This window comes from Castor canadensis, chromosome 16, assembly GCF_047511655.1.
Source record: "Castor canadensis chromosome 16, mCasCan1.hap1v2, whole genome shotgun sequence".
In the NCBI taxonomy this organism is placed as follows: Eukaryota; Metazoa; Chordata; class Mammalia; order Rodentia; family Castoridae; genus Castor; species Castor canadensis.
In genome coordinates this window covers 38,347,850-38,602,131 of record NC_133401.1, presented here as the reverse complement: position 1 = coordinate 38,602,131, position 254,282 = coordinate 38,347,850, and the positions used below count along the sequence as shown (strand labels likewise).

Here is a 254,282-nt window from a genome sequence, read left to right as displayed (position 1 = left end):
AAATGCTGACACCCAAAACTAGATAAATAGGAAACACCAGCCCACAACTGCGGTCGTACCTTCACACACACACTCACACAAAGGAAGAAATTTAAACTCAAAGGGTAAGAGGCAGCCCTAAGACAACATAGAAAACAATGTCCCAGTGGCACTTCCTAAGGAAGAACCACTCTCTGATCTCAGAGCCATACCACATGGGCGTATGAAGTCAGTGTCTGTTTCTGCTATGGCATTAGGCAACTAAGCCTGTATGCTGTCACACTGCATTCTTTTTCTCCATGCATTAATAAAGAGTTTATGTAAATGGCTGGTGCTTAAGCAGCATTGTTGTCATATGAGGGGCTTCTGATGTCCAGCATCAACAAGAACCCCTGCCTCTGGATGTTAAGCTCACAGGGAGGGAAACAAGAGGAAGACACCCCCACCCTGGGCTTCTCCATCCAAGAAACTGGCCAAGTCTGTGCCAGAGCTACCCAGACAAACAGGAGAAGGAATTCCGTGAGACTGGCCTGGCTGCTCTATTCTCATGCCCTCCTAGAGTCTCACGTTCACTCTGTCTCACTTTCAAGTGTCCCCTGGGGCTTGGCCACCCCTCCTTTTCAGACTGAGCCTGCAGCAGATGTCTCTGGCTTAACAGCTCAGTGGTCTGGCACACTCTGGGGAGCTCACACCTCCTCCCCACCTCTTCGTCACCATTGCAGAGCTTCTTACAACTTACACAGCATTGCTCTGCCAGGTGCCATGGTAGGCACTGTATTGGCATTGTCTCATGGTGACCAAGTCCCACAGGCAGCAGGTATAGGTGAAGAGGCCAAGGTATTGAGTTCAGTAGAGGCCTGAACTCAAACCTGGATAGAGACTTGAGCCCATGTGTCTTTTCCCACTCCAGGCCTAGAGTCTCCACCTTCGACTTCTTTTTAATTTAAGCCAATCAGTATTATCCCTACTTTATACAAGGCCTAGTGAAAGAATAATTACACATTTTTATTTACAGCACCAGGCCTCCAAGGAAAATTAGTGTCTTCACCTTTCTTCTACAGAGACTGAAATTCTGCTTCACACGAGGGGAAGCGGGAGACTCAGGGGCCTCCTCTTTTATCTTCTATTCGGGTAACTTTTACACAGTTCTTGTGCACTGCTAAGAGAGCACTTGGGGCGCTGGCTTTTGTGAACATGCAGCGAGAGATTCCTCCATCAATTCTGCCCCATCACCAGCCCTCTGGAGAAGCAGACTCCCTGCACTCATCACCACTGTTATCCTCAGGGTGACAAGTGCAGCTTCTTGGGGATCCATTATGCGCCCCTGCTCTGAGTAGTGCTTAACAGATAACTAATTCTAAACTACATTTTCTAGAAAATGAGACTGAGGTTCAAAGACACCTTATATGCCTAGCATGCTCCAGAGGTGGCACACAGCCCTCCTGGGGTTCATGCTGCCACCCCAGGTGTGAACGCTTGGGCTAAATGCACCCAAAGACATTCAGAATTGCAGCTGCCACTCCCAAACCCTCAGGAGTGCTCCAGCCCAATAGTTCAGATAGAAGGGCTTTCACAAGTACGCTGGCACTTAAGCAAAGTTTCCAAAGGGAGCCGAAGATCGCACCCCAAAATCTGGAAATAGAAATCTGAATTTGTTCTAAAGTCAACAGAAAGGAAAGCCACCCTGCTGAGGAGGGGACAAACGTTGGCCAGAGAACAAGTTTTCTGTGAATTATTTTTTTGTGGGCAGAGAAGAAAGCTGCCTTGAACTTGGAGTCACATATTGCTACTTGAATAAGTAGTTCCGTTTTTATCGCTTCCCAAAAAGAACAACCAAAAAATTCCCTCCCAAAGAGAACAGAGAACAAGTCACAAACAATGCCAACTTTCATGCATGAAATAAACTCACCACAACGAACCCTATCATGAGACGGGACCCAAACTCATGGTACCTTTGGGTCTGCAGCCACCTGGCCGACATTTAAATCAGGTGTGCCTAGGTGAGCTACACCTGGGAAGAAACAGGACAGCTCCTCAAAGGAATTCTGACAGGCAGGCCATTTTCACAGGCGCTGGGGACATCAACCCACTCCGTTTTCCATTCCACATTTTCAGGATGTTTCATGGTTCTTAAATTAAAGGGGTGTACATAAAAAGTGGTGGGCTACAGAGCATGGGCGCCTGCTTGCCCTCCAGTTAGGAATAAGGTCACAAGGCTGAACTCCAAACAGGGCTTTGTGCAGCAAGAACCATCAGCCCCAAAGGTTCTCTACCTGTTGTTAATCTAGGTTAAAAAAAAAAAAAAAACTATCCCCAAAGCTTAGTAAATATACAACTAGTTTATATTGCTCGTAATTTTGTGATTGGGCAACAGAGGACTGAGGGATCCTCTGCCAAGATGGAGCCTCAAGGCTCTCCTCCTCCTCCCTTCTCTTCCTCCTCCTCCCCTGTCCTCTCCTCTCCTCTCCATTCCCCTCCCCTCCCCTTCTCTCTTTCTCCCTCCCTCCCTCTCTCTGTCTCTCTGTCCCTCCCCCTCTCCCCCTTCCCTCTCTCCTCCCACTCTTTCTCTCCCACTCTTTCTCCCCCCCTTCCCTCTCTTTCACTCCCTGTGGCACCTCATCCTCCAAGGCCTCTCACAAGCCTGGCTACCCTACTACTCGGGGCAGTTTCTCTTCTTCGATTGTAACTGGCTTCTCCCAAGACAAGCTGGGCGATCTTGTAGCATATTCTTCAAATCCAAGTAGGGTTTTGATTTTGCCTGTGGTACCATAACAACTAGAGGACCTAAAAGCTATGAGGGCAAAGACAGGTCACTTTTGACACAGTTAGTTGTATCCCCAGCAGTCCTGCCTTTGCATGGTGTAAGCAAATGAATGATAAATGAATGAATGAATGTGTGAATGAAATCTCTTGTCTCAGAGGATGCCCAAATGTCAAATCAGAAAGGTTTCAATTCCTGGTGTGGTGTTTTCTGGCGATCTAGCTATGCCACCTTCAAATTTAAAAAACATATGGGTGGCGGGGGATAGAGAAAGAGAGCAACAGAGGGGGCTAATCTGATTAAAGTAAAATGTATGCATGTGTGAAATACCGTGCAAAACCCCTTTGACACTTAAAAAATCAAAGACAGCCAGGCACTGGTGCTCATGCCTGTCTGTAATCTTAGCTACTCAGGAGGCAGAGATCAGGAGGATCACAGTTCCAGGTCAGCCCAGGCAAAAAAAGAAAAAAGTTTACAAGAGCCCGTCTCACCAGAAAAAAAGCTGGACATAGTAACACACTCCTGTCATCCTAGCAATTGCAAGAGTGATAAAGTAGGAGCATCACATTCCAGGCTGGTCTGGACAAAAAGTGAGATTCTATCTCCAATGTAACCACAGCAGAAAGAATTGGAAGTGTAGCTCAAGTGGTAGAACACCTGCATTGCAAGTGGGAAGCTCTGAGTTCAAATCCCACCACCACCACCAAAAGAAAAACACACTGGGAAGCTGTAATTTTGGAGTCAGGAGACACAGACAAAGATCCATCACTGGCCACCTGCTCCTCTTGTACAAGGTAAATTAAATCTCTGGGGATAAGTTAGAAATATAAATAGAAACTGAAAAAATAAATGGGGTCCGGCGCTGAGACCTTGGCACACCAGTTAAACTTTCTAAGCCTGCATGCCTCAGGGGGCTTGTGATGATAAATGACTTAAGCTACATGAAAAGTCACAATAGACAGGAAATGCTTTGAAGACTGAGAAATTCCATGCAAATATGAAGGTTATTATGTCTCTCCTGGCCATCTTGGATGGCCTCTGCCCAAAGTCAAGAGCATGCCCAGAATGAGCCTGCTGGCCCCTCTCAATTCTGTCCTGCTGATCAACCAGGCAGGACCAGCCCTGCATGGTGGGAATTTGCCTGAAAAGAGTTGTTTGTATGTTTGTTTTTGCAGTACTGGGGTTTGAACTCAGGGCCTTCACCTTGAGCCACTCCACCAGCCCTTATTTGTGATGGGTATTTTTGAGATAGGGTCTCGCAAACCATTTGCCAGGGCTGGCTTCAAACTTCGATCCTCCTGATCTCTGCCTCCTGAGTAGCTAGGATTCAGGCACAAGCCACAGGTATCCGGCCTGAATAGGGCTTAAGGGGCTGAAGACTTACTAGGTGGGAATCCTGAGCGAGACCATCCCACTCTAGGGTAGGCAAACAGACCTGAGCCACTCCAGGATGCCCCACTGTCAGTCACTTTGCAAAGGAGACCTGCCAGGGAACAGAGGACCCTGCCTGCCAGGCCCTCTCTGAAGACCCCAGGGCAGGGTCCTCACAGAAAAGCCAATGCACAAATCCCTTCCCTGGGAAAGGAAAGCAGAGAGGACAAAGACAGAGACAGGAGGAAAGAGATTCAGGGCCAGGGCCCATTCCACACTGTGCCAAGGTTCCTGAGAGTTGGACATTTGGAAAAGATGTGGACTGCAGGAGCCAAGGATTTGGGACAGGGCTCCTTCCGGCTCCCGGGGGTGTCAAGAAGAGGAGGAGAAGGAGGAGAATGAGTCAGCGGAAATGAAGAGAAATGTATTTTTAAAAAGCAAAATGATGAAAGGTCCAGGATGGGCTCCAAATGCCTTCTCAGAGCAAGTGGGGTGAATTTTCAAAAAGCCAGAGAACTCGCTGGGTTTCTAAACCAAGAACAACACCAGAAAATGAAGACGATCTCCTGGGCTGGCCAGGCCCAGTCCTGGGCCAGTTGTCCCTGGGGCTGGTGGCCACCTCTGCCCAAGAAAGGCTGACTGTCACCTGGTGCAAGGGCAAAGGGGGGCAGCGGGATCCCACAGCCCTGCTGTGATCCACACAATTGCCAGGGAGAAGACAGAAAGAGTTTCCCTCCCTAGAAGGTGACAGGGCTCCATCCCCTTCCAACAGCCAAGGTCAGATGACCTTGATTGCAAAAGTGTCATTTTGAAAAATTCAGGGCGGAGAGCGCGTGACAATGAAGAGAGAGAACACGGAGAAGCTGGCTAAGCAGCTCCCATCTCCAGGGCCCTGCTGGAGCTCCAGCTCCTCCCAAGTATGGAATTCCATGGAAACTCACATTTCTAGGGAGGCCAGCATGGCTGGGAACACAGCGACAAACGAGGACCTGGTTCAAGGGAGGGATCAATTGATCAAACTCTTGTGCACAATTGTCCTGAAGAGGGACCAGAGTGGCAGGCCCCCTCACCTCTCATAACAAAGCTTCCTAACTGTATTCTACATGTTCTGACAGAAAATAGGAAACCAGCAAAAAATTCCAAGCCCTTCAGACCTGAAGCCATCCCAGTGCCTTCCAGGAAGGACACCACTCCCTAGACCCCTGAGAGTGACTGCCAGCACCTGGCGGGAGGCTCTACTCCTGATGGCTGTAGCTGTGCAGAGGAATGAGCTGGCTCCCCCAGGGACCCCTTCCTGCCAACCTTCAATGCCCCAAAACTCTGTTACCAATGGCTGCTTTTTTACATACAACTCAGGCAGACATGGAAGTCACCTCCCTACTTCGATTGTCAAGCCAGGGGACCCCCAAAGCTGTGTTGGTTAGGACCCTCTAGAAAGCAGACAGAAAACTGAAAGGGCTTGCAACCTGTTGGGGGAAAGGCTGGGAAGGACCCCATGGAGAGCAGCTGTAGGTGAGTGGAGCTTCAGGCGATCAGGGCCATCTGACTGTGAGGGAGAGCTGGAAGGAAGGAGGAAGGGCTGTAGTACACCTCTGTGATAGCAAAGCCATGAGGATGGAGGGTCCCAGGGCTGGGTGTCCTGCCAGAGGAGGCTTGTGTGGGGCAGGCATGGCCACTCTGTCACCCCTGCATGCTCAGAACCTGGTGGGAGCATCCTAGAAAAGTGTGGCTCAGCATAGACCCTTTTTCTATTGCTACAGCAAAATACCTGAGGCTGAGTACTTTACAAGGGTTTTTGGAAGTTGAAAGTCCAAACCACATGGTGCCAACAGCTCACCACACAGCACACACACCACACACACACACACACACACCTTCTGTATTACAACATGGCAGATGGCACCATGATGGGAGCATGCAAAATAGGAGAAATCCCATGGTGAGACAGGAAGCTGGAGGGACGGAAGGGGCCGTAACAACCTTCCATTAGGCCCCACCTCTTAAAGATTCCACCACCTCTTCATATTGCCACACTGGGGGTCTAGATCCCCACACATGATCCTTGGGGAACAAACCACATGCAAACCATATTGGGCCCTGAGGTGGTGAAGCCTGAAGCTGTGAGCAAACTTCCCTCTTCACAGCATGGATAGCTGAGCACCACACACCCATAGCCACTTAACAGCATTGGTTTTTTTTTTGTTGTTTTTTTGGTTTTTTGGATAAAACTTAACTAGAGCACTGTACTTAGTTTTTTTGTGGAGTGGGAGAATGGTACTATGGTTTGAACTCAGGACCTCATACTTGCTAGGCAGGTTCTCTTCCGCTTGAGCCATTCTGCCAGTCCTGCACTTAGTTCTTGAGACAGTTCTACCCACAACCTGCCCTTGATAAGACACTTCACAGAGCTGGTGTGAGGAATAAACATGAAATGTAACAGCAAGTTGCAAATTTTGGGGCCCAAGCTAGAGGTTCAGCAGCCCACAGGCTAAATTGGGCCCAAAAGTGTGTTTTGTTTGGCTAACATGCTGACTTTTCTTGGGGGGAGGGAAGTACTGGAATTTGAACTCAGGGTCTTACACTTGCTAGGCTGGTGCTCTGTTGCTTGAGCCACTCCACCAGCCCCTAACATGTTAACGTTTGGAAATGCCAAATTATTTACCAGCATGTACATGCCACAAAAATCCAGATTTCCAGCTCCTCTTCAAGAATTAAGACATCTGCCAGCAGGGCTGAGCCGGCTTCCAGGTCATCACCGCCCCCCCACTCCCTGCTGTTCACACACCACCTACCTCACTCTTGTACTCATAGTCTGGCCCCTGGAGATCTCCTACCTGCACTCACAGACACATCCACACCATTCGTGATCATTCCATAAAAGTGATCAACAATCAATGCAGCCCCAGGTTTTTCAGGAGTAACTTTGGAAGTCAGGACACAAAAGATCAATGCCTCAGCCCTGTAGACCCAGGTGGGCTGTCAATCAAGAGGGGTACCATCACAGTTTTCATACACGGAAGGCCTCAAAACATCTCCTTTTCATATGTACTTTCCCAGGAAGTTCCTGGTGCTGAGCTCCACCACTACGAAGGAGTAAACTAAGCAGAAGGACAAAACCAGATCTGAGAGGCAGATATCTTGCCCAGAAGAGAGGGTAGGATCCCAGGCAGCCCCATTGAGAGCCAGAGACAGAGGGAACTGCAGATGATCAATTCATAGTTTGGGATAAGTCAGCTATGATTAAATCAGTTCTAGAAAACCAAAGAAACAAAAACTGGGCAAAAGACGAACTATTTTTCAAGAAGCATATGAAGAAGACCCCAATGTCATTAGTCACCAGGAAAATGCAAGGGCTGGTGGAGTGACTCAAGTGGTAGAGCACCTGCCTAGCAAGTGTGAGGCCCTGAGTTCAAACCCCAGTCCCACCAAAAAAGGAAAATGCAAAGTAAGACCACAGTGATCACCACTACCCACCCAGCAGAATGGAGAAAACTAGGACAGACCATCCCAGCTGTCAACAAGGGATAAAGCCACTGGGACTCCCTCACGCTGCTGGCAGGGCACAGATCACACAACCTTTCTAGAAAACTCTGGAGTTTTCTTCCACAGCTAAACCCACCTGCACACTGTGGCCCAGCAGTCCCCACCTACAGAGTACACACCTGCACAAAAATACAGATATGAGAATACCAGTCTTTTTGTATGTGTAGTAGCCAAAATCTGAGACCATCCCAAATAACCATCAAACGGAATGGATGACCCTAATTAGGATGGCACTCCATTCGAGGACTTTGACTCAGTGACGAAAAGGAATGAGCAAGAGGTAGTTACAACAATGTGGGTGAATCCCAGAAAGCTTATGGGTGTAAAAAGCCAGGCAGGAAAGAATATGACACAGCATGAGGCTGTTTACATAAGGCACAAAACAGGAAACTGTCACCTGCAGGGACAGAAGTCAGAATAGCAGTTATCTTGGGGGATGAGGACAGGCAGGTATAACTAAACAGGGACCCAAGGGAACCTTCTGGAATGACATAATGCCCTGTACTTGGTCTCAATGGCGAGGTCACAGGTGTACCAGGTGTGAACATCATTAAGCTCTTCACTTAAAATTTGCACATTTTAGAGTATGAAATTTTTCCTCCATAAAGGTCTGAAAGAAAAAGAAAACTGGATGAACCCACAGGCTGCATTATTGAGTCCTGCAAAGTAGAGAATGACATCACAAGGAAACTGATGGGAACAGTGGCAAGGTGTCCACCATGGATAATGTAATAATAATAATATCAATGATTTTAGCCAGAATGGGCAGGAGGCCACAGTTTTGTGCCGAGGGAGCCAAAGCATAGTATCTCATAGGAGGAATTCAATAGACAATGTCTGAAATAAAACAAACCACTAAACAGGCAGTTACTGCAGAGCAGGGCTGTTGAGACAGCTGAAGGTACGCACCAAAGCAATACTAAGTGACAGTGAGCGACTGGCTGCCTCTGGGAGCAGGAGCCAGGTTGGGCAGGTACAGGACCTGCTCCTTATAATTTGGACTTGCTAGAATTAGGTTTGGTAAAAAGAAACAAAATCCCTTCATTAAAACAGAAATGTATTTCTATCTCAGGGAAAATTCTGGCAACTCCAGGCTGCTCCACAAAGGTCTCAAAGATAGGCTCCTTTCTCTCTCTGCCACACCACCCAGAGAGTGTTTTGTGGATCAAGAATGCTGCTCTAGCTCCAGCCGTCAAATCCACATTCCAGTCAGCAAGATGGAAGAAGAGACAAAGATGAAAAAAGAGTGTATACCAGTTTTCTTTTTAGGCCTCTTCCCTCAAAGCTACTACAAAACACTTCTGCTTAAATCTCATAGGGCAGAGCCAAGGTCATTCCTAGAGGCAAAGAAGGTTGGAAAACAGTTTATTCTGAATGTCAGCCATGGAAGAGGCAAGACTGTCACTATGACTTGTACTGAGTGCTGCTAACTATACACAGGTCTTACTTTGCTAAAAAATTAAAATGTTAGCAGAAAAAAAAATAGCTTGAGCCAAGAGACAAAGCGAAGGGCAATTCTGCAAGTAGCACAGTCCTAAGCACACACCTGGGCAGGTAGGGGACACCAGCTGGCAGCAGTGCCCAGGGTGCAGGCAGGGCCCTGGGGAAGGCAGAGGGTGGATAAGGAATGAAGGTGTCACCCCAGAGCCTCCAGGACACAGCCTTACAAATAGACCCAAATCTAGAAACCTCTCTTAGCCTTGACAGCGAGAACAGTGTTTGAAAAAAAAATTAACTTCAACAGTCTCCCAGTAAGGTGGAAATTGTCCTTCCTGGTTTACAGTGAAGCAAACACAGGTTAAGTGACTTGTCCCAGGTTGTCAATGGAGGAGACTACACATGGCTTCAGGAATCCAAAAGCCAAGTCCAGGGCTCTCTCGTCCATCTGAGGGGTCTGGACAGCTACTGGCAGCTTTTGGAGGCTCTGTAGAGTCAAATCAGTCTTGTCGATAAGTCACAAGAAGCCATGAGTCATTTGAGGACAAGATAAACAACAGGGAGGCCGGTGGGCTGAGGCTGTCTCCTAGGAAGCCCGCCTGGCCTCGCCTCCGGCAGCTGAAGAGTACACAGTTAGCAAAGCTCCTTCGGCAAACACCAGCACAGCAGTTTCCAGACAAAGAGGGAACTGCAGAGTTATTTCAGCCTTCAAAGGGCTTTTGTCAAGGCAAGGCCACAAGCCTGAGCTTATAGAATTCCACGATTTCCTTCCAATTGCTCCAAAACCCGCAGGAAAAGACTTTCCGTGATTCCCTGGCAATATTTGTGCCTGGCACCCCATTGGAAAGTCTCAAAATGCCTTCGGACATTTCTGATACACCTGCATCCCCTCCAAGGGACCTCAGGGAAGTCCCTTCTTTTCCCAGCCTCTGGGGTGACATGGATGGGCACTGTAGTTCTCGGAGCAAGAAGAGGTGAATTGGCAGAGGGCAGAAGGAGTTTACTGTCTGTCCCCAGATCCTGTCCTAGCCAAGACTGTATACCATGGGCTCATGGGCACCAGCCAGAGCTTGGATCCCTGCCGGCCCACCAGGAAAGGGGAAGCAGGCTAGGGGGCCAGGCAAAGAGAAATAGCAGTGAGAGATTGCACATTGGCTAACGCAGGAGTCCAACCCAGTGCTCACGGAGGGGCAGGGCTCAGCAGGGCTCACAGAGGGACAGGGCTCAGCTCCCACAAAGACTCGATCAAGGCAAGACCCTGGTCCCAATGCAATGACCTCTTGGGTGAAAAATCCAGGAAGAACTCAGCCAAGGCAGGTCATGAGGAAACAAGACAGGAGACAGGTGCAGGGCTCCAGGTCCTGTGAGGCGACATAATGCTGGCTTGGTCAGAGAGAGATGTTAGAGACACTTGTCAGATTCCCTGACTGGCCACAGAGCCAGTGCCAGAGCCTGTAGGTGACATGGATTTATAAGTGAAGAGACAACTAGACAAGGCACCTGGAGGCAATCCCTTCCAAAGGAAGATCAAGATCAAAGATGAAGACCTAGCATGTGTTTGGCCACCTCCTCTGTCCTCCTCTGACTCATCAGAGCCAAGCAAGTGACCAGGTGACCTTCAATCCATCCCTGGCCCTCAATGACAGTACCAAGTTCTACACATCCCAGACACCTTCCCAGGCCCCCAGCTTGAATGAGTTGTTCCAATGAGTGCGTTTTATCTCTGACCCAATTTGCATCTGCTATTATTATTTTTAAGTGACTCTCACTCTACCTTTGTGGTTTCCAGCACAATGCCATGGAACCACAAGAACTCAGAAAGTTCTTTTTTTTCCCCACAAGACTTGTAATATTTAGTTAAGGAGACTTACAAAGAACAAAATGATAAAATGACAATACACAGCTGGGCACCAGTGGCTCATACCTGTAATCCTAGCTACTTAGGAGGCAGAGATTAGTAGTGTCAAGGTTCGAGGCCAGTCTGGGCAAATAGTTCATGAGATCCCATTTCTAAAATAACCAGAGCAAAATGGACTGAAGGTGTAGCTCAAGTGCTATAGAGCACCTGCTTTGCAAGTATGAAGCCCTGAGTTCAAACCCCAGTCCCACCAAAAAAATGATGATATACAAATAAGCACAAATTTGTGATACTTATGTATATAAAAGTTATAAGTCTTGAGGGGTCATTGAAAAGAATAGTGAATCAGAGAGAGGGGGTCATTGATCTGGGAAGGCTGCTTGAGGAGGTAAGTTTTGAACCACCTACTAGGAGACAACAGAACTTGGGTTTATGTATTAGAGTCATTTTGGTGTGAGCAATAACACAATTCAAAATACTGTAAGCCAAGGAAAAGAAAAAGGAAAGGAAGAAGGAAGAAAAGGGGCATGTGAGCGAGAAGGAGGAGTAAAGGAAGGAGAGAAAATAGGGAAAATATATTGGTCAAGTAACAGGAGGTAGGTGTGGCTGGATCCAGGGGCTCAAATGACCTCGGCCAGAATCCACCTTCCCACTCTGCTTCCCTCTGAGACAGCTTCATTCCCAGGCAGTCACCCTGCAAGATGGCTTCCCACACTGATAACTTACAGCTCTGCAACCACGGCAGGAAGAGAGAAGTTCTCTTTTCCAGTAGTTGAGGGGAGACTTGAAAACACACACACACACACACACACACACACACACTTAAGTTGTAAAAAGATTTTAGGAGGTTTATTTGCTACTGAGTCTTAACCTGGCCTATACTGACTAATCCACGCCTCATCGGTTTAGCCTGCAGCCCATGGGATATGGTACTCTGGCTTGGATAGGCTGAGCCACAGGCTAGCCCTGGAACCAGGGAACTGAGGTTACTCCTACCAAATCATATGGTCTGGGAACCCTCACAAAGGAAAATCAAGACAAAGTTACCAAAGAAGAAAGGGAAATGGGGACCACAAATGTCAGAGGGCAGAAGGGTGGAGGGACGGTGGGCATCCTCATGCCAACAGTTTCTGGATCTGGGGCTTGTTCTGTTGAATGACCCCCTCCCTCCCATGCACACAGACGAAGGTATCAGGCTCCTTGTTCCCAAAGGACTCCTCAGGAGATCCAGGGGCTCCCAGAGCACGGAGAGGTTCTGGCCTCCACCACTTTCTGTAGCCAAAACTCCCAGCTCTGATGATCGGCCATCCCTGCAGTAAGGCTTGCAGGTGTCCAGGGGTGATCTGGAGGACAAACGTCCACACCTGAAGCCTCTGAAGGTCACAGAATCCTCCAGATCCAGCAACAGCATGTCACGCCCATTTCCAGGGAGCTGAACGAGGTGGTCAGCAATCCTTACATAGTTTGACCTCCTGGCTAAAGAATTTGGTCCGTCTCTCTGCCTCTCCCACAGCCCCCCTCATCCAGCCGGGGTCCCATCACACTTCCTGCAGAGACCTGAATGTCAGGAGTTCATTCCATGGAGTCATGCCTGGGGGTGGGGGTCCCGAGAAGCATAACATCCTTCCCAGAGCCTCGACAGCTGTGTTTCTCCCTTACTCGGAAGGGAAAAACCACATAAAGCAATGGGAGGAGTGACATGGTGCAGAAAACCTTAGTGTAGAGTGCAGAGGTCAAAGGTCAGAGTTCACTTAGGACTGAGCAGCTTTCTTTCGGCTTCTGCCCGAGTTTTCCTATTGGCAAACTAAAGCATGAAATGCACACATTAGGCAAGTTAGCACATTAGGCAAGTGTCAGAGTGGGCTCTGACACCCCAGTGCCACCCAATCCTCCACCCTTCCTAGAGCACATCCTAGACCCCCAAGCTCACCTTAGGAAAGAAGTCTGGCTGGGCCTCCACCTCCAGGTCTAACCTGGCCACTGGACACAGCAGAGAGCTGGAGGGCTGGGCCATTGCTGGCAGGCCTCACAGCAGCTGAGTGTCTGTGAGGTGCCCAGAGCCAGGTGTGGTAGTGTCCCACACATGAACACCTGGCATCCTGTATTATACTGGGCGTCCCAGGGTAGGGGGAACTCTCAAGACTTAGAGCCTGCTCCTCCAAACTCTACGTGTATTCCTAAGGCAACAAGAATCAGAGAAACAGAGAATCTACCAAGTTTTCGAGGGGTGTGAAGAGGTCGGAAAAGGCCAGAGAGAGGTGGTGCTGGCTGTTACCTAGACCCAAAAGTGATTTGTAAAGGGCTTGGAGGCAGCTCAGTGGTAGAGCACTCACCTAACACGCACAAGGGCCTGGGTCCCATCCCCAGCGTTTCAAACAATTATTTATTTATATAAAAAACCCAGAGAATTAAAAGAAAAAACTTGTCAAAACATCTCTTATGCACTAGGCTGGAGAAAATACAAGTAAATATAAGAGACAGTCTACAAGGGGCAAGACTCACTATAAGACCTTTGTGTACAGGAGCTTCAAAAAGACAAATCCCAAAAAATCATTCCAATGGGAATTAGAGCGAGTGCTGGCAACTGTGTTAGACAATGTTGGTTGCCAGTGGCTTCTGCCCAACTTCAGTTGGCTTAAGCCAATAAGGGGAATTTATGGCTCTCTTCCCTTAAAAGGCCAGCAGTGCCAGCTTCAGGTATAGGTGGATCCAGGCACAGGCAGCATAATGAGAACTCAGTTACCTCTTTTCCATGGTTTAATTCTGCTTCCTTCCATGACAACTTCATTCTTTCATGCCACATGGCATCCCTGAGGCTGCAGGCTGATGGCCTCCTTCCTGATGGCAATCATTGGGGAAAAAACGATTTTCCTCTCAAGGGTGCTCATTGACTCCATTTATGTCATGGTCACTGTGTCCGGGAAGAAGTTGTACACTGACCAGACAAGACTGGGCCATATGGCGAGGCTGACACAAGGGTCTGGAACTCCAGAAAGACAGGGTTGGAAATAAAAATAGGAGAGATTGGGCTAGAGATAGAGCCAGGGTGATGCAGGTCTTCAGTGACCAGCTGGGGGGCTTTGGGCAAATCATAACCCCTCCATGACCCTCAGTTTCTCATTAGTAAATGAACAGATGCAATGGAGATGAGGCAAGAGATCATGGACCACGTCCCTAACACAGAGTCCAGCATGCAGGAACTACTGCAACCTTTCTCCTACTTAACCATTTGTCTCACCTTAGCTTCTTTACCCAGCCTCCACTTCAGGACTGCCAGATTCCCCTTTCACATCACAGCGCCCACCCCCTTTTTTTTTTTGGTGGGATTGGTGTTTGAACTAAGGGCTTTGCTCTTGAAAAACAAGCACTTGATTATTTGACCCATACTTCCAGTCCTCACCCTCCTCTCTTATCTATGGTTTTGCTTCTTACATTTTTAGTTCTTTGCAATCAACCATGGTCAGAAAATATCAAATGAAAAACTCCAGAAATAAATAATTCCTGAGATTTGAGAGGAATGATGAATGCTCACGCCATCCCTCCCAGGGTAGGAATCATCTCTTTGTCCAATGTATCCGTCAGGTATATACCATCCACCCATCAGTTATCAGTAGCTATATGGTTGTCAGCTTAGTAACCCTTATTTTACTTAGTAATGGCCCCAAAGTGCAAGAATAGTGACACTGGCAATTCAGACGTGACAAGGAAAAGCTATAAAGTGCTTAAGTGAAGAAAGGTGAAACTTCATCAAAGGTGTGTTGGTACAGGAAAAAGCACAGTGTATTTGCGCTTGGTGCAGTTTGGGTTTTGGACATCCATTGGGGTGGATTCAAGAGAGACCACTGTGCTCAGAATCGGGGAAGTGTCAAGGCTGAAGTTAAGCCCCAACAGGGCCAAGGGTCTGGGTCCAGGGCCTCCTTACAGAATCCCATCCCACCACTTATTCCCCCATCCTGCAGCAGCAGGCGGGAAGCAGGGATTGGGCATGCCATGTGCGAGCCCAGAGGCTGGGGTTTGGTTCCAAGGGGCTGGGGCTGGAACTGAAGGCTCTATTCCAATCCACCTCAGTCATGCAGAATGTCAAATGCAAAGCCTTCAAGAGTGCACTTGGCAATGGAACCGGGACTGCCAGGAGGCCAGGAACAAGAAAGGGAAGCAAAGGGAAGGGAAGGCAGGAAGGTGGTGGTGGAGGCCAGCAGCTCCCCAAGGACTGGGGAAACAGCCTGGGCAAAGGTCCAAGGCCTGGCCAGGCCTTCCAAGAGTTCTGAGAGACTGCTGAAATTCCTTGAATTCAGAAAAACATCAGAACATCTCCTCCCACTGTTCCTGGAAAGGGCCACACGATGACACCAGCAGTTGTGGCCCAGACATGGGGTGGGAATCCAAGGTGGAGGCAGAAGGGGAGGCCACAGAGTTCAGGAGACTTCTTGGGCTCCTCAAACTGCTCCCCTGGGCCTCTGCCATTTGCCGAGACCTGTGTGCTGCGGGGAGCAGGTAAGAACGGGTGGCCCTGCGTATCTGTCACTATGGGGCTGGGAGGCCCCTGGGCAAGTCTCATTTCCTTGTTTGGAAAGCTGGAACAGCTTCCTCTTGCAGTTTCCAAAAGGAGCAAAAATGATGGCTGTGGAAATGTCTCACACATTCTAAACAGCAATTTAAATACTGGGTTTTGACAATATTGTTATTAGCACACTGAGAGCCCTCCTGCAGTCACCTAAGTAACTGCTGCCCTTCAGCCAGCACCCTCCACAACAGGACCAGTACCTGGGCCCCTCCACAAAACGGCCTTCCCCTGGCCTTTTGGTGGGGAACATGGTGGCCCTGGGAACAGCCCTTGGCCAGGGACAAACACATCTGAGCTTCCTCACTCCCTGGAAGTCACCTGTAAGATTGCTGCTCCCCAGGGACCCCCAGCCTCAGCTGCTTCTCCCATTCTGATGGCTGAATTCCTCTATAACACCTACCCTCTCCCATCCCATCCCATGTGCACACCTCCATTGAGAAGGGGCTTGTCACTTACTTAAGGGCCCTGGTCCCTCTTTAGTCACCTCTGAGTCTTAGAAGAAGCTTTCCTACCTTGTGTCAAAGCTGTCTTCATGCCTCTCTCCTATTTCTTCCTTGTAGGAATACTCAGAGAAAGCATTAAATGTATTGCTTTAATTCTTGCTAAAATGTGAATGACTTATTCCAGATCACTTCTTGCCATAATGGAGGTTGGAGGGTTCTAGGCGTCTGAAATGTGGGGGCAGTGTAGAAGGAAGAAACAAAGTCAGGATAGGCAGGCTGGTGATGGGAAACCATTTAACAGATTCTTATTGCCCAGCACCTACTACCCAATCTGGTAGCTACATGAGAGTTTGGGGGAACCGCCCTCACTCCATGTGATCCATGGGGCAGTCCCTTCCCGAATCTCAGGTTGGGCTATCTCTATGGGGAGATGCTCAGGAATGGGCCTGCCACCCAAGCCAGAGCACCCAGGTGGGGGTGATATCTGGGGTAAAGGAAGGTGGTCTTCACATGGATTCCTTTGAAACAGTTGGGGAGAGATCTGGAAATCTGGAGGAAAGAGCCAGGGTGGAGTCAGCAGAGAAGGACCAGTCTGTAGCACCATGGACGTAAGACCACTACTGGTCCTACAAGGAGATCCAAAGTGCCAGCCCTTCAGAGTCATCCCAAGGGCACCAGGAGTCAATAGCTGTGGACCATGGAGATGGGGCATGACCTTGGGAGAGGCACTCTTTGAGTTCAAGGAGGCTTCCCAGTGAGGTGAGCACAGGAGGCATTGCATCAGCAGCTGGGGGCAATGAAGTGGGGAGGGGCTGTGTGCACAGCACTCGTCACGGAAGCCAGCTGACATGCCAGCGGAATCAGAAGAGAGAGCAAAGCAGAACCAGAGCCTGGTGACCGTGAGCCTCAGGACCCCAGTTGGCTCCAAAGAGACTCACATTCAGAGCTGATGCAGCCCCTTGGGGTGAAGTTGCTTTGCAAGGGTTTCTGGGACTGGTGCAAATGGTTCCGTTTCCATGCACCACACTCATTACAGGAAAACCTCTGGCTAGGATTCCTCCTGGGAGAAGAACTAGGGTGTCGTGGTCTGTCTCCTGCTACTGTAAGAGAATGCCTGAGACTGGGTGATTTATAAACCACAAAGATTTATTTCTTACATGTTAGAGGCTAGGAAGTCCAACACAGCAGGCATCCAGCTTGTTGCATCACAACAAGCAGAGGACATCACATGGTGAGGATGCACACACAAGACAGAGAGAGAGGAATGATTTTGTAACATATCACCTCATGCTGTTGCCACCTGAATTTTGGAGAGAACATTCAAACTGTAGCATAGGGACAGGGCAGAGTCCAGAAAAAGCCATCCCCACCCTCACGAATACCATTCTCTGGTCACATCTTCAGCACACACTCACCAGTGCTGACCGCAGGAAGGTGGAGCAGACAGCACAGGAATGAGCAGAGACCACTGTTGTCCTGGACCAGTTCCCAGCCTGGACCAAGTCATCCCAGGTCAGACACCAGCAGGATGAAGCAGGAAGCTTGGGTGGGGGTCATGAACCTAGAGAAACTTCAAGGGATCCCCCTGCTCTGCCTGCTGACCTGGGGAACCCCCGCATCAAGACCACCTGGCTTGAGGGCTCAGGAGCAACTCTTTTTTAAAATGTATATTCATTGTTCATAAACAATGTTATTTTATTAGCATCAATATGTTTATTCTCATTAAATCAGTATTTAATGAATTAAATTTAACAAATTAAATTAAATTGGGAAGATCATGGCTTGAGGCCAGTCCTGGCAAGAAAAAAAGTAGGTGAGACCCCATCTCAACAGAAAAAAGCTGGGTGTGGTGGTGCATACCTGTCATCCCAGCAATAGCAAGAAGCCTAAAATAGGAGGATTGAGGTCCAGGCCACCTTTGGTGAAAAGCAAGACCCTGTCTCCAAAATAACCAGAGCAAAAAAATGGCTGGAGGCTTGGCTCAGGCAGTAGAATGCCTGCCTTAGGATACACAAGGCACTGAGTTCTAATCCCACTACTGCCAAAAAATTTAACTTCTCAGTTTTGATTTACAGCATGGCAAATATCTGTATAAAAATGTGTGCAACACACATGCACACACACAAACGAAAGCTCATGGGCTTTACAGCAGTGTTGAGTGTAAGCTGGGCTTGGAGCTACAAAGAGCTGGGACTCTTACTGCTATGAGTTTTATGAGTTTCCATTAACTGTATTTCTTTGTTATTATACTTACCAGCACGTGTTAATTGTAGACCTTCTCATACATGCAAATATCAAGCATGGTTTGTCCATCCACCCTTCTCCTGCCTCCTTCCCCTCCTCTTCCCCCATGCCCCTCCTCCCAGCCTCAACAGCCCCTCTTCGACTTTCAGGTCAGCTTTTCCTTTTCTTAATTTTTTTTTTTTTTTTTTTTTTAGTTTCCACCTGTGGGAAAAAACATTCAAAGGCCAGGCACAGTGGTTCATGCTTATAATCCTAGCTACTCAGGAGACGGAGATCAGGAGGATCAAGGTTTGAAGTCAGCCCATGCAAAAAGTTCTCCAGACCTCATCTCAACCAATAAAAGCTGGGAGTGGTGGGGGACACCTGTCATTCCAGCTACGCAGGAAACATAAATATGAGAACTGTGGTCCAGGTGGCCCCAGCATAAACAGAGACTCTATTTAAAAATATATAAGGGTAAGGAAGGGGAGGGGAAAGAAAGGAGGGGACGACGGGGAGGGGGGGGAGAGGGGAGGGGTACTCAAGTCCCTTACATAGAAAGTTACAGTGTTGTGTCAGCCTATACACATCCTTGCGAATTCTGTAAGACTCCTCTAGGTGCCTGTGATACCTAACCCAATGTAAACACTCAGTAAATACTTGCTACACTGTACTGTTTAGGGAACATTGACAAGGAAAAAAGTCTAGCTGTTCAGTATAGGTACAATGTTTGGAGCACCAACTTCACAGGCTCCAAGTCTCATTTTCTATGTCACTTTGTAACTTTGGACAAGCCATTTCCCTGTTATAGGCCTCAGTATTGCCATCTGTAAAATGGAGATAATAGTTTTTACATCACAGGTTGAGAGGATTTCATGAGCTCAGCACTCACACACTCCATAGCCAGACCTCATGTCACTGATGTTGTCACTGTGGTGGCGATGATGATGGTAATGGTGGTGATGCTAGAGATGGTGGAGATGGTGGTGATGGTGATGGTGGTGATGGTGATGGTGGTAATGTGATGGTGGTGATGGTGATGGTGGTGGTGGAGATGGTGGTGATGGTGATGGTGGTGGTGGTGGTGGAGATGGTAGTGATGGTGGTGGAGATGGTGGTGATGGTGATGGTGGTGGTGGAGATGGTGGTGATGGTGATGGTGGTGGTGGAGATGGTGGTGGTGGAGATGGTGGTGATGGTGGTGGAGATGGTGGTGATGGTGATGGTGCTGGTGGAGATGGTGGAGATGGTGGTGGTGATGGTGGAGATGGTGGTGATGGTGCTGGTGGTGGTGGAGATGGTGGTGATGGTGGTGGTGGTGGTGAAGATGGTGGTGATGGTGGTGGAGATGGTGGTGATGGTGGTGGAGATGGTGGTGATGGAGATGGTGGTGATGGTGGTGGTGGTGATGGTGATGGTGGTGGTGGAGATGGTGGTGATGGTGGTGGTGGAGATGGTGGTGATGGTGGTGGTGGTGGAGATGGTGGTGGAGATGGTGGTGATGGTGATGGTGGTGGTGGTGATGGTGGAGATGGTGGTGATGGTGGTGGAGATGGTGGTGATGGTGATGGTGGTGGTGGTGGAGATGGTGGTGATGGTGGTAGAGATGGTGGTGGTGGTGGTGGAGATGGTGGTGATGGTGGTGGTGGTGATGGTGATGGTGGTGGTGGAGATGGTGGTGATGGTGGTTGTGGTGGTGGAGATGGTGGTGATGGTGGTGGAGATGGTGGTGATGGTGATGGTGGTGGTGGTGGTGGAGATGGTAGTGATGGTGGTGGAGATGGTGGCGATGGTGATGGTGGTGGTGGAGATGATGGTGATAGTGATGGTGGTGGTGGAGATGGTGGTGGTGGAGATGGTGGTGATGATGGTGGCGATGGTGGTGATGGTGATGGTGGTGGTGGAGATGGTGGAGATGGTGGTGGTGATGGTGGAGATGGTGGTGATGGTGATGGTGGTGGTGGAGATGGTGGTGATGGTGGTGGTGGTGAAGATGGTGGTGATGGTGGTGGAGATGGTGGTGATGGTGGTGGAGATGGTGGTGATGGTGATGGTGGTGGTGGAGATGGTGGTGATGGTGATGGTGGTGGTGGTGGTGGAGATGGTAGTGATGGTGGTGGAGATGGTGGCGATGGTGATGGTGGTGGTGGAGATGGTGGTGATGGTGATGGTGGTGGTGGTGATGGTGGAGATGGTGGTGATGGTGGTGGAGATGGTGGTGATGGTGATGGTGGTGGTGGTGGTGGTGGAGATGGTGGTGATGGTGGTGGTGGTGATGGTGATGGTGGTGGTGGAGATGGTGGTGATGGTGGTTGTGGTGGTGGAGATGGTGGTGATGGTGGTGGAGATGGTGGTGATGGTGATGGTGATGGTGGTGGTGGTGATGGTGGAGATGGTGGTGATGGTGGTGGAGATGGTGGTGATGGTGGTGGTGATGGTGGTGGAGATGGTGATGGTGGTGGAGATGGTGGTGATGGTGATGGTGGTGGTGGTGGTGGTGGAGATGGTGGTGATGGTGGTGGAGATGGTGGTGATGGTGGTGGAGATGGCGGTGATGGTGGTGGTGATGGTGGTGGTGGTGATGGGATGGTGGTGGTGGAGATGGTGGTGATGGTGGTGGAGATGGTGGAGATGGTGGTGATGGTGATGGTGGTGGTGGTGATGGTGGTGATGGTGGTGGTGGTGATGGTGATGGTGGTGGAGATGGTGGTGATGGTGGTGGTGGTGGTGGAGATGGTGGTGTGTGGGGAGCAGATAATGAGAGGCCTATGAGAACATGACATAACACAGTGGTGCCCAACAATCTACAGGCTGAGTTTGGCACAGCCCCAGCCACAGAAGAGAGCGAGAAGGCAAGATGCAGCACAGCTGTTTTTCCTAAATTGTTTAAGTAGAGAGCAATTTTCTCTGTTACAGTGTCACGCCCCTCCCCAAGAACTGTTGCTCCACCTCCTTGTTTACCACTGGATATAAAAGAAAGGAGGATGTGAGGGGTTTTGATGGGAGATTGATTGGTTGGCTGCTGGCTGTGTGTCTCCACCAGAGCAGCTTTCTGCACAGAGAACTTTATACATAGGCTTTAGAAAAGCTATGCTGAAGAAAAGTTAAAGAGGACATGGGACAGTGCAAGTCTAAGGACTGAGACTTGAAGAGTTATGCATATGTAGTTTTTAGGCGCGGCTGTTGTTGTTTGTTCACAAGTCTGAGCACCGAGACTTTAACAAAGCTAAAGAGAGAACATGGGACAGTGCAAGTCCAAGGGCAAAGACTTTAAGAGAGATTATGCTAAAGAAAAGCTAAGAGAAAACATGGGACAGAGCAAGTCTAAGGAAAGAGACTTTAAAGAACAGAAAAGAAGACTTTAGGAGCAAGGTTTTAAAGAAAGACTTTAGAAGTAAGGACTTAAAGAACAGAGAAGAAAAGAAACAAAGTGAAAGAAGAAAATACCAGAGAAAAAGAGCAACGAGGCTGCTGTGCATCTCCATCATGCACCCAACACACCTGACCCCAACTTTCTGCATGTCTGTTTGTCTATTGTTTGTCCTTTCTGCATCTCCCATCACCCCCAGTTAGGCCAGTTAGGTCAGGAGAACAAGGGAGAGAGAAAAAGCTCGCTCCAGTGATGGTGGTGTGATGGCAATGGTAATGATGGTGATGGCAATGGTGACAGTGGTGGTGATGGTGATGGTGGTGGTGGTGGAGATGGTGGTGGTGACAATGGTGGTAATGGTGATGGTGGTGGTGTGATGGCAATGGTAATGATGGTGATGGCGATGGTAACAGTGATGGTGATGGTGACAGTAATGGTGATGGTTATGATGGTGATGGTGATAGTGGTGGTGGAGATGGTGATGGTGGTGGTGGAGATGGTGATGGCGATGGTAATGATGGAGATGGTGATGGTGATGAGGAGGAGGCTTGGAAGATGAAAAGAGGTTTCGGCAAAATATTTTAGAATCCATGGATTTAAGTGGGTGCTCACAACCTAAATTCTGTTCTGTTATTCCTTGATCTTTCTGTTTCTTGTCTCTTGGTTGCTTCTTTGCAAGATTTCCTGAACTGCTGCTCCCTGGGGATTAGCAGTACAGCATGGATGGTAAAAATTTAGCAAAGAAATGAGAAAGCTTCCAGACAGCGCTGGAAACCAGGCTGACCTGCAGATGTTGGCATTTGATTTAAACAAAAATCTGATTTCCATGGGTTGAGACTGGCCTGTCTTAGAACTCCGCCTGCCACTTACTAGAAGTGTGACACTGACTCAGAGCCCCATTTCACTGTTAAGTGGGGAGAGCAACACGTAGCTCGGGGGCAGGCAAAGGATTAAATGAGATGACATGGCACAAACAGATGCTGGATAAGTATCAGTTCCCCTGCTCAGAGCCATGACAGACCAGACAGCAGAGTGTTACCTTTGCCGATCACATGGATGGAGTTCAGTGTCTTGTTCTAAGCAAAGTCCAGAGACCACTTTCATTAGCAGCACTGAGGACCCTCTATCTGGACTGAGGTCCTTATCTAGAGACTGAGGACTTGATAATAAGCCCCTGAATTAGCATATGGCCCAGCTGGGACCCAGGGAGCTGCCATGAAAAATCACACTGAGCTCTACCTTGTCCCAAGTTCTGTGGTTCACACAGACCATGCACTCTCCCAGTTCAGTGCCCTTGGCCTGGCTTCTTGACTCCTCAACTCACCACACTCAAGGCAGCACTCCATGGAGGCTGTGTGGTGGAGGACTGGGTCAGGGCATGCTGGGGGAGAAGCTCTCTCTGAACACTTCAGACTGTCACTCCCCCATGCTCACCTCCACTCCCCGTCCTTACAGATGAGGTCTCAGACAGCCAGGAGACCCTGAACTGCAAGAGACCCAGGGCTGTCCTGGTCCCAGTGCTTGTACTGACATCCTTCAGCTCTGGGTACCCTCTGTCCACACCAACACCTTTCCTGCATGGCAGGCATTAGCACTAGCAGTGAGTCCTCCCAACCCTGCACCTCCACAGCCAGCCATGGCAGGAGAGTCTGGAACAGAGACAGGTTCAATTTGGTGGCTGACCCAGGATCAGGTAGACTTGACTGCCAAGTGGTCACACCTGCCAAAGCAAGTGCTAGCAGTCTGCCTGGGCTCTCAGGCCTCCCATGGGAGCCCCTCCTCCTAGCCTGTCCCACCTCTCCCTCTTCTCCCAGCACCCTTGAGCCAATCTAAGTGTACCGCACCAGTGCCACTCCAGGCCCAGAATGCTTGGGTGGGGGGTTCTGATTTCCCAACTGGCTCAAGCTGTGACTGTTCCAAGAAGCCTCGGTGGCCTCTTCATCTGGTGGCTTGTGGTAGCCACTGTCTACCTCACAATTTGAAATCCTTGATGGTGTCCCATAGTGCCTTCAAAGCTACCAAACGTATTGAACACTTTCTATGTTCAAGGCCCAGGTGACATGGGTGGAGTGGGGCTGGGGGGACAGGGAGCCCAATTTTGCTTTTCTCACCTGTCCTGCAGCCCCCGGGGACAGACCATTCTTTGGACCTGAGGCTCAGGCACAGGGACTTGTTATCACACCACTGATCCAAGCCGGGCCTGTGTGACCTAGAACACACACAACGCCCTCCACCTGGTCTTGCTTCTCACACACCCTTTCCATGACAACACGTGCTTCCCGTCCAGGTGCGTCTCCTTCCTCCGCCTCGCCCTGAGGGGCGCACACACACTGGGTGGCTGCGCGTTTGCAGGCGTCTGCGTCCTTTTCTCTGCCTCGGTTTCCCCGTTTACACCCTGTGCCGGCGGGCTCGTTTCCTATTCCACAGCGCCACCTGGCGGCCATGCAGAGCACAGCGCGATTTAGATGGGGGCGGAGGGAAGAACCTGGGGCCTCACAGGTCCGAGCACCCCTATAATCACACGAGGCCGAAATCACAGCCCCGTGGGACTCGGGCACACTATGATCCACCACAGCCGGCCATGCCCGGTAGGAAGCTGGCAGAGAAGCCTGCCTTCGTCCCCAAGCACCCCGCCTCTTCCTCCACTCCACGTTGAGGACACTAGAAGTCAAATGCATAATGTCAGTCTGACCTACTGGATGCTCTTTTACCCTCCTGCTATAAACTTTCGTGCATTAAAAAAATTACACCAACAAATATTATAGTAATTAATGAACACATTAATTAAGGTGAGATTTTTAATAGACTTTTCTAGGTCTTCCAACTTTTCCACACTGGTAGAGTACTTTGATCACGGGGGAAAGCGACATGTTTATGGTTTTTGGAAAATCGAAACCATTTCCCATAATGCCCCAGGGAGCTGTGGTTTAGGAGGAAGCCTTGAACTTGAGGTGGAAAGTCAAAGTCATCCACATATAATCTGAGTATCAAGTCACCTCCCCGACCCCATCCTGTCCTTCCTACACTGCTACCGTTGGGTAATCATGGTGAGTAATTCAGCTCCCACCTCACAGGGCACAGGAGGGTTAAATGAGATGAGGTTTGTGAAACATACAGCCAGCGGGCAGCAAATCTGACTTCCGTGAATAGCGTTTTACAGATTTATGAATGAGCAGCTCAAGGCAAATGACAGAACTCAACTTAATCCAGTGTCAGGGGGAGATAAAATATATATTCACACACCTGATAAGCATACTCCAGTTGACAATAGACTGCACACATGATGGTGGCCCCAGAGGTTTATGTTGGAGCTAAAAAATTCCTCTCACCTACTGATGTCATAACAACACAATGCATTCCTCAGGTGTGAATGTCAATGCTGGTGTAAACACAGCCACTGTGCCACCAGTCATATAAAGTACAGCAGGTGTGATCACAGACAGCGCAGAACACTTGGCAACAGTACTAAAAGGCTAAGGTACTGCTCTATGTGTTCCCCGTCCTATTGCCATTTAGCCTGCTCTTTCTTCTTATCTTTTTAAGTTTACTGTGAAGCAGCGTGCCATGTTACTCCATCTCCCATTTACGGCACCCCCTCATGGCGTCAGGGCACCGCGTGAACAGTTGACCCACCCATTCCAGGTTCTCGCAGGCACACGCTGTGGTGTTTGCACAATGCTGAAATCGCCTGATGGCGTAGTCCTCAGAACACATCCCACTGGTAAGTGACACATGACTGTATCACTTTAGTAAAACAGTGTCAGGGGTGGGGGTGCCGCTCAGAGGCACAGCGCTTTCCTAGCACATGTGAGGTGGTAGAATGGATCCCCAGCATTGCAAAGCAAAAACAAAAAAGATCAGGTTTCAGGCTGTGCTGTATCAAAGTGCTCATCCTCCAGCTCTCAGTTCTTTCTCCTCAAATCTCAGGCAGGCTTTACTAGCCAGAGTCCCTCGGCCCTGATCCAGACACTGAGGCCACACAGCCTGGCTCTCAGCCTGGAAGTCACTGCATTTCCCTGGGAGAGGCTGGACCTGCCCATCCAAGCCACGTGCATATTCACATGTCCCCTAAAGGAAACTGGAGATGTCCCTAAAACATACAGTAATCAAAAGACATAGTGCAAGGGCTGTCATGAACATAGGGTCACACCTCCCCTACCTCCCCTAAGGTGGAAATTCCATCGTTATTTGCTTTTTTTTTTTTTTTGGTGGTACTGGGGTTTGAACTCAAGGCCTCATGCTTGCTAGGCAGGTTGTTTTGCTTCTTTGAGACTGGGTCTTGCTATGTTGGCCAAGCTGGCCTTGAACTCATGACCCTCCTTCCTCAGCTTCCTGATAGTTGAGATGACAGGTGTGAGCCACCACACCCAGCTCAAGACAAAAATTCTGATCACAGTGTAAATACCTGTGGTAAAAGCCCTCGCAGAAGTAAAAGTCAAGAACATCGATTCTCCATGCAGCCATGTCACTGTATGACCTTGAGTAAGCAGAATGGCCTCAGTTTCTTCATCTGTCCAACCGGGGTGTTGGACTAGAATCCAGGGTCACGTGTTTTGATCCTGTTGTGAAGTGGGAGGACCCTGGGAGACTGTGGGATGTGTTGTGAAGTGGACCTTCCCATTCTTCAAAGTATTCTGTGAAATCTTGTGATGCTTCAGCATTAAATTTTTAACTTAATTGTGCCACCGTGCCATGACTCTTCAAACTGTGCACACCATTGAGAAAGCCACGGGAGTGTAAAGTGTTATCTCAATGAGACTGCTAGGAACAAATTAACCTTCTTAGGATTTTCCAGCCTTAGAAAAAGGATTGAAGCATGAAACAGAAATGTTACATGATATGTAAGAAGCCAGGCCTACAGGATCCACTTATATAAATCACCCAGAACATGCCAAAAGCAAAATGGTGGGGAACAGCATTGTGGGGTTTAGGGAAACAGGAAGAAAGTGGCTAATGGATTCCGGGTTTCTTCTAGGGTATAAAATCTCAGAAGTAAATGGTGGTGAACACACTGAAATCTCACTGAACTGTGCTCCTTAAAGTTCTTAATTTTTATACACAGTCTTCATTACCTTCAGAATAGATCTTTTGCCCTGTCTCAAGAATATAAATTTTTGCAACTTATAACTTTAACACTTATTGGCCCAAACTTTGGGGAATTACCTTGTGTGTAAAGAAATGAGGCTCAGTAAAATGAAAAATAATCTTTTTAAAACAATGGTTGACTTTATGTAATGTCGATTTTTAAGGTTTTTAAAATATTCTGCTAGCCAAATATATCTGTGGGCTGAAATGGGCCCAGTTTTCAATCCCAACCACAGTCCCTGAAGTCCCTGTGACATTCTCACACCTCATGTCTCTAGGGACACCTGCCACCAGAGGAGCAGTGACAAGCTGACCACAGTGTCCATCAAAGAGGGCAGAGGCATTCCGTCTCCTCTAAGCAGATAATTTGGGGTCAGAAAATAAAAGTCTACTTGAGCTGGAACCTTGCCAAACCTGGCCTTTTTTCTCTTTCTTTCTTTCTTTCTTTCCTTTTTTTAACTGTCCTTTGCCACAATGAAGGGCAAAGAGCTGGCCCTGGGTGACAGGGAACGGACTTTGTTGACACAGCCCAAGTTTGATTTTTGTGAAGTTAATAATTAGGCTGTCATCCCTTGCTCACAGCAATTAGGGGCCTGCAGAGGGATGAATGGGCTCCATTATCAACAGAAATTATAAATAGCGAAGCCAGGCAGGCCAGGGTCCTGCACAGCATCATGACCTGCCCACTCTGGGCAGAGCCCCGGCCAGCCCGAGTGTGTCCCTTGGCCTCCAGTTGACAGCTCCGATCCCAGCTGCCATCCAGAGGGCTCTAAATTCTGCTGTCATCTGAGCCTGACTTTTTACGCTGTCCAGAGCAGGGTCCATGGCCCAGCTGCACCACAGGAGACTAGAGTGAGATAACAGCCTTTGTCTGAGTTCCCTCCCCTCCCCAGGCTGAATAGAGGGGACTGGGCTCCACCTGACAGCCCTGGGTGTTGGGGACATGAGAGACAGGCTGGTCGGCAGTTCTCCAGGTCAGAGCAGGAGTGGCAGCCCCCAAGCGTTGCAGGAGGCAGCAGGGCTTTCAGGGAGCCTTCCCCCTGGCTTGACTTCTTCCCATGCTTCCGTCTTCACAGGCCTATCTTCTGTCAGGTCACACAGAAACAGTGTGCTAACTCACAAAGGGAAAGCCTTGGCACTGTGAGGGGAGCACCGTAGTCAGAAGATGCAAAGACAGTCACGGCCACCTGGCACCGGTGGCACATACCTATAATCCAGGCTACTCAGGAGGCAGAGATCAGGAGGATCTTGGTTCAAAGCCAACCTGGGCAAAAAGTTCTTGAGACCCTATCTCAAAAACAAAAAAATCACAAAAAAGGGCTGGCAGAGTGGCTCAAGTGGTAGAGCACCTACCTGCCTAGCAAGCATGAGGCCCCGAGTTCAAACCCCAGTACTACGAAAAAGACCAAAAAGACAGTCAATGTCACGCTTAACTGCAATACACATGCCCAGAAGTTCATCTCTGGCTGATTTAGTCATTAGGCTGTGTGTGTGTGTGTGTGTGTGTGTGTGTGTGTGTGTGTGTGTGTGTACTGGGAATCAAATCAAGTACCTTGTGTCCTGCAGCTGAGCTGAACCTTCCATCTGTTGTTAGGCTATTTCTTCTTCATTGAGCAAACATCTTAGAACATGTTTACGCAATCCTAGATCTACAGTGTGTTCCATACCCCGCTGCATTATAGATATGTGTGTATGTGTGTGTATGTATTGTGTAGCCAGCTGCTCCTAGGCTACAAACTGTACAGGATACCGTCAGTTGTATCAGAATGTGTGGATAAATAGCTGTAAACATAGAAGTACAGTAAAATATAAAGAAAAGACTAAATTTGTTCTTAGCACACATTAACAGTACAAGGGGTTTCATTGTGGTAACTCCATACGAGCATAGACCATATTTGAACATGTTCACCCCGTGTTTTATATTTCCAGAGCCCCTCTCCCCCTGTCTAGGGTGCTCACTATGAATGGAGCTCGAAGGCCTTGGAGGTGGTTCAGTAAATAGGGGTGACTCCCTGTGAAGATGCAGGATACCCTCCATAAGCACTGTGCATTTATGCCATGCTGTATAAAATATTTTCTTCAATAATAAATTAACCTTAGTTTACAGTAACATTTTCATTTTATCAACTGCAATTTTTAAAGAATTTTTTCACTTTTTTTTTTCTTTTTGCGCTCTGGGGCTTGAGCTCAGGGCCTACACCTTGAGCCACAAAACCCGCCCATTTTTTGTGAAGGGTTTTTTTCAAGATGAGGTCTTGTGAACTCTTTGCCCCGGCTGGCTTTGAATCTCAATCCTCCTGATCTCTTCCTCCTGAGTAGCTAGGATTACAGGCGTGAGCCACTGATACTCGATCACTATTTTTGCAACAACACTCAGCTTAAAACAAATTGCACTGCCATCCAAAATGTTTTCTTCCTTTATATCCTTATTCTGTAAGCTTTTTCCTACTTTAAAAAAAAACAACTTTTTTTTGCCTGCTAATCTTTTTTGTCAAAAACTAAGACACATAGCCTAGGCCTCACAGGGTCAGGATCCTTGATGTCACAGTCTTCCTCCTCCACATCCTGTCCTCCTGGCTGGTGGCCAGAGGCAACAGCATTCATGGGGCCACTCCCTCCTGTGAGGACAGTGCCTCAGTCCCTGCTGAGGAGCTACAAGGCTCTCCTGAAGAGGAGGTCACTCTGAAGAAAGATGCCCCAGGCCGCTGGCTGGGAGTCACCTTTCTGATCATAGATTGGCCAATAAGCAGGTAACACACAGGACGTGACCTCTTTTCTGATGAAAACCTTTCAGACTTGGGTCCATGCTGCCAAACTTTTTAAGAGACTTGTTGAGATCTGTAAAGCTGCTGCAAACCCCTCACTGTGAACTCTCTTGGGTTCTTCTCTCACCTCTGACAGAAACATGACTACCAACAACCAGAAAGCAATAATAATAATAAACCTTCAGATGGCCTTCCAAGCCTCAGGCATTCTTTACTATTAGCTCAAACAAACCTCTCTGAATAGTCTAAGATAAATGTATTATTGTTCCCAATTCACAGATTCATCAATTCAGGCAACAAATGGTTAACTAACTTGTCCAAGGTCATACAAGGCCCTTAATCTTAGCTACTTGGGAGGCTAAATCGGGAGGACTGAGATTTGAGGCCAGCCCAGGGAAATAGTTCACAAGACCCCCTATCTCCAAAATAACGAGAGCACAAAGGACTGGAGGTGTGGCTCAAGCAGTAGGGTGCCTGTTTTGCAGGTCTGAAGCCCTGAGTTCAAACCCCAGTCTCATGTCTCCATGGTCTATGATGTGAACTGTGACTCTGTGGCTTACACTGCAGCTGACAACAGTGAAGCTGACCACAGGTCGGGGACAAGAACGAGTGACAGAACTGACAGCCCTGCCTACTAGGGGGTTGCCTCTCAGGGTGATGGCCCTAATTGTTTCAAGAAAAGCTGGGAATCTAAATCCAATCTGTGACAGTCCTGTGGGGGGAGGGGTTGGTTCTAGTGGGGGAGGATATAAGGAAAGGGTGTAGGAGGTGAATATGGTGAAAATATTATGTGCTCATGTATGAAAATGGAAAAATGGGACCTGCTGAAACTATTCTAAGAACAGGGTGGAGGCAAAGAAGAACGATGGAGGGGTGAATTTAATTATGATATATTGTAAGAACTTTTGTAAATGTCTCAATGTATCCCCAGTACAGCAATAATAATAATAAAAATGGGGAGGGGGAAGGAGGGTAGGTGGCCAAAACAATGTATACACGTGAGTAAAGGTAAAGACAATAAAATAAAAAAAGACAATAATAGTAATAAAAACAAATAGATAAATGTAATCTTCATCTTTGTCCATTTTCTGATGATATAAGTAAACACCACGCACCTGGTAACTTGGAAAGAATAACAGGCATATTTGCTCATGGTTTTGGAAGCTAGACAGTCCAAGAGCGTGACGCTGGCATCTGCCCAGCCTCTGGTGACGGTCCTGCACTCTGTGGCATGACAGAGGGCATCATATGGTGAGACAGAGCAAGAGTGCAGAGAGTGGCTTTCATGCCACAGTCCTTCTACAACAACCCATCAGTCTTTCTTTTTATTTAATTTTTTTCCTTCAGTACTGGAGTTTAAACTCAGGGCCTACACCTTGAGCCACTTCACCAGCCCTTTTTCATGAAGGGTTTTTTTCCAGATAGGGTCCCACAAACTATTTGCCCCATCTGGCTTTGACCTGCGATCCTCCTCCTGAGTAGCTAGGATTACAGGCGAGAGCACAGCACCCAGTCCACCAATCTTTTAATCCATGAGGGCTCTGCAAAAGGCTACCTCCCTAAAGTCCCCCAACACTACTGCCTCAGGGACAAAGTTCCCAACTCATGAACTTTTGGAGGATGCATTCAGACCACAGCAACATACAATCCGATTTTTAAATATTGACAAACTAATTAAAAGCTGAGCAAACAAAGCCCCTCTGTGGGCTGGCCCTTTGCAACTATGGAGGGTGCTCCCAATTCACTACCCCCTCTGCTCTCCTGGGCGCCTATCTCAGCCCTGTCATTTCCCCAAGCACAGTCTCACACAGAGAGAACAGAGAGGAGGTGACCCACAGTTCAAAGCTGGGTTCAACCTTGAGCTCTGTGACTTTGGGTGAGTTGCTTAACCATTCTGAACCCCAGTTTTCTCATTAGCTAAACAGAGATGATAATTTCTTGTCACAGGGTTGTTGGGGCCTGGATGAAAAGGACATGTGAATTAAAGCCTGGTAGACTGGTGGGGACCTCACAGATGTGAGGTCACTTGTGCAAGTGGCATGGCCTATTGTCTGCCAGGACAAGTAGAAGCAAAGTGGGCCCAGCCCCACACAACCCCATCACCCGTTTTCCCCTTTTCCCCTTTCCACTCACACATGCAGTGGTGTCAGAACACACACACATACCCGGTCCCTGCCCACCTCTGCTGTTCCTCCTGGGATGGGACCACCAAGGAGGGGCCAGCCTCCTGTTCTTGTACACAGCGTACAGTCTCAAAATCAGAGCGACATTGAAAGATACAGCTCCCACACCCCAGCCCCACAAATAACAGTGCATTTTCAACTAGGTCACTCTTTCTATGCGCAGTCACCTCCCCTCCCTCTCCTTGGGAGGTGGAGTCCCAGCCCAGATGTGGACGCTTCAGTCCAAGCTAATTACCACCCACCAGTCCTCTGACCATGAATCATGAGGACAGAGAAGAACTGTATTTTATGCGATTTGTGCAAGATATTTTAATTTTTAAAAAGTATTTACTAAAAAATGTAAATAAACCTAAGGTCAGAGTAATGAAAACTGTGACTCATGAAGCATGCCCATCCCAGGAGGGTGCTGTTTAGGGTACTGACCCACCTCCAGTCCTGAGGACGAAGAACTGAGTCCACTGGGGCTCGAGTTACCTTGTAAAGAAAGGGAAACCCTGGGAGGGGTTCCTCAGTTCCCTCTGACCACTCCAAATGATGAGGGGCCCATATGTCCTCCCTGATGGGGGCGGGAGAGTTCCCAGATGATCAGCTGACACAGTCAAGACCCCAAAACAGGGAAGTAGCTTTTATCTGAAGCTAAACCTGGAAAGAATATGAGAGAAGATGGGAGATTTAGGGGGAAACCAAACAATCAGGGTGCCTGGTTGAAATCCTGCCCCTACATCTGCTTGCTGTGTGGCCCTGAACAAGTCATGTATCCTCTCTGACCGCAGACTCTTCCTCTGAAAATGGGGACTGAATAATTCTACCTCAAAGAATCCAGCACAGTGCTTAGTAAACAGTGGCAAGTGCTTAAGAATACTGGTAGAGTCTGCAAGCGATCTCGTCATTTCTGTCTGGTTCACAGGGAAGTCTGGACTAACTGCGTAACTATATTTAGCAATCGGTGGCTAAAGTGGTTCTTGCTGACTTATAACCTCAACATGGAGGAGAAGGTTCTCCTGACAGAGGCCCATTTTGGTGTGTGGGGAGGGGAGGAAGGTAACATGGCTGATGAGGCTAGAAATGCAAGTAAAACCCAAGAAATGGCACTTTTGTGAAAGCAATTTTGCTTAAGGGATTCCCTTCTCCTGACACACCTTCCCATCTTCTGTTTCACACTTCCAATTCTTGAAAGTCTGGCTAAAGACAGCCTCCCCAAGAAGCCCACCCGGCTGTACTATCTTGACCTACAGCTCTACAGTTTATATACACACGCCTGTAAGTGCTCATGCATAAGCAATGATCTCACAGTGTTTTGTGCTGGTCAAAACTCTACAACTGCATTATGTGCCTATGTCTGAACTCCCTAACATGGCATAAGCTTCCAGAAGATGACATGACTTCTAAATCCAGATCTAATAAATAACATTACCAAGCACCTGCTATGTGTCAGGTATTTCACCTACCGTATTTCATCTGCCCAACAGCTCTGCAAAATTTAGATGTGTTCTTTCAGTTTACATATGTGGAAACTGAAGGTCACAGGGCTTAGCACTCAAGATGCACAAGTTCAACAAATAATTCTGAATGATTAAAAGGAAGAAAAGAGAGAAGGGAGGGAGGGAGGAAGGAAGGACAAATGGGTAGTCAGATGAGTAACTGGGTGGAGACAGGAACAGATGGATGGGCAGATGGTTGAGTGGATGAATGGATGGATGAATGGATGGATATGATGGGTGGATGAAGGAATGGATGGGTGGGGGCTGGGTAAATAGACGAAAAGACAGCAAGTAAGGGTAAGCCAAGGTTACCTGACTCCAACCGGCCTTTTTATTTAAGCATAATGATACTCTGCTTTTTATACCCAGGGCACCTGCAGGCACCCAAACACTGTCAAAAGGTCCCCAAAACTTAAGAGTAGCAGCCAATCATCCTTGCTCCAACCAATTCCAGCTGCCTCCTGGAGGCAGGCAGTGAGCCATGAGAGATGAAGACTAAAGAGTCCCCCCTTGGTGAAATCCTACCCTTGGGTAGGCAGGTGATCTGGTTTGGTGAGGGGGAGGATGGTGTGGATTGTGGTTTACCAGCAAGGCCACAAGAGGGCAGCCTTTGGGCATCCTGTGGCATCACCAGCCCTGGTGAGCAGAGCTAGGGTGGCAGCAGCCCAGCAAGTTCCAGCAGGTGGTTCCTGTGGCTCATTCCTGCAGGACCATTGCTGGGAATGCTGAAGAAAATGCTGGAAAAAGCAAAAGACAGAGCAGTTCTTAGGAGGAAACTCAAGACCATCAGGGCGGAGCCAGTGTAACCTGCACACTCACACATCACATGAGAAAAAGCAAAATGAGGGGATGCGTGCAGTGTGACCCCCTTGGTGTACTTTTAAATATGCAGGAAGAACCATATAGATTAGTTGGCTGCTGGTCTGTGAAAGAAAATTCTAAAAGGAATTCCAGGAGAGTTACTTACATTTTACCTTTCTGTACTGTTTTGTCATTAGAGTATTAAAAAACAAACAAACAAAAAACAGTGGTTATCTGGAAATTGGGTGTTTTATTTACACTTTCTTGCATTTTTAACCTAGTGAATGCTGTTTTTAAAGAAGGTTGGGGATAGGACCACAGGAAGATGCACTTCACCTGGCTCCCCGCCTGTGAAGAACCAGGATGGGTCACCGGGAATGAGGGCTTGTCTGTGTTGCCACAGTTGAAGTCCTAGAGCCTCCTGGCCCCACTGGGGCCCGAGGAGCAGAGTTCTGAGGACAATGGCAGGGCTGTGGGGCTGTGGAGGATTTGCCGGTCGGCGTGGGCCCTGAACAGTCTCACTGGAGGTGCCTGGTGTAGTAAAATAGGCAAGGCTTAGACCCAACAGGCTCCATGCAAACCTGTCTCCTGCATCTGACACCTGGGTGACCTTGAGCAAATTACTGGACCCCTCTTGATCTCAGTTTTCCCATTTGTAAAACAGCAGTTGGAAGAACCTTGCTATAAGATTTAGCTTGACAGCTGGGCACCAGTGGCCCACACCTGTAATCCTAGCTACTTAGGAGGCAGAGGTCAGGAGGATCACGGTTCGAAACCAGACAGAGCAAATAGTTCATGGAACCCTATCTAGAAAAAAACCTATCACAAAAAAGGACTGTGGAGTGACCCAAGGAGTAAGCCCTGAGTTCAAACCCCAGTATCACAAAAAAAAAATAGCATTGATGTGTGTGAAGCACCTAGGGAAAGTTTGGCATACAGTAGGCAGTTAATTAATGGTGACTGTAAACATGCCTTCCCTCCGTTTGCTACCCGCCCCGCTTCTAGGATGGAAATTAACTGTAAAGCTGAATGTAACAAAACTGAACAGACACGTTCCCCAGCTGGTGATTATTACCTAACTTTTCCAGGGCCATCTCTGAACCAAATGTGTCTGGAGACCTCGATCCTACATCTAAACCCGAAGCACCCCCATCCCATGCATAGACCCCATCTCCCAACCCTGCAGTTCCCTCCTGCTCTCACTTGAAGGCGACATTGAGCTTCAGATTCCTAGGTGCCTGGGACCAAGTCCCCACCCCCAGCCCCTTCAGGCTGGATGCCAAATTGCAGAGTAACTGAGCCAGACTATCCCTGACACCCACAGAACAATTCTAGAGACAGAAAAAGGACATCTCACCTCCCACAGCACAGAGCAAGGATAGGGAACTCACTAACCCTTAGAGTGATACTGGCTGAAAATACAAACAGGTTTCAGGAGATAAGGGGACAAAAAATAAGATAGAAGAGGGAGGAGCTAGGGACATCTTTTCAGGCTTACCTCTGAATAATAAAAAAAAAGTTACAAGCACATAAATGACAGAGGTCGCTAAGTAAACTATGTACATCCACTTAAGTGACCATTTGAAGTAATGCTGGTGAATATTATACAGCAACTTGGGAAAATTACATAAACAGAAGGAAGAATGCAAAAATGTATTCTCTATTTGGATGGCAGGCACCTCAAATCCAGTATTAGATCCGTGAGTAATAAAACCAGGGAGTCTTTCCCTGCATTGTTTATGTTTCTTTACTTTTGACTATCAGAACTATGCAGGGTAGAGTAACCCAGGCAGAAAATTTCCAGGTTCTGAGACGCTTGTGGCCTGACAAAATCTCTGTGTGTCCTCACCAGTGACATCCTATGAGCTAAGATCCCCATGGTCTTCAGAGAGCTCCTAAGAAAATGGTGCTTGATTAAAACACGTGGAAGAAGAAGAATGCAGGCCCTCAAGAGCCTGTCTCTCTTTCCTATGAAAAAGCGATTCCCAATGAGGAGAGCACAATGGCACAGTCCCTTACCTGAGCAGACCTGTTTACCTGACACTGGTGTCATCATATTACAATTTTACGCCAGGCACTAAGCAGTCCCCTTTATCTGCCACCAGGTGCTACCCAGGGTACCTCGTCCCTGCCATCCCATTGCACGCAGCTAACAATGTCATAAAGTAGCAGGTGACACTCCCTGCCTTTCACAGATGGAACACAGAGGCTGTGGGGTGGGGGGCATTGGGGGAAAAGCGTTGACCTGAAGCGGCATGGCCAGAACATGTCACTCCCCAAGCCAGTGCTCTTTCTATCACTGAGCCAGCCAGCAGCACCTGGAGATGCAGGCAGATGGCCCCAGCAGCCTGATGGTAGGCATGACCTTGAACACCAAGGAAGGGGCAAAAACCTCCTCAGTTTGCATCCTCATGGTGACATGTATGAAGTCTGTGTGTCCCCAGCTTCTGGAATGTGGCACATGGTAGGTAGCTAAACAATGGTAGGTCCACCATTAATGGCCCTGGCTCCAGCCCTTGCTTTTCATCTGTTCCTTCTTCCTGGATCTCCTGTTTCTTGACATCCGCCAGTGAGTGACACTGCCTTCAGGCACACAAAGACCAAGTATTTAACTTCATGTAAAAGCACCAGGATCAAGTAGCTCAGTTCACACCACCATTCCCAAGAACTGGTGTGAGCAGAGCTCGTGAGACAGGGTTTCCTAATGCAATGACCAAGGGAATTCTTATGAAGCATCATTTAGGGTTTGGTTTGATGACACCTACTTGCTACACAGGCACTGACAAGGGGGGCACTGTCACCATGCCTATCTTGCAGGTGAGAACATTGAGGCTTGGGCAGGAAGAATTCTCCTGATGTCACTTAGCTGGGAAACTGACAAACTGCAGGGTCCAAGTTCTGTGGGGACCAAGCCCTGAACCATAACAAAGAATACAGACTACATCCCGGCCACCTCTCTGTGCCTCAGGCTGTTCATCTGTAAAATGGACCAGGAATAACCCTCTAGGGGCAGCTATGAAGATTAAGTACGCTAATATAAGCAAAGGTGACACCTGGTCTATGCTAGAAGGTATCAGTGGTTAGTTTGTTATTTGAGATGATAGTCAGGACTTGGTCTGACAGTCCTAGAACAATCTCCACCCTCTGCTTAAACTGCAAAATTGCACCCTTGCTCCCCAAGGAGCAAGACATTCATAATTAGAAAAGGCTTCCCAATACATGTGACTAAATCTGGTTTGCACGACATACATCCTTCCTGGGTCTATTTTTACCCTGAAAGGGTGACAAAATGAAACTAGTCCCTCTTTCCCTCTGCCTTGCTTCTACACCAAGGAGGAGCCCAAGTCCTCCAGGCCCTGCACCTTCCTTTTCCTGCCTCTCTAGGTCCCTCACCCAGAGAGGTCATAGCCACCCAGCTGGGCCTGGCCACTTCCCTGACTGGGACTAATGTGAATGCAAAATTAGTCTCCTTTCACCATACATCCACAGAAGGAGGGATAAGAAGAAAAGCAGTAGGATAGTAATATTGGAGGCAGACCTGGTTGCACAGGACTCCAATCCCAGAACTCGGGAGGCCCAGGCAGGAAGCTCATGAGATCCAGTCCAATGTGGGCTACATAGCAAGACCCTGTTTCAAAATAAATAAATAAACAAAAGTTAAAGTGTAATATTGAAAAATAAAAGAGGAGCTCTGTTCAGAGCACTTTCCAGTGTGACAAATCTCATTTGAGACACTTTCCTAGCTTTTGTCTTCTATCTCATTCTTGCTGACAGCTGAAACTTTCCTGGGGTGAGGCCCTGTCCTCGGGACTTCTGGGCCTAACTGTTCTCTTCTAGAACATTCCAACACTGAGAATAACCCAGCAAGCAGGGCTGGCTTCAAAACAAATTCCCGGCCCACGGCCACTTATCATGAGGGCCTGTCTGCAAGGCAGAGCCCTGTGCCCGGCCTCCTACGCAGGGTTCATGGGCCAGGACCAGGGCCAAGCTGTGGGCCGGCTTCCCACAGAAGCAATTTTGCTCCCACGGGGTCAGGGAGCCAGCTCTGCATCAGAGAAGTTGCTGATGCTGTTGAGGGCAGCAGGACAGGATTAGGGTCACTCTCTCACCTTTGACCTGAATGGGTTCTTCCAAATGTGTGAAATGTGAAGAATCCAAGCTTTACTCCCAGCTGAGCTGAATGCTCCCACTGCACCCTCAAGTCCAGGCAGCCCTCCAGGCGGAGTTATGCATCTACTTGCAAAACTAATGCTTCTCTCCTTTTTCCTTGTCATTAGTCCCCCTACATGACACAGTGTCACAACTCTTTGCATAGCATGTATGCTGTGTTAGGAATTGTAAGTCATCTGAAGATGATCTGAAGCACTCTACATCATTTTATGTAAGGCTTTGAGCATCCCTGGATTTTGGTACCTGTGGACATCCTGGAACCAGTCCCCTGTGGTTACTGAGGGACAGCCATACTCACCACAGTGTTGAGATTGTCTCTTTGCTTGTCTTGGTCTCTCACTAATATCTAAGTTCCTTAAGTGCCACTGACCCCAGTGCAGTGTCCAGACATAGTAGGTGAAAAAGAAATATTTGCTGAATGAATTAATCCTAGCTACTCAGGAGGTGGTGATCAGGAGGATTGAGATTCAAAGCCAGCCAGGCAAATGGTTTACGAGACCCCATCTCGAAAACCTATCACAAAAAAAGGTTGGTGGAGTGGCTCAAGGTGTAGGACCTGAGTTCAAACGCCAGTACCCCAAAAAAAGAAATAACCTCATTCCACCATCTTGAAACCAGAAGTCCTCCAGTGCACCTTTCAGTGGGTCATGCAGCTCTTTTTAAAGCCCAGTACACAGCTCTGATGAAAAGTGCTAAAAAGAGCCATACGTTTAATCCTCAATCCTTCTGATCACTGTCTCCTGAGTAGCTAGGATTACAGGTGTGAGCCACTGGTGCCCAGCAGGTTTCCTCTTGAAAATTACACAAGAACAAGAAGAAACAGGTATACCAACTGTGTCTTCCAGGAGACCTGGAGACATGTGACCATCAGTCCCAATACATAAAGGTTAAGGAGCTGTAAATGAGCGCTAGGGACATAGCTTGGTGATACAGCACTTGCTTAGCCTGCTGAGTTCCATCCCCAGCACCAGAAACAGGAAGGAGGAGGAGAAGGAGTATAAGAAGGAAGAGGGGAAAGAGAAGGAGAAGGAGAGGGAGGAGGAAGAGAACTGTAAATGACCCAGCAGGGAAGAAGCAAGTCAAACTCAGATTGGATGGAGGGACCCACAATTTGCTCCACAGAACCCCAGAAAGACTCAAGAATAGGAAGCATCAAGTCCCTAATGAGATAAAGGAATAAAAACAACAAAAATCTTGGCAAAGTGTTCACAAACTCTAAGTGGACAAACAGAGGCATACAATGGAATATTGTTGTGCAATTAAAAAGAATGAGGTACAGATATGTGCTACCACATAGATAAACCCTGCAAACATGCCAACTGAAAGAACCCAAACACAAAAGGCCACAATTGTATGATATTATTTATGTGAACACCAAACTAGGCAAGTCCGTAGACAAAAAGTAAGATTGGCTAGGTGGGGTGGAGCACACCTGTAATCCCAACACTCAGGAGACAGTAGAATAAGGAGTTCAAGACCCAGCTGGGCTACATAGTAAGTAGCTATATAGTGATTCTGTCTCAAAAACACAAGGGTTGGGGATGTAGCTTAGTGGTAAAGCTCTTACCTAGAATGCACAAGGCCCTGGGTTCAAGCCCATGACTCCAAAAAAGAAAGAAAGAGAAAAGAAACAAGGTCAGCGGCTGCTATAGACTGCAGGGGCGGGGGCTGGGGGAATGAGGTATGACTGATTGGTACAGGATTTCTCTCTGCCGGGGGTGGGAGTGAGGCATGACTGATTGGTACAGGATTTCTCTCTGAGGTGAAGAGAATGTTTTGGAATTATGGGTGGTGGCTGTATGAAACTGAATATTCTAACAATAACTGGAGTGCACACTTTAATGGGGCAAATTTAATGGTGTGTGAATTATCTCAATTTTAAAAAGAGTAGATAAAGCTTCCAATCAACCGCTTCTGGTCTAGATATGAAACAACACAAAAAAAAGGCCAGTGAATTTGGTTGACTTTTTTCTTCCTTTTTTTTTTTTTATTGTTGTGCTGATTGGGGATACATTGTGGCATTTACAAAAGTTCTTACAATGTATCAAATATATGTACCCCCCCTCCATCATTCTCCTTCATCCCCTCCTCCCCTCAAGGCCAATGAATTTCTCAGGAAGGAGATGAATGGAAATCCCAGTGCAATCAACAGCTTTGCAGAAAGCTCAGGGAGCAAGAGAAAGGAGAGCTTTATTAAAAATACTGAACTGATGAGTTAGCCGATGGATTTGACCATCCAGGAAATGACATGGACACATTCACAGAGCTGTTGAAGAGTAGAACGCCAACGGTCAGATGATCAGAGAAAACTAAGCAAACAAAAATATTGTACAAGAAAGAAAATGTAGCTGGGTGCTGGTGGCTCATGCCGGTAATCCTAGCTACTCAGCAGGCAGAGATCAGGAGGATCTCCATTCAAAAGCAGCAAATAGTTCTAGAGAACCTATCTCATATATACCCAACACAAAACAGAGCTGGTGGAGAGTGCCTAGCAAACGTGAGGCCCTGAGTTCAAACCCCAGTGTCATGAAAGAAAAAAAGAGAAAGAATCCCACTTGACAGGGAATGATGTTTACAATGTCCTAATAATGTAAATGATAAATAAAGATTTTATTAAAATGTTCAGCTAAATTCTATTAGAGGGAAAGGGCAACAGGAGGCAGAGGTGGGCTGAAATATTCATCTGCATAATTGAAAGACCATCCAGAAGGGTCACAATTGATGAGTCAAGAGATAACTTAAGGGCTGGGGGTGTGGCTCAGTAATAAAGTGCTTGCCTGACATGCAGAAGGTCCTGGGTTTGATCCCCAATACCAAAAAAAATCATTGATCTAACCTAATTATTTAGTGGGAATGCCTTTCAAAATGAGAAAATTTAACACCCATATATTACTTGGAAATAAGCAACTAAATGACAGAATAAATAGCTACGGGTGAAAGGTTTGACCTGGTTCTGCCACTTCCAGCCTGGGGACCCAGAGGTGAATTCTTTCCTTTCTCTGGCCTCAGTGTCTTCTGCATTGATTGTCCCCAGCCTGCTGAGTAGGTGGGGCTACAGGTGCCCAACGAACAAGAAATTGCTCAAAATAAAAACATTTGTCTTTTTTTTCAACAAAACCTTTTTTTAATAACAAAAATCCCTTTCAAGTAACAATACTCAGCCAGTATTAGTTCCATTCATACATACAAATATAGATGTTTATACTTCCCACTAGGTTACACAAAATATAGTTTTCAACATTTTGTATCTAACGCTCTCTATTTCTGGGGAGATGTTTTGCTGTGTGACCAAAGTCATGAAATACAATATTATTTACAACAGTAAAAGAGTAGAGTGCACCAAAGCAGGGAGCTTAACTGGTGAGATTAACTTTATGAAGAGCATTTGATGATGTAGAGGAATGTTTACGCTTTTATATTCAGTGAAAGAATCAGAAACTCAGTGCAGTGCATTCCCAGCTCTGTTAAAAAAAAAATGCATCTAGAAAGGCGAATGGAGGCGTCACAAGTATTGTCGGTGCTTTCATTAGTGAAATTATTTTTTTCCTTCTTCTTTTCTATTTCCCAAAATGGCAACAGTGAGTTTGTGACCCTTCTGCAAAACAGAAGCGGGAGTAGGGTGGAGGAGGGACAGAAATGTACCCACCTCCTTCCAAAAGTTCCTCCCTGTGCGTGGAAGTGGGACCCCAGGCGTACAGAGGGCTAAAGTGCGTTTTCCTTGCTCTGCTTTGCCAACAGAAGTGCTGGTCCCAGCAGCTACTGCTGCTCTGTGCTCGCTTCCTCCTGCAGGGCGGTAGGGGTGGGGGAAGGGTTCACCCATCCCAGAGATAGAAAGAAGCACTCGAGACAGCAAGCCACAGAGACACAGGTGACCACTGCTTGGTGGCCTCTCTGCTCAGCTTGTCCCAGGGTGATTTTTGGACCTAGTACAGACAGGAAGTAATCTTTCTGGGTCTAAAACAGCTGCATCAGAGGCAGAAGCTTTGTACTAGTGGACTTGGGGTGCTGTGATTTGAATATGGTCGTCCCCTCCTAAACTTATGGGGGAGTTTAATCCCCACTCTGAGGCATTAAGGTGGTAGTGTTTAGAGAGGCCTTTAGGAGGTGATTAGGATGAGATAAAATAACCCGGGAGATCCCTTGTGATTGAATCCTGGTGGCTTTATAAGAAAAGAGAAAGAGAGACCAGAGGACACCACATACACACACACGCACACACGCACACACACTCACACTCACACACACGCACACACTCACGCTCACACTCACGCACACACACTCACACTCACTCACATGCACACTCACTCACACGCACACTCACACTCACACTCACACTCACACTCACACAGGCGCTGGCCTGCTCTGCCTTGGGACTCTGCCAACAAGGAGGCCACCACCAGATGCAACCCTTTGACCTTGGATTTGAAGAACAGTGGGCCAAAACAAATCTCTTTCCATTAAAATTCACCCAGTCCATGATGTTTGTGTCACTAGCCACTGAAAACAGACTAAGACAAGGGATTTTAATTATCTCTCTCCTTCTTACACTAAGGATTAACGATTACCCCCAAACCTGTAATGCTATTCCACTTTCTGCCGATCAAGAAGTTTCTCTTGGGCTGGGATGTAGCTCGGTGGTACAGCGCTTGCCTAGCATGCGTGAGGCCCTGGGTTCGATCCCAGCACCAAAAAAGAAAAGACAAAAAAAAAAAAAAAAAACCTCTCCCCAAGAAGTTTCTCTTTCCATCCCAGCAGTTCTCATCCACCAATAAACCCCATCCAGATGTATCCCCTCTCCCACCCCACGCCAGCCAAACGAAGCTACCTGAATTCCCCACACTTTTCCAACTTTCTTTTAGTTAAGCCAGAATTTTTCAATACCCTACATTCAATACCTAGATTTTTTAATTAAGTACTTACTTCGAAATCTATTAAAATAAAAAATACCTTTCTTGTGGCGGGGGGATTAGGGATTCCCAGCTGGCAAAATCTGTACAAACATTCTGAAATCCGAAAATCTCAAAGTCTGAAGTGCTCTTATCCCGAGTGTTCCGGAGAAGAGATAGCAATCACCACCCCCTGTTCCCCATCTGACTGTGGCGGACGACTGAGGCTTAGGAAACTCTGCATTAGGGTACTAATTTTAAAAACACTTTGTTACACACATGGAAGGGACAATTTGTGGCCATCCTTGAGATTCCCACCCTGAGAGGTGAATGTGGGCAGAGCTCCAGAGAGGCCTAGGAAGCCAGCAGGCACGCGCACAGAAGCCAGGACTGATTTCCAAGGCAGAGATGGGAGAGAGCAGAATTCCCAGCTGTGTCAGAAACCAGTTCCTAGAGCTGACAGCACTCTGCCAAGTGATAAAGCACTGGCCTAGTAAGCATGAGGCCCTGAGTTCAAATCCCAGTACCCCCCCCCAAAAAAAACCCCAAAGTAGAAACCAATTCTTGATCCCATGGTCTCAGAGTTCCCAAGGTGGCTCAGCCCTGCCTGGCCCTGTCCACTTGTGCCCAGGATGGAGGTAGGAGAGGATGGGTCACTCAGCAACCTTCCCAAGCACAACAGAAGTCCCACTTGATGTTCCACTCACTGAAATAAGGGACTTTTAAAGACTCTTGCCAGGTCCTCTTGTCCAGTCCTAGTGTGACAGGGCATCTCTGGGAGAAAACCTCCCCACCTCCTGAAAGAGAACCTGACAAGTGAAGACTCCCTGTGCTTCCAAAGGAGAAAACCAAGGAGGGAAGAGGAAGTGGAAACAAATGGACCAAGCTGGAGCCAGCAGGGTCTTTGAATCCCCTATACTTAAATTCAGGACCATTGTGCTTTTCTGAGTTGCCTCAGATGTGGGCCCTTTTGCTCAATTCACAAGCAACCTGGGAGATACATGTGGGTATGTCAGGGTGGAGCAGGGGTGGGGACAGGCAAGAGGGTTCCTAGACTTGAAGACTTCAGGGGATTAGGGAGGTGACAGGCTTCTTCTGCAGGGACTGCTGCCAGCCCTCCACCCCCATCTCCCACAAGTTGGACGCAGCCTTTGCCTGTCACTACTGAGCCAGGTCTCAGCTCATCACTCTGGACATTTGGGAAGGCGTTGGTAGGGCTGGCAGGTCTGCTCCCCACCAACTGCCACCTTGCCGGGTGTTAGCAGAACAGCAGGTGCATCACGCTGCAGCTTCCATGATATAAATACAGGGAGCGAAAATAACTAATCCCAGATAACAGCAGTGTAATCCAGCGCCCGGCCTTGAATCTCAGAGAATTCAGAGGGAGCAGCTGCTGGGGCTGCCCCCATCTGCAGCCCACTGCCCCTGGGTGGCCTGGGCTGAGAATCTAAGCCAGCAGAAAGCTGGGAGAGCAAAGAGCAACTGGAAGAGAAAGACCTGATGAAAAACACCTCTAATCACAGCTCTGCCAGGGAAGAGATGATTTTTCTAGAAGCACCATGAAAATTCTGAGCTCCCCAGCAATGTGAGCCTGGTCTCCGGGTTCTTAGTGATGACATGTGAGGACAGTATGTGGTTCTAAGCTTGGGGGCTGGTTGGCTGTTGTTTTTAGCTTCTAGACATTACTGTCATGGTAGCTATATGATTGTCCTCCAGCTTGGGAGGGTTGGGTCCCTCCCACACAATCCCACGCTCAGGTGCTGGGCATCAGGGTGGTCCACCTACGGCTGCCACACCAGGCTTCTGAACTTGGTTTTGACACATTGGCCATGTGGAGTGAAGTTTCCAAAGACAACTTGCTGTCATAGTCCTTGCAGTCCTCTATGAGAAGCTAGTAGGTTTGACCATTCTTAGCCATTGTGTTTGAACAAGACACTTAACAAGGACTCATTAAGATACTGCAAACAGCACGGACACTCCTTCTGCCCTCCTTAGGGAGGGCCTTGATTCTCTGGCTGCCGGAGAGGGACAACTCAGTCCAGCCACCAGTCATGTCCTTCCTCACACACTCTGTCATTCGTCTTGGGTTCCCAGTGGTGTTCAGATGCCTCATGATGGGTTCTGGGGCCATTTCTCTTTCAGACAGAGAGCAGACAGCCTGCTGGGAACGGAGCTAGCTTGGGTGGAGTCGTGGAGTAAGGACACCAGTGAAGTAAGCCCACCAAGGTAGGCAGAAGCAGGGTGGGCTTGGGCCTCAGAAACACTTCTTCTGTAAGCAGTCAAGACATATGATTCCTTATGGAGTCATCATTGCCATCTTTGGGATATCTGGGAAAAGGGAAGAGAAGCAACCCAGAACAAACCTGAAGGGTTGAGAACGGGAGACATTTGCTACCTGTGTGTCATCTAGGAGAGGCCCTGAACGAGACTCCCCCTGCCTTGCCTCTGATTCTCTGCATTGAAGATCACAGCTCATTATGAGTAATGGTCTTTTTGTTTGGTGCCCATGTCATTTTCAAGCCAGAGTTTATTATGGTTGGCCACACACAAAAGTCATTGTGTTCTTTATCTCTAACAAAACTCTAACACTCAGCCACAAGACTTCAACGAAAAGCAAACTGCAAGCTGCACACAGCTCTGAGCCCCCAGCCCTATGTTGTAAGTCGAATGGGTGGGCAGCTCACTCATCTCGGAGCCCCATCAGCCCACTGGAGATAGAGACCTGGCCAAAGAGGGTCTCATGCGGTTGTAATGCCACCCTGGACCACCACGGGGAGCTCAGTCCCCAAGGCCTAATTGAAAAGAGTATTTGATGACATAATGAAATGCTTATAATTTTACATTAAGTGGAAAAGTCAGGACAGAATTGCATTCAATGTGAGCTCGACTATATAAGACAGATACAGGGAAAGAAAACAGAAAGCAAAACACCAAAGTACAGTGTGCTTTTTGCCAGTTACTAGGATTATAATTTGTTTCTTTTTTACATCAACTCATCATGTGAGTTTCTCCCAAATTGAGACCAGCAGTCACTTGCACCCAACCATGATTTATGGGCTACTATTGTTTAGGTAAAGGTTGAAGCAAGATTTCAAGGAAAAAAAAAAAAACTGGGTGTGGTGTAATTCTAGTTATTCGGGAGGTGGTTATCAGGAAGATTATGGAAGCCAGCCCAGGCAAAAAGTTCTCAAGACCCCATCTCAACCAATAAAAGCTGGGAGTGGTGGTGCCTGTCATTCCAGTTGCTCAGGGAAGCAAAAATAAGAGGATCTCGATCCAGGCTGGCCCAGGCATAAAGATAGACTCTGCTTCGAAAATAACCAACTCAAAAAAGGGTTCAAGTGGTAGAAGTCCTGCCTAGCAAGTGCAAAGCCCAGTGTTCAGCCCCCAGTACTGAAAAAAAAGAGTCAATTTCAATTAATATATTAAATAAAGAATAATATAGGAGAAGGGGAATAAGAGTGATAGAGAGGATGAATTTAATCAAAGTACACTATATGCATGTAGAGGAATATCACTATGAAAGCCCTATGTACAGTTAGCATAGGTGAGTGAAAAAATAAAATAAATGCCAATTTTTTTAATTTAAAAAGAGTAATGTTAGTGCCTGATTATAGCTAACAACAGAGAATTAAGAAACTATGCTACAGCATTTGTTTTCATATAGAACTTCAAACTGGGCATGGTGGCTCACACCTATAATCCCAGCACTGGGGAAGTTGAGGCAGGAGAATGTGAATCTGAAGTCAACCTAAACTACAAAGCACGCCTGTATCAAAAAAATCAAAACCAAAAAAAAAGTTTTTAAATGCATATAAATGTGTGGTGTGGTAGAGAATAATGAATTTCTGCTCTTAAGATTGCTGTTCCAGAAAAGGGTACCTGAACAGAAAATCAGAGAGAGGAGCAGAGCGTAGGATGGGCAGAGGAAGAGCAATAGAGCCTGGACAGAGGGTGACAGGGAGCTTCCTATGCCCCCACCCCCAGATGAGTCCCCTGGGGCTCCATCTGGACACTTTTTGATCCTATTTCCCTTCATCTTGGTTTGGATACTGCTCACCCACTATGGGTCCTCAGCCACAGGAGCCCAAAGTCTGAGATGAAGGATGATGGGTGGCGTACTGCCTAGCATAAGAGAGTAACTATGGTGCACCCTCACCATACCCAAATCTCTTCCTCAACATATTTAACCACAATAATGCCAAGAGAAGAAAATGCTACTAGTTGGATGCACACTAGGTGTCAAAAGTTATTTCTATTCAACACAGCCCTCACAGCAACTGTGAGATGGGTATCATACTCACGATGTCACGGATGAGAAAACTGAGCTCCTTAATGACTCAGTCCAGCAGCTAAAAGTGGTCAAGCCAAGACTCAAACAGGTGAGTGGAAGGCCAAAGCCCAAGGTCTCTGCCCCACGTCCCACTGCTCCCTGCCTCACAGAAAGGACTTATGTTGTACAGTAAGCAATGAGGGGTAAGAGGAGGGGAGGGCATGGGAATGTACATCTGTAATCTCAGCTACACAGGAGACAGAGGTAGGAGGATTGCAACCCAAGGCTGGCCCAAGGCAAAAAGTTCCAGACCCTCTCTGAGAAATAAAATAAAATAAAATAAAAAGGGTTGAGGGCATGGCTCAAGTGGTAGAGTGCCTGTCTACTAAGTTCAAGGCCCTGAGTTCAAACCTCCTACTGCAAAAAAATAAAAATAAAAATCTGGATTGACAAGATTCCATGTGGTGATTGGCAGTCTTTTTATATCAGATGTCTTGGCATTGCAGAAACACACAAGTTCAGAAAGAAAAGAAAGACGGAGAAAGAACAGAAGCAAAGAAATAAAAAAAGCATAACCCCAGGGAGGCATCATGGAAAGAGTTGCTTGGCTCTGTGCCCCTTGGGCACTGCCACTGCTCCAGAAATGGAGCCTTCCAGCCAGGGTGCGACCATGGGTTTCACTGCATAGGAGATGAACAGAACCAAGTCTCCCATCTCGGCCAGACAGGCAACTCTGCTGTAATCTAATCGTGCCCCTGGAAGCCCAGCCAGCAATCTCTTTCCCTGTCACAAACGCCATCAAGTTGCAGCACCAGCTCCTGTCACACACGCAGCCAGGCAGGATGCTGGGACCTGTCTTGGCCACACATTCGCAGATCGGCAGGGTCAGCCCTGGTTCTGGACAGTTCACAAAGGCCAGAATAAGTGTGAGGCCAAAGGGGCCCTGAGTGGGGCCCTGCTTGCAGAGGGACATCAGGGCATGGGATTTGCTCTGAGGCAAATTCAGGCTTCCTTGGGGCTATGAGTCTGCTCACAGACCATCACTACACAAAGAAAAAGAAATAATCCAGGACATTTCTTGAAATGTGATGACATGGACAGCAAAGAGGGAAAAGGTGCAGTGAAACTCACCTGACTGGCCAGATTTCAGACCTAACTACAGAGCTGTAAACCGGTGGCTCAGACCTGAAATCCTAGCTACTCTGGAGGCAGAGATCAGGAGGATGGTGGTTCAAAAATAGGTTGTGAGAACCTATCTTGAAAAAAATCCAGTACAAAAAACTGGGCTGGTGGAGTGGCTCAAGCCATAAGAGCGCCTTCCTAGCAAGCATAAAGCCCTGAGTTTAAACCCCAGTGCCACCAAAAAAAAGATCTGACTCACAGGCCAGGTGTGTGGCTCCATGGTAGAGCACTTACCCAGCATGCATGAGGACCTGGGTCCCACGCACAGCACCACAAAAATAACTAAGGCTGGCAGAGTGGCTCAAGTAATAGAGTGCCTACCTAGCAACTGTGAGGCCTGAGTTCAAACCCCAGCACCACCCAAATTAATTCATTGATAAAATAAAATAAAAATGATGAATAAAAGAAAAAAGCCTCAGAGGTAGACACTTGTTTCATATGCTCTAGGTCCTAGGCTCAATCACAAAAACCACAATGAAAAAAAAAATCTGTTAAGGGGGAGATGGTGGGGGCCTATTTGGAGTTGTCACAATGAATCCCCCTGTCCAACTAATATATCCTAATAATTTTGTTTTAAATCTGATAATCACAATGAACAGTGTACCAGTGTTTCAAAAGCAACAGAACAGACATCCTGATGCAAACTGGTTTGGGCATACCCCACACCCCAGTGGCTGGGAATCAACCTGGGCTCTCTTCCTAAAAAGCTCAGATGCCTCCAAACGTCCTGGGATAAGGATGGAGGGGAATGGTTTTCAGCGCTTTGCATTTGTACTATGAAGGTCATCCCGTCTGCTCCTCTAATGGTCTCAGAGGCAAGTAAGCAGGTGATTATTCTCATCTGACTAATGGGGAACAGAAGCACATGGACCAGAAGTCTTGCATGTAATTAGCAACAAGAGCTGAGACTGAAATCTGCAAGGGTGAACTGTCGTCACGAATTACGCACACTCAGCAGTTCAGAACAACCTCCATTCTGCTGGGGACACATGGAAAAACTATGAATAAGCAAATCTTTAACCAGACACGTGGAAGAAAGCCATGAAATCCCTTGCAATGTGTAAAAAGGAGCAATATTATCAGACTCTCTCTTACTTTGCCTGGTGTATTTTAAATTGGAGGACTAGTGTGCAATCAATGCCTAATACCAAAAAAAAAAAAAGTAAAATTGGGGAATTATTAATAGATTCAAAGACAGTGATAAAATGATCCTGCCTCTCTTCTCAACAAATGTGAAATCGTAGTACTGGATCATTGTGATGATGATTCTTAAGCAGTGACGGCTTTGCTGCAGGCAGGAAGATTTGTGATTAGAAGCGATTCTGAGTGAGAGTTTATCTATCAGAATCTCTTCTTGTGGAAAAAAGAAACAAAGCCAATGAGATCTGTTGCCAGCTTACTCAGTTGTTGTTTATATGTTGATAATATGCTTTCAATAAATATGATGATTCTTCAAAACAACTAAAAAAGGAAAATTAAGAATCTGCTTCGAGATGTTAGAAAGCTAGCAGAGTTGCTCAAGTGGTAGAGCATCTGCCTAGCAACCATGAGGCCTTGCGTTCAAACCTCAATGCCACCAAAAAAAAAAAAAAATTAGAAAGCTGATAAAATAGTGAAGAATCTCCAGCCAGAATCCAAAGGAAGAAGGTGCCCAGAGAAGTGAGCCATTTTTTAAGCTGTGTCGGATGCGGGGTGTTTGCTGTTATAAGAGATGGCTGGGAGGCTGAGTGGTACTTTTGAAGGCCTCACAGTACTGAAGGAGGAGGGACTGAATTGAAGGCCCACAAGCAATATGACTGGGACTTGCTTAGGATGCAACTCCAAATGGATGCACTCTACATGTGAGTGTGAACCAGAGCTGAAAGGCCCACACAGGGTGACAGCTCAGCTTCAAGCTCTGGAACACTGGTGCTCCATGAGCTTACCAGAAACAAACGTAAGTATTTTTAAAGAGAAAAACAGTATCATCTGAAACCTCAAAATCATTCTACAAGTTTGAAAAAACAATGCCCAAAATATAGTAAAAAGTAATAAGGCACAAAGGCTACAAAGCAGTATAAAATAGAGAGAAACAGAAAAGTGAAAAAACAACAGAAATAGACTCCCCAAGGCTCTAGCTATTGGAGTAATCAAAGACTCTAAGTATGCTTACCAAATTCAAGGAAATAAAAGAAAAAAAATAAGATAGAATTTTGGCAGGGAACTGAAAACTATTTTTAGAAATCAAATATAAATATTAGAACTGAAAAATATACAATAAGCAAAATTAAGAATTCAAAGGATAGTTTAAGGGTTTCTTTTTAAATGCTTTGCCATTTAGGTTAGAAGTTACCTGAATACTACAGGAAGGAGAAAGTATGAAAAATACAGAAGATAAACCAAGAGACATAAAGGCCATAGAGAGATCTGATGAGTGCGTAACTAGGGACCTGGAGCAAAGACAGACAATATACAACAGAAGCAATATTTGAAGAAACAATAGCTGAGAAGTTTTCAAAACTGAAAGATGTCATTACACCACAGATTCAAAAAGTTCTACAAATTCCAAGCAGGATATAGAAAAGAAAAGCCATTTCTAGATGACACATCATTTTAAAAGCCTACTGGAAAACAAAGGTGAAGAGAAAATTTTGAAAACAGTTAATAGGGGAAAAGATAAATTATCTTTAAAAAGAGCAGGAGCTAGACTGACAGCTGACTTTCTATCAGCAACAATGAAAGTCATAGACAATAAGACTACGTATTCTAGTTGGTGAAAGTATTTAATCATTGGACTTAAAGATTTGTCATCCAAACTTTCATTTCTTGGCAGCTGTTAGAACTGAACAAACCAGAGTTCAAATATTAGACTTCAGAGTCTGAGTTTCTCAGACGTTCTCTACCTGTCCCACCTGCCCCACCCCATACAGTTCTCTCTTCCTCATGTTCCCTACCGCTTCTCTAGCAGGTGAACACTTACTTCTAGTTCAAGGTCCAAGTCAACTATCACCTCTTCTGTGTTTGATATTAAGCCTCTGTTTCCTCACTATAAAACACAGTAAAATTTCATCAAAAACTTATACAAAGCCTCTAGTGTTTATCACTGCTAAATAAAATGAAATCCCTGTTCCCTCACTCTTCTCTGTCCTCCTTAAGATTCATACATCTTCTCAAATAACCATCATTATTAAGCTTTGTTCATCCTGGTTTTTTTCTTGTATAGCTCAGGTTCTAATGATTTGCTGAGCCATTATTGCATATACATAGCTCTGTTTTCTGGGAGAAGATTCTGTTTTATCCCATCTCACTTTAAATAGATCTTTCTTCTTGGGTTCTCTCATCTGTCCTGGTCTAGACCACTCATTTACAGCACCCATAAGTCAGAGATCACTGCTCCAGCCACACCCACCTCCTGACAGCCACCCATGGGAGGGTGATTACAGCAGTGGGACATCAGAAACCACCTTAAGGTTGGCACAGAACTCATTTGATGGGAAGTCAAAAGCATGAAATTGACCTTGGCAAATCTCAAGCTCCAAGATCAAGTTCATGCTTTTAACCTTGGCATTGCCATAGGCATGGTGGCAGCAGACATAAGACATGGGAATTGCCTCCAAGACACTCCCAGTGATTGAGGAACACACCATTTCAGCACGTACTGAAATAGAGTGTGATGGGGTAGGAGGAGTTGAAAAATATGTTAAGCAGACAGGACCATTGCTGGGTCCTCTTTTCTTCCTCTACATTCTTTCTGCTTAATCTCATCCATTGTCATGGCTTTGAGTACTATCTACACACTGAGGGCTTTCAAATTCAAATTGCCATCCCAGACCTACCCACTAATCTCCAGACTCAGATGGGAGGCTGGGGATGTAGCTCAGTGGCAGAGCTCTTAACTAGCATGCTTTAGGCCCTGGGGTTAATCCCCAGCACTGAAAAGAAAAACCCTTGGATGTCTGTAAGAATCTAAAATTTAACTCATTTATAAGACAGTCATTGAGTTCTTGCCTAGTACTCCTCTCCTCATTCACACACACACACACACACACACAGTGAGAGGGAGAGAGGGAGAAAGAGAGAGAGAGAGAGAGAGAGAGCATTTCTTCAACTCTCCCCACTCCAGGAAGTGATACTAGTTGCCTGAGCAGATGCTTGGCACTGAGGTGTTATCCTCAATCCTCTTTTTTCTTTTGTCCCCTCAAAACCAACCCATTGGCATGGCATAGGCTCCACTTCCAAGATTATCTTACCTGCTTGTGTGTGTTGCATTGCCTCCCACCAAAACACTGTCTCCTGAAATGCAGGGACTTTGTATTTATCTCAGTTTTTCTTTATTCTTACTGCTGATTATACCCAGACTATGGAACTATGTCTGCCAATTACTAGTCACTTAATAAACATTTAACTGGGTAAATGTCAGGGGAAGGTGGCACAGGAGAGGTGATAGTAGAGATGGGTCTTGAAATAGCAGTAGGTGTTCACTCACTTGATAGAGAAGGGAGGAGAGGGAACAGTATAGGCAAAGACAGGAATGGGTTCCAAAAAGCAGAGTGTCTGAAAAAGCTCAGGCTGCAAATTTAGACATGCTTGCCTCATATCTTACTCTAACATCTCAGTCTTTTTCTGTTTCTGTACCAGAATACCTGAGACTGGGAAGGTTATAAAGAACAAAGATTTATTCATCTCAAGGCACTGATGGCTGGGAGGTCTGCGGTTGAAGGGCCACATCTGGTGAGGTCCTTCTTACTGTTTGGGACTCTGTGCAAAGTCCTGAAGAAAGAAAGAAGAGGGACACACACAAGAAAGAGACTTTCAAACTAGCTTTCATAATAGACCTGTTCTCAAGATAACCCATTTTGCTGGATGCTGGTGGCTCACACCTACAAATCCTAGCTACTCAGGAGGCAAAGATCAAGAGGATCATGGTTTGAAGCCAGCCCAGGCAAAGAGTTTGTGAGACCCTATCTCAAAAAAACTCATCATAAAAAAGGGCTGGTGGAGTGGCTCAAGGTGAAAGCCGAATTCAAACCCCAGTATCACAAAAAAAGAAAAAAAGATAACCCATTATCCCAGTAATTGATTAAATGGGATAATCAATTCATGAAGACAGAGCCTCCAAGACCAAATCACCTCTTAATATCTCACAGTGGGGATTAAATTTCAGATGAGTTTTGATGGGAAAACCTAGCCCTTAGCAAGTACTCCCTTGATCGAGTACAGAGATTCTAGTGTGAGTACTTTCTTCATAGTGAGGTGTTGAAACTGTGAGAATGGGCCCAGTACTCTTAGAGTATGCAACAAATGGTAATTTGTGTCATTAATATTAACATACAGTATTAATACTTTGGTATGCTTAGAACATGGGCTGTTTGAGGGTGTCCAGGAGATGTGAGTGGATGGCCAGATTGGGGGTCAGATTACTTTAGGCCAGGAATCCACAAAAAACATTTAGCAGTACTGGTCAACCAATCATGGCTCTGTTAATTATTCTGTCACTCAGTGTTAGGCAATGAGTAAATTCTCACATGAAAGCCAGCTTCTGCTCTTAATGCAAGCTATGGGGCAGTTAGTCAATGAGAGTTAGTGTATCAGTTAACTATTGCTGCATAACAAAAATTACCCCAAATCTTGGCAGCTTAAAAAAAATCAATGAGTGCCAGCCTGAGAAAGCAGGTGTAGTGTCACCTCCCCCAGTGTGCTTGGAAAGGTGAAAGCTTGTAGCAGTGGCTGTAGGGCCCAGGAAAACTCTAAGTAAACAAAGCCTGAGGGGCTAGGTGAGTGTTAAGCTCACTCCTGAGATCTGCATAAATAACGCCTCCAGCAACAGCAGGCTGACAGCAGCGGACAGGCGAGCCACAGCCTCAGATAGCCATTCACAGATCTGTCTCCAGACTCTTTTTTTTTTTTTATTCCCTACCTTTGATAAGACAACAACCGAACTACACCTGCATGCTGAAAAACTTACTGAAACTGTATTGCATTTGAACTTGGGACACTTTGTGGTGTTTTTTGTTTGGTTTGGTTTGGTTTGGTTTGGTTTTTTTCCCCTTTGATAAGACAATGACAGAACTATTTCTGAGTCACCATCTCCAGGATTGCAGGCTGAGGGACTAACACCAAAATTATTAAGACTGAAACTTTATTACATTTGAACTTGGAGATTTATTTATTTATTTATTTATTTATTTATTTATTTATTTATTCTCAATCCTCTCTCTGTCTCTCTAATGCCTGTTCAGCTTACTGTTGATTAGTACACTATCTCTCCCTGTTTATATCTTTAAAACTTTTTTGTTTGTTTGTTTGGTTTGGTTTTTTTTGTTTGTTCACTTGTTTCTCCCCTTTCTTTAACTTCTTTACTTTCCCTCTCCTCTCACCCTTCCATTCTAAATATCACCATTGTTATTATTACAAGCTAGAAAATACTTAATTGCACACAGTACAGAGACAATAACAACACCAAGGGCAATGACAGGAAGACAGAAAAAACAGGGAAACCAGTTTCCCTACAGCAATAAATTAGTACAGGAACCAGAGGGAAATGAAGAAAACAGATACTCAGATCCAGACTCCAACAAAATGAAGACAAACTATGCCAAAGAACCCAATGAAGCCTACAAGAATAATTTAAAAGAAGAAATACTACAGGTAATCAATGAGAATTTTATAGAGATGATACTGGATAGGGTCAACCAAAATGTACAGGAGACACTCAAGAAATTCCAAGACAACAAAAATAGAGAATTTGAAAAAGCACAAGAAGAAATAAAAGAAACCATAGAAGCACTGTATAAACACCAAAGTGAAACAAAGAACACGATTAATAAAGAGATACATGAACTCAGGATGAAAATAGACAACATTAAAGAGGAAACAACTCAGGATATGGAAAACCTCAGAAAAAAGAATGAAACAGAATTGCAAAACAAACTGGAAGGCCAATCTAGCAGAATAGAACAAAAAGAAGACAGAATCTCAGAACTCGAAGATGAAATGGCAATTAAAGGAAAAACTGAAGAACTATTAGTTAAACAACTCAAGACCTGTGAAAAGAAAATGCAAGAACTCACCGACTCCATCAAAAGACCAAACTTCAGAATCATGGGCATTGAAGAAGGAAAAGTGGTGCAAGCAAAAGGAATGTGTAATATATTCAACAAAATAATAACAGAAAATTTCCAAATCTAGAGAAATCTATTTCCATACAAATGCAAGAGGCCTCCAGAACACCAAACAGACCACACAAAAATAGATCTACCCCATGGCATATTATCATTAAAATAACAAATACAGAGACCCAAGAAAGAATATTGAAGGCTGTAAGAGAGAAAAAAACAAATAACATACAAAGGTAAACCCATCAAAATCACAGCAGACTTCTCAACAGAAACATTAAAAACAAGAAGAGCTTGGGGTGAGATCTTTCGGGCACTGAATGAAAATAACTTCAACACCAGGATACTCTACCCAGCAAAACTATCATTCAAAATAGATGGAGCAATAAAAGTCTTCCATGATAAGCAGAAACTAAAACAATATGTGACCACAAAGCCACCACTACAAAAGATTCTTCAAGGGATTCTGCACACAGAAAGTGAAACCCAACATAACCATGAAAAGACAGGCAGCACCAAACCACAGGAAAAGAAAAAGCAAGACAGTAGAGAGTAACCTCAACTCAGGTACACACAATCAAACCTTCAAACAACTAAGACAACTAAATGACAGGAATCATCACATAACTTTCAGTACTAACACTTAATGTTAATGGACTTCATTCCCCCATCAAAAAGCACTGTTTGACGAACTGGATTAAAAAGGAAGATCCAATAATTTGTTGTTTACAGGAGACCCATCTCACTGACAGAAATAAGCATTGGCTTAGGATGAAAGGCTGGAAGAAGATTTACCAAGCTAATGACCACCGAAAACAAGCAGGACTAGCAATACTTATCTCTAACAAAGTAGTCTTCAAACCTACATGGATCAAATGAGATAAAGAAGGACATTCCATACGAATAAAAGGGGAAATAGACCAAAAGGAAATAACAATTATCAACCTATATGCAGCCAATGTCAACGCACCCAATTTCATCAAACATACCCTGAAGGACCTAAAGGCATATATTAACTCCAACACAGTGGTCGTGGGAGACTTTAACACCCCATTATCATCAATAGACAGGTCATCCATACAAAAAATCAATAAAGAAATCCTAGATCTAAAATATACAATAGATCAAATGGACCTAGTTGATGTCTACAGAACATTTCATCCAACTTCTACACAATATACATTCTTCTCAGCAGCCCATGGAACCTTTTCCAAAATAGATCATATCCTAGGGCACAAAGCAAGCCTCAGCAAATATAAGAAAATAGAAATTATACCATGCATTCTATCTGATCACAATGCAATAAAACTAGAACTCAATAACAACAGTAAAGACAAAAAACATGCAAACAGCTGGAAACTGAATAACTCATTACTTAATGAACAATGGGTCATTGATGAAATAAAAGAGGAAATTAAAAAGTTACTGGAAGTCAATGAAAATGAAAACACAACCTACCAGAACCTATGGGACACAGCAAAGCCAGTCCTGAGAGGAAAGTTTATAACCATGAGTGCATATATTAAAAAGACTGAAAGATCCCAAATCAATGACCTAATGATACATCTCAAACTCCTAGAAAAACAGGAACAAGCAAATCCCAAAACAAATAGGAGAGAAATAATAAAAATAAGAGCTGAAATCAATGACATAGAAACCAAAAAAACCATATAAAGAATTAATGAAACAAAAAGTTACTTCTTTGAAAAAATAAACAAGATCAATAGACCCCTGGCAAACCTGACTAAAATGAGGAGAGAAAAAACCCAAATTAGTAGAATTAGGAATGCAAAAGGGGAGATAACAACAAACACCATGGAAGTCCAGGAAATCATCAGAGACTACTTCGAGAACCTATATTCAAATAAATTAGAAAATCTTAAAGAAATGGCCAGATTTCTAGATACATATGATCATCCAAAACTGAACCAAGAGGAAATTAATCACCTGAATAGATCTATAACACAAAATGAAATTGAAGCAGAAATCAAGAGTCTCCCCAAAAAGAAAAGTCCAGGACCTGATGGATTCTCTGCTGAATTCTATCAGACCTTTAAAGAAGAACTGATACCAACCCTCCTTAAACTGTTCCATCAAATAGAAAGGGAAGGAAAACTGCCTAACACATCTTATGAAGCCAGTATTACACTTACCCCAAAACCAGGCAAAGACACCTCCAAAAAGGAGAACCATAGGCCAATCTCCTTAATGAACACTGATACAAAAATCCTCAATAAAATAATGGCAAACTGAATTCAACAGCACATCAAAAAGATTATTCACCACGACCAAGTAAGCTTCATCCCAGGAATGCAGGGGTGGTTCAACATATGAAAATCAAAAAACGTAATAAACCACATTAACAGAAGCAAAGACAAAAACCACTTGATCATCTCAATAGATGCAGAAAAAGCCTTTGATAAGATACAACACCATTTCATGATAAAAGCGCTAAGAAAACTAGGAATAGAAGGAAAGTACCTCAACATTATAAAAGCTATATATTACAAACCTACAGCCAGCTTTATACTTAATGGAGAAAAACTGAAACCATTCCCTCTAAAATCAGGAACCAGACAAGGATGTCCGCTATCTCCACTCCTATTCAACATAGTACTGGAATTCCTAGCCAGAGCAATTAGGCAAGAAGAAGGAATAAAAGGAATACAAATAGGTAAAGAAACTGTCAAAACAGCCCTGTTTGCAGATGATATGATCCTATACCTTAAAGACCCAAAAAACTCTACTCAGGAGCTGCTAGACACCATCAATAGCTATAGCAAGGTAGCAGGATATAAAATCAACATAGAAAAATCATTAACATTGCTACACACTAATAATGAACAAACTGAGAAAGAATGTATGAAAACAATTCCATTTATAATAGCCTCAAAAAAAATCAAATACCTGGGTGTAAACCTAACAAAGGATATGAAAGACCTCTACAAGGAAAACTGTAAACTTCTGAAGAAAGAGATTGAGGAAGACTATAGAAAGTGGAGAGATCTCCCATGCTCATGGATTGGTAGAATCAACATAGTAAAAATGTCTATACTCCCAAAAGTAATCTACATGTTTAATGCAATTCCCATCAAAATTCCAATGACATTCATTAAAGAGATCGAAAAATCTACCATGAAATTTATATGGAAACACAAGAGGCCACGAATAGCCAAGGCAATCTCAGTCAAAAGAACAATGCTGGAGGTATCACAATACCTGACTTCAAACTATATTATAAAGCAGTAACAATAAAAACAGCATGGTACTGGCACAAAAACAGACATGAAGACCAGTGCAACAGAATAGAGGACCCAGATATAAAGCCACACAACTATAACCAACTTGTCTTTGACAAAGGAGCTAAAAATATATGATGGAGAAAAGACAGCCTCTTCAACAAAAACTGCTGGGAAAACTGATTAGCAGTCTGCAAAAAACTGAAACTAGATCCATGTATATCACCCTATACCAATATTAACTCAAAATGGATCAAGGATCTTAATATCAGACCAAAAACTCTAAAGTTGATACAGGAAAGAGTAGGAAATACTCTGAAATTAATAGGTATAGGCAAGAACTTTCTCAATGGAACCCCAGCAGCACAGCAACTAAGAGATAGAATAGATAAATGGGACTTCATAAAACTAAAAAGCTTCTGCTCAACAAAAGAAATGGTCTCTAAACTGAAGAGACCACACACAGAGTGGGAGAAAATATTTGCCAGCTACACATCAGACAAAGGACTGATAACCAGAATATATAGGGAACTTAAAAAACTAAATTCTCCCAAAATTAGTGAACCAATAAAGAAATGGGCAAGTGAACTAAACAGAACTTTCTCAAAAGAAGAAATTCAAATAGCCAAAAAAAATATGAAAAAATGCTCACCATCTCTAGCAATAAAGAAAATGCAAATTAAATCCACACTAAGATTCCACCTCACCCCTGTTAGAATAGCCATCATTAGCAACACCACCAACAACAGGTGTTGGCGAGGATGCGGGGAAAAAGGAACCCTCTTACACTGTTGGTGGGAATGTAGACTAGTACAACCACTCTGGAAAAAAATTTGGAGGCTACTTAAAAAGCTAAACATTGATCTACCATTTGATCCAGCGATACCACTCTTGGGGATATACCCAAAAGATTGTGACACAGGTTACTCCAGAGGCACCTGCACACTCATGTTTATTGCAGCACTATTCACAATAGTCAAGTTATGGAAACAGCCAAGATTCTCCACTACTGACGAATAGATCAAGAAAATGTAGTATTTATACACAATGGAATTTTATGCAGCCATGAATAAGAACGAAATATTATCATTTGCTCATAAATGGATGGAATTGGAGAACATCATTCTGAGTGAGGTTAGCCTGGCCCAAAAGACCAAAAATCATATGTTCTCCCTCATATGCAGACATTAGATAAAGGGCAAACACAACAAGGGGATTGGACTTTGATCATATAATAAAGCAAGAGCACACAAGGAAGGTATGAGGATAGGTAAGACACCCAAAAAACTAGATAGCATTTGTTGCCCTCAATGCAGAGAAACTAAAGCAGATACCTTAAAGCAACTGAGGCCAATAGGAGAAGGGGACCAGGTACTAGAGAAAAGGTTAGATCAAAAAGAATTAACCTAGAAGGTAACACACATGCACAGGAAATCAATGCGAGTCAACTCCCTGTATAGCTATCCTTACCTAAACTAGCAAAAACTCTTGGTCTTTCCTATTATTGCTTATACTCTCTCTTCAACAAAATTAGAAGGGGGGAAGTGGGAGGAGGCGGGGCAGGGGTAAGGGAAGGTGTGGAGGAAGGGGGGAGAAATGACCCAAACATTGTATGCACATATGAATAAAATAAAAATATTTTAAAAAATCAATGAGCATGTATCATCTCTTACAGTTTCTGTGGGTCAGAAATATAGGAGCAGCTTAGCTGAGTCCTTCTGACTTAGGGTCTCTCATGAGGTTACAGTCAGGATGCCAACACGATGCAGCCATCTGAAGCCTTACCTGGAGCTGTAAGATTTACTTTTAAGATTATTGACATAATTGGAAAGTTCATCCTGGCCCTTGGAAGGTCTCAATTAACTGCCACCCCATTGGTTTGCTGAAGTGTCCTCACAACATGGCAGCCAGCCTTCCCCAGAGTGAGTGATCCAAGGGGAGCAAAGAGGAAGTCACAATGTCTTTTATGAACTAGCATCTGAAATCATGCACCTATAATACTCTATGGGTTACCAAGTCAGTCCTACTCATTGTGGGCCTTGGTTCTTCTCCAGTGGCCCCTTACCAGGAATCAAAGACAAATGGGCACCATCTTGGAAGGTGACTACTACAGTTGGCCAGAGTGGAACTAAACTTCTCCTTACACTCAAACAGATGGGACAACATAACAATGCTGAGAGACAAAGTACAAAGAAAGAAAGCAAAAGGATAGGACTGATTGGAAGGGGAGCAATGACCAAAGTGACTCCATTTTGATGAGGGAGATATTTTAGAAGCAAACATCTTAAGGGGCATGAAAAACAACAGTCTTCTCAGAGAAATATCAAAACAAGCCTTTCGGGAAGGGGCGGGAGGTAGGGGGAGAAATGGCCCAACAATGTATGCACATGTGAATAAATGAATAAAAAAATTAAAAATGAGAAAATCAAAACCAAAAACAAAACAACAAGCCTCTCACCAAAATAACAAAATGTAGCTGCAAGCCATGGGTGATGGGCCCCAGAGCCAGGATGAGCTGACCGGACCATCTAGAAATGTTCTGTTTCATAAGGAAGGGAACAGGCAGGTGGCCAGGCTCAGCAAGAAGTTGAAGATACAAAACCAATCAAATGTAGTTTCAAAGCAGAATACTTGGGCCTAAGCCAGACAGAGTCCTATATCTCTCCTAGACTCCAGCTATGTTACGGCTTAGCTTTTTTCACTAAGCCCTTCCCGTGCAGGGTGTTTTGCTATCCTTCCAATAAACTTTGTGGTTGCTTTACTCTTTTTTTGTGGGGAGAAGCACTGGGGTTTGAACTCAGGGCCTCATGCTTGCTAGGCAAGTGTTATTACCTCTTGACCAACACCACCAACACTTTTATTGATGGGTTTTTTCAAAATATGTTCTCACAGACCATTTTCCTGGGCCGGCTTTGAACTGTGATTCTCCTGATCACTGCCTCCTGAGTATCTGGGATTACAGGCATGAGCCACCAGTGGCCACTCTGCTTTACTCTTAACTCCTGGTCCGGTGTCTTCAATCATCAACTTTGCCAGGACACAAACTTGGGATCAATATTCTGGTATCATGATGACTGAATAAATAATAAAGTAATTACATAATAGTATGTTAGTATCAATAATAGCTATCACTTTTCAAATGTTTTCCTGGGGCAGGGCAATAGCCAGAAACTTCCTGCTCCATCTTTATATCAACAAATTATAGGCCAAGATCAAATATGGCTCACCACCCAATCTTGTGAATCAAGTCTTATTAGAACAGGGCCACACCCATTCAAATACATGTTTTCTATGGCTACATTGCCTGATAACAGCAGAGTTGAGGTGAGTAACATTGCCGATGTTAAGTGGTATGCAAAACCTAAAATATTACTATCTGTCCTTCACAGAAGAAAATTGTCAATGCATGCTCTATTGCATTAAAATCTTATAAAAACCCCACGTGGTAAGTAATAGCACTTTCTTTACTTCCTAGATGAGGCAACCGAGGATCAGATAAGTTCTGGTGTGTCCAAAATCCTATTTCATACAAGTAGTAGAACTGGACTCATATCCAAACAGCCTGACTTTAGGATCTGACATTCACCAGGCTAGGAGTAGAGAAGTCAGTTTTTGGACTGGTGGAGTGGCTCAAGTGGTACAGCACCTGCCTAGCAAGCATGCAGCCCTGAGTTCAAACCCCAGTGCCACAAAAAAAAAAAAAAAAAAAGACAGAGAGGTCAGCTCTTCCTAGCAATTATTTAAGGTCTTGCTCTTCATTTTGTGTTGCTGAGATGACAGATTTTTAAATCTGATGAATTAAATATTCATCCAACTATTTCATAGGAAGTTCAACTGATAAATATAAAAATGCAGTAGAAAAGCAGTAAACATCTCCATGAAAGCAATTACAGGTTAAATACCCATTATCTGAAGTGATTGATTCAGGTCTACAGCATTTCAGGGTTTGGAGTTTTCTGGACTTTTTTTTTTTTTTTTGGCAATACTGGGGTCTGAATTCAGGGCCTCTACCACTTGAGCCACACTCCCCTAGCCCTTGGATTTTTTTTTAAAAAGTATTTGCATAGACTTTACAGGCTGAGCAAACCTAATGTGAACATCTGAAATGGGAGCACTTCAGGTCTCAGACCTGTGCATTAAGGATGCTCAATCTATACTGTTCTTAACACACAATGGTAAGGAAAGAGGAGGAGCTCTGGGAGAAACGACCAGAAAAGAAGTCTTTCCATTATCCTCGCATTGTGGGTCACCCAAACCTTAGTAACTCAATTGTACAAACAACACCTGATTGTAATTCATGATTTTGTGGGCTGCTTGGGGGTCTGCTGGCTGGTTTGCCAGGACTCACTCAGCTGTAATCAGCGAGGACCCTGGTGCTCAGCTGGAGGGTGATGTCCAGGACATTTGGGAATGCCCAGTGGGTACCACTGGCATCTCCTGGAGAGAGGTCAAGGATGCTGAAAAGTATCCTAGAGTCCATAGGAGAGCCCCCCAGGAAAGAATTACCTGGCTTCTGTGTTTGAGACATCAAGGTAGAGGATCAACCAGGACACCATCACTCACACATCTGGCACCTAGTGCTGGTGGAAGGGCTGCAGTCCTTGGTCCTTCTCTCATGGTCTCATCCTCCAGTAGGTTAGAGCGATTTCCCACATTAGGGTCTCAGGGAAGAGGACCAAAAGGTCAAGGGCAGAAGTTGCAAGGCCTTTTGGGATCCGGGCTCTGGATCCCAAAAAGTGTGTCTCCATCACACTCTGTTGACCAAAGCAAGTCACAAGACCAGCCCAGGTTGCAGGCATTGGAGAATCAGAGCCACCTCTGCTGGGGAGGGACAGCAAAGTCCCATTGTGAAGGGGGTAGACACTGGGATAGCAGGTCACTGGCTATTGAACAATATACTACCGAATGTCTTGGCAGGCACTCCATAGCCCAGGGCCAGCTCTACTCCAGCAGGCCTCACAGCATGTCCCCAGGCCTTCAATGTGAGTATCACCTACTAGAAATGCGAATTCCTAGCTCCCACCCAATCACCTGAAGTAGAAGGTGATGGTGGGGCCCAGCAACCTGTGTTAGCAGCATTCAGGCAATTCTTATGCACACATGAACTGGAGAACCATTGACCTAAGGTGAGCAGCTAGCTCAGAAACCTGGACAAGTCCAGGACAGGGCTTGAGCATTGGTGGAAGCCAGAACACCCATCCCTGATTGTTCCCTAATCTCTCCCTGGTCCCTGGCCATTCCCCTGAAGACATTCACCTGGCCATCTTCAGTGATGGATTTGAGCAGGAATAGTCCGACACAAACATGTCAGTCATCAGCACGCAAGCAGGAAGTGAGCAGTAGCTATGGCTCCAGCAGAGTCTGAAGACTAGGGAGGTCAGGCAGGGCAGCCATGCCTCCTCAGGAGAGAAGGGAGGAACCAGACAACATTTGGAGTTTTCATTTTGTTGCTAAAAATATAAGCAGAAAAAAAAATGTTAAATAAAATAAATGGATGTGTGTGTGTGTGTGTGTGTGTGTGTGTGTGTGTGTTCCCTCAGTATCCAAGGGGAATTGGCTCCAGGACACTTGCTTTCCATACCAAATTCATGGACGCTCAAGCCTCTCGTGTCAAAGGCACAGTATTGGCATAGCACGTCCTCCCGTCTACTTTAAATCATCTCATACATCTGGTACAGTGTAAATGCACTGTAAAGAGCTGTGCTGTATTGTGTAGGGACTGAAGTTTAGGGAATAAGGTAAGGTCTACACAAGCTTAATACCATTTTTTCCAAATATGTTCAGTCTGCGGTGATTGAGGCCCAGGGGGCAGAAGCCACAGAAACAGAGGGCAGCTGTGCTAGCCCAGCCCATTTAGACTCTTTTTGTCAATTTTGGGGGTGTTTCTTTTTTGTTTTGTTTTGTTGTTTTGTTTTTGGGGGGCTGAGGTTTGAATTCAAGGCTTCATGTTTACAAAGCAGGTGCTCTACCACTTGAACTATACCTACAGCCCATTTTTCTCTGGTTAGTTTGGAGATGGGGTCTTGAGAACTATTTTCCTGGGCTGTTCTTAAATTGTGATCCCACTGATCTCAGCTTTCCACCAAACCTGGAATGACAGGCACTTGCCATTGTACCCAGCTATTGGTTGAAATGGGGTCTCAAAAACTTTTTCCCCTGGGTTGGCTTTGAACCCATAATCTCACCTCACCCCTCCACCAAGAAACTAAATATTATAGGTGTGAGCCACCAGTGCCCAGTTAGAATTGTTTTACTCTCATCCCAGAACATAAACTTACATCATGATCCAGAAGTAAGATCCAACTGAACCACCATGGGTGCCTGCCAGCAGAGAGTGCACAGAAAGGGACAGAAGCTGTGTCCTCCATACAGCTGGGCTCTGCAGCCTTCCACCCACATCAGAGGTGGGATATGCCCACTTCCCTAACTGCTGTATAGTCCCCTTTGAGGACTGTGCATCTGGTGGCATCCAACTGGATGTCATCTGTTAATAAAACCACCCTCTAGTGCTCATCCTTGGTACAGGAACATTAAACCCAAAGGCTTCCCCTGTGCACAGGCGAGGCAGTAGACTGGAGCGCTGCTGCAGAAACTGGCCTGGGGCTCAGGGGCACTCCCAGCTTCCCTCAGGGACCCTCTGACCAGATTCCATGCCTCTGAAGCTTTCCAAGGCTGTGTGACTCCCCTCTCCCTCCAGTGTCCATTCAGTCCAAATCAAGACAAACTTGACCAGATCCCTGAGAAACCACACAGGTCAACAAAAGGCATTGTTCAGCAAAAATAGTTAGCTGTCAGCCTGAAATAGTCACAGTTCCAGCATGGGTACTAAATGGGCCACTGCTAGAACTTTCTGAGGGTCACAGATTTGACAGGAGAGTTTAAAGAACTCTTCCGCCATTAAAGGAAGTCTTGCCGGTCACTGATCTATCTAAGCATAGTGAAGGTGTTTCCCAAAAGGCAGACATTCACCACCCCATGGGGATTTCAAAACAGGAGCCACCATGAGGACAACACTGCAAATTGCTGTTGAGAGGGCAGCCTGCCAGCCCTCTGCTGTACAGAGTCTATTTTATGTACTGAGACTCTGCATTAAAGTACCATGTGCAGCCCAGCACTGGTGGCTCACACCTGTAATCCTAGATACTTGGGAGGGTAGTTCGGAAGGATCATGCAGGCTAGCCCAGGCATAAAAAGTTTGTGAAACCCCATCTCAATGAAAAAAGCTGGGTGCAGTGACATGTGCCTGTCTGCCCAGTGATGGTGGGAAGCATAAAAGATAAGAGAATCACAGTCTAGGCTGGCCTGGGCAAAATCTAAGACCCAATCTCCAAAATAAGCAGAGCAAAAAAGGGCTGGAGACGTGGCTTATGCAGTAGGGCCCCTGCCTTGCTTTGAACTCAAATCCCTGAGTTCAAACCCCAGTACTATAAATTAATTAATTAACTAAGTAATTTAATTAAATACCATTTGCAACAAGGGTTTCATTGCCTTAAATCATTGTGGAAACAACCAAACTGGGAATTCTGCTAATTAGCATTAGCAAATGCTAAGGTTCTGTGCATTCAGAATGTGGGCACCCAGAGAATTCAGTACTACACTAAGACACAGTCACCATCCTTACAATCACTTGTGATTTTCTGAATGCAATCTTCACTCTAGTATAAATGATCCAGCATTTGCCCATCTACCCAGAAAGCTGTTCATCTTCTTTGGCCTGAACAGGACTAGAGGAGTTGTTTCATTGCTGATCTTTTACTCCTCGTAGCTAGGAGAAAATGGTGATGACATCTTTTTGGCTAATGGAACTGATGGAAGATTTATGGAGCAGCTGAGAACTGTCAGAGCCAGGCCAGTCAGATCCCCTAAGACAATGGCGATGGCCTTTCATCAGGGAGCATGTTGCTTTCTGGAATCTACTAGCACAGGAGTCATATCTACCCAGTCATCAGTGAGGTTATCCCAGCTCCCCACCAGCTGCTGCCACCCAATCTGGAGGCCTCGGCCTCTGCTCTTGAGGGACAGCATGTGACCGCCCAGGAGTCTTAGTCGTCACCCACCACCACCCCTCCCCACCCCAGTCTGGCACCTAGAGCCCTCCCAGAGTGGGAAACCTCATCCAGTGCCTTCTTGGTCACAGAGATTTCAGAAATTAGTCACAGGAAGGCAGGCGACAGAGATTGGGGCTTCCTGAAGGAACTGGTAACAAGATCTGGGGTCTTTCACCTTGAGGTCACAGCAGCTCAGACTATCCCTGAGTTAGCAATGAGTGGTCAAGAATGCAATCACCCTCTGTAAGGCTGAGGGTCTTGTCCACCATCTGCCCCACCAAGAGCTTCTGGAAGGTAGGGCCTCCAGTGAGGGGGCCTCCCCATTCCCTGAGCAACTCTTTTTTGAAATTTGGGTTCATTTCCCATCCCACCCCCTCTCCCAGCCTCTGAAGACTTTCCAATGCCCAAATGACAGACAGACGCAGAGGTGGACCCGGAGCCTGGAGTCCAGCATTTGTTTGAGACAAGGTGTATAGCGCCTTCCAACCCTCAATCTCATGCATCACCCACTAGTAAGATGGACACTGGGGCTCTTTCTGGGGCTCTGGTGGCCATGTGTCCTAATCTGTACCATCTTCTGTTACTGACAGCACCACCCTTAGCTTCCAAATGTTTCCATATGAACAATAAACAACAGTCACCCTACACTTTTCAGGAAGGATTTGGAAAATCCCAGTGACCTTGCAAGATGAACAATGTGAGATTTTTTTAAAATTAACAAACTGTTAATTGGACTATGACAAGGAAACATGAAAATAAGACAAATGTCCATTGAGAGGAAGCAGTTTAGGAAATGATGCCTAGTCAGTATGGAACAGTATGCACTCATTTAAAAGAAAAGAGTAAAGTCAGATGTGGAGTGATAGGCCTACAGTCTCCATACTCAACAGGCCAAAGTGGGAAGAATCACTAGAGCCATGAGATCAAGACCAGCCTCAACAAATACCTATCAAAGAAAGGGAGGGAGGGGGAAAAGAAGGAGGAGAAGAAAAAGGAATTCTATAGATATAAACACTGACTTGGGGTGAACCCCAAGACAGATTGGTAAGAGAAAAAAGCAAACCGTACATCCACACAAAACGAATGATCCCAGCCATCTTTTCTTTGTGTGCATAGAAGTATGAGAGACTATATATGCACATAGAGAGGGAAAGGTCTAGAATAGCACTGTTTAGCAGAAATAGAATGTAATTTTTCTAGTATCCACATGTTGGCAAAGGAGATTTTATGTTATGGAATCCCACACTTCTGAAATACTATGGACATTAAACTGGGGTCACTGCTCACCCCTCACTGAATGTGCAGGGGACCCTGGGTTCAATCCTCAGCACCAGAAGACAAAATAACATGTAAATCAATATTTAAAAATTATTGAGTTATTTTTCTATGTTATATCCACAAAATTTTCCTTACAGTTCATACAAATCATACAGCAAGGGCTCAGTAGCCACCTATGGCCTGTGACACCCTTGTTGCAAACAGCACAGGGTTAAAAGGACCCATGTCTCTGGGGAGGAGAGTGGAGTCCAGGAAATACAGTGATGTGTACAGAATTTGAAATGTTTATGATAAAAATACGCTCATTACTTATGGAATTTCATAAAACAACAAAATCTTAAATGTGTAAAAATGACGAACAATCAGCTGGGCGCCGGTGGCTCATACCTGTGATCTTAGCTACTCCGGAGGCAGAGATCAGGAGGTTGACTCCTGGGCAAAAAGTGACATCCTATCCCAAAAACACCCAACTCAAAAAAAGGCTGGCAGAATGGTTCAAATGGTAAAGTGCCTGCCTAGCAAGTGTGAGGCCTTGAGTTCAAACCCCAGTACCACCTAAAAAAAAAAAAACAGTGGTGTGTTTGCCTTTTCTTTCTCTCTCTCCTTTATTTCTCTCTTTTTATTTATCTTTTTACTTAGAGAGAGAGAGAGAGAGAGAATGTTTGGGGGGGGTGCTGGGATGGAACCCATGGCCTCTCCACAACTGAGCTGCATCCCAAACCCTGAATTGTCTTTTTTGTCTTTTTAAGTCTGAGCCTCACTGGTCCAAGCTGCTGTCCCTCTGACCTGGCCATGGGCAGACTCCAGCTAGCTTCCTGGGTTCCTTGCTTGGTTTCCCCATCTAGAAATGACAAGCCCTGGTTGCATTCACGAGGAGTCTGTCACCTCACGGAATCAAAAGGACAGTGCTCTGAAACAGACGAAGCTTCATCAATGTGCAGATCAGAAAACCATGCTGTGGACATAGACTGGAGGATTTATTTTAAAATGCAGGGTCCTGGCTCCCACTAAGTGAGAATTTCTTAAGTGGGGGTGACAAGCATCTATACTGAACAAGAAATCCAGGTGATTTTTTTTTTTCAAGTGGGACTGGGGTTTGAACTCTAGGATTCGTACTTGCAAAACAGGTGCACTACCACTTGAGCCACACCTCCAGTCCATTTTGGGAGTCTCTCAAATTATGTGCCCAAGCTGGCCTCCAACTGCGATCCTTCAGATCTCAGTAAGGATTATAGGCCTGAGCCACTGGCACCCGTACCAGGTGCTCCTTAAGCCCAACTGAGACACAAAAGGCTGTCACTCTCTTCTAAAGGCTGTCATTCTCTTGTGGTCAACTCCAATATGGAGGATGCTTGGCTAGAGCCTGACTCTAGCTCCAATCCCGCTGACAAAAACTGGTAGAAGACAGGAAGTACAAACACTCCAGGCTCCCTCTGCTTGGCCTAGAGGAAGACTGCTTCCTCTTCTAAATTTCTCTGAGGGCTGGTAAAGCCTTGCCTCCCATGCATAAGCTCCAGGTTGAACTTGAGATCATCCCTTGGTAAACACTTTCTGCTGCAGCTTTAGCTTGTTTCTAGCCTTCAAATCAGAGAAAGGCCAGGCTGGTGGCAGAGCCCTCCCTCAGCCCTAGTACTGTTGGAAATGTGAAAAGCACTTCTTTCTATTTTCAGAGATGACATTGGATGTCTCAGTAGAAGGTCCTGCCTTAAGGTGAGATCCTGTATCACATGTTTTTTTCTTTTCTTGGTCACAATTTTCTTCTTCTTTCTTCCTTCCTTCTTCCCTTCCTTCCTTCCTTTTTTTTTTTTTTTTTTTTTTTTTGCAGTACTGAGGCTTGAACTCAGGGCCCACACCTTGAGCCAATCCACCAGCCTTTTTTTGTGAAGGGTTTTTTTCAAGATAGGGTCTCGCTGAACTATTTGCCCAGCCTGGCTTTCAACCGCCATCCTTCTGATCTCTGCCTTCTGAGTAGCTAGGATTACAGGTTTTAACCATGGGTGCCCCGCCCCTCCTTTCTTTCTTAAAGTCCAGACCGGCCTCCTGCTTCAGCCTCCTGAGTGTTGGGATTACAGGCAGTATGTACTACCTGACTTCCTTCTTCTTCAAATGAAAGGTCCAATTCATCATTTTTTAAAAGAGTACGGAGGACTGGTGGGATAGCTCAGTGGTAGAAGCTTTCCCAGCATGTGCAAGGCCCTGGGTTCAATCCACAGCACCACCACAAAACAAATAAATAAAAAATAAAGGGGGGGCAATATATTCAAAGGCATGTTCTCAATAGTGAAAAGGTATTATTTATATATATATATAACATATTTCATATGCACTGATTCCTCCTAAATCTCAACAGCCCAGAGACATTGGCAGGTGTTAAGTACCTCCATTTTACAGAGGGGATGAGCTAATTTGGGTTGTAACACATGTATACATGGACATGTCACAAGGAAAACCCTGTACAGATATCTTAAACAAACAAGAATGTCCTTTTTAAGAACAGAGAACAGGAAGGTAAAACAGGTCCTGTCTAGGAGTTGGTACCAGTGGGAGGCGGAAGATATAAGGAAAGGCTGTAGGAGGTGAATATGTTGGAAATATTATGTCTTCACATAAGAAAAATATAATTTTCATTCTCACGTATGAAAAATGAGACCCGTTGAAACTATTTCAGGAATGGGGAAGGGAGACAAAGGGGAATCATGGAGGTGGTGAACGCAACTATGATATATTGCAAAAACCTTGGTAAATGTCACAGTGTACCCCCCAGTATAACAATAATATGATAATTAAAAATGTTAAAAATAAAATAAATACAAAAAACTATCCCCATTTTAGAAAGACAGAGACTGGGAGGATTAAAAGAGAGAGGGTTCGGGGGAGAAACCCACCTTTACCTGGAGCTAGGCAGTTTATACAGGTGATCACAGGTCACGTTCCAAACCATCAAGAAGGTGGTATTCTTGTTTCTATTAATATTATTTTTAAGTTGATAAATCATAATTGTGTACACGGGGGTTCAAAGTGATGTGCTAAGATGTGTACACAGGTGTAATGATTAAATCAACCTGATGAATATCTCCATCACCTCGCTTACCTACATGTACTCTATTGTGGTGAGACGTTAGATATTTACTTAGCTTTTCTCAACATATAATACAGCTGGAGGCATGGCTCAAATGGTAAAACACCTGCCTAGCAAGCACGAGGCCCTGAGTTCAAACCCCAGTACTGAAGAAAAACAGTGCTTTAAAATACATAATATATTATTATTAAAAATATTGATGCATTATGATACATTTTAATTATATAACCGAATATGTGATAGATTATTTATAATACATTATAGTAATAATATATATGGTGCATGTAGTAATAAAACTATATTCACGCTGCTGTGCAACAGGTCTCAAAAGTTACTTTTCTGTCAAAAACTTTGTACACTGCACTTGTTTTTATGACTGAAGGAAGGGGAGAAAAGTCCACAAACTTGTGTGAGGCAGGCCCCCCACCAGTCCTCCAGGCACCCTCGCCCTTGCTTCACAGGAACTGTCCCCCTGAAAGACACACAGACACACTTCACTGATTAAAAGAAAGGCATGCTCCCCCCAGTTAAACAGGCAGATGAATGTTTTCATTAAAGCCAAATGTCCTCTCAGAATCTGACGTCCGTTTCCTTTCCCTGACACCTGGCCGCTGTCAGTCTCCGTGTGGATGAGAAAGAAAGAGAGGAGGCGTTTTCATCCCACACTCCCACAGGGCAGAGCAGGCTGGGCACATTCCCTAGACTTGGAAACTTTGCCTCTGTGAAGTGTCCCCTCCCTCTCCACCTCCCTCTCCACTCCCTTTCCCCTCCTCCTCCTCCTTCTCCTCCTCCTTCTTCTTCTTTACTCTCTCTTTCTACACACACACACACACATATATATGTCTCTTTCTCAGTCTCTCCTCTGTCCTCCTTTCTTTCCATCTCTCAATTTCTCTCTCAATCTCTCTCTCTTTCACTCTCTCTCTCTCTTCCAGTTCTCTAGGAAAACAACCAGCAGCAGAGAAAGTGAGCAGGGCAGACGTCTCTGCCAGGGGAGCCTGGGCGGGCAGGGGAAGGTCCAGGTGAAGTGCAGGAGATAGATAGGAGGCTGGAAGGGGCAAGGCGCTGCAGCTTCTGAAGTTGTGGGAAATGTGTTGGTGCTGCTGTGCCTGCTGCTCTTCAGAGGACCAGAAGCCTCCTGGCTCTGATGAAAGATGGAAGATGATCACCAGGGAAATCAGAAAAGATGCTGGGCTCAGTCCTCCCTCCACTAACCTGACAGCTGCCAGCCAGTGGGGACATCAGCTCTAGAAAAAGCAAGAGAACAGCTTTGCTGCTTCTGAGATTTTATGCTTGCCAAATCCAAAGCTTTCCCTTCTGCAGGTCTGGACCCAGATGCAAGCACTGGAGAGGAGCAACAAACAAGAGAACTTGAACAAGACCCCCCCAAAAAGAGGAAGAAAATTCCTTCCAGTCTCACCTACTCCAGAGATTGAGGCGAGGGGATCACTTAAGTCAGAGTTCAGGGCCAACCTGGCAACTTAGGGAGACCTCTTCTCTTAAAAACTAAAACCCATTCTTTGCTGTGCACGTACACAAGCACTTGCCATAGTCTCTGCCTCATGAGTGTCTATGGCTCAATCAGCAGGCATCTGCTGAACACCTGTCCCCTGCCAAAAAACATGCAACACTAGTATTTTCTGTCCTCCAATGCCTGAGGACCAGCCAGGACTTGGAAGGCACTGGTTGATGAAGTGAAAAGCAGCCCACAGAGGCCGTTCTCATTACTACTATAATTGTTTCTGTGTCATTCTGGTTTCATAGCTGCAGTGACAAAACGGTTTCTAACTTCACCTCAGCTTCTGCAGACCTCAGTCCACTCCAGCCTGAAATCCTTGCCAACCACAGTCTAGAAGTTTTCAGAAAGAGAAGGGTGTGGCTCTTTGTAGTTTTGAACTCTGGAAGTAGAGGGCACAGAAGACAAAACAAGGACACAGTTCAGGCGGAAAGCCTGTGATCATCTGGAATTGACTTTCCTACAAACAGCTCTGCTTTTCTCACATTTCCAGCCTTTTGTCTATACCCTGGGACGACCCTGCTACCAATGTTGTTTCTAAAAGCCAAGTTTACTGAGCGCCTGCTACCAAACAAATAGTATGTGAAGCCATTTTGCTTGAACTGTGTTTGGTTTACTGACTGTCGTGTAATAAACCACCTCCTGACTTCATGGCATGAAGACAATTATTTTCCTCTGCTCCCTGATTCTGTGGTTGAGAGCACTGGACAGGACTCAGGACAGTTGGCTTGTGTCTGCCCTGTAACTCTGGGACTTCAGCAATGACAACTGGTGCTAAAATCCCCTGGAGCCTTCTTCACGCTCATCTGGCACCTGAGCTGGAGTAACCAGAAGCCTGGCTCAGCTGGAACTATTGGCCAGGGTCCCTGCATGTGACTTCTTCAGGTGGCTTGGAGCTTTCTCACTGCAAGACAGCCTCCGGCATCAGAGTCATCTTCTAACTTGGTAGCTCAGAGCTCCAAGAGCAAGTGTTCCAGCAAAACAGAAGGAAGCTAAGTAGCTTTTTGTGATCTCATCATGGAAGTCACATGGTGCTACTTCTATAGGACCCTATTGGTAGAAGCAGTAGCAAGTCACCAGATTTGAAGGACAGGGACACTCCTCAATGGGAATCTGAGTCACATTTTACTTTACCATGTTTAATTCTCACAAATAAGCTTTTCAGGAAGTACAAGTGATTCCATTTTACAGATGAGAACATCTGGGGAGGATAAACAATCCTCTGATGTAGGATGCAGCTCTAATTCAGAGCCTAAGCTCAACCAGAGCCAAGTCTGCCCAGCAGACTGACTGCCTGCAATTTCTAAGGTTTGCCTTTCTTCTGGATGCTCCCCATTACCCCAAACTAACTTCAGGACCCTTCTTCCCTCTCCTCTGCTTTATCTGCCTTGAATTTGCTTCTGCCCTGAGAGCAGCCATCCACACTCTCCCCTATAATCCATTTTTGCCATCCCTGGAGACTGGGATGGAAATTTCAAGGAAGGCAGCATGCTCTCCCACCCACCCACCACGCCCACACCCACATCCACATCCCAGGTTAGGCCGGTCTCCAATGTCAGCTATTTATGGTCTCCTTATGCTCTGGGTGGGAGTGGGAATGGCCTTTCTCCCAAGAAATCCCCCTGTTGGGATGGCTACAGCCCTGATGCCTGCAGTATATGCTCTGCCATTGGTCCAGGGCCAGTCCTAAGTAGGAATCAAAGCCCACTAGTGTATGAGCTAGCATCCTTTACATGTCATCATCAAGTGCCTAAAATAGGAAAAGTGGTAAAAATAGTTGCAACATAAACTAATAAAGGATTACTAGCAAATAGAGAAGAAATCAGAGAAATAAAAAAAATGAAGATCTCTAATAGATAAAAGACACAAACAGGCAGTCCCTTTAAAAATAGAAAAATACAGCTGGGCGCCAGTGGCTCATGCCTATAATCCTAGCTACTCAGGAGGCAGAGATCAGGAGGATCGCAATTTGAAGCCAGCCCACGCAAATTGTGAGACCCTATCTCAAAAAAAAAAAAAAACCCTTCACAAAAATAGGGCTGGTGGAGTGGCTCAAGGTGTAGGCCCTGAGTTCAAACCCCAGCCCTGCAAAAAAATAAATAAATAAAACTTAAAAGAATAAAATAAAAAACCACAGTCTTCAGTAATAAAGAAGAAAAAGGCAAAAGATTGAAATGGACATTTCACAAAAAAAGGGCATTCAAAAAGCCAATTTGAAAGGGTGTTCAATTCATTCATCCTTAGAGAAAGGTGAAATAAAACCACAATGAGAGGCCCCACCCCCACCAGAGTGGCTTGAATTAAAAAATTCCTAACACCAAGTGTTGGTGACATTGTGAAGAAACTGATTTTCTCACACTGCCAGAGTGAGTGAATATTTGTCAGCCAGTTTGGAACACTGTGGACTAGAAGCTACCAAAGCTGAATCCATGGATGTTCTGTGGCCAGCAATTCCACTCCTACATGTATCACCAAGAGAAACATGTCACAACGTTCACCAAAAGACAAGAACCAGAGTGTTCATGCCAGCGCTCACACCCTTGACAGTCAAAAGCTGGGAACTTAGCAAGCCTGAGGTCCTGGGTTCAATCACCAGCCCCAAATCAAAACAAAACAAAACAAACCTGAAAACTACCCAAACGTCTATCAACGGAATGAGTGAACAATACAGGTCAAGCACACCTCATGTAGCTGCTTTCTAACCACAAGTGTTTGGGATTTCAGCTTTTTTCCGATTCCCGAGTATTTGCAGATGTAATTTATATCATATATGCTGGGATATCTCAGGAACGGAACCCAAGTCTAAACACAAAATCCACTTGTTTCAACTACACGTAACCTGAAAGTAGTCTTGTACAATATTTTTAGTGCCCTTGCATTTTGATTACACCTGACATCAAGTGTGGGATTTTCCACTTGTGGCATCTTGTTGATGCTTGAAAAGTTACAGATTTGGGGTCATTTTGGATTTCAGATGGTTAGAGATGTTCAAGCTGTGTATTGGCATGCTGAGATGTTACAACACAGTGACAAGGAGCAGAGTATAGCTACAAAGCATGTACAAGAATCTCACCGACATGTGTGGTAAAATTGTCAGACACAGGATCATGAAGTTCAAAAACAGGCAACACTAGTCTATGTTAGAAGTCACACTAGTGCCAAGCATGGAGGCACACACGGTGTCTGTAGGCACACACGGTGTCTGTAATTCCAGCACTGAGGAGGCTAAGGCAGGGGGATCCTGAATTGGAGGCCAGCTTGAGCTACTGAGCTATATAGCAAGACACTGTCCGCACTCCCTACAAAAAGTCAGAACAGTGACTGTCCTGAGGGAAAACATTGCTTGAGGGGCTTCAAGAAAGTGCTGTTTCTGCAACTACATGCTAGTTACCCTGCTGAGCTCACTTTGGGAAAATTCATAGGGCTGTCTGCTTTTATTTTGTGTACTTGTGTGTTGTGCTGGAATTAAAAGTTCCTGAAAACTAGGAAGGTTACAAAGTCACCTGGTAACTTTCAGAGAGAGAGCTGGACTCAGAGTGAGCTGGGGACCCTGGAATCCCAGGGTCAGATATAGAAACAAGAAGAGCTCACTTTCCTATGGGAAGTATCACCTCCTCAGATCACTCCTTAGAGTTGTTCCCAGAATGGCCTGGCCCCACACTCCTTCTCTCTACTTCTGCTGAAGACACCTTACACCACCCCGCAAGAAAAGGGAGAGAGCAATGGGAGGTCTACATCATGACCCCCTGGGCTCTCCACCTCTCCCCTAGGAACCTCAGGCTCCTCCCAATAAGGATTCTGCCTGGAGGAGTTGGGGGAGAGTCCATATTCTGATCTGCACCAGACTGAATGACCAAGTCACCAGAATAGCTGAAGGGCAGGAGATGCAGGCATTCAACCACTGGTTTAGGAAGGGAAGGGAGGCTTGCCGGTTTCAACATAGCAGAGGGCTATGACCCACCATGCCAGCGAACAGCTGACCTGTCTCCCTCCTCTGCCACCAACCTGTGGCTATTGCTAAGAATCAAATTCTTTTTCTTTTCTTTTCTTTTTTTTTATGTTTAAATTAGGGCAGAGATAATGTAGAAAGGCCCATGGGAATAGGAATGCCTAATGAATAAGAGGATCTGAAATGCCTCTTCCTCACTAGAAGGGAGGGAGGTAATGTTCACCCCTACTTTATTTCCTTACAGAAATTTCTATTTTAGATAAATAAACCCCGATAAATGAAAAGCCAGATTTTCCCAGAGCCTGGATTTCCCCGGACTGTGTTTTGGTGGGTGGTCGTCTCTCAGCAGTTGGAGTAATCCAGAATGATCCTGGCCAATTCCAAGGGAGCAAGTCTGTACTGAAGCCAAGAAGTAATTCCCACCCACCCCCCACCCCCGCCCAGCTTCTCAGTCCTGGGGGCGATTGTGAGGCTAGAGACAAGTGTGGGGGGTTGAATCCCGATATTATACACGTGGAATGGTTATGGTGTGGGAGAGAAGAGGGGCCTGAGAGTTTTTAATCATTGTGATTTTGTTAGTGTTCCTTTTTTCCATCCTTCCTTCCTTCTTTCCTCCTTTCCCTTCTTCCTTCCTTCCTTTCTTTCTTTCCTTTTGTAAGAGCTAGATACAGCCAACCTTGAATCTAGAAAAAGAAACAGGAGGAGGCACAGGACCTAAGAAATGGTCCTGGTGAGCTCTGGGCCTGGCCTACAGAAGGTCTGGCCTGCAGATTTTCTTCTAGGATTTACCACAGGACCAGCCAAGGCTGGCCACAGGGCCTTTGCTAAGACTGAAGGATCAGCCTGGACTTGCACTACCGTTCCCGGGCCGTGCCCTCAGCCAGTCAGGTCCAGCTGGGGAACTGGAGCAGCAGCTGGGAAGGCATATGGATTCTGAGGTCCACCCATCCTCAGAGCTCTCTTCCCAACACAAGTAGCTTGGAAAGTAGCGGAACCTCATCTTAAGGTGTGCGGAAGGAAACCATGCGGCCAGCAAGCGCTTTCTAAAGTTGAAGCGGCCCTCATCCCAGGTTAAACCTCGGATTGTCCGCATAGCCTCAACGCTCCGCTCCACTCCAGCCTATACCCCAGCTTTTCTTTTTTAATGGTTAGACGATGACAAGACATCCTCCCCGCGACAGGGCTCCCTGAACCCTCATCGTCCTCCACCCCCGCCTCTGTCCCCATCTTCCAGGACCCCAAAGGGGCAACGGAGCCCGAGCCAAGGGCGCAGCGCGTGACCCCGAGCGGAAGGGCCCCCGTCTGGGTCCTAATTCGGGTGGCGTCTCCCTTGACAGGCGGCGTTTGGGGACAACAGCGGGGATGGGAGATAAGGTGACATACCAGAGCAGATTTGGTGAGCGCGCTGATACTCCTCGCCCGACAGGAAACGCGGAGCTATTTAAAAGACACTATCGATTACTTTATCTTTCCCGGAGGGAAGCCTCTTGCCGAGAGACAAAAGATGTTCCCACCTAAAGATACCCGGCCACACAACGGAGGGTCTGCATAGGCGACGCCCAAACAGGGCGCAGAGAGAAAGACCGATTCCCACCGCGCCGCGCACGATGTGTGTGTGTCCACGCAGTGTAGAGACCTGCGGGAGCCAGAGGCCAGCAAGGGCCACTTCACCTTGGACATTGTTTTCTCCGTGTGCACGTAAAACACGGAGAGCAAAAACAGCGACTGTGCCCTTAGAGTACGTGCTCTGTGCCCGTGTCCTGTTGGTTTATTTAAAGCACACTGACATGCACATTCAAAGCGGGTTGCTGTTGCTGAATTTATCGTTGCGTCCAAAATGTACGCGTTCGATGTGCTCCTTCTAAGGGCTTGCGCGGCTGCAAGGTCTGAAAGCACGTACCCTGAAAGCACGGAAATGTCACCACAACCCATCGCACTGCGCTCCTGTCCTAATGGAATCCCCGCATTTCCCCAATTCGGCCCAGAGCGCAGACCGCTCTCAGCGTCGCCTGATCCTTGATTCGCTCTGGGACCCTGGAGCTTGTGGGCCTCCGGGTCCCCCGCGCCGTGGCCGGGAGGCTCTCAGTGGACACGGATTGAACCGAATCGAAGGACTCAAGCGGGGTGTTTGCTGTGAACAATTTGTAGGCAATTCACATATTGCTCCGCTCGCTCGGCGGTGGAATCGTTTCCGCGGAACAGGTTGGAAGCTTCAACCTGGAAAGAAGGAAGATGCGGAAGAAGGAAGAGCGGCGACCCCGGGAAGGATGGATCACCCTTGACCCACCATTTCCAGCCTGAATCCAACACAGACCGGACCACAGCACCCAGAAGGGGGAGCTCCGGGGGCCGCGGCCGGCCCTTGTTCACGCTGGAGCCCGGAGGCCGCGGGGGGGCTGAAAGGATTCTTCACCCCTGGGGAAGCGGGGTAGGGGCCCGACCCCAGCCCGCGGCGCGGCAGAGCCCCGCCAGCCCCACCTCCGGGCAGGGCAGGCGACCGCGCGCGCAGCTTGGCTCTTACCACCTCGAGCGCCCACGCCGCGGCTCGCGGGGCTTCACACCCGCCGCAGGCTGAAAAACGTTTTCCTTTTCCTCGCATTCGGAATCTCTCACTCGACTGTCACCTTACTTTTCCCGCTGTGACCGATTCCAGAGTCTCCTCGCTCCGCGCGCTCTTGGCTCAAGCGGTTGGCAGTGTCGGGGCAGAGGGGACGGAATGGTGAAGCCATGGGTTGACCCCAGAGGGAAAATAACACGAAATTAATGCGAAACGACAGCGGAAGTTAGAAAGCGACTCCCTTGGACCTAGCAAGCCCTAACACCCAACGATCCAGGGTATATTCGGTTTTAGAAACACCTCCCCCAAAGCCTGAGAAAAATGACTTTCGCCAAGATACTAACAAAAAATTGACAATGGCAAAAATGCAAAGGAGTCGGCAGAACTTAGTTGCGTTCAGAAAAAAAATGCAATCTATAATATTACTTAATTTTGCAAAATAAAATTTGCAGAAAACATTTTGAGAACAGAATTTTTTTAATTTGTGACTGCCTGCGTGACGATTAATTTGGGGAGGGGCAGAAAAAAGCCTTGGGGTAATGTCAATGTTTTCTTATCTTGATTACTGTGGTCCTTCTACAAGCTTGTCCAATGTGCAAACCCATGGAACTGTACACCTCAATAAAGAGATTTTTTAACTAGCACTTGCTAAACCTAAGGGAGGCCCTGAGTTTGATCCCCAGCAACGGAGGCGGGGGAGAGGGGACTAAATAAACCTTTAGGTCAAGGTAATTGGGTGGATGAAGGAGAGGCCCGACACATTGAGACCCCCTCCCCTTACGTGTTTGTGCCGTGTTGTATCATTAAGATAGCCGTTGATGTGACTATAAATCTATTGCTAAGGAAACCACAAGCAGCAAGAACAGGGGACACGAAGCCCCGTTGCGGGAATAAGAAACAGGGCGTGCTGTCCAAGCCCATAAAACACTTTGGGAAGACAAAGAGCTTTGTTTTGTTTTTTTTGTTCATGTTTAACACCAATGAGAAATGAAGACCTAGAACATTTTTGGGAGTTACGTAGTGTATGTGGCTGTCATCTGCTTTAGGACGCGAACTTTAGATGCGCACCGGACAGGACAGCCGAGTGGAAGGTCTCAGGAACGCCGCCGTGTCCTGCCTCGGCAAGCGGCGCACAATCCCGCTTGGAGCAAAGAGCGGGTGGTTAGCTTCGCGAGTGGGGAAGGCCACACCCCTGGTGACCAAGACCTGGACATCTTTTCTGGGGGGTGGGAAGAGGATCGCTCCGCCAGGTGGGGTCCCTGGTTGCCTGAGAGACCCGAAGCCACGCCGCCTCCATGGACCTTCGAATTTCAGGTAGCTGCAGAATTCATCTCCCTGTGTGGTCTAGGACCAGTGGCTGCAAGGGTCCCCACTGTGTTTGGAGACCCCAGGTGTGAAATACTTACCTCTCCCTTCCCCGAAAGATAGGGAAAGTCTTGGGTGTTGTTGGGACTATTGCAGAAGGGTTGGACGGTAGGCCCAAGGCGCCACGCCAGGAACGCTTGGAACCTCCATGCCAAACTCCTGGGTGGGGTAGCGCCTGGGTGGAGTTACCAAGCCTCAAACCAGCCTCATTTTCCCACTCTGAACCCACGCCAGCCCCACAGCACCTTCAACCAGCAAGTTAGAGAATTGGTAAATGTGGCGATCTGCATCCCCAGTGACCCCAACACTTGGGCCTGCTCTCCAGGTAGGCCCCTGGGACCACAGCACAAGTCAGGGGAGAATCTTGATGACAACTTTGCTGAATGGCAGACAGGACCATGGAGGTGGAAGAAAGCCACTGTTCCCTCTCTCTGGGGCTCAGCTGTCAGTCACAAACTGCACACATCTTTGATTTAAAAATCCCAGGAGAGACAGGGCCTGGAAATTCGTATTTTTAACAGCCTCCAAAGTAAAGAGGAAACTTCCCAAAAAAGTCCTCTGAAAAGTGTCATGCTTTATGCTTTATTCCTGACCCCTGGTTTTCTTTCTCATAAACTTCCTTTAACATGTTCTTTATCCTTAAAAAAAAAAAGTCCAGGACTAGGGTTGTACTCTTGTCCAGCATATGCAAGGCCTTGGGTTCAATAGCCAGCACCTGAGAAGAAATGAAGGGAGGGAAGAAGGGGAGAGAGAGGGAGAGAGAGAGAGAGAGAGAGAGAGAGAGAGAGAGAGAGAGAGAGAGAATATCCCCATACTTAAAATACAATTTTTAAATTTCCGCAACTTGGCTTGATATTCCACATATTCCCAGATGCATCCTGAAGAATCCATACCGGTATAGCTAATCTTTCTCTGGCTGCTGGTCTTCTGTTTTACCACTGTAACATAATATCATAATCAGTCCCCTAAGCTGGCTATATTGGGTTGTTTTTAAATATTTTCATTGTCAAAAATGTTTAAACTGCAATGGAAATAATTTTATTTGCATATGTGTGTACCTACAGAATAGAGTCTTAAGTGAAGCTATTTGTTTAAAAGATGAATGCATTTAACATTCTTTACAAAACCAAATTGCTCCAAAAAGGTTTATCAATTAATTTACACTTCCAATCAACATAAAAAGTTAATTAGGTGGAGTAATTATCACACTTGGGGATTAAACCCAAGACCTTCTGAATGGTGGTTAAGCTTTCTACCATTTAGCTACTATGTCCCCAGTCCAAAATCGATGAGTTTCTTAATTTATTTTTTATTTTGTTCAGTGTGTGTGTGTGTGTGTGTGTGTGTGTAGCTGGGGATATCGAGCTTTTTGACCTTTGTCAATTTCATAAGTAAAAACATTTGCTTCTCTGCATTTTAATTTAAATTTCTTTATTTTTATTTATTTTTTAATTGAAAAAAGTTGTGGTTCTCAGGGCCTCACACTTGCTAGGCAGGCACTCTACACAGGAGCCACACTGCCAGCCCTGTTTTTATTTCTTTTTCCTTTCTTTCTCCTGTTTGTCTTTCCAGCAAGGTTTTGTTACTGTTGGCCAAGTTTCTGATTGTTTTGTTGAGTCATTTTTTTAACACAGGAATACTTAATATTCCACATTGTGAAATTTTATTTTAGTCATGTATTTCTAGCACTTTCTCTCTGTATTATTTTCTCTTTGATTTCATGCAACCTTGTATGGTTTCTAAGTCTTTTGTTTTCCTCAGCTGCCCTCCAAAATATGCAGACACTCCAAAATTCTTGTCAAAATCATGTATTACCCTTTTATAGGTTTTTAGGTTTAAATTTTTACCTACAAGAAATTGAATATATTTGGCATAGGAATAATCCATTATGTTTGTTTTTGCTAACATCATCATTTTTATTTTTATTTTGAAGTTGTATTGCCGTGTGGACCACGTCTTCCCCCAAAGTATAGTATTATAATTGGCAAGAATTAAGTCTCAACTTATCCAGTTTTATTTTATGGGTTCGATAACCACCAACATGTCTCCACACCTTCCTCGCTGTCCCTCTGAGTCTGAGTCACAACCTGGATGTCTCTGAATAGCATAGCTAGAAAGAGATGTAGTATACCTAAGGCCCCCCAGAGGGCAAACACTGGGGCCAGATGAGGGGAAAGATGTGCTCAAGGTCAGCCTGTTGGTGAGAAAAGCAGGACCAGACCAAACTAGCCCATAGAACAACACCCTTCTTGTCCATTTCTGTCTCCTTCAAAGTTCAAGTATTATGGGCTGAGCATCCCAGCACCAGGTACTGGAGCTGGGGGAGGTCAGGCCAAGCACCCAATCAGGACTAGACTCTGGAGTCACTTGGAAGCTGATAGAAGTTCTGGCCTACTCTTATACCCTCTTCCCGGACAGACAGACAGACAGACAGACACACACACACACACACACACACACACACACACACACACACACACACGTTCTGTTTGCAAGCCATGTAGATCTGCTGTTCCCTTCTATGTTCCTTCCTATGCTCAAGGTCCCTTCTATGACTGAGCAACTTTGCACAGACAGTCCTTAAAGCACACAAGGGGTTCCCAGCCTGTCCTAGCTGACCAGCAAGAGCTTTACCCCGGGGCAGAGGAAGCCAAAAGTCAGGAGGACAGTAGAGACCTTGAAGTTATGGCATTAATATTTCCAGAGGTCTGCCCACACTGCCTAGATGGCAGGACTGACTACATAATTTGCGGGCTCTGTGCAAAATGAAAACCTGGAGCCTCTTGTTAAAAAATTATTAAGAATTTTAAGTCACCAAGAATGAAACATTCAGCCAAGCTCAGGCCCTATCTGGCTTCCTAAGAAGCCAGCCTTGAGAGAAAGAAGAGCTTAATTATAGATGGTGGGGATTACCCCAGACCCCTAGAAGTGGGCTGGGAGAGTATTCAGAATAGCCAAAAGGTGGGAACAAATAACATGTCTATCAACTGATGAATGTATAAACAAACTGTGGTATGTCCATACAACAGCAAAGTATTATTCAACCACTAAAAGTAACACAGAGTCTGTAATCCTAGCTACTAGGAAGCAGAGATCAGGAGGACTGTGGATGGCAGAGAGCCAGAGAGGCAAAATAGTTCATGAGACCCTATTTTGAAAAAAAAAAAACCCTCATAAAAAAAGGCTGGTGGAGTGGCTCTAAGTGTACGCCCTGAGTTCAAATTCTGGTATTGTAAAAAAAAAAAAGAAAAAGAAAAAGTAATACAGACACATGCCATAGCATGAATGAACTTTGAAAGCACACTAACTGAAAGACATCAGACACAAAATGTCACATAGTATAAGAAATGTCTGAAATATCCAGGAGAGGCAAATCCATAGAGTCAGGAAGTAGATCAGTGGTTAAGTAGGGCTATAGAGATGGGAAGACTGATGACTAAAGGTCACAGGCTTCTTTTGGGGGTGGTGAGGATGTTCTAAAACTATTTGTGGTGATGGTTGCACAACTCTCTGAATCTATTAAAAATAATGAAATTGTAAAAATGGGTGAATTGAATGGTAAGTAAGTTACACTCAATAAAGCTATTAGAAGAAGAGGAAGGGAGGAGAAAACCTATTTAAATCTCTCTCTCTCTCTCTCTCTCTCTCTCTCGCTCTCTCTTCCCCCCCCCCAACCCCCCATGCAGGAAGTGCCCCTTGTGGCTGAAGGTTTTGGGAGACTCAGGCCTGGTCCTCTCGCCTGCGTGGGGAGGAGGTGTTGCTTCCTCTGCAATTGACATGGCTATATGAGATAGAGACTTACAAGAAAACAGTTCCAGCGGTGGAAATCAGTTCTCTGGATTGGAATCCTGACATCCTGACACTGTCACTCCAATTTGTGTGACCTTGTTCAAGTCAGTGCTCTTCTCTGAGCCTCATTCACTGCGGCCAAACCCAAGGGATAAGAGGATCCGCAACGACACGCGGCTGCTCATGAAACTGCGGGACGCGGAAGATTTGGTGCGGCCTGTGCCACCTGAACGTGGTGCGTCCCGGCTCCCTAAAAGCCGGTGTCCCGGGGGCCACGGGGACGACAGTCGCAGTCGCCCCCGCCCCCAGTCCGGGACGAGGACGGAAGCCAGCTCGGTGGACCGGCCAGCCGGGGCGAGGGCCGGGGCGAGGGCCGGGAGCCCGGCCGGCCGCAGCCGTCGCTGCTCATCCATCAGCCGGACGAAGAGCAGAGTCGCGCTCTCGGCCCTCTGTTTGCTTTCTCGCCAATTATTGCCGGGCCGCAGCCCCTTTGTTGATACAGTAGTCCGAAAAAGTGCTAATGTTCATTTATCAGGGGGCCCGCCGGGGACTCCCACGAGCTGCGATTCTTCCCAAAATATAAACACGGGGCGAACGTCCCAGACAGAAACCCCATCTGTTTCCCCGGCGCGGGCCGAGAGCGAGGCGTTGTTGAAGATAAAGCCGCGGATAACGCCGCCTGTCTCCAGTGGACGTCTCCCCGGCGCATTAATGACATTCCCGGTGATAGTTCCAGCTTATCTTTCAATTAATCATATATACCTTTTGCGGCCGGCCCTGCTGATTGCAGGAAAGGAGGGGGGCGGTTTGGGCCCAGCCGATCGCTTTTCAATTAATAATAATTTATTTGCGCAGAACGCGCTCGAGTCACCCTGGAATTTGACTAATCTTAAAGCACCAAGTCTTTAAAAGGTAAAGAAATAGACGTACGGGTTTGCGCTCCCTCCTTTTGTGTCCCTGCCTTTCTCTGGCTGAGGGCTGTTTGTTTGTCCTGCTAGTTTAGTCAAAGCGCGGCTTAGAGAGGCGGCCAGGTTGGGCCAGCCGTCCTCTGGAGGAAAGGTGTCCCTCCTGGGACCTGAGAATCAGTTTTCTTCCCACCCCACCCCCAACCATTGCTAGTTCTATTTTTCTTTAAATATTTTTTTTGTACTCTCTTGGAAACAATGAGGACTTCAAAACAAAGTTGGAAATTGCTCTTGAAAATTGCTCTGTGAACATCAGCCTGGGTCGTCCTCATCTCAATTTTGTGCAGTATTTACCGGTTTTGCCCCATTTCCTCTCTCTTCAGAAAGCCCAGGGCCTTTTCTGAAGCAAAAGAAATTATTACCGGATCCACAGAGAGTGTAAGGGGTGGAAAAGGCACTGATTTTGTCTGAAAAGGAAGGATTTTTTTTCCTTCCCTTTTCGTGACACCTGACCCACAGATTCCGAAAATACGTGATAAATCTTTACCGTCTTGATTTGCAAAGGAAATGCTAGTTTTTTATTTCTCCAGAACTATCCTTTTTTAAAAACTTAAAACAGGGATCCCGGATGCAGCCTCAGTGTCCCCCCATTAAACGGTAATATTTCAGGCGTCGGCTCACACTAATCTTTCAAACTGTCATCGCGAGTCGCAGGGCCAGCCCATTCACTTAAAGCGCTCCCAGGACCCTCGCTCTGTCTGAGCTCTTTTCAACGAGACTTTTAATTGAATCGGATGTGGCTGGTTTGCCAGACGTCACCGCCTCAGCGAGAGGCATCCTCTCCCATCCCCAAAAAACAATCTTCAAAGTCGAAGAGGGCCCCCAATCTAGAGCCATAACTAACGCCCCCAAAACCCTGGCAAGGAAGGACCTCAAAGCAGCTGCAGATTCCGTGAAGAAAGAATCTGGATTGTGGGGTGCAGAGATGGGAGAGGGCTAAGATCCTTCTAAAGGATTGAGAAAGGATTTCTAAAGCTTGAGAACCCCACTTTTGGGGAAAGGCATTCTCCGCAGATCAGGCTAACAATCCCAGCACCTCGTGTCATCCCTGACTCAAAAACTGGAGGCCAGATCTCACTGCGAAGACCAGGCCTGGTACTGACAGTTGGCGCCTGAAAGCCGGGATCAGGGCGCTAGTGCCTCCGAGGCTGCCCCGCGGTGCTGGCTCGCCTGCGCCCTCGCTCGAAGTTCGCAGGCTTTGGGAGTTTAAATTTGATGGGTGGCGGAAAAGGACCCAACTCAGGGCAATGCTTGACTTCAATTGCGCCCTTGCCCGCGGCGCCGCCAGACACCACACTGACCGGTTAGGAGCAGCCACAATTAACATTCTGGACAGTTCTGCTCTGTACTTTGCGCTTTTCCTTTGCACTTTCGGAGCGCATTCTATTGGCACCACGCCAACGAAAGTGGCGCCTTTACCTGACTTTTGACCCTGAGCCCCCTTTTACTCTAAGCGCCTCTTCCACCCATCCCCAACTGGCCCCTCCACAAGGAGCTGAGCCCTTCACGCCCCCCCCATTCTCAGCAGGTCCTAGTTTCCGGCCCACGCCTTCCCAGTCCAAACTGGGGTGGTGAGAAATCAAGGTTTTCCACTGACCAGCCTCATCATCCCCAACCACAGGTCTTTAACATGCAGTCCCTTGGCCTGGCCTGCCCTCTCTGAAATTACATGGCTCTGCAGAGTGCAGGGGCCCAAGCATTTCTCACCTCTCCCAAGGAGTTCTGGGACCCCAAGGATAAAACCAACTGCACAACATCTGGAAAGGTAACTTGCACTCCTGAGATTCTGGCAGATTTGTCTGACAGAGGTGCCCTATTTCACTGACCCTGGACTAAAAATGACCACCTCCACCTGTCCTGCCCTTCCCCATGTTCCATTCAGAGCCACCATGATACCTCAGCGGAATCCTGGCCTGGCTTGGCTCAGAAGAGCCCAGTCTACCTGAGAACTAAACCTGGTCTGGGCCCTTTGGGCCTGAAGCTGGCAGAAGCCTAAGGTTCTTGTTGGGAGGATGGGAGGGGGTGGTGGCAGAAGAAGGAAAACTCATCTGTGGTCTCCGCAGGAACCTGGACAACCTAGAAGATAACTCTCTTCTGGAAAGCTGAGGTACTGGCTGGGATGCTGGATTTGCTTCATTGGGACAAGAGTAAATTCCTAGCCGAGAGTGAAAACAGGTGTTCCTGTACAACTTGGTCTGCTGCAGGTGGCCACTCCCATCCCACAATCAACCAACTGGCCTTTTCTTTCAGTTTGACTCACCCAGGCATCCCGGGACCCGGAAAGGAGGGAATACTGTGGCATGACTGGTCCTGTAGGTCAAAAACAAATGAAATCCCCAAATTTCCAGAGTCTGCCCTTCTGCCCTTCCAGAACAACCCTCTCCTTCATGCTTCTGGTCCTATCCATACTCCTGCCAGCCAAGCTCATCTTCAGTAATAAAGCTTTAATGGTTCCTGGAAATAACTCCCCATCCCCCACCTTCCCCCTCTATCCTCACCCTCCCATTTCGCTGGGAGTGCAGAGGAAAATTTCTTCACCCCCCCCCACCCCAAGACCCACCCAACCTGGCCAGAGGCCCAGCTCAAAGCAGAATCAGGTCTTTTCTTGGGAATGCATCTTGCTGGACTTTTCAGGCAAGGTGGAGCAATCTCACACTGCAAAAGCTGACTTCCAAATGTGTCGCGGCCCCTTTAAAAAAGTCAAGCAGGGTATTTTTTTTTTTCCCAAGCCGAATGACTATATTAGGTGACCCGAAACTGCCCGTCTCTCCTGTCATCGAGGCCCCTGGCCCAATGGCAGGCTAAATCCCCCTCCTCTGGTCTAGTCCCGCCTCTCCTGCCCCTTGTGGTCGGCGCTACCTGCTGCCGGGCCATATTCCGAGCAGGAAAGCGGCTGTGCGGGCGCGGGCGGCGGACACCATGCAGGGAGGCTGCCTGAGCCCGTGGGCAGCGCCACTGTCTGCCGCCCACCTGGCGCTGTGAGATTGGCGCTGCCACCATGTTCCCCAGCCCTGCGCTCACACCCACGCCCTTCTCGGTCAAAGACATCCTGAACCTGGAGCAGCAGCAGCGCAGCCTGGCAGCCGGGGAGCTCTCAGCGCGCCTGGAGGCCACCCTGGCACCCGCGTCCTGCATGCTGGCTGCCTTCAAGCCCGAGGCCTACTCTGGGCCCGAGGCGGTGGCGCCCGGCCTCCCCGAGCTGCGAGCCGAGCTGGGCCCCGCGCCTTCACCCCCAAAGTGCGCTCTTGCCTTCCCGGCCGCCCCCGCCTTCTACCCGCGCGCCTACGGCGAGTCTGACCCGCCCAAGGACCTTCGCGCTGATAAGAAAGGTAAGGAGAAAACACCAGCCCCATTTCCCCTCCCGGGTCGCTTTCCTCTCCAAAATCTGGTGGCCAAGAAACCCAGGCCCGGGAGGAGGAGAGACGCGCGCGCAGGCCGAGGGCTGGGCGCAAGGAGCTGGGGAGGTTGAGGTTCGAAGTTGTCGCGAGGGTCCCTAACCCCTCGTCCAGTCGGATGTTTAGAGGAAATGCGGGTAGAGAGGATCAGAAACAAAGGACACACACAAAAAAAATATATCCGGCCTAACAATGCCTCGGGAGACTGAGTCCTTGCTTTTGGCTCTGTTACTGAAGTGAAGCGATCAAGTTTGAGGTCGGCAGAGCAGAGAGAATGAGGCGACCTTTGTGTCAGGAATTTAAAATCTCTCTTGGATTTAGGGGTCTTTTTGGTAATCTGCGAGAGCTCTAAACAGAAATGAAGTGCGGTTGTACGCACAATTGGAGGGGGTTCACTGGACTTTAGGTAGCCCAGAAGATGGGTTCTGGGCCTTTCCCCCTTTGTGCCTGGAGAATTAGGGCCTTGTTTTAAACATGGGTTACTGCAGACCGTCAGGAATCAGACCTAGTTTTCATTTTTCCAGCACGATTTTCGAACAGGGCCAGGGCTGAGAGGTTCTGTCCTGCGAAATGTTAGAAAATGCTGCCCAACTGAGGTGCCCGGGAGTGGAGGAACGGGCTGCGGAAGGTGGCGGTATCCGTTGGCCAGACATCCTAGAGTAGGAGGAGAGAGGCTGGCCTGCTCGCAGAAAGGGGAAGCCTGGGAGACCTGGGCCCAATGCCGGTCTGCACAAACCAGAGGCAGGGGCAGTGGGCGAATGGGCTCTGTGAGCTGGGAAAGGATTGTTAGGTTTTCTAGGAGCAGAGAGAAGGCCTGGGCATGGAATGAATTGCTACCATCTCCAACCCGATTAAGCGGGCAACGCAGGTTCCGAGGCCTCCTGCCTACACGTGGCTGCTGCGACGTTGAACAAACGCGGCAGTGGCCGTGCAGTTTTCCATCACCAAACCAACACCTCTTGGACTTGTTTCTTTGGTTCTTTAATTTTGAGACAAGGTGACTGCTCCGACGACCCCCTTTAAGTTAACTATTCAAACCAAGGTAGCCCTGATGCAATCTACCCCTAGAACATCAGCTGCCTTTCTCTTCTTTGCAGCTAGAAAGCTTGTCACAGTCTGGCTCACCAGGACTGGGACTGCACAAGAGCAGAGACTTCACTTGTTTTGTTCCCCAGCGCCTAGGGCCGCCCCTGACTCTTAGACTTTCAACAAATGCTTAACTGGCTGTGAGCAAAAATCGAGCGGTGTCGGTGGAGCCCAGGGCACTGGGTGGAGAGCCAAAGCCAAGCTGGCTGTTCCAGGCAGGCCAGGGTGGCAGCTACCAGGACTCATTCCCTGGAGGGCGCCCCGCGGGTCGGGCCGCTCTGATCGACCGAGCTACCTCTCTGTTCCCCTCCAGAGCTGTGCGCGCTGCAGAAGGCCGTGGAGCTGGAGAAGCCGGAGACGGACAGCGCGGAGCGGCCCCGGGCGCGACGGCGGAGGAAGCCACGCGTGCTCTTCTCACAGGCGCAGGTCTACGAGCTGGAGCGGCGCTTCAAGCAGCAGCGGTACCTGTCGGCTCCCGAGCGCGATCAGCTGGCCAGCGTGCTGAAGCTCACGTCCACGCAGGTCAAGATCTGGTTCCAGAATCGGCGCTACAAGTGCAAGCGGCAGCGACAGGACCAGACTTTGGAGCTGGTGGGGCTGCCCCCGCCGCCGCCGCCCCCTGCCCGCAGGATCGCGGTGCCAGTGCTGGTGCGTGACGGCAAGCCCTGCCTTGGGGACTCTGCGCCCTATGCACCAGCCTACGGCGTGGGCCTCAACGCCTATGGCTATAACGCCTACCCCGCCTACCCGGGTTATGGCGGCGCAGCCTGCAACCCAGGCTACAGCTGCGCAGCCGCTTACCCCGCCGGGCCTCCCTCGGCGCAGCCCGCCACGGCTGCGGGCAACAACAACTTCGTGAACTTCGGCGTCGGGGACTTGAACGCTGTGCAGAGTCCCGGGATTCCGCAGGGCAACTCCGGGGTGTCCACACTGCACGGTATCCGAGCCTGGTAGGGAAGGGATTCGCCTGGGGCGCCCCCGACCCATCCCACCTCAAGAGAAGGGCACCGACTGTGGGGGGGAGGAGGGGGACAAAGGAAGGGCTCCCGCCACGACTCTGTGTCCCTCGGGTCTCACGTTCGCTCCTGAGGAGACCTGGGAACTTTTCCGCCCCACAAGCCTTTGTCCCCAAGCGCGTTTACGCAGCCTGATCACAGTGAGTGATCCCGCAGCCTGGCATCTCGGTCGCCGTCCCGGGCGCCCACCGGCACCTCTGACGGATCCAGCACACGCGCCTAAGATCCAGCTGCCCTTCCCCGAGCCTGGGCCGGGCGCCCGGGCCCTTACTGCCCTGCCGCTGCCCACCCACCCGTATTTATGTTTTTACCTGTTGCTGTAAGAAATGAGACTCCCCTTCTCATTAAAGTGAGTGCGCTGACCGAGCCCGCAGGTGTGCTTCTTCCAGCTTGCTGCGCTGCGGGTTCTGAGCGCAGAGGCAGCAGTCCTCCCAGTCTCAGGCACAAGCTTGCACTGGGCAAACTGATGATGTTGATCATAACAAACACTAACCCATCTTGAGCCCCGCGTTGGGCGCTTTCTGGGATTGTCCAATAAAACCCAAGGGAGATCCTATTTTAAAGTTTATACCCTGAGGTCTGAAAAGGATTTGCCTTCCAGCAAATAGGCAATACTAGTAGAAGTCAGAGTCAGAGCACCAACTTCATCTCAGATGTCCTTGAACCCTAATGTATGCCAGGCATTTGTGTTGGCCATTAAGTGAAAAGCAAAGACCTGGGCCTTTTGCTACTGGAGCAGCAGTAATACTTAAAAGAATGCCTGTTTTACAGATGGAAAAGCCAACAACTAAAGCCTTGTCAAGCTTCCCTGACTGTTCCTAACACAATCTAGATGTCAAATGCCTAGGTCTCCACAGCGCCCCAGCTAGATTCTGTTCTCACACAGAGGCTGGACCCATTATCCATAGGACATACATCCTATCCTGATGGAATTGTTTCCTCTGGGCATTTTACTAATTTCACCATAGTTAAAATTTCAACTGCCAAATGTAATTGCTGTACCAAATTTACAGATGAGAAAACTGAGGTTTGGCCAAATCAAACTTAAAACCTACTAATTGTGTGGCTGCTCATTGCACTGCATTCCTCCTTGTTTTGTTTTGTTTTGCTTGTTTGTTTTAGTTTGTTCATTTTGTGAGCAAAATGAAGATAACAGGAAAGCCTGGCTCTGAGCCCTGGCTTCTCCAGTCCAGTTAGAAGGGGCTCAGACCTGACCCCCAGCCCCTCTGTCCCCAGGATTGGAGGAGGCCCTAATCCACACGTCTTAAAAAGGGACAAAAGCGGAAGGGAGTTGAGGCTTTGTATTCCACTGGATGTGGGTTTTCTAAGTATTTCGTTGGGAGACGTGCTGGGCTGGCAGTGTGGGACTTGAGATTTTGAACTGAGAGCCCCAGATTCAGCCAAAATATTGCTGGTGGGGTCTAGGGACTGAGTGCTGCTCAATGTGATCCTGAGGGGCGAAGGGTCACTGACTGGGCCTGGAGCTAGGAGAAGCCCCTCATAGCAAAAGCCTGCATCGTGGTCTCCTCTGGTAAGTGCCGCACCCCAGCTCTCCGCAAGAGGACAGAGGGCAAAAGCCACTAAGTAGGAGGAGCCCCGCAAGGTATATGAGTGGGGTGCCGCATAGGACAAAAGGCGTTCGAGAACCTGCTGTCGCCAATCGCCGGGATAAGGCTTGGCTATGGGAAGTAAGGGAAAAGGGAGTTCCCCGACTTGAATTCCCTGTTTTAAGACCCAAGTCAGGCTGGTTCGGCCACAGCTAGGAGAAGGCCTTCAGCCTAGCCCGGCGTTCGGTCTCCTAGGCCTCCATCACGCTGCTTGCCCACACCAGTCGTGCCGCCAGCGCTCTGAGGCTGGGTTTGATTACCCCAGTGGTTCCGTGTCACGGAGGGGCACACGGAGGCCCTGCCAGGCCACCAGATCGGCTAAGCAGGACGGCGCTCTGCTACCTAGCTGAGCGCCTAACGCACATAACCGGGGAAATGCTATCCGAAATCATCCACTTTGGCGCTCTCAATCTGATCAGCAATTTGCCCAGGAACCTCCTGGTCCTGCATACCCGCGGGTGTCCTTCCTCTCTTTCATCTTATATTTGCGTGCACGAACATTAGGAGCAAGATTTCTTTCAGTTAACACAGTGTGTGTGTGTGTGTGTGTGTGTGTGTGTGTGTGTGGTGTGTGTGTCTGGGGATTGAACCCCCAGCCTAACGCATGCCAGGCGAGCACTGTACCACTGAGCTACATCCTCTTGTTCCAAGCCTTTTTCCACGAAGCCTCTCTCTTTGTCATCTTCTCCTTCAGGGACCAGCTGAGTGACACTAGGGGTCTCCTTGAGTCTTTCTGAGCTGCTCGCTAAGGGATTAGCTAGTTGGCATCTACGGAGGGGTCGCCAAAATTGAGACCGCCCCCCCCCCCCCGGACCAAATGCTTTGCAGAAGTTCTGTAACCTAACCCATCTGCATCTGCAGAGTGAGAGACCGAAGAAGTTAGTCAATAGTCAAGGTCATAGGGTCCCAAAGCTGGGACCTGGGGATCGCCTGGGCACATACTGGAGGGCGAGGGGAGCCCAGCATGCTGGGGATGACCCTTCAGTACAGACACAGTGGGACCTGGCTCCAGTCACCGCGCCAGCGGAGAGACAAGTCTCAGGCCTCAAATTCAGGCTGGATACGCGGCCAAGTGCAGTTTGCGGAGCTCTGGGCGGCCGCGCGGACGCGGAGGCTTTCAGCCGAGCGCACCGGCTGGGGGAGTCGCGGCGCCGGGCCCGGGAAGGGCCAGAACGAACGCGCGCTGACGCGACAACGCCGTGTTTTCACAGCGATCACCACTTCCCCGGTTAAATCAGTATTATTAGTTTGGGTTTTCAACTATTACATAAATGATGCGTGCAGGTTGAGACATTTTAACCAGGACATTTTAACCAGGAAAAATGGGAAAGATACAAGAAGCACTAGGCGCCTCCGAGGGCGTAAAGCGCTTGGACATTGGGGTGGTTCCTGCTTGGTTTGCACATGCCTGGAGCGCCCGGGAGAACATCGGGAACTAGTTTTATATTTACTATTTTTATAAAAATATCAAACAAGCTCGTAGACAGTTTAAAAACTATCGGAAAAAAAACCCGGTGATTAAAAAAAAAAAGACTCCTGCATCTGGGTTGAAGCGGTTCACTCATCGGACCGGCTGTTCCGTGTGAATTGCCAGCAGAGGACCCGCTGGTGTTCCCAACATGGGAGACCAGCCACCTCTCCTTCTCCTGGCCGTGACACAGGTCCACCGTTTCTGTCTTAATCCATCCAGTGTTTCGTTTATTTATTTATTTATTTTTTGTCAAATCAGAATAGTTACTGACCTCTTACTTTGCTCAGATCTCTCCTGAAGTCCAGGATACTTTGTGTATCTAAATACTTGTATGTGAGCAGGGCATGGTGGGGCACATCTGTAATCTCAGCACTTGGGAGGCAGATACAGGAGGATCAGGAGCTGGAGACCAGTCTGGGCTACACGATGAGACCCGATCTTAAAAAAGCAAGGGCTGGGGTTGGTGGTAGAGTTCTTACTGGGTTCGAGGCCTACCACTTCAACAACAACAGCAAAACAGCAAAAAAGCAAATAGTTGTCTTTGAACAGAACGCTCAGAACTCATAGGGCATCCAGAGACCCCAGGACTTGAAAGGCAGCCAGGCACGCAGCCTGGGAGTCATCAGGAACACATCCAGGCCACGTGGCATTCTGCACTGCCACCTCCTGCCCCTCACATCCTTTGGGGAACATTCTGGGCTCAGGCCATGTGTGCCTGTGCTGGAGGTGACAGCCCTACAGCCCCACATCTCACTGACCTCCCCCCACTAGACTGGGTCCTGAAGAAAGAGCTGGTGATCTGGATTCCACTTATTTATGACTTGCAGGGCTTACGCATGGTGGCACTGTCTTTGCAAAAAGCTCTTTGCAGATGAACCTGTCTAATCCTTTTACACCTCTGCATTCTGCTGAAGAAACAGACAAATTCATCTTAGGCACATAGCTGAGGAAAAACTCACCCAGCTGGTCAGTACCAGAGCTTGGTTTCAAACCCATGCAGTCCTACTCCAAAACTGGAGGGCATGGTGCCAGAGCAGGCAGGGGGGAATTTGCTAATTGATGACTTTTTTTGGCAGCACTGAGGTTTGAACTTAGGCCCTCACACTTGCTAGGCAGGCTCTCTACCACTTGAGCCACTCCACCAGCTCTCGTGGAAGATTTCTATGTGCTGGGATCATACAAACCTATGAAATAGACACGATTATCATTCTCTTCTGGTGGGAGAAGACACTCAGCAGGGGGCACGGTCCCAGGTTGGCAGTCATTCCTCTTGCCCCACTCTGCTTCTGAGAGTTTACCAGTGCGAGCAGTGAAGAGACCTGACAGGCCCATAACCCAAGGCCACCATGGCCACCATGGGCTCTCTACCCAGCCGTGACCTGCAGCTGCATGGTACAGCTATGCCTGACCTTGGTTGCTAGCTACTTTGTGCCAGACCCTAGGCTAACTACTGAGCCTTCTGATCTTCCTGTGTCATTTTCTAAGGAGGAAACTTGAACCTCAGACCGGGGACATAACCTACCTGAAGCCACTCCAATAGTGGAGGCTGAGGAGTCTGTACTAGAATCTGGGTGGCTCCATGAACTCTGGCTCTCCTTGACTTCCCCTGCCTGCCCAGCTCCTTCAGTCTCCCCAGGTGAGTCACTTCATATAGCACACTGTTGAACAGAAATTTGCAGAGGCCCCATCCCCCTCCAAATTTGGGGGACCTGGGAGAAACTTGAGGTCAGGTTTGCAGGCCTGCTCTTCTATCCTTGGGCTCCATGTCTGCTGGAATCCAAAGCTGTGGTTGCAGCACAGCCAGCAGTTCTGTGCCTGGGGAGGAACAAAGAGGCAGGGAAAATGGAAGAGGTCGAGTTCATAGAGGGACTCTGGAAGCTACTCTGTCTTGCCCAGAAGACAAGCCATTCCTGTGGCCTGTGCCCAGCCCCTTCCTGTGCTGCTTCAGAAAGAAGCAGGGGACTTTTCTGAGACAGTACATCTGCTGAGCCCAGATCCTAACTGTCTCTGTGTGACGGTGCTGCCTCATCAGCTCTTCACTGTGGACTCCATCATAAAGATGAAGAAAGTAAGACTTAAGAGAAGTTTTGCCATTTACCCTGTTCCTACAGTCAGGAAGGAAAAAGGAGGGGGGGGGAACCATGTAAATATTAAAGATAACAAGAAAGAAAAAGAGAAAAACCTACACTCAGGAAGTAGCGAGTCAGGTTGTAACACCAAACCTCCAGCCCCTAGCCACCCCTCCCACATGGAACTCCAGGTTGGCTCAGGTGAGCTCCACCACTGTGCACTGGCAGCTCCAGGGTAAGCAGCTATGTGGAAAGGGGTCTCCCTGTCAGTCAGCTCACAGTGTTACTGAGCCTTGCTCTTCTGTCGCCTTTTATAAGTTCTCCAATAATTGAACAATGTCACCCACCTTGCAGGTGACCTTAGTTTAGATTTCTCCTTGCAAATTCAAAAGGATAGTTGTCCCTTTCCCCCAATGCTGAAGATCTCATTTGACTTCTGTTAACACCTCAAAAAACCTTTTGGGAAGATTTGACATTTAAAATACATAAATAAAGAACTGATGGTTTAAAATGTCCCTAGGCCTGGTAGAGTGTCTCAAGTGGTAGAGAGCCTGCCTAGCAAACATGAGGCCCTGAGTTCAAATCCCACTACTGCCAAAAAAGAAAAGAAAAAGAAAGAAAGAAAAAAAAAGTGTTATCTCTTGCTCATTCATCTGCTGGGCGCTGGTGGCTCATGCCTGTAATCCTAGCTACTCAGGAGGCAGAGATCAGGAGGATTTTGGTTGGAAGCCAGCCTGGGCAAATAGTACATGGACCCTATCTCGAAAAAACCCGCCACACAAACACACACATGCACGCACGCACGCACACACACAGACAAAAAAAGCAGGGCTGATGGAATGCTCAAGCAGCTCAAGCAGGGCTGATGGAATGGCTCAAGCAGCAAGAGTACCTGCCTAGCAAGCCGAGGCCCTGAGTTCAAACCCCAGTATTAAAAAAAAAAAAGTTCCTAAATATTTTATAGATTTGATGTAATCCCAAAGTGCTAACTGTGCATCTGTGTGTTCTGTAACTCAAGCAAGGATCAGTGAACTCAGGAGAAGTGCAAAAGTCTACGGACAGCACAGAGAAGATCTTAAATAAGGAAGATGAAGTGGGGATTCTTTCCTATCAGGCAGCAAGGTGTGTAAAGCTTGGTAACTGATGCAGTGTGATACAGGGCAGACAGATAGTGAAACAGAAACAAGTGCCTACAATCAGATCCATACTTTTTTATGGTACTGGGATTTGAACTCAGTGCCTTGACCTCACTTTACCACTTGAGACACATCCCCAGTCATTTTTTTAGTTAAATTTTCAGGTAGAGTCTCATGGTTCTGCCTGGATCCGGCATGGTGTCTCTCATAGCTGGGATGACAGGTGGTTTATTAACTGAGATGGAATCTCGTTAACCTTTTGCCCAGACTGGCCTCAAACCAGGATCCTCTCCATCTCTACTGAGATCTCAGTAGAGATCTCCATCTCTACTGAGTAGCTGGGCCACTGCATCTGGACTTCAGATTCAGATATTTCTGATCCATGACAGATGTTTTTTGAAAGTCAGAGGGGAAAGAGTGAACTTTCTGTAAACAGTTCTCTATAAGATAAAAACAAAATGAAATTAGACCACCATCTCGTGACATTTGCAAAAGTCAAATCAAGGTTAATTAAAAACCGATCTCTGAAAAGCAAAACTATACAACACTTAGAAAACTCCAGTACCACCAAAAAAAAAAAATTCCTTATCGTAGGGAAAGGTTACTTAAACTTAAACCCAAAAAAGATAAACCTTAAAGAAAAGATTGACTACATTAAAAAAAAACTTAAAGGGAGATAAAGGAGAGTGATGGAGGGGGCCAATTCAATCATGATATATTGTAAGAACTTTTGTAAGTGTCACAATGTATCCCCAGAACAACCTAACAACAAAAACTTAAAACTGATCCTCTGTAACATACCACACAGAGTGAAAAGGCAAGAAAAGCTATAATGTGGGGGGAGATATTGCAACACATATAGCTAACAAAGCAAGAGCATTCAGAATACACAGTGAAATGCTAGCCTCTCTGGCTCCTTGCTGCACGTCACACACTCTTGGCCACTTCCTAACTTGGGCCTTTGTGTTGCCTGTTTCCTTTACTTGGAATGCCCCTCCTCACATACCTGTCTGGTGAACACCTCATCTGTGTCAGGTCTTTGCTCCAGTATCTCCTTACTATAAGGCGCATGCATCCTAGACACCCTGTTTAAAATGGCGCCCCATGCACACAAAATAGTCTCTATTTTGCTCTGTGTGTGTGTGTGTGTGTGTGTGTGTGTGTGTATTCCTTTAGCTTTTACCACTTTAGTGTATTTGTGTGTGTTGGGGATTCAAACTCAGGACTTTGCACTCTACCCCAGCCACACCTTTCTCCCTTTCTGTACACTGGTTTTTCAGTGGTGCAGTCCCACACCTAGAAGAGGGCCTGGCACTTGTAGGAGCTGAATAGAAGGTGATGGATGAATGAGTGAAGAAAAATTACCCCCAAAAAGGAGAAACGGGCAAGAGAAATGAGCAGGAATTTCATGACGAAGAAGTACAAATGGCCCCCAAATGTATAGAAGTAGAATTCTATTCCTTACTCAGAAAAAACAAAAAGTCATGGCAAGGAACTGTAATTCACCCACCAGATTGGCAAACATTGGAGTCTTCAGTACCGATGGGAAGTCTCCCCTGGGAGGTGTAACTCAGTGCAAAGACTTTGGAAGTCAAAACTTGGCACAGCTTAATAAAGTTAAATGTGAGCTAACCCAGTCCAGCACTTCTATTTCTAGGCATACACGCCAGGGATGTCCTGACATATGTGCACAGGGAGAGATACGTAATTAAGTTCAAAACATCTTTGCCTGCAACAGTGTGAACTAGAAACAGCCCAATTGCCTAGTGACAATGGGATGAATACTTGCATTGTAAGAGATTCATGCATTGGAGTATTATACAGCAGTGAAAATGTATGTGCCAGAGCCACATTTATCAACACAAACTGCCATGAGTCAATCTCAAAGAGTAACCAGTGCTCAACTGAAGAATCTAGGCAGCCAGGCACTGGTGGTTCATACCTATAATCCCAGCTACTTGGAAAACAGAGATTTAGGTTCAAGGTCAGCCCAAGCAAACATTTCTCTAAACCCTATCTCTAAACTTCCCAAAACAAAAAAAAGGGTCTCGGGGTGTGGCTCAAGTGGTAGAGCACCACTTGAGTTCAAACTCCAGTTACACACACACACACACACACACACACACACAAGAATCCAGGCATTGTGATTCCATTTGCATAACAGTCAAAATAGGCAAAAACGGGCTGATTTATCAGTTATACATGTGCACTTACATTTTTAAAACTATAAAGAAAAGCAAGAGGGCTGGGTATCCAGCTCAGTGGTAAAGCACCTGCCCAGTATATGTGAGACAAATAAACCAAGGGGATGAGTGACTCAGATTCCAACAGAGGTTGTCTCCTGGGGAGAGACAGAGAGTGTGATGGGAAGGAGCTTTCACCAGGGCAATGGGTTGGGCTGTGGGCTGGACAATGGACACCCATGGGCTCAGCTATTATCCTTTAACTACACACATTTGTGCTCTTTTTCATTGGTGGTGCTGCTGGGGATGGAACCCAGGGCTCCCAACATTCTGAGCTCTCATTTCAGAATGCGATGAGGGGCTACAGCCCCTCATTTTCATTTTATTTTTTGATGTTTTAATGGAGATAGAACACAAACAGTAAAGTACATAAATATTGTGCTCACTCAGCTCAAATGGATTTTTTTTGTGTGTGTGGTACTGGGGTTTGAACTCAGGACCTACACCTTGAGCCACTCCACCAGCTCTTTTTTATGATTTTTTTTTCAAGATAGGGTCTCCTGAACTATTTGCCCAGGCTGACTTCGAACCATGATCCTCCTGATCTCTGCCACCTAAGTAGCCAGGATTCTAGGTGTGAGCCACTACGCCTGACGGGTTTTTACAAATCAGAAAACTCCTTTACTACATGCTACAAGGTGGCTGCAGCAGGTGCATTTCAGTTTTGACATGCACTCTCAAATCATCATGGAGTCTCAAGACTGAGCCTCAGAATCAGGAGACTCCACTCAAGATGCATTTTTAAAAATATGTAATATTTTTTATTTTTCAACTTACTCATTTATTTTTGGCAGTACTAGGATTTGAACTCAGAGTCTCATGCTTGCTAGGCAGGCGCTACCACTTGAGCCACGCCTCCAGCCCTCCCAAGGTGCATTTTTAAGTAAGAGGGAGCAAGATGAAAATTGTGTTCCTAGGAGGATCTCAGTTACATAAAATCAGTATCCTTGTCATGCAAGTCATAGGAGTATTTTACATTTTTTGGCCTGCTGTACACTGGGCCCTTTAAAGACATATATGCCAATTTGAGACTCCTAAAAATGCTTCAAGATGAACCCAGGTTTCATTTGAACTGAAATAAAGTGAGCCAGCCATGTCTCTCCCCTGCGTTGGCCCTCACGCCGTTGCACCTGCACAGGGCTGGCCACTGGTAATCTCCAATGTCACACAGCAGAATCTCCTTGAGACCTCAAACAATTCAAGCCTGGTTTGCAGTAGGACCGCATAGGAAGTTCAGTCCACAAGAGGTCAAGTTCACTCTAAAAGAGAAATGGTTATATTTGATATTGCACCCCTTCAAAGGCCTAAGATTCAAACTTATATACAATAGAAAATATAAACTCTGACTTTTCTATAGTCTGTCTTCCACATTTAGCACTGGAAACAAGATCAAAGTTTTAAAATATAAAACAAATCTGTGTGTGTGCACGTGCACCTTGCACTGAGAGGCCTGGAAATTGAGCTGGAGGTCATGGTCAGAGCTCCATCTGACCGAGCTATCCTTCCCAGATACGCCAGTGCTTTGCTCAGACTGGACTGCCACAGTGGAGCTCTGTGAGGACAGGACCTCTGTCTGGAAGTCCCAGTGCATGGAACAGTTGGTGACATGATGTGGGCCAAATATCAACCACTCAACTTCTTCACCTTGGCAGTCCCCCTGAAGTGGCTCCCTGGGATGCCTGCCCAATGCAGGGTCCCAGTCCCTCCCCTGCAGTCCTTGTCTGCTGGTCATCAGGACGATGTCCCGGATTGGGGCAACAGTTTAACATGTGCAACCTGAAGAATATTTTGTGGTGTGACTCCTGCTTCCAGAAATTTCAGACTTAACTATCCTAGAGTTGAGAGATGCTAGCCTTGGGAGTGTCTTAACAGAAACAACCTTTAGGCCCTGGGTTTCATCGAGAGGGAGAGGGAGACTGGGAGAGAGGGAGAGAGAGAGAGAGAGAGAGAGAGAGAGAGAGAGAGAGAGAGAGAGAGAGAGAGAGAAGACACAGTCTTTAAGAGGAAGGTGGCAATGGCTGAGTTTCAAGAGAATAGTTAAACTACGATAAAAGCAAAACTCTCAAGCCCCTCCCCCTCTTCAAGCATGCACTGTTTAAGTCACTTGGCCTAGGTTATGCAGGAAAAAAGTCTTTATATTAAAAAAAAAAAAACACTCCTATACTGACCACTTCAAAAAAGTGGGACTCTCATTTAAGAGGCAAAGACAGGAAGATTTCAAGTTCAAAGTCAGCCTGGACTACATAGCAAGATCCTGTCTTAAAAAAAAAAAAAAGCATCATTTAAATTCCCATTCAGGTTCACAGCCCCAAGTCTGGCCAAATGCAGTGAGACCATTCAGTCACGTGACTGCAGCCATCTGGTCAAGGTGTCTGGCCCAGCAGCCTCACAGCACCACAGGGCAGCTCTCCAAGGCCATCCAAATGTAAAATGAAACAAATCTGGAGGAAAATGCAGGCTTTTGATTTTGAGGGACTAGAACAGGTATTTCTTCAAAGAAAACATAGAAATTAGCTCCCACTGGAAAAGTGGCTTTGGAGCAGGGGAGCTAATGTCACATCTGATTCCTCAGAGTTCAGGACAGAATGAGCGATGGAGGCCCACCGGAGGCAGCAGCCCTCCTGCCTGCTCAGACCCTGGCTTCTCTGTGAGCCCTGCTCTCCTTCTGCCTCTGCTGCTGGACTGTGAGCTCCAGGGCACAGGCAGAGCCCTGCTCCCCTGTGCAGTCTCCTCATTGTAGGTGTGTGATGGATGCGATACTTGAACAAAGCAATGGCGTTTTACTGTGACTTCCAAGCTAACAAGATTCAGTTCCAGAAACAGCATTTTTAAAATATGTTTGTTTGTAACTGACTTGTCCCTTTGCAAATTCTCCTCCTCCACTCCTCCTAATGGTCATGAAATTTGTTCAACAGTGAGAAAGGTGGAGGGGCAGACAATGAAAAATAACAAATGCAGAAAAAGACCATTAAAGACAGTCACCTGTACCGAGAGTGCCAGATGCAGGGAAGGTGCTTTACACATTTACCATTTCAATAGTAGCTGCACATTGCTGTGGCATTTAATTCCTGAATGTTTGGATCAAATAACTACAGGATGATCTGGGGAAGGGCATTCAAGACAGCAGGGGCAGCTTGTGCAAAGGTACTGAGGTAGGAATAGACTTAGCATATTCAAGAAACAAGAGAGTGGATGGAACTTAATGAGCCATGTGTGTGGCTGGGGGGGTGAGGGTGGAGGAATATGTCATGAGTCAGAGAGGTCAGCCTTGTAGACTTGGGTGAGACTGATGAATTGGTCCTAGGTCTCCACTCCCCTGGAGAGTACTTACACCCATACAGAGACTCCCACGCCCCTTGACTTTGGGCTTGACCATGGGACTTGCTTCAGTGCAGGAGTTATAAGAAGGATGGTACAGGCTTGACACAGGTTTTTGAGGTGGGCTTGCTCTCCTGGACTTCCGCCATCACCATGGGGAGAACTGCTTTGCCCATCCACAGGCCCAAGAGGATGCATAGCCGTGGAGCAGGCCTGGGCCTAGCCCAGCCAATGGCCAAATGCCAAGTGGCCCAGGTATGTGGAGGAGATGCTCCTAAGCCCCCTGGATTTCCCTTCAAGGGGAACATGAAGCCCATTGTTCCAATGCTGCACCATCTAAGCTTTTGTTCACAAACGCTCCATACGTTCTCGTCGGTGGCACATGGCATAGTTCCTTTCCCCACTGTGAAGCAGGATCAGTGTGAACTGGTTATAACCTGACTGTGCACAATGAGACACAACACCCAGACAAATGACTCGATGTCGGTTTAGAAGCAGCAGGGATCACAGAGCCAAGGTTCCTGGTGGGCAGGTTTTCCAGGGCCCAGTGGGGCTGCCAGGGTCATGCAATCTCACTGCAGGTGCATCACTTGACCCCAGCTGAGGCCCGGAGAGCAGGCCATCCTGGGCTTCATACCTTGGGGCGACATGGCACGCTGGGCTAAAGCAATTAGGACATTCTGTCCACAGAGTGGAGCTGAACTGAAGCCTGGGATGCCTGTCACTTCTCCCAAAGCAAAGCAGAGCGCAACCTCCCAGTGTGTTCACTGAGAAAGGAGGGAGAAATAGGTGGTCCAAGGCCACCCAGAAGAGTTGCCTTGCACTCATCTTTGAAAGTGCACACAGCATGTGACCTGGTGTAGGAAGTGAAATTAGCACGTCACTTCCAGATGGAAGCTGTTGGGCCCACAGTTCTTCTCTGTCTGCCATTTTGTCCTCTGCCAGGGCATTCAGCAGGCATCTCAACCCATCCACCATCTCTCCACTTCCACTGCTCCTCCCGCCCCCAGGTACCGTTGTCTCTCACCTGCAGGATCACTGTCCATTGCCTCCCAGCAGCCTCTTCCTTTCCTCTCCTCCTCCCTGTGTGACAGAAGATAACAGACTCCACATCCTACTCCAGGAGCCTCCGAACACGTTACTTTATATGGGAAAAAATGTGCAGATATGATCGGGTTAAGGTGCTTGAGGGAGAAGCATGTCCTGGACCACCTGGGTGAACTCAGGTCCTTCTAAGAGGGAGGGGTGAATTTGACCAAAGTATGTTATACGCATGCATGGAAATATCACAATGAGACCCCTTCGTACAATTAATACACTCTAATAAAAAAGAGAGAGAGAGACGGGGATATGACAATGGTTGCCAAGGTTAGAGTGACAGCAAAGAGTCAAGGTCACAGGCAGTCTCTGGAAGAGGAAAAGGGCAAGGGCGGGTTCTCCTGGCTATCTGCAGAAGGAATGCAGCCCTGCTGACTTTAGGATTCTGACCCCCCAGGACTGCTAAGATAATGAATTTATGCATGTTAGACAGCTAAGTTTGTGGGAAGAGCACTAAGACACCTCACTGTGGCCTATCCTCCACAGGGCAGCAGAGTGATCCGTCAGAAGCCAGAACCCTGGCACTGTCATTTCCCTGAACAAGGCTCCCTGGAACCCCTTGCTGCATGCAGGGGACTCTGAATCCCTTTCCGAGGCAACGAAGACCTGCCCACCTACCCAGCCCCACTGCTCTCTCCTAGTCCATTGCCAGCTGCACCACAAATCTCTTCCTTCCACCACGCATTAGTCCCCTCACCCTTGGTCTCTACTGTCTCAGGACTCACAGAGTTTCTTCCTGACAGCTGCTTAAATTGGATACTTGAGTTTCCTTTTGTATTGCTGGTTCGTTGTTTACTGTCTTCATCTGCATCGTGAAGTGTCACCGTGTGACATCACAGTTCATTCTTACAGATCTTCATTTTACAGCTGAGGCCAAGTCTTAGTCTGCAGGACACAGAGAGCAAAGAACACAGCCAGAACAGACCGAGGCAGGCTGCCTCCAGAGTCCACACCTTCATCCACTGCCTGGCGAACACTGGTTGCTCAATAAATATACAGCAAACACATGGACATAATCTAGAGGAGCCCTATGGCATGTACCCCAAGAGTTCACGTTGGAAGCTTGGTCCCCAGTATGGCGATATTAAAAGTTGTTGAACCTTTAAAAGGCAGGGCCTAGTGGGAGGTTACTAGGTCACTGAGGACACAACCCTGGAAGGGTTAGCATACTGTCCCTAAGATCCCAGGTGCCCTCTAGATCCTAGCTGACCATGTAATCACACTCTCGTCGTTGTGATGCCATCCACACTGATATGGTGTAGCCAGGGGGAACTTTGTTTTTAAAAGTTTCCAGCCTCTGATATTTTGTTACAGTAATGGAAAATGGACTGGTACAAGGTGGAATCACAAGGCTGAGAATTGGGTGTACTCTTACGGGAAGAGAGATACTGGAAGAACACAGCTGCATGTGTTGAAATAAAATGCCAAGTGAAAATCCAAAGATAACAACATCAAATATTGGGACCATCTATGATCCAAATGCCCATCTGTTCCCTGTGCACCCTGTCTTCATTAAGTGTAAAGCTGGAGGAGTTTCATCTTGTTAAAGCTGATACCCAATCCCTCCTTAGTGGTGTTTACAGATGAAGCTAGAGCCACCTGGAGAGTGAAGGCTTTTAGACCTGCCGGGTTTCCTCTTGAGGAAATTAATGCACCGGTCCTGCTGGAATCATCTTCAAAGCCGGGGAATCTGGTCTAAGCACAGCATTTAGAAGCAGCTAACTGCACCCCCACCAGATGGCTGGGCCGCTTTCCTAGTGGAATAAGGAGCCTGCTTCATACAGCTGTCCTCGTTGCGGGCTGAGATCAGATTCTGGAATTCATCCTCTGCTCTTTCATCCACAGCCCCTGGGGCCTGCGGTCCAGAGTCAAGTGCAGGTTGAACCTCAGGGGCTGCAGCAGGTGAGGCCTCAAGAGCCATCAGCTCCCACACTGGGACACGTGCTTCTTTTCATGTCCTTAACATTTTAAAAATCAGAAACATTACAGAGTTTGTGAGCTGTGCTAGCTTGGAGCAGCACTCCTCAGCAGACAGAGAAACCAGGTATTTTCAGCAGCAGGGCTCCTTTTGGCAATGGCCGCCACTCTGTCTTACCATGTCCCAGACACCCCACCAGGTTGCTAGAGCAAATGAGCGTTAGTCATGCACACAGAGAACATGGATAAAGAAAGACAAAATAGTGCACTGCTTCAAAACTAAAAGCTTTTGTACAACACAGGACACTAGGAACAGAAGGAATAGCAGAGCACAGCATGGCAGAAAATATATGACACCATGTATCTGATAAGAGATTGCTATCCAGAATATACAAAGATCCCCCACTCAACTGCAACAAAACCAAACAACCCAATTTTAAAGTGGGCAAAAGGACTTGATTAAATATTCCTTTAGCAATATATATACATATATACAGATGGCCAATAAGCACCTGAAGAGATGCTCAGCAGCCAGGCATGGTGGTTCATGCCTGTAATCCCAGCTACACAGGAGGCAGAGACGGGAGGATCACTGTCCTAGGCAAAAAGCATGAGACTCAACCTGAAAAATAAACTAATGCTTAAAAGGACTGGAGGCGTGGCTCAAGAGGGAGAGCACCTGCCTAGCAAGCGCAAGGCCCTGAGTTCAAACTCCAGTAAGCACCAAAAAAAAAGGAAGGAAAAGTACTCAACATGACTAGTCAGGGAAACGCAAGTGAAAGCCACAATGAGACACCCACTTTACACTCAATGGCCACTGTTAAAAGAGGCCATCACTCCACTCAGCTATGCTCTGGACAGTCCTCTCTGTCCACATGGTCACCACTGCAGTCAGGCTCCATTAATTCCCACCAGCTCCGTCACTGGCTTCCTGTCTCTTGCCTTCCCACCCATTCTCCACATTCTCATTTGTTTGTTGTTTTTGTTTTTGAGGTAGGGTCTTCAGTATACTGTCCTGGCTGACTTCAAACTCATGATTCTCCTGCCTCGGTCTCCTGAGTGCTGGGATTATAGCTGTGTGCCACACAGCTCTCCCCACTCTCTTCTGAAAACACAAATCTCTTCCTGTGTTGTCCTCATTCAGAACTCTTTGATACCCTGTAGTCACTAGAGCTGAGGTTGTGATCTGGGTTCATTTGGCCTATAGAGGGTTAACCTTTTAACACACGAAGTCACAATGTATTGTGACTTACATGAACACTCACTAATTGTAAAGTTTGTATCAGGAGCTAAGAAAACGGACCCTTCTTCCTTGCCACAGAGCCAGTTATGCTCAAGGAGACAGGCTCTGTTTTGGCCCACTCTGGCCCCTCTTTTGTGCGTCATCTGGGCTCTTGATGACGTGGCATGAAGGGGACTCATACTGCATTTCACAGGAGCTGCAGAGTCACACTGTCCTGGACCCTGGGTCCTCCCACCTGAGCTCTGAGTGGCTGCTCTCTTTGGAGACACTGTGCACCCCCTCTATAAAACTGTGTTAAATTTTAAAATCCAGAGTTTGAAACTTGAAAAATCGTGATACCTGGTCAAGGAAGGTACTCCTGCCTCCAGGTAGCAAAAACTAAGGAGGTCACCTCATGGGCAGAGGCATCTGCACTCCAATTTGCCACAGTCCCCATCACTCCCTGTTGCTTTCTACCATAGGTGTAATCGCCAACGTTCTATGTGTTAAAGGCTTGGTGCTATTAGGAGGTAGAAGAAACCTCAAGAGCTGAGGGCTTGTGGAAAATCTTCTGGTCACTGGGGCTGAGCCCTTGAAGGGGACAGGGGGACCTCCCCGTCTCTTTCTCTTGTCATTTCACTTCTTAGCCATGAGGTAAGCAGTCTTGCTCTGGCATGATATGCTGTCTCCCCAAAAGCAACAGGGCCAAGAATTGCGTACTGAAATGTCTAAAACTGAGCCAAAATGAACCTTTCCTCTTTATAAGTTGATTAGCTCAGGTATTTGTTATAGTAACAGAAAGCTGACTAACACACTTCCCAACAATGTGATAATTAACAGGTGCTTCTCTTACAGCAGAGCTGGGAATAGAAAGATTTCATACACCCTTGTCTCACAAAATTGGGAAAATTAAAGACAGATGAATAAGGTCCACTGGAAAGACTTTATTTCTCAGAGAAAAGAAAAACCCAGCTGACCTTCTTCCCCCATGTAGCCTGCCCGGAGTTGGCAGCACCCAGTGGGGGTGGGACGTAAGAGCTAAACTCTTGTGCACGGCACTGTGAAGTGGCTCCCATTGACAAGGATAAAGCCAGGCTGCCACGAGAAAGATCACAAACTAGAATGACTTAACTCTCACGTGAAGATTGTTCTAATTGGGCTTGGCGGTGCTGGGGGTCCAGGTTCTCCCCCTGTTGCTCCGTCATTCATCTCTCAACATGAGCCACCCCATGGTCTGGGAGGCTCCACCACCACCCACATTCCAGCCGGAGGGAGAAAGGGAAGGAGAAGGGTACTTTTATTCCTTTAAGGGCACAATCCAGAACTGCCATCCATGTCCCATTGTCTGAAGACCATCACTTGTCCATGACTACAGCTGCAAGAAAGGCCAACAAATGTTTAAGCGGGTCACCATGTTCATTGCCTGTATTAGCATGTTTTCTGTTACTATGACAAATATCCAAGGCTTGGTATTCAATAAAGAAAAGAGATTTGTTTGCTAACAGTTTTGGAATGAGGTCCAAAAAGTAAAGCACCAGTTCTGGTGAGGTCCCCATGGTGAGTCACCTCATGGTGGATGGGCTTCATGGTGGGAGCTACGAGGAAGAGAGACCACATGACAGACAGGAAGGCAGGGAATGGGGAGGAGGCAGTAATGATTTCCTATAGGCCCTACCTCTAAAGGTCCTACCCTCTCTCGTCATGGCCAAATAGGGACACACTCCCATCACATGAATCCTTTGGAAACACACTCAAAGCATATTCAAATCAGAGCAGTGGCCATTTAGCGAGTCACTGTAGAAGGAGGAGAGAAGGGGCAGTCTCTGCCATCCATTGCTCTGCCCACCCCTTCAGCTTCGTCTTCCCTTCCATGTTTGGTAATTGACTCTCCAGTAGCAATTAACCTAGAGTCCCCAGTAGCCACAATCTGTCACACCACTGTGCCTTTGCATATGCTGTTTGGAATTCCCTCCCAAGGCTGAGTCCCTCAAACTAATCCCGCCTCACCCTTCGAGCTCAGTACCAAGGATGCCTCTTCTCCCATGCCTCTGCCACCTGCCCCAGTTCAGCCCAGTGATCCTTCTCTTAGACTCAGGTCATCCACGTGGGAGCTCACACTCTGGTGCCAGACCACAGAGGCTGTGTTTAGACTGTCACTTCTATAGCCATGTGACCTGGGGCAGATGTCTTAGCTTCTCTGGACCTCAGTGTTCTCAGGACCCTTAGGCATTCCATTGCAGAGTTGTTAAAGCAATTCATTGAGAAAAACAGACGCTCTTGCACACAGTAGGTGTTCAGTAAATATTACTGTTACCATTAACTGTTGAGTACCTATTCTGTGCCCATTCCTGCACCAAGGACTAGGAATCTAGTGTGACTCATGCCTGCAATTCTCACTACTCAGGAGGCAGAGAACAGGAGGATTGTGATTCAAGGCCAGCCTGGGCAAACAGTTTGCAAGACTCTATCTTAAAAAATCCAACACAAAAACAGGGCTGGTGGAGTGGCTCAAGTGGTAGAGCACCAGCCTAGCAAGCATGAGGCCCTGAGTTCAAGCCCCAGTACTGTCAAAAAAAAAAAAAAAAAGGCCGCAGTGGAACTCACAGTGTGGGGGGTGTGAATAGATTAAAAGCTCTATTATTATTAAAAGCTCAGGGTGGGGGCTGCTGCCTCTAGGAGGTGGGGAGAGACTCCTGGAGTGGAGCCAGGTGGCCCAGCTCAGCCTATCCCCAGCCAGTCCTCAGCTGAGCTCAGAGACACAGAGCTCATTTCCTGATTACTGTTGCCTGACACTGAGGTTACATGATATTTTTTTTTGTTATGCACCATTATTGTAGCCATAGCTAACTGGCACAGAAAGGATTAGACATAGGCCAGCGTGATGTAACAGCAAATGCTATAATGGCAGGAATAACAGAGGAGCCAGATCGTGAAGCAGGCAGTCCCCCTTAGAACTTCAGACCGTGTGCCTTCTCTGTCCTCTTCCTCCCTTCCTCCCTGCCCCTTCCCCTGGTGTCAGTGCGTGGGAACCATTTAGTGACTAAAGTGGCCCAGACAATGGAATTCCCCTTGGAGCTTAAGACCCACTCCAAGGATATCTTGCCCTTGGCCTTGTCTATAGAGTAACCTCATTCTCAAACCCAGCTGGCCCACAAGCACCATAAAGGTCCTGAGGGATGTGGTCACCTGTGCTTGCCTCTGCCACTCAGCCTAACCCAGCAATCCCTGTCCTCTTACCTCCAGCAGCAGGCAAGAAGGGCCAGTCACATCCTACAGCCACAAGCAAGTGGGCCTGCTGCTGACCAAACCTAGAGAAAGAATCCCTAGTGTGACAGATGAGGACCCAATGTCTCGGGGTGCCAAAGAGGCACAGGGAGGTTTCACTCCAGAAGAGATTGTGGGGTGCTGGTTAAGCATGGGTTGCAGCCCTGCCACGTGGATCCTTGACAACTTGCTATACTTCTCTGAACCTTAATTTTCCTGACTGTAAAATAACACTAATAAGGCTGAGCACAGTCTTTAATCCCAGCTTCCTGGGAGGTGGAGATCAGACAGAGATTGGAGGATCTTAGTCCATGTCCTGTTGATGACAGTTTCCATCCCCTTTGCTACACCCAACCAAAGACAATTTCAGCCTGAGCCACCAAAGCTGAGACGCTTCACGGATGCTCCCTGCAGGAGGAAGTGGAGGTGGCAGGGTATGTGGTCAGGGCCCAGGCTTTGGGTACAGCCCACCCTGAGCTCTGCTTACCTGCTGAGTGACCTTGGCCTGGGCACTTCATCCCACCCAGCCTCTGGCCCCTCTCCAAGCCAGTGGGAGCACAATGGCCCAGCTACATGGAGGTGTCACGATGGCCACTGTGCCACAGAAGCTGGGGTTTGAACACCTGCTGACGGGCTGGCAACTACCCACTGCGACTGTTTCCTGCAAGACAGTCTGCCAGGTGCACATGTCCACTCCTCTGTCACCGTCCTTGGGGACCCTGATTTCATTCAGAGCACCAGAAAGGAAAGGTGGAGAGGGTCAGATAGGCCTGGAGGGGAGGGTGGACAAATCTGACCCTGTCACATTTGACCATCACACAGCTGGAAAGGAGGGGGACGGGCAGCCGCTGTGCTTTCATGTTGTTCTATATTTACCAGCCCTGGTCTGTCTGGTCCCTGCCCAGCGCCTCCCTGGCTCCCAGGGCACCGTTATCGCTGGACGCGAACATCTTATCTCCCAGCAAGGCTCAGGCGGCATTTTGCTTTCAGATCAGAATGTCCACAAATCAAATTCCAAATGCTTTCTACATGACAGCCTGTGACAGCAGCCATCTCCCTGATCTCCTTGACTTGGGTCTCTGCCTCTGTACAGTGGCTCAGAGGCGGCATCCCAAAAACTTTTCCCTCCTCCAAGTCATTCTTCAGTCATCTGACCCAGGTTCCCTGAGGCCTTAGGTGTAGCAGGGATGAGAGCAGCTGTATCCGGGTACCAGTTTATTGGGCTGGGTGCTGGGGACACAGGCACTTACCAGGTGCTCAAGGATTCACCGTTCCTGCACTTACAGTGAAAGATATGGCGTCCACTAGCAAAGGCTGCTGTGCAGAGAGAGATGCAGAAAGGCAGTCAAGGGGGAGACCACCCGTAATGGAGTGGAGACCCCCATAACGGCCCCGGGGGGGCGTGACGGGATCCCCATAGTAACCTGTGAGTCCCCAGGCTTGGATCTCGCCTTCATTCCATTGGCTCAAAAGTCCTTTGATCGGCAGTGTGGCAGCATCCTAGGGACAGGAGAAGGGAATCCAAACTATGCCGGGTTCAACTGTGGCTCCTATAAGGGTGAATTATAGGTCCTTGCCCCAGTGCCACAGAATGTGACTTTATGGTAAGATGAGGTCATTAGGGTGCCCTAGCCCAGAATGTCCTATGAGTACAGTAAGTTTCGACCCAGAGGCAGACACGCACAGGGGGAGACAGTGAGGTCACAGAAGATGGCCATGCAATGACAGGGCTGGAGTGCTGCAGCCACAAACCAAGGCACACCAAAAATCGCTGGCCACCACCAGGAACTGGAAGAGGCCAGAGGGGCTCCTCTCCAGAGCCTGCAGAGAGCACAGCCTGGCTCACACACGGTCTCAACTTCCAGCCTCCAGAGCTGGGAGACTACAGTTTTCTGTTTTACGCCCCCGTTTCTGGTACTTAGGTACAACCCCAGGAAATGAAGATGTGTGCTCACAAGTCATTTACGTGTTTTGCCAGGAAATCGCAACAACACTTGAACCAGATCAGCAAATCTCTCCCTGAACACAAGCTCCATGGGAAAACAATTCAAGGGCATTCAGTCATGTGCTGAGGCCTCACTGAGTGCCTGCTGTATGCAGGCACTGTTCTGGGGGCACGTCTGGAGGCTGGGAGGTAGGCTGGCGCTGAGACACTGTGTGGTCCTGGGAACCAGAGTCGAGGGAAGTGAGGCCTCACTCCTCCCTGTGGATGAGCAGGGGTGCTGTCAAGGGAGGCCACTGGGGTGCCCTTTCCTGTGATCCCACTGACCTGGCCGCCAGCTTGTTTCTCTCTTTGGGTACAGCACAGTAGGCAGAGCTTCTGTTTCAAAATCCAGGGTCCTGCTTCAGCACTTGGGCTCCCCTGAGATCACCCAATGGTTTAAGTTTGGGGTGTCCCCAGAATTCTTCATCCACCTTTACCACAGTGTAGCTGGTTTAATCCAGGTGACATAAAGGGTTTGCCCCAGAGCCATGAGCGGGTGTCCCATCTATAGGGCACAGTGGGTTTGCCCCACTCCCTCCTGCATCTCTGTTCTCCCATTCCCCTGTGAAAGGATCTAAGGTCACCTGGCTCCCTCAGGGAACTGCTGATGCTCCAGTTATCTACTGCTCTATGACAGGGCACCCCAAACTTACTGACATAGAAAAGCCACCATTTTAGCCTCCTGGGATCAACTCTGCAAACAGGGTGCTGTGTGTACCTTTGTAGTTTTTTTTGTTTGCTTGTTTGTTTGTTTGTTTGTTTGTTTTCGGTGGCACTGAGGTTTAATCTACCCCCAGGTCTGCAGCCTCACTGGAAGACTGAAATGGCTGAGGCTGGTTGGCTTGAAGATTCATTCACATGTCTGGTACTCAGGCTAGGGTAACTCAAAGACAGGCTCAGTGGGTACCATCACCCAGAGCACCTTCCGTGGCCCTTTGCACCCTGGGCTTCCCCACAGTCCTCCAGGGTGGATGGATTTCTGTATGAAATGAGCTGAGAAGCTCATTTCTCAGATGGCAACTGTTTCAGCAAGCTAGGGAGAGGCCGTATGGCCTTCAGTGACCTGGCCTCAGAAGTCACACAGCACCACTCCCATGGTGCCTAGTGGCTAAGCAGACCCAAGCCCTCCGAGATTTGGGGAGAAGGACTCAAAGCCAGGGACAGAGTCTCGTCCTCCACAGAAGGAGTATGCAAGGATTTGCAGCTGTGTTTTAAGCCACCACAGTGGGTGACATCTGTCATAGGAAGCCAGCTTTCCCTCAGATCACGATGTGGGGAGTGCACTTTACCTAGCCAACAAGGCACGGGCCTCCTGTCAAGCATAGGACCAGGCCAGCGCTACTGCCATGAGCTCACATCCTTGTCTGCCGCTTCTTAGCCAAGTCTAACGGGGCAGCTGAATGGTGGCCCCTGATACACATCCATGTCAAATCCCTGGAGCCTATGATCTTATTTGGGAAAAGGGTCATTGCAGATGTAATTGAAGGATCCTGAGAGGAGATCATCCTGGATTAAACAGGAGGACCCCAAATCCAAGGGCAAATGTCCTCTTAAGGGGCACACAGAGGGAGACTTAGACACAAAAGAAAACCTCATGAAGAGGGGGACAGAGACTGGGCTGGTGCAGTCATAGCCCAGATGCTGAACCCAGGTGCAGTGGTTCCTGCCTGTAATCCCAGCTACTCAGGAGGCAGCGATCAGGAGGATCACAGTTAGAAGCCAGCCAGAGCAAATAATTCCCAAGACCCTATCTTGGAAAAAACCTATCACAAAAAAAAAAGGGCTGGTAGAGTGGCTCAAGGTGAAGGTCCTGAGTTCAAACCCAAGCTGCAAAAAGAGAGAGAGAGAGAGAGAGAGAGAGAGGGAGAGAGAGAGACTCTGGAGCCACCAGAAGCTGGAAGAGGCAAAGAAGAGTTCTCACCTAGAACCTCTGAGGGGACACAGCCCTGACAACAGCTTTCCTCCTCCGACTCCAGGGCTGTGACCAGTTGGGGGCTGTTTGTGATGGTAGCCACAGCAGACTAGACAAGCCACCTCCCCTTCTCACAGTGTGAAATGATGACATCTCACTTCACAGAGCCTCGTGGGGACAAACAAGGGTGTGAGGAGGCTCATTGGACCCAGCCTGGCACATGGCATGGGTTCAGGAAATGCTAGACATTTCTTTGCTTTGAAGGAAATCTCCCTCTGCAACGAATTTCTAAGTGGGGCACTGGCAAGAAAACACAGAGCCTGCTTCTGCTTTTTGGAAGGTCCTCAGGCTCCTGGAAGAGAGTGAATTCTATGGGATCAGACAAATCACGTTCACGGTGCACGGGGAAGGAGATGGTGCACGGGAAAGGAGATGGTGCATGGGGAAGGAGATGCTTTTGCCCTGAACAAGCACTTAGTGGGCCCCGCTGGGGTCGCTGGAAGTCAGCATCCAGTTGAGAAGGCTTCTTTTAAAAAAGTCTTGACTTAGGAATAGTCACAGACTCATGGGAAGCTGCAACGGTAGCACACGGTATTCTGTACGTCCTGTACCCAGCTTCCTCCAGTCTTGCAGTCATGCACAGTGACATTTCCTGATGGACCACATATACAACTGTGCTTCTCTAAGACCACACTGCCTAGTGATGTCATGGTCACCTTAGTCTGTACACTCCACATGTTCACACAGTGACCCATGTCAGAATGCATCCTTGCTAAGTGGACATGACTCTATCAAATCCAATAGCAAGAGGAAATTGACATGAGTGTGACTCAGTGACCACCGACCTTACTCCGCTGCACTGATTTGTGTGTGTAGGGGCGTCGTTCCAGGCACGTTCACCCTTTGGATGGATTTGTGTGGCCATCACCTCCACAACACAGCCCCATTCCATCACTACACGGACCTCCCTCATGGTGTCCCTTACAGTCCTCCCATACCCCTGTCACCTGGCAGTCACCATTCTGCTCTTCAGGAGCTATGTCACTTTGAGAATGTGGTAGAAATGGACTTGTGTGGCAAACAACCTCTCAAGACCAGCTTTTTGCACTCAGCGCCAGACCCTTGAGATGCACCCAAGCTAAGCCCAGGTCAAGAGCTTGGTTCTTTTTTACTGCTGAGTGGTATTCCCTGGGATGTCCCAGAGTTTAGCCATTCATTCATTGAAGAACGTTTGAATTGTTTCAGTGTTTTGGATCTTACAGCTACGATGACCATTCACGTGCAGTTGTTTGTGTGGACAAGAATTTTCATTTCTCTAGGACAAACACCCAAGCAAATGTTTAAGTTTAAGCTTCTTTGCTGATCAGTATATCTCTGGTAAGAAGCTACTCTCTGCAGACACTGTTTTTGTTTTTTTTTTGCAGTACCAGGGCTGGAACTCAGATCCTACACCTTGAGCCACATCACCAGCTTTTTTTTTGTGATGGGTTTTTTTCGAGATAAGATCTTGCGAACTACTTTGCATGGGGTGGCTTCGAACCACCACCCTCCTGATTAGCTAGGATTACAGGCATGAACCACCAGCTCCTGGCTAGATTTGTGTTGTAAGAAACCATGAACCTAGTTAATTTTCTATAGGGAAATCATATTGTAATATTGCTTTTGTACATGGGGTATACAGCTTTTGCATGTGAAGCCAGCAAGGTGGTGTATGACTGAATTCCCAGCACTTAGGAAGCTGAGGTAGGAGGATTATGGGTTCAAGGCCAGCCTGGCCTACAGAGCCCATTTGCTCAAAAACAAAATGTTCAGGCTGGAGGCATGGCTCAAGTGGTAGAGTACTTGCCTAGCAAGTACAAAGTCCCAAGTTCAAACCCCAGGACCAACAAAAATACAAAACAAGCACCAACAACTCACACCTAGCTACTTGGGAGGCTGAAATAGCAAGGACCATGGGCAAATAGTTTATGAGACTCCATCTCCAAAATAACCAGAGCAAAATGCTCAAGCAGTAGAGTGCCTGCTTTGCAAGTGCAAAACCCTGAGTTCAAACTCAAGTCCCACGAAAAAAACAAAAAAAGAAAAAGAAAAATGCAAAATGTTTTGTGCCTTAAAAAAAAAAAATCACAAAATAAATGTCAAGAATTGCCCATTTCTTTTCCTGGCAGCTATGATATAGGGACTTCTTAAGATTCTTGAATGCAGGGCTGGCGGAGTGGCTCAAGTGGTAAGAGTACCTGCTTAGCAAGCTTGAGGCCCTGAGTTCAAATCCCAGTGTTGCCAAAAAAAAAAAAAAAGATTCTGGTTTCTTCACATGGAGAATTTCAAAGCAGTGGTTCTGCTGTAGTGCACACTGGCACGTGGCCAGAAGGGCCGCCTGCAGGTGACACGGCTACCCTAAAGGGTACCATGTGAAGACAGACACTGCAGCCAACAGCACAGAGCTGGGCGTCCTGAGGCCTCTGCCCCCCTCTCTCCCACACCGGACCCTTGGGGCCGCACCTGCTCCTCCTGAGTGCCCCACACAAGCCCACGCCCAGACCAGCCAGGAGCTGTCATGCTCGGCATCCGGGAGGGCAGCTCCTCCTTGACTGCTCCAGCTCGGGCCATGTCACTGAGGCCACCAGGGTACCACAGGGCCACCATCAGCTTACCCCAGGGTGCTGGCAGCCCCGGCTCTGCTGGAAGGTGTGGGTGTCAGTATCCAGGCACTCCTCAGTGTGGAGAACAATGGGGGAATCTGTGACTGTCACAGATCTGGCTTTGGATTGTCACTTCTGGCTTCAGCAGCAGACCCTGCTAATCCCACTGAAGCCCCGAACACTCTGCCCGTGCCACTCCTCACCCCTGCAGAGACAACTACAATCCTGATTTGGATGTTTATTCTTTCTGCTTGTTTCTTTCTGTTTTTACTGCTAGTGTATGTATCCATAAAATACAGAGTTGTTTTGCATGCTCAAAATTTCATGCAAGGATCTTTGCACTCTGCTATAATGGGGGACATGGATCCTGGCTGATGCTCTCAAGAGCATCAACGATGCCAGCCAGGCATGGAGGCCCATGCCAGTAAACCCAACTATTTGGGAGGCAGAACTAAAAGTATTACAGTTCCAGCCCAGGCAAAAAGTTACCAAGACCCTGTCTCAAAGAACAGCCAGACATGATGGCATACACCTGCACTCCCAGCTACACGGGAGGCTCTAAGAAGTACAGCAAAAAGTGCTGAAGGCATGACTCAAGTGGTGGCAAGTACAAAGCCCTGAGTTCAAATTCCTGCACTATTAAAAGAGCATCAATAATGCCAAAAGCAGAGACAAGCACCAGGTCCTTATAAAGCTGTGAGGATGAAAAACTGTCACACTGATGAACTTGAACTTGATGCTCACAGAGCTGGGAAAATTGTTGCGAGCCTCACACGTAGGTTAAGTAAGTGTGAAGTGCTCAGACCAGACCTAGAAATAGCAGAATAACCTGCTCCCATCCCATCATGCTGGGGTCACTGCACTGACATCCCAGACCATGAAGAAGCAAGATGGAAACACACAGGAAGGAAAATCCTCACGTGCTTTTTCCAGAGACGTAAAACATACATGTAAACAAAATGCCTCAATAGACAAAAGAACTTCACTTGAGGAATATTACTCAGTCTTAAACAAGAAGGGAATTCTGACATATGGTATAGCACGGCTGAAACTTGAAAACAGTGTGCTAAATGAAAATAAGGCTATCACAAAACAACAATCACTGCATGGTTCCACTTGTGTGAGGTGCTTAGAATATTCAAAATCAGAGAGGAAAGTCACCAGGGGCTGGGGGAAGGGGGAAGGGGAGTTACTTTCGTCTGGATCTTGAGTGTCCTCTAAAGGCCCCCTTGTTAAAGGCTTAGTCCTCCAGAGGAGGGAGTGGAGCCCAATGAGGGGTCCTTATGTCACTAGGGCTGTCCCTTCCTCTTTCTCTCTCCCTTCCTGGCCAGGAAGTGATTGGCTTTGCTGCACCATGAGCTCCCTGCCATGATGGGCTGCCTCACAGCAGGCCTGAAAGCAATGGGGCAACAAACCGCAGACTGAGAGCTCCAAAACCATGAGCCAAAACAAACCTTCTCTCCTTAAATTGCTCTTCTCAGATATTTATCAGTAATGGAAAGCTGTCACAGTGTCAGTGTTACAAGATGAAAAGCACTGGGAGATGGATGATGGTGATAGCTGTATTTAAATATTATAGACATCATGAATGTACCTAATGTTACTGTAAACTTTAAAATGGTTAAGATGGCCAGGTGTGGTGCCACACACCTGTAATCCCAGCTACTTTGGAGGTCAAGGTAGGAAAATCGCAAGTTTGAGGCCAGCCTGAGCTACGTAGTGAGACTCTGTCTCAAAATCAAATAATCAAAAGGGCTGAGTGTGGCTCGTGGTAGAGCAGTTGCCTGGCACATGTGAAGCCCTGGGTTCAACCCTCAGTATCATAGGCACACAAAGATTAAGGAGGAGAATCTTATGTGTATTTCACCACAGTAAAAAGGTTTTTATGAGTTCAAACCCCACTACTGCAACAAAAAGAAAAGTGTAATTGTGTGCAAATAGACTCAGCTATAAGAGTGCTTTTGTGATTTGATTGGTTTTGCTTGACATTGTCAGGTTTCCTTGCTCAACTAGAGAAGACTGAGGCTGGGGCTTGCAGATGTCCTGAGGGTGCGTCCATGTGGCCCTAAGCACTTCAGGGGACCCTTTGCAGCTGCCTTAGTCACTAAGACTAGGAGCAGAAGCCGACTCAGTACAACAAGAAATAAACCAAGATTTAAAAGTGGGCACATTCAACAGGGAGACTTTGTTATAAGGAAATAAAATGGAGATTATCGTAAAACAGCACAGTGAGATTTGTCCGTATTGATGCACAGATCCAACTTTCCTTTGCAAAGTCTCACAGTGGTTCACTGATGGACTGTGCCCCAGGGCTGTGTTGTGCCTGGTGGCTCAGACTTATGTAGCAAGCCCGAGGCCCTGGGTTTGATCCTCAGCGCCACACGCACACACACCCCCTCACACACCTCCTCGCGCACACACTCTCTCACACACACCCCCAGGAACCAGAGACAGTAAAGTAGTAGTTCCCAAAGTGTGGCCACAGGAACCCCGGGGCCCACTTACTGTGACAGATTGAATGCAGAAGCGGCCAGGAAAAAACAGCTGCTTCTATTGAACCAGGTATTAAAGAGTTTTTGAAAAATTTAGAATGATGCCCTCTTTTCATTAACTTTTTTTGTTTTAAAAAACGTGATTATATTTCATTAAAAAAGTGCTATCTAGCTGGGTGAGGTGGCACACGCCTATAATTCCGGCAGTCACAAGGCTGAGCAGGAGGACCAAGAGTTCAAAGCCAGCCTGGACTAACCAGAAAGATCCTATCTCAAAAAAAAAAGAAAAAGAAAAAAAGGTATTTCTATATTGTTAAGTTGTAATTGGTTTATTACATTGTTAGTTGGTTTATAACAGAGTAAATGTTAATACCCAAGAACCAAACGTTTTCTGGGGTCCTCAATAATTTTTAAGAGAAGAAAGGAATAGTGAGAGCAGAAAGTCTGGGTGACCGTGCTCTTGGTGTGGGCCTGTGCGTGGGATCACAGGCATGGAGCGTGCAAAGTCAGCTTTCACGAGGCCAAGCTGATCTCCCAAGTGCACAGCCCACACAAAGACAGTGGGTGTTTGTGGCTGCTTAGGGTTTTCTTCTTTTTTTTTTTTTTGGCAGCACTAGGGTTTGAACTCAGGGCCTCACACTTGCTAGGCAGGCACTCTACCACTTGAGCCACTCCACCAGCCCTTTTTTGCATTGGGTTTTCTTGAGATAGGGTATCTTGAACTATTTACCTAGAGATGGCTTTGAACTGGATCCTTCTGATCTCTGCCTCTGAATAACTAGGATTACAGGCGGAGCCACCAGTGCCCGGCTTTCTTCTATTTTTCTTGTTTCCTTTTTGTTAACTAGTGGCTAACACTTAAGGAATCAAGAAAGTTCCAGGCGCCGGTGGCTTATGCCTTTGATCCTGGCTACTCAGGAGGCAGAGATCAGGAGGATCAAAATTTGAAGCCAGACCAGGCAAATAGTTCTAGAGACCCTATCTTGAAAAACCCTATCATGAAGAGTTGGGCTGGTGGAATGGCTCAGGGTGAAGGCCCTGAGTTCAAACCCCAGTACCGCAAAAAAAAAAAAGAATCAAGAAAGTTACCTCAAAAGTTTAAGTATTTGGCTTTTCTAGAAAATCAAGATGTCCTTGCTTGGTGTAGGACATCTGTGTTATGCCCCTCAGTGGCAATGAGGCCTGCTGAGCGGTGCTGATTTGGTGGGGACATAGCACCTGCTCTGGCACGAGTCAGAAGCCACTAGAATGATCCACACAGGACATGGGGGCTAAGCAGGCAGAGGCTGTGATGTAGAAGAGGAGGCCCTGGGGAACTGACTAACTAGTCAGCAGACAAGGGACACACAAAGAGCTTGAGTTTCTAGCTTGGGCACTGGGAGCCAGGAGCCAGAGTAGCAAGGTTGGTAGCAAGGTTGCCAACAAAATGAGGAATCCAGGTAGCAGAACTCACCTGCAACCGGGAAAGGCTTGGACAGGCAGCTTCTTTCCTCTCGGTCACTGGCCCTATTCAAGCGGGCGTCCCTCGCTCACCTTCTGTGGTCAGGCGGTATCTGGTGGTGGTCAGAGCCCCTCAGTGGGGCCAGCGCTCAGCTGAATGTCAAGAAGGGTCAGATCCTGATTTGGGACATTTATACCAATTTACAGTCCATTAAAAACTGGTGGGAAAACTAAGCCACAGGAGCCAGGGCTGAGCCTGAGGCCTTACAGGAAGAGCTCAGGACACAGTGCTGAGGCTTGGGGCTGTGCCCATGTGGCTCGGGCTGCCCTCTGGAAGCATTGCTGGGGAGGAGTTGGCCTGGCCTGCCAGGGCCTCCTCTCTTCATCTGTCCCTCCTCCAGTCAGGCACACAGAAGAAGTTAATTTTTGGCTGACCTAAACAGGAAGGCCAGAGGTATATCTGATTTCACAAATGGCTGGATCCAGGCGCTGCAATCCTGTCAATAGGATGCTGTCTCTCATGTTCTTCTGCCTCTCTGCTCTGCTCTCGGTCTCTCCCCCTGACACCCCCCGGTAGCTCCAGGATCTCTTCCTGCCAGTTCAATGACCCCAGAAAAGGAGACTGCCTCTTTCCCCAGAATTCCAGTGAAGCATCCTAGGCCTGAGGCTCAGTGGCCTGCTTGGGACATGTGACAAAACATCTCTAAGCCTGGCGTCAGAGATTGGAGCAGCTCCCTCCTACATACATGGACTGGTGGGCAGTCCTCAAAGGAAAACCCGGGGGCTATTCCAGATAAACAGGAGGATGTCAGGCTGGCAGGGAAGGGAATAAGGTCCTTCCAGGCCATCCTCCACCTCAACCAAATAACCTCATCTTTGCTTAGCTATACCCTTCCCATCTCTAAAGAAACAAGGGAGGTTCTTCTGGTTCACCATGGAGGCCCACCTCAAACTCTGCCTCACCACTGTCAGGTGTGGAGGCACACATCTAGCACTTGGGTAGCTGAGGCAAGAGGATTGAGGGCAGCCTGGAAGAGAGAGAGAGCGGGAGAGAGAGGAAGAGAGAGACAGAGAGAGAGAGGAACCCAACTCTGCTCACACCTGTTTCTTCCAGTTCCATCCCTGCTACAAAGCGATTTTGAATGTGTTCAAATGCATGAAGAGAAACATCAGCTTTGTGAGTGGGTCTTTCAGTCAGAAGGAACTAGAAGCTGGAGCTGGAGGGTGACCCACATTCTGGATCACTGGCGTGTTGTTTGCCAAGAGTCCCTCTGCTGTGTCCTCTGTAGGTTTTGGTTTAGAAAACGGTTCATGATTTGGGGTCAGCTGCTGCGCTGTCTGCCACATTCCTGTAGCCCCAGGATTATACGACCACGTTTGTTCTGAGAGCAGCAGACCACTGTCTACACTGGGGCATGAAAGTGTTTGAAGTCAGCTTTTGCTGCTGAGTAACATGAGCAGCAGCACTGAAAGATGGATGTAAATATTATCACAAAAGCCCACCTTCAGATGCAGATCTGTTTTCCAGAAGCAAGATGTTTGCAGTCTCTTTTCTGAGCTGAGGCCTTCTGGGTTGAGTCAGGGCTCCAGGTGGGAGGGAACTGAGTGCTCTGGCAAACGCTTTGCTCCCTGGAAGGACAATATCTGAGGTTCCAAACCTTAGGGTAGCTGACTAATTTGCTCTTTTCCTGTCTTCCATGTCACTGGCTGCAACAAACTTGGGAAGTCAAGAATCCACCACTCTGAAAAACCGCAAACATCCTAAATGCCCCACCATGGAGGGGAGGAGAATGAAACCAAATGTGCTGTCCCCACAGGTCCCTCCCCCTCTGCAGAAAATTCACTGAGCATCTGTTAGGTAGCGGTGACTATTACTTTCTTCTTTGGAATACCTCAGTGTGTCTCGAGTTTTCTAAAATGAGCGCGCATTACCCTATCATTGGAAAAAAATTGATATTCATTTGGTAAGGACAAAATGAAAAAAAAAGAACCAATATTCTGGCAGCAGTGAGGTAGTGCTGCACTTGGGGACACCAAACAGCTATTGTCATTCATTATTCTCTGCACAGTCCTGGGAATTGACTGGGCAGGGAAGGGTGTTTCAGGTCACTTGCTCAGTTGCAGCCTGACAGTGGCTGGCGCAGGAGGCATTTGAAAACTTCCTCCCTCCTGAGTCTAGCATCTGATGCTGGCTGTGGCCTGGGATTTCACCTAGGCTACACTACCAGCAAGTGGCCTCAGCGTGGTATGGCCTGGGCTTCCTCACAGCATTGGGGCTGGGTTCTAAGAGCCAGTGTCCCCACAGAGAGAGTAAGTTGCCTGATCACTGTAGTTTATTGTAGAAGCAAGTCACTAAAGTCAACCCACAGACAAGGCGAGGACTCAGACTCCACCTTTTGACAGGAGGAATGTCAAGAAATTTGCATGTATCTTTTTCAATGACCACCCAGTGTTTTCCTGGATCAAAGTTCCCAAGAACTCTCTGGTGTCTGACACTACCCAGTCATCAGACCCATGGCCTCCATTAGCTCCTGTTTTGTCTGTGCTCACAGAGCTAAGCTCTGCCTTGGACCCTTGCTCTCAGCAGAAGAACTGGTCTCCTCGAAAGGGAAACCAAGGCAGCAGGTGCCCATCCCCAAAATGCCCTTAGAAATGAACTTGAACTTTCTTCCCAGGGAAAATCATTCACTGAGCCTAAAGGCCCCACGTCTTTGCCCATGGCCTCATGCAGCCTGTTGTTCTCATCCTGCCTCTCCCTTTCCCCCATAGTCTTGAACCCCACTAGGTTTCTGCACCTTACATAACCTTACCTCTCAAGGCTGGGGCAGGGAGAATGCTCCCCAGGCTTTGACAATAAGCCAGTCATGGTCACATGAGGACACTGGGAAATGAAGGAAAAGGGAAGGCCAAAGGAAAGACCATTTTGGATTTCGAGTGATCACCTCTTGATGGTGCTGAGGTGGGGTGAGAGAGCGTTTGAATGTGACTTTGAGGTCTCCAGCTGCTGCATCCCACGCATCCTTCCTTGGTGTCTTTCTCACAAGGTTCCGGAGAGAGCTCCCTCTGTCCTCTGAAATCCCATGCTGTGAGTGGCTTGCATCCTGGAGAGGCATGGCTGAGAAGATAAGGCTGCCTCCAGGGAATAGCAGAGATGGTGGTGTCAGGAGCACAGTCCTGAGGCCGTAATTTGGTCACAAAGATGCCCAGGCTCCTAACAGCAACCCCTGTCACCTGGGAGGCACTCCAGAAGGTTACTTGTCAATCTAGTCCACTTAAAAAAAAAAAATCACTGCAGTAAAATATACAGTCAGCCTTCCATACGTGTGGGTCCTGCATCCACAGATTCAATCAACTGTGGATCAAGAATGTTCAGGAAAAAGCTGGGCACCAGTAGCTCACGCCTGTAATCTTAGCTACTTAGCAGGTTGAGATTGGGAGAATTGTGGTTCGAGGCCAGCCTGGGTGAGAAGTCCGAAAGATCCTATCTTCAAAATAACCAGGGCAAAATGGACTGCAGGTGTGGCTCTAGTGGTAGAGCTCCCGCTTTGCAAGCATGAAGTCCTGAGTTCAAGAAGTAGAAAAAGGAAAAAAAAAAAGCTGCACCTGTACTGAACATGGATGGCATTCGTTAACTCCTAGGTAATACAGTATAACAACTATTTTCAGAGCATTTTCAGTGTCTTAGCACTGTAAGTCATCTAGAAATGATTTAAAGTTTACAGGAGGATGTGCAGGCTCTGTGCAAATACTACAGAAGTTTATGTCAGGGACTTGAGCATCTGTGAATTTTGATATCCAGTAGGGGTCATGGATCCTGAGAGACAACTGTGTAACAACTTACCTTTCTTTCCCAGTAAAGAGAATTTAATCCACTGAGTAGGTTAAACAGATATTGGAGATCAAACAGCCAAAGATAAGTGAATGCAGAATGCAAAGACACCAGGAGCCAGTGGCTCATGCTTGTAATCCTAGCTACTCAGGAGGCAGAGATCAGGAGGATCACAGTTGGAAGCCAGCCCCCGGCAAATAATTCAGGAGACCCTATCTCAGAAAAACCCACCACAAAAAAGGGCTAGTGGAGTGGTTCAAGCAGTAAGAGTACAAGTGTGAGACCCTGAGTTCAAACTCCAATGCCACCAAAAATAAAAGTACTGCAAAGACAGTAACTGTAGGAAGCACCTCCACCCCTCAGCCAGCTGAGAGGGGGAAAGGGTGAAGGGACTTGGTCTGGGGAGGGCCACCGCCTGGCTGTGCCAGAGCCTCTGAGGAAGCTGTCAGAGGTGGGCTCTGGGAGTGTGGGAACAAACTGGAAATGAAAACCAACTGCAGCTGTAAAAATTGTCATCTGAGCCATTGCAAGTGCCATTAAGGACCTTCACATTCTTAAGCAGCCATCACCACCATCCCTCACAGAGTTTTTCATTGGTCCTAATTGAGATTTTGTACCCATTACACAGCTCCCTCCCCAGCAGCTCCTCTTTCCAGACCCAGTAATCACCATTCTACTTTCTATCTTCAAGAATTTGACAATTCCAGGTATCTTCTACAAGTGGAAAAATACCACATTTGTCCTTTTGTGTCCGGCTTGTTTCACCTAACATACTGTTGTCAAAGTTCACCCATGTTGTAATATGTATCAAAACTTCCTTCCTTTGATGGCTGTATAGTATTTCACTGTATGGATGTGCCACAGTTTGCTTTCATTCATCCTCCAATAGACACCTGGGTTGTTTCCATCTTTGGGCTTTTATGAATAATGCTGCTGCAACTACTGGTGCACAAATACCTATTCTAGTCTCTGTTTTCAGTTCCTTTGGATGTATACCCAAACGTGGAATTCTTGGGTCATATGGTAATTCTGGTTTTTTTTTCCTTTGAGGAACCACCCTAGTCCCCAACAAATCCTTCTATTGCTTTGTAGAATATCTCCTTCCTGTCACCTCCACCCCCACCCAAACAGCCTCTCTCCTGCTTATCCCAAACAAACTTTTTTTTTTTGGTGGGGCTGGGGTTTGAACTCAAGAGCTTCACACTTGCAAAGCAGGCTCTCTACCGCTTGAGCCAAACCTCTAGTCCATTTTGATCTGGTTACTTTTGGAAATGGGGGTCTGGTAAACTATTTGCCCAGGCTAGCCTTGGACTGCAATCCTCCCAATCTCAGTTTCCCAAGTAGCTAGGATTACAGGCATGAGCCACCAGTACCTGCTCCAAGCAAATTTCTTGACCAAATAATCCACATGATGGCAAGCTGCACCCTCCCTTCCCCACCCACAGAAATGACTCTGGGCAGGTCTGCAGGACACCACTGGGTCCTTATAATGGTGTGTGGGGGGGTCTCTCCTCAGACCTCAGCCTCCTGGCCTGTCCTGGCCCAACACTTCCTCCCCTCCGCTGGCCTTCTGGGCAGCTTTGCTCCAGCTCCCTCTCAGCATTTCTCTCTAGCTCCAAGGTTCTTTTCTGCCAGTGACGAGTGAGTTCCTTCCAGAAATCACTCTGCTCCAACCTTCGACCCAAGTGCTTGATTGAAGCGTGGTCTAGGGGAGTGTAACTCTGCCGCTTTGCTGGCCTTGTGACCCTGGCCTCCCAATCAGGATGTCCCAGCCTCTGGGCCAGAGGGGCCACATGGAGAAGGACTTCAGGATTTTGCAGAAACTCTTAGGGAAAGGGCTCTTTCTTCCTGGTCCCAAACCAGAGGCTGTCATGTGGGGGAGAGAGGAGGCCTGCCACCTGGGGAAAGTCTATAAAGTCAACATGGAGGAAAACAGGAGAGATGAAGCTGTAACATGGAGGCCTGTTTCGGGGAGCTATGCCTAACATCAGTTGCTCCTAGGTTGTTCCATCACAGAAGCCATGAGTCCCTCTTCTGCATGTGTCAGCCTCCTTCTCAAAACCCTCCTTCCTCAGTGGGCTTCCCCACTCCGTGCTCCCTTTAATTCATCACGGAATGCCTGGTCCCTGGGATGCTAGGGTTCCCTTGGCCTTACTCATTCCTGCTCTTGAGAGAATTCCAGAGACCTGGCAGCCCAAGCACCTGGATTTGAAGCCATCCTGGTTACTAGCTCTGACCTTGAGTAGGTTCCTTGACCTTCCTGGGTCTCGGTTGTAGTAACACTGCCTAGGAGAAGAATTCCTGGATTGAAAGAAGGCACAGCAGCTGGCATCTAGGAGGTGCTCAGTGAATTTACTGAACTTGCCATCCTGTCTGGAACTGAAACACCTCCCCAGATATTGCTACTGGAACTCCTTTAACTTTATTTTGCCTGCCTTGCTGTTGGTAAGTACTAACAAGCTGCTGCTTTGGTCTCTCTAGGGTCTCTGGAACCCCCCTAGGCACTTACTACCCTCTAGTGTACCTGTCTGGCTTCAGATCAGACAGGCTAATGGCTTGCAAAACAGGGGAGCTTACTCTTCTTGCCCCAGGGCTCAGCAGAGTGTCCCCTGTTTACAAGACATAGTGGAACTAGTGGGGGAGGGGAGTCATTTAGGAGCTTGCAGAGTCTAACATTTCACACACTGGTCCTCTAATGCTTTGTTCTCAACCCTGTTCAGGCGGAGGTGAAGAATGCCAGAGAAGTCTCTCATGCAAACCAGACACATCCTTCCTAGACACTATGAAATTTCTGTTGAAAACTTGTTTTTCATACAAAACTATCAGATTGACTGGTAGGGTGGCTCAAGGGGTAAGAATGCCTGCTGAGCTAGTGAGAGGCCCTGAGTTCAAACCCCAGTGCCACCAAACAAACAACAAAATACCTACTAGATTAAAACTGATGGCAACTGGGCATGGTGGTGCGTACCTGTAATCCCAGCACTCTGGAGGCTCAGGCAGGAGAATCATGAGTTTAAGGACAGCCTGGGCTATGTAGCAAGACCCTGTCTCAAAACCAACCAAACAACAAAACCCCTAGATTCCTTTTACCTGGGAATGGCCTTTACCAGCAAACAAGATTGCAGGGGAAAACAAGAGCTGAAGAATAATAAAAAAGACAGCTCCCACAAAGCTAATTCTACCAATGACTTATCCCCTCAGGTTATCTAGCTGTTTTAAAAAAAAATTTTAAGCCGGGCACTGGTGGCTCACGCCTGTAATCTTAACTACTCAGGAGGCAGAAATCAGGAGGATCCCGGTTCAAAGCCAGCCCAGGCGCATAGTTCACAAGACCCTATCTTGAAAAAGACCGTTACAAAAAAGGGCGGGTGAAGCGGCTCAAGGTGTAGACCCTGAGTTCATACCCCAGTACTGAAAAAAAAATTATTAGCATAAATTCATCATACAGGGGGATTCATTGTGATAATTCCCAATAGTACACTGGTTAGACCACCCCCACCATCTCCCCCGCAACTCCCTCCCTGCCCCACTTAAAGCCATTGCAAGAGGTTTCATCGATCCATTTCGGATAGGTACATGAAGTCCATCCACCATATTCCCTCACCTTCATCTCCTCCATTCATCCTCCCCTCTCACAAGTACTCCCTACCATACACACTGTGCCTATTTCACAGTCCTGTCTTTCATTAGTCAATGTTCAAAGGGGGTTCTCGATGGAGCCCAGCTATAAGGGTACTTAACTCTGTCAGTTCAATCCCCATTACTCTCCCTTACCCCTTCCCTCCCACCCCCCATTATTCAACAGCTTTCCTCTATCTGCCCAGATGAATGACTTAAGACACTATACCACCCTTGGGTCCTACTCTGGCCAACCCTGGCATCTTCTTCCTTGCCTATGCACTCATTGTCCAAAATCAAATGCAAAAGAGAACGTGGAATGAGGCATTTGGCTCTCGTTTGGGAACAGCTGTGTCCACCACCAGCCATGAATGTGTGAGAAGCATGGTGTGAGCTCATGGCGGGTTCATCCTGAGATCCTCCCAGCACCTTTGAGAGGTTGGTTCTATGCAGTGGTCCCCATGCTGCACAGGAGGAAATCACAACAGAGAGGAGCACGGGGCCAGGAAGAGCACACCTAGAACCCTCATCTCTCTTTGACACGGTCCTGTGGCCCATTACAGAAGCAACACAACCAGTAAATACCATGCTTAATGCCATGGGCCCTGGGGTTTCTGCTGTGCAGCCTGGGCCTGCTTGCTGTTGGGGATTGTGGCACACTGGGGTGATAGTACACACCCCTCCCCTGCAGCCCTACGTTCCTGACAGCCCTGTCCATATCTCTTAGATTAGCCACAGCTATTTTTATTCTGCCCTTGCTGAGGAAGAAACAGCTTGGACAAACCCTCAGCAGGGGCCCAGGAAAGACCACCATTAGCCCAGGAAGAAAAGAGAACTTTTTATTGCCTTTAAAAAAAATTTTTTTTAACTTTTTTTTTTTTAATTAGAAGCATCTCAAATTGAGTCACCCTGCAGAATTGCCTCCACAGGGCATTTTTGGTCACCTGCACTCACCGGCCCGATGCAAGACCTTTTCTGAACAGCGTTGGCATGTGTCTGCTGTAATAAAGGGCAGTCATGCCTCCTGGGGTGGTGGGAGCAAGGTTTCAAGGACATGGCTTCATGAAGGAAAAAGCGATGGCACTGGAGCAAAATACGGTTTTCTTCCACCTCCCACTTTCTTTGGCTGGGCTACAAGTTAAATTGACATAAAACAGATTAATAGGAGAGAAACCAGATTTGATTATGTACTTGCACACAGAGTCCAACAAACTACAGGACTAGCAGAGGTGGGGGCTGAAGCACATCTGAGCTACAAGGAGTAGGGGCCTCGGGGCCCCTGAGGGCGGTGGACACAGGTTATGGGAGGTGAAGGAGGAAAGGTGTGGTGACTACAGGTTGTCATATGCAGATGAAGTCTCTCAGGTAGTGAGCTGTCTGGAGTGCCCCTTTCCCCATACAGATAGTGACTAGCTTAGATTTCCCTAATAGCTGTAAAGATGGCACCTCAGAGCCACTCCTGTATCTGCGGCCTCAGCAGAACCAGCTCAAAATGCACCAGAGAACTGTATTTTGATGGGCAATATTCTGGTCTCCCACACATTTTGGGATGGTGGATCCCCAGCCCCAACAGGACCCAGAAAGGCGCAGAGTGTTAGGGACAACAGGGAAGGAGGGCCAGGTTGTGGGGAGGGAGCCATCAGCAACACACGGAGGTCAAGAAGCCTCAGGGACATGGAAATGGAGATGATCTAGGGGTCCAGAGCTCACTTGAGAAGTCTGCATGGCTGCCATCACTTTGGAATTATCCATGCTTTTCCTAGGGATGATGATTAAAGCTGTTAGAACATGGATGACCTTGTCGTTTGAGTACACACAAGAGGGCACAGGGAATGAGAAGTAAGCTGGCACTTAAGGCTGAACAGAAAAGGAACAAAAGAGAGTTGCCAGAGAAGAGGAAAACCAAGACAGTGTGGTGTCAAAGGGCTGCAGAAGCTTCTGGAAGAACCAAGGTCCACAGGGTTAACACTGCTGGGAGATGAGTTAGGGTGTGGTGAGTGTCCTGGAGACTGGCAGCCTGGGGTGACAGCCCATCCGCTCTGCTGTCACTACACTGGATTCCTTGCTGTTCCTCATGGGTGCCAGTGGTGCTCTAGGGCCCATTTCGGTGTGACCCTCTCCCCTCAGCTGTCCACATGGCTCATGTTCTCTGCCTCGACTTTGCTCACAATCTCACACCAACAAAGCCAGACTTGCCCCCACTGACAGTCCTTTAACCTGGTGCTTAGTCTCCTCTGTGACTCTAAGGGCTTAGTCCAGGACCCCCTATGATTACCAAAACACATGGATGCTTAAGCTCCTTGGTGAAATGTATTTGCATTAGAACTGTGCACACCCTCCTGTATGCCTGAAATCTAAGGAGGCACCACATGACTTGAAATTCCTAAAGCAATGTAAGTGCTAGGAAGATGGTTGGTGGGCTTGGGGGCATGGCTTCCATGGTACAGCACCTGCCCAGCAAGCACAAAGCCTGAGGCAAAACCCCAATACTGCCACACAAAAAGAGAGAGAGAGAATTGTTATATTGGAGTATTTAGGGGATAACAACCAGAAGTAAAGTCCATATATACATTTTTAATAAGCATTTTCAATGCAAGGCTGGTTAAATCTGCCCACAGTACAAAAGGCCAGCTGTGTTTTCTAGCACAAACGACTTACTTACTATGTGAACTGTTTATGCGCTCACTATCCCTCCACATACCATGACACAGGGAATCTTTGCTTTGTTCACTGTTTATCCCTAACACAAATGCCTGGCACATAGTAGGTGCTTAGTAGCTAGTTCTTGAATGACTGCTCCCTTGAAGGCCATTTTAATTCTGTGACTGTCAGCTATTGCAAATGTAAGACACAGACTTTCCTCACTTACTGTTTGACACTGAGAATTAAGGCCACTTAGGGACCTATTCCAAGACCAAAATATAAGCAAGCTTCACATATTTAGTTTTTTAAAAAATCTGTTAAGTTTTTTTTAAAAATGTCCCTAAAGGCATTTCAAATGGTCAGCGGAGATAATCTCATCTCCTGCGGAGTGAATGTGCACACTGCCCCCTCCTGGCTGAATGTGGAAGGCGGCTTACTGCCCAGCCAGCCTGGGGGAAGGCAGACTGCTGGCTGATGGGTTGCAAGATGAGTTATTGATGACATTTCACAATGGGCCAATTCTGAGAGGCAAGTAAAAGAGGAATAAAGTGTCACAGGGAGACTTTTTAGGGAGTGCAGAGCCCACAATTTCCACGCTGTGAGGATGTTGACAATTAGCAGGAAGTAGTAAAGAGAAACGTTAAGACGAGAAAATCCCAACTTGATAACATCCATCTGCAGCACTTGCAGCTGGAATCTGAGTGGGACTGTCCCATCTGGATTTATCCTCAGTTTTAATTTGACTATAAATAAGATGTGTGTGTACTCTGCAGTGTCTTTGGGGCCAGGAATCGTTTAAGGATGATGATGATGATGTGTGTGTACAGTAGTCCTGCCTGCCCCCATCTGTGGCTTTGCTTTCCAAGGTTTCAGTTATCCATAGCAAACCACAATCTGAAAACATTAAGGAGAAAATTCCAAAACTGAACAGTTCACAAGTTTTAAATTGTATGCCACATTGATGAAATCCCAGGCTGTTCTGCTCCGTCCTGTCCAGAATGTGTCCAGCCTATCTGCGGTATATGCTTCCTTCCTGCTAGTCCCCTGGCCTCCTTAGAAAAACCTAGCAGCTTGACAGCTGCTGAGGAAAAAGCCAGAGGCCTTAACTCTTGACACCTTCTGCTCAAACAGATCTTAACAATTGCCTCTGCCTGGCCAGCTTTTCTGAAAGGCCCTTTGCTGTTGCTGTAGGACAGAGTCCTAGGGGATAGCAGTATTTGGGAGGTCCACTGAAGGCAAAGTCATAAGAAGGCTGCACTGCTACTTTATACTGTCTGTGAGTCTCAAATTTATTCTATATGGATAGTCACTTCCACTTTTCAGCTGGGGACACTGAGGCTTAGGATGTAATGTACCTTGTTTGTGGCTGTACAGTCAAAATTCAAAACCAAGTGTTTGAGCCAAAGCTTAAAGTCCATGTTTTTCCACTTACCCTTCTGCCTCCATGACCCCTCCAGGTCCCCTGGGCTATAAATAGTGCAGGAGGCTAGGATTTCAACTGCGAGACCAAGCAGGCCTAGAGCACAGAGACACTAGCACCTCCAGGCAGACCTAGCCTGAGCCCTGTTGCCCTGGCTTCAACAGAACTTGGGCTCAGATGAGCCTCAGTTTTTTACTGGCTTCTCTCATTGGTTACACTTAGTCTGGACCCCAAAGAGAAAGTTACAGCCAGTCCTCACTGAATACCCCCAAGCCCTAAGGGGTGGCTGTGGGGAGGACAAAGACCTCTGCCCCAGCACTATCAGATGTTGGCGTGAGCCACCTCCAATGGCAGCCCCCGCCTAACATCCTAGTGCGGGAGTGGTGAGCCGGGCAAGGCCCACCAACGCATGTGCAGTGTTGGCACAGCCAAGGACCACCATGTGTGGCAGCTGCCCACTCATGAATGATGGAAGCTTACACCCTAGAAACCAGGGTGTTAGGAAAAGAGGCGTGCAAATTCCCAGAGCGATAGCTTGTGAAACGAAACAAGCTCAATTCATTCTGTCAAAGACAATCACGTTTACTCCAGGAAGGACCATGAGTTTCTGACCTTCCTCCAACCTCTTTTCTCTTCCCTTCACCAGACCTAGCATTTAAGGCTCAGGAGAGGGGAGGAGCATCAGACCCCGGAGGCTGGACTTGAAGTGCTCCGGTAGGCAGTTACCCACAGTGCTCAACAGTTGGGTGAGCTCAGGGTCACTATGTCCCATAGGCGTCTCTGTCTCCATCACTTTGCCCTTTCCAAGCCAGCTACTTGGTGAAAACTCGGAGCTGTTTCCGTCCATCTGACCTGCTGAGCAACAGAAGCAGAATGGAGGGGATGTGGCTGTGTTTGGCAGCTGAGGCAGGACCTTGAGAGCCTGGATGGATAACGAAACAGGAGAGTAAAGAGCTGAAGGTGGCAGCTCTCAGATCTTACAAAAATGGAAAGAGGCGCTTTTTCACAATATAGAGGACTGTGGCAAGAAAAAGAGCCAGGGCGAGAAAGATGAGGAGCTTGTCTGTCAGCTCTCGGCGGTTATACTTTGTGATGAGCTTCCGGCCCAGCTGGATGGTCCCCGACATGGACTTAAATTCTTCATTTGCATCAAGGATAGTTCGTGAAGAGTTGACTGAAACAGAAGAGGGAGGGAGCGTGATTCAGACGCTATACAGAACAAATGCTGAAATCTTGTTCTGCTGGCTGGTTGCCAATAAACCAACGCAGGTCAATGGAGACCACCTAGATGAGCATAGAAAGTAAGGATCTAACAAGAAAGGGCTCTTCCAGAGGCCCCATCCAGCGTGATATCATTTGTTTAGGAGACCTTGAATACAGACAAGGGCAGGGAGAAGTGCAGAAGTGGCTGTTTGCCTAAACACCACCCTCAGCTCTCTGAAGGAGTCAGACACTACTGAAAAGACCCACCAGCCAGAAGCCTGGGTGATAGTGGATGAGCATTGTGAGAGCTGTGTTGGGGCAGGAGCTGAATTCCACCTGTGAAATGGGACCTGCCAGGACAACTGCAGGACCACCAAAGGGCAAGGATGGGCTGGACCCTGACATAAGCCCTCCCATGTTCCAGTCCTTCAGGCCTGGGCCACTGGTTACAGTCTAAAAGATGTGACACATATGTCCCAGCCACTGTGTGACACCTAATAGGCCTATGACCATTAAGAACTCTGAGCCATGTCAAACATACTCTGAGTATAGGTGTCCGGGCCTGACACCTGGGTAAGAAAACTTATCTGGGAAGTTTTTCTATGAAGCACTGTAAGATGTCCTCAGAACAGACACCTGGGCTGGTGGAATGGCTCAAGTGGTAGAGTGCCTGCCTATCAGGCATGAGGCCCTGAATTCAAACCCCAGTATCACAAAAAAACAAAAAACACCAAATGAATATAAAAAGTGAAGAGGGGTGACTTCAACTATGATATATTATTAAGAACTTTGGTAAATGTCACAATGTACCCCCAGTACAGCAATAATAAAAAATAACAAAAAATTTTAAAGAAGAAAGTGAAACAGCAAGGTGTAAAACTGTACAATGTTTTCATTTATGTAAGAAAAGGAGATAAATAAAATTTCATTTGTTTGTATTATATAAACTTGGAAGATAATAAAGAAACTGGTGGCTTACGCCTATAATCCTAGCTACTCAGAAGGAAGAGACTGGGAGGACTGCATTCAATGCTAGCCCAGGCAAAAAGTTTGTGAGACTCCGTTTCGGCCAACGGCTGGGCATGGTGGTGTGTGCCTATCATCTCAGCTACAGAAGGGAACACAAATAAGAATATTATGGTCCCAAGATCACGGTCCCAGTCAGCCCAGGCAAGACCCTATCTCAAAAATAACCAATGCAAAAAGGGCTGGAGGTGTGGCTGAAGTGTTAGAGTGCCTGTAAGCAGCAAAAGGCCCTGCGTTCAATCCCCAGTATTGCCAAAAAACAGAAAAGAAACTGGTAGCACTGGTGGCCTTTGAGGAGTGGACCTGGAGGACTGGAGCTCAGAAGGGAGTGCTGGCTTTCTAATTTTCTTTTTATACTATTCAATATGGCACTTTTTGTGCTGGCTACATGGCAGCCACAACACACATATTTCCTTACACATAAAATATGGCTATTCCAAATTGAGACATCTATAAATGTAAAATATACCAAAGATCACAAAGATTTAGTGTGAGAAAAAAAGAAATGTAAAATACAAGCATCTCTGTATCCACAAGTTCTACATCCACAGCTCTAACCAACCTCAGGTTGAAAATATTTTGGGGGAAAAAATGTGTCATTACTGAACTGGACATACAGGTGTCGTCTCCTGTTTTTACTGTCTAAACAACACAGTACAACAAGCATACAGCATCTACGTTGCAGTAGCTGTGATGAGTAACCTAGAGGTGATTAAAAGTGTATGAGAAAAGAACTGGCAGAGTGGCTGAGGTGGCAGAGCTCCTGCCTACCAAGTGTGAGGCCCTGAGTTCAAACCCCAGTGCCACCACCAAAAAAAAAAAACTATTAAAAAATATAAGGTGAATGAGGAGATACTTGAGTATCCTCAGATTCTGGTACTTGTGGGGGTTTTGGAAGGAGTCCCTCACAGACACCGAGGAACAACTATCTCAATAATTTGTACTATTAATTGCAATGTTGAAATGGTAATGGGTTAAACAAAACGTATCATTTAAATTAATTTCATGTTTCTTCTTACTTTTCATAATGTACCTATTAGAAAAGTTAAATATGTGATTCCCGTTATGTTTCTATTGGGAGCACTGGGATTTTTTTTCCCCCTTAATCATGTCATACATATTACCTTTTCACAAAATTAAAAAGTAATAAATACATAAAACAAATTACCGGAGGAAACAGAGATGTTGAAAATGACAGATAAGAGGGAAGGGGAATGAACACACACAATTACGTCCCTCTCCAGTCCTCTATCTCCATGCTTCTACCTTTTCAAAAACCTAAGTAAGGCCTGGGGAGATGGCTTGAGTGATACAGTGCCAGCCTAGCAAGCACAGGGCCCTGAGTTCAAACCCCAGTACTGCCAAAAAAAAAGTGTTTCAAAATTACAGATAATTTTTAAGGAATGAAAATGTATTGTGGTTCTGGGTTTGTTTTTCTTTCTTCCTCAAAGAGACATCACCCATCCATCCAGTTTTAGAGATACGAATTGCAGTTCTTATGAATGATGTCTAGTAGGATTTGCTTCGAAACAATCTAGACAGGGTGAGGGAAACTGAAACAGGGCCACTGTGAGTTGAGAATCACCGAGGCAAGGTGAGGGACTCAAAGCCTCACCATACCATGTTCTTTCCTTCTATCTACATGTGAAGTTTCCCAGAAGTTATTTCACGGAGCAAACTTTGTTTTCCTAGATGAAGGGCCTTAGAGGGGACCAATTCTCTCTGCATTACAAGTGAGCAAGGCAGGGAGAGCTACTGGAGAGAACCTGGTGGTCTTGAGCAGTCTCCTCTGCAGCTGGACTGGCACTTTGAAAAGCAGTTCACGGTATGTAACACTTGGGAGCACAACTGAAAGCTAAGGACCCACTAGTCTCGCCACCAACCATGATTCCCAAACATGCCTGACCATATGGGTCTTTGGAGCCCTGGCTGAAAAGCAGATGCCCAAATCTCTTGTCCAGCACCGTTGACACTATCAGGAGAGGCCTGGGATCTCTGGCTTTCACATGAGCCCCAGGGAAGGCTTCCACTGGGAAGCCCTGCAGTAATAGAAAGGAGAGACAAGAGCAGCACACCCACTCTGGGTAGAAGCAAGCTGTGACATCAGCTCACAAGACGCCACAGGAGCCAGCAAGTTCTAAGTGGGCAGAGGTGGCGGAGCTGGGTGGAAGAGCCAGAGTGCAAATGTTGGCTAAGTGCTCTGGAGTTGCTGTCTCTAGGTGAAGCTTCCCGCTCCACACCTGGCCTTACCTAGAGACTGCATGGCCTCCTCGCTCTGCTGGACCTGCTGCGACATCACCCTGCTGATCCCCATGAGGCTCTCTGTGATGGCGCTGGATGTCTGAGCCAAGCTCTCTTTGGTGGTTTTTCTAAAAGTCCGGATGAGGGAGGAGGAATGTTAACAAAAGCCTCACTCTGAGAAAATCCCACTTTCAAATGAGACTCCATGTTTTAACCTATCAACATTAGTATTTTGGTATGGTTTGGTTTTTTGAGACAGGATCACAATATGAAGCTCAGGCTGGCCTAGAACTCACTATGTGGCCCAAACTGGCCTTGAATTCATGATCGGAATTCCTGCCTCTGCCTTCGAGTGCTGGGATTACAGATGTGCAACACCATGTCCAGCTAGTACCTATTTTAAATGGTCAGTACTGGCAAGGATGTGTGCAGAGGCCAGGTACTTGTGGAATGCCAGTGGAAACAGAAACTAGTGCTGCCATCTGTAAAGCAATTCCCAGAGAGCACTTGGAGTCTTAGAAATGTTCATCCTTCAGCTGGGCATAGTGGCTCAGGCCTATAATCCTAGCCACTTGGAAGGCAGAGATCGGGAGTATCATAGTTCAAGGCCAGGCCAGACAAAAAAATTCAAGAGACCTCATTTCAGCCAATGGCTTGGTACAGTGGTATGTTCCTGTCATCCCAGCTGCAGTGGGGAAGCACAAATAGTAGGATCACGGAGAATGGAGTGGGGAAGGGAGGAAGAAGGGAGGGAAGGAAAATGTGGATAAAGCCTTATGTTCCCTGGCGATTGCTTACAATACTGCAAAACTAGAAATGTAGACACACACAAATGGGATTGGTTAGTATAATGGAACACTATGTCTGCATAGTTAAAATGATGTCTGAAGAGTCTTTTAAAAGATGAGCAAGGCTTGTGCTATTATACTAACAGGATACTAAATTTTATATATGGTACAGTTTTTCCTTTGTAAAAAAAATTTGGAATGTTGGGGGAGACAACATCCCAAAATGTTCATGAGCAGTAAGATTACAGCTTACTTTCATTCTGTAATTCATACTTTTATTTGACCAACTTACTCCAAATAAGCATACACTTCTTTCATACTTTAAAAAATATTGTGGCTGTAACAGCATTCTCTACAATGCTATACTGAAAACAAGAGGGGCTCCTACAGAGGGTAACATCATGCCACGTGATGTCAACTTTGTCCTCACAGCCCAGAAAGACAGGACAGATACCTTTGCCGTAAGGGGTCTCCTCCTTGGAGAAGCTCTGCTTTCTCTAGATTGTCGATGGCAATTTTGCAGGTGAGATTGGCTTTCCTCCATGAGGTCTGATTGCTGGAAAGAGGAAGTGGCATGTGAGGTTCTCTGACTCCACCAGGCTGTAGTTCCAATTGCAGCAGTCTGTCCTAGGTGTAGCTCATGGAGTCCATCCCCACCTCCTACTACTTGCTCCTCTTGGTTGCCCTGGCAACTACTCTAGCTCAGGTCTTAAGATTTTCCCTCTGGATCCTGGAAGTTGTATGCAAGATGTTTTACCACTGTCCCTTTCTCTTTAGGCAGCTAGGGGACAGGAGATAGGACTCACTGTTTAGAACCCCTCAGTGGCTCCAGACTACAGGGTAACAATCCAAACTCCTTAGCTGCCATACAAAGCCGCGTTCTGACAAGTGGCCTCTATGGCTTTAAGTGCTCTGGTATATGTCCTGGCAGTGCTGTCCTTGAGAACCACAATTCACCACTCATCTTCTATCTCCTCCTCAGCTTTAAGCCTGGGCTAAGCTGACTGCGCCCAGTGTGACCACCTATTCTTTATATACTGGGTGCTCTCTCCCCCATGTTGGTGATCTGACTCCCTTGGTGGCACAGGAAAGCAAGCTCTGATACAATGTAATCACCAGTGAGTTTAGTGCTAGGACACTGCTTGCCACTCACACCCCATCCTGCTCACACTGCCTCCCCCATGCCCACAACTTGATCAGCCAGTGCCTCCCATGGCTGGTGTTACACAGCTGCTGTCAGTGAGGATGGTGCCAGACAATCACTCAACTTTAGAAGCGAAGCCACAAGCAAACACAGAGCTAGATGAAATGAGCAAGGCACAAAGAGCAAGCCTATGGGAATGCTCACAGGCAGGGGCTTCAGAAGAAATGCCTGAACACCAGTGGACTGGGAAAGTTGGTGGAGCCCTCGATATTTTTAGTGACAACCCTCTTTATGATTACTGTACAAAAGTTTATTAACCATGATCCTCCTGATCTCTGCCCCTGGAGTAGCTAGGATTACAGGTATGAGCCACCGGCACCTGGCTCTAGGGCCAACTATTAGATAGAACTGATCCTATATTACAAAGGCAATCATATTTTTTGTTTTTGTTTCAAAAATATGAAATACAGTGTAACATGAAATCTGCTTTGTAAACTATGTATAGCTCCCATTGCTTATCCCTCCCCTCTTCCTCCAGTAGAAAACTACTGATCTAGGGAGCACATTCAGCCTGTGTGTAAATGACAGTTATCTAATCACCAAACTAAATTTATTAGGCAAATATGCTCAAGCCTCAAAAGGAGCAAGTGACCTAGAGGAGGGGGCTGGCGGCGGCCAGACCTGCCTACCTGAGCATCTGCTTCTTGTGATTCTCCACTTCTTGGAGTAGAAGCTGCTTCTCTGATTCTTTGTCTTGCTCCTTAGCTGACTGCTCAAGCTCCTTGGAGGGGAAAATAGCTCAATGTTACAATATTTTTGGTTTGGAGTTTTTGGGTTTTTTGGCAATACTGGGGTTTGAACTCAGGGCCATCTGTTTGCCAGCACTCTACTGATTGAGCTACACCCCTAGCCCTAAGTCACAATGATTTTAAAAGGTAACATGAAACAGAAGAGCACTTCTTATTGAGTGCCAGGGCACACAATGGCACTTGAAGCACCCTTTTAAGGCAGGACACCTAGGAGTGCTGAAAACATATAACACATTCTTTGAACTATATAGCCAGGTTTGCAAGGAAGTGAGGAAAATCCCAAGGGCCCAAAAGTAAGAAAGGAACTAAGAATAGGAGCAGTCAGCTTGTGGTTAGCTCATGGCTGCTCTGGGGTAGGAGTTGATACTCTTATAACCTAGGGCCTGAAATGAAACAGAAAAAGCCTACAGAACATGAGCCCACTGACCACACTTACATATCACAAGAATACTACGCAATCTTGTATTTTCAAATGCTCTCTCTGTTTTGTACCTATCCACCACAGACGGGTTACAAACAGTTTGAAAATTTGAAAGTTCATGTAGGAGGCCAGACACGGTGGCTCATACCTGTAATCCCAGCTACTCAGATAGCAGAGATTGGGAGGATTGTGGTCTGAGGCTGGCCTGGGGCAAAAATGCAAAACCTACCTAAAGAAAAATAAAAGGCTAGAGGCATGGCTCAGTGGTAGGGCACCTGTATAGCAAGACCCCACCTGAGTTCAAAACTCTAGTACCACCATAAATAAACAGGAAGTTCATGTAGGGATAGAAAAAAGAAGACTCGGGCCATCTGAGGCTGAGAACTAGAGCCGAGAAAAACCACAAATTCAGGACCCAGAAAAGGTCTAGAAAAATGTCTATCTGCCAGCAGGGTGAAAACATGGATACTTGTCTGTTTTGGGCTGTGGGCTCTGGATAGAGGGGTTTAAAAAAAAAAGACAACTCTCCTGAGAATTTATAACCGGGGAGCTGCCCTCATGCTGACCAGGGACTCAAATTTATCTTCCCTAAGTGGTTTGAGAACTTCTATGAAGAGTATCTGGAATTTGTGGTAATTCCAGAAGGAGATGCAAAAACCTCAGGAGGGACTGCCCTGAAAAGGCTGCACAAAGTCTCACAGGTAAGGTCTGTAGAAGACAGTACTCAAAGTGCAAACAACCCAACAGCAGGGAGATAATCCACCATCAGGGAGAGGCAGCAGACATAACAGTCAGGACTATCAGACCCCAAAGAGCTTCAGATGATGGAATGGTCACATGTATTATAAGTAATGATGCCACAACACCTCAAGTCTCAAGTCCCATTGTTTTGTTTACAAATTAGAACAAGTTCCCATTGAAATCAAGCTATTGATCTATCACAGCAACATATTATCTCATCTATATATCTATTTATTTATATACTAATTTGCAAGTGCTGGTTTGGAACAAGTGTGTGTTCCTAACACCATTTCAGTAGCTCAGAAATGACTTTCAACTTATGCCTCCAAATATTGCTAAAAACAATATAAAAAGAAATAATTGACTGTAGATTGAAAAAAGTTTGCAAATGTCATCAGTTAGCTATTTTGCATGACTGTTTAAAATTGATATTCCCTACTAGGATGTAAACTCACTGAGAGCAGAGTTGTATCTAGTGTTTCACTACACTTATCCCTGAACCTTGCACATATTAGGTACTGAATCACTGAAGGGAAGATGGGTATGTACAGGAAGAAGGGAAAAAAAGAGAGAAATATACAATTTCTTCATCAGAGTCTGCTCGAAAGTTCTGTCACAGACCAGCAACAGTTCTGGAGAAAAGTAGAGTACTTCTCAAATTCCAGTTTAATACCTGTACATCCAAAGACATACATATAGATATGCACACAGTGAGTGTCCAACACTATGTATAAAGCAGAAAATTTTGGGCTGGTGGAGTGGCTCAAGTGTTAAGAGTGCCTCATAGCAAGCATGAGGCCCTGTGTTCAAACCTCAGTGCTGCCCAAAATAAACAAACAACAAAAAAACCCAGCAAATTCTGAGGATATGGGCCAATTCTATTCTAATATCACACAATCTTGTTGCAAATATACAAAAGAGACATTCACTTAAGAGCTAAAACATCAAACAAATAAAAATCTTGTATATACTTCTAGCTATAGAGTACATAAATGTTTAGGAAATGCAGACTAGAAGTGTGTGGGGTTATTGATTCATGGAGCACGTTCTTTCACCTTGCTAGGTGCCAGCAACACACTTGTGCTCAAGGAGCTAACGTAATAGGGGGTACACAGCATAATAAATATATAAATGTATTGTGAGGTAATTTATTTAAATCATTGAAGGAAATAAACACTGGGAAAAGCATGTAGATATACAAACAGAACAAGGAAACACTCGTGCTGAAGTCAGTGGCTGTAGTTGGAGAATTAAAGACATGCTGAGTTGAAGAAAGGCTCTTTTGGAAATAAATTAGTTTTAAAAATCAAAAAAAGGCTGGGGTTGTAACTCAAGTGGTAGAGCACCTGCCTAGCAAGTGTGAGACACTGAGTTCAAACACCAGTACTGAAAAAAAAAAAGAAGCAAAAAAAAAAAAAGACGCAAAAAAAACCGTAGAAGCCATCTTCTAAGATGCCTAAGAAATTATAACTATTTAAACAATCAATATATACTGAAAAAAATGAAACACAGGCAGGTAAAACAGGTCCTGTCTGGGGGAGGGAACCAGTGAAAGAGGGGAGGTTACGTAAATGGACAGGGGGAAGGAAGGCGAACATGCGGGTGTATTTTGCATACTTGTATGAAAATAGAACAATGAACCTTGTTGAAACTTCTAAGAAGGGAAGGAAGGGGATGAAGAAGAATGATGGAGGGGGTGAATCTAATTAAGATACATTGTAAGCACATATGTACATGTCACAATAAACCCCCTACACACAACAAATTCATGCTAATAAACTGTTTTTAATAGAAAAATTATAGCTATACAAAAAGATTAAGGAGGGTCTCTAGTTGCTGATATGAAAAGTCTTCCAATACATATTGTTAAGTTTAGCAAGGCAGTGATATAACACACTAACTTATAGATGAAAAATGGGGAAGAACTAAGAAAATATTGAGTAAAGAAACTCTGGAAAAATATGTAAGTAACACAGAAGTGGTTACTGTAGAGGAGAAGGGGCGTAACTGAGCCTTCCACGTATGCTGACATTTACATACACGCACACACATACACACACACATACAAATATAAAACACGGGAAAGTAACACTCTCACAAATTAAAAATTACGATGAATAAATCAGCCTAGTGATGGAGGCAGAAAGAAATCAGCCAGGTATAGTGACAGTGCTAAAATTCTAAGTTAACTTAGAGTTAACTAAAAACTGGGTATTTTTAAAATTGAAAATCCTTTAGGAAGGCCACACACAGGACACAGATCTGTTGCTTCTTTGAGTTAAAACCTGCTTTGGGACAGAATGTCTTTCTCTGCTAAGTAACAGCAAAGTGAAAGGCTAACATTTAGGGCAATGGCACATGAAACACACATATGTTTACCATGTGCAGTGATGCTAGGTGGCTCCAGACCCGCCCAGGGAAGGGCAGGTCCATAGCACTCATCTCACCCTCACTGAAGGCACAGCAATGGAAACACCCACTATTCACCTGCTCCCGCACACTCCAGTGTTTTCAGATAGCACCTCTGTCGTTGAAACCAGGCGCATTAATGTGCATATGATGTGACTGGTGACTCCACAAACAGAAAGGAAGTAGCTAGGCAAAGTGACAACACGCAAAACACCCAGGAGAAGCCTGAGGTCGGCAATGAGAGAATGGGCTGGAGAGCAACAGAGAAAATAGCCAAAATGAGCTGTGTCTTCAAATTGCACTCCAGTTCCTAACCTGGAGAGCAGATTAGCAGCACAGACACCTCACTATCTAATGCTGACCACTCCATCCACGAGTATCTGAAGAACTGGGTAGCACTTATGTGGAAGCTGTACCAGGACTGAGCCCCCTTCACTGTCACCCATTCTCACTCTCTCAGTTCTGCAGCCACTCACCTGGATTCTGTGCCGTAACTGCTGAAACTTCTCTTTCACTTTAGTGTTCAGTTCAGTAAGCGCACTTAAAGGTCCTGAACAATCACGGATATCCTAGGAGACATGGAAGAGAAAAGGGAATGAAACCAAACAACGTCATCTGTAATGAGGAAGTTGAACGAGACCACAGCTAAGGTTCGCCTATGATCCATCCTACTCATTGCTGCTGGGGGTGTAGCTCAAGTGGTAAAGTGTCTGCCTAGCAAGTGCAAGGCCCTGAGTTCAAACTCCAGTACTGCCAAAATAAATAAATACTTCATCCTACTTAGTGCTATTTACCTCTGCAACTCAAACAAAAACATTATCACTTACATTTTCTCATCCCTCTTTAATGCTGAGAAGAAAATAGAAGGGCAGACTGGGGTGTAACTCAGTAGCAGAGTGCTTGCCTAGCATGTACAAAGCCCTGGGTTTGCTTCCCAGCACCACAAAAATTAATACATACATACATACATATATATATATGCACACAAATACGATACACAGATATATGTACACACACATACATATGCAAAGAAAAAAACATAACTCTACCTTGACCTAATTATGAGTTCCTTAAGTTTAACAAAGCGTCATCCAGCCAGTGTGAACGGCTTAAAGCAGCTTATATATTCAACAGGAATGGACATCCAAAAGTGATACTATAACTTTATATCTTTCCAACTCGAAAATCAGGATGCTTAAATTTCTGGCAACATATGAAAGATTTAGTCTGATTTTACAAACCATCTGTTCTCAATCACAATGTTTATAGACATGCTTAAGGGTGGATTGAAAATTTGGTTCGGAAATAAATTCAGAATTACAGGGGCCAAGTTTTAAAGCAGGCTTCTGCATGCAGAGTATATGCATTGAAATCCTGGTGGAGGAACTTAGTAGCTGTGCATCCTTGAAAAAGTTACTTAAGTTCTCTATGCCTGTTTCCTCATCACATTACCTAGAAGATCATGTATGTGTAAAGCACTTAGCAGAGCTGCTGAACGCTGGTTCTCATGAGTGATCACAAGAACCCAAATACAACAGGGTACAAAAGAGGACCCAGGCAACTCAAATGATGTGAAAGGTAATTTTTGTTTTTAAACCTTGGGTGTAATGTTTTATTTTTTATTTCAAGACAGGGTCTCATCAGGTCCCAGGGGCTCACAGCTTTTATCCTAGCTACTCAGGAGGCAGAGATCAGAAGGATTGTGGTTTGAAGGCAGTCCAGGCAAACAGATCCTGTCTCAAAAAAAAAAAAAAAAAACCCATCACAAAAAAGGGCTGGTGGAGTGGCTCAAGGTGTAGGTCCTGAGTTCAAGCCCCAGTATCGCAAAAAAAAAGTGTCTCAGTATGTAGTTCAGGCTTGCCTTGAATTCATGATCCTCCTGCTTTAGGCTCCTGAGTATTGGGATTATAGTTGTGTGCCACCATGCCTGACAATGTGTGTGTGTGTGTACTGAGGGCTGAACTCAGGCTTGGACATGCTAAGCATGCACTCTACCATTGAGATACATTCCCTGTCCCCTGGGAAGTTCAGTTGTATGAACACAGTCTTATGTCTATTTTCCTAAATTAGTGGGGAAGTTTTGTTTATGTGTCTGAGGAGTGAAGCTCAAGAAATGTATATATTTGCATTAATTTTCTTCGCTTGTTCAGTGGCTTGCTCCTTATGTCATACCCCCTTGTACCATTTGATAAACCACAACTTTGGTGTCTTCTGCATCTGGTTTATCTGGGAGCCATACTTTCCCTTCACCTTTTGCCACAGCTTGTTGTGAACTCGAGTGTGCATCTAATGTTTAGTAACATTTGTTGGAAAGGGAAGTAGGAAAGGATTACAGCTCTTGATTTTTTTCTGCTAAGCTCATGGAACATTTCTACATTGCTAACTCTTGCCTATGTCAACTATTGACTGCACTGCTGCGTTCTACCCTGAAATGGCTTCAAGCCAAGCACCTCACTTTCCATCTGTGAACTGGGTAGAGAAGACCTGGGGTGCTTTACTAGAGACCTGCCCCGTCCAGACTGCAGTCTGCCCTCCGACTCTGGGCTTGGCACGTCACTCCTCCTTCACCCACACTCCATCGCCGCTCGGTGACCCCCGTACCCCGGGGACCGGCCCAGCGGAGCTGCCGGCAGAGGGCCGCGGCGACCAGCCGAAGGGCGAGGAGACGTCGGGAGGGTGACAGATCTGTCGTCCGGTGGCCAGGGAACCTCTCAGGAGCCGCCGGCCCCGGGGACTGAACGCCTGGACCAAGTCAGGAAAGCTCGGGAGGCCGACGAGGCTGCAGGAGTCGGAAGGAGTCCAGAGTCCGTACCTGGATGAGCGCCTTCACCTCCAGGTCGAATTTGACGATCTCTTGGTTACAGATTCGGACGTGGACGTCCTGGGAAGCCGCCATATTGGGGACGCCAACTACGGACCGCGGCGGGACCCAAGCTTCAGCGCGCATGCGCAACCCCCAGACCACGCCCCCTGTGGTCCCCGTCGGAAAGGTGCGAGCCAAGCTTCAGTACGCATGCGTAAACTCCAGCGCGCCCCTCCCCCCCGCGCGGCTCCTGTCAGAAAGCTGCGGGGCAGCAGCCGAACACAAGGAAGAGGAGAAGAAACGTCACAACGCGGTATGACGTAACTTTCCATCTTCCCACTACCAGCCCTTCTGACTATAGAACAAAGAGGGAGAAAAAAGACTAGGATCAACTGGGATGTTTCTGGAAGGTGCAATTTAATCTTTTATAACTTCCTTGAATTTTTATACTCATAGAATAAGTGTGAATTATGGAGTAAAAGGGAAGATAATAAACATTTTTAAAAATGTATGGAATTCGAAGCAGGTCACTAAAGCACCTTCTGTCGGTCCAATCCACGGTTTAAGGGATATTTCTAAATCTCAGACCTGATACCCTGCTTCCCGCCGGACCCCGGCCTTGCGTGATGGAGGATCGCGTTTGTTGCACGCCTCCCTGGAGAGGCGCCGATGGTTTCGTGGAGTTTTGATAGAAACAGTGCCAGAGCAAGCCTTCGACACACGGTGGTTCTTTCATTTCATTTTTTATTATTAAATAGTGCAAAAATTTTAACTGGTCCTCAAAGCCGTGGCCACCCCATTCAGCCTACTCCTGGATTCCTCGGGTCCTCTGTGGTTCTGCAGCCTTGGAGTGTGGTGTCCCCCTTCCTACAAAGCCTTTCCCCACCCCATCCACGACACCACCAAAAAAGGAAAAAAATATATTTACATGTTTATATGTTTATGTTTACATGTCCTTGGACACATACAACAAAACTTCTGGACAATTCTAGAAAAATAAACATAGGATTGGATTCAGTGAAATGAAATCACCAGGGAGTAACCAGTGGTACAGTGTGTGCTCAACATACGGAAGACCCTGGGTTCGATCCTTGCTACACACCCACACACACACACAGAACTTGCAGGACATATACTAAAATTGAAACAATACAGAGATTAGCATGACATGCAGATTCGTGAGAAGTTTTACTTAAAAAGAACTTTGCAGTGTGGTACAAGGCTATGTGCTCCTTCATTTGTGTTCCTACTGTACTGCACACACTCCCCTGTAAGTTGGATCACCACCTAAGAAGCTGGTATTACAGACGTGAGCATCTGCCCAAGCACCAGTCCTACTGTGCAGCCTCTTCAGAGGCTAACTGGTAATTACAATATTATCACCAGGGCGTTTTTTACTTCATGGCATTGATTGGAGGGTTCAATGAGTTAAAACATGAAAAGTATCAGGCACAGTGTGACAGTGTGGGAGTGGTAAAACTAAAGGCCTGTTGGTTGCTATCAGTGTGTTACTAACCATAGGCGCATTTGCCACATCACAGGCACTTTTGTAGGTAATCTCACCTGACTCTCACAGTAACTCTATGAGGTAAAACAAACAAACAAACAAAAAACACCACACAACAAAGGTGGAGTTGCTAGGTCAAAAGATACACTACACACATTTTAAAACTGACATACTATCAAATTGCTCCTCCTTGGGATTTATCAATTTACACTCCAACCAGGGAAACAGTGCTTGTTTTCCCAGTGCCTAGCCAACATGATGTGTTAATAAATATTTGAATTTTTACCCATCAAATTAGGTTAAAGTCTTTATTTTGCATTTCTTTGATCATGAATGAGTTTGATGAGCTCTTCCTATGTTTTAGAGCTATATTTGCTTGTTCATTGTTTTTAAGTCACTGGTCTTTTACCATATTAGTTTACAGGAGCTCTTTGTATGTGAATGGGATTGGTCCTTAGAGATTAGAGTTGCAAAGGTTTCTTTTGTTTGATTTGGATTTTTTTGTGTATAGTTTATGGTGTTTTGGGCCTTAAAGAAGATAATGTTTTGTTTTACATAGAATTACTCAAGTGTTCAAACTCATAGATTTGGGTTCCGAGTTAGAAACTCCTTCCTTACCCCTAGGGATTACAGAGGAAGGGCACACTTCCTTCTAATGTTTTTATGATTAATCTTTATCCATCTTGAAATATGTATTGGTTTAAGATGTGAGATACAGTGGAAACTTAACATTTTCTAGGTTAGCCAGTGGTTGCAACATGACTTACTGGGTCCATCTTTTTCTCCTGGGTTCTGGATGCCACACTTACCATATTAAATTGTTATGTATATTTGTATGTGTTTCTAGGCTTGCCATTCTATTTTACTGACCTGTTCATGCACCAACATAACATTGTTTGAACTTAGTTTTTAATAAATTCTAATATCTTCTAGGATTAAACATCTACTTTTTCTCCTTTCCCCTCAGCATCTTCCAGCTATTTTTTAGTTCACAAAAACTTCAGGTGATTTTTATTTTTTAAAAGTCTTCTTGCTTTGTTTATTAGGAAGACATTGCATGTTTAATGTAAGTTAGTAGTGGTAGCATTGACTGCTCCTGTTCAAGAACTTGGTGTACCTTTCCATTTGTCCCAAGTTTTCTTCTGTATCTTTCATATTATTATTATTTGTGGTGCTGTGGCTTGAGCTCAGGGCCTACACCATGAACCACCCCACCAGCTCTTTTTTATGATGGGCTTTTTCGAGATAGGGTCTTGAAAACTGTTTGCCCAGGCTGGCTTCAAACCACTATCTTTCTGGTCTCTGCCTCTTGATTAGCTAGGATTGCAGGGGTGAATCAACAGCGCCCGGCTACCTTCATAGTACTTTAAAGTTTGTACATTTTTTTCCATCTTATTCCTGTCAGTATTTTAAGACTAAAACTTTTAATGAAGTAAGTCACTCCAGTGTTTTGGACCCTTGTATAGAAGCTCCCTGTTCAGGACACTGAAGTTCCAAAGCCAGCACTGGACAGATCTGTTACATGCCCTTGGGCCCTTCTCCCTTCATACTTCTTGCTGGAAATCCCTATGCAACCAACAGTCTTTAGTTACATCTGTATGCAACAGCTAAAGAAAACATAGCTCACCATTTCTCCACTCTCCAACACAACAACTTCCTTCCAATAGACAAGTAAGTGTGCAGTCTGGTGACTCACACCCCCAATCACTGATTACTCCCAACTCTCCTTTGCTGCTTTACATCAGATAGTTGGGAACTTTCTTTAGAATTTTTTTTGTGGTTGTAGAGTTTGAACTCAGGGCCTACACCTTGAGCCACTCCACCAGCCCTTTTTTGTGATGGGTTTTTTCGCATTAGGGTCTCCCGAACAGTTTGCCTGAGCTGGCTGCGAGTTGCAGTCCTCCTAATCTCTGCCTCCTGAGTAGCTAGAATTACAGGCATGAGCCACTGGGCACCCAGCTGCTTTTTAAATTTTAAACCCATTATTTACCACCAAAATGGACATCCTTTTAAATATTATGACTCAGCCTGGACATCTGAGGTATTAATAGTCCCTGGAATGCAGCAAGCAGACTGGAGCGTGAACTGGGGTTCCATGTTATAAAAGCTGGGTGTGCAGCTAGCCTCATCTGAGTCTTTGTAAAATGGACATGACCAGCAGTCTCTCTGGGCCCTTGAGAATAGCAGCTGAGTTAGCTAAGGTCTGTAACAGGAAAACAAAGAGCACATTTTTAAGGAAGGCCACACTGTCACATTTCATACCTTCCATTCTGACCCTTTGCTGGGATATGAGCGCATTTCCCAATGAGTGTTTTTCTTTCTTTCAAATTCTTCATTGCACTAGAGCTAGTACAATTCGTAACTTTAGTGCTCGCCTGGCTCTAAAATCCTTGTGAGTAGGGACAACAGTGACTCATCTAACTGATGCTAGAACACAAGATTTTTTCTAAGGACTATACTAGTCTGGCTCACCCAGTTCCACAGCCAGGACAGTGTCCTGTGAAGTCTTCAGAAGTGAGTGCTGAAGAGAGCTAGAGGAGGAGGGCCTCACAGGAGGCCCAAATGCCCCTCAAATGAAGCAAAAAAAAAAAAAAAAGTCTAGGCTGTCAAGAATACAATTCTATCAAGTCTTCTCTAACATATCCCACTGGACATGGTACCTGGAGTCCTTTGCCTAGCTTTAACAGCTCATCTTATAGGCCCAACTACAGGCCGTCCCCATTGGCTGACAGAGTTCCCGGAGGTCTCTTCAGTCTCTCTGCAGCCTAGTACGTAGCACAAGTTCTGGAAGAGTGAGTGCTCAACAAATGTTTGCTGGCTGAAGGAACACATACGCTCATTGCTCTCTGTAGTTGGGAAACTCTTTGGAATAGGTAGTCTTGAGGAGTGAATACTTGGCCTTGGTAGGCAACAGAAAGTAGAGAAAGGAAGGACAAAAACATGAGGCAAACAATTCAAAACGTTTTCATTTTTTTATTTTAAATTACAAAGGATGTTGCATACACTGATGAATCTGTATCTGACTAAAAGTGCTGAGGGGCTGGAAAGTGACAGAAAACAAAGGCAACTTGTGCATCGCCTTTTTTTCTGAAATGAAAAACTGCACAACTATTACCCAACATTGAATAGAATAATTTTTAAACAGCTCATGCGTCAACAAGGTAAAATTCTTTCTAGACAAGAGACAAGACTGAATCCAATAAAAAGTGTCATAGCTCCAGCTGGGGGTGGATAAACAAAACTACATAATTTTTATGACAGCATTACAAACAGGATCCTAAGCAACTATGCAAAAGAGGTTGCCACATTGTAGAAACAAATGCTTTGATTTCTTGCCCTTCTGCTCTTCTCTTGCGACTTCTGTGCTGGCAGCCCTAGTTGTCACTGTTAACCACAAATGCTAAGCTATAGGACAAATACTGTGGAAAGAAGGTAGAAAAGCAGGCAGTGGAATACAGTGTCATAAAAAAATGTGGTGGAAAGGCAGATACAGTACACACATACCATTTGTTATTTGGTTCTGAAAAAAAAAAAGGGGCAAAAGGCAAGACACAGTAATCAGTCTTGCTCCTGCACCCAGAATGGATTCAACTACACCACTGTGTTTACACTGTTACGAAAGGGGCAAACCTAGTTCACCCAAACTTGGCACACTGAAATACCCAGCGCCTTGATACTCTGATAGTCACCAAGTCTTCAAATCCAAAACACTGTTTGGAAGTAGTTGTGAGGTCCTATTACCTTATTGCTACCTCCAAACCTCTCTTTTCTAAACAAAAAAGGTAATTTGGCATAGTTCAGTTTCTAGGTGTGATTTCTACAATTTCAGTCAGTTTACTAAGCACTGAGGACTATGCTTCAACACATAATCCCCCTCGCCTATGAAGTGCATAACTTTCAGTAGTACATTTCATCTTTCCCCAACATGCTCATTCCTTAAAACGAAACCACCATTCCTACAATTGACATTCATTGTTCATCCCAATGTGTTTAAAATATTAAAAAAACATGAAGTCATCTTCTCGTAATGCCCTTATTAAGATTACAAAGATTACAAAAGAATCCACAAGTATTACGGCACTGTGTGAGACTTATTTGTCATGATCCAAGGGAAGAACAAGACTGAAGTTCTGTGCAAAGTTGTGGAAGTGGCCTCAGTTCCATGGGAAATGGTATTCCACAATAGATTTCACAAGAAGGACAGTTGAAACCTTTTAACACTGAAAGCATAATTCAATGCATTCTCAAAATTCAAGTTTCAAGATTTGGAGAGATGCTAACATTCTGTCACATAATTCACTAGAAAATACTTGAACAGAATTTTAGGAAGACTATATAAAGAAAGGGAACATAAGTTTTTGTTAATTCCTGCTGAAGGCAACTTGAATTCATTTCTTAGGAAGTTAACTAAATCTTAGCAGCTAAAATATTTTTAAATGTATGGAATAAAGAAAAGCACATCCATTCTTGACATTTTGGTGAATAAACTAACAGCTTTATTAATGAAGGCAAACATCAGATAATTGTATGAATATTATATATAAAAAGAAATCCATATACTAACAGCATTGTATTTCAAAAGTACTATATTTCTGTTTCTTTTAAAGAGACTTGTCATCTGTTGTATAAAACAAACAAAATGGGTACTCTTCTCCTAAAAAGTTCTGGAAAATGAAATAGTCAATTTCAAGCAGATGAACTGAACACACCTTTCATTAAATGCAGACTATTGCTAAGAAGCAAATAAAGTCAAGCATCAGAAAGATGTACGATGAATTCATGAAAGTCAGAGAAAAGGATGTAGTGAAATTACTGTTAATCTTTCCCCCTCATATTCAAAGACCATTCAAAACTGGTCTTTCATACAAATATAAAATACCTACAAAGAGAGGGAATGTGAAATCATACCCATCTGAAATCCTTCATGATGCTTTTGTAGTAGCTCTGATTCTCTTACCAAAAAGGATCAAAGTTAAAGATTTAGGAAGTGAAAGGGAATGAAGACGTTCCATTTTAAATGTACAAGTAAGGCACAATATAAAGCCACATCATAATCTGTCATGAAGGATACAGGAAAGGACAAGAGCCATACATGGTACAGTAGAACAAGCAATCATGTTGACTGAAAAGTGTGGCACCCAATTCAAAACTCAGACAAGATCTTGACAAGAGTAACTGGACAGCATGCTTTCATATGGAGACAAACTCTATAAAGAATCCAGTGTATTTGAAACCAGGAAGAAAGTTTTTGTTGTTTCTTTTTTTAAATCATAGTAGTACTAGAGTCAAAGTTTATCACTGCTTTTGGAAAAGTGGGTTTATTTGAGTGAATTCACAATGCCTTCACTTAAAGAAAGAGTCTGGACTTCATTATGAGCAATCTGTATACCATGTATGAACACGGAAAACCATTAGAAAGATTTTCTCTAATGATCTTCACCGAAAAAATACATGCCACAATTTTCAAAAACAGAACATGTACATTGTTGGGGTTTTTACATTACCTTGTAAGATTTGTTTGTGTGATACACTAAACGTATATATTGTAATGACAATAGAGGAAGCAGATTATTACTGGCATTAAAGTACAACCATTTCTAGACGGTTTTAAATGCCACAGAGTCCCCTGGTTAAAATGTAAAGCTGCACAGCTTGCCTATGTCATCTTTATGATAAAGTTAAAACAGCAAGAGGATTTAACTTTCACTCTACATTTTACTGCCAGGTTGTATTTAGCTCAAGTATCACTGCAGCATTCTGACCAGCCCAGATTTAGCAGCAAATGGCAGGAATCATATAAAATGCATTTTTTTAACAAAGTGCTTTTCTAAGATATACATATATAAATAGGTACAAAATAAAGTGTCGACATTAAAAAGCTCAACTATTTAAAAGCTTTTAACTATTTAACTTAAGTAGTACATATAAAACACTGAAATGCAAGGAAATGGAATCTACTAAACAGATTCAAAGTCTTCTTTTGAAATGCAAGACCAAAAATCAAATTCTGGTTTGCAGACAAGAAAAAAGTATCAAAAACCAGAATTCCAGAATTCCTAACAGAGCAGCTAGAAAGGGACAATTTTATAAACTTCATCAGCTGAATATCTATCATGAAACAATTTTCACCTGACTGCAAAACTGCCATATTTTAGAACACTTGTAATTTTCCAGACACACTCTGTCAAGACTTCATGTACTTCCAAGTTGCAAACCAATGCTTTGCCTTCTCCCACCTAAAAAGGAAAAACTTGAAACAATGAAGTTGTATCTACTAACCACTAGATTGGAGCTTATCATCTGTTCAGCGTGAATGCACTAACCAGGTACATTTTCCACCAAACACAAGGGAAAACCTTGTGCGTCACAGTTAACATGTCAAGACAATCCTCCTCCGTTTCTTATGTCTCATGATATCAAAGAAGCAAGTGAGAAAAATTGTTGGGTTGTTACTGTGGGTTCTAGAATCAAACCTTCATATGCTATCGCTTACAAATGGAAAGAAATAGAAGAAAATGAAACATACTGAAAAAGTATAATTATAAGAAAAACCCTACCACCAGGTCATGGAGAAATAGGTATTTTCTCAGCAGGTAGGTCTGAAATTTTTGGTTTTTCATGTTTTTGTTTTTTTGTGCTAGATACATCTGTTTTTTTCTTTTTAGTTTTTAAGCCACCAGTTTTCAGAGTTCCAAACACAAGATTTGAGAGTACAACAGAGAGACAGGATGGAAAGATCTGCGGTGAAGGTTTATAATGCTGCCTTGACATAAGAGATTCTCATCAAGAGGTAAAGCTTGAACACAGTCAAAACACTGACTAATGAAGCTACTTTATGTGAGCCAAAAGAGCACCTAAAAACTAAATGTGTTAATGTTTCTCAATTCTAGAAACTATAGAAGAATAAGTCACATGTAAGTTTGAAGAAGCTAGTTTGAAAATACCTGTACAAAAATATAAAAATTTATAAATTTTGTTTTTGTTTTGAGCTTGTGTTGATCTTTGAAAATATTACATGCACAATAATACATCAATTGGAAAAGTGGCAACTAAAGAATTAGATTTTTTTAGCTTTCTCTCTCTTTACATATATATACATAATACAATAAAAATAATCTGTATTTTGGTTGTTTGGTGGAAGTATACTACAACAAGCTAAATAAACTTTTTAACTCTCAAAGTCAAAAACTATTGTATCAATAGCTTACTAAAATGCAATATATTAAAATTTCCTACAGTAAGTGCAGAAATAAAAGACTTACAGACACCTAAATGGCCATCAACTTATCTACTATGGAAGCGAACTAGAGGAACAGCAAAATAATATTCGTATGGATGGATGCTCCTTCTGTAGATAATTGGACCCAAACAGAAATAAAATTCACAGTTCAGTAAGATCCCTAACCCTGACCTTTAAATTTTTTTTCTTTTTTTCTCCTTTTTTTCATACATTCATACAGTATCATGTAAGCTGTGCAAAACTTTACTTAGACTGGCAGTTTGCCATATCAGTTGCATTTGTCTTTGGTACAAAAAAATAAAACAATCGCAATAATGTGCAAGTATTTGTCTTCTTCCGGTCAAGTACCGAAATAGAGTTTTCTAGAGCCATCTTTTTTTTTTGTTGTTTTTGTTTTGTTTTTTATACAATACACAGACTCTGTGGCATATATCTACATTTCAACATAGTCCTATATACATTCAAAAAATTTGAAAAAGTGTTGGAACAAAAAAACATTTAAACCCCATAATTTTTCCGTCTATGTATCTTGTTTTTCCTCATTAGGGTTTTCATCATACAAAATATTACCAGTTTTATAGTTTTCCAAAATACAAGGCACAAAGAATATGCTTTTTTTCTTACTTGCACAGACATTTTATATATATATATATATCTATATATATACTTATATATCATATTGAGCTCTGATAATGAACATCTAACTTGGCACACAGATGTGAGTGCTGGGTGTGCCATGGACAAGTGAGATTAATGGTTGTGGAAAATTAGAACAAAAGCAGTAATTCTAAAAACAATCTAAATGGACCATTTAAAAAATGCTTCCTCAATATTCAGAGCATAAATTAGCTATAAATTTGGCATTACACTTTGATATTCACCCCTCCAAAATATTTTCCTTTAACATATTTTTTGTAATCTATGCTTAAACAATTTACTTGACTTTCAATTCTAATGCCAGTAGCAGGTTTAACCATGGTTTATGCTCTGAAAATGCAATAATCAAGTATTTTGGATCATGCTTCACTTATGCTACAAGTTCTTAAAACAACATAACCTAATTATAAATGTTTACATAATGCTAACTGACATGCAAAACAGAATGAAAATATACAATGGATAACATGACAAAAATAGACATTTTTGAGCAGTGGTCCATGAGGCTGATTACACTTTTGATGTTGGGATCCTTAGTCCTACAAGGCCTCCAGTGGGATTGCCTTCTGCAGTCTTCTCTAATACTTGGTTAACAAATTCGGAAGTTTGCCCAGCAACTGGGAGACCTGCCAAGAATAAAAGACACACTTAGGACACACAGATGGGAAGGGCATAAAGGCAAGGGAAGGAATAGAAAACATCTCAGGTTCAGGTAGACCTGAAGCATGATATTGATACCAAATGTGTGCTCTGGTATTTGCAATGCAGCCCAGAAAAATCATTCTTCCTATAAGACATGAATCTACAAGATTCAAGATTAGAAGAGCCACACCAAGAGCGACCATGAAGAATTCCAAACATAGTGGTACATTCCAGTAATCCCAGTTGAGGCAGGAGGACCTCAAATTCAAGGCTGGCATGGACTACACAGCAAGACCCTGTCTCCAAAAAAAAAAAAAAGAAAAGAAAAAGAAAAAGAAACAAATGAAAAAGAATAACCATAAAGAATGGCTGATCAAAAATTTAAAGTAGGGTAGATGATAGGGTGGATGAGTCCAAACACAAAACCAGAGCCTGTTCTCTCAGTCAGTCTCCTTCAATTGCTCTGACCTCACCATGTTCCATGGCAGGATCTACCCACACAACTGAAATTGTAGATATGTTCAGTCATTTTTTTAAAATTACTGCATATACTTTGTGTTCTTTTTCCTTTGTTTTAAAGAAAAGTGAATGTCTAAGAAAAGGCAGAAGGGAAGTGAGAGAAGGTGAGAGCCTCAATAACGATGATGATTTTCTCACCATCTTCATCTTCTCTAACAAGGCCCACATACTTAAAATCAGTAAATCAAGTAACAACCCTATAATTTTGAAAGTATTAAGAAGATAAAACCAGGCATGGTGGCACAGGCTGGTGATCCCCGGTGGACCACAGCTTGATACTGATACCAAATGAGGACTCTGCCACTGCTTCTAGAGCCTAGAAAAATCAGACAGAATTGAATAGCAAGGCCCTGCCAAAAAAAAAAAAAAGGAAAAGAAAATGAAAGAGGGTGGGAGCAGAATATTTATTCAGTCACTGCTTATAGGAAGAATAAAAATGCCATTAAAAATACTGACACCACCTTAACCATGTGATTAAGCCTAACCCAACCAATAGTGAGACAACCGATGGTACGGGCCACTTGATTAATGGAGACAGGAGGATATATTTTGAATTCTTCCCAAAAAGTTTCACTGCATCTTATCTCGAGGAAGCACAGAAGGCCAAATGTTGGGACGTTGTGTAAAATCAGTTACCTGGATTTTTCATTAAAAAAAAAAAACAACATGGCTGGGGGCACAGCTCAAGTGGAGGAGTGCCTGCCTAGCAAGCGTGAAGATTTGAGTTCAAACCCTAGTACCAAAAATTAAAAAAAAAAAAAGCCTGAGAGAATAATGTAGATTAAAGGAGATAAAAGAAATATAAGTCAATACAATGAATGATTCTCAAATGCATCATACAGAAAAAAGTTGTAGAAGGCGTAAGTGACCACGACTGGAGAAACGCCAATATGGCTTCATATTTGATATCGTACCAATGTTCAAGTACTTGGATACAATAATAGCATTGTGGCAGAGTAGGAGAATGCACTTATTTCCAAAAGATACATACTAAAATAGGAATAGAATATCACGATATGTATCAGTTACCTTCAAATACCCTATTCTCAAAACAAACATGAAGCTAGGAGCACAAATAAAACAAATATAGCAAAATATTAACAACTGGTGAGTAGAGTTGAATGAACTACAGATATTCACTACACTATTTCTTCTACTTTTCTGCAGGATTAAAATCTTAAATGGAAATCTGAAAGAAAAAAATTAAGTATACATTTTATTTTGTATTTAAAATGCAACCCATGAGATAAGAACACAAAGTTTGCAAATTATCAGAAGATAACACACAAAAATGAACCCATAATAACAGATTTTAGGCTTTACTGTTTAAAAGGCAAAAGGTTATGTAAGCAAATCCTAATAGATCTTTTAATGACAAAACAAAAACCAAACACAGATTATATGAATAGAAATAAACCCAAAATGAGATAAACTCCCTTATTACTAGACCCACTCCCAGAATGACTAACAAAGGAAATTCAAATACTACATATAAAAATCTAAGAATAGAATTTATGGTCTGTGAATAAAAATGTTAAATTCTTTGTCTTTTTTTGTTGGGTGGTACTGGGGTTGCATTGATCTTAGGGTCTCATGCTTGCTAGGCGGGCGCTGTTACCACTTGAGCCACTCCAGCAGCCCTAGTTTTTTCAAGATCATATCTCTCAAACTATTTATCCAGGCTGGCTTTGAACCTTGATCCTCCTGATCTCTGCCTCCTGAATAGCTAGGATTACAGAATGAGCCACCTGTGCCCCGCACAAATGTTAAAATCTATTAAAATGTTTTTAAAAGAGATGTAACTAACATAGTGATGATTCAGAAGGACTGAAAATTAAAGGGTAGGCAGAGGGATACCAAACAAATATAAATAGTAAGAAAGATTCATTCATGACTGTAATAGTAGGCAAGACTAAATTCAGGGCAAAAATTATAAACAAGACAAAAAAAGTTTATTTTACATAGATATAGATTATAACCTATAATGACAATGTAGTAGTAATAAATTCTATTCAAACATCTCAGCATTCAAAAGCACAAACATAGAGGCTATGAAATGAAACTGAAACACATTAGTGAGAGCCTTTTTCAGTTCTATTCAGAGTAAATGTGCCCCAACCATCAAAAACAAAACAACAACAGAAAATCTAGTTAAAGAGGTCAGCCAATATGTGTGGGAATCTTATTTTTTTAAAAAACAGAAGATACGTCTTCTATTCAAATGCACATGGAACGTTTAAAAAACATATTAGGTAGCTAAGAAAATTTCAAAAAAAGACAACAGGATGGTAGTGCGACTAAAAAGTAGCAACTCCTAATTTCTGCAATTCTTGAGTCAAAGAGTAAATCAAACCTGAAATTTTAATGTATCCAGAAAACAATAAAAACATGACACATTAAGTTTATGAGGTACAAGTCACTAGCAGTGGCACGCCTGTAATCCTAGCTACTCAGGAAACAGAGATCAGGAGGATTGAGGTTCAAAGCCAGCCCGGGAAAACAGTTCAGGAGACCCTAATCTCAAAAAAACCCATCACAAACAAAAGGGGGTGGTGGAGTGACTCAAGGCGTAGGCCCTGAGTTCAAGCCCCAGTACCACAAAAAAAACCCAAAAAATTATAAGGTACAGTTAAAGCAGCACCCAGAGAAGTTTCAAAGGCAAACATCTTGTATCAGGTAAAATGGACTTTTAAGTGTAAAGGGAAGACAGGAGCTTAACATATGAGGTTTTTAAATTTAAAACTGAAAAGGCAAAAATAATTTTTTATATTAAATTCTCCCCTCTATCTAAAGGGAAGACTGAAATGCTTTGCTTTTAAAGAAAAAAGACACATGTGAGTAAATGTAAAAATGATTAAAAAAATACATACACATACAAAAAAAGAAAAAAGAGAGAGAGGCTAGGTACTAGTGGCTCATGCCTGTAATACTAGCTACTCAGGATGCAGAGATCAGGAGGATTGCAGTTTGAAGCCAACCTAAGCAAATAGTTCCTAAGACCCTATCTCTAAAAAACCCATCAGAGCTGGCAGAGTGGCTCAAGCTCTAAGAGCACCTGCCTTACAAGCTTAAGGCCCTGAGTTCAAACCCCACTATCGCCAAAAAACGAAAAAGGAAGAATCCAGGTGTGTTGGTGCATACCTATAATCCCAGCTATATAAAAGGCAGAAATTGGGAGGATGGAGGTTGCAGGCTGGCCTGAGCAAAAAGTTAACGAGACCCTATCTCAACCAACAAGCTGGCATGCATCTGTAATTCCAGCTACATAGGAGGCATAGGTAGGATGACTTCAGTTTCAGTTCAGCCCCAGGCAAAAACTTGAGACCCTATCTGAAAAATAACTAAAGCAAAAAGGGCTGGGAACATAGATAATATGGTAGAGTGCCTACCTAGCAAGTATGAGGCCCCAAGTTCAAACCCCAATACTACAAAAAAACCAGAAATGCTTTGAAAAAATATAGAAAACATTATTATAGCATCAATCCATTAGAAGAAATAGGTCAAGCAAACTCATCCTTACTGCTCCCTATTTGCTTCATGTTTGAGCACTGAAGCCTGTAGCCTACAGGGAAGTAGGAAGAGACTCTAGGAAAATGCTGAATGTTTAGGGTCTACTCTTCACCTGACACCGTTTTCAATATAAGTACAGTTTTGCTCAAGGTAAACATTTGCCCTTTGTGTGAATTTAAGCTTTGGGATTTTCATGGATGCAATTTATCAGTCAGGTGGTTTGCTCTTACAGCTGCTAAGGTCCTGGGCCTTTAACACCTCATGCCCACTGCCTTTCCTGCCTGCCTCTCTGATCCTTTCCACAGTGTGCAATGCAAAGCCAGATTATCAAGTTTGTTAGAACCCTGTGAAAAATATGAGTAAAGCAAATAAGACCATCCTCTAAGGCACAGGCTGCAGGCTTGCATCTCAGGGCCCGTGGAAAGCCAAAATAGCTCAGTGATTAAGTCTAAATTACAAATTGTGGAACCAGCAGTACAAGTACATGCTTCTGAATACTAAATCTCAAAATTACTCATAAAAGAGGTAACTACAGGATGAGGTATACCTCAGTGGTAAAGCATTTGCCTAGCATAGGGAAGGTACTGGATTTCATCCCCTCTGTGTGTGTGTATATGTGAGACAGAGAAAGAGAGAGAGAGAAATTACAATGAATTTGTAATCTCCCCTTGAATAACATATCTTACACTATGTTATTATTTGCTATGAATTTACCCAATATCTTTCTTACCAATAGTATCTTTAATGAGAATTTCAAGCTTCTGCCCCATGTTGGGTCCTCTTTCTTCTCTTGGATTCTGCACCCGATTTACAATCTCTTGCTTGATGGAGTTGATTACAAACAATAAATTATCTGTAAGACAGAATGAAATGCTTGGAACATGTCACTAACATAGAAGAATTTGCTTTTAATTATACAATAATAACAATATTCAATTAAAAAATGGAAGAGCTTGGGACACTGCTCGGTGGTAAAACACTTGCCTGGATTGGATCTGCAGACCCACAAGAAAAAAAAAATGGGAATGTCAAAAATATGGATTCCTGGATTCTATTCCAATTCAGAAGATCTGGGGAGAAGCCTAGGAAATCTGTATGTTAACAAGTACAAAGGCATTCCAATGAGCAATCCCATTTGAAAACACAGATCTAAACTATCCACACAAAGGTTAAATTATCATTCAAGTCAATGGAAATATGTCAACAAAACTAGGCAATCCAGCACATAATTACAGAAGGGACCTATCAGGTGGGTGCAGCCTTGTACCAGCGGCCCGACCTACACCTAAGTAAATTCCCAGGGAGGTCCCCCTGGGATTTGGATTTGCAGTAATAGGTGTGGGCACTCTAGCAGCAGTTTGATGATCATGTATGATACTGCAAAAAGAGCAAAAAAAAAATTATAAAAGAGAAGAAATGACCATAGTCCCAAGTGGATCAGCTCCTAAGCAGAGTGATGAGATTTGTCTTAGGGGGTTACAGATACAGACACTCACAAGAACGAGTGAGAGTGGGCATGTGGCTTACTGAGTAAGATGACTATAAAGGAGGCTACCTAAAAACTGGGTGGAACACATGGAAAGCAAATGGTAAAGCTAAATAAAAAAGGGGGTGCGCACAGTTAACACAAAGTTAGTCACATTCTTCAATGTTTAGGTTTACCATATTCAGTGTTGAGACCCCATAACTTCACTTTATTAGCTTCATACTGGGCTTTTTTCTTTAACCGACAAGCTCTGTGAAAGGAAAGAGCTATTAGTTCACTTTTCTTTTTAAGAGAATATTCAGAATATACTTCTTTTTGCTGCAGCAGACATTTTCTATAGTAACTTCAAATCACTATCTACTGATATTTGTATGGAACTGAGTTACAAAACATACCTCATCATCATTTATTCAAACAGATTTTTAAAAATCAAATACACATTCAGAAATAAGTCAATGACCAGTACACTCCTATTGGAGTGGCCAAAAAACCAAAACCAACCAAACTACAGCAGATAATACCAAGTGTTGCAGAGGATGGGAAGCAAATAACCCTCTTACCTGTGTTTTCGAAGACAGCTTGGCAGTTTCTTATAAAGTTAAACATATGATCTTGGCATTTATCCAAAAGGAATAAAAACTCATACTCACACACCTGTAAAGTCAGTGTTTATGGTGGCTTTACTGATACTTGCTAAAAATTGAAAGTAACACAAAGGTCTTTCAACTGGTAAACAGATAAATTATAGTATATCTCTAATATGGACTGCTACTTAATAATTTAAAAAAAAACTGCAATAACAGATTCATGGCAAATGTATCATGTAAAGTGAAAGGAGTACTCTAGTTATATCTCATTGTAGAATAGGTAAAACTATAAGGACAGGTTGTAAAAGACCAGTGACAGGAAAAGAAATGTGCTTTTGTGACTTTTTAAGGTAATGAAAAAGTTCACTATCTGGATTGTGATGGTGGTTACATGGTTGGATATGTTTGTCAAAACCTGTTATAGCATACATTAAATTTACTCTAAGTAAGTTACACTTCAATAAACCTGGCTAAGAAAGCAAACAAAAACATGTACTTAATAATGTTCTTAACTTCATTCACTTCTCCCCCTTAAAAGCTTTTTCCAAGCCAGACAGGGTAGCATGTGCCTATAATCCCAGCACTCAGGAGGTAGGAGGATCAAGAGAACTTGAGGCTAGTGTGGGCTACATAGTGAGACCCTGTCTCAAAAAAAAGAAAGAAAGAAAGAAACTTTTTCCAGAAAGCATAAATACCATTTTATTTTCAAAGGAAAAATAATACTCTCATTATAGGATTTATGACAGAAAAATATTATTTTTGAATAATGACTGAAAGTCACCTCTTCCATAAAAACTCAAGGTCTAACTCTACCTCCTAAATGATTCACATGAGTGAATGTTATTAACATTTACCTTGAGGCCAGCTTATTTTTCTCCTTCCTTGACCTTGGCCGGGCTGTTAAGGGAAGCTCACTGACTGGAGTCAGGTCACTAATCACCTTGTTCAACTTCCGTAGCTCATTGCCAATCTGGAGTAGTTTTTTAGGATTTGGAGTCAGGTCTTCTACATCAGTTCTCCGTGACTTCTTTACTGCATATTTTCCTAAACACAGTTTAAAAGAACTTTAGGTAACTCATTTTAGTAAACAAGGGATACATTTTCTACAGCCACCACCAACTTTCACTTTGGAAGTCTTGACTATTTCAGAAGTCTCAGCATGTTTAACAGCACACACCCTTCTGGTCTGTGGTTGCAAAAAATCAGAGTAGACTAGTGTAGCTCAGCAAACCCAAGGCCCTTGGTTTGAGCGCCAAAAAAAAAAAAAAAAATTGGGGTCAACAAGGTACAGTTCCAACCTTTTCCAAGTCCTGCTCTACCTCTAGGTTTCTAGCTCCAGTGTAACAGATTCTTAATTCTTTGCATGGCAGTACCAAGAACTCAAATCTCAGTATTGGAGCGCAAGCTCAATTGTGCACAAAAATCATAGAGAGCCAGGTGCCAGTGTCTCACTCTGTAATCCTTGCTACTTGGGAGACTGAGATCTGGAGGATTGAGCAAATAGTATGCGAGAACCCATCTCCAAAATAACCAGAACAAAATGGACTTGTAGAGTGCCTGCTTTGCAAGCCTGAAGCCCTGAGTTCAAATTCCAGTTCCAACAACAAAAAATACCATGGGTATAATACATAGTCAGAAGAATCATAAAACCAAGATAGGACTGAACAATTTGTCAGACATATCCATTTCTGTGTTGAACTAAAAAATTCAAGTAACTATCACCTTGCTTGAAAGGTCTCCAGCTGTTTTGATAAATAAGTTTATAGAAGACCCTACCCTATCACTCTAGGCAAAAGGGATGGCTCTGTCCTCTCAACTCCTACAGTATACCAAATGACTTTCACAGAACTCATCACAAGGTACCAGAAGTTATTTACTGTACTTACCTTTGCATTTCTGGTAAAAAAAATAATCAATCTAAATGTATAATTTTTATAATTATTCACTGAAATAATACAGTGCAGCCCTGGGTACCAATGGATAGGGAAAATGAAGCACAAATAAGCACTTAGATACAATTCCTGTCTTTAAAAATGCCTACCAACTTAAATCTGTAGCGTAAGTGAATACTAAACCATTTACTGAGCACCAACCTTACTAGTGTTTCCCCTATCTTCCTTTTTTGGTAAAGACTTTGAATTAATGTGAAAATAACATTTATGCAGAGGAATTTCTACTTAACCACATCTTTCTGGGTTCATAATTCAAAATGTGACCTGAGATTATAAGGTTCTTGTGATTCTGAATATGTAACTCCTTTCCACTCCTTCTACAACTGTGCTGCTTTTCTTTTCCTTTCCTTTTCTCTTACCACCTTTAAACTTCAATCTTCCCATTTACATTTATGTCTGGAGATTGGACAAGAATGGGCGAGAGATGCTGAAGCCCATCTACTTTCTCCCCCTTTCTAGTTATAGCAACTGTGACAGGTCAGAAGCCTCCTGGCCAATGCCTGGATAGGGTAAGAGGAATAACAGGGTCTAGAAATGAAGTAGTATTTATACCACCCTTCCTTCTGCTTAGGTGATAGATCTCAACACTGGTAGAGGTATCGGTGAGCAAAGAACAGGGTAACATATTCCCCTCTGCAATTGGTTAGGAAGGGCTGAATACTCAAGTACACTAAGGAACAATTATGGTTAAGCATGTCTATTTTAGGTAATACTAGTCAGGTATGGTGGCACATAGCTGTAATCTCAGCATTCAAAGGGCAGGAGGAGGACAACTGTGAATTTGAGGCCAGCCTGGGCTATATAGTGAGTCTGAGCTTCAGAGCAAGACCGTATCTCAAAAAGCCAAAATAAATAAACTGACACTAAATATTTGACTTCAATGCCTTCTTACCATGGTGTAAGCCATTTTTTTGATACATATTACTTGGCAAGGTATCTCGGTTCCATTCAGATGGCCTCAGAATCCTCTCTTGCTGGGATGGTGTAAGTTGTTCACTATATTCCCAGAAGTACCTTCTTTTACCTCTCTTCCGAGAGGATATTGAAGTCATCTCCTTCAGGTCTTCTACAGAGTCATTTTCATAGCCTTAAAAAAGAAGGCCCCCAGTGTGTTAAGCTCCGTAAGTTTCAATAAGCCAATCAGGACAAACTAAAAAGATCCTTTATTTATAATTTGAGACATTTCATTTCATCTGAACACATTATTGGCATGTCAAAGATAATAAACAAAGTCTATAAAGTAGCAATATGTAAATCTTTTAATTCATAAAACATACAGAGATTGGGCTGGTGAAGTGGCTCAAGTTGTAGCACCTGCCTAGCATGCCTGAGGCTGAGTTCAAACCCCAGTACCACCAAAAAAGAAAAAAATTCAGAGATTAATAGCATGTTTATATTACTTGGGATTTTCTTTTGTTTTTAAAAGTTGGTATATGACACTTTTTTTGGTATCTTCACATGGGATTGAGAACTATTAAACATTAGTTATAGATTGTCACATAGGGATCCTACATTCTACACTGTCATTTTTATTAGCATGTATTAGTTGTAGAAAGGAGTTTCACTGTGATACTTCCACACATGCATATAATACACCTTGATCAAATTCACCCCTTCTAATCCTCTCCTTCATTACACTTATTTTTAAAAGTCTTCCTTTTGATGTTGATGTATCTGAAACATCCCCAAGAGAAAGTTATGAACACTTCTACCATAGTGCCCTAGTTTTGCAAGGCAGTGGTGGTTTTCTTCCTACCTCCCCCCTGACCCTTTTAAGAAAAGACAGTTCTCAAAAGACTATCAATAAAACTTAATGCCTATTTTAACAAATATTTTTCTGGAAATAATTTGAATTTACTTCACTTTTTAAGGGGATATTTTTCTTACTAATGATAAAGTTCAGAAAATATTAATTCTGAGCTTCTAGAACTGTTGATAAGACCAATATAGGATGACCCTATAAATCTAAAATGCCCTTGGAGAATGACCATCATAGATGGACTCCACAAGGTAGCTGGGGAAAACGGTGGCATTAGCCAGGCAAAATGATCATTATTTTCCTCCTAAAAACTTAACTTCTCTAGAACCACCAGTAAAAAAGTGATGACATTTGTTTGTTTTGGAAAAAGGTTTGAATTTTACCAAGTTTCCTTCCGAGCTTTAAGAATCAATCAGGAGGATTAGTCCATTTATATGAAATTGTGGAAAAGGCAAAAATAGACACAGTGGCTGCCAGGGGTTGGGAGTGGAGGAAGGGGATGACTATAAATGAGTAAGGGTGGGGAGGCTAATTAAACTATTCTGTATCTTGATTGTGAAGGTAGTTACATGAATGATACCCAAATAGTGCAAAAAAAACCAAAAACAAAAACAAAACTTGGGCTGGAGGCATGGCTGAAGTGGTAGAATACCTGCCTAGCAAATATGAGATACCGAGTTCAACTCCCAGTACTGGAAAACAAAACAAAACAAAACCCAATACTCATACAAGGATACACTATAAGAAGAATAAATTTTATTTTGTGAAAATTATACCACAATAAATATGACTTTAAAATAAAAGTGAGGTTGGGGGTATAGCTGAGTCGTAGAGCCCTTGCCTAGCCATGTGTAAACCTCAGGGTTCCATCCCAAGAATCACACATACACACACAAATACTAATAAAAAGTTCAAAGAACAGAATTATTTCTCCCCCAGTAAACTCAGGGCCTCACACTTGCTCTACCACTTGAGCTACACCTTCCATCCCTTCTGAGGATTCTTTAATTTTGTTTTTGAGACATGGTCTCACACCAACTTTTGCCCAGGCTGGCCTCCAACTCAAGATTTCTGAGCAATAGTCAAGCCAAGCTTTTTTGGAGCATTTTTTGGAGTTACAATATAGCCATGTGTCATTTAACAACAGGGAAAAATGTCTGCAAAATGTGTAATTAGGTGATTTTACCGTTGTTTGAACATAATGAGTATACAAACCTAAGAAAGGAGGTATATACTGTTATATGTGGTGTATGGGTCTCGTAATTGAGCAAAATGTCACTAGGTAGTACAGGGTTACATCAAGTTAGTGTGCAATCTGGTACTTTAAAAGCAATATGGCAGGCAGTGTGACAGTGAACCAAAAGTTCTCCTAATATAATCATTTTCACAAGTCTGATACTTAAAAACTGTGTGAGATACATAAAGCAATAGCTTTGACCTATTTACTTGTGCTTATGTTTAATTCCAAATTAAAGAATTTTATTTTGCTCCAGTTATCAACCCAGCTTTGGAAAAGGTGCAAGGGACACATTTTTCCACCAGAAATGGCATTTGAAAAAGGCCCTTGCTCTGTACTAAGCCAAGCAAAAATTACTGTCTCCCAGAGATTACTCTAGTTTGACTAGGAACACCCCAAGGCAGGCAGATGCACAACCACAATAGTCCCATCTTCCTACCAATGTTCACAGCATAACTGCTGTTCCACATTTAAGTCTACCCCTGGCCAAAACATAAGGAAGTTTTTTACATGGCTTCCTTCTGCAACCCGTAACTTTATTAACCTTTAGCTAGCATCTACCTTTGCCAGTCCTCAGGTGACAAAACACAAACCTCTTGATGTACTCATGTATTTCATTTCAGACTTCTGAGAACTTGGTGAGGTAGAGTCTTTTTAACCTCATTTGTGCAAACTAACACGCTCATGGAGGGTTGATATGATCTGACAGAGCTCCAAATAAGTCAGGCCACCTGACTCAAGATGTCTAGCTCCTAAGTGTACTTCCCTCTTTTGCTTGCCCAACTTGTTGAATGGTCTGAAACATTTTACTCACATATTTCATGTTAAATTCAGAGTCATGAGATTTTTTTATTTCTTCTGTCCCACACAAATCAATTACTAATTTTTTGGCAGGACAGGAGTTCGAACTCAGGGCCTCATGCTTGGTAGGAAGGAGCTCTACACTTAAGCCACTCCACCTGCTCTGTTTTATGTTGGATATTTTCGAGATAGTGTCTCACTATTTGCCTGGTCCTGGCTTCAAACCATATTCTTCTGATCTCTGCCTCCTGAGCAGCTAGGGTTACAGGCGTGAGCCACTGGTGCCAAGCATCAGTTACTAATTTTATTTAGTAAGAGCCACCAGTTTTCTCATTTACCAAACCACCCCCATCACACATAGACACAGACACACACACAACTTACTGACTCAAGCCATTCACTTGTCAGTAGAGACTATGGTGATCAAGTTGAATGCAGAAAAAATTACATTCCCAGGCCATAAAATATCTCTCAAAATCTGTTCTAAGGAACACTAGTATCGTAACATAAGGCTTCACAGTGAAGCAGTCAACTTAAGTTCTAAGAAACCCTGATCCTGCGTCCCTTTCTTGCCAAGTCACAGTGCACAAAGGCATATTTAAAGGTTATAAGAGGAGTTGGGGATGTAACTCAGTGGCAGAGCTCTTGCCTACCATGTGTAAGGTCCTAGTTTCTGTTCCTAGCCCTGAAAACAACAACGACACTGAAAAAATCCTAACAGTAAATAAACCCATTCAACTCTAAGTTCCCTGAAGGCAAGGATCTATTTTATTCTTTTTTTTTTTTCTTGTTTTTTTTCTTTTGTTTAAGGATTTATTTTATTAATCTCCATGAAACCAAAACCTAATAAACACAGTGACTGGCACAAAAATAGACACTCAAAAATGTTTTAATAAGTGATTTCGGCAGAGTGGGTGGTAAGGGAGGGGGTAGGGGCAGGGGGGAAAAATGACCCAAGCCTTGTATGCACATATGAATAATAAAATTTTTTTAAAAAGTGATTTCGTTTGGAGATACTGGCTTCTGGGCTCTGCTACTCTTCTTCTAGCTGTAGCCTTTCCTTTCTCTCTAATAAATCCTACTTTATATAAAATAAATAAATGATTTTGTCTAATGCAGCACTTTCCATGGAGCCCCTTTCTTTTTGTTTGTTATATTATCATAATGCTCTAACAAATTCCTTCCTGATATGATTATCAAAAGAAGTCAAAATGCAACATTTACTGCTTAAAACTCCAATCAAACATCTCTGGTGAGGAAAGACTACTGATACTAAGCTGGTAAAGTCAACTGGAAAAATGCTTAGTGGGGATTACAAAATTAATTCTCATTCTAGGGGCCCAATTCTTGGCCTTAGAGCTATGTAATTTCAAGACCCCAAACAGTTGTAGCTTGTCCACAGAACAGGCTCTATTAAGACTTGGCAGTCAGGCCATATGAGGGACTGAAACTCCATTCTCCACCTTTCCTGGAACTTTGCAGGCTCAGGAACTGTTGTAGCCATCTGCCAAGAAACAGCATCAAGGGAGCTAGTCATCACAAAAGAGCCTTTGTAAACTGCCTGCTACAAGTTAAACCAATTAACCTATCCTAAAACTAGCACTCTAAAGGATCTATAACTATCCTTTCTTTTCTGATTCAAAAACTTTCTTCCTGTTTCTCACCAATATTTCACTTCTGCATCCCTAAGTTGCTAGTTTAGAACTTTCTTTCAAGAAAAGAGTAGACTTTAACAAATTTGAATAAAGCCCAGATAATACCACAAAAGAGTGTTAATTTTACGGCTAAAGCATGCCATTCATTTACATTTACGATTGTGTGATCTAGCTAAGTAATGCTAGCCAAAAGGGTTTTCAAGTCAACTAGATGTGGATGAATTTAAATGTCATCCAAACACTTAGCAGCATTATTAAATAGGTCTAACAAGAGAACCTGACCCTATTAAGTGCTACCTAATACATAAGGTTGCTTAAGAACAACAGTCTCACAAATAAGAATTATTCTTCTAAGAGGGACAACGGAAGAGAATGTGGCAAGGCAGGACAAGATCAACTACAAGGCTGGCTCCCTCTCCAGTCAAGATTCTGACAAAATGGAAATGGAGGTCCATGTGACCTCTCATCACAGACCTCATCTCTCAACACCTTTATCCAGATAAACCAAATAAAAAGACCAACGATGCATTTAACAGAGTTAAAATTCACAGAAAGGCACAGCTCCGAGATGCAACATGGTTCTTGAAGACCCAGGGAAGCCCACAGCCTCAGGCTCCAGGATGGTCTCTACACACCCAGGCACACCCCTACGCCAGGTTAGCCCCTATGAGCCCAGACTTTAGGCTGGTCCCCCAGGGACCCGGGTACCAGGCCAGTATACTAGATTCAAGCAGCAAACCTATGTGAACTCCTCTAGCCAGCTTGTCCTGAATCTCTAGGTGGGCTAATTAGTCGAGAGCTTTCCCTGACAAGGCCGGTTTGTAAAGACTAGAAGAGGTGTTTACATCTTCAAATGCATGACACCAATGCAAAGCCACCAGGGTCATAAGAAATCAGAAAAACATAACACAACCTAAGGAACAAAAGATAAAGCACTGGTAACTGACCCAAAATAATAAGAACTGCTTGACAAGGAATTCATAATCATCTTAAAGAAGTTCAGTAAGCTGTAAGAGAATGTTGATAAAATTACTAAATTAAATCAGGAAACAATACATGAAAAAAATGAGAAATTCAACAGAGAGCTAAAAACCATAAAAAAAGAAACAAGCAGAAATTCTGGAGCTGAGTAACAGTGACTAAAGTGAAAATTCCATTCAGCGCTTCAACAGCAGACTTGATAAATCAGAAAAAAGAATCAACATACTCAAAGCCAAGTCATCTGAAATTACCCTGCTAGGGTAACAGCAAATAAGAATGAAAAAAGAGAAACAAAAGTGGAGAAAGCCTGCAGGACTCATGGAGTACTATAAAGTGAAGCAACACATACATTTTAGAAATACCAGAAGGGACAGAAAAAGAGAAAGGGGCAATAGCTCATTCAAACAAATAATGACTGGAAAAGGAAATGAACACCTGGATTCAAAAAGCTCAAAGAACCTTAAACATAAAAAAGATCTTCATCAAGATACACTGTAATTGGCTGGCACCAATGGTTCACACCTGTAATCCTTGCTACTGGAGAAACAGAGATCAGGACGATAGAGGTTCAAAGCCAGTCCCATGCCAGGCCAGGCAAATAGTTCTTAAGACCCTATCTCGAAAATACCCAAAACAAAAGGAAAATAAAGAGGGCTAGCAGAGTGACTCAAATGGCTGAGCCTGCCTAGCAAGCTTGAAGCTCTGAGTACAAACCCCAGTAATGCCATAAAACAGAAAATATATATACTGTAATCAAATTCTCAAAAGTAAAAGGCAAGAAGACTTGAAAATAGCAATAGATAAGCAACTTGTTACACACAAAGGAACCCTTATAAAACTATCATTGGTTTTCCTGAAGGCCAGAGGACAGTGGGATGAAAATTCTAAGTGCTGAAAGAAAAAACTGCTAACCAAGAATATTATACCCAGTAAAGCTGTCCCCAACATGGACAGGTTCTCCCAGGAGTTCATCTTAACTACACATGCCTTACAAGAAATGCTAACAGAGCCAGAGGTGTGGCTCAAGCAATAGAACACATGCCTAGAAATCATGAAGCCGAATTCAAACCCCAGTACCACCAAAAAAAGGAAGGGATGGAGGAAAACGCTCATAGTTCTTCATTTCAAGAAATGAAAGGATGCTAACTAACAACATGAAAACATATGAAAGTAAAACCTCGTATGTTTATTTTTGTGTGTAAAAATAAGAATATAATCTAATTCAGAATGCTCTTAATACTTAAATAGAGGTATGTAAATCATACTTTTAACTAGCACAAAGTCAAAAGGCAAAGGTATTAAAATAACTATTTTAAAAAATCATAGAGGACTGGTGGATGGAGGTGAGGCTCAAGTGGTAGAGTGTCTGCCTAGAAAGCATGAGGCCCTGAGTTCAAACTCCAGTGCTGCCCTCCAAAAAAAGCCCAGGGAAAGTTTTGCAGTCCTTGTTCCAAAGCGTTGTCCATATTTAATCTTGTTATACTAAAATATCCTCATTAAAACTTAAAAAATAAATCACAGAAAGTATTGGTCATGTGTTGGAAAAGATTTTATTTTATTTTATCTTATTATTGCTGTGTTGGGGATGGGAACCAGGGCCTTCTATATGCTTGGCAATTGCTCTACCACTTAACACTGCCCAAATTCACTGTACAAATGTTTATTTAAACTCCAGATAGCAAGGATTTAAAAGGAATAATAATTTGTTATAGAATATATAGGGCTGGAGGAGTGTCTCAAGCAGTAGAATACCTGCCTGGCAAATCCCAGTCCCACAAAAAGAGAAGAAAAAAAAAAAAAACTGTTGAAAGTAGGGCATTGGGGCATGGAAGTGCATCCCTGTAATCTCAGCACACAAGAGGCCAAAGGCAGGAGGGTCAGGAGTTCCAGGCCAGTCTGGGCTACATAATGAGACCCTGTCTCAAGACAAATTTGTAGTTTTAAAAATCCACAAAAACTGATGAAAGAAGTAGAAAATGACAAAAACAAATGGAAAGGTAGCTGGTGTTCATGGATATGAAGAATTAATGTTGTTAAAATGTCCATACTACCTAAAGTGAGCTATAGATTCCAATGTATTTCTCATCAAAATTCTAATAGTATTTTTCACAGAAATAGAAAAAACAACCCTAAAACTCATACAGAACCACAAAAGATACTAATAGCCAAGGCAATTTAGAACAAGAACAACAAAGCTACAGGCATAGTTCGGGATTTCAAAATATTAAAAAGCTGTACATACAAAGAAGTATGGTACTGGTATAAAAACAGACATAGACATCAATGGAATAGGAGATGGCCCAGAATTACATCCACACATTTGTGTTCAATCGAGTTTCAACAAAGGTGCCAGGAATATACAAAAAGGACAATCTCTTCAATAAATGGTGATGGGAAAACTGGATATCCATATGCAGAAGAATGAAATTAGAACTTTATCTCACACTATATAAAAAAAATCTTCAACAGTGAACTGCTACAAGAAAACATAGGGAAAAAAGTTTCTTGAAGTTGGCCTGTGCAATGGTTTTTTTTTGACTACAAAAGCACAGGCAACAAAAGGAGAAACAGACATAGCATAACACAAAACTAAAAACTTCTTCACAACAAAGGAAACAGTCAGCAGAGTGAAGAGGCACCCTGAAAAATGAATGAAAATATATGCAACCAATGTATGTGATAATGAGTTAATATCCAAAACATACAAAAATCTCAAATTATTTAATAGTAAGGAAGAGATTAAATATGATCAAAGTAACATTATATGTATGCATGGAAATATCACAATGAAACCCCTTTGTACAATTAATATATACTAATAAAAAATAAAATGAAAAAATAGCAAAATAACTCAATTTATAAATAAATGAGGAACCTTAATAGACATTTTTCTTTTTCTTTTGGTGGTGCTGGGAAATGAGCACAGGGCCTTGTGCTTATTAGGCAAGTGCTCCACTACTTGAGCTACACCTCCAATACCTTCACAGACATCTCAAAACACACCTAAGTGGCCAAAAAGTATATGAAAACATTCTCAATACCAATCCTCAAGGAAATGCAAATAAAAATCACAATGAGATACCAACTCACATCTGTCAGAATGGCCATTATCGAAAGGATCAAAGACAACAAGTGTTGTCAAGATGTGGAGGACAGTGAACCCTTGTACACTGATGGTCAGAATGGCAAACTGGTATGGCTATTATGGAAAATGGTATGAAGTTCCTCAAAAAAATTAAAAATAAGCTGGGAATAGTAGTGCACACCTATAATCCTAGCACTTGGGAGGTAGAGGCAGGAGGACTTTGAGTTTGAGACCAACATGGGCTACACAAGTTAAAGGCCAGCCTGAGCTACAGAGTGAGATTCTATCTCAAAAAACGAAGGACAGAGAGGATGTGCTCAGTAATATAGTGCTTGCCTAACATGCACAAGGCCTGAGCTCAATACTCGGCACCATTAAAAAAAAGAGAGAGAACAAACTACCATATTATCCAGCAATCCTACTTCTGAGAATTTGCCAAAGGAAATAAAATCAGTCTCTTGAAGACATTTGTGCTCCCTACATTCACCACAATACTATTCATGACATCTAAGAAATGGAATTGACTAAACTGTGGTTTGAGACCAGCATGGGGGAGGGGGAGTTGGTGAGACCCCCATATTCATCAATAAACCAGGCATACTGGCTTATGCCTGTGATCCCAGCTATATGGGAGGTATAGTCTACAGGAAGACTGAGGTGCAGGCCAGCCCAGGTCAAAAACATGAGACCCTGCCTATTAGAAAAATAAAAAGAATGCTGGAGATGTGGCTCAAGTGGTACAGTGCCTGCCTAGCAATGGTAAAGCCCACAGTTCAAACTACAGTAGTACTACAACCAAATTTGCTAAGGAATAGATCCTAAATGTTCTTACCATCAAAAAAGGAAAAAGGGGGTTGGGGAGGTGGGATAGGATATATGAAAGAGTAATAAAAGGGGCAAATTTGATGAAAGTACATTACATGCATATATGGAAATATCACAAAAGGTAAACATATGAGGTGATAGATATGTTAATTATCTTGACTGTGATCACCACAATATATGCATATATCAAAATATCATGTTGTTTCTGTTAAACATATACATTTTTATTTGCCAAATATATCTCAATAAAATTGGGAGTAGAAAGCCAAAGAAAAGCAACACTGTAGTATAGTCACTGACTGCCTTGGTGATGTTGAGATTTACTAACTCTCTCTGATCTATCTAGCTTTAAGCACAGGCTGTAAAGGTATTTCCATCCCCACATTTTCTATTTTCCTTAGTTATTATCCATCCCATCTTTGTTTATTCTTCCCTTAGCCTCCTACTCTAATTCTACATAGGAGATTCAAAGCAATAGATCCAAAGAAAAAGGCATAAACTCTTTTCCTCAACATTGAAGTACCTTTTACTTACTTAAATCTCTATTCAAATCAAACAACTTGTTTGTATCAAATGCATAAATCTAAGCATCTGTGTAACAAAGATTCACCAAAAGGAAAAAGTCTCTCACCAATAATTGCACTTCACTGGCTACAATATAGTTACTGGGTCTTAAGAATCTTTCAGGAAATTAAATATCAATGTAAAGGCTGCTTAAAACTCCAGCAATCATCATCATAATAAAAGGGCTCTTTGACAACTTACAGAGTTTCTTTCATAATAACTTAGGTTTGTACAGAATGATGAACATCAATACTACTGGTGAAGCAAATAACTTCTGATAAAATTTGAAGGTCTTCACTTTGTGCATTTTTAACTGTGTGCCACTTGGCAATAACGTTTTCGTAAATAAACTGCATGAGCCAACAGTGGCAACAGCTCAAGCATGTAAATGCTGAAGTGAACCAGTTCCCCTCAGGTTTGGTATCTCTTTCTCCCTTTTATATGGCCTCTTTCATGCTCATCAAATTATAGCCCGTATTGTCTTAAATGAGAAAGTACTGTGGAAATGAAAATGCAGCAGACACACAAAAAAGCTCACCTTTACATTATTTGGTAAGTAGGCATGAGTAATATGAACAAACCATCTAATGATAGTTATTATTTGGCTCATCATTCTAGATACTCCTACCTCACCTCAACTGTAATAGAAGGATACATGCAGAAATAGGAATATATTTTGAACCCACAGATTTTTTTTTTTTTTTTTTGCGGTACTGGGGTTTTAAACTCAGGGCCTACACCTTGAGCTACCCTACCAGCCCTTTTTTGTGAAGGGTTTTTTCAAGAGAGGGTCTCATGAACTCTTTCCCCAGGCTGGCTTTGAACCTTGATCCTCCTGATTTCTGCCTCCCGAGTAGCTAGGATTACAGGTGTGAGCCACCGGCACCCTGCTGAATCCACAGATTCTGAGCATCTTTGCACAACTACTCAAGAGAATGACAAATCAGGTCACTTAACATAAAGATGACTAAGAATAAGCTCTAAAGGAATCAGGTACTACAAGCACAAGTGATAATATTAGAACTGTTTGAATAGAGAAAAGCAATTATATATCCAAGTCAAGATATTAAGTCATTTAATCCCAATCTAAAATAAAGTGACCATCCAAACAAAAGCTTTCAATGATCAGTTTGGTAAGCCTCCATGCATTATAGTACCTGGTTCGGAGAAAGTGTCACTAATATCATCATCTTTGTCATCCTCATAATCCTCTTCCTCTTCTTCCTCCTCCTCATTTTCAGAAAGTTCATGCTCACTGCCAAACCCTTCATCATGGTCCTCATCGTCAACATCATCCTCATCATCTTCATCTTCTTCAGGACTGCATTTGGTTGGCTGTTCTCCCAAGGTGTCAGAGACAAAAAGAGAATAATTGTGCTCTTCTTTTTTCTGGGATGAATCTGAGACCGAAGTGCTGGCAGAAAGGCTGCTACTCTCTCCTGTGGCAACTGACCCTGGACCTTCTTGAGGCAAGGGACTGAGTAAGAGTTCCTGGGTTTCTTTGAAAGGCAAAGAGGGAGTGGCATGACCCTGAAGAGGCTCTATCACCTTTTTCTCCTGTCTCTTTGCCACAGCTCCACAGTAGCAGGTGTTCTCCTTTGCTGCATCTGTGTGGGCCTGGCTCAGCAAGGGCCGGCTCTGTTGCACAGGGTTGATCTTTACCTTTGCCTTTTTTACATAGTCTTTACATTCAACATGAAAGTTCACCTTTTCATTATGATACATGTTGGTCTTCACCATGATTTGTGTGCTTGAAGTGGGTTTACTTGGTTTTTGGACACAGTCTGACAAAGGGACCTCAGCCTGCATAGTCTTTGAGGAACACACAGGGGCAGCCGCTCTACTTGTGATCTTTTTACCAGGAAATGAAGAGGGCAAGGGGTTTTGTTTGATACTGAAAAGTGAATCAGGATAATAAAGGGAATCAGAAACAGACTGAGAGTCCTCACTATTAAGCTGGGCCAAGGTTGGAGTTTTGCTTATGACTTCTTCATCTTGGTAAGGGCTAGAAAAGTCATCCAGACCCAAATAATCCACTTCTTTTGTTCCCCAGATGTCACAGCTGGTTAGTTTGGTGTACTTCGTTAAGTCTTCACAGTATGTATCCCACTGTTCCCAGTTTGAGGTTAAAGCACCCTCATTATCTAGGACATCTGTGAAAGACTCCAGATTTTCAATGTCTTTGCAGTCCTCCAAAGAAAGGAAGTTGTCTCTAGGATTCTGTTGACAGTTCATCTCTCTATCCTGAGAATGTTTAAAAAAAAAAAAATCATACACTGTATTTCAGAAAGAAAATATTCACCTCCATTCTCACTTGTAAGTACCAAACTGATAAATCAGTACCCTACCTCTGCCCTGTTTTAAACAAAGGCTACTGACATGACTCTTTCCCATTCCACATACATCATTATCTCCTCATGGTCCTTGTGAGGCTTAAGTACAGTCCAAATACCAACGGCCCTTGAGCTTTACCATAAACACTCTCCCTGATCTTAGGAGGATTTGGGGATCTCTTTAAAAGTAAGCTTCAATTAAGAAGCAAATAATGAAGATCTTACCTTCATTACAGAAAATTATGTCTACTTAAGAGGAACTCGAATATAGAGGCAAAGAGCGATTCAGAGAGAGCTGGAATGCAGCCACGAATGATAAAATCTTTTTATTCTAGATTTGTAACAGTTCTTGGGCATGGTTAGTAAACTATTACTCATGCATTTTAGAGATGTGATTTTTAAAATGTCAGTAACATGCTGTGGCCATACAAAAGAATGAAGTTTAGCCCTAATGCACTAACATGAAAGGCCACCCACCATGTATTTTTATGTTAAAAAAGACCAAGTTACAGAATACTGTATCTATAAATATATCACTCATTTAAAAAGTATGCTCTTATGTTTATATGTGCATAGGAAAACCTGTTAGCAGTAGTTACCTTTTAAGAAACGGTCTGGAAGGTGGAGGCTCAGAAGAAAATGAAATTTCAGTTTTCCAGTTTTATTTTTTCTGTTTTATTTGCCTGTGTGTCTCTGTTTTAACAGCTTTATTGAAGTATATCTTATATACCACAAAACTCACACTTGCTGTGTACAATTCAATTATTTTTAATATATTTACAGATTTATGCACTCAGTTTTCCTATAGTTCCATGTTGCTTAAATTATATGTAATTAAGCCAGGCACCAGTGGCTCATACCTGTAATCCTAGCTACTCAGGAGGCAGAGATCAGGAGGATCATGGTTCCAAGCCAGCCCAGGCAAACAGTTTGAGAGACCCTATCTAAAAAAAAAAAAAAACCTCTCACAGAAAATGGCTGGTGGAGTGGCTCAAGGTGAAGGCTCTGAGTTTTTGCCTCAGTACCGAAAAAAAACTACATGTAATTAAAATTATCTTTAGAAAGTTTTTCTTAGAAATTTTCAGCATCTATAAGTAAGTATGTTCACATAGTGATTGAATTGCTATTTTTGTCTCACTTTCTCTTAATTTCCCAACTAAAAAGCCCATCAGCAGTTAGGCTCAATTAAAAAACAAACCAAAAAACCCAGCCTTTTATTCTCCTCATCAAAAATGACTTGAAGGTACTTAAATCTTTTTACATACTACTTTCAACAGCTTCATACATCCTTCTAAGATTACTAAACATACACTCACAAGAATTAAATCCAGTCCAATCACATCCTTTTTTCTTTTCAGACATTTATAGACTTAAAAAACTCTACCATAACACTTTTGCCTCAAATCAATTAAAGCTGAAACCAAGAAAATGTTGCTTACCAGTTCATACATGAAATCTGGATCAGAACTGTTTGCTAAAAGATCTGTGCTCATCAGAGTCTGTTCGGAAAAGGTGTGGCTTCGAAAGGCATCCCCAAAAGGCGGATCCATTCCGCTTACACTAGGCTACAAGAGAGTGGTTTTTATTTTAGAAAGTTAAAGAATACCTCAAGACCAATTTATTATACATAAGCCCCATTCCACTATGTAACTCATTTTTAGAAAATAATTCTGTATTTTTTTACCGTGTAGTACACTTAAGAGCTTTACCGATCACTGAACTATGGACTTAAGAGAAAAAACTAAGATGCATTAAAAATAGGAATAGAGTAGCAAATATTAATAGTATCTAACATCTAAAAATTAAAGTTTACATAGCCACTAAAGTCAGAATACAGTACCTAATGATTACCTTTTTTTAGCAATACAACATTTCTCTGTTCTAATTCCCACCAGAAGTAGAGAATGCCCTACAATTTCTGGGGTTTGCAAGTCAGTCTCACTGTGTACTCCTAAGTTCAATGTCTTGCTTCCCAGAACAAAAGACAATTTGGTTATCTTTAGTCTAACGAATAGAATCAACAAAATAACTCCCAAATTTTCTAGGTACAATCATGGAAGTGGGAATGACCACTGTCACCTTCATTCTGATCCTTGAAAAGGATCATTCTATAAGAAAGGGGGGGAAGGTATGACTCATACCATAGTAGAGCACCTGCCTAGCAAGTGTGAGGCCTTTAGTTCAAACCCTAGTACCACCAAAAAAAAAAAAAAAAAAAAAAAAAAAGAGGGAGAGAGAGAAAGGGTCTATCCCCTTTTTACATTTCACCATCAACCCAAACCACTTCAGAGTCAGGGTTTGTACCCAAACGTGGCTCAAATAATAGAAAGGCCTTACTCTGACATCTAACTCTTTGCCTTTTTGTTCTTCTTTTGCAAGTTACTGCAGAATTTTTTAAATGATAGTAGTCTTTTTGATTATACTTTCTATTGATGTACCTTCTACCTACCACAAACTAGTCTTTTCCCACACTTTTTCATTGTGTATTTCTTCCTTGGTATCTCCCACATGCTTTTTAAAATTTCTCTTATCTTCCCCAGATCTTCCAGATCCATAGACTCTTTCTTCCTAGAAAAATTTAGCTTAAGAAAATAAGTTTTAATAGCCCCAAACTCAAATATTCAACAACCAGCAAACTAAATCTTGTTTGTGCAAAACCTCTCAAAGGGGCTATGCAGTCCACCTGACAAGGCTTGGGGTGGTCTTTTTAATATTAGCTAGCAAGCCCCCTGTCTTTGCTCTGTTGCCTGCCTCCCGAGTCAACAGACAGTCTTGGCAAGTTGTTGATTCCCTGCATGCAATGAACAGTTCTGTATGGCCCCCACATAAGGCCACCAAAGAGTCCCTCCCCACTCAATATTTCTAGGTTTCTTTCCAGCACTGAAACAAACAAGGGAAGGGGTAAAAGCTTTTTTCTTTTCTTCTGGGCCTAGGATTTGAACTCAAGGCTTTACACTCTCAAAGCAGGTGCTCCCCCTGTTGAGCCACACTTCCAGTCCATGAGGAGTAAAAGCTAACCATGGAAAAGGAAGGGAATGGAAGGAGTTTGGAGAAGCAGAATGGGCACAAAGAGGGCTTCATTTATTGTTTTAGTGATTGCCTGAAACCAAAACAGATAAATTAGAAGCAGATGCCATAACAGAATCATTCTTTGATATGTTTTGCAGGAAGCATACATGTGTGCATGTGTGACATAGAGTGTTTTGAGGGTGGTTAAGTCCCTTATAGTTTCCTCTTAACTACTTCAAAACTGTCATAAACGGAATATAAGACTTGGGAAGCAGACAGAGAAGATGGAAATAGGATTTCAGTGATCAGTTTTCAGAGTAGTTAGTTTAATCCCCATGAAGCTAGAAGATCTATCACCTTTTAACATACTTACCATGCTCTCTGTGTCAAGCTCACTGAAAACTTCAAAGCTATAGCAAAGGAGGAAATAAGAGGGCAATGGAAGAAAGGACATGTCTTCAAAACTAGGTGAGATCAGATATGCATTTTATTTAAAAGGCAGTATATACTGTGTGCAAAGATTCAATAAGCTTACAGAGCAAATTGTTTTGACTTTTTACAGCGGGGATGTAAAGTTCTGCTCCTACTCCCCGCGAATTTACCTGAGGCATTTCCAAGCCCAGATCTTGTGAGTCCAATTCCAAATGTTTTTTTGTTTGTAAGTTCCTTTCCAGCTTTACTTTGAATTCCAAGATCAAAGATGATTTTCACAATAGCAAGTTTCCCCAGAATGTCTTCAACTGCTTGAATCACTGCTTTAAAAAAAATGATTCTGTCAAATAACACAAAGTAACTTCAGAGCTCCAGTGAAATTAAGTTGACCTTTCAGAAATAACATTAATGAAGAAAACTGTAAACTTTAAATGAGTAAGTTTATGAGTAAGTAAATGGTTATATTTAGTCATGTCTTAGTACCTACTATTCTGAAATTCACCATTTCACCTTGCTTGTTTCAAACAGTGTTAACCAATAGCCAGCTGGTAGCAAGGCATGGTAGTACAGGCCTATAATCCTGTACCCTGGAGGCTCAGGCAGGAGGATCAGGAGTTCAAGGCTCTATTCTCTATGCGTTACATAGAGAATCCCTGTCTTAAAAAAACAAACAAAAAAACTTAACAAAATTAACATACCCTCAATCATTCCTGTGATGGGAAAGATAGATTAATCTTAAAGCCAAGCTCTCATTCACTTTATGTTCCTTTTTTTGGCAGTACTGGGGTTTGAACTTGGCTTCATGCTTGCGAGGCAGGCGTTCTACCACTTGTGACACCACCAGCCTTCATTTTATGTTCTTTATGAAGAAACGTTAACACTTAACTCCATCTATTGTATAATAATTATTGTGAAATTAATCTACAGTTTATATTTTTCTTGTGTGCTGGGGATCAAGCCTAGGGCCTTTCACATGCTACAGAAGAACTCTACCACTGAGTAATAATCTACATTTTATCTCTCTCCTAAATCTACAAGATGAGTAATGAATATTTAATAGCCAGCAATGGAATTTACATATCCTCTACAACAGATAAATCAGATCTGTAATGACATTATTTTTCAACTGTAAGTAAAGCTGTCCTTGAAGAACTACTTTGGCAGGTTTTTCTACCAGGGTACTACTTAAGGGTAAGTGAGAATTAGCACTAGTTTTTATACAGTACTTTTGTTTTAAGGGTTGAATTAAACAACTAATTGCAAATCATCAGGTATAGGGTCTGGGAGCAGGATAGAGATTTAAGCGTTAGCTCTTTTTCCCTGCATGTGAAGACCTTAATCAGTAGGAACTAAACAGCCATTTCATCCTCTTGTCCCTAAATCAGTGGTTCTCAAAGTGTGATCCCAAAAACCATCAACATCAAACTTGAAATATTAGAAATGCAAGGTCCTGGCCCAAGCTCCCACCACTAAAATAGAAGCTCTAGGAGTGGAACTCAAGCAATGCATTGTAATATGCCCTTCAGGCGATTCTGATCCTCCCTGAAGTCTGAGAACAGGTGCCCTTTCCTTGCACTCCTTCAGTCTAGATGCAATGTCATTTCTTAAATTGATGTAAAGAGCCAATTTAAAGTGAATTGCTCTCTATAGTTCACATATTCTCTAAAACAGAGGGTTAGAGTGGTACATTATTTCAATTTCAAGGACCTCTTTGCTGAACAAATAAAGAGATAGTGGAGAAGGGACTCAATAATTGTGCTGTCTCATTAGATTAATAAACTGACTACAATGTATATTTCCTGGGTCTCTCCTCTCTGGTGGGCTGTCCTTACCAGCTAAACTTGTCCAACCTAGGAAACTGTCAAATGGCCAGCCTAAGCCTAGAAGCAACATTAAGTATGTTTTTCAATCCAGGGAAATAGTCTAAGTGGATTGAGCCCAGCTCATGTTAAAGGCAAGTTCTTGCTCAGATAGCTTTGTGCTTTGGTTCCACTCTGGTATGTAATCATAGTTCTAACTCCTTCCCTGATTACTGTGAAAGGTCAGTCATTGTTTCTAGACCTACTACTTAGTTCCCAAGACTAGCAACAGACTAACTCAAGAAGAGACTGAATCCTATTCAACATATACTTACAGGCATTTACTAAAGATACTATCTACCAACAGCTTGGTTGAGCAAACCCTGGCCAAAGAAGGCCTAAATTTCCGTCACAGTTCTCACTTGCACATTACACAACACTGGGTAAGAATCTTTCTAAGTCATTTTTTCTTATTTCTAGGAGAAAATAAAATAAATGAAAATACTATTAGCAGGGACACACTTCTGTAAATCCCAGGAGGATTTACAGTTCAAGGCTAGCTTGGGCTACATGAGAAAGCCTGCCTCAAAAATACAAAAAACCAACCCAACAACAAAAAACTACTACTCTTTCTGGCTACTGGATTTTCAGAGTCATAAAACTTCCATACAAACACAAGCATTTGAAAATTTATTTTAAAACATCAAAACAAACTTTAGTGAATGTAGTTAGCAAAACATGAACTACCAAATAATTTCTACACCAGCCACACTATTTCACATTTCCACCAACAATGTTCTAATTTATCTCTGACTTCTCTAACTTATTTGGGAGATAAGAAACCTAGTTTCAATTTTGATCCTATAATTAAAGCCAAACAGCCTTATGAATTAAAGAAATTTACTTAAGTTTATGCCTTAGCTCCCAGATCTGAGATTCAGGTTATTCTCCCTTAACTATGTAACAGGGATTTAATGAGAATTAATGAAATTATTACATTAGGAAGTAGTAACACATTTGGAAAGGTGATTATCATCCATAGGTCTATTTTGCCAATACTTTTTTCATCCTATAGATAATCCAGCTCAGAAACTCAACATTTGTGACAGCTGTGAGCAGCAAGACTTAATGTTTTAAAGGCATCAATTCTCAAACAGAGAGTATCCATCCACCAAGGCAAGGGCTGGCTTATTCATGTCAGTGCTGAAGGTCCCAATAGTTGCTTTTCTTCTGTAAGTCTCTCAAATAACAGCAAACATGATAAGGGAAGGGCCAATTCTACTCCAAGAAATGAAATCCCTTTCAGTAATGAACTCGTCTCTTAAAATGACCCAGGTTCACACAAAAAACTGTTCTAATCCACAGAAATACCTAGCACTGTGCCAAATGTGTATTGTCAAACATCCTCAAAAAAAATCTGTACCCAAAAGTGGAAGAAAACATAAAGCCTTCTATGCAAATGCCATCACACAGCATCCTCTATGAGACACTGCTCCAAAACTGTACCCTACACTAGGAAGCCATATACAAAGAGGACGTTAATGCTTAGATAACAGAATAATGCCTAGGAGGGAGTTGTAATGATGCTTTCACACTTCTTCAGTTTCAAGCATTTCAGTATTTTACTCAAAGCTTTGGTATTTAAGTACATGGAAAGCATCACTATCTTATCAAAGTGTAACCAAGGAACATTTGTCCTAAAGAATGTAAAATGGTTATTCAACAAAAAGGTTGTGAGATTTGGGAAACCCTACACGAAGCAACACTGTTTATACTGCCTTTACTATAGGATTTCTTGGGCATTTTAAGGTGTTGCTCTGCATTATAAATCACAACAGGGGAAAAGAGCATATACCAATTCCCAAACTTGACCATAAAACCTTCTGCCATGCCCTGAAGACAATAGCCTTCTTCCAGATAAAAAACAAGAAAGGAAGGATGAATTCTTCCAGGTGCTACATTCTTTAGTCACAGCACTGGCTCACCAGTTCTCAGCAGTTCTGTGGGTTTATTAAGAGAGAAAGAATGTGTACTGTCAGAAATTATATTTACCAACAGATTTTTTTAAAGATGTGTTCCTTCAGAAATACTCAAAACACCTCCTAGGTACAGGAAAAAAAGTCCTGCAACAGAGAACCAGTAATGGGGAGGGGAAATGATTAATTTTTGAGCAGCAATGGTACTACTTCAATGGTACCACAACCATAGTTTCAACTTCTTTCATACTCCTTTCTATAAGGTACTATAGTGGATTTTTTTCTGGTTCTCTAGAGCACATGTTAGGCAAGGCAAGAGAGAAAGAGGATCGGTAGAGTCAAAGGACTTCTTACAAAAACTTATCCTACTATTGCTCAAACCATTAACTGTAACTTGGTAAGTCAAATCCATGAGATGACTGGTGTACCTAAAGCAGCTTACACATATCCAATGATTCCTAAATTGTGCCCCTTCTGAATTTGAGGGTTTCAACTGATTCCTGCATGCACATATTTTAAAGAAGGTCATATCAAGAAACACTAAACCTCTTTAAAACAAAATATAAATATAAACAGATACTGTAACAGTCAGAATCAGTGTACCTTCCCTTTTATATGGCACTAGCTTAGGCCACTGACTCCTTTTAGTACCCTTAGGAAAATTCTCACAATAGTAAGTTGCCTTTCTGAGTCATCCAACATTCACCAGAGTAAAAGTTAAAATTTTGTGACACACCCATCAGAATGGCTATTACACAAAAATGGAAAATAACAAGCCTTAGAGGGGACAGAGATAAATCAGAACCCTTATATATGCATTGTGGTGGTGCATGTGAAATGGTGTGGCTGGTACTGGAAATAGTTTGGTGGTTCCTCAAAAAGTTAAACATAGAACTACCATATAATCCAATGACTCCATTTCTAAGAATATACCTAAAAGAACTGAAAGCAAGCAGTCAGACAGATATGTGTACACACATGTTTATAGCAGCATTTTTCACAACAGTGAAAAAGATGGAAACAACAGAAATGGTCATCAACTGAGAAGGGATACATGAGTGATAGCATATACATACAGTATCAATCGGCCATAAAAGGAAATGAAATTCTGACATACACTGCAGTGAAATAAACCAGACACAAAAGGACAAATATTGTATGATTCCACTTACATGAAGTACCTAGAATAAGCAAATTCAATAAAGATAGAAAGCAGAGCCAGGTGTGGTGGGACACATCTGTAATCCCAGCACTGGAGACAGTAGGATGCTGAGTTTGAGGTCAACCTGGGCTACACAGTGAAGTTCCAGGACAACCTGACCTACACAGGGAGACCCTCATCTCAAATTAGCAAACAAATAAAAGAGTTACTAGGGGCTGGGAGTTATTTAACAGACACAAAGTTTCTTTTGAAATGATGAAATATGCTGGAAACATACAGTGGTTAGGGTTACATAGCATTGCCAATGTACTGAATACCACTTATACATTTAAAATGATAAATTTTTTGTATATTTTACTATGAAAATTTTTAAAGTTTTTACGCAAAAAAAATGCCAATGCATTTACACTATTATATACTTCATATGCCATGATTTTTATCTCTCCTAATCTTTGCTATCTCATCTTCAACATTCAGGGTCTTATTCCTCTCTTTGCTGTCTTTAAACAATACCATACCAGATCAATTAATTCTATAAGGTTGGAATATATCAATTTCTAATTTTAAAAAGCATGTCTATTGAGGCTTAAAGAAAGGAATGAAGGGAAGGAAAGGTATGTAAGGAAATAAAGGGAGGAGAAGGAAGAGGAGGAAGAGGAAGAAAGAAAGCAAGCAGGAGGGCAGTTGGCCAAATCACTGACTTGATCATTTAAAAGGTTATACAATGTGTATTCCTCATGAGACTCCCTTTGTTTGACAAGGCCCATCTGCCACACATTTCATCCATCCTCTGTCCCTCATATATCCCACTCACAAGTCCTTTCTTTAAAAAAAACTACTCTTCTCTGCAAGAGCTGAAAAAAACAGTCCTTCAGGTACTAAATCAGTACCTGTTTCATAGTACTGTAGAAATCAGAGATCCCCAAATCTCCAAACTCCTAAGGAAGCAAAGTCTTCCTAAAGGAGGAATTACACTGGGAGGAAGTTGGAAGGTCATGAGTGTCCTTTATTATGTAATGTGAACCCTATAAACACAATTGCAGGCAAACTACTATACTTTACCCTTCAGTAGCAATTCTCTAGACTCCAAAACCTAAAACAAGCAAGTAAATTTCAAAATGCATCATTATGGTATATCCTAGGAATTATTTATTTTCTATGTCCTGCTGGCACTACTCTTTAAAGATGGAAGGCAGGAGAAAGAGGAGAATAAGGAGAGAGGAGACATGTCTTTTCACTCAGATTAGCTAAAAAAGGTCTTTTGCCCAGCCAAAGCAGTTACTGAACAGTTGTGATCCTTCTTCCCTACCACTATGTAAACAACTTTATTCAAGGTCAAGCCAAGTGTCTTCTATTACCCTCACATCAGAGTTTTAAAAATATAGGGACTGAATGAGGCAAAATGGTTTATGCCTATAATCCTAGCAACTCTAGAGGTGGAGATTGGGAGGATCAAGATTTGGGTAGAGCCTGGGCAAAAAAGTTCATGAGACTCCATCTCAATCAATAAAAGCTGAGCATGACTGCATGCATCTGTCAGTCCAATTACTCAGGAAGCATAAATAGGAGGATCCCAGTCCAGGACCACCCAAGCATAAACAAGAGACCCTATTCAGAAAATGCCTAAAGCAGAAAGGGTTGGGGGCATGGGGTCAAGTGGTTGAGTACCTGCCTAGCAAGTGCAAGACTGAGATCAAAAAGTATGCATGTATATATACACACACACATATATGTATACACATGCATACAGATATACACAGAGGCTGAATTAGGTTTGCTATAAAACTTTCATTAAACAAGGTATTAAAACCACATTTTACTGAGAACCCCAAGGAACTAAAAGAAGATAGTAAATCTCAAAAGTCATCTCTGTTTGGAGTGACATCTTGCAGGAAGACCTCTCAGAATTTTGTTCTCTTCCTTTCCAAAGGCTTCTGCCAGACTTTAATCTCTATGCTGCAGACAACATATGGGATCTTAGTTAAAGCCCAGAACAACAAGTAGGAAAGACCATTGAAGCAGCACTAGGATCAACCTGAGTTAGATGCGAAGGGCTACTTTTATTGCTGAAAACTTTCAACCCAAAGATATTGGAGGATTTCTGCAGCCTAGATCTTTGACAAGTTGTTCAGAGCACAGGAGAATGATTCTAGACAGAAGCAGAAAAGGCATTTCTAGCCTCAGCCACCTTTGGTTGCCACTGGGGAGAAAATACTCAAGAGTTTATATTTGTGTGGCTGTTTACAGATTACAAAGTACACTGAAAAAATTTGGTGAAGTAACAAAAGCCATTATTTGATAAAATATTTCACTGAAATGATGAGGGTAAGTATTAAGATCATCAGTATACCCTACTCCCTTTTGATACTGATTAAAAAAAAAAAACTTCAGCTAAGGCTGAGGGATTTGTCCAAGGTCATTCAGTAAGTGGATGTCTCTGAGCACACTTATGATTACATAGAGTATCTCTATTCTTGATCCCTCAAAGAAGTCTAAGAGACTCCCAAATCTGCATCTTCTATATCTTCAGCTTCAACACGTGCATGCATGAGTACTACCATCTATCTGATCAGGATATCCATCACCTATATTCCATCACCTCACATACAAGATGCTACCACTCCATCCATGAGTTCCTATTCTGCCAATAGTAGCATCACTCTGATAGGCATGGAGAGTTCATCTCAGTCCTGGTTCTCTAATGGATTTATTAAATCAAGTCAACTCTCAGATGTACTGACCACTTACCTTGTATTGAACAGAAATGCATCCATTTGACTTTGACCCACATGGCTTTTCTTGGCCAACCTTTACTTGGCTCCCATCATCTTAAATTCATGATTCTAGTATTTGCCCTTCAGTCTTCCTGTCTTCAGCCCTTCCCTCTCTCCAGTTCTCAGGCCCAACTATTTTTTATTATGTATAATTGGGTTTTTTGTTTTTTTTTTTTTTGAGACAGGGTCTCTCTATGTAGTTGAGACTGGCCTCCAACTATCCCAGGCTGGTCTTGAACTATCCCAGGCTGTCTTTGCCCTTTCCAGTGCTGGGGTCACAGGTGTACATCACTACTTCTGGCTATAGACCCCACATAAAAATTATTGTCCCTAACCCACCACATCATATTATCACTGTACTCCTAAGTCTTCAGCAACTCCCAAACATCTCTTGGATAATGTCCAAAATACTCATACAAATGAAACTATCTTTCTAATCCCATTTTCCCCTACTCTTCTACAAATAACCACCAGTACTACACTGATTTTACAACCTCCCCCAAATCCCTGAGGTGCTTACAACCCCACTTTATTCATTAAAGATCTTCAAACAGTGAGTCTCTGGCTTTCATACCTTTGGCTCATATTTTTCCTCATCTTCCTCCCCAACTTCTTGCCTCCACTACCAGATTTTTAAAATCTTTGGAGACTGGCCATCATATCACTGTCTGTTTCACTCTAGTGCCAAAAGCAATGCTTTTCCCAGGAAAGGAATAAGACAAGTTGACTGGCAATAGAAATCCCCCAAGGCCACAGGTCCTTCTGGATAATGGACTCAAAGGTAAGTGTTCTTCAGACACAATGAGGAAATTACAAAGAAGTCATTCAACTCATTTATTGAGCATCTTTTATGTGCTCCAAAGTATCTTATAGTAGCTTCTTAATTTGAGTCTTCAAAAATATAGCTTTCATTTAACTTCAACTTAGATTATCAAAGGTTATGTTTTCAATGCACATAAATGAAAGAGAAAATGCTCATATACCAATGTGAACATGCTGATTGATGGAGAGAAAAATGATCTTAAATAGGAGAAAATCAGAACTATGAGAAGATATTCAACTGTAGAAGCTGAAAATAAAATGAAACAAAAAATGAATCTTTCTTGAAGTATTTCAGAATCATTTATATCAATATACTATAAAAATTTGTCATTGTTATTCAATTTATCCTGTAATATAGGAAGTACAAGAGGTGACAACAGTAACACTTTTTTTGGGGGGGAATCTGGAGTTTAAACTCAGAGCCTTGAACTTGAAAAGCAGGAGCTCTACTGCTTGACCCACACCTCCAGTCTATTTTTGCTCTAATATTTTGAAGATGGGGATCTCATGAACTATTTGCCTGGTCTGACCTCAAACCATGATCCTCTCAATCTTAGCCTCAGGATTACAGGCATAAGCCACTGTCACCCAACTAAACAATGTGAATCTTGAACCACTGTAGTATAATATAGTAAAAATACTAAAAACTGAATTTCTGATTTTTTTTTTTTGCTGGTGCTGAAGATCGAACCCAGGACCTCACATGTTGGGCTAGCTTTCTACCACTGAACTTCATCCCCAGCCCTCCTGAATTTTTTTTTTAATTCCCAGGAAGAGTTTAAATTTGAGACAATGTTTAAAGACCTGAGATAATTCTTTTGTCTAGAGCAGAGGGCGGAGGAAGGAATAGAATTAAAAATTATTTAAATTGGTGCTGGTGGCTCACACCTGTAATCCTAGCTACTTTGGAGGCTGAGATTGAGAGAACAGCAATTTGAGGCCAACCAGTTCAAGAGACCATCTCTAAAATAACCAGAGCAAAACTGACTGGAGGTGTGGCTCAATCAGTAGAGCACCTACTTGGCAAGTGCAAAGCCCTGAGTTTAAACCCCAGTCCCACCAAAAAATAATAAAAATAAAATAAAAATTAAACAACTGAATCTACATATTGAACTGATACATGCTACCATCATTCTCTCCCTCTTTCCCTTTCAAACATACATTTTAAATTAAAATATTTTATGCAAGATATTTAAAGATCTAAATTTTAAGGAATCATTGATTTTCTGAGTTCTTCAGAACTAGTTGGGCACCAGTGGCTCATGCCTATAATCCCACTTACTCAGGAGAAAGACATCAGGAGGATGGCGGTTTGAAGCCAGCCCAGGCAAACAGTTTTAAGAGACCCTATCTCCAAAAACCCTTCACAAAAACAGGGCTGGTGGAGTAGCTCAAGGTGTAGGCCCTGTGTTCAAGCCCCAGTACCCCCCTACACACACAAATCTACAAACTACAAACAAGGAACAATATAATTAAAAGTAGTAGCATATCAAACTGGGTGTGGTGACACAAGCCTGTAATCCCAGCACTCAGAGGAGGGTAAGGCAGGAGGATTGAAAAAATTCAAGGTCACCCTGGGCCTTGGGTCCACCCAAGGTCACCTGGGTGAGATCCTGTCTCAAGAAAAAAAAAAAGTCTTTAAAACAGAAACATAAAAATAGTACTGAGCATTCAACAAGACTGTAGTGAAACACCCATCAAGGGACACCCTAGACACACCCTTCCAATTCTGGTGCTCCTACTCGCAAAGATTTTGGGTCTTCTTCAAAGTTTATTTCTTCCCTCCTTTCTCAGAATTGACACTTTTTCAAAGAGGCATAATCATACACTAGAGACTATTTTCAAATTCCTTCCTACTGTGTGAAACAAACTATACCAGCAGCAGAAGACTGACTGCACAACAGCTTGGTATGAAGGTTATGGACACAGGGCTACATTCCGACCAGAATTGTTCAACTCCTGTAACTCTTACAAAGGCTCAATGCTTTTTGGCGCTAATACCCTTAAAAGGAGCAAACTCTAGACAAAATGTTCTACTTAAAACCAGGTGTGTGGTTTTAAGTGAGTGGGAGGCAAAGTGTGTATGGGCGGGGGGCTGCTGAGGCAGGAGGATGGAGAGTTCAAGGCCAGCCTGGGCTGCATAGTGAGACCCTGCCTCAAAAAAAAAAAAACAAAAACAACAAAAGTTCTGCTTTTTCTAAAAAATATTTCTAGAGGAGTGGCTCAAGTGGTAGAGCACTTGCCTGGCAAGCATAAGACCCTGAGTTCAAACCCCAGTACTGCAAAAAAAAAGAAAAAAGAAATAAGTAAAAATTTACTTGTTTGAGTTTTTTTTTTTTTTTGGGGGGGGGGCAGAATCTCACATGCAGCCCAGGCTGGCCTACATGCTGTTCTACTGCTTCCACACCTGAGTGTTAGGATTACAGGTGTGCCCCACCATGCCTGGCACAATGTTCTGCTTTTTGAATGCTAAGAACTTCATTCCAGGTATTTACCTGCCTTTTTTTAATGTGTAAATTCACAAACTGCTTTGAATTTTGAATCTACTTTGCAAGGATATTGTGACTCAAGTGAAAGCTAGAGCACAAAACAGACAATAAATGGTGGCTATATTTAGTCTCAGATTCCTTCTTTGGCATACAATGAAGTTCTTGGGATGCTGCTGCTATAAAGGTATAAACCCAAACTCAGAATCTGATCACAAAATCTAACATGTGGATTACGGAAAGAGGGATAATACTAAAGCAGCAAAACTGTCAATATGCTGGTTTAATCAGCAAAATAATCTTGGAATTCACAAAAAAGATTCATAAACCTGCAAACTATTATCTTTATACACTAAAGAATTAGCGGATAAATTAGAAGGGGAAAGAGCCTCTTTCAGAGAGATAGTTGCTCTTACTGTTCAAACAATATATGATTTACCAGTTTTTTAGTTATACTAGCTTCACCATAGATTCTGGACAATTTAGAAAAGGTCTTACAGAAAACTTATGTGTATATCCATAATGCTATAGGCAATTTCTAATAAATTGACAGTTTAATCTATACCATACTTGTCTCAAAAAGGTTCAGAATAAACCAAACAAGGGAGGCAGACTAGTCCAACTGCTGAGAAAATGCAGTATTAAATAGAACCAGCAGCTATTAGAGAAAGAGTACAAAGAATAACCAGAATCTGGTCCCACTCCTCTAGGCACTCAATAGTCTTACGTTTTGAGTGGTACTGGGGTTTGAACTCAGGGCCTCAAGCTTGCTAGGCAGGCACTCCACCACTTGAGCCATGCCTTAGCCCTTTTTTGCTTTAGTTATTTTTCATATAGGGTCTCTTGTTTTTGCCCAGGGCCAGCTTTGTACTACAATTCTCCTACCTATGCCTCTAGTGTAGCTAGGATCACAAATGACCACCACCACACCCAGCTTATTGATTGAGATGGGGCTCTGCTAACTTTTCGCTCAGGCTAACCTCAAACTCCTCATCTCTGCTTTCCGAGTAGCTGAGATTACAGATTGGGCCACCACGCCCAATATCTCCACAAACAAAGCAAAGAATAAAACTCATTTACAGTAGTTTGTTAGTTTTTAACTTTGAAGTTTGAACAATCAGCCAGTTACTATGCTAAACTATAAAAAACCAACAAGAACCTAACAAATGCACTCTACTAAGAAAATGACCATTTAAAAACAGAAGACAAAGTTAACTGAAGGTTTAAAGCAGAAGTCTCAAAATGTACTACAGCCAGAAATCAACGTCCACAGGTTGTTTTAATCCCCACACAAAGGTTTTTAACATCCTAAATTTTAACTACCAGTACCTAACTTGGAAACTTTGAGTAGAATTTGATTCCTGTTATCAAATACCCACTCTTATGGGGGAAAATCAGATCTACCAATGCTGCATACAAACTCCTGACAAGATAACCACTTAACTGAAGTGAGAGTCACCCACTTTAAACCCTGTGCTCCCTAGTTTGCTCCAATCTCCACCTATACCCCCCTTTATAGCTAGAGAATCTAAATTGAGAGAGACTCAAAATCACAGAGCGAGCAGAAAGCATGTTTGTGAAGGCAGCTAACTCCCAGACTTTCGTAGTGACAGCTCTGAACTTAACTCCAAATGAAAGGTAGTTAATATTAGGAAAAGTATATATAAGACTAGCACATGAATGCTTACAGCAGCTTTATTCACAATAGCCTAAAATCTGGAAGCAACCCAAGTGTCTATCATGTGGTAAATGGGTAATTACTGTGGTATATTCCCACAGTAACAAGGACTCAACTAATACACAAGAGTATCTCAAAAGCATTATAAGGAAAAGTAGACTTAAAAGGCAACACGTTCTATGATTGCATTTATATGAAATTTCATAGTGATACAAACCAAATCCATGATTGGGGCAGGGGGAAGGGTGGTAGGTGGGAGAACTGACTCTAAGGGGGGTGCGCAATGAGGCTTTGTACAGTAACAGAAATATTCCATATATGACTGTAGTGGTGGATAGATGACAGTCCATATTGGTCAAAACTCAAACATGGGTGAGTTTTCTTTTCTTTTTCTCCTCCCTCCCCCCGCCCCATGCTGCTTTTTTGCAGGAATCAAAACTCTGTTGTTTAGAAAAATATTAGGAAACTATGCAGAAGAATACTACCAACTTTACCTGGGAAAATGTGGGAAAGTTTCAGAGGAAAAGGTAAAATCTGAATTGAATCTCATTACAGAACAACTTTAAAGTATACAGGAAGCAGTAAACAGGGCACATAATTAGTCATGTTCTGCATTGTAGCCTATGTGAAGCAGTACCTTTGAAAATGTTTCATAAAAAGAAATTCACAGAAATGGACAATGAATACTAGGGGTAGGTATCAAAGACTAGTTGATTTTATATGATTTCCCAATAAAGAACAAGTCATAGACATATGCTAGTATTTCTATGCAAAACAGTAGATACAGTGAAAAAATTTTTTTGATTTTTTTTAACAAACAAAAAGGAAAGGAAAGGTAAGGGTCAAAATAAAACCTTAAGAGAAGGACTGGGGGTGTGGCTCAATCAGTAGAGCCACTGCCTAGCAAGAGTAAAACCCTAAATTCAAAATCCAGTGGAAGGGGGAGTCTAAGAGAACAAAGGGAATGAAGCAGGAAGATGAAATAACACAAGGGACATATGGGGTCAAAAATCAATGGTATCCTGCTATCCACAGATTAGAAGAGATAAGAGATGGGTCAGATCTTTACCAGGGGCTAACATGAAAGCGAAAAACTAGGGAAGAGACCAACCAACCAAAATCAGAGCTACAGAAAAAAAGAGACCAAGGACCTGACAATGTAGAGGAGGCCCAAGATAGAGGGCAAGGTGAAGGTCGAAAAGGTCTTTCCTCCTAAATCTTAAGATTCCTCCTCTCCCTTCCATAAGTCCCACCATACACATCTTGTATACCTCCTCAACTGGACTAGAATGCTTCTTTCACTATCCTTTAAAACTCAGTTCAAACTGGGTGCCAGTGGCTCACTCCTGCAATCCTAGCTACTTGGGAGGCTGAGATTAGGAGGATCTTGGTTTAAGGCCAGCCCAGGCAAATAATTCTTGAGACCCCCATCTCCAAAAAAACCAGAGCAAAGAGGACTAGAGATGTGGCTCAAGTGACAGAGTGCCTGCTTTGTAAGCTCGAAATCCTAAGTTCAAACCCCAGTCCCACAAAAACAAACAAAACAAAACAAAAAATCCCTCAGTTCAATTGTCACCTTTTCTGTGAAGCTTTGCCAACTTTCCCAGGCAGCGTTAGTACTTCTTCCACACTTCAGAACGTTATGTCCTGGTATGTCCTGCTATAATGTCCTAACACTAGACTGCAATGGCTGTCTTCCCTCCTAGTATATGGGCAACTCCAGTAGAGGATTTAACAGTGAGTTAAAGTCCAACTGACTTTCACAAGTAGAATGCTACAAACCTGTTTTTAAGGAATTCTACACTGAATCTTTCAAATAGAAGTATATTCTCCCTATCCCTAATTCCTCCCCATAACCATCAAGGACCTTTTATTAAGCTCTACATTTGTAATGTTTTAAATTTCTCAGGGAATGGAAAATCTGTAGTAGAGAAGGTGGCAGCCTAAGAGGGAACTTCTATAAAATAAAAGGAACACTAAATCCTCAAAGACTGAACATAGTGAAGTAAATGTATAATAAGAATCTGAAGAAAAGTGGAGAAGAAATCATCAAGATTATTAGTTTTCATAGAAAACTATCAAAGTCATAAAATTCAAAGACACAAGTAAAAATACAACTTTGTAACAAAATACGTAAATGCAACTTTGATGCTGAAAGGACGGAGTGATTATAACTGAATTAGTAGGATCAGCAGTTTAGAAAGCTGTTCAGGGACAGATTAAAGTGTACTTGTGGTACTTTAGCCACAGAGAAGCTTGACAGTCCCCTGCATCAAACAACTCTTTTCAGGTCTGGCCTGTCCTATAGGTGTGAATCAAACTTATTAGCAAGAACAATTTTACAGTGGTCCCTCCCAAAAAGGGCCCTGCTATATAGGTAAATAATTACCCCAAACCTATAAGAAATAAGAGGTTCCATTCACATTTTTCAAAACACCAAAGACTAAGTGTGCCAATAACAATGCATGACTTTTTTTTGGTACCTGGGATGTTCAGCAAATTTTACAAACGGAGTTTATCTGAAAACAAATTAACAGAAAAATTAAAGGGATTTTTAGACATCAAAAATAGCTTTCTTAATTTCTTTTAAGGATCAATTTTAGGACAAAGGTTTAGAACAGACTGTGATTAATTCTTCCCGTCCAATTAAGGAAAACCCAGTATCTGTAATAGTAGACTGTATTACCTTCCAGATAAGCAGTTCTTAGCAATGTTCTCATTTAAACAGCTCAAGAGCACTAAAAGGTATGAGGCACAGTGTGAGACAGTAAGTATACAGAAATAAAACGCAGATTCTGACCTCAAGGACCTCACAATTTCATCAAGAAGACATACTGTGCTAATAAGCAAATGCCAATAAAGATAACCAGAGGGGGCCAGGACACCAAGAGAAAGAAATTCCCATCCAGTATTGAGAGATGGTTTCAAGCAACCTGAATTATTGTCTTATTCAAAGACTCGAGAACACAGTAACTAAATATTTCCCAATATCCCTGTGAGACAGAAAGCATTAATCCCCACTATTACAAATTAATTAACTGAGAGTACCCAGAGTCAGCTAGCCTCACAGTAGGTTAGCTAGACCTTTTCAGAACAAAAAAAGGTCAATATATTCTTTCTAAACCTTTATGCTTTTATTTCAAACCCAGTTTAAGTCAACAAAATTGAAGAAATAATACATAGAAACAAGCCACAGCTACTGTTGAAAAATTAAGCATTTGCCCATGTAATTATTTTAAGTGCCTCTGCTTTCCAGGGCACTTAGCACCACTGACATTTTCCAAAGAGAGAGGACCCAACCAGTATCTTTGGGAGCCTTAAAAAACATTCCAGCCAGCCTGTTGGTGCATGCCTGCAATCCTAGCACTCTTGAGTTTGAGGCCAGAACAGGCAAAATAGAGAGACCCTATCTAAAAGAAAAAACATAAAAACAAAAAGCAAAAACCTGCATATCAAAAACCTCCCACTCTAAGGCAATGGCACAATCAATGTAAACGAATGTATGATACACTTGAATATAAGAATCAGAGGTGTTATTAACATCTGTACAAAATTTTTGTTAGGAATGATATATTATATGCATATCATTTAAACCTCAACAGGACCAACCATAAATATATTAAGGTTCTTAGATATCAGATCTTATAAGAGTGAATTTTTTTTTTTCCAATCAGGAGATCCCAAGTTCAAGGACAGCCTGGGCTATATAGTGAGACCATATCTCAACAAACACCAACAACAAATATCCCACATCTCCAAAACAAATAGAACATTTGCTTTAAGCAGTTTTTCAGGAAATTCATGGAAATGAAGCAAAAACATAGAATACAATTTTGCCATATGCCCCTTTACTAAAATTTTTTTCAGGCAGGAGATACAGTATACTATATGCTACTATTCAAATATATGTTTATGTTTACATAAAGTGTATGTTTACCTATTCAGCAATACTGTAACATCTGAGTACATAAAACTAAGTGTCTTCCAATAGCGGTTAACAAACAATGGCCTTGGGCCAAATGGAGGTGTAGCCTATTCTTGTAAATACTGTTTTATTAGCATACAGCTTAACATATTTTCTCTCTGCTCCCCTCCACCAACTGCTGGGCAAGCACTCTACTACTTAAGCAATGCCCCTGCCCTTTTGTTTGTATTTTGTTTTCGAGATAGGGTCTCCATAACTTTGCCAGGACTGGCCTAGAACTACAATCCTACTTCTGGCTTCCTAGTAGATGGGATTACAGACTTGAGCCACCATGCATTTTTCCAAACATATTTTCTATGGTTCTCTTCTTATCTATTATCATGCTGCAATCTGGACAACATAGTGAGAAGACCCTGTCTCAAGAAAATAAAAACTAATAATCTAACAAATTTATGACTAGTCTATGGGTTTACCCTGTAATGAGATACTAGTATGGTCAAAAAGTCAACAAATTCTTTCCTAAAGCATTCAAGTACAAACTCAAAAGCAAATAAACCTTTGCTAATTCATTTCCAAAATGTAATTGCCAATCTTGACTAAAAATTAGACCTTAAAAGCACATAGTGGGCTGGGGGAGTTGCCTAGCAAGCACAAGGCCTTGAGTTCAAATCCCATTCTATCAAAAAAAAAAAAAAAAAGCAACAGCAGATAATGGGCTCCGCAGTGTGGTGCCTATAATCAAAGCACTCAGGAGACAGACACTGGAGGATTCAAGTTTGAAGCCAGCCTGAGCTACATAGGCAGCTCAAGGACCCTGTCTCAAAAAATTAAATTAGGAAGGGGGGGCAGGGGGTAAAAATGACCCAAACAATGTATGCACATGTGAATAAATGAATAAAAAAATTTAAATTAAAAATAAAGCTTCAACCACAGAGAATGAAATTCTGTTGTTTGCAGGAAAATATGGAACTGAAGATCATAATGTTAAGCAAAATAAGTCAGGTTTTATATATCTGTGTGTAAATGTGGGACTGTTTCGGGGGGCACAAGCAGGAAGAGGAAAAAGGAAAGAGAATAGTGGGAGGTGAGTAATATGTGGCTATGTATGAAGATGGCATAATGAAATCCACTGAAAACTGCTTTAACAAACGGAGAAAGAGGGACAAGTAAAAGTAGTAACAGAGGGAATTAATCTGATCAAAGTACAATATAGAATCAACAAACTCCTTGTACTTCCACTGTCACTTGTATTTAGTTAAAACTACTACTAGGAACTGTATTATTCCTTTACTCTCTACACTAGCATCCTAGAACTCACACACATCAAGCAGTAAACTAAGTTGCTGTCTTTACAAAAGTTTGTTTTTACCTTTCATGACAGAGAGAGTAAGATGGCAAGTGGAGCATCCAAAATCTCTTCTGGATGTATTTAGCCTCGAACTCTTGGCTAGTCTAAAAACTCTAGCCAGGCATGGGGGCACATGTCTGTTGTTTAGGAGGATCACGTGGGCCCAGGAGATCAAGACCATCCTGGACAGCACAGGGAAACTGTGTCTCAAAAGAAGTAAATAGCCGGGCGCCAGTGGCTCACGCCTGTAATACAACTACTCAGGGGAAGATCAAGAGGATCGAGGTTGGAAGCCAGCCCAGGCAAATAGTTCCGCGAGACCATATCTCGAAAAATACCCATCACGAAAAGGGCTGGCGGAGTGGGTCAAGATGAAGGCCCTGAGCCCAAAAAAATAAATAGGGCTGGTGTTCTGGCTCAAGTGGTAGAGCCTCTGCCTAGCAAGCGCGAGACCTGAATTCAAACCCCAGATCTACCAAAAAAAAAAAAAAATTTCAAAGCTGTTATACCGCTTATATAAAAGGATTATACCCAAATAAGTTCTATTGAATATATTTGCCATTCTTAAAATAAGAGTATTATTAAATAAGCAACGCTAATCAACTTTATCAACCAAGGCAACAATGAGATTTGTCTTGAATAAGTACGGCAGATATCAATGAAGCAGTTTCTGTGGTACTGGGGTTAGAACTAGAACGGGGTTTACAATTTTCTACCCCTTGAGCCACGCCTCCAGTCCCAATTTAGCTATCTTCTTTTATAACTGATTATGGCATTGTTAAGGGATAGTGTTCAGAAAGCATCACAATACTGGTAAGAATAGTAAAATACAAACTAGTATCTTTATTTACTGTAAAAGGTCTATTTAAGAACTTAAACTGGCTGCCGGGCGCCCGTGGCTCACGCCTCCAATCCCTAGCTACTCAGAAGACAGAGATCAGGAGGACTGTGGTTAAAAGTCAACCCATGCAAATAGTTCCTGAGACCCTATCTGGAAAAAAAACCATCACAAAAAAGACCTGGTGGAGTGGTTCAAACTCGAGACTCTGAGTTCAAACTCCAGTGCTGCCAAAAAAAAAAGGGAACTAAAACTGAGACCAAAGGAACTGCATTTCAAGGTCAGCCTGTGCTGGGATTATACATCTCTTTTTTTGGGGGGGATGAGTTTTGAACTCAGGGCTTCCAGCTTACTAAGCAGGTGCTCTACAGCTTGAGCCTCATTGCCAATCCATTTTGCTCTGCTTATTTTGGAAATGGGATTCTTGCAAATTATTTATACAGGTTGTCTCCAACCGAGATCTTTCTAATGTCAGCCTCGCAAGTACCTACATGTGAACCTGGCTATACACAGCATTCGTAACAAAACTGTGAGTCAATCGTACAAAACTACTACAAAAATCAGTAAATTATTTCTTTACCAATTGTTCTTTTTCTCTAGGTGACAAAGAAGATAATGTGAATTCTTAAATTGACTTTTTTTTTTGGTGGTATTGGAGTTTGAACTCAGGGCCTACACCTCGAGCCACTCCATCAGCCCTTTTGTGTTTGGGTATTTTCAAGACAAGGTCTTGGGAACTATTTGCTCTGGCTGACTTCGAACCTCATCTTCCTGATCTCTGCCTCCTGAGTAGCTGGGATTGATTACAGGCCTGAGTCACCAGTGCCCTGCTACTCAGCTCTTTGATAACCCCTGCCTGACATAAGTAAGGTATGTTCCTATTTCAAAATGCTCAACTAAAGACGCATCAATAACCTGGTACCCTTGATACCAATGTAGTCACAGGTTTAAGCTCATGTTAACCTACACTTCAATTATGCATTTAACAAGGCCAACACAATGCCAAAATAATCACGACACATTTAAATGAGTACCTTTTTGATTACATACTCAGTCCATTTTCTCCTTTGGTGTATCTCTTTGCTATTGTGAATTATTAATGAAAACTAAAAAAGGGTTGGAGGTGTGGCTCAAGAGGTAAGACACCTAGCAAGCTCCAGGCACTGAGTTCAAACCCCAGAACCACCAAAAAAGCAAAAACCTATAGTAGGTATTTAAAAGTACAATCAAGTGACAACGTGTTTACCACAAACCATAAGATTTACATGGAGGCCTTATATTTTGATTTTTCAGCAGTTAGACCCTGATCATCTTTCTCATCTGCATGGTATTTCACACGACAAAGTCCTAAAGAACCTTCAAACCTAAGTAATATTCTCAAGGCTTGGTTTTCCCATGTAGCTGATTCATGTGAGCTACCAATTTCTGTGAGCAAGAGGGGCAAATTACTAGGAAGACCAGAATCCTCAGAAGGCATCCTGATGGAAACCCCACCCAGTTCTCAACTTTCTCGCTTTTAGACTCTTGGTTTTCTCTTTGCAAAATCCCCCAAAAAACAGAACTTCCCCGTCAGTGCCTGCCTCTCTGTGAGGCCTGGTACAGAAATTCAGACCGCTCGTTTTCCAAGTACCTCTTTAAGGTAGTCTTAAGGCTCAAGCCCGCTCACAAACAGCAGAACGGTTTACTTTCTTGGGTTAAAGGAGGGCGATTACAGGGTTTGGCGGCCGGGTTTGTCAGGAAGCGTAGGGCCGAGCGAGAGGGAGAATCCAGAGACTGAGCTCCATCTAGTCCCAGGAACCACCCCCCCAAGGGAGGCTTGACTGCCCTCGGTACTTCGGTACTTCCCTGCCTCCTCTGCTCGTGGGAGGAGAGCGGTAGGTCTGGGTCAGGTTCCCCAGAGCTACTTCCTGGTCCGGCCAGACTCGCCTTCAGACACCCGAAACGCCCCCGGCCCGGCTCCCTTGCCCTTTGCCCAGTCTCCTCCCCTCTCAGTGACCCACCACCACTGGTCCCCTCCCATCTAACATGGCCGCCCCACCCGGCCCACCCCCGGTACAGCCTAACTTTGGGAGGCCCGCGGGACTGCCTCCCCTGCGCCCATTGGTTAGACAGCCTCCATCCGCCTTCCTCATTGGACAACAGAGTCGGTCACTCAGCTCCGAGGGCTCCGCCTCCGAGCCGCTTCAAGCTGCTTTGAGAAGACATATAAACAAATCCCGAGAGGGAGGCCCCTCTTGCCTCTGGGGCGGGGACGGAAGGGGGAGCGGCTACTCCCTAGACGCCCCTGCCCAAGGCCCTCACCCCCAGCCCGCGCCTCCCGGTCTGCCGCCAGACGGACTCCAACCTCCGCGGCCGCGGCCCTTCCTCACACGCCCCTCTCTCTCCTCCTCCCCCGCCAGCCTCGCCTCCCCTCCCCTTTCGGCCCCTCCCACCCGCTCGCTTCTCTGACAGGCCGGTTGCCGGCAGTCGCAGCCCCGGGATCCGAGGCAGCAGGGAAGGGCCGGACCGCTTGGCAAGGCGGACACCCGGCGCTGCCCACCGCCGGCCTAGACTGCCGCCCGCCCACCGGTCCCATCTACCACCTCCCCGCGCTTTTATATAACCGTCCCGGGCCGGGGAGGGGGGGAGGGGAGTGGAGCCCCCGTGGCCGGCAGGCGGCGGCCCGTGCTCCGCGCGCCTTCTTACTCGGTCCTGATCCCGGCCCCGCGCCGGCCCGGCCCAGAGCCCTGGTGCTTCTGCCTCCTAGGCCAGTTAGCCCTCCTCCGTCCCCCGCCCAGCTGGTCCCCCAGCCCAGGCCCTTGCTAGCTCCGGGCAATGCGCAGGGTCGCTTACCTGTGGATGTGGGGGCGGCTCAAGGACTGGGTCCGGTGCCGCTGCAGGGGCCGCGGCCCCTCTCCATGCTGTCTCGGGTTTGTTTTGTTTATGTCCTTCCTGACGGGTTCCCGGAAATCGCGTGACTCGCCCCCCTCACGTGGGCCGCGGCGAGGAGGAGGAGGGAGGCGGGGGCCCGCCGGTCTCGGGCCAATCGCGAGGAGCTCTGCAGCTCGGCCAATCAGGGGCTCGACCCTACAAGGCACCCCTGTCACGTGACGCCGGAGGGGCGGGTTGCCGGGGAAAACCAGGAAGAGAGGCGCGGCAGGTGCTTGGTGTCGGCTGCTGCAGTAGGGGAGTGGGCTGTGTCTGATGTGCAGCCACACTCTCACTTTTGTAGAGATGTTCCTTTTTCAAAACCTTCATATCCAGCGTTTTAGCTAATCTCAAAACTACGTAGCGAGGCTTGAAATGTCCGTGTGCCCATTTTACACTTCAACTTCTCCGACACTTGAGGGAACTCAAGGGGGACTCTGTCGACGTTCTGTTTTTATGAATGGTATCCCTAGTCACTGACTGACCTTGCTGTTAATTTATTCATTCACTGATTCAACTAGTATTTATTGTACCCATCGCCCCAGACAGTGGGATAGACTGCGTTCACCTTTAAGAGAAAGAAGACCTGAACATTACTGCGCACTACTACTAGAAGCAACTAGACGAGACTTCCTAACACGTGGCTCTGAGGTTTTCGTGTGCTAATAACAATGCCCTTTATGGAACGTTTACTATGTGAGGGACTCCTTGTCTCAATTCCCCTACAAGCACATGGCAATGGTAACGCCCATTTTTCAGACTGAGAAAGTAAGGCTTATCGGAGTTATTTCCCTAAGAACAGACAGCTGGTAAATGACTTAGCCAGCAGTGGAACTGGGGTCTATTACTACACTCTGTGCTTCCAAAATGCTCTTTATACTTCTTTAGGACACAGTATTTATCAAATGAGCATCCAACAGAAATTTTAGTAAGCATAGAAAAGGAAAATTGGAGAACAAAAACAATTGGCCAGAATCCTTCAGAATGCCAGTTTTCTCTTAGGAGTAATTACCCTTGAAAATGTGGCTACCTTTGCATAGATCTGGGCAGGTAACAGCAAATGAATGTCAAAATCATGGACTTTGGAATCAAAAAGATATCCATAGATCATACTGTTCAAGAATGCTGGGACTGGAAATGTCATCTATTTCCCCCTCCCCATGCCTGGCATTACATAATGGCTGAGTAACAACTTGGGTTTCAATCTTTGCTCCACCATGTATGAACCAGTACATATTATTTAACCTCCATGAGGCTCACTTTCCACCTTTATAAATATGGGTTTAACATGAGAAATGGGTGAAACAGTTCATACAAAGCACTTGCCGTAGTGCCTGGTATAGAGTTGGCACATAAAGGGTAGTAGTAGTGTTAGATTGTTTCAAGAGCACCATTCAGAAGATTTACTGTAGACTAAATAGCAAGTAAGAATGACTAAACTTTAGCAGTGTAATTGCCACTAAAATAATACTTTTATACACAAAATAGGTAGGTAAATGGAGATAGCTGATTTAAGAGGAAAGTGAAAGAGATAAACCTCTCCTCTGTATCCCCCACAATACCAAGCACATAGTAGAACTTCAATACCCAAAGAAATGATGAGTATTTTCTCTACTGCCCAGAAAGTGGATTTTCTTTTTTTAAAGTCTTATCACATACCACATTCTAACTTTCCCCATCATCTGCTGTTTAAAATTGAATCCCCAGTGGAAAAACTAGCTTGAGACATTTGGGTGGGCCAGGTTCCCCTGACTTGTTTACATGAGATTGGTGCTTTAATTCCTCCCCCCACTGAATCACTATCCTCTCTCATAGTACTATATTTGGAAAAGCTCCAGCAGATCATTAGCTCAATTGTTACATTACTCTCAGACATAGGCATCTTCATCTCCTCTAAAAAACTGAGGTGGAAAGCAAGCAACCAGGCTCATCTCCTAGCACAAGGCTCTGCTGTTGATGGCACTTCCTGGTCAATTACATTGGATTCCTGCCTTTGCATGTTCCCTTGTCTTGGAAGGGATGGAATTTTGGCTACTGGAAACCTTTCCATCAAGATCTATTAATGACTATCTGCTACTCTGAAGTGAATGAAATCACTGGCTCCCAATTGATTTGTCTTTTTCTGGGTTTTATACAGCCAGACTGTGCCTCAAAGTTGGCAGGAAGTTGGGACTTTGGCATTGGCTTGAAGTTCAGGAGGCTCTTCTTATTCTAGCCACAAAGTAGTAACCCACTGGCATTACCACTTCTGAAGTGTTTAACCTTGTTCTTGTGGAAGAATTTATGTACTGGGATAGCATACAGAAAAACTTGTTTCAGTGACGTGTCAGAAAAACATGTTTTGACACAAAGATGCAATGTGGCAAACAAAGCAATAGATACTTAAGACTACTGAATTTTTAAAAATAGTTTATTTTTTAATAGGTAACATACACGGCACAAAATTTTAAAAGTACCCCCCCCAAAAAAAAGAAGAGAAAAGCCAGGTGTGGTGTCACACACTTGGAGTCCCAGCGCCCAAGATGCTGAGGAAGGAGAACTGCAAGTTAAAGCCCAGCTGAGACACTGTCTCTCCCCTCTCTCCCAAAAAAGATACAAAAATGTATTCAATGAATATTAAGTCTCTTCCCTACTCATTTTTTCTGGCTACTCATTTCCCCTTCTCAGAGGCAACCACAGTTAGCCCTGCTGGGAATCCTTCCAGAGATGTTCTCTGGATATGCTGATATTCCACCCACTTTAAACGTGGATGCTCAGGAGGCTGATGTAGTAGAAATACTTGAGCCCAGGAGTTCAAGGCCAGCAACATAGCACAATCCCCTTTCAAAAATAAAGGAAAATAAATCTTGATGTGTTGGAAACACTATTTATGGAACCAAGACCCTAATTTGAGTTCTACTACTAATTAGAAGATCCGGGATGAACTCTAGGTAAGCAACTGGACAAAAGGTGAATGTTCTCTTATGATCTTTGTGTTTTAATGGCAAGCCTACACCCCCTAAGAATTAACACTGCAGTCCTGAAAGTTGCAAAGAATCAGGGCAAGTCATGAAGAGGAACTGAAAACTCAGGTGTCACAAAAAGCAAAGCAAAATAAAACAAAACCCTCAGAAATCTTTCAAATCAGTTGCCACAGGTCCCAAATTTCCCTATGACTTGAGCTTAAATCCTCCTTAGAGCAGATTGAGCCCTGTCTGCTAGTTCTGTACATGTCTTTTAAGTGAGTGTCATCTTTTGAGTCTATTTTCTCTTCTGACCCCTTCTGTGGACCTGTGGGATATGTTCAGATTTCACAGTTTAGAAGTGAGATTAATTAACTCAAAGCTGGAAGCTCTCCAGGAAAAGCTGCATCCCTCTGACACGAAACAAGGACTCCTTTCCTGAGGACACTACGATATTGCTGGTTAACTAAGAGACCCTCACTGATGTTGGAACTGGCACCCATCCCTCATTCATCGTGCCTAAAAATACTCTTTGGGGGAAAGAAGAAAAATCAGTTCTTCCCACTAGCTGATTTCTCAATGGGACAGTGTTCTTTATGTGACAGCTCTAAGCCTGTTTCTTACTTCTCCCAGGAAATACCAAGTTCGAATCCAAATGCCCTTTTCTACTATATTGCTTATTTATTTACCCTGATTCCTCAGTCCACCCCACTCCCCATACTCAGTATCAGGCCTGGCATGGAACGGAAGCAAGCTTGTAGTTTGAGTGAACTGGTTAAGATTCAAATCCTGCTCACACTCCACAGTTCAAGATCCCTTCTCTTTCATGAAGTCTGTTTCTAGTAGGTCTATTCCCATTCTCTTAATTATTTAATTGGTACTGGGGTTTGAACTTCAGGCCTCACACTTGCTAGGCAGGTACTCTACTACTTGAATCATTCTGCCAGTCCTGTTTTGTATTGGGTATTTTCAAGATAGGGTCTCTCCAACTATTTATGCAGAGCTGGCTTTGAACTCCCATCCTCCTGATCTCTGCCTCCTGAGTAGCTAGGATTACAGGTGTTAGCCACTGGCACCCAGCTATTTCTATTCTGATTCATCTCCTTTCCTCCACTGCCTGCCTGAGCCCTTGCTGTACTTATTGCTTCATTTTATTCATTTCATATGCACCAATGTTATTTCTTCAACAAAGTCAAGTGGGCACACACACTAACATATCCTTGAATTGTAGAGAATGTAAAATGCTTCATTAGATTATTCAAATCTGTATTGATGATTGGAGGAAGGAAAAGGAGAGAAATGAAGAAACACATTTGTGGAATTCCTACTGTGTATCCTGAAGACACAGTCCTTGCCCCAGGGAATCCCAGAACCTAGTGAAGGAGAGTGACAAGGAAAGCCAACCATCAACAACAGAATTCATTCCAAGGCAGTCCTAGTGTTGAGGCTGAGAGCAGGACACCCAGGACACTCAGCTCTCAGTACCACTTTCTTGCTAGACTATTTGGGTAAGTTACTAATCTATCTGATTCTTAATTTATGTTCTTTTTGAGAATTAAATGAAGAGGTTGGTGTATAAGAGGTGCCTCCTCCTTTCAGGGAAGCAGGTAACTAGAAACTTCTTAGAAGAGAAACAGTGGAAAAGGGAAAGTTGCCTGGCAGAGAGGAGGCAGGAGGCAATGACTGTCAAAATTGTCTTGTTTCTTCCACTAAAAACTTCTAGAACAACAAATTGTCCCTGTGGTTTGGGTTTTTCTTCAGCGCTGTTAGTATCAGACCACACTCTGTTAGTATCAGAGGCTATAACTGATAGCAAACCAGGAAGCCAGGGAGTGAGGACAATCTAGCATTTGTTGTAGGAAAGACTCCCATAGGACAGGTACAATCAGACCTTCTGTTGGGGAGGCCAGGAGGAGGAGGATAAAAGCAGAAAGTGAAGGGTTGAAGTGATAAGAAGCAGGAAACAAAACCTGTAGCCACGATAACAGTTTGTCCAACTATAAATGAAGACATGCTCTAAAGGACCCAGTGTGGTTCCCAGGAAGCTTTATTTCTCAAGGCAGGAACAGTCCGGAGATGTTTCTAAAGGAAAGAAGTAATAAAGAGTTTAGAGCCAGGCACCGGTGACTCACGCCTATAATCCTAGCTACTCAGGAGGCAGATATCAGGAGAATCACTGTTCCAAGCCAGCCCGGGCAAATAGTTTGTGAGATCCTATCTCGAAAAAATCCATCACAAAAAAGGGCTGATGGAGTGGCTCAAGGTGAAGGCCCTGAGTTCAAGCCCCATACCGCAAAAGAAAAAATTTTTTTTCTTTTTTTTTTTTAACTTGAAAACTCAATCATATGTTCCCCTAATGATACATGAAAACTTGGGACTATGCCACCAGTTCATTTTTTTAAGTTTTGGTTTTCACAATGCCCAGGCTTCCAGATGAGAAGTGTAAAGTGAATGAACACAACATTCCACAGCTACAGTCCAGGTAAGTGGGAGCTGTAGGTTTTGTCCTGTCTTAGGAGAGGAGGACCAGGAGGCAGGGCAAGTCCCCTTCTCTTTGGTATCCCTCTTAGGGTATCTCCTAGGCTCCTGAGGGCAGCCTGCCCTTCTACATAGACCCCAAGGGCAGCCAGCCTCAGAGTGCACACTTCACTCAGAGGAAAGCCAAAAGATTCCCTCTTCAGGAGGTGGGTTTGTGGCCACAACTTACCAGCTAGGTCTAGAACTCATTGGCCTGAAGACCTGAGGATGTCTTGTTCACCTAATACCTTCTTGCCAATTTGACCAAACAAAGCCACCTTTGGGAAAATTGGGAGGTGAAGTAGGGAATCGGGGCAAAGCAGGAAGAGGTTCTCCTCTTCTAACAAAGAAAATGAGGGAGCCCCAAGAGGGGTCTGACCTTGGGAATCTGCAAGGCACAGTAGAGAGGGATGGAGGGGTTGTGGCAGAGAGAGAAGCAATGACGCTTTCCCACACACAGTATAATACTGGAGAATTCCATCCCAATCCTACCTTTCAGAAATACCTGCAGACAACATGAAGTGCTCTCTTCCACTAGGACCTGCAGGGTACCCATGGGGACTGCCACTGTGTCAAACCCTGCAGAAACTGACCACAGCTCCCTGGGCAACTCACTGCCCTGTCAACTGAGGAAAATCAGGACAGGCCCCTTTAAACCCGAAGACCTTGAGGTATCACAAAAGGAGCAAAGAACTACCTCTGGGCCCTACAGTCAGTCTCCAAAGCAGGGATTAGCAATTCTAAACCATAGGAGCAAGGGGGAGAGGTTGGAGTTCCAAGATTGACAGAAGCCAGCCAGAGCAAGACCCTGCCCATTCGATTGAGGGTTTTCCAAATGGTTTCCATTCTCACTTTCAGGAATTTTTTTTCTTTTTCTTGGTACTGGGGATGGAACCTAGGGCCTCGTGCATGCCAGGCAGGAGCTCTACCACTGAGCCACACTCCCAGCCAGATTGTTTTTTTTTTTTTTTTTCTTTGCTTCAGAATGTCTCCCTAATTGGTCCTCCTGCCCAGCCTCTAGAGTGTTTGGCAGAGCTGGGATTACATGTGTGTATCACCATGCCTGTCCCCGTCTTTTGTTTGTTTGGGGGAGGTAGTGGGGTTTCAAACTCAGGGCTCCACTTGCTATGCAATCACTACCACTTGAGTCACTTCCCAGCACTGCCCCCCCCCCCCAATTTTTGGCAGAATGGGGGTTTGAACTCTGTCTTTACAATTGCTAGGCAGGTATTCTAACACTTAAGCCACTCCATCAGCTCTCTTGCTAACTTTTTGCCCAGGCTATCCTTGAACTGAACCTCCAGCCTCCCAATCTGCCTCCTGAGGAGCTGGGATTAAGGTTTGAGCTCTGTGTTGTGCCCTTACTGACGTCTAAGTAAGTATGGTGAGAAGTCAAGGAATTTTGCCCTGGCAACGTCACACTCAGTGATAGTCCTGGACCCTGAGACCACACTCCCTGGGTTTGAATCCCATTTCCTCAATCTCTGAACCTCCAGCCCAAGTGTGTGCTAAAGTAGTTCTTATCAGCCCCAGGGCTGAAAACAGTGACAATCACCACTTGTCCCAACAGTGACAAAGCCCCCTTAGGTCTCAGAAACAGGAGACTGGAGAGAAGGAGGAGCTCTGTGTTCATACTTAGTCCTATAGTTTAAATGTCCCCAGGGCTTCATATGTTAAAATTAAGATAGAGGGAACATAATCTACGGTGATTCCTGGTGCCACCTGTGGACTCTGTCAGCAAGAAGGCCACCACCAGATGCAGGTCCTACCCCTTGCGTTCCTTGATGTGTGAGTCAAAATAAACTTGTTTTCTTTATAAAGTAGCCTGTCTTGGGTAGTTCATTACAGTCATGAAAAATGTATCAATATATCTGATTAAGGGCAGTAAAACCTTCAGGAGGGGGAATAAAAAGCATTGTTGACATATTACTCAAACTATAAAACGGGAACATCTCCTGCTTACAGCATAGGATAGAGGATGTGAAAATACTTAGCAAGCTGGAGGTGAGGGTGGTGCTGACAGCTACCTGAGCCATGGCCCTTTAGAAGCCTTTCCCTTGCAGGCACCCCACAGGTGTGCTGGCACCCCACATTCTGATCTCCAGTCTGGTCCTTTTTCTTAACTTCAGACCCACAGAACAAGTGCCCACTGGGTATGGCACTGTGCACATCTCAGGCACTTGCATACTTAAATTGTTCACAAACCCACCATGCCCCCAAGCCTGCTGGGTCCCTTGCTCCCTAATCTTAGTGAAAACTCCACCTTTTACCCTGCTGGGAACCTGATGGTAAATCTTTCACTCTTCCCTGTGCCTTAAACCCTACCCTACATCCATTCGATCATTGAGGTTTATCTGTATGAACTAATGAATATGGCCTCTGGCTTCCTTTCAATTATCAGAAACCAGGCCATTGACCTCTCCTGGGCTCTCAGACATTCCTCTGTACCAAGCTTCCTCATCCTGGGGGGTTCTTCCAAACCTTTCCTTCCACCCTAAGTTTAGTATTTCTAGTGCCTCCATCCAGCAACCCTTTATCTTCCTAAAATCCAGCACCCTGCAGGGGGCCCACCCAGTTCTCTGATTCAATCAGAATCTCCTTTACAACTTTATCATCAGGTAATCTGTATGCTATCATTGGAGGAGTACTGGGTAGAGTCATCCCCTCCCCACCTCCAGTGCTAGGGATCAAACCCAGGCACCTTAGGCAAGTGCTCTTCCACGAGCTTCACCCCGAACCCCAGCTCTATAAATAACTCATCACTATGCTTTGCTTTTCCTGTTCACAAGGTCAGGGGCTGAGTCTCTTTTGCTTACCACTGTTTCAGGCAGGCAACCTCTGCACAAATAGCAGCTGAAAATCCCTGTTGAAAGCTGCTGAAAAGCATTTACAGCTTGGAAAAAAATAGTCACTGTTAGCTTAAGTCATGCTTCCTCAAATATGGCTGGCTTTCGCAAAACATCTCTGCTTGTTTTGTTTTGGGGTGGCAAACCACAATAGTAGCATACTTTGGATAAGCATAAAGAAACTTTTCCCCAGCAGTGCTACACACACACACAAAATAATAAAATAAAGCGTGGCCCAAATGGTAGAGCACCTTTTTTTCAAGGACAAAGACCTTGAGTTTAAAACCCAGTCCCACCAAAAATAAGTAAATAAAGGCCCAGCATGGTTGTGTATACCTTCAATTCCATTTAGGAGGTGGAAGAGATCATGAATTCAAGGTCAGTCTGGGCTACAAATTGAGACTCTGTCTCAAAGAACAAAACAGAAAGGAACCTGGGAAACTGGAAATCCTGACAGTGATCTAAACAGAATCCTGCTTGGATTCCTGGGGGTGGAAGGATCAGTTGGTGAATATCCTGGCCTGCTAGAGGGCTCCCCAATTGTGGAGTTGGCCTGGGAGAGGAAGGAGGAGTAGGGGAAAAGGGCCAAGATATTCAAAAGGTCCAGGTTCCGAGTGCAGCATGACACAGCCTGATTGAAGGGCTTGCATGGAGCACTAACAGTGGGAGAACAGTGGGGCTTTTTCTAACTTGTGTGGGACCCCAGCACATTCAGACCCCAGGCTTCCACTTTTCTATGTGGGCAGAACCAAAATCAATGCTCCCTTTTCATTTCCCCACGCTGTCACTGTGAGCACCTACACAAAGGAGACTGGGGATTTTATACGCTGAATGACCTGCACTCCATCCTACACAATGCAAACAATTAATCATAATCTCTATGAACTATGAACTTGCTGATTTTCATGGATTCAGAATAGCTTCAGTGTTTTAATAAATCTGACTTCATTTCCCCTAACCCTGAAAAAAGGATGTATATTATATAATGTAGTGGGTTTTTTGGTTTTTTTCTTGGTAGTACTGTGGTTTTGAACTCAGGGCCTCATGATTGCTAGCAGGCGCTCTACTGTACAATATTTGAAGAAGTACTAACACTATTCTGACACTGGTTCCCAGAAAAACACACGCACTCCCCTCCGATTATACATGCATTGTGGAAAATTTGAAAAACAAAATTATAAATGATTTTCAACATCTTGGACTATTTCCTACCAGGCTTTTAAAATCCTACTTTTTTTCCCTCTTCATATAATATTCTACTACCTTTTGCTGTTAAAGTAACTTTGTTTCCATTTACTAAACAATAACGTTTTCATTAGAGAATATGCTGAAAAGGAACAAGAAAATTAAAATATTTCCAATTACCATCCAGAGGCAATGTTATCTTTTCAATCTGTTTTCTAGGAGTATATATATATATATATATATATACATATTTAAGACATGCATTTTCTAAGAATATTTATATCTATATTTAAGAAACTGATATTCCTTCATTTGAGTGCAGCAGCATTACTGATGTATTTTTTTTGGTGGTGGCACTGGGGTTTGCACTCTGGGCCTTATGCTTGCTAGGCAGGCACTCTACCAGCCTTTTTTTTTTTTTGAGTTAAGGTCCTCCTTGCCTCAGCCTCTTGAATGGCTGGGATTACAGGCATCATACTCCACCAATTAGCATTTTATGTTGGACATTAATGCTATTTCAAGTTAATCATTGTGATAAATATCTTGTATGTGGTATTTTATGTTGTTTCTTTAAAAATTATGGATTTTCTACAATTTCATCCACTCAACTAGGAAGTTCCAGTGAAGGGGCAGGGGGAAAAGTAATGCATTTGTTCTCCAAATAGAGAACAGCCTTTACATAGAGGGATGGGGTGATCAAACCACTCTAAAAATGCCTACACACATATGTTAAAATACAATTTAAATTTCATTCAATAAAGGAGCAACTGACTCTTTGAATTTCTGGAAGATAACATCAGGGCTGAATTTTCCATGATTCTAAGCAACAATTTCAAATACTTTCTCTATGCTAAATTTCCCTTAGTGTGGCCAAACACCTTCCACCGATTAAAAAAAAAAAACTCGACAGATAAAGGTGTGCTACTTTTGAAGCAACATCAAAAGATATAAAATATTAAGTTGAGCTGGTGACAAAGGCATAGACAACACTATACATTTAAAGGAAACAACACAAAGGCTGGGGTTGTAGCTCAGTGAAAGCATTTGCCTAAAGGGACAAGACACAGTCAGTTCAATCCTCAGTGATCAATGCTGACACTATCTTCCAGAACATGCCAAGAATACTTCAGTCCTGGTAAGAGAACCTAGAAGGCAGAAGGATGTTGCTCAGCCACTTATGCTATGGTTGTTTCTTCTCAGAACTCAGGCCTGATGCAGGTGCCTTTTATTTTCCTGCAACCCTCTAAGTACAAATGATGAATCAAAAGGGAAACCTACAAAGGAAAAAAAAAAAAATCAGTCGGCTGTCCCTCTGGGTCCTATCTTAAAGAGTACTGTCAGGCCAGCTTCGGTGGCACAGTAAGCATTAATAGAAGCATGATGGTCCAGGCTGGCCCAGTGCATGAATGAGATCCTATCCCCAAAACAACTAGAGCAAAATAGCTAGGCTGGGGGAGTGGCTTAAATGGCAGAGCATGTGCCCAGCAAAAGCAAGGCCCTGAGTTCAAACCCCATCAATTAAAAAAAAGAAGAAGAAAAGGGAAAAGAACTGTCAGCATGCCCTGGATTTGGTCATTTCCTTTGCATATCACTGTAATTTACCATCTCATTTGATAATGATTTTATACAGTAGAAAGGGCAGGTGTTATCCTCATTTTGTAAACTAAAAAACTCAAGGTCAGAAATTACACTATTTGTTCCTAGTTACATAGCTAGCAAGCAGTGGAGCAAGACCACAAACGCAGGACTTCTGACCTAACAATGGTCGTTCCAGGAGGCCACATCATGCTCACCTGGAAAATGCTTTGACGGAGGGACATTTTCCACATCCTTCCAGAGGGCTGGAGGCACTGCTTCCTGAGCCCTGACGAGCACTGGAGTAAGGTACTGAAAGGACACAGATTCACATCTATCTTAGACTCTGACTGAGCCAGGTCATGCTGTAGCAAAACTGTTCCATTGTAAGAGTGAGGCTTGGCTCGGCATGGTGGTGCTGCCTGTAATTCTAGCATTCTGTGGGCTGAGGCATAAGGATAGCAGGTTCAAGACCAGCCTGGGTTACATAACAAGGCTCGTCTCAAAAAAAAAAAAAAAAAGGATTTCATAAATGAGGAAACAGGCAAGGGCAAAGTGACTTCCTGGACAAAGGGAACACTCAAAATCTGAGTGGATTTTGTTATTCCTTCATTTCCCAGCAGCAACACAGTGAGGTGATGGCATAGTCACAGCACCTGGTCTTTGGGTCAATCTTTCTAATAGGCCTCACCTTCAATTTGGCTAGGAACGACCTCCTTTCTTTCTCACAGGCTGCATGCTCTCCTGCTTTGTGCTGAGGCTAGAAGAGCCTCGTCAGGAGGAAGTGGCAGTGGGGTTGACAGCAAACACTGGAAATAGCTTGAACTGTTACTTCCTTAGAAGGCTGAGCTCCACATACTCCACTGCAGAACCGTCAGAACCTCACCAGCACAGCACCATCCCTTCCATGCTCACATCTCCTGTTGGTCCCCTGTTATTAGCACAGCCAACACACTATCTTCCTTACTGGTGACTGCAGGAAGTGACCCCACCAACTGACAAATAAGACCAAGAGCAAACTAATAAGCAATAGAATCCAGTTCCCTTCCCAATATCTAATTCATTTAGAGCAAGTGTAAAAGAGGATCAGAACAAAGTGACAGAGTAAGACAGAACTCAGGGACCTGGATCAGGCCAGGGTTGTATGCTGTGACTTCAACAGGGGCACCACTAACCTGCCAAAGCATGGTCACTAGTAAGGAAAGTCCCCAAAGCAGCCCCACGTCACAGCCTCAGAGGCATGTCACAGCTAAAGTCTCCTGTGCTGAACCCAGGAGGACCCCTCTCTATCAGGGAATGTCATGTGCTCAACTCAAGATGGCAAACACCACATGAAGTCAAGCACAGTGATGTGCACCCGTAGTCCCAGCTACTCAGGTTGCCAAGGCAGGGGATGGGTTTGAGGCCAGGAGTTTGAGATCAGCATGGGCAATGTAAGGAGACCTTATCTCTTAAAAACAAATACTGCAGGCTGTTGGAAAACAGTCTGTGGTGTGAGTGACCCCCAGTGACCATGGGCTACAGGGCTTGATTTAGTCAATCTGGGCACACAGCTACACTGGAGTCATACACCCTCTGCTCAGAACTCAAAGCTGTAGCATCCCTTTCTGTACCCACAGCAACCACCAGCACTGCTTTCTTAGATGACAAATACAGATTAAGGGTCACATAAATTATTCCAGTGGGAGGCAGCATGGATGGCAGAATTCCTCCCTCCCACCAGAGACCCAAGGCTGCCTCCTGGCTAATGCAACTCCCAGCAAGGCAGGGTGGCCAGGGAAAATGCCTGGGATTAGAAAACAGGTACTGCTCTACTCTGCCTCTGACCAGCGTCAAACAAGAGAAGAAATCTCCCTGTCTAAACTCAGACTCCTTACTTATAAAACAGTGCGGTTCACATACATCACCACAGCCCTCAACTTCAGACCTTCAGTGCTTTATGGAGTCTATGAAATCAGCTAAATAGCTCCTTTGGCTAGAAGTGTAAAGAATGGAGTTGTCCAACTCTTAAAACATTTTTTGGGGGTGGGTGCTGCTGGAGGTGGAACCATTCCACTGAACTACACCCCCAACCCAACATTCAGAAAAACTTAAAGTTAAAAATGAAAGTAAAGAAATGAAAGCAGAAGAGACACTTCAACTTGAAACTCTCTTTGGTCTTCAGAATAGCAAAGTAATGAGTTCAGAGAGTTTGGGAGGAATAGAAAAGTACAAACTGCAAAACAGGAAATCCAGTGTTGGCTGGCTCTCAAGAAACCATGAGCTGGTGAAAATTAAACCCACTTAATTTTTAGTTTCTTAAAACAAATACAGTGTGCATGATGCCCTAGGTTTGATGCCGAGTCCTGCAAACAAACAAAAATAACGGCACAGCAAAAAAACCTCTAACTGAACCCCTCAATTTGTGAATTACTGAGATGCCTGCTAGTAAAACACAGTCACTGTCCCAAGACCAAGGCTTTTTAATCACTCTGGATTTATTTTGTCCTGTGCTGAGAGTATGATGGTTCTACCTCAGTCACATTCACTGCCTTGTCTCTTGGCTGGAAGTTACCCTAAACCTGTTTACCATGGTAATCTCTTTTTTTTGGGTGGACTGGGGTTTGAACTCAGGACTTTGCATTTGCAAAGCAGGAGCTCTACCACTTGAGCCCCACCTCCAGTCCATTCTGCTCCAGTCATTCTGGTGATGGGGTTTCTCAAAACTATTTGTCCAGGCTGGCCTTGAACTGCAGTCCTCCCAATGTTAGTAGCCTCCATAGTAGCTGGAATTACAACTGTGAGCCACTAGTGTCCAGCTGGTAATCTTTTTTGAGATCAGGTTTCCTATGTTGTCCAGGCTGGCCTCTAACACCTGGGCTCTAGAGATCCTCCCACCACAGCCTTCTGAGTAGCTGGGAATATCGGTGTATGCTACTACACCCTTTTAAACAAAGATCAATTATAGCCCTACGCACATTGACCATCTCTCTCCCAACAGCATATCAGCTCTTGAACTTGCGGAGACCCCAACTTCAACATCTGCGATTCCTCTAGTGTCTTGTGTGCAGCAGGCCCTCCAAGGGTTACTGAATGATTAAGACAAGTACTTACCGATCTCTTCAGGCACCTCAAACTACATGGTAGACCTTATACATCCAACCTAAGTTTAGACAACGATACCATTATTAAAAAGGCATTATCTAGAGAAAGAAGAGCTTAGAAAAAGGAGCTTTATAAACACCGGAGCCAGACTTCCACAGAAAGCAGAAAAATAATTTATTCCAAAAGATGGCAGAAGAAAGTCATCCTGAAAGTACAGCTTGGTGTAAGTTTGCCTGGACGGGGCTTCTCCGTGAGCAAGCTCTCCTCTGCCCCATTGGCGTCCTACTTGTCTTGCAGCAATCTGTAAACACAGCGCTGACTCCACGCAATGAGCTGGCAGGAGCTATCTGCAAATCCGAAGGTTACAGACGAGAGCAACAGAGTTCTCAGAGCAGCACCGTTCTCTCAGAAGAATGAATACACATTTTGTAGAGTTGGTAAAGAAGGCACATCATTCATCAAAGTGTAAAAAAAGGTGAACTTAAAAATACTGCACTGTAGAATTACATCTTCAAATGTGGTGTGAATGTTTAAGGCAGATGATACCCGAAATAGGCAAGTCAAAGAAGGTGGTCTGGGTTTGGAGGCGATTTCGCATCTAGAAGGAATTCTCTTCGTGACCTGCAAAACAAAACCATTCTAGTAACTGGTCCTCAAACTGTCCTTAGGAGAGCCAAGAGTGTCAATAAAGTTGATCAGGGCTGGGCACAGTAGCCCATGCCAGAAATTCCAACTACCACAGGAGGCAGAAATGAGGAGGACTGGTAGCTGGAGGTCAGCCCAGGGAAAAAAGTTAGCAAGATCCTATCTCAAAAGAAAAGCTACCCACCCCCAAACAAAATCAGGAGACCCTATCTCAAAAATCAAGTGAAACAAAAAGGGCTGGGGGCGTGGCTCAAGTGTTAGAGTACTTGTCTACCAACAGGAGACACTATTCAAACCTCAGTACTGTGCCTGCAATCCCAGCACTCTGAAGGCTGAAGTAGGAGTGCAAGTTTGAGACTGACCATAGCAAGACTGTCTCAACAACAACAGGAAATTACCAGGCCAATAACAAGAGGTAGATACTCAATAAATACTTAAACAGAATGGGTTTCAATACACAGCATGCTCTTTGATTTAGTACATTTTTGTTTTTATAGTGAAACTGATGTTTGAACTCAGGGCTTTGTACTTGCAGAGCAGGAGCTCTAATGCTTGAGCCATCTCATCAGCTAATTTTGCTCTGGTTATTTTGGAGATGGGGGTCTCTCAAAGTGTTCTCGAACTATTTGCCTGAGCTGGCCTTGAATTGCAATCCTGCCAATCTCAGCCTCATGAAGTAGCTAGGATTTACAGGCATGAGCCACCAGCTCTGGCTTAATTTAGTCATTTTTTTTTTCTTTTTTACTTTTTGAAAGGGAGAGATGCTTTGTTATTGTAGCCAAAAATTTGCTTTTTTGGCAACTACTAGTTGTGAACACTGGGTTTTGCACTTGCTAAGCAGGTGTTCTACCACTTGAGCCATGCTTCCAGCTCTTTTTGCTCTTGATATTTTGAGTTAGGATTTTACTTTTTACCTAGACAGTAATCCTCCTATTTTAAACTTTTCACCATAGCTGGAATGACAGGTGTGTGCTATCACACCCATTTTTTCCCCTTGAGATGTGGTTTCAAGAACTCCCCTTCCAGCCTATCCTCCCAATCTGTGCCTCTTGAGTAGCTAGGATTATAGGCTGAAGCCACTATGCCTGGCTAAAACAATTCTTAATCATAATTTTTTTTCTTTCTTTTTTGGTGGTACTCAGGGCCTCACGCTTGCTGGACAGGCGTTAACACTTGAGCCACTCCGCCAGTTCAAAAGGAAGGTTGTGTGTGTGTGTGTGTGTGTGTGTGTGTGTGCATGAGAGAGAGTACTGGAGGAGGGGTTTGAACTCGGGGCATCACACTTGCTAGGCAGGTGCTCTACCACTTTAGCTACTCAGCCAGCTTAATCATAAAATTTCTGAATACCACAACAAAATACATTCAATGCCAGATGTAATTTGAGGCACTCAGTGATAGAGTGCATGCGTGAGGTCCCGAGTTCAGTCTCCAACACTGCAAAAAGAAAATGAAAGAAAAACATAATTCAAGGACTGTTTCTACAATGCATTAGGAAAATAACATCAGGCCAAGTGGTGGTGATTACCAGAGTGATTTGTTTCTTGAGGTCTGAAAGCTTCATAAACCTTTCATTCTGAAGATCATTTTCTGTTCCTCCCCCCAGGCTAGCAGAACAGCTGCTAGCCTCTGTCCTAGGTAGAGTCTAAACTACCTGAGAACATTAAAGCAAGTACATGGATGTTCTGCGTGCTAATCTTCTGCAAAGGACACTGATTATAGACTTTCTCATCATTTGGGACTTTTTCTTTTTGACAAAGAATCAAAAAGGAGAAAAATAGGCCTTCACTTTCAGGGAAAAAAAGTTTAAAATACGCTTCAGAGGCTGTGCGATGTGACTGTGGAATAAATTAGAAAGCTCACAATCACCTCTCTGATAAGCAGCAGCTGTGTGGGGGTGACCCTGGGGAATTCAATGGACTCGGGCTTTCATCTTGTAAAAGAAAGCAATCAGTAAGGTTACTACCAGGTATAAAACTGAAAGTGAAGATAACAAAAACATTAAGGCCAGAAGGAAGAACTTTTTCAGGCAAGCGATGTGAAGGTATTTCTTTATTTCCTGGTTTTTTTGGCTTTTTTTGTGTGTGGTACTGGGTTTTGAATATAGGACACTCTACCATTTGAACCATTCCCCTGGTCCTCCATATGAATGTATCTCTTAAAGGATTTGTATGTTAGGGGGTTCAGCTTTTATCTTTATTTTCTCGTTTTGGATACGTTTACAAAATAACTCCTTTGCTTTGATTTGTAAGGAAGTCTTATACAGGAGGTAAGCAAACTAGGGATCGGGCAGGGGAAGGAAAGGACACAGGGGTGAAGAGGACTAAAGTTTGCTGCACATATAAATATGAAGACTGTATAATGACCCAAGCATTATATGCACATATGAAAAATAAAAAAAAAGACAAACAAAAACAAAAAACTGTATAATGAAGCTCACCAAACACTGCTTGAAGGAGGAGGGAAGAGGACAGGGACAATGGGAATATAACAGAGGAATGACCTTGTTCAAGGTACATTGTATGCATGTATGAAATTATCACAATGAATCCGCTCACGTTATTAATGTATGATAAATCAAAAAAAAAAAAAAACCAAACTCAGAAACTAAAGGTACATGTATTGAACAAAATTTGAGGCAATGTACCCAATGAGTGGCAAAAACTGGAGAGCTAACTACATTTAGAGATGAAAGAAATCACTTTGGAGACTGGAGATAAGGTTCAAGGCGTAGAGTGCCTGCTTTGCAATCACGAAGCCCTGAGTTCAAACCCCAGCCCCACAAAAAAAAGAAAAAGAGTAAATCTTATTTACTTCACAAATTACTACAAAGATTAAATGAGAAAATAAATGTCAAATTAAAAAAGAAATAGTTTTGAAACAAAGTGGCCAAGAAAGGAAATGCAAGGGTATGGGAGCTGGGCGCTAAAGAAAAAGCATCAGTAAACACTGAGAACAAAACTTGCAGCTAGACTGTGTGCAAGGAATGTGTTTACTAATCTACTTTCTACATGAATGTGGTAGGGTAGTGAGAGGAAGGAAAGGTCAAGTAAAGCTAAACTAGGTCAGGAACATGACAGTAGGGCTGGAACCAGCAGGGCAGGCGGGAAAGCAGTGAGAAGAAAGGATGAAAGGGTGGGGGAGGCCAGGCTGGGAAGGCCTAGAAGGCAAGTTAGAGAACTGGGCTATCCTGCAGAGATGATCTTATCTTGTGCTCATCTTTTGTGGCTCCTGCTATCTTTGGTGACCCTGACAAAAGCTTGTACTTATATTTGACTTTGCATTTCAAGGGGCATGTAGGCCTTAAAATGGGAACCTCAGGTTAAAAACAACAGAACTATCCTTCTTAGGGCCCAGAACTACTGACAACTTCTGCACCTTCCTTAGTAGGTAAAATGGGATGGTGCTCTGTAGACACACCACTGCAGAAATAAGACCAGGTGTGGTGGTTCAGCGCTGAAGCGATCTGGGTCAGAAATTAGGGTGCCTGAAGGAGGAAGGAAGTAAAGGAAGGGCAGACAAAGAGGCATAACAAGGGCAGCTGGGTTTGATCAAGAGGAGACAGAGAAAACCAGGACATGGGGATCTGAAACAGAGACATGGTTGAGTCTAAAATGGTGGCAGAAAGATCAGAATAAAAGAATGACTTTAAACCACAAAACATCTTGCACTGATTAACTTTCCTCAGGTATGGCTTAATTTTAACATCCTAACAGATTACAAACCCCTTCAAAGCCCAGTCTTCTTAGAAATCCCTACTTAGTGGTATACACCTGAAGCTCTCAAACATTTTTGGAATGTACAGAAAAGCAGCTCCCACAGGGCAGAGGCCTCATTTCCTCTCTTCTCCTGAGTTTTTAATGAAATGGACTTTCTGCCCTTTAGGATTATGGTGTGCACTGTTAGGAGTAGGATTATTATGATAACAGTGATATGGTAATCCATCTAACTTCCAGGACACAGGATGGGAAGCCAAACTCACTCCAAGGAGTTTCCATATTAGTGCCATATGTCCCAAGGCTGTGGGAAGGTGAACATCAATAAAACAGCAGGAGCCTAATGTAACAGCTCCATCTATATCTCAAGACACAGAGGAGAAGCAGACAGGGCTGGCAGGGGGACAGAGATAGAGGGATCACCATTCTTAGGAATTCTGGACAAGATTTCCAGCTAATAAACATGATGTGTATAACTAGACTCTCATTACCCATGTTCAGTTCTTCGGATAGGAAAGAGAATTTCAACAATTAAAGTAGCAAGAGATCTGAACAGCATACTGCTGCTGGGTGGTAAAGCACCTAGCAAGTGCAAGACCTTGGGTTCCATCCTCAGTATAAAACAAAACAAAACAACACCTCCCAAAACCAAAAAGGAAATATTCTAAAGCTTTCCTGACCAATCCCCATTGTTCTCTCAATAGCTTATTGGGTTGTGCCTACTCTTCAAATCCAGCCTCCTAAGGAAACCATATGCAAAATCAACACTTTCCCCTCTCAGTAAAGGAAGGGCCAAATTTGGTTTCTGTACTTCTTTATCATCTTGAAATGTAGAAGTTCAAAGTTGAAAAGGTAAATAGAACCCAATCTTCTGATTTTGCTGCAAAGAAAACTGAGGTCCATCTTCAGAGTGTAGTCTGCTCTAATACCAGGTGAAAAAGACAGTAAATCAGTCTGTCTGCAATCTCTGTTTCTCCTGCCTCAGCCCCGGACTTGCATCATTATATTAGATATCTTGATGTGACAGTTTCAAAGGCCTTGAGTTATATGGTACCCCTGTGATTCTGTTCAGTGCAGAAGAGGTATGACACGAAGTTCATCATTAGGGAGCCCCTAGATGTGCCTTCCTACTTCCTGAAATTTTTAAGGAAATGACCTTTAGTACAGATTTGAAACAGCCTGTGTTTATGCTGTGGACCACAGTGCAAACGTCAGAAATGTGTCACCTTAACAGGGACACAGGTGAAAAGAAGGGACAGATGAAACCACTTCAGATCCATATACTCAGTGGTATTTGGTGTCAAAGGGCCCATTTCTCTCACTGGAAGGGAAGGAAATGAAGCTTATAGAAGTAAAAGGCAATGCTGGAACCAGATCCCACAAGACTGACGTTCTCAGCTGTAAACTCCAATCATCAGCCTCACCTAACATTCACCACAGTGTGAAGGGCTGAAGACACAACAGCTTAATAAAAAGGAACATTAAAAAAATGACATGAATCAAATGAAAGCTGTACATAAAGTTTGAGGCCCTGAGTTCAAACCCTAGGACTACCATTAAAAAAATTTACAATAACAGGAAATCAAAACTCCTTTGGGGGTTGGAGGCTTAGCTCAGCGGTTGAGTGCTTCCTTAACATGTGCAGCATTGGGTTCAAACCCCAACACTGCAAAATAGTAACAAGAAAACTTGTTTGGGGGAAAAAAGAAACTCTAAGGGGAAAAAAAAGGCTGACTACTTACCTATGAGATTGGCAAAATCCCTGCTGTGGGAATCAGGCACTATCATATATTGCTGATGGAAATGTAAAAATGGTACAGTCCCAGGATCAAGTAGTAGAGTGCCTGCCTAGCAAGCTCGAAGCCCTCAGTTCAAACACCAGTACCACCACCATCACCACCAAAATCAAACCAAAAAACCCCACCCCAAACAGCCCCTATCAGAGAGACTGTAATGTTTAGGAAAATGGAATATTCCAGTAACCCAGAGATTCCATTTTCAAGGAATCAAAGGTAACTGGCAAAAATAAAAAATGTTATATACATAGAATGGCTTTATCAGTAACAGCAAAACACTGGGATTAACCTACAACAGTATAACATATTTTGTATGGTTTTCTTCCACGGTTCCTAGGTCAAAACTCCCTCCTCAATGCAGGCCACAGAAAACACTGACTTCTCTGTCTTTCTGTCTTGGAGCAGGCCATAAAGAACTTCTCCGGTCTCCCTTGTCTAATGGTAGTTTACAGACCCTCATCATTCCAGAGGGTCCTGCCCATACTCTAGAGGGAGAAATACTGCAGAGATGCCATAGATTTCCCTTAGCAGACAGGCCCTGGTGGGTTTCCTTGGCCTTAGATATGCGATGAAGCGTCCATAAAAAACAAAAGGACAGGGTTTGGGGAGCTCCCAGAGAAGCCCAACATATGGAGGTTCCTGGAAAGTAGTGGGCCCCTTCCACCACTTGTTTCTTCAGTGGTATTGATTATAAAATTATTTATATACCTGGTACTGGTGGCTCACATCTCTAATTCTAGCTTCTTAGGAAGTTGAGATTAGAGGATTGTGGTTCAAGATCAGCTTGAACCCCTCTAAAAATACCAGAGCAAAATGGACTGGAGATGTGGCTCAAGTGGTAGAATGCCTGCTTTGTAAGTGTGAAGCCCTGAGTTCAAACCCCAGTCCCACAAACACAAAAAAATCTTTTATAATAAGCCAGTAAACATGAGCCACTGAAATCCAACATGAAGAGGGGATGTGGGAACCCCGATTTATACTGTGAGTCCAAAGCACAAGTGAGACAACCTGGGGCTACTGGTATTACCAGGAGGAGCAGCCTTGAGGACTGAGTCCTCCTCCTGTAGGATTGAACACTATCTCCAGGTACAGCTTCAGAAATTAACTGGATTAGAGGACACCCCGCTGGTGTCCACTGCAGAAGTGACTGCTTGTGTGTTGTGTGAGAACCCTGCACATCTGGGGTCAGAATTGATACCCAAAATGGTGTCAATGTTTGTAGGAGGAGATAAGGAAGATATCTGTCTATCAGAAAGCAGCAGTCTCTAGCCTGTTTGGTTTGGTGAATAAAACAAGGTAGAGAATGGCATATATAACACTGTATCTTTTCTGTACCAGTAATGTATATGTGTGATACATATGTATACATAGACATGAATGAATGTATTTGCTTAATCTTTGTAAAATGAAACAATGGAAGGACAGATTTTCTCAAATACAACTTGTTTATAATTGTATATTCAAGACTAGCAAAAAATAAATACAAAACAACTTAATCTAACTGTGCATCAAATTGGGACATAACTATTAGAGGGAATAATCATTTCAAGTGACCTCAGAAAACCACATTTGGGGCTGGGAATGTAGCATCTGCCTAGCACATCAAGGCCTTGGGTTCAACCCCAAGTACTGCGAACAACAATAAAAAACAAAACAAAACAGAAAAAACACCCATGCGCTCACCCACCCACCCACCAACCTATCAACCAACCAAACTAATTCAGCATTTTGTTCTTTTTGTTTTGTTTTGTGTTTTAGACAGGGTTTCACTACGTAGCATACCCTGACCTGTATTTCACAATCCTCCTGCCTCAGCTTCCCAAATGCTGGGATAACAGGCATGTGCCACCATGCCTGGCTAGCGTTTTGTTCTTATTTATTTATTTTGCGGTACTGGGGTTTGAACCCAGGGCCTACACCTTGAACCAGCTCCACCAGCCCTTTTTTGTGAGCAAACTATTTGCCTCTAGCTAGCTTCAAACTGTGATTCCCTGATACCTGCGCCTCCTGAATAGATAGGATTACAGGCATGAGCTACTGGTGCCCAGCTGTATTTTGTTCTTTATTTATCCTAAGAACAAAGTAGCAAAGTAATCTTAAACTGTATTTGATAAACTTAAAGCTATGTTATTATTTTTAAAGTATTTTTATATATTGTAGAATATTAGGAACCAAGGTATCAGTATATGTAAATGATACTCAAGTATGAAAACAAAGAAGGAAAATCCCCACAATGTTAAATTTAATTTAGAATTACTACTATAAACTCATATTTGTTTGTGGGTTTGTTTAGTTTTTTTTTTCCTTTTTGCTTTTTAAAAACACAGTGGTACACACCTGTAATTCCAGCATTTGGGAGGCTGAGGGAGGAAGATCTTAAGTTTGAGGCCAGCTTGGGCCACATAGCAAGACACTATCAGAAAAAATAAAAATAACCAAAAATGATATATACTTCCTGACTCAGTCTACTGAAAGATCTTAGAAACAGTGACACCCCAGTAGCAATAAACACACTTAGCAATCAGATTTTGTTTTTTAAATATTCCCACCGAAAGAAATCATGTTTACTGGGCTTGAGGACTGACTCGTAAGCCAGAGACCCTTTCAATAATGAAGGAATAGCAGAAGCCAAGTTTGGTACAGAAAATATTCAAGAGGGATCTGGACATCTTGATGTTGCCAAAAAGTAAGGAACTAACAAAAACTAACATTAAAAGGACATAGAAAGCTTGGTACGGTGCATCCCTACACTGGGTGGGCAGAGGCAGCAGGGTCATGTATTTAGGGCCAACTTAGGCTATAAAGCAAGACCCAAACAGAAGAAAAAAAAGGTTAGACATAGCTGAAGTGTAGAGCACAGGCTAGCATGTGCAAGGTCCTGGGTTCAATCCCTGAACTAAATAAACAAACAAACCACAAAAAAATTATGTAAAAGAAGAAGAAAATCTTATTGGACACATAGAAGTTACTTGGGCATCAACATCTCACTCTGAAATACAGACCTAATCTGTATTTTGCTTTTCCCTGATGGTCTGTATTTCAAGGCATTAAGCAACCACAGTTGATGAGGGAAAGCTTGTCTTTATAGAACCATCTTAGCAAATCTCATTTGGAAATAATGATAAAACTAGAAAATAAACATTTTTCAACTTCTACTGAAATGATTAACATAGACTACAATCACCAATGGATAAAATTGCCGGCTGAAAGTTTGACAAAGAACAACTGAAAGAAGAAGACTGCCACTGTCTGAACCCAGCAATCATCTTAGCATCACTAGAAACAGGAGTTAGGGATGGCGCATCTCCTGCTGTGAGGCAGCGTTTGACTCACAGACCCACTCAAGATGCACCATTGCCGAGAAAGTGGAAGGTGATTTGCTTAAGCACTGGCACGAACTGCTTTTATGAAACCCAGAGACAGAGGAGTAATTAAATGACAACTTTCTGGACTCCCAGCAGAGAACAAACCTTTCTACTCTACCACTGCTCACCACTCTAATCCACAGAACCAGAGGAAAGCTGCAATTTTAAGATCAACTTTCAAAAGGTACTTGTCTTCTTCCAAAGGCTACCAAAATGTGTGGGTTTTTTGGAAGTACTGGGATTTGAACTCAGGGCCTCATGCTTGCTAGGCTTGCTAGGCAGGCGCTCTACCACTTGAATCACTCTGCCAAGCCCTTGTTTTGTATTGGGCATTTTCGAGATGGGGGTCTCACCAACTACTTGCCGCAGGCTAACTTCGAATCATGATCCTCCTGATCTCTGCCTCCTGAGTAGCTATGATTCCAGGCATGAGCCACCACTGCCTGGCCCAAAATGTTAATTTTTGAATTCACTAGTCACTTCTTACAGTTGCCACATCTTGCAATGCCAAGTATCAACAGTCATTTTTCTGATTTATGTCCGAAAGCCTGCACGCAAGCTTAATTTTGGAAATCAAATTCTTTCTTTGAAAAGGCAAGGTAATAGCCAAGTTTAAAAGAATCTTATGGATAAATCACTAAGATTTAGGTACAGAGAGTGGCCTCAGTTCTAAATACACTTCTGATATTCAGATCTCGTTTGCTTTTAGCAGTGTGCTCTTGCATTATGAGGAAAAGTCAAGGCACTCTAGCTGACTGGCTGACAGTACCGATGTGAGAGGCCAAGGACAGTCACCTCAACCACTGGATGCTGTGCAGCAGGTCTTCATCCTCAAGGCCAGTGATACTTCAAATACCAGATGGTATCATTTTTCAGCTGTGGTCCAAACAGAGGGTTGAGTTGGGCCAGAATTGCAATCAGCCAACTAAAAAAATTGATAGAGAGAGAGGAACAAAAAGTGGTGAAATCATGTTGGATGGAGTTTGACCATTTTCATTTAAGAAAGAAAAAGCATTTTAGTAAAACTGAAATCTATTCTGCTTGGAACAAACCTCCAATATACATTGTGCTAATGGCAGTGTGTCTGATAAGAAAACACTTCCCAAGTAAGTTTTGCCTTCGTGTCTCAACAAAGCAGTAAGGCTTCCTCATAGTGTCTCTGTCTTTTCTCTCTTTACCTGATCACTTTGTCACATATTCAAGATTTCCTGAATTCATGGTATTTTTACCACAAAATCTTTTCACCCAATCACAATTCATCACCATCACAACTTCCAGGCTCAGGGAAGTCAGTTTTATCTTATTTATTCTCCAAATATTAAGGCTCACAACCTGTATGACACACCCATTTTTACTGATACAACCAAGGTTTGACTCTAGTTCATCAGTTTCCATTTAGACTGTAATACTCAGTCAGGCTCCCCTTTACTTATTACCATCACCGTTTATCTGTTGCCCCCCATCTGTGGCCCCAGCAGAGCTGATCCAAATGACCACTTCAGCTCTGCTGCTCCCTTCAGAATCTAAATAGCTACGTATACTCTGTATTGCAAACTAATTATGAAGGAAGTACAGTAGGTGTCTGATCTTCAGGGTTAGAAGTGAAAAGAGCACAAAGCTATCTTTATATTTTTCTTACATCATTCAGAAAGTTTTAAATAAATAGTTGTAAACCTGATAAGTAATTTGTATACCCAATGAAACTTGGCTAAGACCAAAGCAAAAAACAAACAGGAAGACAGTGTATAAACGTCTAGCTACTCAAGCCATTCTGTTGCATTTTCTAGGTTCCAGGCCCCAGGAACACAGTGGAGAAGATGGAATGTCACTATCCTCAGAGAGTTTATATGTCAGATAATAAACGCTATAAAGGAACTAACGCAGGGAAAAAGGATAGAAAATGGTCATGGGGTTATGTGATAGGACAGCCACGGAAGAAGGCAACGCTTCTGTGGCTGTCCTATCACAGAATGAAGTAGAATACATGCTGCCTGTAGTTCCTATTCAAAACACATGAATCCATTAGAACTTCTCTCATTGGGGGAGCATAGTAAATAAGGAGCATGACCTTCACCAACTGTTCTGAGGGAATGAATTTTAGTGACATGCTATTCTCTCTGTATGGAGTTGCTTTCTAAGGAAAAGGAGACTGTCCTACAGCAGTGGAACTTACCAAACCCAACTAGGCCACTATGAGGCAGGGGTTGGGTCTCTTCTCCCATTTGCTAAATTTTTGGAATCCTTCCAATAAAAAGATCAAAAGGCCAATTCTACTCACCAATGAAGAGACTGCTGGGAGAACCAGCGTAGAAGACGGTGCCTACAAAAACAAGGCAGGCACCTACCCTCCCCACCCCACAAAAGGTGGTTTTGTGACAGTAAACATGATCCCTGAGAAAATCAGGCCAAAAGAGATACCTCAAGCTGACTCACTTTGTAAACAAAAAGTTAATGTAGATGGATTCTCTGATCCATCCTAAGAACTAGGGTATTCAACATAAACACAATACCAAGACTTGCGGTTAGGTTTACATCCATCTGACATTACACAGAAAGAAAAGGAGGAAGGCACAGGCAGACACACTAAAGAGCTCTGTGGACGCAGTCAACACTCAGGGTGCAGAGCTAAGAGTCATGGAAAATTCCACCCAAACCCAGGAACTCCCCAATCCCAGCAGCCAATACAAGCTGTTTGCAAAAATAGTTGCTTGTATTTCATAAGAGACTAAGAAAACTGGCCAGTGCTTAGAAACACCAAATAGAAAATATGTTAGAACCTCATTGCTTTTGTCACAGCATGGAATAAAAAGACCATTTCCCAGCACTTGGGGGGCAGTGTTGTGCAGAAATGGATGGGATAAGTCATCCAGGGAGCTTTCGGAATACTTTAATATTGTAGTTTACATGTAACATATCTTTTCATTATCACCCTATGCAATTAAAGAAACTGAGGCAGAGAGGCTAAGTAATTTGCCTATGATCATAATACTAACTAGGTAATTGCAGGTCCTAGGCCAGAAACCAGGTGGATTAATGGTCCCATAAAAAAACTGACCTTTTGAAATATCTTAATTGTGACCATTTCAAAAGACATGAATTTAGCTAAATTCAAACTGGGAATTATAGAAAAAAGAATCTACCTGCTGAATACTGATTAAGTCCATGACAAGCCTGTGGTACCTGCAGTAAAAATAAAGATCCAGAAGCAAGATGAAGATCACTTTGCTGCTCAAGTCGGTATTTGGAGACTTTCTGAATTTACTTTTACTTTTTTTTTTTTTTTTTGAGACAGGGTCTCGTCACGCTGCCCAGGTTACTCTGGACTCCTGAGTCCACATGATCCTTCTGCTTCAGGCTACTAAATATAGATAGGATTTTTAATGTTTCAAATCAAGCAAAAAAAAAAAAAAAAAAAAAACCCCAAACAAAACAAAGACCAACGAACCGCAGTTTAAGAAAATTCCTTGGGAAACAGTCCAGGCCAGCTCATTTGAAATTTCAGAGGAATTTTCCTTCTCTAACCAGCTGAGCTCTCTGCCCACCCTTCTGACTACCTCCTGACTTAAAATTTCCCTTTAAAGCTGATACAGATGAAGAGCACTGGAAGGAGGAAAAAAAAAATCACTATGAATTAATGGAAGTGGGTGGAGGAAAAGACCATATTCCAATGACTCTATGAGTTCATGTGTACAAGAAAAGGAACTAAATGTACCCTCCATGTTTGCCTAAACTGTTCCACATGTCTTTACAACCCAAAGGCCAGTCTCATAAGCAGCCATCTGAGAGATTTCAAGCTACACAGACAGCTTTGGTGCAGCAGCACAGTTCAGAGACCTGCAGAGCTGGAATGGATCAGGGCTCAAGTCAACATTCTGCATTTTAAAGATGAGGAAACTGGGGCCAGGAGCTAGCTCATGCCTGTCAATTCTGGCCACTCAAGAGGTAGAGGATTGTGGCTCAAGGCCAGCTTGGGCAAAAATGTTAGTAAGATCCTGATTTCAACCAACCAGGTGGGCATGGAGGCATGCACCTGTGGTCCCAGCTACTTGGGAGGACTTAGGTAGGAGGACCGTGGACTGAGGCATGAGACCCTACCTGAAATATAACTAAAAAGAAAAAAAGATCAGGAAACCAAGTTCCAGTGAGCTTAATACCCCATGGTAAATCAGTGATAGGATGAGGAAGGGGGAGTCTAGGACTCCCAACTCCCAGTATACCAGGCTGCTTCTTCTTTTATTCCACAGTTATTTACCAGGGCTGTCTTCCTTGCTGGGCTCTGAGGATGTAGAGTCCTTGTAGGAGAGCCAACCCCAAGGGACACAGGAGCTCTAAGAGACAAACCAAGATGGCAGAAGAGTGTGCTTTGGTAGAAATATGCACAGATGCTTTATCCTACTAACACTCGCTGGCCAAGCACAGAACACACCCTCAACACAGAAAAGACCCTACCTGGCTCACTCAAATTTTGCTTTGTTCTTTTGTTCCACATTGACACTGAGTTCAAACCCCGGTACTGCCAATAAATAAATAAATACAGCTAATACTCTTTTGTTCCACATTGAGAAGTAAGTACAGGGAACAAAGGCCTGGGTTACTTCCCAGTGACACACGAATCGAACTGTCTTCAGCTTCCTTGTTGGAAGAAAGCCCAGCTAGGACAACTCTTCTGAGCTACTGTCCAGCCAGCCAGGGCCATGGTAAGAATGACCTCTGCCGGTGGGTTTCTTATGAGACAGCAAAAAGGCAGGTAAGTGACTTGCTTGGCTCCACAAAGATGACCTAGTCAAACCCTTTCATCCAATCAACACCAATACTTTCAAGAGCAGCAACACTACTAGAAAATATAGGATTCAGTGTTAGAGTTGGATTTTAATTCTAGTTACACCAAGTATTAGTGGACTGGCTCCAGACAAGTAACATTATAACCCCAAGCCTGTTTCCCCTACTTGTAAAATGCAGATGACAATCCTTGCCTCAAGGTGTTAAGAGTGAAAGAGATAATAAGTGCTCTGTGCCGGCAGACAAGTAGATGGTCAGCAAACACTAGTTATTCCCTTTATCAGGGAGACAGCTAAAAACATATTCAACCCTTGGAATGAGTTATAAGGTATTTATTTAACAAAGGAGTTTTTCACATAGTACTGAGTCATTATGTCTCTACCTTCCTCCCACCCTCACCTGTGGCAGGCGGCTTTCTAAGATACTCCAAGTTCCCACCCCCTAGTGTACATATCATTCCCTATAAACCTTGCAGCAATGAATGTTGACAGCACAGTCACTCCTATGACTGGACTGTATTGTGGCATACAGCAGGCTTAAAGAAAGGGAGACATCCTAATTGGGCCTGATCTAATCAGGTAAGCTTTTTTTTTTTTTTTTTTTGTAGTAATGGGGCTTGAACTCAGGGCCTTCACCTTGAGCCACTCTGCCAGCCCTTTTTGTGATAGGTATTTGAGATAGGGTCTCATGAACTATATGGCTGAACTGGCTTTGAACCTCGATCCTCCTGATCTCTGCCTTCTGAGTAGCAAGGACCAGTGCCAGCCTAGCTAAGCTCTTAAAAGGGACAGAGCTCCACCTGCTAGACACATGTGAGTTGTGCAGCCATTAGGAAATTTCCTGCTGGTCAACTCCAAATGCACACTTCAATGTGTTGGGATAAACAGCTGCATTCCCTTATTCTCCTTAAAGTGAGCACAATGTTCTGCTTTGTCGGTAGCCAGAGCTGGAAGGACATTGCAGGTGTGGGCTGGAGGTCGTGGGTGGGTGTGAGAACATTGGGCAAAGCCTACTAGACAATGGTATCTCTTTGATATGGTGGCCCTGGCCTGACAATGACTTTTCTGTAGCTCTTCTGACATGGAATATGAGCTTTGAAGTTCCTGCTTGCACCAGCACAGGGATTCTCATGACACAGCTATGCCACAGATCACTTGCCCTACTGTCTGCACTCCAGGAATGGCCTCCTGCTTATCCAAAATCCAGACCAATGTGGGCCTGGCCAGACCAACAGTGGTGAACCATTCCTTCCCCAGTGACACGTGAATCCTTTCCACGTTGTTCTTCCTTGGCTATTCTGTGCAAACCTAGGGTAGCACATAATAAGCTTCTTGTGTGAGTGTTTGCAGTGCTGGGGACTGAACCCAGGGCTTCATACATGCTAGACAAGTACTCTAGTGCTACATCCCTCCTATACAGGGTGACTACTAGGGGGTGAGAAAAAATTAGACACAAACGAGATTATATGGCTGGCTTTAAAGATGAACAGGCTGAAGCCAGATAGAAATCAGGAAAAGACTGAAACTCTTATTAAACTTACATAACTTAACCCAGGATGGTTCAAATTAGACACCCTGCCTTAGCCCCCTGGAGCCTCCTTTTCAACTGCAAGTCCTCTGCTAGCTGCAGAACTAGGCAAAAAACTATCCATCCACTGTGAAGTTAGGTACCTGAAAATTAGCATAAGTGTATGCTAGCCTAGAGACTGCCCAAACCCCTCTTCTCACACAGTTTACTGGAAGTTTAAAATGCCAGCTTCATTTGGAATTGTCACTACAAATCCCTCCCTGTACAATGAATATATGCAAATAAAAATGGGAAAAAAAATAAAATACCAGTTTCTCCCTCCCACCTGGCCAGGTGGGGGCCACCATTGCTTGTGATCATTTCCCCTTCCTTTTTCCTCTCTCCAGCAAGAGCACTTGCATCCCACCTGATCTACCTAGCCAAGTGGGACCACCATTGCTTTGTGTAATACCTTCCCTTTACCCTTAACAAACTCTGTAACCTCCCTTACTACATCCATGCAAGACACAAAGAATCTGTAAATCTTCCGATGAGACTACACGAGCCTACAAGACCACACAGCCAGAAATTCAGCTAGCCTCCAGGATCTGACAGTGGCCAACTGTCAGTCAGCAGGAAACTGGGAGCTCAGTCCTACAACCACAAGGAATTAAACTCTGGCACAACCTTCAGAGTTTGGAAGAGGATCCCAAGCTCCAGAAGAAAAAGCACAAACATGCTTTATATTAACTGGATACCAACCCACCTGTGCTATGGCCCTTTCACTACCACAGGAACGTGCTCTATTTTTGCCAATTCTAAACTGGAAATATCCTTCCTTTCTTCTTTCCATACTTCAAAACCTATTTTCTAAACAAGGCCTTCCAACTCAAAATCTGTAACAATCCTCTTTTTTTTTGGGGGGGGGGGAAGGTGCTGAGGATCTCTACCCCCAAGCTACACCCTCAGCCCCAGCAATCCTCTAACTGCCAAGCTATAAAGAAAAAGATTGTAAAGTCAGACCAAGATGAATAAACTTTTCCATAGCAAATAATAACAAGCTGGGCCAGGTACAATGATTTCGCTTTGTGGCAGGACAGATGAAGGGACAGGGAAATTAAAAATAATTAATGTTAAGAGCCAGACTTACCAACTAGAACCAGAAAATAATCTGAGAAACAGAATAGCAAACTCCCCTCTTATCACCCCTTTTACAAGTTAAGTTATAAGAACAGAGACATAAAGGGGCTATCTGCCTTCTCATTTGAGATGTGAAGAAACTGTTACAGGTCAGCACATGAAAATACTCATCACACAAAAAAGGGTTGGTGGAGTTGCTCAAGTGGCAGAGTGCCTGCCTCAAGCACAAGGACCTAAGTTCAAACCTATCACACCCTCAAAAAGCTGGGGCCTCCAAAGGATTTTATCTTGCAGCAAAGATAAATCAGGCATAACTTGAAAAAATACTGAAAAATCAACTGTCTCAAACCTACAGACCAAAAAGGAAGGCCAATGAGAACTGCCTTCATGAGGATTTGCAACTCAAACTTATACCACACAGCAAGCCAGGTAGCGGTGGCTCACACCTATAATCCTAGCTACTGAGGGGCAGAGAATAGGAGGAATGTAATTCCAAGCCAGCCAAGGCATCTCAAAAATAGGCTGGCAGAATGGCTCAAGTGGTAGAGCACTTGTCTAGCAAGTGTGAGGCCCTGGTTCAAACCCCAGTACTGCAAAAAAAAAAAAAAAAAAAACCACACTAAACAAACAAACAATGACAACAACAACAACAACAACCTCCCCGCCCCATCCCCCCCGCCCACTAAGAATTTGACTAATCTTGAACTGGTGATAGCCTTCACCTGGCAGAAGCAATGGAAATCTTTTTTGGAGGAGCCCACCTTCATACCTGTCCACAAGGAAGTCATACATGTACAGGAAAAATGAAGAGGTCACCAAATGTAACTAACTCAATGCACATGACACCACGCATGCGAGTTAGTCAAGACAAATGAAAACAAACAGACCTGCAAGGACTTCAGATGATGGAATTATCACAGGTGAGATATAAACCAACTATGTGTACTATGTGCTTGCTGCATTTTGTTGTTTTTGTTTTTTGGGGCTGGTGAAAAACTCTGGGCCTTGAGCATGCTACATACGTACTCTGCCACTAAGGTGCATCCCCAGCTGTATGTTTTAAGAGATAAGATAAGCTTAAAATATATGTAGGGAGCAGGAAGGAAGTCAAGCAAAACTATAAAAGAAGTAAAAGGAACTTACATAGGAATGAAAAGTATAACACATGAAAATAAAAACAAAGTCTGGTAATACTAGAGTAGTTGATTCATCCTATAAATAGGAATTAAAAAACTGAACAAAATATTAAAAACAACTGTTTGAGGCTAGAGATGCAGCTCAGTGGCAGAGCACCTGCCTAGCATGCAGAAGGCCCCAGCAACACAAAGCAAACAAAAAAAGGGAGAAAACAAGCAGTCTAACGCACACATAACTGAAATCTCAGAATTTTGAGACAAAATCAACCGAAAAGGCACAGAAGAAATACAAATGGAAAATCCCCCAAATTTGGCAAAAAAAAAAAAAAAAAAATTCCATTAACTTACCCATTCAAAAGCATAGTGAATTCCAGTCAGGATAAATTCAAAGAAAACTATACCTATACATAATAAGGTTAAACCTTTGAAAATGGAAGATAAAGAGAAAAAATCTTGACAACATGAGCAACTATTCAAATTTCTATTGCATTTCCAAGAGAACAATGAAAGCCAGAAAGATAATGGAACAGCATCTTTAAAATATGTCCAAAAGAGGAGAAAACATCATTTAAAAATGAAATTGAAGACAGGTGTGGCAACAAATGCCTGTAATCCCAGCACTTGGGAGGTGAAGGTAGGAGGATCTTAAATTTAAGGTCAGTCGGAGCTAGCTAGTGAGACCCTATCTCAAACAGTGAAACAAAATGAAATGTAAAGAAAAGGAAAGGAATGAAAGAATACGGAAGGAATATTATGAAATGAAATAGAATGCAAGAAATGAAGCAAAATGCAAAGACTTCCAGAACTGAGAAAGACTCAGCTATATGCAGCCTGTGAAAAGACACACTCTAAATACGAAGACACAGATACGGGACGACACAGGTATGATTAGAAAACTTTGTATCATTAAGATGTCAGTTCTTACCAAACTGATCAATTCCAGTTAAAATCCCAAAAGGCTTTTTTGTAGAAACTGACAGTTGATTTTAAAACTCACAAGGCTATTTTAGAATAGACAAAATAATCTTGAAGTACAAAGATTGAAGACTCACTTTCTGACTTCACTATAAAGTTGTGACATTCAAACCAGTGTGGTATTGCTGTAAGACTAGACAAAGAGATCAGTGATAGTTCAGAAAGAAACTCATGAGAAGATGATCAGATAATTCTGGATGAAGATGCCAAAACTGTTTAATGGAGCAAAATAGTCTTTTCAGAAACTGGTACAGGGGCTGGGGATATAGTGCAGGGGCAGAGTATGTGCTTAGCATGGGCAAGGCCTTGGATTCAACACCTAGTATTATGAAAAGAGGAGGAGGAAGACAACGAACAGAAAAAAGACATTGTCTAGTGGTGTGGCTCAAGTGGTAGCTTACCTAGCAAGTGTGAAGCCCTGGGTTCAATTCCCAGCACTGCAGAAAGAAAAGAAAAGGAGAGAAAATAAAAGAGGGGGAGAGAGGGAAAGAGGGAGGGAAGAAGGAAGCCAACATCATACTAAATGGGAAAAAACTGAAACCACTTCTAAAGTCAGAAATGAAACAAGGGTGTCCACTCTCTCCACTCTTATTCAAAACAGTCTTGGAATTCCTAGCCAGAGCGATAAGCAGGAAGAAGAAATGAAAGGAATGTGAATAGGAAAGGAGGAAGTCAAATATCTCTAGTTGCAGATGACATGATCTTATTTATAGTCTAAAAGCACCTAAAAACTCCTAGACATCATAAACACCTTCAGCAATTTACAAAAATCAGTAGCTTTTCTATATACCAACAATGATCAGACTGAGAAAAAATTTAGGAAAACAATTCTATTTAAAATAGCCTGGAATTAATGCAATTCCCATCAAAATTCCAATGACATTCATTAAAGAGATCGAAAAATCTACTGTTAAATTTATATGGAAACACAAGAGGCCACGAATAGCCAAAGCAATACTCAGTCAAAAGAACAATGCAGGAGGTATCACAATACCTGACTTCAAACTATATTACAAAGCAATAACAATAAAAACAGCATGGTACTGGCACAAAGACAGACATGAAGACCAGTGGAACAGAATAGAGGACCCAGATATGAAGCCACACAACTATAACCAACTTGTCTTTGACAAAGGAGCTAAAAATATACGATGGAGAAATAGCAGCCTCTTCAACAAAAATTGCTGGGAAAACTGGTTAGCAGTCTGCAAAAAACTGAAACTAGATCCATGTATATCACCCTATACCAAGATTAACTCAAAATGGATCAAGGATCTTAATATCAGACCACAAACTCTAAAGTTGATACAGGAAAGAGTAGGAAATACTCTGGAGTTAGTAGGTATAGGTAAGAACTTTCTCAATGAAACCCCAGCAGCACAGCAACTAAGAGATAGCATAGATAAATGGGACTTCATAAAACTAAAAAGCTTCTGCTCATCAAAAGAAATGGTCTCTAAACTGAAGAGAACACCCACAGAGTGGGAGAAAATATTTGCCAACTATACATCAGACAAAGGACTGATAACCAGAATATATAGGGAACTTAAAAAACTAAATTCTCCCAAAACTAATGAACCAATAAAGAAATGGGCACGTGAACTAAACAGAACTTTCTCAAAAGAAGAAATTCAAATGGCCAAAAAACACATGAAAAAATGCTCACCATATCTAGCAATAAAGGAAATGCAAATAAAAACCACGCTAAGATTCCACCTTACCCCTGTTAGAATAGCCATCATCAGCAACACCACCACCAACAGGTGTTGGAGAGGATGCGGGAAAAAAGGAACCCTCTTACACTGTTGGTGGGGATGTAGACTAGTACAACCACTCTGGAAAAAAATTTGGAGGCTACTTAAAAAGCTAGACATCGATCTACCATTTGATCCAGCAATACCACTCTTAGGGATATACCCAAAAGACTGTGACACAGGTTACTCCAGAGGCACCTGCACACCCATGTTTATTGCGGCACTATTCACAATAGCCAAATTATGGAAACAGCCAAGATGCCCCACCACTGACGAATGGATTAAGAAAATGTGGTATCTATACACAATGGAATTTTATGCAGCCATGAAGAAGAACGAAATGTTATCATTTGCTGGTAAATGGATGGAATTGGAGAACATCATTCTGAGTGAGGTTAGCCTGGCCTAAAAGACCAAAAATCGTATGTTCTCCCTCATATGTGGACATTAGATCAAGGGCAAACACAACAATGGGATTAGACTATGAGCACATGATAAAAGCGAGAGCACACAAGGGAGGGGTGAGGATAGGTAAGACACCTAAAAAATTAGCTAGCATTTGTTGCCCTTAATGCAGAGAAACTAAAGCAGATACCTTAAATGCAACTGAGGCCAATAGAAAAAGGGGAACAGGTACTAGAGAAAAGGTTAGATCAAAAAGAATTAACCTAGAAGGTAACACCCACGCACAGGAAATCAATGTGAGTCAATACCCTGTATAGCTATCCTTATCTCAACCAGCAAAAACCCTTGTCCCTTCCTGTTATTGCTTATACTCTCTCTACAACAAAATTAGAAATAAGGGCAAAATAGTTTCTGCTGGGTATTGAGGGGGTGGGGGGGAGAGGGAGGGGGTGGAATGGGTGGTAAGGGAGGGGGTGGGGGCAGGGGGGAGAAATGACCCAAGCCTTGTATGCACATATGAATAATAAAAGAAAGAAAAAAAAATAAAATAAAATAGCCTGGAAAAAAAACAAACAAACTATAAACCACTGAAGAAAGAAATTAAAGACATCAGAAGATGGAAAGATTTCCCATGCTTGTGGACTGGCAGAATTAATATTGTGGAAATGGCCATACTACTGAGGTAGGCTAGGATAGGGTAAGTCTGGGACTGCTCCCTCTCTTGACTCGAGTTCCTCCTCCTAGCCCACAGGTTAGATGAGCCAGATGATGACATATTGTCTCCCCATGACACCAAAAGACCCTGGCCCTTCTTCTCTTCTGTCACCTGGCAAAACGGGTGACTCCCCTTCCCCCATCGTGTTCTGCTTGGATTCTTCCACCTGGAATGCAAGAACCAAGATCTTCTGGAAACACCGTTTGTGATAACACTACCAAATGTAATCTACATGTTCAAAATTCCAATGACATTCCTCACAGAGATTGAAAAATCAACCCAAAAGTTCATATAGAAGCACAAAAGACTAGGAATAGCCAAGCCAACACTGAGCAAAAAGAGCAACACTAGAGGCATCATAACACCTGACTTCAAACTGTACTACAGAGCCATAGCAATAAAAATGGTTATGGTACTGACATGAAAACACGTGTGCCAATGGAACAGGATAGAAGACTAAGACACATATCCATGCAACTATAACCACCTGATTTTTGACAAAGACACCAAAAACACATGATGATGAAAAGACAACCTCGTCAACAAATGTGGCCAGTTCTTTGGGGCAAGGTGGAGCTGTCCTGTGCAAAACAGGCTGTCCTCCTCCCAATGGATGCCAGCTGCAGCCCCAGTCCAGACCCACTGTATTAGGTGATCAGACATGTTCTCATGGCCTCAAGGACTTCTCCTCAGATCCGAATTCCTATTTGACAGCTCTTGGAAGTTTCCTAAGCATCTCAATCTTAGTGTGTCCCAATGAATCTTTGTCTTGAAATTCATCCATCCTAAGTCTTCAGCATCTTGGTAAATGGCCTAACCCAGAAACCTGGCAGTCCTGATTCCTCCTTCATCCAATCCACCAGTAGGACTAATAAACTTCACCCCCAAATTAGCTCCCACATCTGTGCACCTCTCTTCATCTTCACCGCCATCCAACTCAGACCATACCACAACGACCTCCCCCCAGATGAACATAAAATACCTCTGGATAGGTGACCCATGTCCACTCTTCAAACAGTCTATTCTATACAAAGCAAGGGTGACTATCCCACCCAACACTTCTTATTAACAATCTTAAAAGATCTCTTATTCCCTTAATATAAAATCGTAACTCTTTACCCTAGCTTATAAGATCCTTCCTGGCCTAGGCCTGACCTGACCTGACCTGAACTGAATCCTGAACCTACCACTCACTGTTAACCCCAGTGATACTATCCTACCTGCCAGAACACTACAAGCTCTTTACCTCTCAGGCCTTTTACACTTGCAGAAGGTCCTGCCCCCAATACTCCTTTGCCAAATTCTTTCTCAGAGAAGCCTTCTGTGAGCACCCTGAAATCTCTTTTTCCCTCCATCAGCCCCACTATTCTTGCTCAAGCACCCTATCTGGTCCTTTAAAGACTTTCTCAAAGCCTCTGTTTCTGACTGAGAATAACATTGCTGCTATGCTGTTAATCTACTGGTTGGACATCTCTCATCTAGGAGCACAGGAAGCTGGTTCTCCACTGTATATCTAGGAAGTGACACATGGTAGGTGCTCATTGAGTAAGTACCATGTAACAAGCTATAAAACCAACAACCATAAATAAGAAAGAGGTGTAACTGAGAAAAACACAAAAATAAGCCAAAGTATGTGGCTGCTTCTGGCTATGCATGTACAAGTTCTAAACTTAAAGGACGAACAGCAGGGGGCCTAACATTTCAGGAACAAATTTAATTTGAGCTAACCATTCTTTTCCATGATCAATGCACTATTTTCTTTTATTATCAGATTTTACCAAAGCAGACAGGAGACATGGCAAAAAATGATCAACCTACAAAGACACAGAGATTGACATCCTACTTCTACAAAATACGTTTCCTGTCCTGAAAGGGCCAAATAAAACATATGCTATCGTTGTGCCAAAGAGACGCCGTAACCAACTGGAACAGGCTCCCACTGGACAGCGTGGGGGAAAATTGAACGTCAACAGAGTTATTAATTAAACTGGAAGGCAACACATCCAATATGTTTAAATGTAGATCATAACGATCTCAGTACAAGACAAAGGTCATTGTTCACCACTGAAAGATACTAGAAAACCAAGTTATTATTTCAAAAACTAGTATAAAAAAAAAAAACCTGGAAGAGTGGCTCAAATGGTAGAGCACCTACCTAGCAAGCAGGAAGCCTTGAGTTCAAACCCTACCACCACCAAAAAAAATGCACAATTTTTGTTTATAAATGTATCCTAACTAATGAATGAATAAGAAATTATAAAAACAGATTATCAGTGACTGTCCCACAACAGAGAAAAATCAGACATGTCCCTCCTGACTGAAGTATTATCACCGAACTTGAATCTGACCTAGCCTCTAGATAGGACTGCCAATTTATAGGAAATATAGAAGAACTGTTAAACAGCACCATGGGTGTGCAATTAGCAATGGCCAGACTAGAAAGTTACAAGGCAAACAGCCCAGTGGTAGAGTGGGTGCTTGCCGTGCACAAAGCCCTGGGTTTCATCCTTACACCAGAAAAACCCAAACAACACCCCTCCCACCCCCCAAAAAAAGAGAAACAGATATGGAGAGGACATCTGTGAAAAGAAACTTAAGAGCTAGAACTATGAGGAAATTAAAAAAAAGAGACATATCCACCAACTACAATTCGTAGCACTTATATGGCACTTGATTCCATCAAAATGTAAGATATATGATGAGAAAGTTGGGGCAATCTAAATGATAGCATCTGTGGTACTATAAAGGATTAATTTGGGGAAATAATAATGGCACTGTGGTTATACTTGAAATCACTGATTATCTTTGTGACACATGGAAGTACCTACAAATGCACTAAATTTGCTTTAAAATAATCTGAAGTGGAAGGAAAAGCGTGGGGGATGGGGTGAAACAGATTGGCAGTGAGGTGATAAGTACTTTTTCTTTTTGATTTTTTTTGTTGTTGTTGTGATACTGGGGTTTGATCTTAGGGCCTAACACTTGTAGGCAGGTGTTCTACCACTTGTATCACTCTGCCATTCCATCTTTTTTGATTTTTTGAAACAGGGTCTCACTCTACAGTACAGGCTGGCCTGGAACTCCCTGTGTAACACTCAGGCTGGCCTCAAATGTGGAATTCCCTTGCCTCAGTTTCCCAGGTGCTGGGATTATAGGTGTGTACCACCACAACTGGCTCAATAATTTTTGAAGGTGGGTAATGGGTAAAATTATACAGAGATTACAATAGGTTTAAAAAATTCAAAACCAAAAATGTTGCTGGGCATAGTTGTGCCCACCTGTAATCCCAGCTATTAGGGAGGCTGGAACAGGAGGATATTTTGAGCTCAGGGGCTTGAAACCAGCCTGAGCAAGATAGTAAGACACTGCCTCTAATGAATAAATAAAAATAAGTTATAAAAAAAGAAGGCATGCTACAATGAGTGACAAGCATCACTGAAGTCCCAGCTTGTGGCTACCTGACTAGAAAACAAAGTGGACCACTGTGGCCACTGGGAGGTGACTAATGTCCTGTGCCAAACGTGCTTTAGAGCCAGGACTCACAATGCCAGTAGCACAGCTGGGCTCAGCTCGGACCAGCACATTGCTGGACATGTGAGGAGCTCTTGTGAGCTGTGTAGGTCTCCGTGTGCTAGGCAGCAACAGGCAGCTGAAGGAGAAGTGGGGGGCAATCTTTTAGGGTCACAGCTGAATAGGTGCTTGTAGGAAGGAGTGGTTGGGGCATGCCTGGGAAGTGAGTGAAGGGGCCCCTCTGGCTCTGTTTATTTCTTGTCAATTTCTCCTCACTAAAGAGGCAGAGGACTGTCTCATGCCATTCACTGCTATGTATCAAGAGCCCAATACACAGCAGACCCTAAATAAATGTACAGAGTGAATGGACTCTAGTAAGGCCCAATAGAAGACATGCTACACAGCCAGATGTAGTGGCACATACCTGTAATCCCCACTGAGGGAGGGAGATCAAAAGTTCAAGGTCAGCATGGTGAGGACCCTCCCCTCTACCCCATCTCAAGATAAATAAATACCGTAAGATAAAACATATGCTAAAGCTCGATGTGGTGGTACGCACCTTAAGTCTAGCACTCGGGAAGCTAAGGCAGGCATGACTTTGACTTTGAGGCTGGCCAGGGCTACAAAGCAAGACCTTGTACCAAAACAAAACATGCTACAACAGCTCTGCAGGCAAGCTGCACTCACAAGTAAAATACAGTTCTCTGAATTAAATAATTTACACACACACACAAATAGACAAAATTTTTGGCAATACTAGAATTTGAACTCAGGACCTCACACTTGCTAGGCAGGTGCTCTACCACTTGAGCCATATCTCCAGCCCACTACTTCACATTTTCTTGTCCTCTCTTCTAAGTGTTCACACAGGGCATCTTATTTAAAACTCACTACAAGATAATCAAGCCAAGTATTACTCAGCCTAGAATAACTAGGGTCCCTTGATTTCTCTTTAGTATTCCTTTTGTCTCACTCTGCTTCTAAGACATACACTTAGTTAGCTACTAAAGACAGAGCACATTTTCCAAAAAGCAACTGTATTTTCACAATGTAACATTTAATTTCTAATAAAAAATTAACCTAAGGGAACTGGGCATGGTGGCATACACCTATAATCCCAGCACACAGGAATCTCAGGCAGAAAGGTTACAAGTTTGAAGCCAGCCTGAACTACACAGAGAGACTCAAGTCTCAAAAAACCAAAACCATACAAACACTCAAACTTTTCCCTACTGAACTATTAACAGAAACTAGTTGATACTTGTCAAGAACCTGATTTATTCAGAGCTCAAACAAGCTCTGCGCTGGAGAAATCAAATCTTAATCTAGAACAAACTGCCAAGGGGAAAACCAGCCACGAACAGAAGGCAATTTAAAAGCCCATGAATGCATTTCAAAACAGGACTTTGTTTAGGAAAGTCAAAGTTTCTTCGGGTGTGCCTTACTTCAAAAGATATATTTAAAAAAAAAAAATTCCTTATCCACAATGGTAAAATTTTCTTTTGAATTTCAAATTTATTTTAGTGCAGAATCTCATTTCTTTGTGGAATGAGATGTGAAATATTTGGAATATGAATTGAATCCAAATTTTCCAGGCAGTATCTTGTTAAATAGGATATACTAGGTTTCAAAGAAACAAAAGAAAAAAGTGGTTTCAACACCCCATAAACTGATCTCTAGAAGCCTTTAACTTAAGAACACTATGAACTGCCCTTACTGATACACTAAGGGCTGCACAGTCCACCCTCAACAGAACAGTCACCAGCACTTGAAGACAAAAGAGGAAATGGACAAAATGAAATCATTTTCAACCATGTCGTTTTCTAACCACTCAGTTTACAATGAGAACGAAAGGGCATGAGACTGGTTGAAAGTTTTTTTCTCAAAGAACATTAAATCCATTTCAAACAAAAAGCCATAAAATATGTTTGTCCCGTTTTGGTTTACTCTCAAGTCATTCCTCTATGCAATAATTTTCTTTTTTTGGGTAGTACTAGGGTTTGAACACAGGGCCTCACGCTTGCTAGGCAAGGTGCCCTTAACACTTGAGCCACTCCGCATTCTTTCTTTTTTAAGCTACCACTAGCAGCTGGGCACGGTGGTGCACACCAATAATCCCAGCAGAAGAATGCAGAGGACTGTTTTTCTAGGCTATTTGCCTTTTTTTTATTAGCATGTAATAGTTATACAGAGGGGATACGTTGTGACATTTACACATATTCTTACTATTTATCTTAATTAGATTCACCCCCTCCATTGTTGTGCATCCCCCTTTCCCCCTTCTTGAACAATTTCAACAGGCTTCATTATTCTATTTTCATATATGAATATAAAATACATCAACATATTTGCCCTCCTTCACCCTTTCCTTAGGCCCCCCAGTGATACCCATCCCTAGAAAGGACCTGTTTTACCTTCCTGTCCTTCATTTATTAAAATGTGTACATTGATAGTATATGGGGGTTTTGCCTTGGTAAGTCACACATGTATATATCATGCTTTCATCAGATTAACCCTCATCACTTACTCTTTCTCTATCACCTGCTCCCCTATTATTCAACAGTTTACAGAGCATCACACTGTACTATCTTCACACAGATGTGATGTTTCAGTATTTTTCACTCTCTAACATTCTCTTTCCCTTAGACAGACCCACTTATACAATCATGCTCCCTTCCTGTCCCTCTATGTCTGTATGTGTGTGTGTGTGTGTGTGTATACATACATATATTCAAGTATGTATTTATGTGTACAATTAGAGGATCACATGGTGAGACCCTGTCTCATCATCCCACTTCAACAAACAAAAAAGATACCACCACCAACCTTACTGCTTATACTGCAGGGATAGTCAAAGCAAAATTAAAACCAATGGTCCTTTTTTGGGGAGCAGTAACAGGGATTGAACCCAGAGTTTTGCATTTGCTAGACATGTGCTTTAGTACTTGAGCCACACCCTCCCAGCCCTCAAAAGTCTTTACAATCATAGGACCACTCCATGTCACCACACTGATAAAGGGCTCCCTTGTGGAGGATCATGGTTTGAGGCCAGTCTGTCCAAAATGTTAGCAAAACCCCATCTCAACCAATAGGTCAGGTGTGGCAGCACCCTGTGATCCCAGCTACTTGTGGGAGGCCAGAGATAGGAAGATTGTGGTCTAAGGCCCACCAAGACCCTACCTGAAAAGAAACTAAAGCAAAAAAGGGCTGCAGGCACAGCTCAAGTTGTAGAGCACCTGTTTTGTAATTCTGAGGCCCTGAGTTTAAACTCCAGGACCAGCAAGGGAAAAAAAGCTCTCTTCGAATTTCTGTAGATTTGGCAGGACAGATGAATGTTCCCTCGTCACCCTTACTAAAATTATGAATTATGCATTTGCTCTTTTACTCTTCAGAGCTAAGCACAGGTGGTGTAGCAATTCCTGTCACAAGCTACTTGTCGGTTTCTACTCTGGAGACTAATCCATCACCTAAAAAGCCTCTTTCGACTGTCTAAACTGAAAAGAACAAACAAAAACAAAAACAAAACAAAAAAAAAATAAGCAAACTTCAGAAAGCCCCATCATCCGAGTGTCAGTAGTAAAGCAATCAATCACCATCATTTAACACAAAAATGTGAGTTGTAACTGCTTTAAATGCCTTAAGTATGCTTACTCTACTTGATTTTATAATTCCAGCTCAAAAGATAAACAAGTCACAATAAAGAATGGCTTTATTGGGGGCTGGGGGAGTACCTCAATGGTAGAGTGCACATTTAGGAAACATGAGGTTCTCGGTTCCACCTTCAGTACCATCCATTTTTTAAAATAACATTTAAAAAAAATTAAAGAAATGGCTCTACTAGCTTCACAGTAGAATATGTAAATGAAATGAGGTAAAAATATTCACAATGTTAAAATATAAATAGGATAATTATAATTTCCAGCTAATTATAAGCTTTATATTTGTGCCAATTAATTATACTTGTATTCTCAGAAGAACAGAGCATCTGCACAGATCTTATGTAATATACGGAACACTGGAAAAGTGTGATATTTTCCATTTGAGGACACTATTTCTAGGTATTACATGAGGGTTAAATCCAATGAAACAAATGTATAAATTGCACACATTACAAATAATACCAAGAAAGATTGCTTATTATTTTAGGAAAAAGCTACTTATAAGAGACAATATACTTACAAGAGATAGCAGCAAACTGAGCAGGTCACCAACATGGTGATGATAACTCTAAAAACAAACAAAAAAACCCAACATTATTAGATAGCTAGCAAACTACAGTGAAGAATGGCTTAAGTCCCCTTCCCACATCATCAAACTGCCAAGGACCACGCACCAGGACAACAGAATGAATGTGTTCCAATATCCAGTAGGCGGAAGTGGGGCACACGTGGTAGAAAGTTAGATCGTAAGTAAACATTCGTATTTAGAGGGATATGTAATGATGCCACAGCTTAGATGTCCAATGAAACTCATCTAAAACTGAACAGAAAAGTCTGTAGCAACAATTAGTTTTGACAGTAATAACCTTAGTAGACAGTATTCTCTGTGATGAACTTCTAACACTACGCTCTCTAACATGGACCTCTCCCCATCTATCTTCATGTCTGAAGAGCTCAACCTGGATCTCTGATCAGCTGGATTTCAACATTTCTAAAAGAGAACTCATGATTTCCTCTTTCCAAAAGCTCTCCTTCTAAATCTCTTGCTCTTCAAGGAAGGGACTGTGGCCAGTAGTGTGCATGCTTATCATGAGGAACACTACACCTCTGGGTCCAATCCCTAGCACTAAAAAAGAAAAGGGAAGGGAAGGAAGGAGGGGTATGAAATGAAGGAGAAGAGGGAGGGAGGGAAAATCTACCTCCCTACAAGCAACTCTGTCATTTTCACAGATTCACCCTTAAACCTATCATCTGCTTACCTTCCCCTGTACCCGCACCCTCACTGATGGTGTGGATTCATCCTTCCAGGCATCCCTTCTAAGTGGAGTTTTTCCTTTCCATTCCCATTCTTAGCAACAAAATCCACCACTTTGGCTTGGCTAACTTATTGCTGGCAGATTCAAAACTTTCCTCCACCCCCTTTCATTCCATCCACAATCACTAGAAATTAATCTATCTAAACTATTACTACTTTGCAGCTTAAGACCTTTCAGTGCCTCCCCTCCACCCATCACCATCAGAGTGGTTTCCAAACAGGGGACTCCTTACCTCCGGGAGTGAGCAAGGCTAACTCCTAGAACTTGGGAAGCAAATATAAATATCCTATTTATATTTATTTGTAACTGGTCCTTTAGAAATTCTGTATGTGCAGTTCCTGTGTTTGATCCATTAGTACACAAATTCATTTGACAGATTTGCTCAGAGTATTCAGAATGTACCAGGCTCTGAGGACAAAGCAGTGAACAAAATGGATAAAAACTTCTGCCCTGCCCTGCAAGTTTACATGCTGTGTGTGTGTGTGTACACAGCAAACAAGATACAAAATAAACCAAGAATAATTATCTTATGGCAGCCAGTGCTGATGAAAGAGCACAAAGCAGGAACAGAGGACAGGAAAGACGGGTTTGGGGGTACCGTGGAGATTTTAAAGAGGCTATTCAGGCAGGAGGGCTCCAGGCAGGGGAAAGCAGTAAATCAAGGCATGAGCTAAGAGGATATCTGAGGTTTAGAGGGACAGACCTGAGTAGATGAAGTGCGGCAAGGACAGCACAGAAAGAGGTAAGGTCTAGAGGTGTCCTGTGGCCTGTGAAAGGACTCAGTGAAAACACTTTTATTGGAGTTAATGGGAAGGTTTTTTTGGGGGGATCTGAGGAAGAAAACTGACAAAATCTTTCAGATGGGTTGACAGGCTGGGGGAAAAGAGGCAAAAGGAAAAAGCAGACAAACCAGTTAGGGAGAACAGCAAGACCCAAGTAGGTAAGGCTGGTCAGAATGTGGGTGGCAAAAGACTCAGGCAGACTCTAGACATACTTTGAAGGCAGATTCTTCAAAATATATAATTATACTTATATAAATATTTATGAGGGCTTTGCTAAAAAAAGTTTGACAGATGCACAAAAGTGAAGACCTATAGAATCAAGTTCAGCTCCACACTTGTGACCAAAGTCACCCACCCATCCAGGTGTAGTGGCACAAATTTGCTGTAACCCCAGCACATTGGAGGCGGAGGCAGGAGGATAGTGAGTTTGAGGTCCCAGCCTGGGCTACATAGCAAAAAAAAAAAAAAAAAAAATCCTCAACTCCTCCTACCTTCAAACACATCCTGTTTATGGGTCTTCGATTCCAAGCTTTTGCTCATCTTCTCCTGATCCTCCCCATGCCCCCTGTCTTCTCTTCTCCCTAAAAGATCGTCTCAGAAAGCTGAAACTTCTGTGGCTCCCTTGTGTTACCCACAACACAACAACAGTTTCATATAAAAGCTTCCTTGTCTGCTTCTCAAGTGCTATATGCTGAAATATTTAGGAGCGATAAGTCCCAATGACTGCAATTTATTTTCAAATGGCTCAGCAAAATTTTAGTCATATATATATATACACACATGTATTCAGAGATAAAGCAAGTATGACTGTTAATTGCTGGATCTAGTTGGTGGTATAAGGCACTCACTGAGTTACCCTTTCAGATTTTATGCATGTTTGAATTTGAAAATGTTGATTTAAAAAACTGGAGCTGACTACTCCTGGCACACACACTAATCCCTGTGTTCTTTCCCTGTACCTCCCTCCACATCTGGTAAGGGAGCCACTGCAAAAAACCTTGAAGCTTTCAGAGAATCCATGGATTCCTAAAGAGAAAAGTGGGAAATCATGAACAGGAATGACTAGGAAAGCTGACTGCAGGCACAGATTCGATTTTATCCCACTGTGTTTCTTTTGGTACGGTAGTTCTGGGGCTTGAACTCATGGTCTCACAATTGCTAGGGAGGTGCTTTACCCCTCAAGCCATTCCTGCAGCCTTGGTTTTTTTTTGTCTTTTCTTTTTTGGTGCTGGGATTGAAACCAGGGCCTCAAGCATGCTAGGCAAGCGCTGTACCACCGAGATACGTCCCAGCCCCCAGCCTTGTTTTTGTGTTGGGTTTTTTGGCGATAGTGTCTCCGGGCTGGCTTCGAACAGTGATCCTCCTGATCTCTGCCTCCTGAGTAGCCAGGATTACAAGCGTGAGCAGCCAGCGCCTGGCTATCCCATTCTTTTTTCAGTTACAGAAAAGACTGAAAGAAAGAGCAAGAGGCTTGCTTTCAGCTACCCAAAGATTCAGAAGTTTTCCCTCCTCCCATCTTTTCCCTGGCTCATCATGTCCTGATGACCTCCTAATCACCCAATTTTCTGCAGTGTGCAGGGGTCACTCAGGGAAGAAAATGTAACACCAAAGTACTCTACCTTTCTCCCTGCTTATATAGCTCCTTTACTTATCTCCTTAAAGAAGATATTCTTAATGTCTGAAATCTGAAAGCACTGCTATATTAAAATTCACCAGTCTGGGCTGGGAGCACGGCTCAGGTGGTAGACACACAAGCTCAAGGCCTGAGTACAAACCCCACAATGTCAAAAAAAAAAAAAAACTAAAAAAAGAATCACCACAGTCCAGGTGCTTAAAAAAAAATCTGATTTGCAGTCTTTTCTGTATGTAAAGGAGAACTAGTATCAATTCAATACGAATGTTTCCATTTTACAAAGAGGAAATGGGAAAATAGAATTATCTCAATTGTCCAAGGTCACAGAGATCATCCACATAAAAGGAGTGTTCCTCAAAGTGTAACCCTGTCACTCCTCAGAGACACTGTTTCTAAACCTGCTCAATCCTGCCAAGAGCAGGAAATACAAGGATTGTGGTGAAGGCTTGTGAATGAGAGGGTGAGATAATCTAACACTAGCAGGTCAAATACCAGAATTACTACACTAGGGCTAGAAACTGAGCACAAACAGGAGGGGGTTCATTACCCTGGATAGTAGAAGTAGCGTTAGATCCCGGGGTGGGAGAGCTTAGTGTTTAAGAAAGTAGTGGTCATGGCCGCCAACAAGCACATTAATGAATGCTTTTCTGAGGTTGAACGCCAGAAAAGCAGACAGTGGTGTGATGAGACAGTTGAAGATGTAAAAGCAACCAATTTGCTGTCTTTAACTACACTAGGAAAACCAAGTCGAAATAAATTGGCTAAAAAAATGGTTTTAATACCCCAGAATCCTGACACTACATCAACTACTATAAGCTGGACATGTGATCCTATATGACAGCAGTTATGAAGGGCTGGGGGGTTAGAACATTGATATTTAGACAATATGGTTTATTTTCAGTCTAATAGAAGGAACAGGTATACAAGCAAGTCTATTCCAAACAGCAAAAATGAAAATAACAAGGCAACAGAAATACCCACTCAACAGATACTTGTCTACTGCGTACGCAAGTGCTGTGAAATTAGGTACTGGAATAGCCACCAAAATAAGGATTAAAGCAAGAGATAGCGCTTTCGGCAAGCTGACTTGAGTCTCACCCCCACGGGATCCTGCTGAGAAAAAAATGACTAAAAAGCAAAAGAGGAACCAGAAAGAGGGTGTCCCAAGGCTCTTTTGACGATAAGATTTTATACCGCAGTGAATAAAGTTTAATACCCAAACAGACAAAGGTCGATTTAACAAAGAATCTCTCTTAGCCAATCACTTGGAAGCACTTCGCCATCCGAAAGGTAAGATATGACGCAGAGGTTTCCAAACAATACCTCTGCTCTGGGTAATTCACTTCGAGCTCCATCAACCACCTCCCCCACCGCCCCGCCACCCCACGCGATGCCAGACCGGCTCACCCTTGCTCAGTACGCCCGGGACGCGACCGGGCAATTTCTGTTTATTTGATTCTTTTTAAAGTTTGGGCCAACGAGGCCTCCTATGGGTGGAAGACAGGACAAAAAACGGCTAGAGATGAACCCCAACTTCTGGAGTCGCTATTGATTAAACTCCTTTCCGACTGCACCCTCCCCACCCAGGCTCAGGAAGAGAAAAAAATTCCCCTATAAACCTCATTTCCAAGGAGGGTCCTCTGGAGGTGACCCTCTCACCACGCTCGGACCGGGGGACACTGAGGCTGCTGCGACAACGCAGGCCGGGGCTCCTGGGGGCCTCACAGGTCGGCGGAGTCGGGGTCGCCGTCGCCCCCGCCCCGGCCCGTGGTCCCCGCCGTGCGCCCTCCCAAGGTGGGCCTCGAGCACTTACCCCCGGTTAGGGCCCTTGGGGATGAACCAGGGCACTACGAGGCCCACAAAGCCCCAGAACACGCTCATCACGATGAGTGGCACCGTGAGGCCGTGATACGCCATGCCTGCCGCCAGCCGCCAGCCCCCGCCCGCCGCCTCGCTCGTCCCACCCGGAAGTGTCAGCCCCGGGCCGCGTGACCGGCGCGCACAAGCCCCGCCTCCCACGCAGCACGTGACCTACCAGGCGGGCTCCGCCCCCGGTCCCTGCCCCGCCCCCACCTGGCCTCTCTAGGCTGCCAGTGCTTAGTCGGGTCTCCAGGAGCTCATTAGTAGCTTCTGATACTAATTTAATCCCTGTTACGCAAGCTATTGTAAATTTACAGCCTTACCTCCTTTTTTTTTTGCGGTATTGAGGATTGAACCCAGGACTTCACACATGCTAGGCAAGCGCTCTACTTGAGCCAGACCCCAGCCCTAACTTTATTTTTTGTTGCTATTGTTAGTCTGGGATTTGAACTCAGGGCTTTGTGCTTGCAAGGTTTCAAAGCAGGTGCTCTACAGTTTGAGCCACACGTCTAGCCCATTTCGCGCTTGCTCGCTTTCTTTCTTTTTGGTAGGACTAGGGTTTGAACTCAGGGCCTTGCTAGGCAGGCGCTCCACCCATTGAGCCATTCCACCAGCCACCTCTCATTATTTTGGAGATTTCGGAAACTATTTGCTCTGGTTGGTCTCGAACTGTGATCGTGCCAATCTCAGCCTCCCCAATAGCTAGGATTACAGGTGTGAGCCACCTGTGCTGGGCTCATCTGCTTCTTATGCAACAGACATACAGAAAGCTTAACAATAGTCAATTACTATTTTGAATTCCTGTGTACCAGGCACTGGGCTATAAGCGTTAAGTGCTTGAGTTCCTTGTGCGTTCCTCACCGAAGTCAAAAAGCTACTTATAATTTTTAACCCTACTTTGCAGTTGAAGAAACTGAGGCCCAGGGAGGTTAAGTAAGGACCTTGCCCAAAGTCACACAGAGGTGGTAAGGGCCAGGATTCAACCTCTAGTGATCGGATTTTCAAGGCAGGAACTTTTAACTATGGCCCTACTGTGTATCTTGTACATTGTGACAGGTTCTGGGATTACAGGATTCCATCCTGCGCCCCTTAGGGAGTTCACATTCTGGGGAGAAGATGGACCTGCAGACTGGCCGTTGGATGTAGTGTAGAGACACAGTGGGTCAGGCAGGACTTTCCAGGGCTTGGAAAGAAGAGCTAGAACTAGCCAGAAAAGTAATGAGAATAATAAACAGAGTTTCTAATACTTGCGGAGGATTTTCACATTAGTTATAGTATGATCCTATTTTGGAACAAAAGAAAACAATTCTTTGAGATGCTGTGGATTTTTTTTTTTTTTTTTTTTTGCGGTACTGGGGCTTGAACTCAGGGACTACACCTTGAGCCACTCCGCCAGCCCCTTTTTTGTGAATTTTTTTTTTTTTTTTGAGATAGGATGTCTCAAACTATTTGCTCTGGGCTGGCTTTGAACCACAATACTCCTGAGCAGTTAGTACTACAGGCGTGAGCCGCTGGCACTTAGCTTTTTTGGTTTTTTAGACAGCATCTCCCTATGTAGCTCTGGCTGACTGGAGTTTCCTTCCCCTCCACCTTTTGCCTTAGCCTCCCAAGTGCTGGAACTACAGGTATGTACCACCACACCCAGCTTCCTTTCTTTTTAAGGCTGAATAATGGTCATTGTACCATGTTTTGCTGATCCATTCATCCACTGATGCACATTTGAGTTGCTTCCACTTTTTGGTTATTGTGAAGTCTTTCCCATTTTTTTTTCTTTTTTTAGGCAGTACTGGGATTTGAACTCAGGGCCCTGTGCTTGCTAGGCTGATGCTCTACCACTCAGCCATGGACCCAGCACTCTTTCCCATTTTTTAAGTAAATTCAACTATTTTGTCTGAAATTCATCTCTGCAATTTACTTTGCTAAATTGCTTCTAAACTTTGCTTCAACTTGCAGGCAATCTCTTTTAAGAAGCAGGTGTCAGCTGGGCATGGTGGCTCATGTCTGTAATCCTAGCTCCTTAGAAGGCAGACATCAGAAGGACATTGTGGTGCCAGGCCAGCCTGTTCAAGATCCCCCATCTCAACCAATGGCTGGGCATGGTGGTCACGCCTATGATCCCATAGCTGAGGATACACAAATGGGAGGTTTGCAGTCCAGGCCGGCCTGGGGAAAAACACAAGCCCTTACCTGAAAGATAGCTAAAGCAGAAAAGGGCGGGGTGCATAGCTCAGGTGGTAAAGCACCTGCCTATCAAGTGTGAGGGCCTGAGTACTGCAAGAGGTGGGGGGGGGGCAAGAAAAGGAAGCAGAGGAGGAGCCGTCAGGGAATGCAGGGATGCAGCTCTTCATTCCCAAATCTGTCTGTATGTTTGGGTTTCATTCTCTGTGCAATGAGAAGGCCCCTAATCTCAGCATTAGTTTTGTGGGTTAGTATTGGCCAACAGCTCCCTCTATCAGTCAATCTAGCAAAAACATGTTATCACATATTCCAAATGAAAATTGTGGGTTAAGGCCAGGTGCTGTGATTCGGTGATCTGTGAATGAACAACTACCGTCTGTCCTCAAAGAGCTTAAAGTCTCCAGGAAATAAATCAGACTCCGGAGAGGACCAGAGACTCCCAGCAGACCTGGAGGACCTCACTTTTCTGATCATACTTCATCCAGAACTACAGATGACAGCAGACTGAATCAGAAGCATGAAGAATCCATTGTCTTCCACTAAGCTGAGGTTGAGGAATTGTGCAAAAATGGAACACAATGTTACTCTTCCCTCTATATTTGTGCTTGTTTGTTTTGGAAAAAATACTAATTCCATAAAAACATTATTTATGTTAACATATCCTAGGTTTATTGCTATTTTTGTTTTGGTGCTGGAGATGGAACCCAGGGCAGCTGGCATGCTCAACACTGGATTTTCCACTTAGCTACATCCCTAGCCCTATGGCTATTTTTAAATGAACTTAAAATAAATCTGTCAAAGTTTTCTTTTCCTCTCCTTTTCTTTTCCTTTCTTGGCTGGCCTGGAACTCATTATGTAGCCAGGTTAGCCTTGAACTCACAATCCTCCTTCCTCCACCTCCCACGTGCTGGAAATACAGGTATGTGCCACCATAGCCAGCTAAATCTGTAATTCTTTCCTTTCTTTCCTCCCTCCCTCGCTCCCTTCCTTCCTTCCTTCCTTCCTTCCTTCCAGAAATTGAACCCAGGGCCTTGCTCGTGCTGGGTAAGTAACTCTACCACTTGATCCACAACCCAGCCCTTAATTTCTAATACAGCAAATCGGCAGAT

The 254,282-nt window shown here is 44.2% G+C and overlaps 4 protein-coding genes, 2 long non-coding RNA genes and 1 other non-coding gene across 17 annotated transcripts; 2 read left to right on the top strand and 5 right to left on the bottom strand.

Moving 5' to 3' along the window:
- Positions 1–33,826: 33,826 nt before the first annotated feature.
- Positions 33,827–78,928, bottom strand: LOC141418164 (uncharacterized). Of its 4 annotated transcripts, XR_012442879.1 has the most exons (5): positions 78,093–78,928; positions 77,962–78,015; positions 63,965–64,158; positions 37,403–37,492; positions 33,827–36,447 (listed from the first exon to the last, which is right to left on the bottom strand). It is a non-coding gene; the product is annotated as an uncharacterized lncRNA (long non-coding RNA). The 4 variants fall into 4 exon arrangements; XR_012442877.1 differs by having other exon boundaries at positions 77,962–78,928; XR_012442878.1 differs by lacking the exon at positions 63,965–64,158 and having other exon boundaries at positions 77,962–78,928.
- An 8,953-nt stretch (positions 78,929–87,881) lies between these two features.
- On the top strand, positions 87,882–92,326 carry Nkx2-5 (NK2 homeobox 5). Its single transcript, XM_020183607.2, has 2 exons — positions 87,882–88,583; positions 90,049–92,326. Exons 1-2 carry the CDS (start codon positions 88,253–88,255, stop codon positions 90,687–90,689), a joined length of 972 nt encoding a protein of 323 aa, XP_020039196.2. The 5' UTR covers positions 87,882–88,252; the 3' UTR covers positions 90,690–92,326.
- Positions 92,327–100,055: 7,729 nt separating this feature from the next.
- On the bottom strand, positions 100,056–121,170 carry LOC141418162 (uncharacterized). Of its 3 annotated transcripts, none has more exons than XR_012442872.1 (6): positions 120,580–121,170; positions 111,521–111,596; positions 111,347–111,413; positions 104,419–110,815; positions 103,623–103,678; positions 100,056–100,536 (listed from the first exon to the last, which is right to left on the bottom strand). It is a non-coding gene; the product is annotated as an uncharacterized lncRNA (long non-coding RNA). The 3 variants fall into 3 exon arrangements; XR_012442873.1 differs by having other exon boundaries at positions 111,347–111,410; XR_012442874.1 differs by having other exon boundaries at positions 104,419–105,651; positions 120,580–121,167.
- Positions 121,171–130,567: 9,397 nt separating this feature from the next.
- On the bottom strand, positions 130,568–145,812 carry Bnip1 (BCL2 interacting protein 1). Its single transcript, XM_020183594.2, has 6 exons — positions 145,671–145,812; positions 143,335–143,427; positions 139,168–139,259; positions 137,789–137,890; positions 136,556–136,674; positions 130,568–133,250 (listed from the first exon to the last, which is right to left on the bottom strand). The coding sequence occupies exons 1-6, from the start codon at positions 145,803–145,805 to the stop codon at positions 133,054–133,056; spliced, it is 738 nt and encodes a 245-aa protein (XP_020039183.2). The 5' UTR covers positions 145,806–145,812; the 3' UTR covers positions 130,568–133,053.
- Positions 145,813–150,126: 4,314 nt separating this feature from the next.
- On the bottom strand, positions 150,127–202,225 carry Crebrf (CREB3 regulatory factor). 5 transcript variants are annotated; one of them, XM_020183694.2, is made up of 9 exons: positions 202,083–202,225; positions 180,613–180,765; positions 178,441–178,566; positions 175,826–176,912; positions 164,654–164,848; positions 162,664–162,853; positions 161,399–161,472; positions 160,467–160,589; positions 150,127–155,691 (listed from the first exon to the last, which is right to left on the bottom strand). In XM_020183694.2, the coding sequence occupies exons 2-9, from the start codon at positions 180,619–180,621 to the stop codon at positions 155,576–155,578; spliced, it is 1,920 nt and encodes a 639-aa protein (XP_020039283.2). In that variant the 5' UTR covers positions 180,622–180,765; positions 202,083–202,225; the 3' UTR covers positions 150,127–155,575. The 5 variants fall into 5 exon arrangements, with proteins under 5 accessions (XP_020039283.2, XP_020039291.2, XP_073914707.1 ...); XM_020183702.2 differs by having other exon boundaries at positions 180,613–180,762; positions 202,083–202,222; XM_074058606.1 differs by lacking the exon at positions 202,083–202,225 and adding an exon at positions 200,881–201,223.
- Positions 160,983–161,125, top strand: LOC141418353 (small Cajal body-specific RNA 16). The gene has a single exon (XR_012443009.1).
- A 14,238-nt stretch (positions 202,226–216,463) lies between the features above and the next one.
- On the bottom strand, positions 216,464–251,125 carry Atp6v0e1 (ATPase H+ transporting V0 subunit e1). 2 transcript variants are annotated; one of them, XR_012442871.1, is made up of 4 exons: positions 250,949–251,125; positions 245,925–245,972; positions 226,595–226,750; positions 216,464–216,927 (listed from the first exon to the last, which is right to left on the bottom strand). XR_012442871.1 is itself a non-coding variant. In XM_020183683.2 (4 exons), the coding sequence occupies exons 1-3, from the start codon at positions 251,050–251,052 to the stop codon at positions 226,657–226,659; spliced, it is 246 nt and encodes an 81-aa protein (XP_020039272.2). In that variant the 5' UTR covers positions 251,053–251,122; the 3' UTR covers positions 216,464–216,927; positions 226,621–226,656. The 2 variants fall into 2 exon arrangements, 1 of the variants encoding a protein (XP_020039272.2); XM_020183683.2 differs by having other exon boundaries at positions 226,621–226,750; positions 250,949–251,122.
- Positions 251,126–254,282: the final 3,157 nt, after the last annotated feature.

Bases quoted from the DNA above. Each gene is read 5' to 3' on its own strand.
- Nkx2-5 (XM_020183607.2), top strand. From the start codon at position 88,253: ATGTTCCCCAGCCCTGCGCTCACACCCACGCCCTTCTCGGTCAAAGAC. The intron at 88,584-90,048 runs GTAAGGAGAAAA...GTTCCCCTCCAG, and splicing joins CCTTCGCGCTGATAAGAAAG to AGCTGTGCGCGCTGCAGAAG.
- Bnip1 (XM_020183594.2), bottom strand. From the start codon at position 145,805: ATGCGCGCTGAAGCTTGGGTCCCGCCGCGGTCCGTAGTTGGCGTCCCC. The intron at 139,260-143,334 runs GTGAGTGGCTGC...TTCCCCTCCAAG, and splicing joins AGTTACGGCACAGAATCCAG to GAGCTTGAGCAGTCAGCTAA. The intron at 136,675-137,788 runs GTATCTGTCCTG...CCGGACTTTTAG, and splicing joins GGAGACCCCTTACGGCAAAG to AAAAACCACCAAAGAGAGCT.
- Crebrf (XM_020183694.2), bottom strand. The intron at 176,913-178,440 runs GTAAGCAACATT...AAACATTCTCAG, and splicing joins CAGATTTCATGTATGAACTG to GATAGAGAGATGAACTGTCA. The intron at 161,473-162,663 runs GTAAATGTTAAT...TTCCTTTCACAG, and splicing joins AAAAATAAGCTGGCCTCAAG to AGCTTGTCGGTTAAAGAAAA.
- Atp6v0e1 (XM_020183683.2), bottom strand. From the start codon at position 251,052: ATGGCGTATCACGGCCTCACGGTGCCACTCATCGTGATGAGCGTGTTC. The intron at 245,973-250,948 runs GTAAGTGCTCGA...GTTTGTTTTTAG, and splicing joins CCCAAGGGCCCTAACCGGGG to AGTTATCATCACCATGTTGG. The intron at 226,751-245,924 runs GTAAGTATATTG...CAATTTTTTTAG, and splicing joins TCAGTTTGCTGCTATCTCTT to TTGGCTGATTGCAATTCTGG.